The sequence below is a fragment of the Hirsutella rhossiliensis genome (assembly GCF_020360975.1).
Source record: "Hirsutella rhossiliensis strain HR02 chromosome Unknown scaffold00008, whole genome shotgun sequence".
NCBI classification, from domain to species: Eukaryota; Fungi; Ascomycota; class Sordariomycetes; order Hypocreales; family Ophiocordycipitaceae; genus Hirsutella; species Hirsutella rhossiliensis.
The window spans coordinates 1,448,736-1,719,757 of NW_025408674.1; the positions used below are offsets into that span (position 1 = coordinate 1,448,736).

General features: G+C 55.6%; 66 protein-coding genes and 1 non-coding gene across 67 annotated transcripts; 33 read left to right on the forward strand and 34 right to left on the reverse strand.

The window, feature by feature from the left end:
* Positions 1-4,380: 4,380 nt before the first annotated feature.
* Positions 4,381-6,406, forward strand: HRG_07472 (cyclin domain-containing protein; the record flags this gene model as incomplete). The annotated part of the gene is made up of 5 exons (XM_044865943.1): positions 4,381-4,767; positions 4,830-4,988; positions 5,055-5,118; positions 5,187-6,099; positions 6,154-6,406. 5 exons carry the CDS (start codon positions 4,381-4,383, stop codon positions 6,404-6,406), a joined length of 1,776 nt encoding a protein of 591 aa, XP_044718907.1.
* Positions 6,407-8,339: 1,933 nt separating this feature from the next.
* HRG_07473 (chitin synthase III catalytic subunit domain-containing protein) lies at positions 8,340-9,432 on the forward strand (the record flags this gene model as incomplete). Its single annotated transcript, XM_044865944.1, has 2 exons — positions 8,340-9,152; positions 9,241-9,432. The coding sequence occupies 2 exons, from the start codon at positions 8,340-8,342 to the stop codon at positions 9,430-9,432; spliced, it is 1,005 nt and encodes a 334-aa protein (XP_044718908.1).
* Positions 9,433-14,385: 4,953 nt separating this feature from the next.
* On the forward strand, positions 14,386-17,225 carry HRG_07474 (uncharacterized protein; the record flags this gene model as incomplete). The annotated part of the gene is made up of 2 exons (XM_044865945.1): positions 14,386-17,081; positions 17,138-17,225. 2 exons carry the CDS (start codon positions 14,386-14,388, stop codon positions 17,223-17,225), a joined length of 2,784 nt encoding a protein of 927 aa, XP_044718909.1.
* Positions 17,226-18,737: 1,512 nt separating this feature from the next.
* Positions 18,738-21,321, reverse strand: HRG_07475 (twin BRCT domain-containing protein; the record flags this gene model as incomplete). The annotated part of the gene is made up of 4 exons (XM_044865946.1): positions 18,738-19,416; positions 19,474-20,882; positions 20,958-21,161; positions 21,217-21,321. The coding sequence occupies 4 exons, from the start codon at positions 21,319-21,321 to the stop codon at positions 18,738-18,740; spliced, it is 2,397 nt and encodes a 798-aa protein (XP_044718910.1).
* Positions 21,322-22,231: 910 nt separating this feature from the next.
* HRG_07476 (cullin binding domain-containing protein) lies at positions 22,232-24,065 on the forward strand (the record flags this gene model as incomplete). The annotated part of the gene is made up of 5 exons (XM_044865947.1): positions 22,232-22,318; positions 22,424-22,467; positions 23,231-23,310; positions 23,364-23,541; positions 23,624-24,065. 5 exons carry the CDS (start codon positions 22,232-22,234, stop codon positions 24,063-24,065), a joined length of 831 nt encoding a protein of 276 aa, XP_044718911.1.
* A 483-nt stretch (positions 24,066-24,548) lies between these two features.
* HRG_07477 (squalene/phytoene synthase domain-containing protein) lies at positions 24,549-26,643 on the reverse strand (the record flags this gene model as incomplete). Its single annotated transcript, XM_044865948.1, has 7 exons — positions 24,549-24,855; positions 24,930-24,961; positions 25,035-25,072; positions 25,536-25,590; positions 25,651-25,958; positions 26,007-26,458; positions 26,516-26,643. 7 exons carry the CDS (start codon positions 26,641-26,643, stop codon positions 24,549-24,551), a joined length of 1,320 nt encoding a protein of 439 aa, XP_044718912.1.
* A 343-nt stretch (positions 26,644-26,986) lies between these two features.
* Positions 26,987-30,460, forward strand: HRG_07478 (HIRAN domain-containing protein; the record flags this gene model as incomplete). The annotated part of the gene is made up of 4 exons (XM_044865949.1): positions 26,987-28,012; positions 28,076-29,585; positions 29,637-30,324; positions 30,373-30,460. 4 exons carry the CDS (start codon positions 26,987-26,989, stop codon positions 30,458-30,460), a joined length of 3,312 nt encoding a protein of 1,103 aa, XP_044718913.1.
* A 298-nt stretch (positions 30,461-30,758) lies between these two features.
* On the reverse strand, positions 30,759-32,103 carry HRG_07479 (aldo/keto reductase family domain-containing protein; the record flags this gene model as incomplete). The annotated part of the gene is made up of 5 exons (XM_044865950.1): positions 30,759-30,838; positions 30,904-31,309; positions 31,434-31,498; positions 31,559-31,676; positions 31,777-32,103. The coding sequence occupies 5 exons, from the start codon at positions 32,101-32,103 to the stop codon at positions 30,759-30,761; spliced, it is 996 nt and encodes a 331-aa protein (XP_044718914.1).
* A 2,002-nt stretch (positions 32,104-34,105) lies between these two features.
* On the forward strand, positions 34,106-34,630 carry HRG_07480 (uncharacterized protein; the record flags this gene model as incomplete). Its single annotated transcript, XM_044865951.1, has 1 exon — positions 34,106-34,630. One exon carries the CDS (start codon positions 34,106-34,108, stop codon positions 34,628-34,630), a length of 525 nt encoding a protein of 174 aa, XP_044718915.1.
* A 526-nt stretch (positions 34,631-35,156) lies between these two features.
* On the reverse strand, positions 35,157-35,507 carry HRG_07481 (uncharacterized protein; the record flags this gene model as incomplete). Its single annotated transcript, XM_044865952.1, has 1 exon — positions 35,157-35,507. One exon carries the CDS (start codon positions 35,505-35,507, stop codon positions 35,157-35,159), a length of 351 nt encoding a protein of 116 aa, XP_044718916.1.
* Positions 35,508-38,006: 2,499 nt separating this feature from the next.
* HRG_07482 (eukaryotic aspartyl protease domain-containing protein) lies at positions 38,007-39,964 on the forward strand (the record flags this gene model as incomplete). The annotated part of the gene is made up of 3 exons (XM_044865953.1): positions 38,007-38,514; positions 38,649-39,587; positions 39,669-39,964. The coding sequence occupies 3 exons, from the start codon at positions 38,007-38,009 to the stop codon at positions 39,962-39,964; spliced, it is 1,743 nt and encodes a 580-aa protein (XP_044718917.1).
* Positions 39,965-41,409: 1,445 nt separating this feature from the next.
* Positions 41,410-41,788, reverse strand: HRG_07483 (uncharacterized protein; the record flags this gene model as incomplete). Its single annotated transcript, XM_044865954.1, has 2 exons — positions 41,410-41,449; positions 41,496-41,788. The coding sequence occupies 2 exons, from the start codon at positions 41,786-41,788 to the stop codon at positions 41,410-41,412; spliced, it is 333 nt and encodes a 110-aa protein (XP_044718918.1).
* Positions 41,789-43,122: 1,334 nt separating this feature from the next.
* HRG_07484 (NAD(P)H-binding domain-containing protein) lies at positions 43,123-43,866 on the reverse strand (the record flags this gene model as incomplete). Its single annotated transcript, XM_044865955.1, has 1 exon — positions 43,123-43,866. One exon carries the CDS (start codon positions 43,864-43,866, stop codon positions 43,123-43,125), a length of 744 nt encoding a protein of 247 aa, XP_044718919.1.
* A 1,211-nt stretch (positions 43,867-45,077) lies between these two features.
* HRG_07485 (glycosyl hydrolases family 16 domain-containing protein) lies at positions 45,078-46,559 on the reverse strand (the record flags this gene model as incomplete). Its single annotated transcript, XM_044865956.1, has 3 exons — positions 45,078-45,889; positions 45,955-46,392; positions 46,454-46,559. 3 exons carry the CDS (start codon positions 46,557-46,559, stop codon positions 45,078-45,080), a joined length of 1,356 nt encoding a protein of 451 aa, XP_044718920.1.
* A 1,533-nt stretch (positions 46,560-48,092) lies between these two features.
* HRG_07486 (DEAD/DEAH box helicase domain-containing protein) lies at positions 48,093-50,184 on the reverse strand (the record flags this gene model as incomplete). Its single annotated transcript, XM_044865957.1, has 5 exons — positions 48,093-48,369; positions 48,432-48,816; positions 48,887-49,281; positions 49,336-49,823; positions 49,894-50,184. 5 exons carry the CDS (start codon positions 50,182-50,184, stop codon positions 48,093-48,095), a joined length of 1,836 nt encoding a protein of 611 aa, XP_044718921.1.
* A 1,874-nt stretch (positions 50,185-52,058) lies between these two features.
* Positions 52,059-53,568, reverse strand: HRG_07487 (myb-like DNA-binding domain-containing protein; the record flags this gene model as incomplete). The annotated part of the gene is made up of 7 exons (XM_044865958.1): positions 52,059-52,087; positions 52,158-52,191; positions 52,250-52,333; positions 52,402-52,434; positions 52,513-52,560; positions 52,618-53,104; positions 53,495-53,568. 7 exons carry the CDS (start codon positions 53,566-53,568, stop codon positions 52,059-52,061), a joined length of 789 nt encoding a protein of 262 aa, XP_044718922.1.
* Positions 53,569-59,124: 5,556 nt separating this feature from the next.
* Positions 59,125-60,154, forward strand: HRG_07488 (uncharacterized protein; the record flags this gene model as incomplete). The annotated part of the gene is made up of 2 exons (XM_044865959.1): positions 59,125-59,262; positions 59,327-60,154. The coding sequence occupies 2 exons, from the start codon at positions 59,125-59,127 to the stop codon at positions 60,152-60,154; spliced, it is 966 nt and encodes a 321-aa protein (XP_044718923.1).
* A 1,521-nt stretch (positions 60,155-61,675) lies between these two features.
* Positions 61,676-64,071, forward strand: HRG_07489 (dehydratase family domain-containing protein; the record flags this gene model as incomplete). Its single annotated transcript, XM_044865960.1, has 4 exons — positions 61,676-61,822; positions 61,922-61,982; positions 62,362-62,469; positions 62,606-64,071. The coding sequence occupies 4 exons, from the start codon at positions 61,676-61,678 to the stop codon at positions 64,069-64,071; spliced, it is 1,782 nt and encodes a 593-aa protein (XP_044718924.1).
* A 504-nt stretch (positions 64,072-64,575) lies between these two features.
* Positions 64,576-67,140, reverse strand: HRG_07490 (PX domain-containing protein; the record flags this gene model as incomplete). The annotated part of the gene is made up of 5 exons (XM_044865961.1): positions 64,576-64,785; positions 64,847-65,440; positions 65,497-66,074; positions 66,147-66,401; positions 66,627-67,140. 5 exons carry the CDS (start codon positions 67,138-67,140, stop codon positions 64,576-64,578), a joined length of 2,151 nt encoding a protein of 716 aa, XP_044718925.1.
* Positions 67,141-68,180: 1,040 nt separating this feature from the next.
* Positions 68,181-69,127, reverse strand: HRG_07491 (ribosomal proteins 50S-L15, 50S-L18e, 60S-L27A domain-containing protein; the record flags this gene model as incomplete). Its single annotated transcript, XM_044865962.1, has 2 exons — positions 68,181-68,751; positions 68,808-69,127. The coding sequence occupies 2 exons, from the start codon at positions 69,125-69,127 to the stop codon at positions 68,181-68,183; spliced, it is 891 nt and encodes a 296-aa protein (XP_044718926.1).
* An 849-nt stretch (positions 69,128-69,976) lies between these two features.
* HRG_07492 (glycolipid 2-alpha-mannosyltransferase domain-containing protein) lies at positions 69,977-71,726 on the reverse strand (the record flags this gene model as incomplete). The annotated part of the gene is made up of 5 exons (XM_044865963.1): positions 69,977-70,318; positions 70,384-70,783; positions 70,839-70,925; positions 70,980-71,378; positions 71,440-71,726. 5 exons carry the CDS (start codon positions 71,724-71,726, stop codon positions 69,977-69,979), a joined length of 1,515 nt encoding a protein of 504 aa, XP_044718927.1.
* A 3,905-nt stretch (positions 71,727-75,631) lies between these two features.
* On the forward strand, positions 75,632-76,141 carry HRG_07493 (uncharacterized protein; the record flags this gene model as incomplete). Its single annotated transcript, XM_044865964.1, has 1 exon — positions 75,632-76,141. One exon carries the CDS (start codon positions 75,632-75,634, stop codon positions 76,139-76,141), a length of 510 nt encoding a protein of 169 aa, XP_044718928.1.
* Positions 76,142-76,601: 460 nt separating this feature from the next.
* HRG_07494 (cytochrome c oxidase subunit vb domain-containing protein) lies at positions 76,602-77,425 on the reverse strand (the record flags this gene model as incomplete). The annotated part of the gene is made up of 4 exons (XM_044865965.1): positions 76,602-76,766; positions 76,832-77,091; positions 77,183-77,281; positions 77,335-77,425. 4 exons carry the CDS (start codon positions 77,423-77,425, stop codon positions 76,602-76,604), a joined length of 615 nt encoding a protein of 204 aa, XP_044718929.1.
* A 5,266-nt stretch (positions 77,426-82,691) lies between these two features.
* On the reverse strand, positions 82,692-83,624 carry HRG_07495 (subunit IV of cytochrome c oxidase; the record flags this gene model as incomplete). Its single annotated transcript, XM_044865966.1, has 2 exons — positions 82,692-82,850; positions 82,896-83,624. 2 exons carry the CDS (start codon positions 83,622-83,624, stop codon positions 82,692-82,694), a joined length of 888 nt encoding a protein of 295 aa, XP_044718930.1.
* An 899-nt stretch (positions 83,625-84,523) lies between these two features.
* Positions 84,524-85,789, reverse strand: HRG_07496 (thioesterase-like superfamily domain-containing protein; the record flags this gene model as incomplete). Its single annotated transcript, XM_044865967.1, has 3 exons — positions 84,524-85,327; positions 85,382-85,691; positions 85,746-85,789. 3 exons carry the CDS (start codon positions 85,787-85,789, stop codon positions 84,524-84,526), a joined length of 1,158 nt encoding a protein of 385 aa, XP_044718931.1.
* An 863-nt stretch (positions 85,790-86,652) lies between these two features.
* On the forward strand, positions 86,653-88,917 carry HRG_07497 (Bactericidal permeability-increasing protein, alpha/beta domain; the record flags this gene model as incomplete). The annotated part of the gene is made up of 1 exon (XM_044865968.1): positions 86,653-88,917. One exon carries the CDS (start codon positions 86,653-86,655, stop codon positions 88,915-88,917), a length of 2,265 nt encoding a protein of 754 aa, XP_044718932.1.
* A 3,139-nt stretch (positions 88,918-92,056) lies between these two features.
* On the forward strand, positions 92,057-93,226 carry HRG_07498 (uncharacterized protein; the record flags this gene model as incomplete). The annotated part of the gene is made up of 1 exon (XM_044865969.1): positions 92,057-93,226. The coding sequence occupies one exon, from the start codon at positions 92,057-92,059 to the stop codon at positions 93,224-93,226; it is 1,170 nt and encodes a 389-aa protein (XP_044718933.1).
* A 614-nt stretch (positions 93,227-93,840) lies between these two features.
* Positions 93,841-94,454, reverse strand: HRG_07499 (OHCU decarboxylase domain-containing protein; the record flags this gene model as incomplete). Its single annotated transcript, XM_044865970.1, has 2 exons — positions 93,841-93,900; positions 93,960-94,454. The coding sequence occupies 2 exons, from the start codon at positions 94,452-94,454 to the stop codon at positions 93,841-93,843; spliced, it is 555 nt and encodes a 184-aa protein (XP_044718934.1).
* Positions 94,455-94,907: 453 nt separating this feature from the next.
* On the forward strand, positions 94,908-96,559 carry HRG_07500 (prp19/Pso4-like domain-containing protein; the record flags this gene model as incomplete). Its single annotated transcript, XM_044865971.1, has 5 exons — positions 94,908-94,920; positions 94,977-95,021; positions 95,077-95,515; positions 95,567-96,024; positions 96,075-96,559. 5 exons carry the CDS (start codon positions 94,908-94,910, stop codon positions 96,557-96,559), a joined length of 1,440 nt encoding a protein of 479 aa, XP_044718935.1.
* Positions 96,560-97,417: 858 nt separating this feature from the next.
* Positions 97,418-98,578, forward strand: HRG_07501 (cell cycle control protein; the record flags this gene model as incomplete). The annotated part of the gene is made up of 3 exons (XM_044865972.1): positions 97,418-97,841; positions 97,899-98,326; positions 98,399-98,578. 3 exons carry the CDS (start codon positions 97,418-97,420, stop codon positions 98,576-98,578), a joined length of 1,032 nt encoding a protein of 343 aa, XP_044718936.1.
* Positions 98,579-99,173: 595 nt separating this feature from the next.
* Positions 99,174-100,544, reverse strand: HRG_07502 (AMP-dependent synthetase/ligase; the record flags this gene model as incomplete). The annotated part of the gene is made up of 2 exons (XM_044865973.1): positions 99,174-99,407; positions 99,456-100,544. 2 exons carry the CDS (start codon positions 100,542-100,544, stop codon positions 99,174-99,176), a joined length of 1,323 nt encoding a protein of 440 aa, XP_044718937.1.
* Positions 100,545-100,864: 320 nt separating this feature from the next.
* Positions 100,865-101,990, reverse strand: HRG_07503 (aldo/keto reductase family domain-containing protein; the record flags this gene model as incomplete). Its single annotated transcript, XM_044865974.1, has 4 exons — positions 100,865-101,608; positions 101,697-101,754; positions 101,835-101,845; positions 101,913-101,990. The coding sequence occupies 4 exons, from the start codon at positions 101,988-101,990 to the stop codon at positions 100,865-100,867; spliced, it is 891 nt and encodes a 296-aa protein (XP_044718938.1).
* A 454-nt stretch (positions 101,991-102,444) lies between these two features.
* On the reverse strand, positions 102,445-103,729 carry HRG_07504 (eRF1 domain 1 domain-containing protein; the record flags this gene model as incomplete). The annotated part of the gene is made up of 2 exons (XM_044865975.1): positions 102,445-103,596; positions 103,649-103,729. 2 exons carry the CDS (start codon positions 103,727-103,729, stop codon positions 102,445-102,447), a joined length of 1,233 nt encoding a protein of 410 aa, XP_044718939.1.
* Positions 103,730-105,569: 1,840 nt separating this feature from the next.
* Positions 105,570-108,693, forward strand: HRG_07505 (WD domain, g-beta repeat domain-containing protein; the record flags this gene model as incomplete). The annotated part of the gene is made up of 4 exons (XM_044865976.1): positions 105,570-105,690; positions 105,826-105,995; positions 106,086-106,243; positions 106,305-108,693. 4 exons carry the CDS (start codon positions 105,570-105,572, stop codon positions 108,691-108,693), a joined length of 2,838 nt encoding a protein of 945 aa, XP_044718940.1.
* A 715-nt stretch (positions 108,694-109,408) lies between these two features.
* On the reverse strand, positions 109,409-109,741 carry HRG_07506 (thioredoxin domain-containing protein; the record flags this gene model as incomplete). The annotated part of the gene is made up of 1 exon (XM_044865977.1): positions 109,409-109,741. The coding sequence occupies one exon, from the start codon at positions 109,739-109,741 to the stop codon at positions 109,409-109,411; it is 333 nt and encodes a 110-aa protein (XP_044718941.1).
* A 1,633-nt stretch (positions 109,742-111,374) lies between these two features.
* Positions 111,375-112,924, forward strand: HRG_07507 (WD domain, g-beta repeat domain-containing protein; the record flags this gene model as incomplete). Its single annotated transcript, XM_044865978.1, has 2 exons — positions 111,375-111,579; positions 111,657-112,924. 2 exons carry the CDS (start codon positions 111,375-111,377, stop codon positions 112,922-112,924), a joined length of 1,473 nt encoding a protein of 490 aa, XP_044718942.1.
* A 378-nt stretch (positions 112,925-113,302) lies between these two features.
* HRG_07508 (amino acid permease domain-containing protein) lies at positions 113,303-114,950 on the reverse strand (the record flags this gene model as incomplete). The annotated part of the gene is made up of 2 exons (XM_044865979.1): positions 113,303-114,201; positions 114,251-114,950. The coding sequence occupies 2 exons, from the start codon at positions 114,948-114,950 to the stop codon at positions 113,303-113,305; spliced, it is 1,599 nt and encodes a 532-aa protein (XP_044718943.1).
* A 1,939-nt stretch (positions 114,951-116,889) lies between these two features.
* Positions 116,890-118,326, forward strand: HRG_07509 (alcohol dehydrogenase groES-like domain-containing protein; the record flags this gene model as incomplete). The annotated part of the gene is made up of 2 exons (XM_044865980.1): positions 116,890-117,202; positions 117,350-118,326. 2 exons carry the CDS (start codon positions 116,890-116,892, stop codon positions 118,324-118,326), a joined length of 1,290 nt encoding a protein of 429 aa, XP_044718944.1.
* Positions 118,327-119,419: 1,093 nt separating this feature from the next.
* Positions 119,420-120,754, reverse strand: HRG_07510 (voltage-dependent anion channel domain-containing protein; the record flags this gene model as incomplete). The annotated part of the gene is made up of 1 exon (XM_044865981.1): positions 119,420-120,754. The coding sequence occupies one exon, from the start codon at positions 120,752-120,754 to the stop codon at positions 119,420-119,422; it is 1,335 nt and encodes a 444-aa protein (XP_044718945.1).
* A 5,448-nt stretch (positions 120,755-126,202) lies between these two features.
* On the reverse strand, positions 126,203-127,048 carry HRG_07511 (uncharacterized protein; the record flags this gene model as incomplete). The annotated part of the gene is made up of 1 exon (XM_044865982.1): positions 126,203-127,048. The coding sequence occupies one exon, from the start codon at positions 127,046-127,048 to the stop codon at positions 126,203-126,205; it is 846 nt and encodes a 281-aa protein (XP_044718946.1).
* A 1,122-nt stretch (positions 127,049-128,170) lies between these two features.
* On the reverse strand, positions 128,171-130,004 carry HRG_07512 (major facilitator superfamily domain-containing protein; the record flags this gene model as incomplete). The annotated part of the gene is made up of 6 exons (XM_044865983.1): positions 128,171-128,464; positions 128,498-128,508; positions 128,565-129,422; positions 129,450-129,587; positions 129,612-129,708; positions 129,786-130,004. The coding sequence occupies 6 exons, from the start codon at positions 130,002-130,004 to the stop codon at positions 128,171-128,173; spliced, it is 1,617 nt and encodes a 538-aa protein (XP_044718947.1).
* A 12,318-nt stretch (positions 130,005-142,322) lies between these two features.
* On the forward strand, positions 142,323-149,570 carry HRG_07513 (condensation domain-containing protein; the record flags this gene model as incomplete). The annotated part of the gene is made up of 9 exons (XM_044865984.1): positions 142,323-142,374; positions 142,444-142,625; positions 143,015-144,812; positions 144,870-145,231; positions 145,311-145,482; positions 145,675-147,037; positions 147,086-148,103; positions 148,225-148,265; positions 148,334-149,570. 9 exons carry the CDS (start codon positions 142,323-142,325, stop codon positions 149,568-149,570), a joined length of 6,225 nt encoding a protein of 2,074 aa, XP_044718948.1.
* Positions 149,571-153,539: 3,969 nt separating this feature from the next.
* Positions 153,540-154,435, reverse strand: HRG_07514 (uncharacterized protein; the record flags this gene model as incomplete). Its single annotated transcript, XM_044865985.1, has 4 exons — positions 153,540-153,560; positions 153,632-153,982; positions 154,042-154,075; positions 154,164-154,435. 4 exons carry the CDS (start codon positions 154,433-154,435, stop codon positions 153,540-153,542), a joined length of 678 nt encoding a protein of 225 aa, XP_044718949.1.
* A 7,300-nt stretch (positions 154,436-161,735) lies between these two features.
* Positions 161,736-163,116, reverse strand: HRG_07515 (tRNA synthetases class I (W and y) domain-containing protein; the record flags this gene model as incomplete). The annotated part of the gene is made up of 5 exons (XM_044865986.1): positions 161,736-162,305; positions 162,382-162,732; positions 162,785-162,846; positions 162,910-162,930; positions 162,987-163,116. 5 exons carry the CDS (start codon positions 163,114-163,116, stop codon positions 161,736-161,738), a joined length of 1,134 nt encoding a protein of 377 aa, XP_044718950.1.
* A 1,199-nt stretch (positions 163,117-164,315) lies between these two features.
* On the forward strand, positions 164,316-165,424 carry HRG_07516 (iron-containing redox enzyme domain-containing protein; the record flags this gene model as incomplete). Its single annotated transcript, XM_044865987.1, has 2 exons — positions 164,316-165,308; positions 165,401-165,424. 2 exons carry the CDS (start codon positions 164,316-164,318, stop codon positions 165,422-165,424), a joined length of 1,017 nt encoding a protein of 338 aa, XP_044718951.1.
* A 1,544-nt stretch (positions 165,425-166,968) lies between these two features.
* Positions 166,969-167,803, forward strand: HRG_07517 (pyridoxamine 5'-phosphate oxidase domain-containing protein; the record flags this gene model as incomplete). Its single annotated transcript, XM_044865988.1, has 2 exons — positions 166,969-167,035; positions 167,094-167,803. 2 exons carry the CDS (start codon positions 166,969-166,971, stop codon positions 167,801-167,803), a joined length of 777 nt encoding a protein of 258 aa, XP_044718952.1.
* A 1,050-nt stretch (positions 167,804-168,853) lies between these two features.
* On the forward strand, positions 168,854-169,324 carry HRG_07518 (gamma-glutamyltranspeptidase domain-containing protein; the record flags this gene model as incomplete). The annotated part of the gene is made up of 3 exons (XM_044865989.1): positions 168,854-169,011; positions 169,078-169,088; positions 169,161-169,324. The coding sequence occupies 3 exons, from the start codon at positions 168,854-168,856 to the stop codon at positions 169,322-169,324; spliced, it is 333 nt and encodes a 110-aa protein (XP_044718953.1).
* A 3,201-nt stretch (positions 169,325-172,525) lies between these two features.
* On the forward strand, positions 172,526-174,253 carry HRG_07519 (sugar transporter domain-containing protein; the record flags this gene model as incomplete). Its single annotated transcript, XM_044865990.1, has 3 exons — positions 172,526-172,752; positions 172,812-173,771; positions 173,842-174,253. 3 exons carry the CDS (start codon positions 172,526-172,528, stop codon positions 174,251-174,253), a joined length of 1,599 nt encoding a protein of 532 aa, XP_044718954.1.
* A 3,435-nt stretch (positions 174,254-177,688) lies between these two features.
* Positions 177,689-179,944, forward strand: HRG_07520 (WSC domain-containing protein; the record flags this gene model as incomplete). The annotated part of the gene is made up of 5 exons (XM_044865991.1): positions 177,689-178,000; positions 178,096-178,170; positions 179,125-179,171; positions 179,298-179,472; positions 179,540-179,944. The coding sequence occupies 5 exons, from the start codon at positions 177,689-177,691 to the stop codon at positions 179,942-179,944; spliced, it is 1,014 nt and encodes a 337-aa protein (XP_044718955.1).
* An 84-nt stretch (positions 179,945-180,028) lies between these two features.
* Positions 180,029-181,524, reverse strand: HRG_07521 (uncharacterized protein; the record flags this gene model as incomplete). Its single annotated transcript, XM_044865992.1, has 4 exons — positions 180,029-180,603; positions 180,660-181,041; positions 181,107-181,364; positions 181,432-181,524. The coding sequence occupies 4 exons, from the start codon at positions 181,522-181,524 to the stop codon at positions 180,029-180,031; spliced, it is 1,308 nt and encodes a 435-aa protein (XP_044718956.1).
* Positions 181,525-182,014: 490 nt separating this feature from the next.
* Positions 182,015-184,018, reverse strand: HRG_07522 (uncharacterized protein; the record flags this gene model as incomplete). Its single annotated transcript, XM_044865993.1, has 1 exon — positions 182,015-184,018. The coding sequence occupies one exon, from the start codon at positions 184,016-184,018 to the stop codon at positions 182,015-182,017; it is 2,004 nt and encodes a 667-aa protein (XP_044718957.1).
* Positions 184,019-185,417: 1,399 nt separating this feature from the next.
* Positions 185,418-186,560, reverse strand: HRG_07523 (oxidoreductase family, NAD-binding rossmann fold domain-containing protein; the record flags this gene model as incomplete). Its single annotated transcript, XM_044865994.1, has 2 exons — positions 185,418-186,164; positions 186,234-186,560. 2 exons carry the CDS (start codon positions 186,558-186,560, stop codon positions 185,418-185,420), a joined length of 1,074 nt encoding a protein of 357 aa, XP_044718958.1.
* A 660-nt stretch (positions 186,561-187,220) lies between these two features.
* On the reverse strand, positions 187,221-189,453 carry HRG_07524 (fungal specific transcription factor domain-containing protein; the record flags this gene model as incomplete). Its single annotated transcript, XM_044865995.1, has 7 exons — positions 187,221-187,531; positions 187,584-188,021; positions 188,122-188,386; positions 188,505-188,863; positions 188,934-188,980; positions 189,053-189,213; positions 189,412-189,453. 7 exons carry the CDS (start codon positions 189,451-189,453, stop codon positions 187,221-187,223), a joined length of 1,623 nt encoding a protein of 540 aa, XP_044718959.1.
* A 1,520-nt stretch (positions 189,454-190,973) lies between these two features.
* HRG_07525 (sugar transporter domain-containing protein) lies at positions 190,974-193,151 on the forward strand (the record flags this gene model as incomplete). The annotated part of the gene is made up of 9 exons (XM_044865996.1): positions 190,974-191,064; positions 191,137-191,218; positions 191,299-191,432; positions 191,494-191,653; positions 191,726-192,236; positions 192,303-192,349; positions 192,410-192,762; positions 192,831-192,853; positions 192,912-193,151. The coding sequence occupies 9 exons, from the start codon at positions 190,974-190,976 to the stop codon at positions 193,149-193,151; spliced, it is 1,641 nt and encodes a 546-aa protein (XP_044718960.1).
* Positions 193,152-193,568: 417 nt separating this feature from the next.
* HRG_07526 (e1-E2 ATPase domain-containing protein) lies at positions 193,569-197,504 on the reverse strand (the record flags this gene model as incomplete). The annotated part of the gene is made up of 10 exons (XM_044865997.1): positions 193,569-194,187; positions 194,264-194,376; positions 194,454-194,945; positions 195,032-195,380; positions 195,429-195,850; positions 195,913-196,153; positions 196,219-196,760; positions 196,828-197,096; positions 197,169-197,242; positions 197,305-197,504. The coding sequence occupies 10 exons, from the start codon at positions 197,502-197,504 to the stop codon at positions 193,569-193,571; spliced, it is 3,321 nt and encodes a 1,106-aa protein (XP_044718961.1).
* Positions 197,505-203,389: 5,885 nt separating this feature from the next.
* On the forward strand, positions 203,390-205,197 carry HRG_07527 (sugar transporter domain-containing protein; the record flags this gene model as incomplete). Its single annotated transcript, XM_044865998.1, has 4 exons — positions 203,390-203,881; positions 203,947-204,398; positions 204,456-204,678; positions 204,724-205,197. 4 exons carry the CDS (start codon positions 203,390-203,392, stop codon positions 205,195-205,197), a joined length of 1,641 nt encoding a protein of 546 aa, XP_044718962.1.
* A 623-nt stretch (positions 205,198-205,820) lies between these two features.
* HRG_12114 lies at positions 205,821-205,939 on the forward strand. The gene has a single exon. It is a non-coding gene; the product is annotated as a tRNA-Asn (tRNA).
* A 688-nt stretch (positions 205,940-206,627) lies between these two features.
* Positions 206,628-207,803, forward strand: HRG_07528 (aldo/keto reductase family domain-containing protein; the record flags this gene model as incomplete). The annotated part of the gene is made up of 1 exon (XM_044865999.1): positions 206,628-207,803. One exon carries the CDS (start codon positions 206,628-206,630, stop codon positions 207,801-207,803), a length of 1,176 nt encoding a protein of 391 aa, XP_044718963.1.
* Positions 207,804-208,438: 635 nt separating this feature from the next.
* Positions 208,439-210,400, forward strand: HRG_07529 (beta-lactamase domain-containing protein; the record flags this gene model as incomplete). Its single annotated transcript, XM_044866000.1, has 4 exons — positions 208,439-208,958; positions 209,037-209,159; positions 209,225-209,480; positions 209,530-210,400. The coding sequence occupies 4 exons, from the start codon at positions 208,439-208,441 to the stop codon at positions 210,398-210,400; spliced, it is 1,770 nt and encodes a 589-aa protein (XP_044718964.1).
* Positions 210,401-210,778: 378 nt separating this feature from the next.
* On the forward strand, positions 210,779-212,248 carry HRG_07530 (actin domain-containing protein; the record flags this gene model as incomplete). The annotated part of the gene is made up of 2 exons (XM_044866001.1): positions 210,779-211,220; positions 211,320-212,248. 2 exons carry the CDS (start codon positions 210,779-210,781, stop codon positions 212,246-212,248), a joined length of 1,371 nt encoding a protein of 456 aa, XP_044718965.1.
* Positions 212,249-213,235: 987 nt separating this feature from the next.
* HRG_07531 (ubiquitin fusion degradation protein (Ufd1)) lies at positions 213,236-215,111 on the reverse strand (the record flags this gene model as incomplete). Its single annotated transcript, XM_044866002.1, has 6 exons — positions 213,236-213,273; positions 213,337-213,343; positions 213,401-213,493; positions 213,558-213,596; positions 213,821-214,748; positions 214,807-215,111. The coding sequence occupies 6 exons, from the start codon at positions 215,109-215,111 to the stop codon at positions 213,236-213,238; spliced, it is 1,410 nt and encodes a 469-aa protein (XP_044718966.1).
* Positions 215,112-219,227: 4,116 nt separating this feature from the next.
* Positions 219,228-221,459, forward strand: HRG_07532 (ubiquitin fusion degradation protein UFD1 domain-containing protein; the record flags this gene model as incomplete). The annotated part of the gene is made up of 3 exons (XM_044866003.1): positions 219,228-219,605; positions 219,666-220,713; positions 220,762-221,459. 3 exons carry the CDS (start codon positions 219,228-219,230, stop codon positions 221,457-221,459), a joined length of 2,124 nt encoding a protein of 707 aa, XP_044718967.1.
* Positions 221,460-224,202: 2,743 nt separating this feature from the next.
* On the forward strand, positions 224,203-226,826 carry HRG_07533 (protein SIP5; the record flags this gene model as incomplete). The annotated part of the gene is made up of 2 exons (XM_044866004.1): positions 224,203-224,559; positions 224,625-226,826. The coding sequence occupies 2 exons, from the start codon at positions 224,203-224,205 to the stop codon at positions 226,824-226,826; spliced, it is 2,559 nt and encodes an 852-aa protein (XP_044718968.1).
* Positions 226,827-227,587: 761 nt separating this feature from the next.
* HRG_07534 (grap2 and cyclin-D-interacting domain-containing protein) lies at positions 227,588-229,521 on the reverse strand (the record flags this gene model as incomplete). Its single annotated transcript, XM_044866005.1, has 2 exons — positions 227,588-228,814; positions 229,285-229,521. The coding sequence occupies 2 exons, from the start codon at positions 229,519-229,521 to the stop codon at positions 227,588-227,590; spliced, it is 1,464 nt and encodes a 487-aa protein (XP_044718969.1).
* A 1,307-nt stretch (positions 229,522-230,828) lies between these two features.
* HRG_07535 (glucosidase II beta subunit-like domain-containing protein) lies at positions 230,829-232,623 on the forward strand (the record flags this gene model as incomplete). Its single annotated transcript, XM_044866006.1, has 3 exons — positions 230,829-230,925; positions 230,979-231,911; positions 231,974-232,623. 3 exons carry the CDS (start codon positions 230,829-230,831, stop codon positions 232,621-232,623), a joined length of 1,680 nt encoding a protein of 559 aa, XP_044718970.1.
* A 380-nt stretch (positions 232,624-233,003) lies between these two features.
* On the forward strand, positions 233,004-235,152 carry HRG_07536 (sugar transporter domain-containing protein; the record flags this gene model as incomplete). The annotated part of the gene is made up of 7 exons (XM_044866007.1): positions 233,004-233,419; positions 233,528-233,611; positions 233,697-233,822; positions 233,895-234,324; positions 234,425-234,562; positions 234,698-234,856; positions 234,943-235,152. The coding sequence occupies 7 exons, from the start codon at positions 233,004-233,006 to the stop codon at positions 235,150-235,152; spliced, it is 1,563 nt and encodes a 520-aa protein (XP_044718971.1).
* A 452-nt stretch (positions 235,153-235,604) lies between these two features.
* Positions 235,605-243,189, reverse strand: HRG_07537 (FAT domain-containing protein; the record flags this gene model as incomplete). Its single annotated transcript, XM_044866008.1, has 6 exons — positions 235,605-236,048; positions 236,116-238,551; positions 238,636-240,612; positions 240,699-242,920; positions 243,002-243,069; positions 243,125-243,189. 6 exons carry the CDS (start codon positions 243,187-243,189, stop codon positions 235,605-235,607), a joined length of 7,212 nt encoding a protein of 2,403 aa, XP_044718972.1.
* Between the last annotated feature and the right edge of the window lie 27,833 nt (positions 243,190-271,022).

Below are 271,022 nucleotides of genomic sequence, written 5' to 3' on the forward strand. Positions count from 1 at the left end.
GAGTTCGGGCAATGACCAGCGTGCAGGCCTGCGAGCATCGCCGCAGTTGGTTAGTACATCCTGGGAGACGGGGCTGACGGGTACAGTAGGTAGTAGGATAGGGCCTTGTTGGAAAGGCTGCCACAAGAAATGCAAAATCACGGACGCCTGGCCCTACTCTGCAACTGCTCCGCAAATTGGCACCCAGGCCTTTGCCGGACAGTATGGACGGACCCCTGCCGGCCAGGTCGGTCCGTACCCGTCATTACCTTCTACGCATATACCTGGAATCTACCTCTGACTCAAGGTCGCCGAGGTATTGGACTCGGGAGAAACTCCACCTTGTTCACGGTACCAAGCATCATCTGTACGCATCCTCACCCTTCTGGCAACTTCCTACGAGTCTACTTGTGTGCAAGTCTAAAGCCAGGTCGTCATGAAAAGTCGCTGCCCGGGCGGCCACCACCTCAACGCAACTCCTCCCTCCCTTGCCCCGAGTTTGCTGCCGCTCACTGCTCGATTCGGCTTGGCCCCCGGCCAGCGATCTTTGCCTCGTCTTCCGATGCCCTTGGCGTATCAACAAGCCGCAACGGGGTCTTGGTTTCGAAGGGGGCCCGGACAACGAGGGGCGCTCTGGACCGTGCTGGCGGATGATGCTGGGAGTTTGGGTGGACACCGGGAGTCTGGTGTTGGGTCTCATCAGGCCAGTTAATAAGCGCGGGAAGTGAATGTGTGCCGATTCTCACGATCCATATCCGTGGAGCTGTGTGGCTTTCCCTTTGTCCCCATCACCAGCCCCGACGCTCGGTTAAAAGTTCAAAGCGTCGTCTGTCCTCGCAAGCCTGAGGCCTTTCTTGGCAACCGGACATACATTCGTGCGCGTGCGTCCGGCCGCACCACCTGATGAATGTGGCGGCGCTCGCTCACGCCCCCGAGCCTTGTTGTCGTCGGCCGGGGCAAATGCAGCGCCCCTTTTCAGCTCACCAGCAAGCCCTAGGGGAGCGCCAATCCAGGCGTTACAAGACAAGTCGCTACCTAGTGTCGGTGGTACAACTCCTGGTTGCCCAAGTCGAATAGCTACCTATTTAATTACTGTGCGTGCATACATGGAGAGGGTGTGCAAGCTCCGTCCCCCCTCCCACCATGCTTCCTTTGCCTTTCTTTTTGGTGTTTGATTCCCATATGCTTTGATACCATCTATTTTCGGCGTCCGTCGTCGAGATCGCTGGCTGATCAGGGTAAGCACAAGACACGGAGGAATGGGCAGCTGCCTGTTGGAGCTGATTAGAGCAAGGACGCAACGACGTAATGACGGAAGCATGTACATGGCGTACAGGACCAAGTACAGGAACGGACGGAGGATGCCAGAGATGCAGTCAAATGTGATGAGAAAAGTTGCACCATGCATGCTTTGTGCCGCAAGTGATATGGACAAGGGCAAGGAAGAGAATGGATATCGCTCATGGGTTGGATCCCGTAATCAAAACGACCGAAAAAAAAGTTTGCCTGCCTGCCTATTTGATTGCGTGCAGCCGACTCTCGCATGTCCACTGGCAGCCGCCGCCGGAGCCAACGCGGAGCAGGCTCAAGGCCCGAAGAGGAAAGCGAACGGAGGCGGCGGCGGTGGGGCCCAGGTCAGAAGCGCAGGGCGACGGAGGTTGCCAGCAGGCAGCTGAGCCCACAGTGCAGTTCCAATCTCGGCCCGTGGCTTCCACGACGAGGACTCTACCAAGCAGGTAGGTACCTTAGGGATCTAGGTACCTAGGTAAGGTACTGACTGACTCCATGTACTCCGTACATACACACCAGAAGTACAAAGTATTTTTCGGCGCAAGGCACCGCCTCCGGTACGCCGCCTAGGTAGTGTACAGCAAAGTCTACCGGTACCTCAAATCGAGGCATTGACGTGTCCGCTTCACTCCATCAACCTCTCCTCACACGCCCACAGTCTGGCCAAGGTATTGCCGGGCGCTGCTCCACGCAAATTGGCGCGGTACGTTAATCAGGCATTGGTCCCGCTCCAAGGCGCAGCAGCAGAGGATGAGGGAGAACAAAAACAAGGGGAGCGTGAGACTAGGGAGCGTCGAGTGGGCGGCGGACTGTGCGGGCTGTGTACCCATCAAGACTTTGTACATACCGAGGTACGAAGCAATGCGCCTGGCAATGCGCTTGCAAGGCCTTGCCTGGTACGGAAGGGCTGCAGGGGCGGATTTCGAGGAGGAGGAAGAAGGAGAAAGGGGAAGAGGGGGGGGGGGGGTGCGGAGGGACATGGTTGGCTGATTCTCGTCATCGCTCCGACCGCGTATCGGATACCTGGGAGCGAATAGATCCGAAGCACCGCGCCATGCTGAAGTTGCTCACTCACCGCGATTGTGGCCGCAAAAACCCAAATCCAAAGGCAAGTCTCATCATCAAAAGCTGTGCAGTAAACATGAAAGATGCCAATCTTGCCTTTTTATGGCTGTATATTACCTACAGTAGGCCGGGGTCACCTGGCCAAGCCAGCGAACGGCCGGGCTTGGTTTGCCAATTGCCATCCAAGGACTTTGAGGCTTCGTGGAGGCTTTTCGCTGGCGGTTGCCGTGCTAGGCAGGACGGCCCCACAAGCAGCCCTGGTCGCTCTGCAGGGAGCACGCTCATAGTATGTACTCCGTACCTTTGCTAGTCGTCGTACCGCGAGGCTCGCGGAGGGTGGACTTGCGGCACCTAAAAATACCGCTTGTCGACGCGTCCGTGGCTCTTGCTGGGAGGCATGTGGGCCCGCATGGGTATCGTACATACAGTACTCGCCTCTTTGCCGCAAAGGATTGCAGTAGCTTGGCACCGCACTGAACGCCCTTTGTATGTACTGTACATACCGTACAGTACACTCAAGACTTGCATCTCCGCCCGCTGCAAGAACAGCACGTTGCCTGCCTGGGATCGCTACTGTAACAAAAGGAGGCAAGACGGCCTGCCTGGCCTGTTGGTGGTGGGATTTCTGGCCCAGGTGAAAGTACCCACTAGGTACGGTAGCGCCTTAGCTTTGCCGCTACGTCGAGCCTGCTTGGCTGGGTCGTCCGGGCTGTCCTACTACTACTGTACAAAGGCTGCGCGCTGCGAGGAAGGTGCCTTTCAGAACGTCCTCGAGCACGGGGTTGCGTCCGGGTACTGGGTACCCGGTGCCTTGGCGCTGAGGCATGTACCGGAAGATACCTCTGGCACATGGTTTGCGGGAGCAGCTCTGGCGGGGTCGGGGCAGCCTGGGCAGCCAGGGCATGCAAGCGACAATGTATCGACGAGTCCCATTCAGATGGGCCAGGTACCTATCCGTGGCGGTCGCAGGGGGCCTCGGGTGCCTCCCTCTGTTGCATGCTCGTGCCTTCCTGCCTTTACCTCGATCGTGGTGCCTGCTTGGACGGCAAGGAAGGTACCCTGCCAAGTTTTGCTTGGTGTGTGGTGTGTGTGGTGGTGATGCTGGGGGTGGTGGGTGTGCGTGCGTGCCGTGTTGTGTGCCAGCGAATGTCTGAGAGAGAAACGACGCTCCGCCAACGGGAGCCACCTCGTCTCCAGAACGACCAGTCGTCCACGACGTGGAACTGACTCTCGTCGCCTTTTCGACTGACGAGTGCTAGCAACCCTCCCCAGCACCCTGCCGTGCCGCCGCAGCCAATTGACCCTCGAGCAACAGAAGCATAAACACTGTGGGCGCACCCAGTGCCGCGCTCCTCGTCCGGGGCTCCATCCAGCCAACCAGAGGCCACTTGAACCTTGAAATCCTCCCTCATTCCCGCCGAGACCGTCTCTCCCTCTCTGCCCTCGCTCATATCAGCCGAACCGCACTCGACATCCTCGGTCATGGATCTGGTCCGAAACGCCTGACGTCCTCCAAACGAATGCCGCCATCTCGCTCTTCCTTACCTTCCACGAGGGAGGATATATTCTCTGCTTCGCCTGCAAGCCCGACTGCACTTACACGTCCACCCGCTCCCGACTTCTCCCTCTTGATGGCCTGCTTTCCTACTTGTCCTAAAGTCATCTCGTCTTCGAATCTGTGCCGGCCTCTCACCTCTTTCGTCTAGTTTCCAGGCCAAGACAATACAACACAGAACCGCGCAGCACAGCATTCATCCCAGCCTTCTCTCACCTCCCACCGCCCTCGCTTCTCGCCCAGCTCTTCGTCACGGGAGACGCCTCGACCGCTCGACCCGGACTCTGGAAGCGGTTCCTCGGCCTTCTCTTCCCTCCATGTCAGTTGGCATCCCGACTCCGGCCTCGCTTCTTCCTCCTCCGCCATCCCACTACTCGAAGAGCCGGGGAGCTTTTCTGCCTCAAAGCTGCCTCTCTCTGCAAAAACCCCACTCTCTGGCCAACGACGCTGCGTTTGTGGGAAGCGGGCTGAGAACACCACCTGCCGACGATATGAGCACCGCCTACCACCCGGCCATGCCTGCCTACGATGGCCATGCCATCCGCAGCTATCCCTCGTCGGCCATGGCCCACGTCGGCCGGTCGAGGACTCTGATGGACGAAACGAGGGGCTCGCAGCACTATCGTGGTCCGCCTCAGCCAACGCAGCCGGCCCCGGCGTTCCAGGCGAGAAACAGCTCCTTGTCGACGACCCCGTTGCATGACACGGCTTCGCGTCGTCCTGCCCGGCCCTCAACACCCACCTTGGAAGCCGTCATGACAACCAAGAAGGACGGCGATGCCTCGCGTAACGGCTCGGAAACGCTCATCTATCACAGCCTCCAAATACCAAAGTGCATCAGTCCCGACGGGGGTAACCTATCCGACTTTGCGGCCCATGTGAGTGGGACAGCCCTGTTTCCCGTATCCGAGAATCTCTTGCTGACCTCTTCGTCCTCCAGATGACGTGTCTCTTCTGGTTCGACGCTGCGGACAATCTGAAAAAGGCTGAGACGATTCGATCGAGACCTCTGAATGCCCCGATCCCTCGACTCCCCAGCTTGGCCAAGCCCTGGGACCAGTTCCGCAAATGGGTTCACAATGTTCTCTCGACGACGCAGGTGACACAAAATGTCATCTTCTTGGCGCTCTTGTTCATTTATCGTCTCAAAATGTCGACGCCGCAGATCAAGGGGCGGGCGGGTAGTGAATATCGCCTGCTCACTGTCGCGCTGATGCTCGGCAACAAATGTAAGCATCAACACCCTTCCGGCGGCGGCGTGACTGGGGCGAGGCTAAATTAACTTTGCGACTTGCAGTCCTGGACGACAACACCTACACTAACAAGACGTGGGCCGAGGTGTCCTGCTTCGCCGTTCAGGAAATTCACGTCATGGAGGTGGAATTCTTGAGCAACATGCGATACAATCTGTTAGCCTCCAAGGAGGAGTGGGAGGGCTGGCTGGTCAAGCTGTCCTGCTTCTACGAGTACTATGAGCGAGCCCGCCATCTACCCGCGTCGCCAATTCGCAACCCTTCCCCGACGAATAATGTCTTTAGCTCGCCCATTCCTTCGCCCACAGCAACGGCGCTCCCTGGATTCCCCGACATGAGCCCATATACTCCCTCTGCCTTGTCCACGTACTCGCCTTCTTCGTGTACCTCGAAGACGCTGTCTGCCTATCACACGAACCCGACGTCGCCTCTGTCTGCGAAGCCGTCGATGAATCTTGCCGTGACGCGAAAACGGAGCCCCGACCAAGACTTGGCAGACCATCCGGCAAAGCGTCAAATTCTCTCAAGGGCTGGGCACGGGGCTCCCAACCTAGTCATGAATGCGAGAACGAATTGCCCCGTTGACGCGGCAAGACTGCCGGTACCTCAGCTGTCCATTGTCACCAACCAAGGCCGAAACCTCGCAGGCGCCTATACGGCCGTCAACGGATACCCTCCGCAAATGCCGGGTACGAGCCAGCACATCGTCTCCCTCCCTCCGTTGCAGCCCGGGATCCGCGCCATCTCAACCGTCTACCAATCGAACCCGGTAACGACCATGGCGCAGCAGTCTGCCATGCCGGCCTCGGCGGGAACACCCATGCCTACGACGCCGTTCCAAATCGCCCCTTTGGCGGGCCATGCAACGATGAACTACGGCACTCCGACAAAACACCACAGCCCTGGCAACCTGGCACCGTTTGGCTCCTCACCTCTGGTGGAGCACCTCGGTCCTGGGTCTGTGGGCGTTCACACGCCCATGCCTCACACGCCCATGTCCAACTCACCGAGCGTCTATCTGCAGCAGCGGGCTAGCCCATATAAACCGATTCGACACGTCAACACCCTCCTCTATCCCCCGCCCTCGGCGTCTCTGGACCAGTATCACCTATCGGTGCCTGTGCAACCGAACCAGATGCACTATCAACCCCTGGGACGACGGCACGATGTCCGGACGGGCGTGGTACCCGAGTTTGTTCTCTACAACCGAGGGCAGCAGCACCTTGCCTCGCAAGGCGGGCAGCAGGGTCACTATCCGTCATAGGGGCGGCGGCAGTGTTCACCTTTTGCCTGGCAAGCGAGCCTTTGCGGCAAACCTCGCCGGGCCCCGGCCGCACGCAGCCACAGCCCGTGGGGTCACTGAGCCGCTTCACTTATAATTCTGAACCAGGACGACCCGCCCGCGTTCACTGTGTTACTTCACCATGTTTCCTCACATCCTTCTGCGCGTTTTTAGACAGCATGGCACAGCACGGCATGGTATTTTGGCGTTGGTTAGGGCAGCCATTGGGCCCACCTGTTTTCACTTGTTGAGTCTTTTTTCTTCTCCACCGGCGCATGGTTTCTCCTCGATTACCACTGGCCACGAGGATGGCCGACGAGGCCGCGATATTTCGACCAAATGCATGATTAAGGCGTTTTCCTGGTATTACAATTTGTCTAGTGCCAAGAGCAGTGAAGAGGCACGGACTGAGATGGATTGAGACACAAGACCTTGAGCAAAGGCAACTGTGATGCAGCCTCTCACAAGGAGGCGTGGGCAGCATAGGAAGCTGGTTATGCTAGGTAGATAGGACTTGAGGGACACCAGGAACCAAGACAGGTAGATTCGACTGTCAGCAATGACCGGCGTGGTAGACCAATACATGAGGGCAGTGGTGGACTTGGTAGCCGTCATGGAGGTTGCGCATTGCCCCACTGGTGACCGTTTTGCCCTGGCTGGGCAGGCGAGAAGTAAGGAGGGGTTGTACTGGTTTCGCGTCTTGGGGCGTGGCGTTGTCCATGACTTGGACGATTTGAAGTGCCAGTACGCTGCCAGTACGCAGTGAGGTGTGATTCAGTCGAGTCGGGGTCATACAGCAGGCTATGCGTTGATGATTGAATGGGATTGATGGCTGGGACATGTTGTGCGAGGCAGGGCAGGCAAAGGAGCATGGATGAAATTGATGAAGTACAGGAATGGTCAAACAGGATCAAGGGACTGCTTTTGGTGAGCGCAAGTCGCAGTATTGATTGGTGCGGTACTATTTGGCCTAATTGTACGATAGCTGCGAGATATTGGTTTTGAATGGTGCCCCTTAGGAGTACAGTACCTGGTAACTTATGTAAGGGAGAGATGACGTATGCCGGCCCGGGGGGGGGGGGATGGAAGAGAGAGGGGGAGGTAATTCCAAGGTAAGCTCACTGGCTGTTGTGAGATGTTCACGGCGGCCCATGTGCAAGGTGGAGTGGGGGGCAGAGAGAGGCAGGCAGGTGGAAAAGGGGCATGGGAGCATGGGGGCCCCCTTGTGTCTGCCTCGCTGTCCGAGGCAACGGCTAGTACAGATCAGGCCAAGGCCACGACGCTCCGCACCGGCCGGCTGTGGTGCACACTGTAGCAACTCGTCGTCGTCTCAAGTCCAACGACGCCGACTCCGACGCTTCAATCCGTCAGTCAGTCGACGAGAGATCGCTGAAGACGACAACGGAGACGACGACTTTTTCTTCGCTCGCTCGCCATTTCCCCCATAGCGCCGCGCCCGGGCCCTGACGTGTCCTCGGTTCCATCATCCGTCTGCGTCCAATCGCCCGTCCTTGTGGTCTTTGGCCTGTTATTCTGCCAGAACATTGCGTCAAGGGTCGGAGAGCGTTCTCTTTCTCTTCCTTGTCCTCTTGACTCTTCTCTCCCGTCACCGAGCTACCCGCCTCTCGCTTCGCCCGCCGCCGAGACATCCCACAGAGGCATACGGAGTCCCAGTCCTGCGCACATTCCAGGGGGGGGGGGGATGCTCAGCGGATAGCTGGCCAACATTTTGCACACCATCAACCTTCGTCGTGGCGCCCTGTACGGCTATTGCGTAGCGACTCGCGAGCAGGCGTTCTGCTTTAACCCCCAGCGGTAACCCCCAGCGGTAACCCCGACGACTTTGATTCTGGCCCCGACGCCGACAACCGCACCCTCGACGACCAACCGACGACGGCAACGCGACATCATCGCCATGTCGGGCTTCGGTGACTTCAGGTCCATTTGCGAAAACGCGCCCCTACCGCTCTGCGCCAATGTCGGCCCCGTACTGTCGGCCTCGGGCCGCGTGGGCATCGAGCCAGACTGCTACGCACGCAACATCGAGCTGGCCAACACAATCATCTTCGAGGGCGCCGCGTCGGCCATGCACATTGCGGCCCTCGTCATGACCGTCGTCATGATCCTCCACGTTCGTAGCAAGTTCACGGCTGTGGGCCGCAAGGAGATCCTCACCTTCTTCTACATCTACATGTTGACCACTTTTGTCTCCCTCGTCGTCGATGCCGGCGCCGTGCCCCCCGGCAGCGGGCCCTATCCCTACTTTGTCAGCATCCAGAACGGCTTCAGCAGCGCCCTCATGACGTGCCTGCTCATCAACGGCTTCGTTGGCTTCCAGCTGTACGAGGACGGCACCCCGCTGTCCGTCTGGCTGCTGCGCCTATGCTCCCTCGCCGCCTTCGCCATCACCTTTCTCGTCTCGCTCGCCACCTTCAAGAGCTGGGCCGGCCTGGGCCCGACGAATACCGTCGGTCTCTTTGTTGTCCTGTACCTGCTCAACGCTATCCAGCTCTTCATCTACGTCGGCATGCAGATTCTGCTGGTGACGAGGACGCTCCACGACCGCTGGCCGCTTGGCGACATTGCCTTTGGCATCCTTTTCTTCGTTACCGGCCAAGTCATCCTCTACGCGTTTAGTGCCAGCATCTGCATCGCCGTGAGCCACTATCTCGACGGCCTCTTCTTTGCGACCGTGTGCAACCTATTGGCCGTCATGATGGTGTACAAAGTAAGCTTGCATGCCGCCCCAGCCCCGCCTCGTTCGTCTCGGGCACGAGGGCCGCGGGGAAGCGGGAATCAATTGTTAACCTTTGCAGTACTGGGATTCCATCACGAGAGAGGACCTCGAGTTTTCCGTGGGCACGAGGATGAACAACTGGGAAGTCAAGGAGCTGCTGCCCGAAGACGAGCGCCGGGCTACGGTGTACGCGGACGATCCGTACGGGCACTCGAGCGCCTACGACGTGCCGTATCCGACAACGGCGCAACGATACTCGGTCAAATACTAAAGCATGGCGCCTTTTCATGTTTTGAATGTTTTTTTTTTCCTTGGCTCGAATGAGGTAATGCGCATGGCTTTCCTTTTTCAACCTGGGCGTTGGGTGGAGACTATTACTGTCTGTCGGGGCAATCGGGGCTTGGCAGGCGAGGCCCCGTGCGTCCAGGCTTGTCAGCCGCCGACAACGACATGGATATCAATTCGGCGGTCGGGGTGATGAGCAGCCGGGGCGGGAGCTGGCGCGGGGATAAGCGATGGTGAATAGGCGGGAATGGGCCGAGGCAGCTGGATGATGTTACGGCTGTCACGTCGCTTCCAGGTACATGTGCCTACCGGCTGTGTCATGTAGGTGAGCTGAAGGAGTGGGGAGGGGCGGAACGGAGCCGTCCATATGATTACAGTAATGGCCAGCTACCTATATACGATATCCAGCGTCACGGTTGTTCGCAGCCTATCTGGGGGGGGAAGGGGGGGGGACAAGTTTGGCAGTGTCAGCGACATAGTGGCATAGGTACTGTACATACGGTTTCGAGTCGGGTCACCTGCTCAGCCCCCTCCTTATTTCGGGCCACGTCGGCCAATGGCGAGTTGGCGCCTATGTCCACGTGGATGGTGTGCGGAACTGTGCTGGACACGACTCAGCGCTAAGGGCAATAGCACCATGTTGCTCTGCTACCCTGGATTGGCGAGGCGGATAGTCAGTTAAACCACGTCGTGTCTCGACTAAGGCCGCTTGCATACGAGAGGCGACGGACGTGTTGCCTAGTGTGACGACCGAAAAAAAAAAAAGAGGAGCAGGTCGTGTAAAAAAAAAACCCCGAGACATGCCCCTACTGCGCAAAGCTGATGTCTCGTTTTTTTTTTAACACCACTTGGCCTATTTTCGTGGACCTTGCTTGTTTCTGCGCCGGCGCCTAAGCAAGGTGCATTGAGACTTGGACCGGAGAATGGCGCCGCGTTATGCTGGCCACCGCCCTTTTGGACAGGAGAGCAGCCCGCCCCCGCCCGAGCGATGTGACGAGTAATCAAAGTCCCGACGAGCTGGCTCGCCCGCCCGCGATGTGGTTATAAATCATACGTCTTACGAGGGTGGACTGCAGAGAGAGGCTCCGTCCCCACATATGAGATGGGGACCCCGGGGGGGGGGGGGGGGGTGAGTGGGCTGTGGCGAACGGAGGAACGACCATTGCTGCATGCCGGAAGGATCCATGGGTGAGAAGGGAAGGAAGGCCTGGCGCGATACTAATAATAAAGCCGGATGAATACGAATAGATATGCATGAAAGAACGACGTAGCATAAACTGGGAGGAGGCGACGAGAGAGAGGGAGTGAGAGAGAAAGAGGAGAAAGAAATGAATAGAGGGGAGGGCTTGAAACATGGGGAACACTGGCATTGGAAGAGAAAGAAGAGGCAGAGTGAGTGCATGGCATGGTTCAAGTTGGACAGGAGAAATTGGGACCCGAGTCGTGCTTTGATGTGTGTCAGTGAATTGTAATCCGCCTTGATGCTCGGGGCCGGGAGGAGGTGTGGGAGAACCACAGAGGAGAGGGAGTAAGCCATGGCGGCGGCGGCGCGATAATAGGAAAGCAATAAGTTCGAGGCTTGACTAGCAAGGCATGTACTGTAGCGTAGTGTAACTTATGCAGTTGGGCAAAGAGGAAAGTGGAACAATGGCAGGGATATCACTCCGTAATAAGTTGAGAAACGCCTCGGGGGGAGGGGTATTGAGAGGGAGAGGGAGGGAAGCGTGGTGCATGTTAGGAAGGAGAGTTTTGGCCAGATGAGGAATGCTCCGCCGGGACGCCGTCATTTCTTACTATGCACGCTCGAGCTTATAACATACAACCTTGTCATAGGGCAACGGAGAGGAGGGACGAATAGATAGGCTGTACGGAGTAGAAAAGTACCTCCTCCGTATGGGCTTTAGGTATCTGCCCAGACAAGGGGGCTAGGAAAAAAGGGGGCGGGGAGAGGAGTGGGGTGTGGTGTGGAAAGAAAGCAGGACGGACGGCGATGAAGCAAGATGCGGTAAAGACGGTTAAAGGACTACTCTACGGACGTACACTCTACATAAGTACCTTCCCTGCTCGTTGGCCGACATACAGTACATACATACATGCACATACTTACTAATAATTATACAGCTGTCCGTCGGCATATACCGTACCGGTTAATCAGGCGAAATCATCAAAAATAGCCTATCGCAGCTTACAGTATATACGAGGAGAAAAGCGTGCTATCTAGGAGTGGGAGAGAGTGTGTGAGTGGGGGGGCCCGCTCTGGCGGCTAAGACGGGCGTTTAGACTCATTGGCTTTAAGCCTTACGAGTCTTGCATTTCCTACAAAGGGAAAAGGCAAGCGAGCCCTATCCATTTTGCCTCGGACCGGCTTGGGGCCGACTCTTTGACTCCCCCCATCCCTGGTACTGCACTAATAATAATTCTGCCGACACATGACTGTCGAAGGATGGCGGTGCATGCAGCGTCACCGACGAACAGTACCTACCTGCTTTGTGCCTAGTCAGTTTTTGTTGCTGTGTCGTACACATACAGCAGGCGATACAGCAGGCGACCTGTGTGGGCGCGTAATTCGTAATACAGACAGACTCGGGCATAGCATGCGCAAGCGGAGTATATGCCTCAGACTCGACCCAAGGTATGCCCAGGCACCTACCTATGTAAGGAAGGTACGAGAGCACGGAAAGCTTGGCTTGTTATTTCTGATGGATGCTTTTTTTCCCTTTCCCGCCGTGTTAAAATTGCAAAACTGTAATCTCGCTCTTCGGGCAAACTGTCTCGCACGCGGCGAAGCCTTTTTGCTCCGTCCAGCGCCTTCGGGGATGTCTTTTTCCCCACTGGACCAATGAACAGAGAGGCGAGGCGGAAGCGAGATTGTTCAACGGGCGGTTGGCAGACGCATACCGGTATGTCGGCAGCACGTGTGTCCGTCCCTCTCAGAGTGGCCTCTAAGAGTGTCGAGACCACAGGCAGGAGTGCAGCATGAATGTGCATGCACTGCACTGCACTGTGCATCCATGACTAATTCTGCTCTGTGCGATGCGATAATGTCAACTGGCGCAAGGAGGAAAACTAATCATGACATGTTACCTCTCTGGTTGGGCCTTGCTCATCTGCGACGTGCAGGGGGAGGGGCAAACAAATCAAGTTGCGCGCTCGATAACGACCAACCGACACCAGAGTTCGGCTTGCAGATGTTGTCGACGTGATGATTACACACACATGTAGGTATGATCCATCGTGGCATCTTTCAATCAAACGACAACGGGAACCCGGGGATGCGAAACCAAGCTAGCCGGGTCAGCTCTATGCGCACCCCCTTGCCCCCTCTCGTCGTCGAGGCCCCCTTGCTCGGTCAGACTTTTATACCTTGGCCTAGTACATTAGTCCCCTCGTGCATACATGAGGCAAGTTGGGCGGTAACTCGGAATGGATGCGTCTCCACGCTGCGGACCGCATGTGTCCGGGCCTCGACGCCTAATCTCCAGCGACTATTCGTTTTATTGCCTACCTAGGCCGGGTTGCAAAAGCTTAGGTAGGAAGGCAGATGTTGGAAAGCATGTACGTTGGTCCGTCAGTGAGTGCCAAGGGAAGCCTCCGCCCGGCACGGCTCTCTCTGCTCTCTGCTTCATCACCGACAGGGCCTTTTTGTCACTCGGGCCGAGATCGACACGAAGAGATAGACATGCCCCTAGCTTGGGTCGGGCAGGTGCCTAAACCACTACTCCGTACTCTTACTCACTACTCATGGACAACCATGCACGCGCGCGAAAGAGAGAGATTCGATACATGATAGGAGTTGCCCAGGCGCCCACACACACCACACCCCCTTTTTCTCTAACCTAAATGCTTTAGCTTATTATACACGTCCGCCCCCCAAGGTTTCGCTTGGTTTATCCTTTGGCCTGATTCCAAGGGCAACGAGGGGGCCTGTTATACGCTTTGGTGTCTTTGGCTCGAGAGAGAGAACATATAATCATCAACCACCACTGCCAGCAGCGCTCACTACTTGCTACACTAACAACCCGCCACCGCATACACGCACTCACTTCCCCTCTCTCGTCTCCCGCACGCCCTACTTCGGACTGTACCTACCTACCTACCTACCTATTATCTACCTACCTATCTACCTACCTATACATACCTGTCTCCTATCTACCTTGCCTGACCCAACTAGGTCTCCCTCTCTCTCTCTCTCTCCCTCCCTCCCTCTCCCTCCTCATAATAATCATCCTCGCTCCCCCTCTTGTCTTTGACTCGCCTAGCTTGAACCAAGCCATCGGCCCTGCACCTCCGCGCGGACGCTTCGACCGCTTCTGTTTCTCCTCGACCCCATCCTTGCGAATTCATGCGGGTGGGCAGTGAACATAGGCGACAAGCCCTCGGTCCGCGAAGCGCTCGACAGGCTCAAGTATAAGGTTAGCCCGACAACCGCAGGGTCGACTCACGCCGCTGTTGGCTCCTGCCTCGTGTGGCGTGCAATCATTTGGCTCCTTCCACGCGAACAGGTGCACACGCCCCCCTTCATCCTAATCTGCCCTTTTTCTTCTGCCCTCCTGCACTGCACACCCCCCTCTCTCTCGGTGGTTGGAATAAGACGACGACGACGACTGCATTTTGCCGCCGCTGCTGCAAAGACTCCATGTCCGCTGCAGAGCCATCATCATCATACTCGTCGTAACTCGTCCAGTCGGAGCAGCACCCGACCTCACTCATGTGTCGAGCCTACCCGAGACTGCTGCCTCGAACACGTCTCTCTTTTGATCCCGTCGCTTTCTGTGCGCCACTCTAGCTCACCACACTGCCCTTCTGTTATTCGTCACTGGCTCGCAAACCCGCGACGCCGCTCGCTGATCGGGTCCCTTTCTCCGGTGGGCGACAACGCCAGCCTGTTGACATCAAATCATCATCGCGAGGGCATCCGTCCCATCCGTACCCAGCCCAGATGTTGAGTCGCTCCCTTGCAGTCATGGACGACACGGCAGAGTGGAACGCCCTTCCGGCCGACGAGCAGCGCTCCGTCTGGCACGAGACGGAGCACAACTTTTGGCAAGGCTTCGAGCAAGAGCAGGAGACGTTGCGTGTTGCCGCCGAAATCGAGTACTCCAAGGCAACTCTGGACATCAAGGTCGAACTGGGAACCCTATCAGGCAAGCGCACACAGCTCGATGAGCTGCGAGGCCGACTTTCCAAGGAGCTGGCCTCGGTCGAGGAGGAGCTCGCCCGCATTGCCGAGGCTTGCGACAACAGGGCTACCAGACTGGTCGCCATGGAGCAGGACTATCGCAAGAGTGAGCAGAAAAGGCTCGAGTCGCGCGATAAGGTCGTCAAGACCATGGAGACCTTCTTCCACTTCAAACGCGGTCATGGCCCCAACCCCGACCTGAAGCCGAGCCATGAACAAATGCCGGTCCGCAATGCCCTCGCCATCGCCACCGCGCCGCAGCCGCCTCCCGCAGACGAGCGCCCCCTTCGCCATGCCCTCCCCATCAAGGGCCCGCGGCCCCCCAGCACCCCATCGACCCCCACCCCGGTCGCGCCCAGACCTGCCATGGGACAGGACCAGTCTGCCGACGTGCTTGTCGACGTCGTCGACGCTGATGGTAACGTCATTGGGCCTGTCCGGAGGATTGAGCCGTGGAACCAATGGGTCAAAGAGATCCAGGACATGCCCATCAAGCGAGCCGTCAAGATTCGACGTGGGCGCAAGTTCAACCAGGACCACCTCGCCACCATTTACGACCGCTCCGAGGGCAAAGGCGTCAAGTTTGTGTCGAGCATGATCCAGGCCACTGGCGAGATCCAAGCCCAGCGGTGCCATTCGTGTGACAAGAACCAGGGCGCCTTCGACGACTGCATCATCCTTGGCGGTCCCCTCTTCCAGAAATGCGGAAACTGCGAGTGGAATCGCCAGGGCTGCCACATGCCCCTCGTCACCAAGTCCAACAACGCGGGAACGCCGCTCCAGGGCCGACCTTTCAAGAAGCCCCTCGAGCTGGATACACCGCCTGCTCTCCTCTCCGACCCCGAGGGCGCAGCCAGGGAGGCCCTCTTTCGGACCGCTGGGATTGCCAAGGCGGCCATGGATTCGGCACGAGCCCCCCAGGAGATGGACACGGTAGAGCTCGCTCCGCCGACGCACAAGAGCCCCAATGGACAGGAGCCGGTGCAGATGCTGACGCCCCAGGAGCCCAAGGAACAGTCCTTTGCCAATTCCGCCTATACCGCCGTTCCAGCCTTCGCGCCCGTCAACGCCATTGCTGCGTCCAGCGGATTCACCCCGGCCAATGTCCGCAGCAGGCCCCCGTCGCGAGACATCCCCACGCCCTCGGCTGCCTCGGCCGAGGGCTCCCCTCGACCTACGCCGCAGGCGAGCTCGGAGCCGCTCGAGGAGATTACCCGTGAGAACCTGGTGCTGAGGCACAACGGCGTCGTCTACACCCATCCGGAGATCGTGGAGGGTGTCCCGGTCGCCAAGATTGACCAGAGCCATCCGTACTGGGAGCTTGGATGGCCCTGCATCAAGTCGCTGGTGGAGCCGCAGCTCGAATCATGGCGCGAGAAGAATGCCGCCGCCCTGCAAGCCACGGCCCGAGGTGAGGGCGGCTCTGCCAAGTTCCAGACTGGCCGGCAGGTCAACCGCGGAATCCGGATCCTCGAGTTCTTGGAAACCGGCGAGATCAGCCCGTATCAGCTCCTGGCGAAACGATTCACCCACACGGGCAAGGGCGCCATCACCTCGTACGACACGCTCTTCCGCCTCTGCGAGTCTCTTTCCGAGCTGGCCAAGTATAACCTCAGCGTCACCGCCATCGAATGGCTCCGCCACCGCCTGCACGAGATCATGATGGAAAAGGGCCCCAACTTCAACGTCTCCAAGACGATCCACGATTTTTACCACGATCCCAAGCTCACGGCGCTTAGGGCCAAGAACGGCTATAAGAGCATCGGCCGGCCATCTGGGTATAAGACGGGCCAGACCAATGGCACCCCCCAGGGCTCGTCCAAGAAGCGCAAGGACACGCATTCGCAGGCCAGCACCCCGCGCGAGACGCCGCCTGCCGGGCCCTCTCCCTTGGCCGCAGACGACGGCCAGCCGTCGCCGACGTCGACACAGAGATCGCCCGGCGACTCCGAATCCCCTTTCGAAGGTCGTCTGCACAAGCGTCCTAAGCATGTCTCGCCTGCGCCGGAGGCGGTCCGTGAAGAGTCTGTTGCCGCCGCCGATTACTCCGAGACTGACTCCTGGAGCGGAGCCCCCCTGGCCAGGCAAGACTGGCGCCTCTACCAGGTCAAGACTAGGTTGTTTACGAGCTCGACCGAGGTGACGCAGTATTGGAACTGGAAGGAAAAGGAGCGGCTGTTTGAGCACCAGGTCCTCAAGGACACGGACCCGGTCACCTGGGGAGTCCACAGGGATCCCATCGACTTCACCATCCGGCTCGATGACATTGTCGAGGTGAGGTGGAACGTCGACGCCCTGCAGTTGCATCTGGTGATGAGCAACCATGGCGCGGCAAAAGCCAAGCAGGACGGGATGCCTAGAGGGGACGTGATGGCAGCATTCAAGCGAGAGCGAACGATTCGACGATTTCTCGACTTTTGCCGCGACAGGAAGCTCCGGACGGTTGAGGTGACTGCGTACGTTTTGCCCGCTGGCCTAATTCATCCGAGGTCAATGCTAACGGTCGAAACAGGGACGAAATGGACATTCGTTGGGGCGAGATGCAATCCGAACGCTTGCCCAAGAGGGATGACGAGGCCAGCGAGTTGCTGAAGGAATAGCTTTCCCAGCCAGAGTGAGCCTTTGCATCTTCTCGACGGTCGAGTTGTTGCTTTTTTTCTCAGCTGAGTCGACTCGGCGGACCGTTAACGTGTTGAGAAGGCTCCGTTTGGGAGCTGGCCGTTGTCGCATCCTGCCAGCCACGTCGTTTTGTTGCATGGACAGAAGGCAGCGTTGCTTTTCCCGAGGCGGAGTCTTTATATGGGAGGACAAGATGGGTCCGCATGGGAAAGAAAAGAAAGGAGCCGCGCTCTGGTTCGTTCGGCTGCTGTGTGGGATGGGGATCCATCTACCGAGGCAGACGGCAACACGCCGAGCGTTCGTGCGCCCTCGGCGATGGGGCTGGGCGAGCTTGGCGCCGTCGGACGGCGCAACACATATTGATCCAACCTTGTTGGGCAGCTTTGCGTTTTCTCTCAAGGCGCGCGGTGGTATACGATACTCGCGCGGCCGTTTCCTTTTTGCTCTTTTCTCTTTGGCGTCTCGTCTTGCCTTGCGTCTCCCGCCCAGCTACCGGCAACGCTTACCTCGCTGCCGGCAGTCTCTTTCCACTTTACAATTTTTTTTTTCCTTTCTTACTTTGACCCGTTGAGGGCCTCTTCTCTTCGACGGGCCGGGCGGAGACTGTCTTGATGTGGCCACGGCTGCTTTGTGCCCTTGGTGGAGCGCAAGAAAATAAATAGGGAGTTTTTGCTGGTACACCATCACGCACACGCACACGCATACGCATTCGCATACACACGATCGAGCAGAGCAGAGAGTGCAGGGGAAAGGGGGCACGGTGGAGGGGGGTAGCCTCGGGCTTCTTCCTCCTCCCCTTGGGTTGCGAATACGCAACGAGATACCCCTTTGCGGTGGCGAGACCGACATTGCCGGCTGGGCGTTGCCAAGCTCTACTTTGCTCTTGTAGCTTAATTTCACTGTATTGGACTCTGTGTTCCGTTTTGTCTTGATCTTTTGCCCCTCGTGATTGTGTCTACTGTTCGTCTGTGAATGCCCATTGTTTGGCCATGGGGACGATCGACCCGGTCGAGACCAAACGTAAGTCAAGAGGTCAGCGGAATCCCGCAACGCATGGCGGAGAGACGCTGTGCCAGTCACCCTGGCGTTGCGCTCGACCCCCTTTCGTACTTCGTGTTCCGCTCCGCGCCGGCGCGCATTCCGGACCCGTCTCGGCGTCAAGATGGGAAATCTGTAATTATTCCACCCCCGTCCGCCCCAAGTCGCTCGCTCACTATTTGAGGCCGAGGGCATGCAGTACCTTGGTATGCATCGTCCAGGTAGGGAGGCAGGAAGCCTTGGTTCCTCGGTTCGCCTATATCCATGTACGCTCGCGTGCCACCCCCCCAAGTCTTTCAAGTGTACCTATCCAAACAAGCCAAACCAGCCCTGATCGCGCGCGCGCCACGATGAGAAAAACAAGGCGAGGAAAGTAGAGAGGGCCACACAGCAAGAGGCCCCACGGCAGCCACAGCGCTTCCTCCAACCTTGGACCGCGCCTGTGTGTACACGCATCATCGTTTCCGAAGTGCCCTGCCGGAATAAACCCCAACGCCAGCGCCGGAGGCCTCGGACGAAGCAGCAGCAGCAGGACGTGCGGCCATACCGGCCCCGTCTGCGTCCCCGCTCGCCACCATCATCATCTTGCTCACGAGCGCCGCCTTGCTCTCGAGCACCTGCGGGTCGCGATACTCGAGCTGCGTCGCTGGTGGCGGGGGCGGGGTCCTCGACGCCGACTGCCTACTCTCTGCAGCGGCGACGTCGTTGTCGGCCCCGCCCGCTGCCACCGAGCGAAGGCTCTCGGGCGCGGGCCTGCCACCATCGGCGCTGGCCGCGCTGCTGGCGTTGGATGCGTTGCTGATGGCGCGCCCAAAGACCTGCCGCCGCCGGGGACGCGCCACCGCCGTCTGCGAACGCGGCTCGCGGCCGTCGGCGTCCGTCGTCGTCGAGTGGATCAGGCTGCTGAGCTTGGACGAGAGCACCTGGCGCTCTGCCTCCCTGGCTTGTTTCCGCGCCTTCTCCTCGGCCTTGCGCTTGGCTTCCTCCGCATCCGACTCCGCTCCCCTGGAAGGGTCCGCGGGAGGCGCCGAGGGACCCCGGACCAAGCCGGTGGTTTTCTCGACGAGGGATCGGGGCCAGGGCTCGGATCTAGTTCGTGTAGGCCCCGTGACGTGTTTAGGGGGCGAGGGCGACCTGTTGAGCCGCGCAGAGGATAGCTCGCCCAGGGGAGCGTCCAAGTCCCTGGCAAACGTGTTTGCGGGATGAGTCCTGGCGGTCATAAAGTCCGCTGAGGTGGTAGAGTCCTCTTGCGGGACTGCCCGAGGAGCCTTCCTGCGGCCGCCCTTGTCTGGTGAGTCGCGGTCAAAGGCAGTGGCATCCAGGCCCACTTCAGCCGGTAGCCGCGCCTTGCTTGGCCGAGGGATCGCCAGTGTCGGCTCCAACGGCCTCTGTTGCTGTGGTCTGCTCGACCCTCGCTCCTCCCCCACCTCAGGCCGCTTCGGGGAGATGTATTGCTTCCGGATCTCTGGGAAAATATAGCCTTCAAAGGGAACGTTGAAGCCTGTAGAGATGCATTCCCAAAGCCAGTCCGCTGAAACAACTGGTACTTCCCACTCCAGGGCATACCGCAGCTTCTCCTTGCGCATCGCCTGGAGCGACTTGCAGACGACCAAACTTGTCGAGCGTCTGAACCCCTCCTCAAACTTGGCTCCGAGCTGGGCCACACTCCGCGCCATCTGGCTCAATTCAAGTCCGGTAAACGCTGCACTGCACACTGTCAGGTCCGAGAACCCACGTATTGGGAACATCGGGAAGGGCCGGCCGAGGACGTGCTCGCTGGGGGGAAAGAAGCGCTTGTTGTGCATGCATCGCTCAATGTAAAACTCGGTGACGATGTGGACGTCGTCGTTCAATATGCGTGGGTGTGTATCGGGCTGAGAGGTTTGGGGAACTATAAGGAACCGGCGCAGTGCTTCTCCCCGCATCGAGCCGGAGGCGACTGCTTCCAGGGTCGGAGACACAATACCACTCAGAGTAGCAACAGTCTCCTCGAGGACCTTTTGACGCTGTTGATCAAAACCATGGATGGCAAAGACGCAATTGGAGTAGACACCGTCCTCATCTTGCGGTGGGAGGGGCTCCGGAGGTAGGGCATCTTGCGCTGGTGCCTCTGCCCGCCGCGACTCGTTGAAGGAATAGTCCCGTGAAGTTGATCTCCCTAGTATGTCGCCCCAGAGATTGTTCCTTTGCGAGTTCAGCTTCATGCTCGCCGTCTTTCGCAGCTTCCTGACACCTTCTTCCGGCCTGTTGGCCACGGCCGAACGCGATCTCTTGCCGAGGGAGGTTCGCCTTGGATCTTTCCTGACCCACGCGCCAGCTCCTTGCTGCTCAAGCGGCAGTAGGGGGTCGAACTTGGCCTCCTCCAAGATCATGCCGCGTTCCACGCTCTGGTAGAGCCAGTCCAGCGTGACCGTGTATATGTTCCAAGACTTGGCGGCCGTAAACTTTTTGCCCTCGGGCTTACTGACGATGAGATGGGTGCACTTGCGTGTCAGGTCGCCTGTATATCGTCCGCCATTCGATGTGATCTTGTCGGCAATCTCGTCTCGCTGGTCGCCGAATCCCGTCTGACATACCAGCAACGACTGTCGCGCAGCAGGCTGCCCGCCCAGAGGAGATGGTTCGGTGCCGCACTTTTCCAGGGGCTTCAGTTGATGTTTTCTCTCGAGACCAACAAAGTCGATTTCGTCGTCGAGCTTCCACAGGTGCGACACAGCCTCGATCCAGGCCGCGTCCATGGCCTTGACGTCTTGGCGCTCGCGGGCGACATGGCGGTACTTTGGGGTGTCATAGTCGCCAACGACGAGGTGGGTAGCGTCCGGGGTGAGGTCGTACTTGTGTATGCCTCCGAGCTCTTGGACCCTGTTCGCAATATCGGTCTGGGACAGAGTGCAGCAGTCAGTAGAGGCGCAAGCACAAGTGGGGTCGACGAACCCGTTGCTCTGGCGGGATGCTCGTGCAGCAGACGACGATGCCCTTGAAGGGCTCGGCAGGGTCTATGCAGTGTCGCTCGTCCTTTGGAGACGGCGACGAAGTCATTGTCGGGCGCGAAGCGGAAAGCGCAGGCGGCGGCCGTCACGTGTCTGCAAAAAAGACGGCTCTCGTGGAGGTTTGCTTGCGCTCTGGGCCGTACATGTAGATAATAAGGTTGGCCCGGCAGGCATTGGAAGGCCCACGATTGCAGAAGTGGGACGCGTCGAGCCATCGCGTCTGCCATTTTAGTTGGCATAACGTCATGCTTATGGGTGGGGGGGAGCCCTCTGAAGAGGTTCGCACTGTAGAGCCACGGGCGTTGGTGGTTGCTGTGAAGTGACTTGTAGGGCTCGCTCTGCCTGCAAGGAGCCGCCTGCGGCAATACGGGACAGAGCAAAATACAGTGCCCAGCCATCCCCGCCGCCAGAAATTGCCGTTCCACTGCTTCTCGTCAACCACCTCATCCTTCAGCAGCGTCTTCTCCGGGCCGTTAACGGTACACACCCTCGACCCTCACCTATACCTGCGTGCATCCGCAGGACTGGCAATCGTCCCATGACTTGCGTGGCATCGCGGCGCGCTTGGGGCCTGTAGCTACAGCACAGTCACCAGTGAGACGCGCACGACACAACAGTTGCTGCCCGAGCAGAGAGAAAGAGACAGAGAGAGCCGGCAGCTTTTGGGCAAAGCCGCAGGGCCCCCGCCATCGCAGCCTCGTGTTGCCTCTTCGAGCCTTCCCCGCCTACGCGTCCGTCCTCGCCTCGGGTCTCGTTTCTCTACTCTTCTCGACCTTCCAACGGCCTTTTGGCCTCTCCGCTCGCCTCGCCGTTGCATCGCCCGGCATCTGCGGCGCATCCTCGTCTTGCTGCCTCCGCACGACGAGCACCGCCGATTGCGTTTCTGTTGCCTCGCAACCCACCCACCGCCGTTCCTCCAGCCCATCTCCGGAGCGTGACATCTTCACTTGTCCACAGAGATGCCTCCCACGTCGACCGCGCAGCAAAAGGTCCTGGTCGCGCAGTTCGTCTCCGTGACGGGAGCTACAGAACGACAGGCCGCCAGGGTAAGTCATCCGCGTCCAATTCGAGATGCACTTGATTACGGCAGCCCTCTCTTCTTCAGACCATCTTGCTCGTTCCACAGTTGGAGCTAATGCCGGGCACTGCAGTATCTCAAGTCGACTGGGTTCAAGATCAGCGAAGCCATCGAAGCGTGAGTCTACCTGTTTCTCCTCGTGCCCTCTCCTCGTGCCCCTCACTCCTCCTCGTTGTCGTCGAACCGGCCGTCGCACGCATATACACTTTACTCGTCTCGGGCCATGCCGTCCCTCCGTCATTACGTCGCATGGGGTGCCGTGTGCCAACCGTGTGGGATGCCTGTGGGGTCCCGCTAACAGGCCCAGCCGCGCCCTGTCTACGCACGACAAGAGTACGGCCGAGTGCCGCCGACGGCTCTGAAACATACATACGTCCGGAATTCCCGTCTCTGTCCGTCCATCTTCCGATTGCTGTCTCCTGCTATCCGGCTCTGTCCTGAACACCTTCAAGTCTGTTTGTCGGATGCCGCCGCCCGGCCGGATTACCCCTGCATTGCCCCTCCGTCCGAGCATCTCGAGGCTCAAAGTTGAATTCGGTCAGACATTGCTCCTCTCAGACCTACTGGGACCTTACTTTCGCCTGCCCTCCCCTGTCCACTGCAATGATGGGTTGGAAGGAGGCAAGACGCCCCTTATCGTCCAAAGTCATTCCCTTCTGGCCGTCGTTGAGGAAGTCACGAAACAAACCTCCCGTTGAAGCTGCGACAAAAAGTCTTGCGGAGGGCCAGGGTGAACGGTACAGGCCTCGAGCAGCACAACCAGACAAGCTCCACCAAGTGGTCAATCCGGCCTTTCTGAGCTGCCGAGTGGCAGTTGGACGATTGACAACAACGGGCTTGATCGGGACGGAAGGCGGGCCGCTGACCATGCGCATCACAGCTTCTTCAGTTCCAACAGCGAGCCCAAAGGGCCGTCGCCTGCAGAGTCCAAGCTCGGTACCCTCTTCGACTCATTGCGAGGTCGGAACTGTCGCTTCCCTCGTCGATTTTACCGCTGACCCGAGAACACGCAGACGATGAAAACGACGAAAAGGACAGGCTGGAGCTTGAATCGACCATGGAATACCTTGGGAAAAGGATGAAAATAAGTCTGGAGAATGCCGAGCTCTTCGTTATGCTGGAGCTGCTCCAAGCTCCCAGCGTTGGCGAAATCACACGAAGAGGCTACATAGATGGCTGGAAGGCGAGCGGGTACGTAGATGGCCAGACTCGTCATACTCTGGAGCACGGATCCGACACGTTGGGCCAATGGAAAGCTAACACGGTTCTGAAGAGTCGGTGCGACACACCAGGAGCATGCCGCCCACATCCGAAAACTCGTCCCCTCCCTCTCCAAAGATGTAGTCCTCTTCAAAAAGGTCTATCGGTACGCCTTCGTCGTGGGCCGCGAGCGAGACCAGAAAGCCCTAAGCCTCGATAATGCCATCATTTACTGGGGCATGCTCTTTGCCTCTCCCGGTATGGCCTGGAAGACAAAGGGTCACGACTGGTTTGAGTTGTGGAGGACGTTCCTCACCGAGAAGTGGACCAGGTCCGTCAACAAAGACATGTGGAATATGACCCTCGAATTTGCCCTCAAGTCCATGGCGGACGACTCCCTGTCGTTCTGGAGCGAGAATGGTGCATGGCCGAGCGTCATCGACGACTTTGTACTGTGGTGCCGAGAGCAGGGCGTGGCCAGGTCTGACTCGATGGACGTGGATGCCGACGCCTGAAGCAACGCTTGAGACGGACAGACTGTGGGACAGGTCGAGGCACAGAGACCAAGGCCCTGTTTAAAACGGCTCGGCATGACCGAGTTTACGCTGGCTACGAGACCAGCATCATTCAATTCCAGAGAGGGACTTTACCGCCACGAGGACACAGGTACTACAGACATGACTTCATGATAGACGTGTGACAGAAGAGCAAAGGGGCCGAAACAAAGTATCCACTTCAGAGTATTCAGTTTGCCCATGCCTAGGCACAGGCCTAATTTGCTGCGCATGTGCCCCAGGGGATTTCTGGGGAGAGTGACTAACATCGACGAGCTCCACCATCTGCGCTTCCCTTGCGCTGTACCGTATTTGTATGAGATTGTTGGAAACGCCCGAGTCCATGAGTACGTGTACATGAGAAGAGCCCTTGTCGGGGGCATCGCCCAAATTGGTTTCCGTTTCCGAGGTCTGAGTATTCTGTCCGTCGACTTCAATGACGCATCATTCCACCATGTCGGCCCCCCGCGCCCTCCATACTGGCTCGCTGAATCTAGACAGCGTCTCGAGCTTGCCGTCACCGAGCTTGACATGTGCGGAGCGGATCATACGGGGCTCGAGACGGAGGGTGGTACGTAGATCCTGATGGACCTTTGTCGAGGCGTCGTAGCGCATGACGAAATAGTGACCGTGGGTGTGCTTCATCTGATGGATCGAGGTGGGCTTGGGGAGCGAGAAGATGCCCCAATTGGACATGCCTCGGACGACACCGCCATTTCTGAGGACCATGGACCCGACAGTGTGGGCGATCCTGGGGGCACAGAGTATTGTGAGTACGACGGGCGGCGAGAAGTGGTTGTCGGGGGGAATGGGGAGAGGACATACTCCTTCACCTCGGCGACGTTGCCCGGCCGGACCTGTTTTTCTCGGGTCAGCATGAAAGACGAAGCGTGCAAAGCTGGTCGCGGTGTTCCATGGGGGTCGGCTTACAATCGCAATGAGTTCGTAGAGCATCTTGACGACGACATCTACGCGGGAAGTTTGTCGACAGTCGCAAGTTCATCACCCAAGATAGGCGCTGGGGCAAATTTGGAGCAGGGGTGGTGGGAAGAGCCGAAGATTTGCCGTCACAGGTTGTGAGCGGCGTTTCTCGAGAACCGCCACTCGCGAGACAGACGGAATCAATGGAGGAAATCGAGGGGAAGGGGAGGGAGGGGGTGGATCTCAAGCCAATTTGAGTGCTCTGTAAGAGGCAGTTTGTTCTTTAAATATAGACGTATTCACCACGACGGGTGATCAAGCATATTACAACTACAGTCCCCTTTCTTCTCTGACCAGATACACCCCATATTTATTTCACAGTTATTGATAAATCGACATGAACATGCGCAGTTGAAGGTTGAGAAAAGTTCTTCCCTTATCGTGCCAGTTCATTTCTTCATAGTTGTTGCTTTGACAAAGCTTGCCATATCCTCCACGGCAGCCTCCAGCCGCTACTCTTCACGGCAAACGGGTCAAAGTTGACCTTTTCGAGGGACTCCAAGAACTGCCCTGCAGGAATGGCTTCCAGGAAAGCGCCAAAGCTTCGGTGAATCTCCATTGGCACGTCATGCTGCTGCTCGTTGTGCTCGTAGACGTGCTCAACCTCCCCCTGGTGCTCAAATTCGTGGCCCGCGTCGTCGCCGTCCTTCAGCCGCCTCAGCATCTCGCGCGCCGTAATTAGGTGGTCGTTGGCCCTCGTCGCCACCTTGAAAACAGCGTCTTGTAGGCCCTGCGCATTGGGCCCTTCTCGAAACACTTCTTCCTCCTTGACGCCTTGCTCTGCCATGACGTCCAAGGGCAGCAGGAGACTCGGTTCCCGTGTGCTCGGGGCCTCCGCCCCAGAGGGCGTCACGACCGGCTGAGCAGGCGATGCTAGTACGGGGATGCCTCGTAACACAGCGACAATGCCACACGCCTTGCCAATATGGCTGGCGAGGTGATCCAAGTGCGTCGACCGGACAGGCATCAACGCCAGCGTCGCGTACATCATGGTCGAGTACGTGCTCTCGGCATAGTCCTCCAGGCTCTCCAGGCTTGCAAACGGGCGGTTATCCATGTGCTTGCCTCTTGTCCTGACCAATCTCGAGACCCAAAACTTGACCGACTGCTTCTTAGCGGCCCCGGCTCTCTCTTCCAGCTCGAGCAGTACCTTGTGGAGGAGGATACAAATCGGTTCGCGAGGGGGGCGGCCCGCAAACGTATTGTCGATGGACTCTTGCCAGAACTTGAAGCGCAAAGCGCCAATCGTCGGGTTCGAGACGAGCTCGGGGAGCCGGACCAGCTCGAGGTTCAGCATGCGCAGGGCGGCGTAGGCGTCTTGGACGGGAGGAGGAACGAATCGGCGTACGAGGTGCGCATCGTAGTCGCTCTTGCTAGAACGGCGTGTAAGCCAAGCGGGACAGCCGTGAGCGATGCCGCCGTACGCCTACTGAAGCTGCGCCAAACAATATTTTCTTGCCGACTCGATATCAGCGTCCGTCACGTAGCGACGACGGCTGTTGGCCGGGCCGTAGAGGAGCCTTTTCAGGCCATTGCCCGCCAGCGATGGCCGACGCATACAGAGAGTGGTGCTGCGTGAGGTGCGCCTCACGAAAGGGCCAGAGTTTTCGCTAACGGCCGTGGGCCAATGGGCGGCATGGTGTTTAAGCTTGGTCATCCCAGCCAGGGTCAAAATTCGAGGGATGATAAATCAATCAATGCTTCTCCGTATATCTAATGACGTCGCGCCCCTTTCGCGTAAGATATCCACTTTCGCTATTCCCTTGAAATTTGGTCACGTGACCATTTACGCGATCTAGTCGCGCCGTTCCCCCGAGGCGCGTCTCCCCATCAAACGTCTACACGCCAGTGTCACACCGTAAGGCATCTGCCTCGAATGCATCCAATGAGCACTGCGAATCATGTATTTCGGTGCCTCACAAGAGCCTCCGTCGAAGAAGCGGAGGTTCTTCAAGGAGCCGGCTGAAGAAACACTACGTCTCGCAACACGCAGCCCCAAGCCCAGCAGTTCGCCACCACACGAAAAGCCGCTTAAGCGCGAGGACGAGAAGCACGCCGCCTTTGCCGAGATACCCGAGAACGAAGCGCTACCGGAACGGTCTGCATCTGTGCAGCCGCCTGGCGAACCGAAGCAAGAATCGTCTTCGGTGACATTTGACCCAGTCTTGTTCGAAAGCTTCATAGGAGACAAGCTCAGCCCTGATGCCCTGACCATCATCCGGGACAATTGCGGAGACAGCCTCGAGCGAGCCGTCAATATGTACTTTGATGGAACATACAAGAAACTGTCAAAATCCGCGTCACAGGGAATGCTCGGTCGGTCTCCCTCCACTGGTCACGATCGGGCAGAGCCGAGCTCTGCACCGCCGCTGCCCGCCGTTCGTCCGAGCATACCACGGTCGAGGTATGTCGGCGCTTTTGGTGTTGAAGGCTGGGCCACGCGGAGTGGAGCAAACATTCTCAAACATGGCGATGTTGTCAAGATAGAACGGCAGAAGATTCAACCCCCTCAGCGACCCACGGTCAAGGCCAAGCTGGGCGCTCCGAGCACACCTGTACGGGCCAATCCTGCGGCATCACGGCGGGTTGATGTCATTGTTCGATTCACGAATCAATCAGGCGCCGAAATCGGACGACTAGCCAAGGATACGGCCAACTGGGTGTCGACGCTGATGGATCAGAACGTGTGCATTTTTGAAGGAACCTGCGTTTATGCTCCCGATCACCTTCGGACGAATGACACCGTGTTTCTGCAACTGCGTTGTTCCCTTCTGAACTCGGCATTTGCGAAACGAAGCTTCAAGCTCGCGGACGACAGACCCACCAATTTCTACCAGCAAAGCGAGACGACCGACGAGAAGGAGCTCAGACTACGCCAGGTGGCTCTGATCAGGCTGTTCCAGGAGATCAACCTTCAACCCACAATGGCAAATGCTGCAGCCAGGGACGGACGCAAGGGTCTTCTTCAAGCCGCTGAGATGGACGAGCAGAAGCAGAAAGATCCCAAAAAGACCGCTGCAAACAAGGGGCCCGAGTCGCCACCAAACTCTTCTGATGCTGAGGAGGGTGAAGAGCTCGAACAAGACCAACTCGATGCTCTATACAAGAAGGCGCAATGTTTCGATTTCAGCACCCCGGAAGCTGAGCCTGCCGAAACCTTTGCGATGACGCTTCGACCATATCAGAAACAGTCGCTCTACTGGATGATGGCCAAGGAAAGGGACGAGAAAAGCAACAGAGAGCCATCCATGCATCCCCTGTGGGAAGAATACACCTGGCCTGTCAAGGATGTGGACGACAAAGACTTACCCATAACTGAAGGGCAGCCCAAATTCTACGTCAATCCATACTCGGGAGATCTATCGCTTGACTTCCCGGTCCAGGAGCAGCACTGCTTGGGAGGCATCCTAGCCGACGAGATGGGCCTAGGCAAGACGATTCAGATGCTCAGCTTGATTCACTCTCACAGATCAGAGGCTGCTCGCAAGTCCCGGCTCTCTGCTGGCGGCATCTCTAATGTAAACCAGTTGCCAAGACTGGGCGCGAATTCCGCAAGCGTTCTTTGGGCTCCTTGCACGACCCTGGTCGTTGCGCCAATGTCGCTGCTCGCGCAGTGGCAGAGCGAGGCCGAAAAGGCGTCTCAACAAGGGACTATGAAAATTGAACTGTACTATGGCAACGACAAGACAAGCAACCTTCAAGCATTGTGCTGCAGCGCGAATGCTTCCAGCGCTCCGGATCTCGTCATTACCAGCTACGGCATCGTTCTCTCGGAATTCGGCAGCATCGCGGCCAAGAACGGCGACAAGTCTTTTCACAACGGTCTATTCTCATTGAGGTTCTTCCGCGTCATTCTTGACGAGGCTCATCACATTAAGAACAGAGCTTCAAAGACCGCCAAAGCGTGCTACGAGATATCTGCCGATCACCGGTGGGTGCTAACAGGCACGCCCATCGTCAACAAGCTTGAGGACTTGTTTAGTCTTGTGCGCTTCCTCGCAGTCGAGCCCTGGAACAACTTTTCGTTCTGGAAGACTTTCATCACGTTGCCATTTGAAGCCGGGGACTTTATGCGCGCGCTCGACGTTGTACAGACGGTGTTGGAGCCGCTCGTCATGCGGCGAACCAAGGATATGAAGACCCCGAACGGCGAGCCGCTGGTGACGCTCCCACCCAAAGAGATTGAGATTGTGAATGTCGAGCTGTCCAAACCGGAGCGAGAAATCTACGACTACATCTTCATGAAGGCAAAACGGACATTGTCTAACAATGTCGAGGCAGGGACCGTCATGAAGGCGTTTACCACCATCTTTGCACAGATTCTGCGGCTGCGCCAATCCTGCTGTCATCCAGTCATGGTCCGTAACCAGGACATTGTCGCGGATGAGGAGGTGGCTGGAGCTGCGGCAGATGCAGCGGCTGGTTTGGCCGACGACATGGACCTTGAGTCCCTCATCACACAGTTCACAGCCGCGGCGGATGAAGCTGTCAAGAACAGCAGTGCGTACGGCACGAATGCGTTGGAGGAGATACGCAACGAAGCCGAAAAAGAGTGCACGCTGTGCTTTGAGGATCCGATGAAGGATCAGCTCGTTACCGGCTGCTGGCATTCGGCCTGCAAGAAGTGTCTACTCGACTTCATGAATCACGAAAGCGATCGTGGCGTCGTCCCGCGATGCTTCAATTGTCGCGAGCCTCTCAACAAGAGGGATCTGTTTGAAGTGGTTCGACACGATGACGATCTGGATGCGCTGTCCAAGCCTCGCATCAGCCTTCAACGGTTGGGCGTCAACGAATCCTCGGCCAAGGTGGCGGCGCTAATTTCCCACCTACGGGACATGCGGAGGGAGCATCCAAGCATGAAGTCTGTCATCTTTTCCCAGTTCACGTCGTTTCTGTCCTTGATTGAGCCAGCTCTTTTGCGAGCAAACATCAAGTTCCTGCGCTTGGACGGCACCATGGCCCAGCGAGCGCGAGCTGCCGTCTTGGACGAGTTTGCGGAGAAGAAAGGTTTTCTGGTTCTACTCATCAGCCTTCGGGCGGGTGGCGTCGGCTTGAACCTAACGAGCGCCGGTAGGGTGTTCATGATGGACCCCTGGTGGAGCTTTGCCGTTGAGGCGCAGGCAATTGACCGAGTACACAGGTTGGGGCAGGAGGGGCAGGTGTTGGTCAAGAGATTCATCGTCAAGGAGAGCGTGGAGGAGAGGATGTTGAGGATTCAGGAGAGGAAGAAGTTTATGTAAGTCTGGGCCTGGATGAATTACCTGGGATCGAATTATGCTAACAGTTGTGGTAGCGCAACTTCACTAGGAATGATGAGCGACGAGGAGAAGAAGCTGCAGCGTATCGAAGACATCAAGGAGTTGCTGAGCTAGTCCGCGGAGACTGGGCCGAAGCAAGAGTTGGCTAGATAGTGGTTGCTATTCACGAGCTATGGGCACGCGCGGAGACGCTTTGCTGCATCCGGACGGGCGCATGTCATCCTTGGGACGCGGAGTTTGCATATCGGCGGCGGATCGAGACAAACGAGACATAAACGACGATTGGCGTCTCTGTGTTTGCACTGACTATGGACAAATCACACCACTTTTATCACTTTATATGCGTGTTGATGAATATGACGAGTTTCTAGATTCCGTCCAGCGGCTATCGCACCCGGCCAATCCCAGCCCTCTACAGTTTGACGATGACTTTGTTGGCGGCGTCCTTTTCCTTTTCGTCACCAAAGACGTTGATGTTCCAACGAGGTTTGTCTGAGCCGATCCGGGGTCAGCCGTGATGCGTTTGCTTGGCCTCTCACATCTGCAAGGCCACTTACTTGTATATGGAACATTGAAGCGCTGCGGCGACTGGCCAAGTTTCTCGATGGCGTCAAAAGCCTCGTCATCAATTTCGACGTCGACAAAGTTCTCACGGATGCGCGAGGGCGTGACCGACTTTGGGATGACGGTGTGATTGCCCCTCGTGCACCAGGCCAGGATGACCTGGGCCGGGGTGACGATCTTGCCCTGGGTCTTGGAGAGGCGGTCGGCGACGGCTTGGACCTCGGGAGCGTTGACGAGGAGAGGCAGGCCGCAGGGGTTGTTGCCGAAAGTTGAGTAGGCGGTGGTGACGATATGCTTCTTGGCGCAGTAGTCGAGGAGGCGGGGGTCGGGGATGCGTGGGTGACGCTCGATTTGGTTGACGGCAGGGACCACGCCGGTGTCTTGGATGATGGCTTCGAGCTGGGGAGGGACGTGTGAGCGATGCTTTGAGGTCCTTTCGGGCTCAAAGGTATTTTGGTTGCGCGATTTCCCCACGAGGGCTCTTCAAGGGGAGAAGCGGCAGCCAGAACGAGGGTCGACTTACATGCTCGACGGTAAAGTTGGAAACACCGACGGATCGAGCTTTGGACTTGGAGAGCTGGGTCATGGCTGCAGGTTTCGGATGTTAGCCGGTCAGGGGCTCCCTGAGACGCCGGGATGTTGCCGAACCTTTCCACGTTTGGCAGAGGGAGACGCCCTGGTCGAGCTCGACGTCACCCTCTTTGGCGGCCTTGGGGAAGTGGTCATCGCCGGATTTGAAGGATATGGGCCAATGGATCAGATAGAGCTGTTGACGGGGGATTTGATCAGCTCAACCTTGTCCCTTGTCTGCAGTTTGCGCGAGAGAAGTGCGGTATTAGTCCTGAGAACGGGTGAAGGCCACAAACATCGAGGTAGTCAAGCTTCAGCTCCGTCAAGGTATCGTCGAGGGCGGCCTCGACGTCCTCGGGGCGGTGCTTTGTGTTCCAGAGCTTGGACGTGATGAAGATATCCTCGCGCTTGAGACCGGGGACGTCGGCGAGGGCGCGCTCGAGGCCCCCGGCGACCTCGGGCTGGTTGCCGTAGATCTTGGCGAGGTCGAGATGGCGGTAGCCCGTCTTGAGGGCCTCGTAAATGCCATCGCCGACCTGGCCGGGCTCGGCCTGCCAGGTTCCGTAGCCGATCTTGGGCATCTTGTGGCCCGTGTTGAGGGTTACGGTGCGCCCCGAAGACATGTTTGCTTCTATATTGGTTTGAGCTGTCGAGATTTGAGTGTAGTCGGACGAAGAGAGCTGTTGGTCGGGGGGGCAGGAGGAGGGCAAGGAGGAAGAGGCCGAGAACGATGACAAGCTACGGGGGACGGAAGACGGATGGGATGGATGGAGGGGGAGGGGGCGGCGGCGGCGTCGGAGGAGCTCGTGTGGATACGTGACGTGAGTGTCAAGGGGCCGGTGGAGGACGCGATCCAGTAGCGCCGCCGTTCAGGACGAGTGGAGGCTCCGAGAGTCTCTGCAGGCAGGGGTCATGCATGGCCGAGGTGCTAACAGTCTTGATCGTTGTTTGACTATCTACGGTTCTCGCTACACACACGATCTTGTCGTCCGAGCATGCCGAGCTTGTTTTCATAGGAGGCAGGAAGAGAGGGGAAGCCAGGCTCTACCGTTGATAAGACGTGGGGGAGGGTGGGTGGTGAAAGCATGAAAAAAAGGAAGAAAATAGTGGATGAGGAGGGCGGCAGAAGAAAACATGGCATATATACGAGGGGCAGAAGCTTGAACATTTCGTGATGGCCGTTTTTTCTCCGCGGTGAGAGTTGGCGGGGCGGTCCCTGCGGAGTTGCTCTTTTAGTTAGTGCAAGTCATGAGACTGGCTAGTGGTTGATGACTAAGAGCGCAGGGGGCCCGAATAGGAAAGCCGAGCATAAGCAAGGCTTCAGCCGCAACTTCACGATGCCTCGTCGTACAACCTCCACCTCCACCACCACCGCCACCGATCCAGCATCATACCATTACATTGCTTGCTGTCACGACACCCGGCATCGCTACCCCATGGAACATGCTGGAAGGACGAGCGTCCACAGCCGTGGCACTGGACACGAGGCGGACAAAGCGAGTTTGACGGATCCCAAGGAAACGTTGGTTTGCCATGGGCCCTCGCGCTCCCCATCTCTTACACCCAGACTTTCTCTTATCAGCGACAAACAAGCACGCACCATAAGTACAAGCCGCCGCCACGTCCCAAGCGTCTGTTAGGACCCTGTCGGTAACATTTCGTACGACGGCTTCAAGTGAAGCGCTCGACAAACAAGCTTGTTGCGACGACCAACGTCTGTCTTTCAGCTGTCGACTTGTACAGAGTCAATCAAGAAACGCAAAAACAACAGCTTTTGAGGCTACAGCAAAGCAAACCAGCTGATGGCGACGTCGTGCCCGCCGCGCTCTTGCTTGCAACCCGCTGCCAGCCTGGCTCCCGTCTGCAGCTTCCCGTCTCCCGCTTTGTCTCCTCTCGTGACAGCTCGAGCGCCCTTTCTCTACGCCGTTCGTCTGCTTCTCTCTCCTCTCCCCTCCTACCATTGGGCTAGCCAGCCCCTCGAAAGAAGGACATGGACAACGAGGCCGCCATTCGCTTTGACATTCTCCGCCCCTTGCCGTGTCTGCCGTGCCGCCATCCGGGTAGTCTCCTCCCCCTCCCCCAGCTGCGCAATGCTTTGGATCCCCTCGTCCGATGATGGCCTGTCCAGCGACATAAATGGAGAGCAAGAAGGATCACGCGACGGGCAAAATTGCCCCCTTGACGGGTGATGAGTACAGGCGGCCAAGTCACTCGCCGCCGTCCGCACTGACTGTTTGCCCTTCCTCTTCCCCCGGTTCCCTGTTTTCCGTCTCTTTGCTCCCGGAGACGGAAACACAAGGCTGGCTGCCTTTTCGTAGTCGGTCGCGAAGACCGGCGCCTTAGATAGCTGGTGTTTCATGGCGTGTGAGTGAAGTGAAAATGGGGTTAAGAGAAACGAGGCCCTGGCATACCTGGCGTCGGATCCATAACTCGATTGAGGCGGAGGCTGCAGGTCCCTTTCATGACAAAACTATGTCGTCTTTCGACGCTTGACATCTGCCCTGCCTTCACCTCGTCTCCCCACTCGCTCAGCTACTCGAAGCTTGAAGCATCCCCATCGTCCGCGAGACAAGGAACAGCCCGTCAGTAACATATAGACCACGCCTCATCCTCAACGCCTGCATCATGGTCTGCATTCCCGTCCTGCGCCATACGCCCATTCCTGACCGGAGGGGGCTCGGCGCGCGGCGTCTCCATGGTCGGAGTGAAAGCGGCTCGCACGCCAAGTTCGGCATCCTGGTCATCGCGTTCGTCTTCGGGTTCGTCATCCTGTTCATCTGGCTCTACATCAAGCACCGGGGCAAGGGCGACGAGATACTCCGCCGTCCTGTTTCTCATTGTCCACGAGGAACATCGAAGGGCAAACACAAGCGCAAGCGCAAGCGCAAAGGCAAGGGCGATGAAAACTGCAACAGTGACGGCAACGGCAATGGCGATGAAAACTGCAATCGCAACGGCAATCGCAACGGCAACGGCAACGACAACGGCAACTGCGACAGGAACACACCCAAGCCTGACGTTCCTCGGAGACCTAATGCTGTGCAAAGGATCATCAAAGGCGATACGGCGAACCCTGAGTTGGTTCCTGAACCGATCGACGGCATTCTTGAGATGCCCCGGGCGACGTACTGTCGCTGGGATCCAAACTAAGCGACAAGTGACTCCCTCGGGGAGGCAGCGATGTGATCGGGTCGGCCATTCGGAATCCTGACGTACGCTTGCCGACGCGGATGGAAGAGAAGAGGGGGGAGGGAGCATGGTGGCACGCGGCATGCGAATGGGGAAACCGATTATAGAATCTTGCACTGCGAGTTGAAGATGAATACATAAAACTAGCTTGGCGTCTCCAGATGGTGAGAATATCCCGTCCTCCCTGACTTGTCCTTTAGGCATAAAAATCCCTTACACCGGCCTTCGCATGTGCCCATCCATTTAGTTCGTGTAGCGCCTTTTCGGCTCTCAAAAGCGCAGCCCATGTTTTACAAAGAAGAGGGTAAAGATGAAGATGAAGAAGAATGGCACCTGTACGACTATGCCCAAGTGCTCATAGAAAGGGGAAAGAACAGGTCAAGGTGAGAATGGCTTCGAGGACAAATAGAAAACGGGAGGCGGGCAGCCAAAGGCTAACTCATGAGCTGAAGGGCGCCACTCGCGGCGCCACTCGCCCATGACAGCATCAAGCATCGGCCGCTGGCTCGTCCGGGTTGGGCGGCGGCGGGTCGTCAGGCGGAGCCGGGGCCGCATCGGAGGCCTTTGAGGCCTGGGAGCTCTTGCTGCTGGCCGACTTGCGCCGATGACGGTGCCCACGGCGGGAATGGCGACGGTTGGAGAAGCGGATGGAGCCGCGGTAGATGTAGAGAAAGGCACCAAAGGCGATGAGGAAGAGGCCGACGACGAGGCCGACGACAAGGCCGATCTGGACATTTGCGTTTTCGCCGGCGTTTTCGGAGAACTGGCGGCGCTGCGGCAGGGAAGATGAGACGAACCGGGGACCAGGGCCAGGCCCAGAGAGCGGCAGGACATGCATGATGATGGCGGCGGCTTGGGCTCGGGCTCGGGCCTTGCCTGCCGCTCTCTCAAGACGGGGACGCTGGTGGCTCACAAAGAGGGCTTGGGGGGGGGGGCGTGGGAGAGGGAAAGCGGAAGAAGATGAAGAAGAAGGGGAAGAGGGAGGAGGAGGATATGGCGTGAAGGAAAGATGGGGGGATCGACGATGTCGGGGAGGCTCTGGCGAACAATCAGAATGGGAGGGAGGGGGGGCTGCAGGTCGTTCATTCATGGATGGGCTCTGTTCCTTCCGTGCCTGTCTCGTCCATTTTGTTTTGGAACCGAATATCGAGGTAAATCAATATCTTGTTTTTCTTGTTCTCCTTTTCCTACATGTGCTCGTCGTAGCCTCTGGCCCCCGATGACGGAGGACGGACGAAGGAAAGAAGAGACGACATCTCGAGTCTCGGCCAGAGTCGCCGCTTGCCCCAGCCTCCATACGGGGCCTATCCGAGGAGATTGGGAGTGAGAAGGGGAGAAATATAAAAGATTGGGTGATGAATCTACGGGCAGGGGGAAGGCGAAGGTGGGTGACGAGCCATGCATTCCTACCGGGGGTGCATCTGCGACTTGCCTTGCAGGCGAGAAGAAGGAAAAAGAAGTTCTTCCAATGGCCTGGGCATGGCTGCATGCAGGCTCGAGTTGGTCGGCGCCGATTCGCGCAGAGGCCCAATGGCGAGGAGGCGTGGGGTAACAGCCTGTTACGTGGTCATGGTTGAGAGCATCACCGTCATCACCTGGTCTTTTTGGCGAGGGCGTGCATGGGCAGAGGAATGGGGGGATTGGCGGCGTGGGAGATGGGATTGTCACGAATTATCACTGATGGATGGCATCATCAAAGGCTTTGTCGATGCAGGACAACTCATCGTCAGTCCGAGTCGGCTAGTCCATGACACCATTTTGCGTCCACGGCTTTTACTTGCCAGCAAGAAGGGGGCTCTGGGTGGGCACGCGGCCCAAAGAAGAAATAAAAAAGATGGGGGCCCGAGCGAGGAGGGTCGGATCGGGCAGCGCTGGAGGAAGAAGGTTGTTGGGTGGAGGGAGGAGGGAAGATGGGGCTTATGATGATGGAAGTTGGGGGTAAGCCCGACGACGCTGGAGACGAGACGGTTAGAGGCTGGGAAAGGGGGAGGGGGTGGCGGAATGCAACATGGGAGAGGGGGAGAGAGAGAGAGAGAGAGAGAGAGAGACTGATAGCCAGAGAGAGAGAGACTGATAGCCAGAGAGACTGATAGCCAGAGAGAGAGAGAGAGAGAGAGAGAGAGAGAGAGACTGATAGCCAGAGAGGGAGAGAGAGAGGGAGAGAGAGAGAGAGTCGAGCGTGCGGGAGAGTATTCCTGACTTGCATGGGCCCGTGGAAGGGGAAAGCGGGATTATTAAATAAGGGTCGAGTTCGTGACGGAGGAGAGAGGGTGGGTGATGTAGAGAGAGGAAGAGAGAGGGGCGTAAATACAAGTAGAAAGGCGGAGACGAAGAAGTAGCCACTTTGTTTGCATTGGACGAGTCTAAAACCGGGAGCGGCCTGAGACAAACTGAGGCCCGAGTTGCAGGCGGACAGAGACTCAGGAGGCTGCGCGCACGCGAGTCACCGCGAAACACGGCTCTAATTATCAACTGCACTGAATTGGATGGAAGCCCTGATATTACTGCGGAGTCGGAACCGGGGGCCCGCCGGCTCGTCCGTGTTCCGGCGACCCACATTTGCGGGTCCAGCCGGGGCTCCCCCCCGTCCACCGAATCTTGATGACTCGCCGGCCGTTCGCGCCTCTCTGGTGAAACTCTTGTGGACGGTAGACGCGCCCTCGACGGCAGTCGATCATCGGCAGGGGGGCTGATGATGCGCTCGGGTCGTGGGCTTGTCATTGGCCGTGTTGAGCGATGCCGCCCTCTCGGTCAACCACGGCGGCATTCGGACAAGAGGCAACAAGAGCGTTCGAGGCGCCTGAAACACTCAGGTCTCGCCCGAAGGTAAGGCATCTTCTTTGCAAATCCCCCTAGCGCCGCCGCCTCCCGAACGAGGAACCCACTCGGTGCGCCTCTCCTGACAGGTTTCGCCTCGCCCGTATCCGCCTTTATGCCTTTGCGCTGTCCCGGCTCCTCCACCCGCAGTGAGACCTGCGCCTCTCGCGTCTGGGACGACGATCACGGCGGCCAACCCCGTTTCTGCTCCGGTCTGTCACGGCCAAAGAGAGGGGCCTTGATGGACGGATGGATTCACCTCTTCATCTCCACGGCCCTGCACCCCCCCCATCCCTCTCCCCTCTGGTCGACAGCCTGATATACCCTCCGTCGTCCCCTCTTGGCTTCGGTCCGTTCTTTCTCTGTGTAGCCGTGATGCATTGCTGAGTCTTTGGGCTTTTGTTTTTCTCCCCCTCTCTTGGGGTTTTGCGAGAGCGCGCGTGTGTGTCTTCATGTGTGTTCCCGGTCTGACGGCCTTCACTCCTTTTGCTGTTCCTCCGCCTTTACTTGCCTTTCCCCCATGGCGCCTCCCTTGCTCGTCGCCGTCTTCCTGACCCTCGTTCTGCCGGCGCGCTCGAGCCCGCAACTCGGATATGGCGCTCTGGACCGGCGGCTACCACTGGCGGCGGCGGCTCCCGCGGCCGACGGACTCGCCTCGGACGACCTCGCACCCAGAGGCATGCCAGGCTTCAAGATGAGCGCTGCCATGGGAACGCTGCCCGTCATATCGGCCCGGGCCAGAGATGTGGCGGATGGCCGTCGGCGTCGGCGTCGGCGGCAACGAAATACGGAGGAGGAGGAAGGCGGGAAAGGGGGAGAGACTGGGAGAGACAAGGCGTCCCCCCTTTCCTCCTCGGACGGAGACAACGGCAACAACAAGCTGCGGCGCGCTGGACACGCGTCGGCAGGGCCCGTGTCGTTGCCCGTCCTCCACGGCGCGGCGCCCAGGCTGCGGAAGCGAGACGAGCGGCAGGGCCTGCTCAGCTCGCCGCTGACGACGCGGTCCGACGTGGCCTACTACACCGAGCGTGAGTGAGCCCGCTCCTGTCTCGGCGCTTCTTGCGTCTGTCCCCTGAGCGGGGGACGCGATAGACGCAATACCCGTCCCCATATCAGACAGGAAGTCGTCGTACTCGTGGCTAACAACGGGGCGGGCATGCAGTGGAAATCGGCAACCCGCCGCAAAGGGTGCGGGTGCAGCTCGACACGGGCTCGTTCGAGCTCTGGGTCAACGCCGACTGCGGCAACCTGACGGCGCCGGGCGACGTCAGCTTCTGCCGCGACAGCCAGCGGTACGAGCCCGGGCAGTCGGAGACGGCGCGGCGCATCGAGCAGCAGAGGTCGCTGCGGTACGGCATCGGCACGGCCAACATCAGCTACGTGCGCGACGACATTGCGCTGCCGGGCTCGCGCGACGTCATGAACCAGGTGCGCTTCGGCGTGGCCGACGCGAGCGAGGACCAGTTCTCGGGCATCCTGGGCATCGGCTTCGGCCGCGACATCGCCGTCAACTACAACACCTTCCTCGACGAGCTGGCGCGCCAGGGCCTGACGCGCACCAAGGCCTTCAGCGTCGCCCTCGGCGCCAAGGACACGGCCCGGGGCGCCATCACCTTTGGCGGCCTCGACTCGTCGCAGTTCGCCGGCCGCCTGGCGCCCCTGCCCATCATCCCGGCCGCCCAGTCGCCGGACCGCGTGCCGCGATACTGGGTCTCGCTGCGGTCCATTGCCCACACGGGCCCCGGCCGGCCCGCGTCGGCCGACCCCCTGCCCGGCAGCGCCCTGCCCGTCTTCCTCGACACGGGCGCGACGCTGACGCTGCTGCCGGCCGCCGTGGTGCGCGCCATGGCGACGGCCCTCGGCGCCGCCGTCGACGACCCGGCCGCCCTGTTCCAGAAGACGTTTTACCGCCTGCCCTGCGGCCTGATGGACCAGGAGGGCAGCTTCGACTTTGGCTTTGACGGCGTCACCATCTTTGTGCCCTACAAGGAGATGATTCGCCAGCTTGCGCAGCCGGGCCAGGACCCCGTCTGCTACCTCGGCCTCATGCAGAGCGACAAGTTCTCCCTCCTCGGCGACACCTTTCTGCGCTCAGCCTACGGTGAGTTGGCCTCCCCCCCCCCCTCAAGGGCTCCGGTGTTGGCCTCGACGTGAGACGCACGGCTGACCCGGCGGGAGACAGTCGTCTTCGACCTCGACCGCAACATGACTTACATGGCTCGCCACGCAAACTGCGGCTCCACCCCCGAGGCCATCTCCCCCATGTCCAACGTCGGAGCCATGACCGGCCGCTGCAACGAGCCCAGCCTGGCCAAGACGCGTCTGGACGCCTCCGAAGCCGTAGCAGCCGGCGCCGCGGCCACCAACAGCACCGGCCGCAAGAAAAGCGCCGCCGCGTCCGGCCTGGTGCTGGACACGGCGTCGCTCGTCACCGTCGTCGGCGCCGCTGCGTGCGCCCTCGTGTTTGGCCTCGTCTGAGGGCCGAGAGAGAGAGAGAGAGGCGTGTGTACATGGGTGAGAGGGTGAGAGGGCCTGTGGCCTCGTGGGCTTGGTTACGGCTGGATCCAAACCGTTTCCTTTTTTCCCCTCGTCTTTGGATGGAGGCGGAGCGTTTAATGTCTTTTATTTTTCCTTTCTCCTGCATCATGGCTTATTGCGGCTTATTGCATTGTAGCATCATCAGCGGCATCGCGGCGCACCACGCTGGACTTTTACACACATCTGCATTACACGGCACGGGCATAGAGAGAAAGGGGGGACTCGGGACTAGAGCAACATGTTCATGGATGACGAGCAAGATGTTAACGAAGATACCTAAAAGCTGAAAGAGATGCATGCTTCCCCTCCTGAAGAAGAAGACAAGGACGACAAAAGACGTGAAAGAGACTCGCACCGCAAGCCAGAACAAAAGCAAACGCAAGCAGTGCATGTACCAGCCAAAACTGTATCCAAAGGCCGAGAGAGAGAGAAAGGAGACGGCGTCGGCCACGAACGAAGGACGCCGGGACAGACGGTGGCAGACACGACGGACCCTCAGCGAATCTGCTGCACAAACTGCGGCCCCTTGCCGCTGAAGACGGACATGGAAATGTTCCACAGCGGCGCGGCCGTCAGCTCGCCCGTGTCCTTGTTGCGCGCCATGCCCCAGATGCCCGACTCGCCCTTGCCGTTGGCGACGAGGACGAGGGCGCCGTCGCCCGTCAGGCTGAACATGCGCGGGTTCTGGCCGTGGCTGGGCTGCTGGCCGACAAACTCGAGCTTCAGGCCGCCGGCGGGCCCGGCCTTGGCGCCGTCCCGCTTGCCCTTGTCCTTGCCCTTGGCCGGGCAGGCCTGGCTGACGCGGAAGTGGGCGATGTGGTCGTCCGGGTCCTCGGTCAGGCGGTTGGAGACGTAGACGTCCTTGCCGTCGGGGCCGAGGGCCAGCTCGCCGGCGGCGGCCTTGGGATGGGGCACGCCCGGGCCGAAGCTCGAGATGCTCTGGACCAGGGTCATGGCCAGGCCCTTGTCGCCGGCGCCGGCGCGGTCGACGGCGTAGACGTTGATGAGGTTCTTGAGCTCGCACAGCACCAGGAAGTGCGTCGCCGGCTGCGGGCCCGGCGGGTAGAAGGCGCCGTGGCGCGGGCCGCAGCCGGCGGGCTCGACGGGGACGTGGTTGACGAGGGCGTAGCCGCCGTCGTCCTGGGCGGCCAGGATGTGGATCGAGTCGGTGCCCAGGTCCGGCACGGCCACGAACCGGCCGTCGGCGCCGTCGGGCACCACCTGGTGCGGGTGCGGCTTGTCCTGGCGCTCCTTGTTGGGGCCCAGCTTGTCGCCCGGCAGCCTGACCGAGGCGAGCTGCTTGACGGCGCCGGCGTCGGCCACGTCCCACACGTCGACGGAGCCGTTGCCGTAGGCGGCCCCGAGCATGCGCTTGCCGCCCTGCGTCAGCGCCAGGTGCACCAGGCCCGCGCTGCCGGCGAAGGCCTGCCGCTCCTTGATCGCGAGCCGGTCCAGGTCGACGCTCAGCGACCGCACCTCGGTGCCCGCCTCGTCGAGGGCGAAGAGCGTGTCGGGCGCCCGGAACGCCACCCACGACGGGATGCCCTTGGTCGAGTGGTTGAGCTTGATGTCGATGCCGGCCCCGGACGCCCGCACCGTGCCCAGCATGATGCTGCCCTCGCCCGACATGAGGATGCGCGTCTGGCTGCCGCCGCCACCGCCCTTGCCACCGCCCTTGCCACCGCCCTCTGACTTGGGATCCGTGGCCGGGGCCGCGGCTGCGGTGCCGACCAGGAGGCCGCCGACGAGGACGCGGAGTCTCATGATGCGGGTGTTGTTGCCGACGTTGGTGTTGTTTGTTGTTGGAGTTGGTGTTGCTTTTTTTTGGTCTTTGTCGTAATCCCGGTCCTGGTCCTCGTCCTCGTCCTCGTCCTCGTCCTCGTCCTGGAGAGTCTCTCTGCCCCCTTTTCGCAGCGTCTCTCTCGTCTACTTTTTCTTACGGACTGACCGGATAACTTGTCTCTTTCACTTGACGATATCAATGCGATGCTTGGAATGGGCAGCTTCACTGGGTTGTTGAAGCGATGGCCGGCGCTGTGAGTGAGCCTTGCTGTGGAATGTCCTTCCTCTCTCCCTCTGTTGGAGCGTTGGTGTGTGCGTTGCTGATTCTAAACAAGGACACTGATCTACACGGCAAGCCCGCCAGCTTATATATCCCGACCATCGTGGGCCTCGCCCTGCAGCAGATAAAGAGACCCCAACGCAACCGCGCCGCCACCCCTTTGATGCGACGAGGAACCACCCGCCGCCGGCGTCAAAGGCGCGCGCAACGACGGGCCGTTCGTTCACCCCGCAAGCGCCTCGGTCCTTTTCTTCCCTCGGCCGCGTAGCACAAACGCTGCTCGCCCGGCATGCGGCGACGCGGTCAAGGTGGTGGTTGTTGTCCTCGTGGGCCGCCCAACGGACAAAGGATAGGGGGGATCAAGGGGGAGATTGGGCCGCGCGGGACAAAGAAGCATGTTTGTCTCCGGCGGAGACCCTGCGTTGTCTTGGCGTCTCAGACGAGGGGGGACTGAGAGTGCGCGTTGCACACGCCGCTGTGGCCACGATTCCGGCGCTTAAAGCCTGGCCGGGGGGGGGCCATGAACTGACCCTGCGCTGTTCGCCGACACCGGCCGCTCATCCCGTGGCGGCTGCTTGCCCGGGAGAGCCTCGTTCCCGGTCACGACGGTTGGACGCCCACGCTTCACCGGGAGCCGCCTTGAGCTATCGTGGCTGGGTGCTTGCTGGTGACTCACTTGGCTGCCGACATACATGCATGTTTTATCGGTGCAGTCCCGACGAAAACCCAGGCAGGCAGAGCCAACATGGGAATGACATTATTCGGACTCTTTGCTAATTCGTACGACACAACAAGACGAAACCGCCTTGCAGACTTGAATGCTCAGATTCGTCGCGGCAAATCCAGCATGAAACCATATCCCGTGCAACACGGCTCAAACGGAAAATAGAGCAAAAGATGGGGGGGGAAACGCCCGCTGGTCTATGGGGTGGGATATCTCGTCCTGCAACTTGCCCTTCGCTCGCCCCAAGATGGATCCCGTCGTCAACCTCTCCCTCCCCACGTTGGCCAAGATACGCTCGGATTGCCTCTCCTTCTACCAGGTCAGGCCGACGGCCTTGCCCTCGTAGGCGACAGCAGAGTCGGCCTTGTCGAGGACATTGTCAAACATCCAGCGGCCGACGTCCTGGCGCGAGATGAAATAGCCCACCTCCTTGGTCTCGATGCCCGACGGGCCCTCGACGTGGACGCGGATCTTCTTGTCGGCCTTCTCGCCGTCGGTGAGCAGGCTGGGCCGCACAATGACGAAGCGCTCCTGGCTGGCAAACAGCCTCTTCTCCGCCACCTTCTTGTCCTCGTGGGGCGCGTGCAGGGCGTAGCGGTAAAAGGGCGTCAGCAGCAGCGGCACGTCGCGGCCGTGCTCCGAGATGCCCGTGGTGCTGACGACGGCGAGCAGCGGCCGGCCGCGGGCGCCCCACGATGCGCGCAGGTCGGCGAGGGCGTCGAGCAGCGCCGCGACGCCCTTCTTGCACACGTCCGGGTCGTCCATGGACAGGCTGCCCATGTTGACGACGCCGCCGATGGAGAAGCTGACGGCGTCGACGAGGCGCCCCTGGTCCGCCGGGCTCGTCAGGCACCCGGCCACGGCCTTGGCGTCGTGCGCGTTGCCCTCGCGCACCACCAGGTTGGACGGCTTGTCCGGGAACAGCGCCTCGAGCTTGGACGGCGTGCGGCACAGGGCGATGCACACGTGCCCGGCGGCGACGGAGCGGCGGAGGGCCGAGAGGCCGCAGCCGCCCGTGGCGCCGAAGAAGGCGATTGTCTTTGGGGAGGCCGCCATTTTGTGTGCTTCTCTGGATGTGTCGATGGTGATGGTGATGGTGATGGTGATGGTGATGATGATGCTGCTGCTGCCAAAGTGCAAGTCGATGGCGGTGGTTGGCGACTCGGTGGGTGGCCGAGGTGCAAAGATGGCGTCTTGAATCGAGCCCGCCCGCAGTCGACAGTCGCCGTCCAATCCCGTACGGATCCGAGCTCAGCCTCTGATCTCTCTCTCGCCTTGCTGTCGCTTGTCTTCGGCTGTGTGCTGCGCTCAGGGTACAGAGGCAGACGAGTGTCGATTGGGCGTCATGAGAAGCTGGAGATGCAGTGACCAAGTCAAAAGACGCCCGTCCTCATCCTCGTCCTCCCCCAAGGCCGCTTTATATCCAAAACACACAAGGCCCGGCCCTCGCTCTCTTCCTCTCCTCTCCGTCCCTCGTCGGCCTTACGTCCTCTTCGCCCAGCAAGAAGCGGCACTTGCTTTCCCCCGGGCTGCCGTGCGTCGTGCAAGGTGGATGCCGCCCGCCCCCACGCGCCTCTCGAAGCCTGGCACCGTGCCCTTGTTAGGCCTTTGGTCTGTCCCGCCGCCTGGCCTGCTATCGTCTCGCTGGTACCGCCCGCACCGTTCGGCGTCGGCCCGTCTTGGCGCTTCTCGCCCTTCGCGTGTTCGCGCCTTTGCGCACCGGATTAGTCATGCGACGCCGTGGCCGTCCGTTGTGGCAGTGGCTTAGACGGGGCCTGTGCTCATGTCTCCGCTTCGCAGCAGCAAGCCATGGATCCACATGTCCGTCACGTGCAGTCACACTCCTCAAACTCCGCAATCCTCCTCAAAGCACTCAAAGCATTCTTTGTACTGTAAGTCCGTCCGTAGGTTCAGGGGCATCCCTGGCTGGTATTCGATTCATTTGTACATATTTCCGTCCTGTTCCATCCGCCTGCTTGCCCAAGGCGACCAAGGAATTACTTCAGCGGCCCCTCGATTACCAGTCCCGGACAGACCCAACCAAGTGTGGCAACCAGACGCTCTCTCAACTCCAGAAAAAAAAACACCACACGATGCAAAATGCCTGTACCAACTAGACAAACGGCTAGACAGGCCATAATACAGACCAAGAGTAGGCGACGAGACCACGTGAAAGCCGGGCCAACAAGGAAAACCCCCCCAACCTTTCCACGCCGGGGAATCATCAAACATCAAAACACTCCCACCGGACAACCGCACGAGCCGCCTCACAACCACACCAGGGCGCTGCCGGCAATGATAATGGCCAGCGCGCTTGCGCTCGCCTTGGCGCTGCCGCTCTTGCCACCTTCGTTGTTGCTGGTGCTGCTGCCGTCGCCGTCGCAACTCTGACTGAAGCTCTTGGTATCGCAGCCCGACGAGCCCCCTCCCTGGCTGGATCCGGCGTTTCCTCCTCCTCCTCCTCCGCCGCCGCCGCCGCCGCCGCCCTTGTTCTCGCCACTGTGGTCGTGGCCCTGCGATCCGGAGCTGCCGCCGGGGATGGTGTTTTGCGTCTTCTTGGGCTTTTCCGCGCCATCGGTTGAAGACTTTTCTTCCTTCTTCTTGCCCTTGTCCATGTTGAGACCCGTGGCCTCTAGCGAGCCGAGTACCGTGTCCTTGTCGCCGTCGACGACGGTGTTGTTGGTGCCCTTGGCGTCGCTGTACGTGTAGCTCTTTCCGCGGTTGGTGCCGGGCGCCTTTTTCGCATCGTAGCACTCGATGGAGACTTCCGAGACCGTGGCATAATAATAGCCGGCCTTTTGGATATCCTGGGCGTTCCAGTCAATCTCGCCACCGGCCCACTGGATGGTGCCCTTTTCGTTGCTGGCCAGGCCGCCGGGCCAGAGCGAGAGCTGTACGCGGGCAGGGGTCTGGGGAAAGTCCCACTGCTGGTTCTTGTCGTTCCACGTGTCTTTGCGGAGCTTGGTTCGGCCCAATTTGCCGTCGACATACCACTCGATCTGCTCGGGCGTCCAGCGAATCTCATATTCGTGAAAGTTGGCAAACGTGTCGCTTGCCGAGATGTTGCCCGCGTTGCGATCTAGACGGCACAAGTTAGCTGACACCAAGCCCGCGTCGTCGTCTGCCGGCGTCGAGGTCACTTACAGTCGAGCTGGCCCTGGAAGTAGTAATTTGTCTGAGCCGTCTCCAGGTCGGCGCCCACAAACTCAAAGTCCACTTCGTCCTTGACATCCGAGAGCAGGATAAAGGCCGTCACGACGCCCCTTCCGCGGCTCGACTTTAGCTTGGCCTTGACGGTGCCGTACCACATGTACGAAGTGGAGGCGAGGACGGTGCCGACGCTCTTCCTGGGCATGGTCAGGAGGAGGTTGCCATCGTGTATGGCCGGCTCGCCCTGGGCGACCCAGTCGGCCTTTGTTGAGTCGCCGAGATATTTGCCAATGTCGACGATGCTGTCGAGGCTGTTGAACTTTGTCGTGGTGCTTTTGCAGACGGGCGCGGGGACGCAGGCGTCTAGTGAAAAGGACATGCGCGGTTCGCAGCCGCCGAGGCAGAAGGCGCCGGTTCCGCATTCGCCATATTCTGCGATGAGAGACAGGTCAGTCTGCGTCAAGGCCCAGACACGGAAGCCCAGGAGACTTACGCGAGCAGCAGGGCGCATCCTCGGGGCACTGTTGCTTAATCGAACACTTTGTGGCGACAACAGAGCAGGCGCCCAAGAGGGCAAGGAGCGTTGCGGAGCGCAACATGGAAGCAAGATGCAAAAGTCGAAGACGGGATGCGAGCGGTCGGTGGCGACAACAATGTGTCAGGCTGAGTGTGAGGCAGAGTCGAGGGCCAGGCTCAGGCCAGGCTCAGGCCAACGGTGATTACGGTGATTAAAATTAGGAGGAATGTTATCATGGAAGGACCAACGCAAAAGATTGTGTGTCGTGGCGCAGGCGCAGGCGCGAACGAGGAGGACAAGTCGGCCCAGCGAGTGAAGGCGTCGCGGGTGCGTGACCAGTCGGTCTCTCCCGAAGAGGTGGCCGGACAATGAAAACGAAGGCGAAACGAAGGCGTGAGGAAGGAGGAAGGAGGAAGGAGGAAGGAGTGAGAGAGAGGATGAGGGATGGAAGTGGGATGGCATGTTGTGGGAGCCGGACATGCCAAGTACCAACTATAGATAGATAGTTCTCTTAACCACATGCACCGCTGGCGAGGAGGCGCTTCCGGCTTGCGCGTTGTTTTGACTTTGGCTAAGAGAAATATTTCAGCACCTGCCCTACAGTAATTAGTGCTTGTCGCAGTGGGAAACGTGGACCTGCAAGGGAGGTATAACGCAGATGCGGTACTCGATCGAGGTGCTACAGCATGTCGCGTGCTGTGGCTGCGGCCTTGGCCGTGCCGTGCATATACTGGTAACTGCGGTTGACAGGCACATCGCACCGCAAGCAACGACTGACGACGGCGCTGCGGGGGCCCGACCAGCGAGCCGGTGCCACCTGGCAGCCATGGTCGTTGCACGCCGCAAAAAGGCGACAACCTCGGCTCGGTTCCCTGGCCGTGACACAGGACCAGAGTGTCCAGTCCAGAAAGATGAACCCTCCAAGGTACTGTACTGTACTGTACCTAGGTACTACAGTACATGGCCAAGTTCCATGGTGGGCAGCAGGGCAGGTAACGTCACCTTTGGCCTGTGTATCCGTACGGAGTACAGTAGAGAGACACAGCTGACAGACAGGTGACAGGTGACAGGACCGCACAATGGAGGGGGTCCGAACCCCGTGGACAAGGCAGCTAGCTCCGGCTCTAGCCGCGCCGCGCACTGCAGTAAGTACAGTAGCAGACAAGACAGCCACCAACAAAAGCAAGGAAACCCTTCGGTCAAGCCAAGCCTTTTTGTACTTGGTCCAGATCGTTAACGACCCCAAGCCATAACGACCCCAAGCCCAAACTTTGCTCAGATATTCAGTTCAGTGCAATGCGCGTGCCCCCATCCCTGGACCCCTGAGCGGCGCCTACCCAATACTGACTGGACTGCACAGTACTTTACCCGTCAAGAACTCGGCTCATTTCGCGCAGTCTTGGCAGCGGGAGCTGATCATAAGTGGGTTAAGCATCCTCTAATCTCTCCTTGACAGCCAGCGTTGCAACTTAGCCCCTGCCCTTGTCCATCGCCTCGACTGCTGACTTCTTACGTCGTGCGGGGAATGCTGCATGTCCAGTCCCATCAAGATGCCAAATACTGACTGAACTGCCCGCATTCCTCTCTGCCTGAAAACTTCACTCCATGACCACCCTCACTTCGCCTTGCGCCGCGCCTTAAACGTCTTGAGGGGGTCACTCTTCCGCCCGCCAACCCGCGGCCCGCCACGCTTCACCCGCCTTCCTTTTCTCTGCCCGCGCTCCTTGCCCCTCAGCCGCACAAACCCAATGTCTTCCTCCGTCAACCCCTTCCTGCCCTCCTTGGGCAAGAGATAGTCGGGTATGTGCTTCAGATGCGCCTGCTGCCGAGCCGTTCGCAACTCGCCGTCGTGACGAAGGTGGTTCATCTCGGATGGGTTCTCTTCGAAATATCTGCACACGTCCCCGTCGTTAGCATCGCCTCCCGGCCCTGCGAGCTCCATGCCGGGACTTGCCTCTTGAGCTTTTCGCTCTTGAGCAGCTCTTGACGCAACTCCCTAGTCCTGGCCTCACGCACTGCCACCTTGGTCACCGCTCGCAGCGCGTCATTCATACGGTATCGGAATGCCTCCACCTGCTTCGTGTTGAAGTTGTAGGGCGAAATCTCCTTGCCGGACTTGGTCTGTTGCCTCGTAATTCTCGCCAGCACCTTCTCGTCATTCTCGGCCGTCGGCGTCGTCGTGGGCATGTGCTTGCGATATAGCTCCTTTGGTACCACAAACGACAGTGCCATACCAGCCTTTCCTGCGCGTGCCGTTCGCCCGATCCTGTGCGTGTAGGAAGAAGCAGAGGTGGGCAGGTCGAAATTGAGGACTGCCGCCACATTCTTGAAGTCGATGCCTTGATTGGGGAAAGGGACAAGCGTCAGCCATCAAGTCCACGTTTGGATGCGGGGCTTGGCGTCCCTTACCTCGTGATACGCCGTATTCTCTGTCATGTTTGGACGTCTTGCGCTTCTTAGCCGCCCGAGTGATTTCTTTGCCGGTGCCATCGTCTCCCTGCGCGTCTTGCGCGCCATCCTCTTCCTTTTCCTCGTTCGCCCGTTCTTCGTTGCCGAGCACCTCCTTCTCGTCAGAAGCAATGATGATGTCGTACACGTTGCGGTTGAACTCTTCGACAACGTGGAGTCTCGAGTTGACGGGCAGCTCCGAGTTGAGGATGCAGCTGCGGATGCCGAATTGCTCGAAAAAGAGCTTGAGCCGGTAGCACCGGTCCACGTCGCCGACAAAGATGATGCACTTGCCCTTGACCAGCTGGAGTTTGAATATGACGTACGCGAGAAGGAATTTCTCGTCCTCGCCGCATCTAAGACCTGTCAGCAAGCAGGCATCGCATGCATCGGCGCAGATGCACACATACTTTGTCACCAACTGCGTCACTCCCTCGCCCTCGGCATCTGGTTCCTCGAGATCAAGCAACGTTGGCACGTTACTTCTGTAAAATATCTTCTTCAGCGAGTCGATCTCGGCCGTCAGGGTCGCGCTCATCATGATTGTCTGTATGCCTTTCGGGATCGACCACGACAGGTTCTCCAGGTCCTCGTCGTAGCCGTATGACAGTAGAAGGTCGGCCTCATCCAAGACGAGATGGGAGAGCTTGCTCAAGTCAAGGGCCGAGTCATTGGACTTGACATTGTGCCAAGCCCGCGCCGGGGTCGATATGACAATGTCGGGAGACGTCGATAGCAAAGATCGCTGCACTGCATCCGACAGCTTGTCCGTCAACTTGACCACTTGTACGTCCTTGGCGCAGAAGGAGGAGAAGCGTTCGATGGCCTTGGATACCTGGTCGGCCAGCTCGCGGGTGGGAACAAGGATGAGGACAGAGGTGGCAGCATCGGTGTCGGTCTGGCGAGCGTTAGCATGCCCAAATGCGGCCGAGCCTCGAGAGTCATGTCGCGAGAAATGAAAAACATACACTCTTGCGCTTCAGAATGCCCGCCAGGATGGGAAGAACATAGGCCGCCGTCTTCCCGGACCCAGTCTTTGCCTTGCACAGCACGTCTTGCCCGTTGAGTGCCAAGGGGATGGCCTTTCGTTGAACGAGCGTTGGTTTTATGAAACTCTGCTCTGCAAGGGCCTGCAACAGCCTCGGGTCGAGGTCTAGGCCGGCAAATGTCGTCTCTTCTTCCTTCCTCTCGGGGCGGCTAGGACTTTGCGCCGCCGGCTCTGTGGATGGCACGCCGTCCTGGTTGAGTTTGCGCTTCATGCTGTTCCCCTTTTTTTCGCTTCTTTGAAAAGCGTGTGCTTTCTCGTCCCGTGTGTATTTCGCGAGTTCGATGCGGCCTTGAGCTGTGTCGGGGACAACTGGTCGCTTGCCGAGCCGGTTGAGATTTGAAGAGCGTTTGGAAGTTTTTTTTCCAGACGTCAGTGCAGGTTGAGACGCAGGCGGCTCTCGGGTACCATGTACCACTCTACCTACGGTACAGAGTACGACTCCACCACTGATTGGCCCCACGCGGCTCTACTGCACAACCTGCCTTTGCCATGCTAGCTAGCTTACCCTGGACAGTCGACAAAGACTACCTACCCGTCCATTCCCATTGCCGCCTTGGAATAATGCTGGCAGTCAGGACCAGCACCTGTTTTCGAATTAGAACACCAATATGCCATGATTCTGGTGCTGGAAGCAACTACCTAACCTATTCGACCCGGGATATGTTCGCCAAAATGACACATCGGGTTCGACATCTTTCTCGGCTTCGAGGGATGGCGGCAACCAAATAACGCTGACCTCGTCGCCGCACATCCTCAGTATTGGTACTCCTGCCATCCCACGTTGGCTCGGTGGTGGTGGATGCGGCTGGTCCCGCGCCCTAGATGGGACGAGCCGCTCGGGGATGTCGTTACTCACGAGAAAGAAAGTGACTGGAATGGGTGAAGCATGTCTGGGATACCTCCTTGGTCGCCTTCTCGACAGACATGTACTGTACATGCATCGATTTAAGCAACTAGACTAAGCCCACCAAGTCTATGTTTAGCCATCAGTGGAGATGTCATTGTTTCCGTACATAGTAACGTAGCACATGCTCTTACAGTCAGGCATACTGCGGGTTCCGCTACCCTTCAGACGTGTCCCCAAGTATATACGTCCTGCCTTACAAGTACGGATACCTTACCTTAGCCTCATCAATGTCACCTCTAGCTAAATTCTGTAACGTCTTAATATTACTTAGGTTGCACGTGTCAGCCAGCCACCTTGCGGGGCTCAAGACGTTGAAAGCAAGTTGACATGGAGTCGGTACTTGGAACCAGAGTCGCGGCCGGTACCTGCATTACCTATTCCCATGCCTGCGGAGTGTTGCAGCGAGTCCAGAGAGAAAAGGGCAAAAGGGGTATAACTATCTCTGGTGTCCTTCAACCGACGAAAATCCCTGGCGAGCGTCTCAAAAGAGCGGCAAAACATGTCAAACCCTGCCCCCCCCCTTAGCCTCCCCCTTCCCAGCCTGGTCTTTCTTCCGCTGCAGTCCTATCCACGCTGTCCGGACCGTGTCATTTCTCGCCTGCCTCCAAAGCCGACCTTGGACAATCTTTCCCCACCCACCCCGTCCACTCCCCACAAGCCTCGCCTCTGTAGTTCGTGTGCAAGCCGCTTGCTGAGCCGCCTGCCTGGCCTCGGAAGCCACTCCCCACTCATACTCCACCGCCTCCCGTTGCCCGCCTTGGCCGTCCGCTTTGACCAGGTTCCAGAGACTCGTCCATCGACACAGACATGGCGTAGCGCAACGTACAAACGTCTAAAGGCCCAACCAATGGAATAGAGAATGAAAAACAACACACAGGAAAGCTGCGACAGAAATGGAAGAGAAAGCAATCTCGGGATCCGCAAATACAGGACCAGGCACACCGCACCATCTTCTTCTCCTCCCTTCAGGCTTGGCAGCAATAAGAGGGTGCGGATGCTGAGCCAGGTTTGCAAGACGCAGTGCTTCAAGCCGCTACGCCCAGTGTATTGCCCTCCCGCAGATTAAGAAATCGAACGTTGCGATGGCCATTAGGGGTAGACATCCTCATTTCACGAGCGCCCTGGATGCATCTGGCGAATCCGACACAAAGAGGTGATCATCAGATAGCTATTTCGATCTACCTCCCCTTAGTGCTGCCGAAGAGATCTAATGTGGCGTTAGTCTAGCTGTGCTAGCTGCGATGGCCCTTGTTCCCGGCCAGCCTTCGAGAACATGCCTGGGAAATGCTCTTTCGCATATTGCTCGCAAGCCTGTTTGATGTTAGCCCGTTCTCCACGGTGGAGGCACCATCCTGTCGACACGACGTACCTTGGCTGGCTTGCCGACCTTTTGGCCAATGACCTTCCACTTATTGTTCTCGTACTCCTTGATTGCGTTCAACAAAGCCTGGCTCTGCAGTCGCCCATGTCAGTTGACGGCCCAAGAAAACGAGGGAGGAGGTGCAGAACGGTAAATCTCACCTCATCCTCGGCAAACTCGGCGTAATGCATATCCTGTTCGGGGTCCTAGTCAGTACGGCGAAAGCTCCGGCGGACCAGTGGTGCGCGCCAAGTGGGGGGGGGACGACTCACCTTGTACCAGTGCTTCTTGACAGAGCCTTCTGTTCTTGTGGGAAAAGTCTGTCGGGACAGTCAGCAGGCTGGCCCGGCACCTCATGGGGAGGTGGGAGTCCGTACCTTGGCAATCTCGGCCCAGCTGTTGCCAGCGTCTCGCATCTGCTTGAGACGCAGCTCCTCCTGAGGAGTCCAAGGCGTGTTGGTCCTGCTCTTCTTGGCTGGCGGCTGTGAAGCCGGGGTGACGTTGGCGTCCTCAGACGGAACCTGGGCCTGGCCCGGAGGCGCAGATTGAGGAGCGGGAGGCGTCGGCGCCGGAGGCTGGACTTGGCTCGGGGTAACCGGAGCGGGAGGGGCCCCAGTTGCGGGGGACTGGGCCGCGTTGGGGGCCGGGCGTTTCCGCTGGCGAGTTGGCTGCGCCGGCGTCTGGGTCGGCGTCTGCTGTTGACTGCCGGCCTGCGCATTGGGAGGCTGCTGCGGAACATTCATGGGCGGCTGGACGGGCGTAGGGTGATGCTGCTGTTGAGCCCCCATGTTGGGCTGGGGGGCGCCGTAGGGGAACTCCATGCGCTCACCGCGACGGGCCATGTCGGCCTGGTAAGGATGGTTGCTGTTTGCGCACGCCGGTCAGCAGTCTTGCCGGTGAGCCGTCATGGCATTGCATTGCATGAAGTCGTGACCTCAGTCGGACCAGAGGCAGGGGGGAGGGCTGGCGGAGGGCATCGCGAAGGACGACGGCTGCCTTCGCGTGTCGAAGAGGAGGCCCAAGTGATGATGGGTGATACACGGGGCCAGCGAGACCAGGCAGATAGAGGCCCGTCGGGCAGGCCGGGGTCGAATGAATGCAACGGGAGGGAGAAGGACAAGGCCGCGCGAATGCAGATACATGGGATACATGGGGTAGTAGAAGTGACTTGTTTGGGAAGACGAGATGGGATCATGGAGAGGGCGGACGACGAGGCCAAGTACCAGGGACAAGCAAAGAAGTGTCTGTACTTACTGCATGTCGTTGGGCTGGTGAGTGGAGTTGGAGTAGACGTACTCCGGCACGGGGCCGACCTGCCACTGCTGCATGATCTGGAGGTGGCGGGAGCGGAAGAAGAGTCAGTATCGACCTGAGGGCGAGCAAAAGAGAAAAAAGTTTTTCTAGGTGGTCGCGCAACGACGCAACGCGAGGCAGACGGGCAGAGAGCGGGCCTGCGGAAAGGCGGCGGGCGGCGCGTTGCTCTGATGAGGACACGAGGGCCAGTGCCCGTCAGCTGGCAGGCGTGGGTCTCGTCTGCAGCGACGCGGCTGGTGTAGCCAAGCAAGCAACAAGTCCTTTTGTATTTTTTTTTGCCTGTTGCCTGGGCAAACGTCGACGCGTGCGACCGCAGCCGAGAGCGACAGCAACGGCGAGCGTCAAGGCGGAGCGACGTCGAGACGAGAGCAGCAGCAGCCTCTTGGTGCGCGAAATGTGCAAGAGATGGAGAAGTGACAAGGCGAGCGAAGACAAGAGGAAAGGCGGTACTTACGAACAAAGTATTCCTCGGGTCAGCTCGGTGGCATAAAGCGCGTTCTGCTATGGATCGTTTTTTTCCCTTGGTCGCGAAAAAAAAAAAAAACCAGCTGGGGGTGGCAGGGGAAGGCAAGGTCAGGTTGCACAAGTGGTCCGAGGCCCGGGACTAATGGTCGACGGCAGAGCGATGGGTTTGCGTAATACGGGCCTGCGCCTCGGAGGTAATGGCCAGGTCGGGCTAGTTGTGATGCGGTAGGTCGGGAAAGGTAAGCAGGTAGTTGGTGGTTGGTGGTGGTGGATGGATGAGTTGATGTGATATGGCGCGCCCCGATATTGAATAGCGGTGGCTGGCGGCCAGCTGGCGGGCGAAAAAGGAATCGAGTAGAGGGCGGGAATAGGGACCAGGGGCGAGCTTTGCGAGCTCTTGAATCCGGCGCCTTGCCAATTGAAAGAGAAGCTGCGAGTGGGCTAAACTGACGAGCCTAGTACCTCATACACGGGTAAGAGAAAAAAGGTAAACGGTCGTGGGGTAGAGAAAAAAACGTCGAGTTGCTGGGCGGCGATGAAGGGACCGGGGAGCAGCAGCTACCTTGGCTTGGCTTGGCTTGGCTTGGCTGGCTGGCTCGTCTGGCTGCGTGCAGTGAACGGCGGGAGGCGCTCGTGGCGATGCCGGGTGCAGTGGTGTCGTTGGAGGACACGACACAACACGACACGACACGACACGACAGGACTGGAGCCAGTCCGCGGTGGTCTTGATGAAGCGTCGTCGACGTGAGTTGGAGATGCAGTGGATCCCGAGCCGGCTGGCACAATGCTGCAGTCGGCACCAGGACGAGGGCGGACGAGGGCGAGGAACAGGAGCGAGGTTGGAACGAGTCTGGCGGTTTGTATGAGTACCTCGTGCCCAAGTAACTCGGGACGGGCAGGTTTTGGGTTGTCCTGGCTCTGTACTCGCGCTCGTACTGCGTACCTTGGAGGTAATGTAGTGTAGTAGCCCGTGGTCGTGTTGGAGGTTTTGGACTTGGTTGGATCCCCCCCTTTTTTTTTTCTCTTGCACTCGCTCTCTATTCCTCGCTTGGGGGTGGACGGAAGGGGGGGGAGACAAGGAGGGAACGCGCGTGAGGGGAGGAGAGAACTGGACCCAAGTTAGGCGCACGGCGTAGTACTTTCGGGTGGGGCCAATTTGTGGAGGGGTGGCTTGACAAAGCGAAAGTGACCACACCGTGTGTACCGGGGAGGCACTGTCTCTGCGCACCCGCGCCACACCCTGCCCAGGCCGTGTCCAAGATCAGCCGACACACGGCCAAGACACAACGCACGGATCAGCGGCTGGATGCGGCGTGCTGATTCGCAGTGCGTGCAGTACAGTACACGAGTACTGTACAAGAGCAGGTAGCCACCCGGGTCCCACAGGTCGCCGGCCATTGGTCCGGCCCTATCACAGAGCGTCGTGTTGGTGGAGTCGTGCACCACGCGCCAATTCCAGCCCTCTGCAAAACCCGTACATCATCAAGCCATCGCCATTCCTTCGCGCATCAGGCCATCCACACGCGGTGCCGGGCGGCTCCTGCGATATACCACGCGTACATAAGTGCGCACAGTATGAGCTGCTGCGTGAACACACTTTGCCAAGCAAACTCGCGCAGAGAAGAGCCGAGATAAAAAGGGAAAAAGGAAAAAAAAGATTATCGTGCCGGGGTGCGGCTTGGTTCGGTCATCTCTGCCCCCCTTCTCTGCAGCCCCCACCGCGAGGATGGGTGAAGAAAAAAGGAAAAGGAAATGAGAGCAGAGAAAAATTCGAAAGTCGAGCTCGTTTCTAGTCTCCTGTAATTTCTTCGCGCACCAAGTAGATTGATGATTCCCCGACCCCTCCTTGGTGAGGCCAGCATGGCATGTGATGCCTGAGGCGTCCAGTCGCGTCCCCCGTCGGTTAAGAGGATGGAAGAGGCGATTGCTGGCCCGCGGCGCCGGGCGCAAACGTGATGCGCGCCGCCGGTGCCAACTTGCTGCTCGTCGCACCCCTGGCGATGAATTGGCCCGTGGTCGCGCCGCGAACGAGGCCCGACAGACGAAGCTCGGATGACGGTGCGGCAGCAAGTTCAAGTACGCAGCGCGACGGCGTGCCATGTAGCGGATACATGTTCCTGAGCCGCATCCACGCTCGCAACGGCGCCGGCAGCTCCACCAACTCATGGAGGGTACAACGGCCTCGAGTACTAGGCCTCATATCGTCGAGGTACTTGAACGCATCGTACCCGTCAAGTCTCGCCGTCTCTACAACAAGGTACTGTAGCGTGGCAGCCTCGTTTGCTTCAAAGCCGAGTTCTTGGTTTGCGGATCACCCAAGGGGAGGAGGCGTCGCCCGTTCTCGCCGTCGGCCGACATTGCTCACCATCTGCTCCATCCGGCACGTCGAGCCTCGCCTTCTCTGCGACCCGTGCCCCTCCCCCGGTCGCACATGTTCTCTGGAGACTAGGGAGTTCTCTGGAGACTAGGGAGTGCCCAGGCAGCCTGATGATATGCTGTAGGCCTGGCTCGCCTGGATTGATGCCGCTCCCTGTCTGCCGTCGATCATGGGCGTCGTGGGAGAGGCCGAGGTGCTGCATCTCGGGAGCATGGCATCGTCTCCTTCAGTCGTGTCAGACTCGGGGACCTCTAAATACGACCGGACGACCGGCTCCTGGGGAACAAGAATCAACTCGACTTGGTCCGCAGAAAATGTAGCCCATGTTTGTTTCGACTCAAGATACGGTAGGAGGGCGGCGTGCTCTGCTATGCAGGAGCTGGGGCTATGGCCGCCTTCCAACAACGTTCGATAGGCCTTCGATTCCAGTGAGCTCAATCCCGAGCCCCGGCAGATCGATCCATTCAACTGAAGGGCATGGGAGAGGGGGGGGGGGGACATGGTAAGGTTGCCTTGAGATTGGTGACCACGCTCTGGCCCTCCCAAGGTAGCTGGGGTGAGATCCGACGAGACTGGAGCAAGGCCTCGACGACTGCGCCCTCCATCGTGGCCGCAAAGCCTTTATGCCCTTGTCCAAGAAGCCGGCTCCTTTTCGTGCATTGGGGTCATGAAACGGCCCTAGTTCCATTACCCGACTGAAACTTTGGGTCGGTGCCGCCGAGCTTCGGGTGCTTGCTCCGCTCTCGGCAATGGTGAGGAGGATTTGGCTGAGGACAAGTCGGTCCAGTGGCAACTCGCGCGCCTTTCTTCTTCACTTCCCTTTTTCCTGTTTCCCTCCCCTTGCTGCAGCTTGGCCGCCTGCACGCGCCCCGAGACTGCCGGGAACCATGACGAGCACCTCGGGAAGGGGGTTGCTGCAGCCCGGTTGGGAGTGGATGGACGGCTGAGCCTCAATTCCATGGTCGGCGCTACACCTACATACACGGACTGTCATGCCGATTGCCCAGAAGAGCGAGGAATGGCCAGTGAGTGGATTAAGGTTGTTTGCAGCCCGCTTGGAGTTTCACTGCTCGCCTTTGGGGTGGTATATGCTGCGTCTTGAGTCAAGGCTGATACTGTCATGAGATTGCGACTCAGCGTTGGCGAGTTTCAAGGGTCCCCCGTCCCAGGCAAACCCACCGCCGCGACGACTCTGGCTCTCGCTGCCGGTGCCTGGGTTGCATTCTTTTCTTTGTCAGGCTCAGCGATGACGGCAAGCTGCCTGATTCATGTTGACAGTTGGCTCAGGCCGCCTTGACGCCTGTTCCTGGCTACGGCAACTCTGCTCCGTGTCAGCATAGTGTGTCGTTTGGTCCCAAACCCGATCTGCATAGGAAACAGTCTCTTGCGTTTCAACGTGGCTGCTTCAAACCAAACACCTGGGTCTCGCTACCGAGTCGCCGTCGGCCCCTGCATTTCTTGAATCCGCGGCAGCAAATTGATGACAGCAGAGTCGCATCGCAGCTGCAAACCGATGGTCTCTTCGGCCCCATGCCCCCTTTCCCCTCCTGCCATGCGCAACGAAACGCCCCTCTTGGTAACCGGAAGTTTCCACGGCCGCATCCTCGTTGTGTCGATTAGTTCGGATGCCAAGCTGACTCTTACGTCCGCTGGCCAATAAACCGAACAAGAAAGAAGGAACGGAGGCCAGGTACGAGAAATCCAGATGCCATCGAGGTTTGTGCTCCGGTGCTGCACTCGAAACACGCTTGGGGGCGAAGCCTCATGCACAAGATAGGTACGCGGGCCAAGAGAGCATCATGGTGGTCGACTCAGAGGACTGAGGCTGAGGTCCAAGGGCAGCCAAGTCGAGAACACTTGCAAGTCTGCCTCTATGCCGAGTGCGGTGGGGCCCTGCCTGTCGAGTGAGCCTCATCGGAATCGCTCCCGCCTGTTGTGGGGTGGCGTCTGTTCGCCTTGGCTCCACGCCGCGCCAGTCGGCGATTTCCCCAGCAAATGCCATTGACCGTCTTGTGGCTGTGTCGAAGTCATTGATCAGGCCCAATGTCATGCCCATGTTCCTGTCTGTCACAGCACCGTCAGCCGAACCAGAGCTGTAACGGGGCTAGACGTCGCCAACGTCAAGGGCCCCCTGGCCTACCTTGTCCCAGACTCGGAACGTCGACGCCGGCCGAGCTGTTTTGCAGAAACGCTGCCACATGAGCCTGGGCCTTGGGGCGGCTCCGCCATCCGTCTAGTTCCTTTTTGCCGACATGGCCCAAGTCGTTGTAAATCTATATCTATGTAAGTACTTGCCCTCTGCCCTCGTTGTTCGTGGTTTCGAGATGTTCTTCGTTTTGGTCTAGACTTTTTGCGTTCCATACTCTATTCGCTTCTGCTTATCCCGCAGCCGATTTCCACTCTCTTTAACCGTCCAACTGGCTTGGCTGCTGACACTCCTTACGACACTGGACTCGACGATTCTTGATCAGATATCAACGCGCTGGAACCAAACCCTTTTGTGATTCACACAATCGTTTCCCGCTTTCCGACTTGGGGCTGGTTGGCAACACCGAATTTGCAGAGCGACCTCGTTTGCCAAACACTCCCTTGACCCTGTGCCGCCGCTTCCGTCTTGGGACCCAGGACCTGGAAGAGGCTCACAGTGTCCGTTGCCTCCAAGAACGCAACTGTCTCTTGACGCGGAGGAGACTTTCCGCGTGGCGGAACTACACAGGAGGAAGCGACCATGTCTCAGACGCAAATGCTTTCCGTCCAGCCGCGCTACTCGCCCATGAGGGATGTGGTTCACCGACACGAGGGCGGGGTGAGCAAGAGCAAGAAGATTGCCCTGACTGGGAGCGGTCGAGCTTGGAGAGAGGACGAGGTAAGCCAGGCAGCGTGTGGTGGTGGCAAGGAGAAAATCGGCTGACCAGGTTTGCGCGTGACAGGAAGCATATCTCCTCCAGACTCGCCTTCAGAAGATGCCGTACAAACACATTGCAGCCCATCTCAACAAGACGGAGCTGGCATGTCGGCTGCACTACCACCAGCTCTCTCACGGTAGCACGCGGCGGAAGCGCGCGACATCGTGCTCGTCTGGCTCGTCGGACCCGGCGTCTAGCCACGCGGGACTGGCGCCGAGCCCGAGGCCCATGAGCAAGTCTCGGTCTCTCTCACCGGCGATGGGCATGGGAGGCGGCTACATGCCGACGCCGCCGACGAGCGACATGCAGCTACCCAGTATCATGACTTCAGACAGGCCGGCGCGGCTTCCGGCCATCCTGCCGAAACCGGAGCCCATGGGGTATCCCCCCCTCCGCAGCGAGTCGCCGCAGCGGTACCCCATGACGATGGAGCCGACGCACGAGGGCCTGGCACCACCGGTGAGCCTTTCGCGCAGCAGCACGCCGTTCCAATCCCCAGGGCCACCTCTGCGGCTCGACTGCGGGACGGGCTCGAGGTACTCTTCGCCGTCGGCACCGGTGCATGGACCCAGGCATGTGGACCTGCCGCGGCTGCAGGCCATCTACGAGGCGCACCGCAGCATCTTCTGGACGGCGGTGGCGGACGAGTACGGGGCCAATGTGCCGCCCATGGCTCTGGAGCAGGCGTGGAAGACGGGCAGCTGCTGTCCCCAGCGCGGCGGCAGCAACCACCCCATGACGCCGGGGGGCAGCCCGGAAAACGAGCGCAAGAGGATGCACCCGGGCGCGGGACAGGACAAGACGCGGATCTCGTCGATTCTAGGGGTTGACATGGAGCCCATGATGCGATAAAGGGGAGCCAGGGGGGGATCGTGTTCTGGGTTATGGGATTGTGATGTATGTGAAAACATGGATGTTCATTTAGACGTATGGCGTTTGGGTTTGGAATTTGGGCACACGACCTTGGTCGGTTGAGCGAAACCTGAAGCAAGCTGTATGATTGGCACCCAGAGACAATAGACAAGACGACGATGACGAGCGAGCTGGACCGAGTGTGGTAGGGACACGGCGACTGGCCTCGATGGTTTCATCACGGGCGTGGTTTGAGCAGCCGAAGACGGGCAGCGGAGCCGATGAAACAAAACAAAGCCAAGCCAAGAGCGAGAGACGGGTGATTGGAGGCAAAGATGGATCGGTAGGCAGGCTTGACACTGGGGCCTCCGGCATGGCGAGATCCGAAACCCAAGGGGCCGGTTCGGGTTCCTCGAGAGCGGGTTCTTCCCAAACAGCGCGGCGGAGACGTCGGAGGTTCGAGGGGGGATTGTTTTGGACGGCGACGCAACGAACGATGGATCGATGGTGGGAGGAGGGGACCGCGTTTGAGGTCTTGGACGTTGGCGATGACCCGTGGTGATGATGGTGATGATGGTGATGATGGTGGTGATGGCGGTGATGGCGTGTAAGTGGAGTGCGGGGCAGGCCTGGTGAACGAATGGCGGCCCGGGCATTAACAACCAGGCTCTCACTGATACTTTGCACTAACCGAGGCAATGGCTTCACGTCCTCCCACCGTGCTCTGCCTTGAAGGAAACTCAGGCCTATGGTATCAACAGTGTCGGCAGGGTGATTGGCTATGCAAGTTCAGCAGGTAGCTGCTAGCTTCTCCGTCCACGACGGCAGGCAGACCAACTCGGTACAGCCCCACGGCCACGCCCAAAGCCCGAGGACGGTAGTGGTCCGGACACGCGGCGAATGAGGCCCCATGGCTCAAGTATCTCGCATATGTACCTGTCGTGAGGGGCTGCTCGCATTTGATGGTCGCCGTTGATGGTCGCCGTTGATGGCGACTCTCTCTCTCTCTCTCTCTCTCTCTCTCTCTCCCCCTCACCTCCTCCTTGCTGCATCCATCGTCACCCCGTCTCTGGACTTGACATTTTGCTTCTGAAGCCGTAGTTGCGGTCCCTCACTGGTCCCGAGTCGCAAGAAAGGTAGCCGAGAGAATCCAGCCCCGTCGGGTATCCCCCCCCCCCCGATCTCATTCACTTGTCCTACGCACTGCTTGTGGCTGTATCGGTCCAACATCTTTGAATTTACCTGAAACCTCCCATCTCGCCCTCTTCCAACCACTTGCCACGAGCAAACCACCCGCAGATGCTGCCCCCCCCCCGCCCGCCTGGGGGTGACCTCGGTTGGCCTGGGGCACGACGTCGAAATCCCGAGAGGTGCAAGAAGACGAACTGAGGAGAGCGCAGCAGTCTTGGCTGACGACGACGACGACGACGTTAGGCAGCTCCGTGTTTATACAAATACATGTAGACATCAGCACCCGCATACAAGGCTCAGCGTCCTCCCCTCGCAGCCGCAGACGGCACCATGGCAAGCCACGACGCAAGCCCGGCCCCAGGCCCTGATCCCAAGGCGCCCGGCGACTACGTGCAGTTCAAGTGCCTGCCGCCCGGCGGCCCCCTCAACCGGTGGTCGACCAACTTGACCCGAGAGCACGACTTTCCCGGGGCCCAGGTACGCCGCTGCTGAGCTTCAGCCTCTTGCTCCAGTCTCTCGTGCATGGGAGACGAAATGTGCTGACAGGCCGTGACGCACGGTGCGATGGATCCATAGGCCATGCTGTACGGCGCCGGCGTCCCCAGCCGCGACATGATGAAGAATGCGCCGCACGTCGGCATCGCCACCGTCTGGTGGGAGGGAAACCCATGCAAGTAAGTCTGCCGTGCCAGTCAGTCCTGGAAGTCGGGACAGTATATGGGACAGTATATGGAACAGTACATGGAACAGTATATGGAACAGTATACGGAACAGTATACGGAACAGTATACGGAACAATATATGGGCAGTCCATCATCTCATCTACCGCCCCCTCCCTACATTGCAAGGCGGGAACAAAATAACCATGGGCTAATCAGGACTTGAGCGTGTGAAGCACACATCGTGAGTTCTCAGGAGGGAACAGACCGCCGCTAGAGGACCGCCCGGGACCATGAGCGGTGGTGACGAGGCGAGCAGCTTCTAACCCGCGCGCGCACCCCGTGTGCCCCCCTTAGTCCTCGAGTTTGGCAAGATCGTCAAGGCCGCCGTGGAGAAGCAAAACATGCTCGCGTGGCAGTTCAACACGGTCGGCGTCTCGGACGCCATAACCATGGGCGGCGACGGTGAGCCAGCCGTCTTGTCCTGTTTCCTCTCCATCACCCCAATAAGACGTCCCCTCGTCTTGGCCGCGTCTCCGCCCCTCCCCCCTGAATCCATATTCGTGCCCCTTGAATCCTGACACCGGCGGCCCGACGACAGGCATGCGCTTTTCCCTGCAGACACGCGAGCTCATCGCCGACTCCATCGAGTCCGTCACGGCAGCGCAGCACCACGACGCAAACATCTCCATCCCCGGGTGCGACAAGAACATGCCGGGCGTTGTCATGGCCGCCGCGCGCCACAACCGGCCCTTCATCATGGTCTACGGCGGCACCATCCGCAAGGGCCACTCGGCCCTGCTCGGCCGCGACGTCAACATCAGCACCTGCTACGAGGCCGCCGGCGCCTTTGCCTACGGCCGCCTGCAGGCCGCCGCCGGCCCCGCCGAACACGGCCCCGCGACGACCGGCGCCGACGTGCTCGAGGATATCGAGCGCCACGCCTGTCCCGGCGCCGGCGCCTGCGGCGGCATGTACACGGCGAACACCATGGCGACGGCCATCGAGGCCATGGGCCTGACGCTGCCCGGCTCGTCGTCGTTTCCCGCCCAGTCGCCCGAGAAGGCGCGCGAGTGCGAGCGCGCCGCAGAGGCCATCCGCGGCGCCATGCTGCGCGACGACCTGCGCCCGCGCGACCTCATGACGCGCGCCGCCTTTGAGAACGCCCTCGTGCTGACCATGGTCCTCGGCGGCTCCACAAACGGCGTGCTGCACTTCCTCGCCATGGCCCACACGGCCGGCGTGCCCCTGACGCTCGACGACGTCGCCCGCGCCAGCGACCGCACCCCCGTGCTGGCCGACCTGGCCCCGAGCGGCCGCTACCTCATGGAGGACCTGTACCGCGTCGGCGGCACGCCCTCGGTGCTCAAGCTGCTCATCGCCCGCGGCCTCGTCGACGGCTCCGTCATGACCGTCACCGGCCGCTGCCTCGCCGACAACGTCGCCGACTGGCCCAGCCTCGACCCGGGCCAGCCCATCATCCGCCCGCTCGACGACCCCATCAAGCCCTCGGGCCACATCCGCGTCCTGCGCGGTAACCTGGCTCCCGGCGGCGCCGTCGCCAAGATCACCGGCAAGGAGGGCCTGTCCTTTTCCGGCGCCGCCCGTGTCTTCGACTGCGAGCGTCACCTCAACGAGGCCCTGACCGCCGGCCGCATCCGCCCCGACGACGGCAACCTCGTCCTCATCGTCCGCTACGAGGGCCCCCGCGGCGGGCCCGGCATGCCCGAGCAGCTGCGCGCCTCGGCCGCCATCATGGGCGCCGGCCTGACAAACGTCGCCCTCGTCACCGACGGCCGCTACAGCGGCGCCTCGCACGGCTTCATCGTCGGCCACGTCGTCCCCGAGGCCGCCGTCGGCGGGCCCATTGCCCTCGTCCGCGACGGCGACGCCATCACCATCGACGCCGTCCGCAACCGCATCGACGCCGACGTCCCCGACCACGAGTGGGACCGCCGCAGGGCCCAGTGGAAGGCTCCCGAGCCAAGGGTAAGGAGGGGCGTCCTGGCAAAGTACGCCAGGCTCGTGGGCGATGCGAGCCACGGCGCCGTCACCGATGCGTGGTGAGCGGCCTTCGTGGCCGGTCGCCCCAACCGCTCTTCACACACACGCGCACACGCCCCCATTATCCGACAAAGACAAGGGCGAGGAAGAGGAAGGAAAAGTAAAAGGAGAGCGTGATTACCCACGTACATATATACACTCACCCACACACGCTCAACCCCCTTCTCCCAACCAAAGACTTTGCTCTTCAAATCAGACAAACGGTGCAGCTTGCAATGAGAGAGAAAACGAAGGGTATCGTAGCCTCCACTCCTGCCAACAACCCCCCCTTTCTCCGGTGGCTCGTCCCATATATAGGTGCGCATACGTAGGCATGTATGTATACACATTGCTCAGGCAAGCTCTTCGAAAACGGATCTCCTCGCCTGAGCTTGTCATGCCGCCGGGTGAAGGAAAACAAATGAAAATGGCTGCAAAAAGATTCGCGAGACCCTGAGGAGAGGGGGCTTATACTCATCCAACACGAGCCGGCCAGCCGCTTTCCCTTGACGGTTTCGTATTGTGCCCTCAGTCTCCAAGCGGCATGCCCTCCAACTCATCCAGCAGGCGTCGCCAGTTGTCGGCCAGCATCTCGGCATACTTGACACGTTCGCCTGCCCAGTCCTGGTTCCACCTGCTGATGTGGTACTGCGTGGACTGGAACGTCACGAGCTCGTCGCGGAGGCACTCCTTGACAAAGACGGACTGGTTGTGCTGTCGGACAATCGATTCCTTGTCCTGGGGGCGCGTATTCGCTGGTTAGTACGCGCTTCGTCTACAACGCCTTGGGTATACCTGCCTTGATGATAGACTCGGCCACTCTCTCAATCTCTCCGGCCTTGACCGCCCCCTCTGGCTTCGAGCGCAGACCCGTCAGCTTCGTCTCGTTGGTCTGTATCCTCCTTTCCAGGTAAGGAATATTGTCCTTGTCCAGTCTCTCTCGCCTGTCAAACATGTCGCGCACGCTGACGAGCGCGTCTCGCTGACGCTTGAGGTCCTCCAGGACGCCCTCGTCCCAGCCACGGCTCTCGTCTTCCAACAGAGTCTGGCAGGTTCGCAGGTGTTTGCTCATGGCCAGGAGCCCGTCGTTGAGGAGCGGAACCTCGTTTGTATCGGTCGCGTACGTGTCCGACGACGTCTCGGTTAGAGAGCCGAGCATCATGGCAACGCGGGCGTGGTCGGCGGCCACGCCTTCAGTGCGCTTCACCAGGCGATCCAGGATGTTGCAGATGTTGATATAGAGCTCCGCCGATCTGCGCACGCCGGAGCGGGTGCGGGAGAAGAGCTCCTCGAGCGTCGCGGGCAGCGAGTCCTCCAAGCCAGGCGGCAGGGCTTTGTCGGCAAACTCGTCCTGGACGGAGATGGTCGCCTGCTTGCGCCAAACAGCGAGCTCCTGGTTTGCTGCCGTCAGCATCATTGCAGCGGATGCCAGTCGGTGACAGCTCTTACCGTCGGAACCGTCAAGAACATGACCACGAGCTGCTCTTGGCTCAAAACGGGATGCCTCACGAGCGCATTCAGGAACCTAGCCAGGCCTCGCCTACGCTTCTCGATGAAAGCACCGTCATTGGACAAGTGGTTTCCGTTGACGGCGACTCGCTTGGGCGGCAAGAGAGGCAGGACTCTGAAGGGATACCGCTTCTGCAGACAGTCCAGCAGCCAGACAAAGTCACTGTATCGGCGAATCACCTTGCTTCCCCGGCGCTGGCTGGCGACCTCGTAGTTGTGGTGTTGGAACAGGAACATGCCCTCTTTTTCTGGCATCAGCGTGACGAGGATGTTCTCCTCCAAGTTGCTCCCGGTGCGGCCGCCGATGTTCCTGGTCGTGGCAGCAGGAGGATCGATACCGGGGGCTCGACCTGCGTTGCTATCTCCGCCAAAAGGCACGGCAGCAGCGACGTTCTGGGGACTGGCGTTGAAGCCGCCTGCGGCAGGGGAATTGCTGGCTTGGTAGAACCCCCCCCATCCGCCTTGCGCCGAGGCCGAGTTGGTGCTCGAGCGGGCGGCCTCGGTCGAGCTCGTCGTTTCTGCAGGCGGGGCATACTGGCTCGTGACCGACACTTCGCCCATCGAAGGTAGCGAGGCGGCGCTGAAGCTACCGTGGCCGTTGGTCACGTCATGACGGCCGCTGCCGTTGGCCTTGAGGTGGTCGTGGCCTTTGTGAAGCTCGGGAGTGTTCCAGGGGTCGTCCATGGGGTCGTCCATGGTCGGCCGCAGGATTGCGGGCTGTGACTCGTCCATCGGCGGTGGCAACTGGGGTTTGGTTGGCATCTGAGCCGGCTTCGCGGCGAGCTCGGCGACTGGCGGCAGTATGGGTTCGGCGGTGAGGCCGGGGAGCTTGGGCTGCGGCAGGTCTGTGTCCCAAGGGGGGGTGTGAAATTGAACAATTAGCTGCGTCGCCCCCCACCAACGTGACAGGGTCGAGAATAATAGGACATGACGGTCGAGCCGAGTAGCCAATCAATGGCCTGACCGGAGAACAAAGGGGGACAGACAGGTGGAGAGGATGCCATCGTGCACGAGCTGACAAAAGGAGAGCAGGGGTAATCATGTCACGCATCCATCCGGTTGAAACTCACCTTTGCGTCTCTCGTCGACGCCGTCGAGGCTGATGACATCGCCCTCCTGCGCCAGTCCAATCAAGGCCAAGAGAACATTGAACTCGCTGCGCCCCAGCGACACGGACGAGCCGTCGTCATCCTGGGTCAAGAGGGACATGATGCGCGCCTGGGCTTCGGCCCCAAGGCGCGCCATGGCCAGCAGCTTGGCGACGCCGCCGGCCGTGACGTGTCCGGAGCTCCCATCCTCGCGCACGACGGTGTCAAAGGTCTCGATGTAGCTGTCGGGCACGTCGGAAGGCGGGAGCAAGTTGCGTATCATGTCGGCGCGCTTCTGCTGCTTGCGTGGAGTCGGCAGGTCCCAAGGGGAGGGTTCGTCGTCGCGCCCGCTACCGCCCTCGCCAAAGAGGTCGTTGGACGACGTCTCTTGCGGCGCCGGCTTGCCAAACAACTCGTCTCCTGGGCCTCCCGTCTGGCGTTGCGGCGTCGTCGGCTCGCGGTCGCTGTGGGTTGGGGAAGATCCGAAGAGTGACATGATGGGCCCCGACTTGATCTCTGTGGGCGCCTGTTGCGTGTCCGCAGGTGGCCGAATGGACGATTCGAAGCGCTATCGGAGCTCTTGCAGCTATCCCGAGGCTGCCTGCGAATTTGCGGACGTGATGCCGGGTCGGTCGTCTAGATGATTCGGGAGGGCGAGCGGTGTATGTGATGGATCGAGAGGCAGCCAACTCGAGGTGGAGGCCCGGAGGGGGAGGAAACGACACGCCAGGAGCTGACGAGAGAAATCAAGACGCAAGAAACAAATGCACACGATACGACTATGCCAGGCTTGGATGCAAGCAATGGAGCTGTTTATTAGCGCAGAGGATGATTGCGTGAAGTCATCCTGGCGTTGGAAGTGGAGAAGCTCCTGACACTGGACAGTGGGCAGGGCGCTGGAGTACCAACTGAGCTACAGTGGTGTACAGTACGCTGCTGGGGCTGGCCTCTCCGGACGCGTCGTCTCAGGGCGGCTCGACCCGCTCGTTCCCCAGCCGTGCCCGCTCACCCCTGTCTGTACTGGTTATACTCCGTAAGTTACTCGTACTTTTACACGCATTAAAGATCGAGGGAGCCTCACTGCCGTGCTTCTGTTCAAATTCAAGTCCAGAATTGGTCGGCTCCGAGCAGTTTTGAGACTATACCATTCGACAGTCATCGGCCCTCAATATCACCATAGCGTCACCATAGCCATCCGTCTTAGGGACAAAGCAGCGCATGAGTTGGTGATTAAGAAGCCAGAATCAACGCGACAACTACACATGGAACGACTATTGATCAAGCTTATGATACGTCGTCAAGGACGCCGTGTTATATGCGGCCGTTGGGCTGAGTCTCCAGAAATGGTATACAACCACATCTCGTCACCAAGCACGGGACGCCTCAGGACATCAACACGGCCCTTTGACCTCCCCTTCACTGCGACAGCCTTTCCAGCAGCATCTTTCCACGCACGGCTCCGCAAACTACAATGCATCCTGTTTGCAATAAATGTACACACCAAGGCCAAAGGACCTTGGTACCCCTCCTCCCGGCTCACCAAAGCTTCTCCACGTCCACCTTCTTGGCCGCCTTGGGCGCACTCTTGATCTTATACACCCCAGGGACCTTGTAGTACAAGCTTGGCGACTGTCCCGGCGCAAGCTGGTGGCTCAGGTACCCCCGATGCGCCGGGTCCCTGTAATACTCCATGTCCGCTCGGCTCGTCGGGTCCGGCAGGCGGTACCGGAACGGCGCCTTTCTCGCCTCGGCCAGCACCGACTCGACGTGCTCCTTGCCCACGGGCAGCGGCTTGTCCGTGTTTACCGACTCCCCAGACAGCAGCCGCGTGATGGCCAGCTTGGTGTAGTATCTTGTCACAATCTTGCCGCCGGCTGCCTCGATGGCGGCGATGGCTCCGGCCGATGCCCGCGACACCATGACGTCGATGGGCTGCTTGAGGCGTTCCGAGCCTCGCGACAGCATCTTAATGCCGTCCTTGACGCTCCCGATCAGCTTGCTTTCAATCAGCTCCTTGGGCGTAATCTGCTTGTGCGGGTCGATTCGTCCTTGGTCGATCCAGTCCTGGAGCTGGTCGAGGTTCACTTCAGACATGACTGGCGCCCGGCTAGAATCCAGTCAGCAAGGTCTTGACTGAACACAAAAAGAGCCTCGCAGCCTTACAAATTGGTGAATCCTTTTCGGCCGTGCTTCACAATCAAGGGCGTCTGCCCGCCCTGAAACCACGGATTCACCTTCCCATGCTGCTTCTGTCCCTTGTGGCCCCTCCCCGACGTCTTCCCGTGCCCGGACGAGGGACCGCGGCCGACGCGTTTCTTCTTGTGGATTGCGCCCGGGTTGTTGGCGAGGCTGGCGAGGATCGAGGCTTGCCGTGTCTGCTGGAGCGCGAGGCCCGCGAGGCAGGTCGTTAACGAGGCAATGCCGGGGGGTTTCGCCGCCATGCAGCACATGAGCGTGCTCTGCGGCATTGGTAGGCGAGGCATGGTGGCGCAATGGACGTTTTCGCAAGCAACGACTTGGTCGGCGGTTTTTTTTTGTATGGTTGCGTGAGCTTCTCGGGAAACCACCGCTGGGGCCCACAAAATTATGCCTCAGGCTGCCGCCTCCTTTCGATCTCTCAACATAACACCCCTGCGAATACATTTCTATTCAGGTCGAGAGCGATCACGTATCGAACATCGCCTTTCTCACACCATGTGCAGGTGCCAAATCTTCAAACGTGACCCCCCTTATGCTTCTACTCGTCCTTGGCAGCAACTTGAGAGCACGCGGCTTGGGTCCAGAGCCTTTTAGAATTACGTCCAAGGATTAAGACTGTTCGCTGCGAAATGTACAATGAGACCGCATCCAAGGTCGAACGAAAAAACACCCACGTCTCGCTGCTGCAAAACAGAAATGCTATTCCCACATCTATCAGTGACGACGGATCGCGCTCCGTTCGTCTGACCCATGAGAACCCTGATGCGTACAGCACGACTCGCCAAGATCATCCTTATCCTAGATGCGGTGCGCTTTCAATGTCGAGGCATACATACCCCATACTTTCCCGCTCTGGAAAAAAAAGAAGCAAAACGCCGTTCCCCTTCCCTTCCGTCAACGTCGCTGCGTATAGATCTGTGTGCTTTCCTTGGCGTCGTCTTTTCACCAACAAAACTCCGACATGCTCCGCTGGCTCTGCATAGACTGCGCCTGCCACGGGTCGGCAGCACAGCACGTCGTCCGCGGACTGAATGATACTATCGCGATTTCCGTCGAGACGACGTCCTGGCGGTGCCTCGTGGGGGTGCTCGCTTCTGTGCCCAAGTTGCCTCGTCTCAAGGGCCGGCCTCTTCTCAAGGACTCGCCCAGCCGCCGGCAACGTCCACCCATTCGGCCAGGCAGGACCCTTCTTTGCCTTCAACGTCGACAATGTCCGTGTCGCATCTGCAGCGGCAGCCGACGCCGTTCTCCTTGACTTCGTCCCAGTTCTCCCAGTACTGGTCCTCTTCGACTCGCTTCTTCTCGTCGACCGTTGTCGTCTCCAGGTATGGCTGACGCGGCAACTGGCGAGCCGGCGCATTCGCGGGGCAGTGCTGGATGGTGGTATGCCTATAGCCAAAGTCTCGGAAGTAGTGGATGTCGCGGGGAGCCAGAAGAGTGCCGGCGGCGAGCGAGTGGATAGGCGCATCGCCCCACTAGAGAGACAAGGTTAGCTCAACGCGTTCCCCTATGCTGTTGATCCCACAGGGTGATGACTGACCCGTTCCATCCAAAATCCTCCGCTGCGGTCCATCATCTGGAAAAAGTCGTTGTACTCCTTGCTGCGGAACCAGCTGAGGCGTGCGATTTCAAAGTTGGACCAGAAATGGCACATGTTGTACTTTTCACCCTCCATGGCCTCTGGATCGATGTCGGGAAGGGCGTTCCGGCTAGGGTCATTCTGGAGAAGCTCCTCGGGGATATTGGCATCCTTGCGCTTCTCCTCGACAGTTTCCTGAGGCTCAACAAACATCTCCCAGAGACCCTGGGACGTCAGGTTGTTGAGGCGCTTGTAGGCCGAGGCGTAGCGGAAGATGTTGGGCACCGTCTCGCGGAGCTCCTTGACAGCAATGGTGAAGCCGTACGTCTTGTTTGCTTCGATCATTTTGAGGAACGGATCGCTGCAGACGTCAGTGAGTGGCCCTGATACGACGAGGGTTGGCTCATGCCGCTTACTAGGTGATGTCGCAAAAGTAGGTGATTTCCGGCTCGACTCGCCAGTACCACTCGTACTTGAGCAAAAGTTCGTGGTTGTAGAAGAAACTGCGTCCAGGTCAGCAAACCCAAGAGTCTTGAGATGGAAGCGCCACTGCCTACCCCGAGTAAAAGCGACACATGGCGTGGTAGCTTTCCAACCCTCCGTACATGACGGCTGCGTCTCCCTGTTTGGCGACACCCTCCTTTGCGACCTTGGGGTCGATCCAATCCGGATACCCCCACATTTCCGGCCCAACCTTGCCAAACTCGACGTTGGCAGAGGTATAGTTGCGGATAGTATCCTTGAAGTGGTCGTCGAACTCGCCATCGTTGAGAAAGACGTAGGGGTAGTGGTACCAGCGGTTGAAGTGACGTTCGACCGACTTGATTGACTGGATGACGCCGTCGAGCTCTTTATTTCTGGCGAGGACGACAAAGGCGGCATTGGCGCGAGGCTTGCTGGTGTCGGGCTCGAGGCAGCCTGTGACGAAGACCTTGTCGTGCTTCTCGCTTATCTTGCTGTGGACAGAGATGGGTTAGTGGCCAGTCTCGAGACCAGAGGAGAGTACTGATGACGCACCGAATGGCGGGGGGAGCGCCAGCGGGCATCAATATCCTGCTCGGCGAGCTTGGGTGCCTGACAAAGAGCACCAAGATGAGGATGACGACGAGCAGGGGAAATACGATGACGACGCCGAGCGGCACGGAGACGGTGGAGTTGCCGCGCAGCCGCAAAGGCCTGCGGAAAAAGGCTAGCCTGGACGCGAAGCCTTTTCGCCTCGATGAGCCTCGCTTCTCGTCATGGGCCGGCAGCGGCAGCGGGGCTGTCGATGGGGCGGTTCTGGAAGCCCGCCTCAGGAGGTCCATGGTGAAGACTACCCGCCTCGGCGGCAGGGATGGAAGTGAAGCTCGGAGGATGGCAGTCAATCTCGATGGCTCCCGTGGGCCGTCGTCGGGGCCGGGCGAAAACCGAGGCAAAATGTATTAGAGTCGAGGGGGGGGCAAAGGATATTAGGAAAAATTCTAGAGCCAGCAGAAGTCGAGGGGCGCGAGCGTCGGCTGCTGGGAGTCGAAAATTAAGCCCGGCGCGCGTCGCGTCTCTGGCTCCTGGACACGACGAAGCAAGATGGGGATGGTTTGAACGAGCGACAGGGACAACAGATCCCAGAACCAGGGTCGTCTCTTCGGCCGACTTGACGCGTCGCAGCCGGAGACTTGGAGCAGAGGCGGGCGACGAGGCTTCTAAGGCACGCCCGACGAGTCGCGATGGCAGGTCGAGATGGACGGTGTTGAGGCTCGTCGACGGTTGGGAAGAAGATGAAACAGCAAGGCGCTTAACGACGACGAGAAAGCTTCCTTCATTATTGGACAGGGGAGGAGGGAGAAGCGAAAGGCCACCGACACGCAACTGGGCCAGCCCGCGCCAACGGGATCCACGCCCAGGCAGCCAATCAAGGCGCCGGAAAATCGGGGCCAGAGACATTTTGGCGCCAACGCCTTGCGGAGGATATTCTTTTTGTAGATTATTTATAAAAAGGCCCAAGTTATCTATCCACCCACTTTCATTAACTGTACACCCAAAAAGTGGATTAACTGTGGCTGACGGCCGAAGAGGGCCGATACCGCCAATTTGTATGCACACATTCTCTACGATAAGTAGAGCCAGGTAGTAACAGTTCTCCTTCAACGATAAGGCACCCAAAATTGAAGCTATTCGTACTGCGCTTTCTATGCTGATGAGACTATTCTTTGGTGTTTACAACAGGCCTCCTTCTTCGAGTGCACTACGTGCCTGATCCGCTTCATCTAACTGTGATTCCAATTGATCCCATACATCCTCAAGGGCGGCATCGTCCGTGAGGCCAGCGACGAAGATGCAGTCTTGGGTCTCCCGCCGTACCGGCTGATCGTCATCATCAGAGACTGGCGTTTGACGCCCGGCTTGTTGATACGCCCGTTGCATCCGTGTGCCTGCCTCGTACGTATCGCCGTTTTCCTCGATGTGCCGCAGCCCTCGTTCCGTTGAAGTCATCGCGGCCGTTACCGTACCCGTCATCGCCGCTGGTGCCGTTGAGGAGAGGCAGTCGTATAGCCTCAGCCCGCTCATGCCGTTCAGCGATCTCGTGATGTGACGGATCCCGCCGCGTTGATCTTGACCGCCGTGACTCTTCGAGGTTGAGTGAGCCCTTGGGGCGGCCCTTAGCCCTGATAACTTGTGGCTCGTATGGTGCCCGAGTAGGGCTTGTGCCCTGAGCGCTTGTATCGATCGGAATATACCAAAATGGGTCGAAGTCGTCGAGTGTAAGGGAGGTATTGGTGTTGATAGACTCGAAGATTCGATGGCAGCACGGTAGCCCTCGACTAGTAGCCCAATTACAAGGACATTGACCTGGCGGCGGTTTGGCCCGTTGACTTCGGGGTCTAGAGGATCTTGCGATGCTCATCTATTAGTAGCTTTAACGCATATGACGATACTCGCTCGCGGATCGGCATATACGGCGCCTGTAGGGAGAACGTTGATATCTTGTGGAGGTTTCGATTCTCTATCGCTGTGATCTGAGCAGCCTGATGGCCCCAGAAGCGTTCGAATCGTTGGAAAACGGTCGTCAAATCGCCCGTACAGGACCAAAGGAACTTCTTCATATGAGAGTGAAGTCCCTCGACGATCGAGGTCGTTGTACGCCCGAAGTGGCGATATTGATTAACGAAACAAGATACAAACTTCTCCTTCCAAGGCGTTAGCCACGTATTGCAACAGTATTGTATAGCTGCAAGCGGGTGGCGGCCTGGTGTCTCAAATTGGCGTAAACGTTCGTTGAAGCTATTCACATCTTGTGACTTGACGATCTCGTTCCACTCTTGTAGAAACGCTTGGAATGCCGGGGCCCGTACGACTCGATTGCCGATTTTTGATGCCTTAGGAAAAATTGCTTGCATTTCGCAACGACATTCTGGTTAATATGCCACGTGCAGAGAAGGTTAGTACTGTTTTGAAGCTCGCGAAAGCTATCTAACGCCTTAAGCAACGCAGTATCTCGGTCCGTGACAGTGACCCTTGGAAATGGGATCGACTCCTTCTCGCAAAGGACTAGCAGCAACGAGATAGCCCAATAGTAATGGGACTCGGTCTCGCCGTTCAAGAAGATAGAGGCAATAGAGAACGTTTTGTTATCTCGAGTGGCCGCGCAGATATTCAATAACGGCATATTGAATCGGTTCGTCTTGTAGGTACAGTCGAGGACGAGGACATCGTGATGCTGACGCCATCGATGGAAGGTAGCACGAGGCGCGAGAAATAGCCCAGTTAGCCGGCCCTGGGGATCACGACTATCTCGATGAAAGAAGTCGGACTTATCTAGCCGGTCGTAGAGAAACTGAAGAGGCGTACGGCCAGCTAGTTCTTCCTGACGGTGCCTAGCCAAGGCGTTACTCACGTCTTGAGCCGTGATACCGGCTAAACGAGGATCGTCGTGAACCAGGTCACGAAGCTCGCCAGCAATATCGGTCGGCCGGGTATTGTTATTAAACTTCCGGATAATGTCGTCGCGATACTTCTGGATAACAAGCGCCCGGTACTTCGGAAAGACCATCGGGTCATCAACAAGGCGATGATTGTGAACATCGTGAAGATAAGAGATAGTCCAGTAACCGCGTTTTTCCTTCAACGAGAGGCGAAATTCACAGTCTGTTTTCTGGGTTGCTGTATTGAGGCGACGACGAGAGATATGAGCAGCTTTATCCTTCCGATTTTCGTAGGCCGGCCTTGATACAACGAACAAGTGCAGACTTGCGTTGGCCAGCGTTATCCCGCTTCGATGTTCGAATGTGTAGGGCGTAGCCCTCAGCCTCAGCAACGGTATCGGCGGCTTCCATCGCGGCCTGGAAGGTCGGGAATAGTGTCTTCGTAAGCGACTCCATGATTCGGGCTCGTAAGGGCAGAAAACGCGGTGCGAATAGCTTCAGTTTTGATGGTATTGCTGATAGTTACGGTTACAGGATGTTGTTACGCAAGCATCACGAACTGGCCAGCTGGCCGGCCGGGAATGGGCGCACCAAAATTAGCGGCATCGGCACTGCGCCTGACCCAGCCACAGTTGATCCACTTTTTGGTGTACAGTTAATAAAAGGAGGTGTATAGATAATTGGGCCCTATAAAAAGCTCCATTTTATCGCATATCGGCATGATCCCAGTTGTCGCGACTGGCCTTTTTGCGGAGAGGCTCGGTTTTTCTTTTCTTTTGTGTCTCCCTGCCATGCACTTGGGCATTGTAATGCACGAGAAAAGGGACTGGCTCCAGGGAGGGGGGAGAGAGAGAGGGCCGCAGATTCTCTCTGTGTCGCATTTTCTCCTGGGCCAAACTGTCTCAGCTCCCTTGGGCAAGTACTGTACCTCGGTCTTTGGGCGGAGACCAGATACCTACGTACCCACTTGTACATGCACTCCACCCGACATAAGGTAGGTTAAGGTAGGTACGTAGGTAAGGTACCTTAAAAAAAGCCTGTGCTTGTGCTGGTGGCGACCAGTCAGTAAGCCGGCGGGGACAGGTACCTAGGTACATGGGCGTGACTCGGGACTCAGGTACTCTGTACTCCGTACCTGGCTTGGCAAAAGGGAGTTTCGCCGCCAAGCCTTCTTCACTCCCAACACCCGGCCATGGCCCTTTGGGTCATCCATCCATAAATGTGAACTCCATAATTACCCCCCAATACTCGTGCTTCTTGCTCCATAGTCCATACACATACGGCCCACCACGCTTGCCCTGCGCACCACCATGTCTCAAAAAATAACCTCCAAAAACTTGTCATATAGCTCTTCGCTCCCGCCATTCCTCGCCGCCCTTCACGCTCATGCAGCTGGCGCGTCCTCGGGCCCCGACCCTCTCGCGGCGGGCCAGCGCCGCTCCGCAAAGAAGCGGTCCAGCAGTGAAGAGGCGGAGGATGTGCCGCTGGTCGTGGACGAGCAGGGAAATGCAATGCGCGTCCAGCTCGACCGGGACGGCGCCGTGGTCCCAGAAGCGGCTGCTGAGGGGGAGGGCAGCAAACCGGAGGGCGCCGCCGAGGCGCGAGACGCCGAACCAAAGTCTGCCTTTGGCGGGCGGAAGCGCAAGGTCGGCAGGGTGGTAGGCGGTGACGGTGACGCTCCCGACAGTGCGTCGCAAAAGAACGACCTAGAGCCAGCCAAAAAGGACGGCCAGAAATTCGGTCCACCAACCGGGAAAAAGGCTGGCAAGAAGACCAAGAAGATCAAGCTCAGCTTTGACCAAGAGGAAGGAGAAGGCTGAGACTGGATCGCCCTGGACCTCGTGCCCGTCACGATGCCTCGTGTGTCATTATCACCACCTTTGGCCGTACAGTGTAGAGGCCCGACGGCGCCTTCGTGGCGGCGCGGAGACCGCTACGCTCGGCTGTTTGTAAATACCGCTCTCGTCGCGTCCGCCCAAAGGACCGGCCGTACTACGATTGGAAGAGGACCACTGTCGCGTCGCTGGCTACATAATCTCGGAGAAAGGGACCTGTCAAGATGGCGGTTCCGAGTAGCATTCGACTGCACCGGCTGCCTCTGTGGACGAGACGTCGAGGTGGAAGGAGAGACCCAATCCGCTGGAGCCTGGATTGAGAGCAACAGTTCACCGTAATCTACAACACCTCTCTTCTCGGCGCATGTTCGCCCCTCAGTCTATAGCTCCAGCATCTGGTTGCGTAATACAAAGCTCGTTTCGCGCTGTCCATCGCCCGAAGCGCTCATTGGTAGCGGTACTCGGGCTTGATAAAATCGGCAAAGGTCTTGGGCTCCTCGAGCTCGGGGCCGTGGTGGTGGCCGTGATGGTCATCCTGAGGCCCAACGTACTCCATCTGGTAGACGCTACCACACTCGGGGCACCGCTCAATGGGGCGCTCGCGCGTAAGCTGCAGAGGGCAGAGTGATCAGCTCCAGAGTTCTCAGCTCGGCGGATTCGCATTGCTACACCTACACCAAGCCAGTTTACACCGTGAGAGTCGGCGGGATATCCGGTGCAACCGGCAAATTGCTCGTCGCCGGCGGAACGGACCTTGATGGGGTTGTCCATGGTTCCCTTCCGGCTGGCGTCAAGCGGGCGCATGTCGAAGATGTCGACGCCCTCCATCTTGCCGAGAATTTCCAGACGCTCGAGACCGGTGGACTGCTCGAGGTCGGTGGGAACGGTACCGGGGGCGGCACCAGGGCCAAAGAGATCTTCTTCGGCCTGGATCTCTGCAGCGCAGACTCTCGTCAGCTCTTGCAATCTATGTTTTTGTTGGCCGCGACAGAGGTGCCGGGGTTCTCCGGGGAGGGGCTGTCCCACCCTTGAGGGTTTTGTAGGAACCAATCTTCTTTTCCGCGACGCCGGCGAGAGCAGCGGCCTGCTCGTTCGGGGTGGACGGGCCACCCTTGACGGCTTCACCTGGGGCGCTAGTCAGTCGATGGGGGAGGAAGGTGTCGGGAGGCACAACGCACGACGGATGAGGGAGGTCGCGAAGCTGCGGGAGACGGCGGGGGCGACGGCGGCGCGGCGGGCCGCAGCGATGACGGAACGTTGCAGAAACATGACGGTGTTGGTTTCAGTGAGGACGGGCGAGCTCGCGAGGCGTGAGACGTTGCCGTCGATGGATTTGCGGTGGATGGGCTGATTCGAGGTTGAATGAGCAGTCTACGGGGATTGACCAATCACGGTGGAGACAATCGATGTGGTCACGTGACTTTTGAGCTGGAGCTTTGCCAGCTTTGCCGAGGAGACGTGGCTGGAGCATCAAACGTCTTCTCTCCGAAACACCGCACAATGGCCAGTCACACAGCACGTCTCAACTGTATGTGTTTGTGTCGTTCAAGTCATGATGGCCAGACATCCAGCGTTGCGACTTCATATCAGCGCAAGATCAGTGAACCGTCTGTGCTTGGTGAAGACGAAATACGCAGTTACGCACAGAGTCGAGACTGATGGATGCCCCCGTTGTCAACTTGTCATCAAGTCCCGGCAGTTCTTGCCATCAGAGACCGCTGTCGAGGACCTCTAAACACAACGGCCACCGCTGGACTTGCAAGCTTGCGTCCGGACGGGCCGGGCCAGCCTTTTGGCGATTGCCTCACACTGCGCCGACGAGCACGGGCTGGCCAGTACTGCGGAAAATATCCGTCTGTTCAGCAAAGACTGCGGAGTAGACAAACAGAAGAAACAGCCAAGGAGCATGAATCAGTAAGCCCGAGGAAACGCGTATCCCTGATAGATAGGTGGAGTGAACAGATGCGATACGTATCATTTGCCAAGGAATTCGTGCCACCAAACCAGTTCCCACCTGAAACTGCCTAAGCTGATGACTGCCCAATCTACATACCTGATGCTCCATACGCTCGCCTTGCTAGTGAAAGTAATCAATAATTTTCTCCCCAAAAATTTCACATTATGGTAAGTATGAACTACCCACTTAGACAACAGGGTAATTTATCTACGTGACTTTAATGAGGGTTAAGGGAACAGATGGCAAAAGGGAAGACCAGCTGGACCGAAGGAGTACATAGGCTACGAAATAGAAGGGCCCGGAAATGCTCTTCAAGTCACGCACGATTCATGCCGAAAACCCCCCACACAGTAGGAGGAAGCACATACAAATAACGCATCGCAGAGCTCATAAACCCAATCAAACCGACCTAGTGGGGGATTTTGTTAGGGCGGCGGAGACGAGAAGCCCGGATGACATGGTTCGCAGTTCGGCAACGGAGAGATAGGGTCAGCCCTGTACAACGGGTAGGGATGCCTCCAGCGATACCTCTCCAGGGGTGAGGAGGGCTGTCGCATTTTTGACGTTTCATGTCTGGATTCTTAGAAGAAGCTGAGGGTGGTCCGGATGTCCGCGAAGCCGAAACCCTTTCACGCCAAATCCAAAACGCGAAAAGTAGCAAGAGTAGTCAGCTGCCTTCATCCGGGTAACTAATTCAGCCGTAGGCTGACTTTACATTAATCGAATAAGTTTTCCCTAATTCAGCCGTAGGCTGACTTTACATTAATCGAATAAGTTTTCCCTAATATGAGGGTTTGGTGCAGCAGGGATCAGTTAAGTTTTCTGACATCTGATTGGTTGTATGGTTTCTAAAACGTAACTCAACTGGATGATGGCCTTCTAAAAGTGGGTCCAATTTTGCACTTGCCCTGAATGTCACAGAGCTACTCTGAGCATCGCGGGTCGCCAACAAACCCATCGTACGCAGCTGCTTTCAACCGCAGTGAACCCTATGCCTCATCGAGGGTCTCAAGGTGGCGTGGTTTCCATCGTATGCATTCGCTGTGGCGAGGAGAAACCAGCGCAAGACTTCCTCGGCAGAAGAAAGTCGGCTGGGCACACCAAGAGCTGCTTGGGCTGCCGCAATAAGCGCGCCTATCATGTTGGCTTTATCTCGCGCTCCACAAGATGTTCAATGCTGATCAATTGAAGTACTCCAGGTCCAGACGCATAACCCAGACTTTGAGGAGGTCGCGGTCCGTCCTTCCTCCGCTGACGGGCCTGCTGCGAAAAGAACAGACCGAGATGCTCGCTTACAACCCGAGCAAAAGATACCTAAAGCCCAGCCTACATCATCTGAAAGTTTCCAGGAACGTCATACAGTGAGGTTTTCTTCCGAGGACTCGATGAGCCAACCGCGTGTAGTGCTGGGGACACCACTGCCGCCGACCCAACAAAGTTCAGGGAAAGGTTTAGGAGTTGGCAGGTTCTCACTCAGAATCCGTATAAGAACGGTTAGGGGCTACGTAACTCCACTTGATGCTACCAAGACGTAGATGACGCAATGAATGCATGACTGTAGATTCTTGAATTTTCAGGCCTGCCTTACCGTTGACAGCAGACTTGCAGCCTTCGGCTGATTGTACGCCTTGCACCACTGCTCTAAAGTGCAAGGCGTGACGAAGTATTTTAAGAAGCATATCCCGCCAAGACCAACAACACGGTAACACATGTCACCCTCGGCTCCAACACTTGGCTGAATCCCACTCTATGGGTTGCAGTGCTGAGATGCGCCGAAAACAAAGAGAATGAGCGACTCTGAAATTAATGAAGCTATTGCTTCTGGTTTTGTTCCCGCCGATATTTCCGTGGAGTTCCTTGAAGCGAATCGAGACGTACCGGCTACCGTTGGCATTATTATCATCACTGTCCTCACATGCGCGGTCGTCACTTGCCGGCTACTCTCGAGAAAGTTGGTTGTCAGACGCTTCGGACTCGGACTCGACGATGGAATAGCGCTCGTGTCGTTGGTAAGCTACTTTGAAGCCGACGAAACCGCAAATACCGAGTACTGACGAAACAGTTAACCTTTATCCCTTTCGCCGCCCTGTGCCTGGAGCTTGTTAGGCTAGGAGGCGCCAAACATGCCGCCTACAGGGACTTCGTACTTGACGACGCAACATACGCCAGATTTATGACTGTCGACTCTATCGCACACTTAACCTATAGCACAGCGCTTCTGCTATGCCGGGTCTCCGGTCTAGCATTCTACTACCGGATTTGTGGCCTACATAAGGAGTTCCTTATCGCCATCAGAATAGTCTTTAGCGTCCTTTTTGCGGGCTATCTGGCGCAAATCCTCCTTATTATCTTCCACTGCAGACCGGTTACCCTGCTTTGGACGTCTATGACGCCAGAGGACAATGACAAGTACCAATGCATAGAATGGGTTGATGTATATGTCACGAGCTCGGTTATTTCGCTTACTTGCGACTTTTTGCTTTTCGGCATACCAATAGCCATGATTAGGGTCCTGGACATGCCACGAAAACGGAAGATTCAGCTCGGATGCATTCTCTTGCCAGGAGTAGCGTGAGTACCGGCTATTTCCAATAAACAACGAGGCAGGCAAGGTTTCTAATCGCATAATACAGCGTTGTCGGCATTTCTATTGCTCGACTGGTCTGGGTCAGGGGTAGTAAGTAAAGCCTGGCAAGAGTGGCAGAGGAAACACATATTGACAATATAAACAGGCACGTCAGAAACTGCTGAAGAATTCGGGTTCATGGTTATTCTTATTATTGAGGTCTCCGAGATTGGTGCGACATTGGTTGCGCTATCCATTCCAGGTGTAAAACCGCTGGTCGACAAGTACATCTTGCGAAAGGATGACGCAAACAACCCTAGAGCACAAGTTCGCAACCAGAAGACAGAGGGCGGCTATGACTCCGACAGCATCAGCCTAGAATCGAACTCCAAAATTCTCGATATCGATGGCGATGATTATGATATAAAGAAGCAACCACTTTAATCCGCAGCAGGTTATAAAGCAAGAGGGAATTTATGTCACGGTAGATGTCAATATCCAAGATGGAAAAGAGGCAGGGGAAAGTCTAGCCAATAGCGGGTGGCCCTGAACATTTTTCAATATACTCTGACAACTGTTTCTCGTGTTCGCGGCCCTAATTCGCTCGTAGAGCACTATATACTGCGAAAGCTAATAGTGAAATGATGTGAGGCCAGCGAATACGAACTAGAAAGCCGTACCTGTGGTTGCCGAGGCTTAGGCATTCCGTGGCTCGTCAGCAGGGCTATCAGGCGGCGAGAAGATCAGCTTTTTGCTCCTCGAAGAAGCTAAATAAGCATTCTATTCTGATTATCGCTTCATATAGCTCGCCGTAATGTCCTTTCTCGGCCCAACCTTAATATCGTATGGTGATTTTATAGAGTGGCTGTAGTAGACTCTATATCTCGGCTAAGAGAAGCTAAGGAAGTGGCAAGTCTTTTGCAGCAACGTAATGAACTCCGACAAGATCTCCAAGGCCGACCTCAGGGTCCCCAGGCTTAATGGTGACGAGCCTAAGTCCGCCTGCGCACTCGGAGCCTCATCCATTCAAGGCAGGAGGAGCAGAACAAGCACAGCTTGCCTTGGAGGGAGTCACTAACTCGACTGCGTTGCACCGTATGCAGACTGGGACAGCTGATGGGATGCTTTAATTTCTGGCGTGTCCTTGCCGTGGGCTGGACGACGCCTATAAAACAGTCAGCTCCCTCAGGAGAGAGGACCGGTACCCGTCTCATGGCGTTGTCGTCACCAGACAATCACTCGACTTCTATCTATGCCCGGATCCAAGCCAGGAACAGGAAGTGGTTCAAGACATCAATAAGACGAAGATACTGTTCGGTAGAGTCTTCTCCTTTGCGAGTCAAGTTATACCCGGCCTGCGTCAAGTTAAAGGGGAACGAAACATATGTAATCCCCGTAGCTATTTCTCGACGGGCATACCGCCAACGAATGCCCATATAGATTATGCCATGGCCAACCTAGAGCTATTGCAATTCTATACCAATCAACAAGATCTAGCTTGTCTTATGCGCCTAGTTAGATCCTTGCCTGAATATCTTCAGGTATGCATAGGGCTATTCTCCTAAGCTCTCGGGGGAGCTATCTTTCTTCCTTCCTATGCCCTCAAATACCATATACTACTCCCTTATACCTTGGCTTGTACTACCTAAGGCGGTACAGTTCAGCCTCGCATTTCACGAGGAGGTAGTGGGTGAGATGCTTTTTGTTACATACCTACGCCAGACGACGAATTTGCCCACCGTGGCCGGTCCCAAGGAAGGCTGCTGTTGCGGAACACATGCTCGTCAACAACATGAGCAGTCTACGTGAGGACTGGCTGTGAAATCTGCGACAACTTCATTTATAAGGCGCCAACAGAATACCTTGCCTTGTTTGATGTGAATTTGCCTGAAAACTAAATGGGTATATGCTGAACGCTGATATAGGCCAATCCTCAAACTCAAACTCTCAGACCTCCCATCAACCTATGTGTGACCGAGAAGTGCCACTTTTCAGAACCAGCGCCGCCAACATCACTCGTCACCATTCTTTTTCGCCATCCGTTCCTGCATCTGCGCCCTAAAGGCATTCACCCCTTGGTACGTGCTTGGCTGGGCCGCGAGTCTGGCACGCCTCTCCCGGCGGGCCTCTTCTGCGGCTTGGGCGGCGCCAGACTGCAGCCGAGGTCTGGGCTGTGCTGGCGGAGCAGCCTGCCGGCCTGCGCTGTTGATTCTCGCCAGCGTCGTTGTGGGATTGTTGGGGGCGCTGCTCGCATGCTGCTTGTGCGTCTTGTAGCTGCCGAGGCGGTTCTGATACCTGGCCGCAAGGATGGCCGCCTCCCTCATGATTGGGTCTCCGTACGGATTGGAGCCAGCCTGGTTCTCGTCGCAAAGCTTGTAGACGATTGTGCGGATGAAGGAAATGGCCCTTTGGCCCGGAAGATGCAGGCGTTCCTGGATTTTGAGGCCAACGCGCCAGCGAATAAAGTCCCACGGATCCATGGCCAGGATGCCCCTGGCCTGCAGGACGCGAAGATCAGAGATCTTGCAGGCGAGACGGTACATGAGCTCCTTGTGGCAGAGGCCTTGAACGGGGAGATGGTGTTTGGAGACGAGCTGGTTCGGGTGGTAGTCGCTATCAGGGCCAAAGATTTCGCGTATCTTGTGATACTTGGACATGTTGTCCTGGTGGAACTTGCCCCGTTTCTGGACGCCCTTATTGTCAGGGTCTATGTTGTGGCGGGCTCTATACTGCTGTTTAAGGGCCTCCTCCTCGCCCTCCTTAGCCAGAAAGGCATCCAACGACTCCCAGGCGGGGATCCAGTACGGCGAATCCTCGGTTATCTTGGCGACGGGCGTGCCGCGCAGAGTCGCCGGCTTAACATAGTGGGTGCGGTCCTGGCTTAGCTCGTAGACGGCGTCGAAGGAGGTCTGCAGCGTGCGCATCAGCCCGCGTTCGGACTGCATCTGGTCCCGGGCCCCAAGGGATGGAGAGCTTGACGAAGCTGGCGCCTGGCCAAGTTGTAGCTCGCCATGTGCCTGTGACGCGTTGAAAAGTCAGCGAGAGTGGGCTCGTAAGCGCTTTAAATAGCGCGCATATAACTAGCTTAATGCATCTTAAGGAAGTACGTAGTAGGAGGGGGAATATCGACCGGGATAGCTCGCCCATCTTAACCTCTCTCGGAATAGCACAAGTGTGCTTGAAGCGGGAAGCTAGGAGAGGAAAGGAGAATAGGGCTTGCAGGGCCGCGACTCACCTGGTTCGTTGCCGCGCCGGTGCCTCGACGCGCTTCTGCAGGCCCGTCAAACGGCTGCCGTGAAGACGCCATGCTCGCTCGGCAGAGGCGTCGACCTATTTGTCGGAGACTATCACTGCTCCTGTCACCGGCACGAGTCTTGTTTCGAGGCAGGTTGTCGGAGGAGGTGAGTGACGCGTGGGCGACGAAATCGTGGTTTGATTTATTGCTGCGGGAACTGCAAATGGTTTATGGTGCATGCAGCGGCAATATTCGACCGGCGGAGGGGTTATGGAGGGAGTATGGAGGGGGTATGGAGGGGGTATCTGAGAAGTTGGAAGCAAGGGGCGGTGAAGAGGAAGAGGACAAGCTTGGTGTGCAGGGTCGAGGATTGTTTGCTCTTCTCCTCCGCCCACGAGGCCCACGAGCAGCCCACAGGCCCTGTTTGCTGCTTTGCAACCGCACGAGAATTGGGTATACTGCCTCGTGCCTAAGCAGAGGCATCCATGTCAAGTAGATGGACATTGCACTTTTCTGTCCCTCTCCAGGTATGATTTCATCGCTTCTACCTCGCCTTTTCCTCTTACACTTTGCAACACGCTGCACATGTCGCTGCCAAGCCCCTGCACCTCACAGCCTGGGCTGGTCTTGCTGCCCCGGCAGCACAATGCCATCCTGGTAGCCGCTCGCAACGTGCTTCCCCTCGGGACTCCATAGCTTGCTCTCCATCATGCATCGCCCTGCGCTGACCCGCGGCCAGCCAATCTCCTGCAGCCACCAACCGTCGCCGTCCATGACCGCCTCCTCCGGGTTGACGTGGACGTAGAACGAGTACGTCAGGCTGGCCGCCTTGCCTAGGCTGTGGCCGTAGCCGAGGTGGTTGGCAATCATGAGCAAGCCGTTGCGGTCCGCCTCGAAAGCGTGGCACACAATGTGCGCGTTGACATCCTCCTTGGGCAGTGGCTTGAGGAGTCGGTAGCATATCAGCTCCCGGCGCTCGGCGGCTGGCTTCCCGGCGTTGTACGCTTCCATGCCCACCTTGTGCATGGCGAGGATGGGAAAGGCGCCCGCGCCTCCGTTGGGGAAGAGCTGCTTGACCACGTCCAGGTCGATCTGCGGGCTCACGGCCCACTGAGCCGGGGCTCTCGACGAGAGTATGTCGGCGTAGCGTTGCTGGGCAGATCGCGGCGCCTGCACCTCGTCGGGCGTGGACCGTGACCTCTTAAAGGTGGTGATGCAGCTGAAGCAGATGCCATTGAGGCCGAGGTCGGCATCGGACGCAGGAAAGGGCCCGGATGGCTTCTCGGATGGCTGCTTTGGCTGCCGAGCATTCACTTGGCACGCAGCAAACGACCGGCCAGAGGAGATAGGGGACACTTCGTAGACAAAAGGCCTATCTTGCAGCCCAGGGGATGTAAAGACGCCTTGGATGGTCTAGCCAGCAGCGTCAGTGTCCCCTTTCTGCAGAAACAACCTGGCCTCGCTCACATGGATGCCGAGCTTCCCCTCAGCCTCGACGTTGCTGCTGCCCTCTTGCTCCAGGGCCCTCGCCGCAGCCAAGGGCGCCTGAGCGTAGACGTGGCCGCCAAAGGCACCGGCACCCATGAACCTGGGACGGGGCCCGTCGACGTTTCGAAACACAGCATCCCACGGCAGTTGTGCGCCGGGCTTCCATGCGGGCTGGCGACTGATGAACCTCTTGACATGGGCAGCCGGGGGGAGCGGCGTCATGGCCATGGCCTCGTCGAAGGCCATGCGCGGCCACTCGCGAGCCGGGGCGTCTGCGCCGTTGTGCAGCCTGGCGGTGGCGCGGGTTAGCATGGCCTCGGGAAAAGGCGATTCGGAGACGCACCCGTCATCTGTGAGGTGTTTGTCGACGGGTGCTTTGTGTGCCATTTGGACCAAGTGCCACGTCGATGGTGAGCAGGTGACGGGGGTTGAGTGGCTACTTACATACCTAGGTAGGTAGGTAAGGAAAGATAGGTAGATACAGTACCCGTACAGTACACTTTATTGACTCTTCCTTACGATTTACATACGGTAAGCTGCATGGCAGGTGGGTGAGTGGGAGCCTCGGCACGTTCCCCACGCGCTAACGTCCTCGGCAGTCCGTGAGCCTGAGTCTGGCCTGAGCCACAAGTACTACGTACTCTACACAAGGGTCCGCGCCGAGGCCAGGGGGCGTGGAAGCGATTCAGGCTGTTTCCATGGCTTTGCAAGGGATAAAACACCTTTCTTCCGGCTCTGTCAGTGTTTCAGCCGGACTCGCTCTCCCTCTGACTCTTCGTAATCCTGCATCAGCAGCTCGATCAGGAAAGGCCTTGTCTCGTTCCACCTTCCCCGGATCAACGACCCAAGAGGTGAGGTCGCATGGCGTGAACCATGGAAGCTTCAGTGTCTCGGGCCAAAGAGGGCACTCTGTCCATTGGCCCTGCGCATCGCACAGGCCGAGAAGCCACAGTCCTGCAAACGCCCATGTGCATGCGTGAATGCAGCCATGGGCAGCAAAATCTTGATTCCGACGGCTGAGGCTGCGGTGCCGACGCGCAAGGCGGGACAAAGACTCCGGCACACGACGCCGGGTGATACTAGCGACGTCATGGCCGCCTACAGCGCAGTGCAAGCTTCCCATTTCAGGCCAGCCATAAATACCACTGCACCCAGCCAACCTGCCCGCCCAGCTCGCGAGGACCAGCGTTTCCCGACAATGACGCCCAGCCCAGTCCAATCCATCCACTGACCTCAATCCAGACGGCACCATGCTCTCGTGCTTGGGCTTCGGCAAGTCGCGCCGCCACGACCACGGCGAGCGCGAGCCGCTTCTGCCCCAGTACCATGACGACACCCCGCGCCAAGCCCGCCTCCATGAGAAGATTCACTCGTACCAGATGCTGCGGGCCATGTCCCAGGGCTACATGCCTTCCAACGAGCAGGCCATTGTCCACCTGCGCAGTCTCCTGTCCGCCAACCTGCTCAACCCGGACGTCTCCGACCTCAGCACCTCTGGCCGCGCCCTCGTCAGCTCCACCAAGCTGTGGATCACGCAGCTCATCGACCTGCTGGAGCACAAGAACCCGCACGACCAGGTCCAGGATTTCATCTGGTACATGGCCAAGGCCCGTCTGGACATTGACGTCGGAGATATTGGCGCCAGGGCCGCCGCGTCCAAGGCCAAGGCAGACGCCTCTGCCACTGTCGCCAGCCTCAAGACCATTGGCTCCCTGCTGCTCACCAACTCGGAATTCCGCCTCTTCCTCGCCGACCTGAGCACCATCGGGAGGGAAGTCTTCAGAGACGCGGCCTTTACGCTCGCTGATGTCTCACGCAAGGCGGGCGACCAGCTGAAGCCGTCCGAGGAAGCCACCGAGAGCCTCAAACACCCAGACGGAGGCACCGAGACGGCCCCGTCGGACCAAGAGCTCGAGGGTCAAGTACGACAAGTCGCCCAAGTTGTTTCGTCTGGTGCTGCAGAGGTGGTCGGCGAGGCTGGCCACAGCCTGGCTGAGCATGTCAAGGGAGACGAGCAGCAGGCTCTCATCCACCGCCTGAAGCAAGCCGTCCTCAAGCTGCGAAAGCGCCCCGACTACTCCGAGTCGGCGTCGACGCTGTCGCTGCTTCTGCAGCGTTATCTCGTAGCTTACACGCGGCTGACGTCCGACGCCGTCCACGCTGTCGAGGACGAGGTCGGGGCCAGCCGGGACGCCGACAAGGCCGTCGACAACTTCTGGCAGTTCCTCACCACCTTTGGCGACCGCGAGCAATGGGGTCAGGTGGAAAAGTCATTCAAGGACGTGGTGGATGCCGGTCGGTCGGACCCGGACTTTGACAAACTGGCCAAGGAGCTGGCCAACCTGGTCCAGGAGATGCTCACCGAGCCCGACTTTTTCGACAACGCCGAGGAGCGGCTCAAGCAGCTGCGCGCCAGAGCCAGGGAGGTTGCGTCGAGGTCCTCCATGGGCGAGAGCCTGGACGGACTCCTCAAGAACCTCCACTCGGCAATACGCTCGGTGCGCGACGACGAGGACATTGAGAAACTGTTCCGCACCTCGACTCGGATCGCGCAGATACTCTCGCCCAGCGGGCAGTACACCAACAGTCAGCTCGTTGACGACTCCATCAATGTCTTTATCCCTCTGCTTGTTCAGGGTGTGCAGCACTTGCCGGTGCCTCGTCTCGAGGTGTCCACGCCTGACGTGGATCTGCTGCTGGAGAACCTCGTGCTGGAGCCCGGCAAGACTGTCAACCACAGCTCCTTTCTCCCCTACAGGCTGCAAGTCTCGACGCACAATGACATTGAAGTCCGCAAGGCTCGCTTCCAGACGACATCGTCCATGACTACTCAGCTCAAAGTCAGGATCGCCGGCTTATCCCTTGCGGCGGCCGATGTCGGGTACTGGGTGCGTCTGCACTCGGGCTTGCTCAGGACGGTGGATGAGGGTCTCGTCAGCTTTTACCTCGACGAGCGGGGCATCGACATTGCACTCGACATTGAGATTGGGCGGGACCGCATCGACCAGATTGTTTCGCTCCGGCGGGTGGGCGTCCGCATCCACCACCTCAACTACACGTTGAGCCAATCCAAGTTTTCCTGCCTGGCGTGGCTCTTCAAGCCGCTGATCCGGCCGCTGGTGAGAAAGGCGCTCGAGGGCCAGATTGCGGCGGCCGTCGACGAGGGCCTGCGCACGCTGAACCGCGAGTTGCTGTATGCGCGCGAGCGGCTGCGGGCGACGCGCATCGCGGACCCGGAGAGCCTCGTGACGTTTGTGCGAGCCGTGGCCGCTCGGCTCACGCCTGCACCGGACCCCGATTTGGAGGCCAGGGCGGGGGTGCGGCCCGGGCGGGGCGTGTTCCGGGGGCGGTACGCGCCAGGCAGCCTGGTGAAGCTGTGGGACGACGAGGGGCGCGAGGCCGAGCAGAGGGTGTTTGAGTCCGGGAGGGGTGGGTGGCGCAACGGGATATTCGACGTCGGGACGAGGCCGGCCGCGGATAGCTCGCTGGGGGCGAACACGACAGCAGCCGCCTGAAGGGGCCGATACGAGGGACGGGGTGCCGATGCATGTGCGCGGGACACGGCATGTACATATGCACAGTGGCTACGAGGCAACGGCGGGAGACGTGTGGCGTCTCAGCCGGGCGCAGATGGCTTTGCATGGCGGGTTGCAAGGGTAGGAAGGGACGGATGAGGGACGGAAGACATGGAAACGCCACGCATATATCATGGCTTACACGACTGTACATGTGCAGAGGCGGAGGCTGGCGATAATGCAGATAATGCAACGAGACTCGGCCCCGGACTTGTCAAGAGGAGATGCAGTGTCACGGCGGTGATGCATGGGCGAACACGAGCATGATGATGGTATATGCCTCAGTAATGTATGCGGAGGGCTTTATCCGGACGAGACAGCGAGCTCGGGTGTGATATACAGTAGGTGATGTGTTTGCCCAATGTGCCGTCAGGTGACGGACGGGCATTCGAGGTGAAGGGTTACCGATGGATCGTCAGCGCCCAAAGGTTGCGACGTATGCAGGCAGGTCTGTGTGTAGCTGTTCCGGACGTGCATGTGCGTGCTGCATGTTGATGATAATGGCGGCTGCTGCAACAAACGGGCTGTGGGATGCTGCATGCATGTACTGTACTGTCTGTACGTGTCTGGGGGTGGGTGAGGTGGGTGAGTGAGGTGGGTGAGTGTGAGGTGGGTGAGTGTGAGGTGGGTGAGTGAGGTGGGTGAGGTGGGTGAAGAGGGGAGGGGTGTGTGTGTGTGTGTGTGTGTGTGTGTGTTGTGTTGTTGCTTCTTTGTACGACATCGAAGCAGACGCCACCCCTGTGCGTGCCAACTACACTGCACGTGATGGCCTGCTTCTTGACGGTTGGCCAGCCGGGTATGCCGTGTGTAGGAAGAAAATAGGGGGGAGAGGGCGACCATTTTTTAAAGACTGGTGGTGAGGTAGTTAGTCAAGTGGATGCTTTCAATATTCCTGGGATATACTCCGTATTCCATGCGCCGTCGTTTTCTGCCCCCCTCCACTTGCTTGTCGCGGATAACAAGGGGGCAAGGGTGGCCTGCCTTACTTAGCCTGGCACACACGGGCTGAATGCTTCATCAGGGCGATCCGAACCTGACGGGGGAGCAGGGAAGGCCGTTGTGATGCGCCGTGCGCGGACAGGCGGGGGAAGTGGTGGGCAGAGGATAAGCAAAAAAGAAAGGAAAAAAGGGAGGAGGAAAAGACGCGGCCAACATGCAGAAATGTGCGCCAAAAGAAAAGCCATCGGGCAGGGAGTTGGTGGTGGATGCAATGCATGGGCATGGATGGGCCGGTGGGGGCGTTGGTGGTTTGGAACATGATTGACTTGGGTGGGTGCATGGACGACGACAATCTGCTCGAGTCGCCTCGTTTCCATTGGGTCTCAGCAGCCGGGCGCGTGGGCCGGGAATGAATGGGGTGCTAATTACTGGGTACCTAGGTAGGTAGTACACCAAGTACCCAGGTAGTTCCTCTCTGCGTGCTTGGTCTGCGTGCTTGGTCGGCGTGCTTGGTCTGCGGCATCGACGGGCTGGGCTGTCACGGCGCCTTGCCAAAGGACCCATACCATGATGGCAGGTACTAGGTAACTACTGTGCTGTATAGCGCCCTCAGGTACCTACCTACCCAAGGCACTACTAGCCTACTACCTACCTAGTACTTAGTGGGTAGTCCAAGGTAGTACAGGTAGTAGTGCAGGATGACGAGCTCTTGTCTTGGAACTGATGGGCCCCACCCCGGTTCATTCCAAGGGTGCTAGAAAAGCTGCGTGGGGCTCGGCCCGCAGTGCCAAGGCCGATGCATGGACGCGTGCTGGCCCCAGGGGACGTGATGAATCACCCAAGGGACGAACTGCACAGACTGGCCGGCACTCGACTCCGGGTCCGACCCGCCTTGCTTTGCCCAGATCTGGCCCCTGCTGCGCATGCTATATTTGCAGTCTGCAGCGCCGCAATGTGTGCCAGGCTTGTTGAGACTGCGACTGTACTGTGCTGTATTCTGTACTCGGATGCCGGTACCGCCGACGCCGGCGCCCACTGTACCTACTGTACATACTGTACATACCTGACTGTACATGAGCTGGCAGGCACACACGCAAGTGCCCCACGTGATGTCGAATGCGAGACCCCTCATCTCGAAAACAAAAATGTGCGACCTCGTCTTTTCGACCGTGCACACGAAACACACACCCTTCGCTGCTGTCCCGACAGCAGGGTGTGTCACTGGCCATGTGGCTTTGTACCACTCGCCCGGAACGGCTACGCTGTGCATTAGCACAAAGTCGCCTCATTGGCGCTCCGAAGCCTCATCCCATGCTTCGACGTGTCTCCCTCCGTCACCCCTTTCAGGTTTCTGCCATCCTTGCTCTGTGTGTCTTCCTGTCTGCCTGTCTGCCTGCCTGCCTGCCTGCCTGCCTGCTTGCTTGCCTGCCTGCTTGCTTGCCTGCCTGCTTGCTTGCCTGCCTGCTTGCTTGCCTGCCTGCTTGCTTGCCTGCCTGCCTGCCTGCCTGTCTGTCTGTCTGTCTGTCTGTCTGTCCGTCCGTCCGTCCGTCCGTCTGCCTGTCTGCCTGCCTTCTCTCCCCGTCCCTCCCCGTCGTTTCTTCCATCTCATCTCCCCATCTCCATCTCTCTCTCACCTCCCCCTTTTCTCCATTCACCCTCCACACCCACTTTTCCCTCTCCCCCACTCGCACGCCCCCTCCCTCATCCCCGTGTGACATCCCTGTCTTGTGTGTGTCCGATTTCGCCTGCAGCCCATCCCTGCTCGCTGCTCTCTGTTTCTGACCCGCTTGAGCGCGGCAGGGACCCAACGGACATCTGACTCGCTTAGTTCGACTCGCTGCTCCATACACCGCCGCTATATAACGTCGTCGGGTTGCTTTTTTACCACTCTTGTTCCACCATGACGGCTACATTGCCGTGCGACCCATTTCATCTTTGAGAGCCTGGTGCCAAAGAAAATCGAATAAAAATACCCCCACCCCTCACTCATCCTCGCCTGTCCCGAGCGCCTCCTCGCTTGCTCGAGATTCCACTGCTTCCCCCCCGCATACCTACCTGCTACCTGCGTGCACGACTGCCCTCGCTCGCCGTAAGAGGGTCGGACAAGAGCCGACGTCGCCCTCGCGGCGGCCCAACCGAAATGGCTCTCGAGGTCCAAGCAAGCCGCCAGCATCCCCAGGACTTCTCCTGCAAATGGCGCCTTCGCACCCTTCTCGGTCCAGCCCCGAGACCTGACGTCCTGCAAACGGGCCCAACCATGGCAAAGGCCCAGGGCCCCTTACTCGCCTCCTCGAAGCAGCTGCTCGGAAACGACACGCACCATTCGCACTCCTGGGACACCAGGGGCTGGGAACCAAAGGCGGCCACTCGCCGCTCTTGCTCCCCCCGTCCGCCCACGGCGCCTGTCTCGTCCCCCCGTCGAGCCAAGCCATCTCAATTCCTCCCTATAGCGTCTCTCCTCAACCCACATACCGGACTCAAGCGTCGTCGCCACGACCTTGACGTCGATGGCCCCAACACGGCCGCCTTGAGCTCAAAGAAACGCCGCCTTCGACTCCACCTCGTCACCAGCCCGCTCTCGAGACCCTACGCGCAGCCGGCCTCGCACATCCACGTCCGCACCGACACAAAAGCCACCGCCAGTCGGTCTGCCAAGGAGGCGACCGTTTCCGCCCAGCCAAGGCTGCCGCACTTGCCCGCAACCTCGTTTCTGCGCCTCTCTGTCGTGAACCGCATGCGAGAACGCATGGAACTCAGAGGACCGCCAATTTTGAGGCCGGGCAGGCCAGACGCCAGCTTGGACACCCTGGACCCCACGCCTCGGGCATCTTGGTTTCAGTCAAGGTCGAGGTACGAGCCAGGAGGCAGGATGCTCGGCCCGGGACCGTCGGACGCAGGTGCGGGGCGCCGTCTCATCGCCAAGCGGCCCGACCGTCTTTGCCCGTCGAGAGAAAGACCGCTTCCTCCTCCTGAGAAGACGCTGCCGGAGCTGCAAAGTCAGCCCACTCCGCTCCCTACGGGACTGAGATTGGCCGCAATCGACACAATCACCTCGCTTCTTTCCGATGCTCCACCGCTCGCATCCGAAGACCGACTCTTCACTAGTGTCCACGATGACTTCGGCCAAGATGGCTTTTCTTTCTCGAACCACAGTGACCAGGGCTTTCATGACGCCTCCGAGGAGCCCCGAGATCTGTACTGCAATTTCGGTGTGCTACTCGGCAAGGTTCGGCCACGTTGTGCTGGCGGCCCAGACCAACGTGGGGGAGATGCCGAGGGGCTCAAAGAAGTGCCCTGGGTAGCCCGGTGATGGATCATTCTGAGCTGGCATGGAGACCTCATAATATTTGTATGCGTGAGGGAACGAAGCAGCCACCATCCGCGCTAGAAACCCCGCGGCTTCATGGGTGAAGACGCTCAAAGACGACGTCACCCTAAGCCATCCCGTGCCTCTGGGGTATTGCGCCGGGAACAGGCGATTGAATATCAGTCTTACACTTCGCGGTAAGTAAAGCATCCGAGACAGGGCGCACGTAAAGCTAACGGCTCGTGACAGTGCTTGATTCCTCGGAAGAAAGACATCTCATGGGCGCAGAAACTACAAATACGGGGCATGAATACCTGACTTCCTTTGGTGGTGATTGTTGCAGCAGCTGATCGGCTCACGATGCGCGACTGATGCACAGGACACTCTGAGCCATATGAGTCTTGGATCTCCTTGATCTTGGGAATTGCGGGATAACAGAAGAGATGGAATTCGTCATGTTCCTGATGTGGATGGAACGGCTAGAGGAAGGGAGCAATCTCGAGGCGAATGATTCAAATACTGTCAGGCAGCTCGCTGGGCCAGACAGGTATGACTATGAAATAGAATGAGATGAACCAGTAGCCGACCCAACCATGTCCACTGCGCGACTTCTACTTTCATTCCTTGTCTTGCACAGGAAGCTTGGAAGCTCGATCCTTTGCGATATCGCACATGGCCTAGTCCATTAGTACCCGCGTCAACGACAGGGGCTCAGAAGGGTCATAGCACGCCCTACCTGAAGCGCCGCATCGACCTCCAATGCGTAGTCGCCCCTATCCATTCGAGCCCTCATGTCACGCATAATCTCAGGCCGAGCCCGGCCATTGACGAAGACGACGTAGCGCAGCCCGGGAAACCGATCCTCGTACTCCCTATTCAGCGCAGCCAACTCTTCGCCCTCGCCGCCGAGGTTGGCCTGCTCGGCGACCGACTGGGCCGAGTCGACTTTTTTCTCGCCCAGGCGAGGATGCGATCCGAGGACGGACAGGAGCGTCGGCGATGTAGCGTGGGAGGCGCCCGAGGAGTTGGCGAGGGACCGGAGCTGGACATGGCATGCGTCGATGAGTTCCCGGTAGGAGCCGTGGCCGGCAGCTTGTAGGACGGGGACAAGGGTGGAGTGGAGGGCGGGGCTGGGCTCGAAGAGGAGGTCGAGGACGGCGGTTTGCGCTGGGCCTGGGCAGGAGCGTAAGCTGTGGATGGGAGGCAAGCTTGAGGGTTGTTGTTGAGGCATGGCAGGCAGGCGAGCAGAACAAGGGGTCAATGGCGAGAAATTCCGGGTCACCGTGGGCTCATTTGACCTACGACGGTATTCATCGTCTGAAAGCAACAAACGAGTGTGGCCCGGCAATGGCCGTGACCACCGAGCCGGGGCTTTGTCGTGGAAGCGGAGCTCCCCGTCGAGAAGGACACTGATAAGATAAGATGCCGAGGGAAAGCGACGTCACTCCAAATTTCAAGGATGGGTTCAGCTGTCCACATCACGTGATCAGATCTCGGGCTCCACGGGCAGTACGTACCTAGCTTGGCATCTTGCTCGCGCATGGCTACGCGGAAAATCTCGCCCCGGAAGGGATGTCTTGCTGGAGCGATCGCAACGTGAAGCTGCACAACGAGCCAGGTTGCTGCAGAATAGACACAACGAGTCGCCACTGAGAGCAGAGCGGGCTCTCGAGAACCAGTCGCCATGCTTTGCGGAAGTGAGCCGACATTCGAGCCCGTATGCAAACACACCTCGACTGACGCCAGAGCACAGTTTCCGGCGAGGCGCCGCAAGAGCCCGTGGTGTCCAAAAAGTCCGGTAAGAGCACGCTGGAGCCCCCGCACGCCTCTTGCCGAGCTGACGTGGCGTGTAGGGGTCGTCTACGAAAAGCGCCTGATCGAGAATTACATAAATGAGCGTGGTACCGAACCGGGAACGGGCCAGGCTCTTGCCCCCGAAGACCTGTTGCCCGTCAAATCGTCGGCCGTCGTCCGCCCGCGTCCGCCCACCATGACCTCGATCCCCGCCCTGCTGGCTACATTTCAGAATGAGTGGGACACGATGGCGCTCGAGACGTATAACCTCAGGGAACAGCTGGCGCGAACGCGGGAAGAGCTGGTCATGGCCCTGTACCAGCACGACGCTGCTGTTCGCGTCATCGCGCGGCTGACGAGGGAGCGTGACGAGGCGAGAGAGTCGTTGAGCAAGGTCACGGTCACGGGAACCGCGCCGGGCGGAGAGGAAATGATGATTGACAGCGTCGAAACGCTCCCCGAGGAGCTGGCGGAGCGCGTCGACGAGATCCACCAGAGGTTCGTCCATCCTGCCGTGCAAATCATGGAATAATATTGACCTTGTCCCAGCCTCACAAAAGGACGCAAGAAGCGGCCGGTCCCCGAGGGCTGGGTCACTGCAGACGAGATCACGACGTTCGAGAGCGAGGCCTCCAACGACCTCCCCCTGTCGCAAGCCACCTCTCTCGTCCTTGAGGGAGACTATGCCGCAGTGGGAGGCCTTAAGGGCGTGGCGGCTTTGTACTCGCTCCAGGCGGACGCCATCGAGCGGCAAATTCCCGTCGACCAGCCAGTCACGGACGCACTATGGGTGGGAACGAAGCTCATGTTTGCGACGATCCAGGGTGCCATCAAAGTGTACGAAGGTGGCAACGAGGTGGCATCGGTCTCCAAGCACGACGGCCCTGCTACGGCGCTGAGCTCGCATCCCGGCGGAGAGATCTTGGCCTCGGTAGGAACCGACAAGCGTATCGTGTTTTACGAGATGAGCTCGATGAAGGTGGTTAGCAGCGTCTATACCGATGCCTGTAAGCTTCTGTCTGCCCTGTGCCGGCGTGCGTGTGCGGTGTGCTAACAGCTGCAGCTTTGACGACATGCGCCTTTCATCCTGATGGCCACCTCTTCGCTGCTGGCACGATGGCGGGCGAGATCAAGCTCTTCATGACCAAGACGCTGGAGCAGGCGGCCGTCTTCAGTCTGGGTGCGCCGATAGAGGCCATTGCGTTTTCCGAGAACGGATTCTGGTTTGCCGCCGCGGCCAAGGGACAGACGACAGTCACCATATTCGACCTGCGGAAAGAGGGACCTGCAGCAGCGGCCAAGGTGCTGGAGACGGGGGGCCCGGTACAATCGCTGACGTGGGACTACACGGGGCAGTTTCTGGCGACGGCTGGCGCGTCTGGCCTGACGGTGCAGCAGTATGCCAAGTCGAGCAAGAAGTGGAGCGAGCCCCTGAGGAACTCGGCGGCTGCCGTGGCGGTACGATGGGGAGCGTCAGGGAAGAAGCTGGTGGCGGTGAATGGCAAGGGCGTGGTGACGGTGTACGGTGCCAAGGAAGGATGAGGCCTCTGGATTTTATTTTGTCTTGCTCGGCCGGCGGCGAAGACGGATCAGACTCTGCGAGCAAACGAGAGGGCTTGTGGCGTACAAGCAGCTGTGTACTTGTGCCTCGGAGGGCAAACCTTGTGATTGGCAACAGGGCCCGAGGGAACGAATGCATCGAGTCGGCGGAGAGCGGGGCAATGAAAGCGAGCCGAGGGTGCAGTGTTCTTGCTCGTCATATTAGTGCTACCTACTACCCAGTATGGGAAAGCTGGTCAAGCGATAGGTATCTACCTATCCGTACTTCGTACTAACTTAACTAGACGTCGCTTGACCAGAACAACAACGGCCGCCTATCAAAGAGATATCAGTAGTTAGCGCGCTAGCATCTCCCCCCATGCCGCCCCACGCCGCCTCACGCCGCCCCACGCCAATGGGATAGGCAAATGGAGGGGCATTATTGGCCGCCCGCCCGCTCTCTGTCTCACATCACAGACGCTCCGCGTCGCTTATTTCCAACGTCGACTTTCCAAACACGGCGGCCTTTGCACGCACTCCGCAACGCCACCTCCTCCCACGAGCCATTTCCTGCGCGCCCAACGTCCCAAGCATCCCGCAATGCTTGGTGCGGATTTTGCGTCCGGACTTTGCTGAGCCATCAGAGACCGAAGGCGGCTAAAATCCGGGCCCTCGCAGCGTATCCTTCTCTTCGGAGTTGCCACCTCGTGGCGTGACGTTGCCTCGCAGCTGGCGCCTAGTGCAGCAGACACCTGCTGGTCGCCTTTGTTTTCTTCCCTTTTCTCTTCCCCAACAACAACATTCGCCGTTCCTCCGACTCGTCTCCCCCAATAGCGGTGCCGAGGCTGCAACGTTCAGAAAATGGCACGGGTCGGGGACGGATGGCTCGACATCAGTAGCGACGATGACCTCGTCGAAATCCAAGTTAACCCGCCTCATCGACGCCCAAACAACCTCGACAGCCTGCTGAACCCGCCGCAGGGCTTTTCCCCGGCGCAGCAACCCGTCGGCCTACGACCCAACAGGCCATCGGACCGCCGCGCGACACGATGGGATCGCCCCCCGACGCCCGCACGCCCAGCCGTCATCGACCTCACTGAAGAGCCCGACTCGCCCGTCGAGCAACGGCCCTCGCAGTCGCAGAACGCCGGTGGCAGGAACCCGCGGCGGACAAACTCGCAGCGCGTTTCGCCTCCGCGGCTTGCCAGAAGCGACAGCACCTTGTTCGCCCCGGTGGCCAACGTCATTGATCTGACAGACGACCCGCCCGAGGCCGAACCTCCGCGTCCCGCTCGTCTGCGAAATCAAAATCTCCCCAACCCCCCTCATCACCATCACCCAGCCCGCCATCCCCGGCCCTTTGGCCGTGACCAGCTCATTGAACTCGAGCTCATCAACAGCGGGGCCAGTTTTTACGGCCCGTTATCGAGGGGTGTCCAGCACATGGCTGGTCTCCTTCACTCTGAAATCTTGCGAGGCAACTTCAATGTGCCCCAGCTCGACATCACAGGCCCCTTCAGTCCCAGAGAAGCCAGCCCTAAGCCTCCGATGGAAGATGTCCCGCCCACCCGCGACGGCTTCACACGCGACACCTGCTCCGACTCCAAAATCGATGATGAGAGGGTCGTCGTCTGCCCGGCCTGCAATGAGGAGCTCGCCTACGACCCCACCGGCACGGCGGCCCAAGGCTCTACCACCGCGAGTGGAAACAGGAAGCGGAAGAGGGCGCCCGGCGAACACCACTTCTGGGCACTCAAGAAATGTGGTCATGTATGCGAGCCCCCAGACGCCGCGAGGATGCTGATGGCTGGCCGAACGGTGCTGATACGCTGAGTTAAAAAGGTTTACTGTGCCGACTGTTTCGAGAACCGCAGGCCGACAAAGGCTGCGCCCGGCGGCGTGGGGTTCCAGAGCCCGAGCGGCAAGCCCCCCGCGAGCGTGCCCAACGACCTGAGATGTGCCGTCGAGGGCTGCGAGACAAAGGTTGCGACCAAGACGGAGTGGATCGGGATATTCCTGTGATGCCGAGGCTCGTCAGCAGCATGGCGCGCTCCTGCAGGACCATGCTTGGCTCCTCGTGGATGGGCGGCCCAGGGCACATGGCAGGTAATGAGGGATTCATCATGAGCGGCGTTTGGAAAGGGGGCATGGTGAGGTACATTTCACGCGACGAAAGATACCCAGGGCTGCTGGCACACATAAGACCGGCGGGTCAGGCGGGCAGGCCATCGCTGCACGACATGGGTGGGCGTTGGGAAGCGTGTGTGTTGGACGTTTTCTGTTTTATGGACTTGTTTTTGGTTCTGGCAATTATCGGGGTTCCCTTTTCGAGGCTGTCCCGTGAATTGGGGTGGCAAAATCGGGGTGGCAAGGGGCAATGGAATGACACAAAGCGCGCGACCTGACTGTGCCTTCTGCCGTGATGATTTGCAAATATATGCTGCTAGTAGTCGTCTCTCTTGTGCGTTCTTCGTCGTCTGCTCATTTCGCTATCCATGTCCACCCGTCCAGAAAGAGAAATGTGAGAAAGATATAACGCCAGCCCAGTATGCTAATAATTCCTTGTCCATCACCCCCCATCCCCCCCCCAGTACCCCAGCCTATTGTCCGTCTATCGTCAAATTTTAAGCTCTACCGCAATCTCATCGATCCATTCCCCCCCGTACTCGGTCTCCGGGGACGAGTCCGGGGCGTCGAAGCCACCGCCGTCGGCCCGCGGAGCGACGTTCTCCTTGTCGGGCCCCCCGAGTAGATTCTCCTCTGCCCGTGGCAGGCCGCCTCGGCACCTCGCGGCGTCGACGACGGCCGCTTTGGCACTCTGGGGTTTGCGCGCTCGGCTCATCGCCGCCGCCTCGCGTGACGGCGGGGCGTCGTGTCGCGGTGGGAGGAGGCGAGTTACCTGCGCCGCCGCGCCTCGTTCCCGCTGCTGCATCTCCTCGAGGGCGGCGCTGCGTCGGCTGCGCTGCAGGGCTAGGGTGACGAGCTCCTGGTCGCCCGAGGCGGTGAAGAAGCGTCGCGGGGAGGCGCGGGGGGCCGACGGCGAGACGGCGGTGGTTGGGTCTGGCGGCGGCGGCTCTGGTGGGTGCGGGAGGGTATCTACGGTCGCTGCCATCTCCTCCCGGAGCTCGCGCTCTTGCTGGGAGGACGAGGGGAAGAAGTCGTCGGGGTTGAACAGGATGGCCTGCGTACCGGCTGGGGGCGGCTGGACGGCAGCCAGGGGCCGTCGTGACCCTAGGGACGCTGGCGGAGGCACGGTGGGTGGTTCGTCGTGCTGTGTCCCCGGCGGCGGCAGCGCCTTGTCCCGGGGCATGTAGTCTCGGAGCCCGAGGTCCAGCTCGTAGGGTGTTGCGGGCCGCGACCGGCCGTGGGGGCTGCGCCCAGATGCTGCGGGACTCGACGACGACGACCCTCTCCGTGCCGTGTCTGGCTCACGACTTTGCCCGTGGGCGGCGGCGTTGACGGCGGTGTCGAGCTGTTCGAGCGCCTCCAAGTCCAGCTCGTCCTCCTCGGGAATCAGGTCTATCTCAAACGACCCCTCCGCCGCCGCGGCACCCGAAGCACGCCGCCGTCCAGCCCGCTCGTCGCCGCCATCATCCGGCGGCCCCGGCCCAGCAGGAACACCCCTCTTCCTCCCGGACGCATTCCCGCGCACAAACTTGGCAATAGTATCCTGGCTCGGCCGCACATCCGCCAGCGGCAGACCCTGCCGCCTGCGCGCCTCCCGCTCGCCCACCGCCGTCTCGCGCCTCCTCTCGCGCGCCGCCCTGGCCCGCGCCGCGGCCCGATCGCGGTCCAGCTCGCGGCGGATGCGGTCCTGCTCGGCGCGCTCCTGCCGGAGGCGCTCGGCGCGGGGCACGGGGGCCGCGCGCGTGGCCGCCTTGTAGGCCTTGCGGACCTGCTTGGACGTCATGGGCTGGGCGGCGGTGCGCGGCGCGGCGGCGGCGCCCGGGATGGGCTGGATGAGCGTGAACGTCCTCTGCACCGGCATGGTGGCGACTTGGAGGGCGGGGCGCGTGGGTGGTGTCGGGTCAGGGACATGTCTGTTGCATGTCTTGGGTTTGTTCGTCCTCTTCCTTTCTTTGCGAGATGGTCTCGTTTGCTGGAGGGAAGGCAGCTCAGCACGAGACCGGTGCGCTGTCACGTGATGGTTCAGGCGTGCGGCTGGGGCAGCTGCGCGATCCACTTCTGCCTGATGCTCGATCCGAGCGACAGACGTCAATCTATCAGAACCGGCGAGCAAGGGTTATGAGCTGTCGCATCTCTTTCACGACCTCTCATCTACTGCAAAGTACACGCTCAGCCCATCATCTACTTGTCCAGCGGCTCGACGGTCGGATCCCACGCGCAAGGACTGTAGTCGCCCGTGGCAAGTCCCTCGACCTCGGCCTCGGACAGCTCAAAGTCAAAGACGGCAGCGTTCTCGGCGATGCGTGACGGCGTGACGCTCTTAACGAGCGGCACGTAGCCCTGCTGCAGGCTCCAGCGCAGCAAGACCTGGGCCTCAGTCTTGCCGTGCCGGTCGGCCAGCGCCTTGACCTTGGGGTCGCCGAAGCGCTCGCCGCGCACAATGGGGCAGTAGGCCTCGACGGCGACGCCGCGCTCGCGGCACCAGCGCACAATGTCCAGACGCGTCAGCCACGGGTGCACCTCCCACTGGCCGACGGACAGGACGCCGCCGCCGCCCGGCCCGCCGCCGCGCTGCGCCTGGAGCTCGCGCATGTACTGCTCCAGCTCGTCGAGGTGGTGGACGCCGTAGTTGGAGACGCCGATGGAGCGCACCTTGCCCGCGTCGACGCTCTCGACGAGCGCGCGCCACGCGCCCTTGCGGTTCTCGGCGCCGCCGTAGGGCGAGTGGATGAGCACCAGGTCAAGGTAGCCGAGCTTGGTCACGGCGAGGGCCATGTCGACGAGCTTGAGCGTGGTTTCGTACCCGAGCGGGTAGCCGCGCATCGGCACCTTTGTCGTGAAGAAGACGTCGGACCGCTTGAGGCCCGAGGCTGCGATCGAGGCGCTGCTTGGGCCCTGGTTGTAGTAGGCCGAGGCCGAGTCGATCTGTCAAGGCTACGTCAGCCTTGTACCGCGCGACCCCGTCCGCCTCACGAGCGTATTGGCGTGTCCAGAGAACGGGCGTTGCACTTACGTGGCGATAGCCGATCCTCAGCGCCTCCTTGCACACATCCGTAGCCTGGTCTTTTGGCCTACGACACGAGTGAGTCCACAGCTCTCTTCGCGCCTAGGGGCATCTCTCTAGGCTGAAGCATCTCTCCAGGGCCCTCACGTCTGATAGACCTGTTTGCGTCTCCTCGTCAGCAATGCCGCGTCGTGGACATGGCGACACGGGACGGGGCTGGCTTACACCAAAGCCAAGCAGCGGCAACTCGTAGCCCGAGTTGAGCTTGACGGTGGAGCTGAGACTAAGCTTGGCCGTCGCCATTCTCCGTAGCATCAAGCGTTATCGTTGGGGGTCGAGGGGGGTTTCGTACTCGAGGGAGCGAGAACAGCCGCTTCTTTCACGTTTGCCCAGGGTGCGGAAAGAGGCAAATTCGAGCCGAGACGCTATGGGGACGCATGTCCCCCGCTGACCTGGGGCAAACTGCCCCAGGCTAGTGCCAGCCCGGGTGCACTGGGCCGAACAGAGCCGAAGACCGTCCGAGGGGTCCGTCGACTTCTTGGTTTGCGGTACAGCCCTCGCACAATGGTGAAGTCTGCCAGGCACGCCCCCAGTGGCAGCAAATCCCACGTGGGTTTGGCTTTCAGCCCCAGATGATGATACTGTGCGCACCGAGCTGCAGCTCAGGTTGCCTCGAGGGACGGGTTTGTATAGGGTAGCCGAGCACGACCGGAGTCTTGATACGTCACAGTGAAAGGGACTTGGCAGTTGCGCAACTCTAGATTACGCTTTCTAGCATGCTCTCGTCTTCTTGATGCCTTGCGCCGTTGTCTCGAACCGCAGGCGCCGCCTGTGCCTCGTCCTCGTCCTCGTCCAGATCCAAAATGGGGTAATTCAGCATCGCGGCAATGTCGCCCATCATCTGCAGCCGCTGGCCGCTCTCGTGGTCGCTGCTCAATATTCGCACCTCGCCGCCGTCGCCCTTGACCTTGTCGACGACGGCGACGTACCTTTTCCGCGTCTCCAGGTCCTGGCTGCGAAAGAGCGAGTTGTTGATGAGCAGCACGCCCCCGCCCGGGCCGACGGCGCCTTCCGCGACGGCCCTTTCGACGGCCTTGGAGCCGTACCAGGCGCGCCCGTCGTCGAGCTTGAGGAGGTCGAAGAAGTTGTCCATGGACTGCGCTTCTTTGGCGTAGTTCATGTCGCGCATCTTGGCGAGAACCTCGGGGCTCTTGAGCACCTCGTTCAAGCTATGGATGTGGCCCGAGTTGGCGTGTACGACGATGGCCTGCTTGGACAGGGCGGTGAGCACCTTGTCAGACTTGTCGCGCCCTTGCTTGGCCATGTAGGCCTTGAAGTCGGCGGCAACGAAGCCCGGGCTAGCCAGGAGCAGGGGCCGCGAGTCGGAAAAGTCGAGGGCGCGCAGCATGGAGCTGAGCGTCTTGTCGAAGAAGCGCCTGAGGCCGGCGTCTTGGTCCGAGGCGGTGTCGCGCTTCTTGGGGACGACGCTCTCGACGCGGGTCTTGAGGACGGTGCGGAACTGGGTGACGAGGCAGATGTTGGCAAGGCCCTCCTGCATGACGAGGGCGGCCATGGCGCCGTTTTTGTCGTCGGAGAGGGCCTGGGCGAGGGTGGCCTTTGCGACCGAGTCCCAACCATCGGGCTTGATGACAGCAAAGGAACGGTTGACCTCGAGGTCGAGGGTGTGGTGGGCGCCGCGGGCGACGTGGTCGTTTTCCGAGACGACGACGCCCGAGACGCGCAGGGACGAGATGACGGGGTCGAAAAAGGTCGACTTGACCTTGATGGTCAGGTCCGTGTGGACTCGCTCGGCGGCGGCGGCGCCGGTGCCGGGGTTAACGGTGACGACTTTGCGGACGGCGTGGGCGTTGACGACATCGCCGGGCACGATGAGGTTGTAGGCGTGCCACTGCGGGGCATTAGCGAATGGTTCGAGGCGGGCATGTGTACGCTGGACCAACCATGTCCTCGGGGTCCTCGGGCAGCAGAGAGACCTGCTCTTCCTCGATGTCCGAGGGGACCTTGCGCGCGACCAGCTTCATGTTGGGGTGCGGCCGGGGCCTATTGCTCGCATGCGTGGGGATGGCGAGTCCCACGAAAGGAGGGCGAGCTCGATAGCGGTCGGATGGTGACGAAACTGACGATTGTGAGTGGCGGATGGAAGATTGCGGTGGTGGGGGTGGCGTCGAGTGTGGCGGCAAGGGAGGCCCAGTGGACTGGGGCGCAGACGCCAGCAGAGTATACAGTACGAACGCTTTCCGCAGCACGGTAAGCAGATGACGCCCGGCTTTGAAAGAGACAGGAGTCTCAATTGGACCTTGCAGTCGTCAACGTACGTCATCGTGCTGTTCCGTGCGGATGCTCTCGTTTCTTTTTATCCGTTGGTCTACTTTGTACAGTACAGGCCTTTTCAGACTGACCATTGCTCGTCCTGAAGAGGGCGGGGCAGCAGAAGGGGGCCGCCTTTGACTTGGCATCTGCGTAATTTGCCCGTGTGGAATGTGGGCGATTCATTCGTCATGGCAATGGCCGATGCCGCAACTGACGCTTACTTTATTTTTTGGCCTGGACTTGACAGGCGTCTCAGATCCGGGTTCGCAACGACCTCCTTGTAAATGCTCCGTGCCTGGTCTTGGCGGAAGTCGACGTCACCACGGCCCCCAGATGGACGGGGGGGGGGGGGCGCGTGTGCGAGCAAGCCTGTGCCCCTTTAAAGGATTAGAGACACGGGGAAAGCTTGACAGGCATGCAAAAACTACCTGATTTGGATAGCTTGGCCATACTCTGTACGGCGTCGAATGTCAAGCCTCGTGTGCTGTATGGACGCACGAAGTGCTTCATGTAGAGTCAGTAGGCTGCTCTGCTGTCCCTGTCCCTGCTCGAGAATGCCATGCCTCATTTTTTGCGCAATTTATTTTTAGATGTTCTAGATTACGGATGCTGCCGAGCAAATTACCAGCATCGCCATGCCCGAACGGACCTTGGCACCCTTTGGGACACATGTATGCGCCAAGGCCAGCTCTTCTCCACGGGATGACGAGTCCAGCATGCGAATGGCAGTCGGTTATTGATTGGACACTTGTTGGAGCATCCTCGCGAGCCAGCTCGCCCCGCGAGTACCGAGCCGTGGCCGGCCAACGAACGAGCCGCCGTCTCCTGAGCGAGGTGCTGACGCAATGCTGGCAGCCAAGCCAGCTTTGTCGCGCGCTGCCGTCTTGCCTGAGCTGGGTTCGTCTTGTTAGCCGGCGCCTATGATGTGAACACGCCAGTATTGGCCATGCGCGCTGTGTTCCTGGATGCGCCGCGGAAGCTGGTGTTAGGTGACTGGGCATGGCTGGGTGGGTGAAATGGCCGGCTGCTGGTGGTTGGCTGGCCAGGTCTCCGCTGTACAGTCCAGCCGGCCTTCGACTCGCACGGTAGAGTATGTGGTACGAGCGTCTCCTGCGCAGGTACGGAGTACCGACAAGCCATGATATCACCCGACCCGACACCCCCTGCACCACCTCGGCCAGGAACGTCGGCTTTTTCTTCAACCACCACTCCGTCCTCCCTCGGTAATATTTCCAGGGTACACATACGCTCGCCTCTCCTCCTCTGCCACCCCATGATTCCCCGACAACGCGCGCATTCTCCCATACCGTCTCCTTCGGGCCAACGCGACGTCTACGCTATCGCCCCCACGGCCGTCTTCGCCTCGACTGCGACTCCTGAGCCTCGCCTTCTGCTCCACCCTCGGCACCCCGCCGTCGTGCCTCTCGCAGACCCGGCGACCTGGGGCCCTTCCCGGCCGGCTACGTAGCCACCGTCCTGCGCCCCCGAGCCGCGACGACTCTGAAATGAGAGCCACCTGAGCCCGTCCATCTGCCATCCCCAGCATGGAAAATGGCTACCCAGCTCTCCCCGCCTGCTATTTTGGGCGACGGCCCCTTCACCTCCAACCGCGACAGTAAAGCCGCTCCGATCCCTGCTGCCGCCCAACTTGCCGGTCCATCTGATGCTCCAGGTACGCGGCCTCTGCCAGTCTCCGAAACTCCGTCTCGGGCTCGGATTCAGGGCTTGACCCCGATCTCGTCCCCCGCGGCATCCCGAGCCGTAACATGACCCGTCTGCTAACTGCTGGGGAAAACTCCCCTCAAAGAGCACCATTTCAACGGGCAGTCCCAGCCTCTGACTCGCCGCTCCACTACCTTGCTGTCGCGATCCAACACCTCGCAGAATGTCAAGGAAAAGGACCCTGGTAGAGGCATTACCAGGGCCCTGACCACGGCCACGACATCGGCAAATCCCTGCCTGGATCCGCTCAGTACGGTGGGCATTCCCCCACCCTTTCCCCTCCCCTTGCCTTTCCCCTTATTAGACGTCCGTCGACGCGTAACTGACAGCTGGTTCCCATGCCAGCAAATCTACTTGCGCACTAACAGCAACGGCAACATCGAATCCACTATTGCCCAGCGCCTGCGAAATCCGACGAGGCCCGAAAGCCCAACCTCTGACCAAGTCCACGACCCCTCGACCAAGTCTGCCAATGGCGCGGCCGACGCAAGTCGTGAGCGGAAGTGCGTTGTTCGACATGGCATGTGGGCATTGCATACTCAGCTAACTCGCTGCCGCCACTAGGAAGGGACCGTCGTTCCTGAGTCGCCTGGGAATGCGCGGCGCTCGGAAGAGGGATGATGACATGCCCGACTCCGACTCCGACTTGGGTGACCGCCGCACCGACGGGAGCAATGCCCGGGCCATGACTTCTGTCGCCGGGGCCGGAGGGGGCTACATACCTCTTTACAAGGAGCCTCCACGCTACATCCGCGTTAAGCGGCACAACAAAAAGGGTCGAGACTTCAATCGCCTCTTTCTCGCCCAAGAGTTGCTGGGCACCAAGCCCCCCTCGGATGACGAGCCGTTGCCGAGTCGCGCTCCCGCAACAGCCGTGGGGAATAAGATTCTCAAGGCCGGCGATGCCATCTGGGCGGCCGAGTTTAGCTTAGATGGGCGCTATCTGGCCGTGGCCGGCAAAGACCAGACCGTCCGCGTCTTCTCCGTCATATCGACCCCTGAGGAGCGGCGGGCGCACGAGGAGGAGGAAGAAAAGCAAAACCGCGGCAACGGGGAAAAGCTGAGCGCCCCGGTCTTCCGCAGCAAACCGACGAGCGAGTTCGAGGGGCACACGGGCGAGGTTCTGGCCTTGAGTTGGAGCAAGAATAACTTTCTGCTCTCGTCGTCCATGGACAAGACGGTTCGGTTGTGGCACGTGAGCCGGGCCGAGTGTCTCTGCGTGTTCCAGCACGATGATCTCGTCACGTCGATTGCCTTTCACCCCACCGACGACCGCTTCTTCCTGGCCGGCTCCTTGGACGCTCAGCTTAGACTGTGGAGCATACCGGACAACTCGGTTGCATTTTCTGCGCAGGCCAATGAGTTCATCACGGCAGTGGCATTCTCCCCCGACGGCAAGACGGCAATCTGTGGCGTGTTGAGCGGGCTGTGCACGTTTTTCGAGACTGAAGGCCTCAAGCAGCAGTTTCAGATCCATGTGCGCTCTTCAAGGGGCAAAAATGCCAAGGGAAGCAAAATCACGGGCATCAGGACCGTCAAGATGCCCGCCGAGGCGGAAAGCGGGGACGTCAAGGTGCTCATCAGCTCCAATGACTCGCGCGTGCGCATATACAGCCTCAAGACGCGCATGCTGGAAGTCAAGTTCAAAGGCCTGGTGAACCAGTCGAGCCAGATCCACGCGCGCTTCAGCGACGACGGCATGTACGTCGTGTCCGGGAGCGAAGACCGGCGGGCCTACATGTGGGGGACGGGCCACCCGGAGGCGGAGCTCAAGGACAAGCAGCCGTACGAATGCTTCGACGCGCACCCCGAAGTCGTCACCACGGCGCTCATGGCGCCCGTCAAGAGCAGGCAGCTGCTGAGCGCGTCGGGCGACCCCATCTACGACCTGTGCAATCCGCCGCCTGTCATGCTACTTAGCCTCGATGAGAAGACGGCGAGCCAGACCAAATTTTCGGACGACGGCCACGCGGATGCTCCGCCGGGCGTCAAGAGGCCCGAGGAGAGTCCGGCGTACATTGAGCGCTCCAAGCACCTCGATGGCAACATCCTCGTCACGACGGACAAGTCGGGCACGATCAAGGTGTTTCGGCAAGATTGCGCGTATGCCAAGCGCCAGCAGAACACGTGGGAGACGGGTTCCATATTCTCGGGCAAGCTGACGGGGATCGGGCGGAGTTCCAGCATCGTCACCAAGACGAGCGGGGGCAGCCGCGTGCACTCGCGGCGTGGGTCCTTGACGGGTCCCGTGCAAGTGCAGCTCGCCTCGGACAGAATCATGAGCTGGCGGCAAGATATGGAAGGGCGGGCAAGCACCTCGGGGACGGCGGCGAGGAGCGAGCGATCCATGTCTCCCATGAAGTCAAACCGAGCCCCACTCAACACGTCGGCCGCGAACCTGGCGTCCGAGGCTCGGAAGCAGCCTTATGCATCGAGCCCCGTCACGCGCGCGCACAACGCCTCGAGCCCGACGAGCAGTATACAGACGAGCAAAACGTCGCTGAAGCTGCCCAAGGACAAGGAACAAGGACCCACGGTTCCGCCGACGCCGAGCTTCAGCCTGCTCAGCGTGTCGGACTCGGACCACCAGGAACTCAAGGGTGAAGGGGGCTTTTGGAACCTGAGTCGATGGAAAGTGCTAAAGTACCCGACAAACGCGGCTGCGCCGGCTCCCATGGGCAAAGAGTCGTCGTCTTCGGACCACTCGAAGACCAAAAGTGAGGGTGTCGTGGCCGAGGGGAAGCCGCCGGGTCGCAGGAGCATGGTGCTCAGTGAGCACCGCAAGTCAAAACTCGGCGACGACGGCGGCCGACCGAAGTCGGTCGACCCTGCGCAGCCGTCCAAGTCGAGAGCGAGCGAGTCGGACGCCAAGGCCGTCAGGGGATCAGACCGGCCCAAAACTCGAGATGGCCCCTACTCGAGCAATCGACGGATGAACTCGGGTGTGGCTTGATGAGTGCAACCGTGGACACGTACGCAGGGTGGCAATGAAACAGGAAACATGCAGGAATGAGGATAACGGGACCCGAAACATATATTGAGAGCGTGCATTGCTGGTGATGGTCATGCCGTGGTGGAGGGCTTCGGCATCATGTCGGTGCGCAGGAAGCTGGCTGTTTGGATATTCCCCGTTGGCCCATGGATAGGATGACAACGAGTACAGATATACCCGTCATGGAACATAGAGCGCGACAGGAAGCTTGGAGCCGGTTTTTTCTTTGGTGAGCATAAGCTGGACGTATGGATGCATGTGCGAATAGGTAGTAACAAGGATATGAAGAGGCAGCATGTGCTTGGTGGCTCAGTCGTTTCACGAACATTAATCGTGCCTGTTGGACGCGCGATACAAAAACTTGGCACGCATCTCGAAGTGGATAACATTTTCTATCTGAGAAACCAGGGTACATTCTGCGGCGGCGGTCATGTCTAAGGGTATTCTTTTCCGTCCCCGCGCACCTCTTTACACTACCATGTAGTTACCGTACATGTGGTCATTGATTTGAAAGCGATGTGACCGACGTCGTGATCGTTGTTGCGAGCAAGACGACCCATTATTCATGCCGTAAGAGCAACTCCAATCAACGGTGGTTCGTGGTTGATGAGGCACGGTGAAAGGGCGAGAGGATGGTATTTCCTGCACAGTTGTTGCAGAGGCAGAAAAAGGCGGCCTACTTGGACAAGGACGAGACGGCTTCCTGAAGGGCTTTTGGATTGGCGCCGGCAATGTTGCTTTCCTTGTTGCCGTCCTTGAAGAAGAAGAAGGCGGGGATGCTGCGGATGCCGAACTCCTGGGAGAGGTCCGGGACGTCGTCGGTGTCGAAGCGGGCAAAGGTGACGCCGGTGGCTGAGGTCGAGAGCTTGTCGAAGACGGGCGAGATGGCCTTGCAGGGGCCGCACCACTCGGCGTGGGCCTGGACGGCGACGCGGGGATTCTGCTTGATGAGCTCGTCGAACTGAGCCTTGCTCGTGATTTTGGTGACGTTGGGGGCTTCGGCGCTCATCGTGGGCGGTGGCTGGGGGTGGTTGTTGTTTGGATTTGAGGCGTCGCGATCAGGCTGTTGTGGTGGTGGTGATGGTGGTGGTGGCGGTGGAAAAGGATGGAGGATGAGGCAAATGTGGCGGCGGGGTAAAGCTGAAAGCTGGGACGATGCGCAAGCGGGGGAGGCTCGCGAGTGTTTTTCTTTCCGGCGCCTTATTAAGCGGGCACTTTGTACCTAGTCTGTCTTGTCTTTTGAGCTGTCGATGCACGATATTTGGTTGAACAAGGTGGAAAAGAGGTGATGAACTTTGAGGAAGTAGATGCAAGAAAAGACGAAGCACAGAACGGATTTATGTATCGAAAGCGTCTTGAGCACGTAACAGGGATTTGTAAGAGGGGCTGAGATGAAGTCATAGGCTCTCGTCATGTCGCCAGCATCGTAAATACTCGCTTCGTAAAGCCACGGCGCTGACAAAGAAAGAGACTGGGCTGTGCAACCACAGATGCCGAGATTATTCCATGCCGTTCCGGTTTTTCGGCCCCTGCGGTGACGTGATTTGCCCTTGGCCCGAAACGGCTAGGAGGACTGGACCCTTGGAGGCTGCTGGCATCCGATGATGGCATGCGAAGTCACCAAGAAAAATAACTAAAAATAAAATGGCCATCATCAAGTAGGATAACGGGTTTCAGGCACGGGCATGACTTATATATGGCGTCACCACTACAAGACACCTGTTGACCCTGGTTCTGGACCCTGTGACGTTCGACGGCACCGTCAATGCAGCGCCTTCTCGCTACTTGAACAACAAGGCTGGAAGTGAGCTCCAATAATCGGCCTAAACGCACACGGAGATTGGTCTTGACTTCTGACATCAACGGAGAGAATTCGTCGTCGACGGAAAATGCATCCCGGATGTCGGCCTTGACATTGGCGAGAGCTACGCTGGCCACATGATTCCCTACATTGCTTCGCGGATCATGGAAGGGGAAGACTTGATGTACTCTAACTAACATCCTAGGCGTGCAGATTCTCGATCCCATGAGCAGTGTGCACGTAGCCATGCAAGACGGTGGTGACCTTGCCCGTGAATGCTTAGAGCTGGACTCATGCTTCTCATGAGCTGGGCTGTCCTGACGGCTGCTATGGAGTCGAACCCGTGCTTCAAAGCGTACAGCCTGACGGATTCCGGCCCGCAGCCCTGGAACCAGATGGGCGAGGGCGGGCCCAGCAACTACTTCAACCGCATCGGCACCGGGCCGTGGCGCTGCTCGGCGTCGACGAGACGGCGCCGGGCACGTCGGATAGCGGGACAGGGAGCGTGGGCACGGCGCATATCGTGATGTTTCTGTCTGTTATCAGATGGTGTTGCCCAACTTCTATTGTGTTCTTTGTACTTCGTAAACTACCGGTACTGCCTTGGTGGTTAGATAGCTGCACCGCCACTGCGTCAAGCCACACCTCATCGACACATGGCGGGGTTGCGCCAGAATTTTTGATGGAGGGGTCGCAATGGGTAAAAAAAAAAGATAAAATCACCAGCTTCAGCATCGCCATCACCAGAGCCCAGCCGCGACGGAAGCGGCAGGAGTTGAACATCCCTCAAACTTCCCCCTTGCCGGCCGTTGAAACTAAGAGCACCCGCCAGTCGTCGGCCATGTCGAAACGAACGGCCGACGCCGAGAACGGCCATGGCCCTCTCAAGAGCGGCGATCGCCCCGAGCAAATGGACATTGACGGCGACAAGGAAATGGGCGACTTCGAGGACGAATTCGAGGACGAGTTTGAGAGCGAAGACGAGATCCTTGAGGCCGGCGTCGACGGACGGCCTGATGCCGAGAGGGAGGCCGAGGAGAAAGCAGGTGAGACGGCCGTCTGCGCCGCGTCCCCGCGAATGCAGGCCAGCACGCAGGGCAGCTGCTGACGGGACGATCCGCAGCGGCCATGGACGTCGACCAGGGCACATTCATCGTCGGGCGCAGCAAGCTCGAGCCCGGCCAGACGCTCGCGCCAGACCTCTCGACGTACGAGATGCTCCACAACCTCAGCACCCCCTGGCCGTGCCTGTCCTTTGACATTGTCCGGGATGGGCTCGGCGATGCCAGAAAGGCCTACCCGGCGACCATGTACACCGTCGCCGGCACCCAGGCCGAACACGCGAGGGCGCAGGAGAACCAGCTCATGGTCAACAAGTTTAGCGGGCTGAGCAGGATGGAGCGGCACGGCGAGGACGAGTCGGACGACGACGACGACGACGACGAAGAAGCAGAGCCCATCTTGGAGAGCAAGTCGATTCCCCTCGGCTCGACGACGAACCGCATCCGCGCCCACCAGATTCCCGCCTCGGAGCCCGGCCGGCCGCCCACGACGCTGACGGCCACCATGACGGAGTCGAGCAACGTCTTCATCCACGACGTCACGCCGCACCTGGCCTCGTTCGACAACCCGGGCACCGTCATCACGCCGCAGCAGAACAAGCCCATCTCGACCATCCGGGCGCACAAGGCCGAGGGCTACGCCGTCGACTGGTCGCCCACGGTGCCCGGCGGCAAGCTGCTGACGGGCGACAACGACGGCCTCGTCTACGTGACGACGCGCACCGACGGCGGCGGCTGGGTGACGGACTCGAGGGCCTTCCAGGGCCACACGGGCAGCGTCGAGGAAATTCAGTGGTCGCCGTCGGAGCAGTCGGTGTTTGCGTCGGCCTCGAGCGACGGCACCGTCCGCGTCTGGGACGTGCGCTCCAAGTCGCGCAAGCCCGCCCTCACCGTCCAGGTGTCGGCCTCGGACGTCAACGTCCTGTCGTGGTCGCGCCAGACGTCGCACCTGCTCGCCTCGGGCGCCGACGACGGCACCTGGGCCGTGTGGGACCTGCGGCAGTGGAAGGCCGGCGCCGCCGACACGCCGCAGCCCCTGGCCAGCTTCGACTTCCACAAGGAGCAAATCACCAGCGTCGAGTGGCACCCGACCGACGACTCCATCATGGCCGTCGCCGCGGGCGACAACACCGTCACCCTGTGGGACCTGGCCGTCGAGCTCGACGACGAGGAGAGCAAGGACACGGCCGGCGTCAAGGACGTGCCCCCGCAGCTGCTGTTCGTCCACTACCTCAAGGCCGTCAAGGAGCTGCACTGGCACCCGCAGATTACCGGCAGCCTGGTGGCCACGGGCGAGGAGTTTAGCGTCTTCAGAACCATTAGCGTATGACGAGGCTGGCAGCAGTCATGTACTGGGTCACTTTGTTGCATACATCGGCCTCGCTGTGGCTGGCCTCGACGAGTCCAGAATATACCCTTTACGACCGGGACTTTATCTTCGTATATTTCGGGATAGAACGTGTTACTGTGTCGAGGTCGAGCAAGGGCGATGAGATTACATTGCATCTACGAGCTCAGAATATACCCTTGCTAATAACCGGGACAATATTTGTAAATTTTGGGGTATAGCCTGTCCTGCATCGAGGCCGAGTGTAGAGGATGAAATAATACACGGAGCAGGACGTGACGACATCGCCAGTTTTACCCAATGATTTCATGATGCTCTTATGTAGGCAAAAATATATGATACAGCATAGCATGACATGATCTACGTGGGTTTTCCCTCGACGGCGGGCGCCTGTGTTTCCTCCGAGTCGGCGGTCCCGTTCTCCGCGGGGTCCTTGAGAGACTTGCCTAACATGACGCCAGGACCGTACGCGTCGGCGTCGGCGACGGGAGGGCCGGTAAAGTTCTTGCGGGCGTAGGCAAAGTACCAGACGAAGGCGATGGCGGCGAAGCCTGCAAAGACGGCCGAGGCGTAGTTCATGGAGCTCGCGGTGACGGGCAGCGAGACGGGCATGCAAAAGATGACAATGGCAAAGGCGATCCAGACGACGCAGATGACGTTGACGGCGGGGCCGAGGCGGCCGAGGGGAAAGGGCGAGTGCTTGACGTGCTGGCGGCGGCGGACGAGGCTGACGAGGACGGGGACGCCATACGAGGTGGAGAGGCAGATGGTGGCGACGCCGGTGAAGGAGTTGAAGGCGGCGGTGGAGCCGAGGTAGATGCAGCCGAGCAGGCAGTCGATGACGGTGGAGAGGCCGAGGGCCCACAGGGGCATGTCGAGGCGGGTGTTGACGCGGCTCCACAGCGTGTAGCCTGGGATGGCGCCGTCGCGGGCAAAGGCGTAGGTGCAGCGCGAGGCGGCGGTGAGGGCGCCGATGCCGGCGAACATGAGGATGCCGAGGATGAGGAAGAGCAGGCCGAAGCCGCCGGCGGCGGAGCCGGTGACGGTCTTGAAGAGAAGACCGATGGGCTGCGAGTTGGCCACCTGGAGCAGCATCTGAACGTCGGGCAGGACGAAGAGGATGGGGACGATGTAGACGACGCCGGTGACGCCGGCGGCAACGACGGAGAGGACAATGGCCTTGGGGACCTCGCGCTCGGGGTTCTGGACCTCCTCGCACATGGCGGCCACCATGCCATAGCCGGTGAGGGTGTAGGCGGCTGAGAAGGGGTGAGCACGGGCGTGGCGAGGCCTGGCTGGGAGACTCACCTTGCAGCAGGCCGACAAAAAAGGACCAGGCCGTGGGCCAGCCGCTGGCCGAGGCGTCGTAGTGGGCAAAGACAAAGGCGGCGTCGCGGCGGGCCGGGGCCATGACGAGGAGGGTGACGAGGATGACGACGACGCTGACGGCGGTCCAGTAGATGCACAGCTTGTTGATGAGGTCGAGGTAGCGCGAGGCAAAGGCGTTGACGAGGGCGCAGACGAGCATGACGGCCCAGAAGCAGAGCAGCGTCTGCCACTGGGTGGCGACGTAGTCGGGGTTGAAGATGGAGATTGCGCTGAGGATGAGCTGGGCGCCGGAAAAGGTGATGGCCAGGGTGACGGTCCAGTTGCCGACGAGGGTGAGCCAGCCGTCGACGAAGCTGACGAGGGGCGCCCAGGGCCGGGTGCTGAGCATGGCGGACCAGTAGTAGACGCCGCCGGCGGTGGGGAAGACGGCGCAGATCTCGGCGAGGGAGGCGGCGATGCAGACGGAGATGAGGGAGACGAGGATCCAGCCGTAGAGGACGGAGACGGCCTGGCCGTTTGTGAGGGTGATGTAGAGCGTCGTCGACATGCCAAAGGGCACGGCCATGATGGCAAAGGAGAGGCCGAGGATGCTCATCATGCTGAGGTTGCGCGGCAGCTCGCCCTTGTAGCCGAGGCTGGCGAGGGCCTGGTCGGCGGCCGAGTGTCTGCGGCCGTCCATGATGGCGTCGTGGGAGGAGTGAGGAGGAGCGAGGAGGAGTGCGGAGGAGGGGGAGAGGGGGAGTGAGGAGGGGGAGAGGAGGAGGAGGACAAGCCGGCACAGAGGCTCGACTCGACCACGGTCCTTCTCCTCGACTCTTCTGCTCTAGGACGAGGTGGAATGCGACTGAAGGCGAGCAATTGTGTCGACGAGCACAGGAAGCATGGCGTCGAGGGCGCCTCTTTTTTTTTGCTTTTTGTTTCCCGAGGTCCACGATGGATGCGCTCGAGTCGCGGAAGCGGAGGAGGGGGAGGTCAGCGGACTCACGTGGTGGGGGGCCAGCGTCCGGCGGTTGTAACGGGCTGAAGGGTTTTTCCCTGTCACGATTAGCTGGGCGCCTTATCAGCTCCCTTGTGGGCGGCGGGCTTCTAGAATTCTGTCACGGCAAAGCTTATCCAGCCTCGAGGAGCGCTGAAGAGGGAGTGTTACTGCTGGAGAGTCCACGGTCAAGGGTATGCCAAGCCCACGACCCATCGCTCTCTCGTTTATGATGGCGAAGAAGAACATGTCTCGAGGGAATCAACCTTTGTTGAGAAGGTTAAACAGGTGGCCGTGTTTGTTGAGGGCTGAGGGAATACCGTCCCCCGCGGGGGAAGTCCGGGGAGATGGAGCCCGGCGAGCCAGGGGATCCCCGTCTGCCGCCGATGCACAAACGGGCCCTCTCTGTCTCTCTGTGTCGTTGCTAGGTAATAGTTACTAGTTACTACTGGGTGTACTGTACGAATACAGTGTTGGAATCTGTACATAATACCAAACGTGTGTACAGATATGTACAGTAGGAATGTCCCACACAATCCGTCATGCTCGATGGATGGCCTCGTTAAGCTCGCGCTGCTGGCCTTGTTCTTGTTTGGCGGGGAATCAGGCAATGCAGGATTCAGACATGCGTGCAATCGATTGCGTGTCGTAACCTTACAATGGCCGTCCTGGAAATCCAATTAATAATAATAAAATTCATGATAAACGGATACTTTCGGGCGCTGCTGCTCGGCCCCCACCTCCTTTTCTTCATCAATGCCCCCCACGCCCCCCATGCCCCCCATGCCCATGCCCCCCATGCCCATGCCCCCAATGCCCCCCTTACCCTCCGGCCTCACCCTGTCGGCAGAAACCACGAGTGGCCTCTGGCCATGGAGCCACCCACAGGTGACTGGCACCCCATTCATTGCCTGCCCGGGACACATGCTGTTGTGAGCCGATGCCGATGCCCTCCTCAAGCCCCGTCTCAGCCCCGACCCGACTCCCCATCGGCGACTCCAAGTCGTCGGTGGTCGCCGCCCCGGGATGCTCAAAGCAGAGAGAGAGAGAGGCGGTGGCAGACGTTTCGACGTGTCCTCCAGGCAGAAAAGCTAAAACATTGCGTCGGCGACCAATGGCGCGACACCAGACGGCTCACCTACTTTTGCAGCCACGGTGCCGCCAGAGTGGTACGGCAAAGCCATGGCATCGGACACGCCGAGCAGACTCTCCCCTCGGACGAGTCGCCGGCCGCATGCGGCGGTGGCAAGGTGCCTCGTGCAACCGCGACTTACGTACCGATGCAATCATCCATACATACATGACGCGCCTCGCGAGCCTCCCGCGGTGCTGTGCATGCGTAGGGCTCAGTCCGGGATGCCTAACAGGGCACATGCCCGTTGACACGTCATTCAGCGCTTCCGCTTGCTCGGCCCTGGCGAGGAATATCTAATGCTGGCCCTTGGCCCCTCGCCCCCCGCAGCCCAAGGAGAGGCGGGAGAGGGAGAGGAGCGGGAGGCGGGAGAGAGGATATGAGCGAGAGATGCCCGGGAGATGTACGAGCCGAGACGCGCCAGTGCCAAGGCAAGAAACGAGGGCGAAAAAGACCATCACGTCGAGAACACCAAGACCAAAAGCCTCTCTCCCTCTCCCTCTCCCGCCCATGGCCACGCCGGGCCCTCGTCCGCCTGCCGCCAGGGCCGTCACCTCCGCCTCCAGGGGCTTCGACATGAAGAACCCGTCGCTCGTCGTCACGGCCGACGGCCACATCAAGCTGCAGGACGCGCCCGTCCACGAGCCCGGGCCCGATGAGGTGCTTCTCCACGTGCGCGCAACGGGCGTCTGCGGCTCCGACATTCACTTCTGGCACCATGGCCGCATCGGTGACATAACCGTCGACGGCGACTGCATCCTGGGCCACGAGGCGGCAGCCGTGGTGCTCGAGGTCGGGTCCGCCGTGACGCGCGTCAAGAGGGGTGAGTTTGGGGTCGACTGTTTGAGCGTGCAAGTCTATATGAAGATATATATATATATATATATATATATATATCTCTTCATATACTCGGTGTATAGGCTCCGATGCATGGCCATTCCGCTGACCTCCCTCCCCTCCCTCCTCCCAGGCGACCGCGTGGCCATCGAGCCCGGCGTCTCGTGCGGCCGGTGCTTCCTCTGCATCGGCGGCCGCTACAACCTGTGCCAGCACGTCGCCTTCTCGGGCGTCTATCCTCACCACGGCACCATGCAGCGGTACAAGACGCACCCGGCCAGCCACGTCCACCGGCTGCCCGACTCCATCGGCTTCACCGCCGCCGCGCTGCTCGAGCCGCTGTCGGTGGCGCTGCACGCTCTGCGCACCAGCCCCGTCACCCTCGGCTCGCCCGTCGCCGTCTTCGGCGCCGGGCCCATCGGCCTGCTGGCCATGGCGGCCGCCCGGGCCTCGGGCGCGCACCCCATCGTCATCACCGACGTGGACCCGGCCCGGCTGGCCTTTGCGCGCGAGTTTGAGCCAGCCTGCCGCACGTACCTGGTCCACGAGGACCATGAGCCGGCCGAGAGCGGATGCAAGATTCGGGCCCTGTTTGTGGGCGGCTGGGACGCTGCTGCGGGCGGTGGAACCGGCGAACAGAAGACGGAGACGAAGCAGAGAGAGACAAACGAGGGAGACGAGGACACGCACGCAGCGGCCGCGGCCGAGTACGACATGCCGCAGCTGGTGCTCGAGTGCACGGGCGTCGAGTCGTCCATCGCCACGGCCGCCTACACGGTGCGGCGCGGCGGATGCATCAACGTCGTGGGCGTGTCGCCGCGCATCACCATCGACAAGGTGCCTTTTATGCACCTGTCGCTGGCTGAGGTCAAGCTGCTCTTCATCAACCGCTACCACGACACCTGGCCGGCGGCCGTGCGTGCCGTCGAGGGCGGCCTCATCGACCAGGCCCGCCTCGAGAGCCTCGTCACGCACCGCTTCGCCCTCGACGACGCCGTGGCTGCCATGAAGCTCGTCGGCGGCGGGCGGCACCAGGAGACGCCGGCGGGAGGGGGGAAAGCGAGGGCGGTGGTCAAGGTTCAGATTGTTGATGGCGCGGCTAATGCTTGAGGCATCTGGATGGGCAGGCAGCAGGTTTCTGATGGGAACTGGGACACAGGCAGACGGGAAAGCGGTTGGGTTTGGACAACATGAGTAGCATCAACACTAAGCCAGCACCCATCGGTGCTTGCTTGGCCCCCTTTTCGAACACACGGCTTGAATTGTGTCAACCCACGAGTGATACGACCAATGGTCCTGTTTTCTTCATCGCTCAAGCCCAGAGATACGGAGTCGAGCAGGACGTTGCGTCAATTGTCTCGACTATGGCGGCACTCTGGGGTGGGGAGTGAGGGAGACAAGACCTAGTCTTAAAGAAGGGACCCTTTGCTCCAGTCCGTCGCGCAAGCCCCAAGGCCCGCATCGGTCCATTGATATCGGTAGCCGTCGTCGCGGAGAGGGACGACGATAGGCGCCCGGGGTGTCCTGCGGCGTCTTCATTGACAAACTAACTAAGCTCGCCACAACGCCACGGCTTGCGAGTGTCATCGTCTTTGGCTGGGCTTCTTGTTCAATGCGTGACTCGACGAAAGCCGTAGTTGGTCACCAGCGATCAATGGTAGCAGATGATACGAGGGTCGGCCTCAATCAAGGGGCTGCGTCTCGAACCTCCAAGCGCCGTTTCGATGTAGGCTGGGCATTCCGTTCCCTGTACCCTCGAACTCGTATCAGGCTGCTCACAGCGCCAATAAGTGCAGACACGCTGGATGGATGAGGAGCGTGTTCGTACAGCGCCGAGTATGGGTGAGGAAAGTCGCTCATTATGGGGACCCGAGCTTACTGTTGCCAATTTTGCTATATATTTTCTCTAAAATAAAACCCGTGACGATCTTCAGTCTGCTCAGGCATATGTAGCGTCTCTGATATCAGCGCTTTCCCCCTTGTAGCTCAGTTCTGAGTCAAATTTTGTTTCCAGCCGGAACGCCTGCCTTCCATGATGCTGTGCTGTTTAGAGTGAATGTCTTTATAACCGAGTGCCCGTCATTGCTGGGCCCTCCCATGGTAGAATGCAGAAAGGTCTCCCTCCATCTGGGGTTCCAAGGTGCACTTGTGATGGATGAAAAGGAAAATTAGAAAAGGAGAAAAGGAGAGGCAATGCAATGCTTTAGTGATCCTCGACGTCCTCATCGCGTCCGGGATACATGATGTCTTGGACAATGACGGCCCGGATGTGGTGGTAGAGCACAAAGCTGAAGATCAGCAGCATCACGATGCTCATGCCTGTCGTCACCCACAACAGGGCCGGGGTGCCAATCTCTTTGGCAATGGAAATGGTGGCCAGGGTGAAGCCGGTGTTGGGGAAGACCATGGCCCACCAGCCGAGGTGAAAGTACCTGGGGGGTGACTGGATGACGGCGACGAGGGCGATGCCGAACCACCAGAAGCTCAGGGCCCAGAGGAAGACGGCGACAATGACGGCAATGGTTTTGATGACGCCGACGTCGAGGAACAGGGAGCCGGCAACGGCGGCGGCGGGCTTGGGCAGGCCGTTGGCCATGCCGATGACGGCGAGGGCGGTAAATGCAGGAGGCCCGACGCACATGAAGAGACCGGGGCGGTGCTCGCGGTTGGGGAGGCCCGACTGCATGAGACGGCCGACCATGTGGGCGTACATGAGGACGGCCACGGAGAAGCCGAGGCCCTGGCAGGTCAAGCCGGCGATGAGAATGGGTATGGCGGCAATGTCGGGCTGGGTGTCGGCGATGACCGAGGCAATGGTGCCCGACAGCATGATGGGGAAGATGGGCAGAATCCACGTGGGCATCATGGTCTGCAGGCCGAAGCTGTGGGCGGCAAAGACGAAGCTGTACTGGCCAATGGCCAGGATGAGGGTGAGGGTGAGGTAGGCCCAGAAGGCGCCCTGGATGGCCCAGACGAGGGCCGTGTCGTTTTTGGGAATGGCGTAGCGCTCTGTGCTGGTGATGATTGTGGCGACGGACAGGAAAAAGGTGGGAAAGAAGAAGCCCTCGCGAGGGTGCCTGAGCGAGCTGGTCATGTCGCCGGGGTGGAGGAAGAAGCGGGTCAGCATGAGGATGGTGATGGTGCTGAAGACGATGATGTTGATGATGTAGACGACGAGGCCGATGGACTTGAGGCCGGGGAACTGGTTGGGCTGGGCGAAGACGAGCAGCGAGAGACCGCCCGCGCTCATGGGCAGCGTGTACCACGCCCATGTGAAGTGGTGGAGGCGCTGGCGGAAGGGCAGCTTGGGCCGGTTGGGGTCGAAGATGTCGACCTCGGGGGCCGGGGGGGCGGGGCGCTGGGACTCGAGGACGGGCGTCGACGTGGTGTTGTAGCCGAGGCCCTTGGGGTGCTTCTCGTCGGGGGGCATGTCGAGGGGAGGGTATTCGCGCGAGCGCTGGGTTGCTGTCGAGTTTCTCCGCGTCGACTGGTTGGAGTCGGTCCAGGCCTGGAATCGGCGTGGTCCGTTTCTGTCCATCTTGACCCGTTTCTTCTGCTTCCTCGTGCTCTCGCGAGAGAGAGAGAGAGAGAGAGAGAGAGAGAGAGTGGTGATGCTGCTGCTTCTATCCAGATACCAGGTATGGGAAATGGGAAGCGGATGATATGTATCAATTAGATGAGGAGAGGATGCAGGGACGGGGCTAAAGAAGAAGAAGACGACGACGACGGAAGGAAAAGACAAATACGGCTGTCAAAACCGTGAACCCGGGATCGAGTAATGAAGGTCAAACAAAAGAAGTCGAGAAGACGGAAAGAGAAAAGAGGAGGACAAGATATAACAATAAACTGGAGACATGGACTCCCCTTATCATTGTCGCGACCCGGAACTGAATAAGGCCCCCCCTTCCCTCTGTTCCGGGGAGATCACGACGGCGGCCGTGCCCTTCCGCCTCGCACCCCTTCAAGGGGAGCAGATTCCCTTTTTTGGCAGCCCAGCAAGAGAGAGATCCGCTGCGGGCCACGCCACGGACGAGGCAAACCTTAAGCGTCTCGCCGTCTATGCAGCGGGAGAGAGAGGCGGATGGATGTTTGGGCGACCTTTTCGGGCGGGGCGGGTGCCAAGGCCCGACGAGAGGGCTCCGGCGTCTCAAGCTGGTGGAGCGGTGCCGGGAGGGAAGGTAGGCCCGCAAGTAAGTGTGCGTGTAGACGGGCAAAGACGGGAGGCCAGGGATGGATGGATGGATGATGAGCGGCCATAGCCAAGGGAGGGGATTGGCGAAAGGCCCTGCCTGCATGGGCGATGCCGGGCCATGGGTGAGAGATCGCCGAGGCCGCGCTGGGACGAGCCCTGCCTCACGCTGGTGGGTGTGGGGGGCCGGCTCCGAACGTTGGACGTCGCGGTTCGCAGCGATGCTACAGAGGCCGTCGACGGCGACTGTATGGGCGGCGGAGGGATGCGGTTCCCGAGGAGGCTGGCGGGCTGGGTTGTTGACAAGCGGAACCCGCTCGCGGCACTTGCAGATGCCCTGGCCAAAGGAGTCTAGCTCCAGCAAGTAGTCTGTGGAAAGACCGGGTCGTCTCCAAGAGGAGCCGGCCGGGAGAGAGACGAGGTCCATCGGAACACTAGCCGTCTCGAGGTGGTACGGAAATAAACCAGTTTCAACTCTCGACGTTGCACATGCACGCTCTCAGAGATAAGAGATGGGGGTGGCCCCCGTCTCGTGTCAAGGCTGCTGCTGGCCTGGCCTGCCATGCATGCATGCCATTGCGCTCGGTTTTTCTTGTTTTTCCCGCGTTCCGTCACGGCGAGAAGGCCCAAGCCTGTTGATACAGTCGTATATACACGACGGTGCCTCTCAACTTCAAACCACAGCTACATCAAGGGGTCAAGGGCATTGGAGAGGAAAAAGAGATGTAAAACGTGTAAGCCAGCAGCTGTGTCTCGGTAGACGCGTTCTGGGCTCATGACAGAAAGCGAGGGAGAAGAAGAGATAAAAAGAGCGCTCCGTATGCGGGAGAGAGGTAGGGAAAGGGAGAGAGCCGGGACGTCCCTGGCCGGAATAGCGGGGCGGGCGTGTCGTCCGTCGGCGCCGTGGCGGGGGCCGGGACGCCAAGCCTCCAGGCAGCCACGCCGGCCGGACATGGACGGCCCGTCTTGTTCTCCCTCCCGTCTCTCGCTCTCTCTGTTTTTGTTCGTTGTTTTCAACTACCTGTAGTGTCCGGTCCAATGGCAGTAGATTGCTTTCGTCAGAGATGGGCTTTTTTTCGGCTGCCGCCTGGTCGTCCCTCCTCGGGAGTTGCAGCCCACTCCAGTCGGTGGCTTGTCCGGAGCATAAACGATTGCATTCCAGGTTTGGAGGTACAGGCGCAGATCGCGGTGTCTCCAGGGGAGGCGGTGCGGGCCCTTGCCAAGAGGCCGCGGGTAGGGGGGCCAAGGCACACTGGACCGTCCGCTGGAAAGCTACAGCGCGGCCTCGAGTCGCGGCGGCGTTTCGTCCCTACAGCGAGTCGACTCTGCCGTGTGTACCAGCAGCGCCCGTGATTATTTTAGGAGGAGAAACAAGGAAGTAGCTCTGTTACAGCGGGTATTCGAAACGGCGTCTACGCACTTGATTTCCTTTTCAGCTGCCGCTTCTGTGGTGATGACGTGTGTCTTTGGTCTTGGTGGTTTCCCTCTTGCTTCCATCGTCACTTGTTCAAATCTCTTTCCCCTTCTACCAATGTGCGAGCCATTTAATTATTCAATGGCCCAAGCCCGTAGCCTTTTTACATGTTTCCTTCTCCGCGGCCGCCCCCCTCCGCGACCCGCATTTCTGTGACGGGCACCCGGGGGCCGAGTCAGTCCTCAAACTGAAGGAGAAACCTGTTTGATCTTGACCTGCTGCTTCGCTGCTTGGGCCTTTGTGCTACTCTCAAGCGAGCTGGTTCGGATGAAGGAAAAGGGCAATTCACCGTGTTTTTCTGCATGCCGTGTAATTAATCTGCATGTCCCATCGCCTCCGCCAGGGATGACGATGAACAGATGCCCCCCCCCCCTTTCTTGGCTCATCTCTCTCGTCGACAGAGGCTTCTTTCTTCTCTCCCTTCTTGGCCTGCCCGCCATCGAAAGCCGCAATTTTGTGTCTTGCCATGTATGTATATACTGTATTTCATCCGCCACAGCCAACAGCGGGACCGGCTCCATCAACACGGACGGCCACGACGGAGTGAACGAGGCCAAGAGACACGGCTCAGGCCTTTGCCCCTGCTGCAGGTACTGCCACGCTAGCACGACAGCGATCGCTCCGGCAGCCTCCATCAGTGGTGGCGCTCCCTGGCTTCCGGCGGGTTCGGCCGTCGTCCAGCATCAAGGGTCACCCTGCAAGCGCCAAGCCCTCGCACACTCGAGGGAATTCCTTTTTCTCTCCTCCTCCCTTGGCCGCTCTTCTTTACAGGACTCTCAATTGCCTCGTTGCTTTTATAAATTCAAGTTTTGCAAAACCAGGGTCCCTGTTCCCCCTCCACCATGGCCACCAGAGAGAAGCTGCTTGTCACCATCATACACCCTCGGATGGAGGATGGGAACCGGTGAAATCCGCCCACGGGGAGCCGTCTTGACTTGCCACCCCCTGCCTGTGCGGCCTCAATGCCGAGAGCACTCCCGGCCGGGCTTGGGAGTGGTGCAAGCGTGGCTTTTTCCCGCCACTTGCCGGTTCTGTGCTAGACCTGAGAAATAGCCCTGGAGAGACACCATTTGTCCCGTGTCTGCCCAGCCTCTGGATCATGTTATTGGCACCTTTCTGGCACCTCTTTCCTACTGTAACGGTGCCAAACAGGGCTCTTTGATGCCAGGAATGCGAATCCGCCTCTCAGTGACATGTACAACTTTACGGACACTTGAAACAAGAACAACTGGTCCCTCTTGTTGCCTCGTCATGTTTTACGCAGCCCAGTCTCCATTTCCATCTCCGCCTCGGCCATCTCATGCAATAGAATCGACTGCCATTGGGACCCAATCTGTAGCAGCCAACTGACGCTCCATACGGATACTCGATGCATAAACCCATAATGCATAAATAAGTATAAATACAGCGCTCCATAAAGTTGAGGTAAATTTACTTTATGAACACGTAAGCCGTTGCATATACTGTTGCATATACTACAAATACCCTCCCCTGCATAATTCGTCTGCGAGATTAAGGTTGAGACCCTCCGGCCCGCTCATACCTCCGAGGCGGCAGAGCGGCGCCCCGAAAAACAGCCGGCCAGGCCCCGGTCCGGCCCCGTCTCTCCTCCGACATGCCCACCCCTGTCCCGGCGGCTATCTTGGGCCCACCGAGACGACGCGGCCAGCAGTACAGTACAGTAGCTACGAGGTATTATTTCTTCACGTCTTCTTTTCTCTTCTTTTCTACAGATACCAACGCGATGGTCAAAACCACCGCTGCCGGTCAATATGGAGTTCTCAGTTGTGGACCAAACCAGCCCGGACCGACCACAATCCCCGTCCCGTTCCATCCGCCCACAGTCTACCCACAGCGCGTAGCTGAGCGCAGCCCGGTTCCTTGCATTAGCCGCCCTCATTGGGCGAACCAAGTGGCCCCCTGGGTCCTTGCCGTGGAAACTTGTGCGCCCTTTGTAGACATCCGCAGGCATATGTGGATGAGCCTTATCAGCATCCCTTCGAGCGATCGCCAACCTTGTCCTCGACTCGCATGGACTCCATCCCTGTGCCAAGACTTGGCCGCGCAACGTCTTGGTCATCTTCCTCGACTGCCCCATGACGCGTGCATGTGCAAAGATAACGGCCTGCCTGCCAGCGCCACAGCCGACTCATCCATGGGGGTGGGAGACTTGGACGCGTCCCCTTCTTCCCTTGACAGGCCTTCAGACCGTGAGACGGTTCGCAATCGTTCCTCCGAACCCACCTCCAAGCTGCACACGCCGATCCGACGCTGTCCCATCGCCCAAGGATGATAAGCAACTGCTGACTCGGGACGGTTGACTTGTTTACCGACACTCTGAATGTTTGATGTTGCCCGAGGTCAACTCAGAATCTCCGTTTCACCCTTGTTCTCCCACTACCAAAAATAAGCAAAGGCAATGTAAGCGCGGACGCACCCGGTTGTTTCCTCCCAACTTTCGGCTTCTTTGCCTCGCGCATCTACAGAGGGCGAGTCCGACAGACGATGTGAAAAGACAAGGGTCTAGCGTCGCCTCATCTCCAAGAAAGCCATTCCGAGATCGACACCGCGCAGCCCACAGGTCCTGGCGAGCCGGTGACTCGGGCGATTTGAAATATAACCCTGCAGTTTGCCTCAGTAGTAACTCTCCAGTCCGCTTGGCGTGCAGGCCATGAATCATTAGCCGATGTGGATGACAGCCTTGGACCATCAGCCTGGGAGTATGTTCGCGTCGTCCCCTCCAATCCTGCCTCCACAGAAGGCGTCGGTGGCCCAGTGTATATCGCAACGTGTACGTACTCAGGGGGGAAGAAGCCCCAGTGCATCATTTCTGAACCTTGCACTTTAATGGAGAGATGTCTCGCTGGATCATCCCGTCAGAGGGAGCCTAGGCGGTGGAGTTGCTGTTTGAAGCCACCGGACCTGGCCGGCTGCGAATGGGGCTCCTTGACACGCATACGGTCAACACCGGGACGCGTGGCGTCGCAACGAGGTAATACCGGAGGCTGCAGCGGCGGGCGCAAGGCGTCTAAAACAACCTCGAGGCTGACCTGGCCAGCCAAGATGCCCACCACGGATGTGTCGACAATGAGTCGAACGTCTTGTCCCTGTCTGCTGTGAGGGAGTTCTGGCACCGGCATCCAATGCCTTGTATCTGTGACCACGGGTTGGTTTTGGGACACTCGGCGGCATGTGATGACCAAAGTCTTAGGATAAGAGAAAAGACTCAAGACGGGAGAAAGATATGTATTTTCGAAATTGAATTCGGCACATGGCGACGGACATGCTGGGCGATGGCCAACGAGGCCTCGGTCTGCCACCCTTCAAGGCGCCACGACTACCGCGTCGAGCCCCTTGAAGACAAGCCATCGGGCCAACAGCCCATGGAACCATTTGCCCAGCGGGGTCTCCAGGAGCACGGGTTTCTCACCGGCTCGCCTCCACATCCACGTCTCGTTGACGAAGACGACGCTCGGCTCATGGCCTTTGCCTGCCGCCGTGTCTGCACTGGCAGAGAGGGCCGGCTCGATAGCGGCAAGGAGCAAGCCGCAGACGCTTGGCCCCCTGTAGGTTGCGGGGGCTTGTATAAGCAGCTCTGCCCGCTCCGGCAGAGCGAAGCCCGGCCCCTCCCTCTCATGACAGGCAACCTTGTAGACGCCATTAACGAGGTCACCAGGCGCAAAGGCTAGTGCGTCTATCCAGTCGGTGTCAAAGCTCCGCCGAGCGTGGGCGTCGCCGACAAGGGCACGGATCAGCCAGGCCTGGGGCGTCCAAGCAAAGGCGATGTGTGTTGCGCGCATATATCGTCGCAACAGGGCCGACGGACTGGACTGGGCATGGCTAGAGGTGGAGGACGAGGAGGGGTCGGCGAGGGACGAGATCGGGACGGGGCTGGAGACAACGCGCTCGTAGGCGACGACCCACTGCGGCGACTTAACGTGTGCGGGGAGGCTCGCGGGATCCTTTGGGGATTGCAGCAGGAGCGCCGTCGTCGTCGGCGGCTCCTCAGACGCCTCATGGGACGTCTCATGGGACGGGCGGACCCCCGCATGCGACGTCGTCTTGGAGCGGACGGCTCGGTTCAGACGGACGGCGGACACGGCGACGGGGACGAGGAGCAGAAGAGCGGCCGTGGCCGTTGCCGAGCGCATGAGAGAGGCCGACATCATGGCGCGCGAGCGGTCACGAGTTGTTGTTGTTGTTGTTGTTGTTGCTATCTGTTGGTTATTACAGTCACCTGCGACACTATTGCCTTGCCTAAACGACATGATACACGTGACTCAAAAAGTCAATACGGTATAAATAGCGGCGCCGATATTACTGTAACTACTAACGGGGACGAGGGCATACACCTAAAGCACGCACGGCATACAGGCAAAGGCAACTAGATAGTTTATATATATATATATATATGTGTGTGTGTGTGTGTGTGTGTGTGTGTGTGTGTGTGGTTATTGTATCTCAAGACGTTCATGTCATCTGAACAGCAGGGAAGCAAGAGACTCTGCTGGTAATTCATCCAAAGTGACATCACGGACTCGGCGGACTCCCAAACGTCATAGGATCCAAGGACTGTAAATACAATGGGAATTATATCCCAGGAGATAACTCATCTCAGCACATGGTTGCGTCTTAAGGTCTCTCTTCTGGGTACCCTGAAGCGCAGTAGTAGTGCAAGGATAGGCTTTGCAGCCATATGCATTCAGGTGAGTGATGTCGGGTAAAGGATTCGCTGAGAAGCCAGTGTCTCGGTTGCTGTCCCTAAGCCGCTCGTGTAGCCTTTGGAAACGAGTCTTCTGGTTCTCGCGAAGTTGAGGCGACTGGTAGTACAGCTGGGTGGCGGCGGTCCAGGTCTCAGGCCGCATATCATCATCGAGATTCGCCTCGACGTGCATGTTCCTAGCCTTTGTGCCTATTACCCCCCCAGAACGCTCAGTAGGGCCGTTCTGTGCTGGTGTGTGAGGAGCAGTAGGGTGCGACACTCTTTCGTCTTAGACTTTATTTGACTTACCGCCGGCTTCGTAACTCTGAATTGGAGGTCCATCAATCTACGCCGACTGCGTTTCCTTGAGGGACCCGGGCCCTGCGTTGCCAGATTTCCGTGATGACCTCACCCGTGTCTATGAGCATGTATATCCAGGAAGCATTGAAAGCTCCCTGGTTAAAAGGGCATATCTTCACTGCCTGATTGGGCGTGAAATAGCGCCAGACCACCGACCACCTGCCCGACGTTGTGGATCAGGGCCGAAAGCGCCAATGGTTGGCGAGGCGGTGGCCAACTTGCCCATCCATCACTCTGAAGCAGCGGCATCATCTTTGCGGTCGCCGTCAGATTTGTCTCCCACATAAGCAGGGAGTCTGCTCCAGGGAATGATCAAGGTGTCTAAAAACCCAATGACGCATAGGCCAATTGCAACTGCAAAGGCGGCTTTAATGCCTTGCATATACGCAAGCAGGATACCAGGAAGCTCATCCGATGTGAATACAGTTCGGAGACCAGTGGCGCCCGTCGCCATAACCGGGGCTGGATCCACGCCAGGGGCCGTGATGGGCAAGTTGGCGAGCAGTCTGTTGACGAAGGCCGCCTATCCCGCCGAGGTGCTGAATGCAGATCCAACCATCTGGAAGACTGCAAATCTCCGTTAGCTCTAACTCGTGACGAAAACGTCAAGAGAAGACACGTACAGTAAAGGTTGGCCGTGACGGCCGTGACATCTTCAGGGCTCACGTTGGCTTGTGCGATATTTAGGCCATTCTGCGCCGAAAAAGCGATGGCAGATCCGGCGAGAATCTGATAGCCAATCCACTTTCCAGTCGCCGAGTCGACGTCGAGAGTATACACTAGGCTAGTCGCAACTGAGGCAATGGCTGCGCCAACAAACATGGTTATTGTCGCTTGACCAGTCTTAGAGACGACAGAGCCGCCAATAATAGAAAATAGAGCCACCGACACCACTATGGGTAGGTTATTGACGCCGGACTCGAGGGGGTTCGCGCCCCGAATGCTTTGGAAATAGATGGGGAGGTAGTAAAGAAGAAGAAAAAGCGTGCCGAGGAAGCAGAACTGATAAGGGGCCACACTCCAAAGTGTCCGTCTTCTAAGCAATCGCGGCAATAGCATGGCATACTCGCCTAGAAATATCTCCCAAGTGACTAGGGCAGCTGAGATAGCGCCAAACCCGACGAGCAGACCGATCACCAGACTGCTGCTCCACGGATGGGCGGTTCCTGCATACTGAAGGCCGAGGATGAAGCAGACAATAGCCACCATAGCCAGAGCGATGCCAACCGGATCCAAATGTAACAGCTTGTTCTTCAGACTGACTTCGGGGGGCTTGGCAGCACTCGGAGGGTGGAAAAGAATAAGCACAACGACAGCGACGAGACCCCCGATTGGCAAATTGACGTAGAAACACCATCGCCAACTGACTTTATCCGTAAAGACGCCGCCGAGCATGGGTCCAAGAACGGCAGCAAGGCCGTACATTAGCCCGATGAATCCCATCAATACCGGCCGCGTCTTTGGCTCGGTGCTGAAAACGACTATGCTAGTGCACCCTACTAACATACCAGCGCTGCCAACACCAGCGATGGTGCGGCCAAGGATCAAGGCCTTGGAGTTTGGAGCCGCACCGCAAATCAAGCTGCCGAGCTCGAAGATAAAGATCGCAACGAGGAAGCCTAGCTTGAGGTTAAAGTGCTTGTAGGCTTTACCCTAAGCAGCCTCGAGACCGCCAAAGGTCATGAAGTACGCCGCGCCGTACCAAGAGACGTCATTAATGCCATGGAATTCGCTCGTGATCTTGGGTATCGCTGTCCCGACGATGGTCTGCAGTTGTGTTAGAGATGGAACTGGGAGAATGTGCTACATGACTACATGTAGTGCCATTGAAAATGGCTTCTCACCTGGTCCAGAGCTATCAGGAAGATGCCCATGGTAGACGCCCCCGCAAGGAGGACTAGCCGTATCCCGTGCGGATACTCATCTGCAGCAACTTTCTGGTCTGTCTGGTCGCTTTCGCTGCATGTGCTATCCTTTGCAAGACTACCATTCTCTTTCCCCTTCCTAAGCACGTCTGGGAAGTCTCCGGCGGCGTTTAATGTCGGGGATCTGGAGGCAGTCATCTTGTACACTGTCGCTTCCTCTTGTTCCGCTTCCATTTCCCAGGTCCGGCGACGAAATTGTGATGATACGGTGTGGTCAAGGAGCTCTGGACAATGCAAGGCGAGCTTGGGACGATAACCGGGGCTTCAAGCTGCAGGAATGCCTTCCAAAAGCGGCTCGCTGCGAGTTGGTAAAACCAGAGCGTTGGTTCAATATGAAGGGCAACATACTTGGAGGGGAGTGGCCATAACTTATTCTATGATATACAAACAACCCTGGCTTTCCAATTCTTCCCTCTCTTCCAGAACACCAAGACGTGAATGAAAGAAAGCCCAGATCTTGAAAACATTCCTGTTGTCCGGCATAAATATTCTGCCAGCAGTATGCTCACAAGCGCAATGAGGCATGCTCTATAGCGATTCCTATCGTTGCCGCGCGTCACTCTACAAGCATTTACAGCTCCCGAGCTGGCACTATCAGAAGGTGGTGGTGTTCACTACGATCACTAAGCCCGCGCAATAAGTTAAACTTCATGTTATAGTCTTCCGTCTGGCATTCGTAAGCCTCGACTAATAGCGGTGTTTTGCCCGAGCGAGCTGACTTGAATACCAGAAACAGCTCAACTCCAATAGAAGGGCCAGGTTTTAAACTCGCTCAAGATAACGGCCCAAATCACATTGGCCACATAGGCTCAACTTGGATGGTATGCTGTTAGTGGACTGACTGCCTTACTCGCCGGACTCCTTAGGCTAGCCTAAGGCGGCTCAACGCAAGCGTTTAAAGACACTTCCTTGCACAATAAGATCCATAAACCTGCTGCAGCCCGACGTCTCTCGCAGAGTCATAACAGAGATCGTCGACCCAAGAAAACACAGAAGGAAGGGGATCAAGAGGAGGACGCGGTAGGGGTGGCGCGCCTGCAGTTTCGTCAGGCGTTGGTGCGCATCTTCAAAATGGGCCGTAAGTGCAAGTAGAGAATTTATGGGATCTGCCAAGAAACCACGAAGGCTGATACCAAAAGAAATCATACGCGCATGGGTTCCTAGTTTTCTCTGCTACCATATAGGAGCTGCCACGCACGGTATACTTAAACGATCGCTTTGTATTTACTTCTGTTATTCACAACTTACAAGAAGAGAGTATTTTCTAGAAGAAAAAAAGTTGTAGGCATAGGCCTCTGCAGGGCCTATATGCTCTTTTACGTCTAGACAGGTTGAACTTATAGCAGTAGAAACTTACAAGACATCGATTATGGTCTCCGAAAACCTAATACGGTAAGAAGTGCACCAAGTTACCTCTACGTGTATGATTTCTTTTGACATCAGCCTTCGTATAACAATTCGACTTGGAACTTGGGAGAAAAAAGTTTCAGAAGAACCAGGTAGCCGGGCCAAACAGGGGTAATAGCCATGCTCGGGGTAGTTGAGAGGGGAGGCTAGTTTAAATAAAAGCCTCCTTTAAAGAGGGTGTGCACGTATAAAAAGGGTGTTGAGGAGAGAGAGTGGGCATAAGTAGCCACAGTCATGCTCAGTGGACCCAATAGTCATGCACAAGGAAGCCTGCCTGAACAACATAACTCCCCTAGCCCAAGGACACTATGTAGGCTTGACTTAGGTATAGGAACATCCTATTGCCCTCTTTTAGCTAGCTATATGTGGTCACTATACCTATATAAGCCCCTCCCTTGTCCCAATAGATAGACTAAGACATGCATCACTAAATTCACCTTTCTATGCCCCTATTTCTTCCACTATACTCTTAAGCCACTGCTTAAGAGTTATGAGCCCGGCCTACACGGCTAGACCATCTTTTGCCCGCCGATATTACCTTTAAAGCTATTTACGAGCTATTAACGCCGTTATAACGCTCAAATTATAGTATTAAGGCAAGGAACCTAGCCACACTAAGGGGCACTACTAGAAACACACGAATTGCACGAATTACGCATCCCTTAAAGAAGGATATCACTTATTAAGCTAGAACCCCTTATTTTCCTAAGATAACGTTAAAGGAAGCAAGAGGGGATAATTATATCGTGAGACTAAAGGAAAGCCTCGATTAGACCCTATAGATTAGGGGGATTAAATCGTGGGCCTAGACTTACGAGATTTAGGAATATGCTGACCTAGACGGCATAAAGGAGCTTAAATAGCCCTAATAGCCGGACTGGGAGCAATTTATTGTTAACCTTAGAGGGAGACCATCCCAACGAGAAGATGAAACCGAGGCTGCGTTCCTAGCGAGGCGAACAGGCTATAACGAACGATACTAGGATGCAAAGGACTCCTTTCGCAACCTCGAGAAAAGGTTCTAGCTATAATTCGATCGCTATAAGGTCTAGCAGAAAGCCCTAATCGCACTCAAAGAATTAATTAAGAAAACGATTAGTAAAGGGCTTTAGGGGATAACCCTAATGCATAATAGCCTAAGAGAGAAAATCAGGGAATTAAAGAAGCAAGCCCTGCCTTTAGGGGCAGAGGAGAAAAAGCTAATTTACGAGAGATACACGACCTCTATTAATAAAAGAGGCACGCGAGACTAGAAAGCATAGGCAGAATAGCTCGACTAAATTATTATAGATTTACGAGACCTTAAGGTCGATACACTTAACGATGTGAGAATTAGATAGGACTTTCTTATAGCGGCAGACGAGTGGGACCTATATTAGTCTATAATAATAAGGGCTCTCGACCTCTATAACGAAAGATACGGCAAAGATTAACTTCCCCTAAGGAACCTAATCGCTAACTTTAAATAAGAATATACCTATAGGAAGAAGTCGCAACTACCCGTAAAAAGGGGAAGCGCTAATTAAATCTCTAGGAAATCAGACACCTAAGCTAAATGCGCTGGCTATAAGTAGCACGTTAATAGCTTAACAAGCTAGTAGGAAAATTACTACTTACTACGGGTGATATATAATAAGAAGCCCCCGATAGGCTAGAAATGCAGTGATCTAGCTAAATAGAATATCGAAAAACGGCTAAAGGACCATCTAGACGAGAAAGTAAAATGCATAGCCTAGACCCCTAATTCCCACCCTAAAGGAAGAGAACTAGCAGATACTATTATTAGCAATAACGGGCTAGGAAAGACTATTAACACGGTTACTCTGTCTAGGGTAAACACGGCTATTAAGGGAACGTCGTTACTTGCCGATAAATTAATATACGACTTAGGGGCCGATATTAACCTCTTTAATAACCTAGGTTGGTTCTAGGAAGGAACCTTTAAATAGGGTTCTAACGACGAAGTCTAGGTTAGAGACCAAGCCTTTAGGGTACAAGGAATAGGAATAGCAGTTATCCCTATAATTAACGGTAGAAAGATAACCCTGCTAGATGCCTACTTTATCCTAGAAATGCCGATAAGTGTCTTCTTAGCTAGGCTAGGGATAATAGCAGGGATATTCTAGAACCAGCTCCTAGGATACCTCTATTCGGAACCTACGAAGGAGGTTCGTATTAAACTAACCGACTTCGAAGGTTAATTCGTAATAGGAATACTCCTATAGTATAAGCGGGTATTCGCAGTTATATAAGCGCCTAAGCCGCTAACTAGGGGGGTGGGTGACCTATAGCATCGCCGCCTTAGGCATCCTAGTCTAAAATCACTAGAGAAGCTATTAGAAGCCTGCCTAGGCACTAAGCTTTAAGGCCCTATAATATATAGCTATTAGATATGCGCAATAGGGAAAGCTAAGAGGGAAGTCTCGAGAAAAACACTATCCCTAAGGCCTAAAGGTCCGGGGGTATAAGTTAGCTTCGACCTTTACCCTAGCCCTATAATAGCATATAACGGGGAAAAGAACTTCGCCCTATTTACCTATATAGATATATCTATAAGGTTCTATTACCTAATAGAAAGAAAAACGGGTATTAAGGATATCTTTAATAACTTCGTAGCGTTACTTAAGACCTAGTATAGAGTTAAAATAACTATATTAGTTACTAACGGGGAAAGGGCTCTTTTAACAATAGAATAAATAGATTATATAACTAATAGAGGGATACGAGTTATATAGTTAGCCCCTTTAACGCCTACGTAAAACGGTCACGTAGAGAGATTAGGGGCAATAGTAAAGGAAAAAGCAAGGGTTATAAGGCTTAACTTAAAGCTTCTAGAAGAGCTATGGCTAGAGATATACCGTATAGCGGTATACCTGCTTAATATAACACCCTTCGAATTATATAATTATAGCTAGCAGAGCCTATACGAGCGTTAGTAGACCTAGATAAAAGAAAATAATCTACTATATTACTATATTAAAGATATTAAACTAGACATTATACATTTAAGGGTCTTTAGCTATATAGCGTTCCTAATAATAATTACGGCATTAGAATATATTAAGTTATATAAGACGCAATCACCCCTTAAGCAGAGAGCTTATATCGGCTACCTAGTAGGCTATAGGTCTACTTAATAATACATCGTATAGATACCGTTAATTAGATAGAATAAACTAATAGTATTAGCTAATATATAGTTTAACGAGTCTATAAGCTACGATATAAAAAGAGAAGAGTAAGCCTAGCTAGTCTAAATATATAGCTACGATATCCTTAGAGATATAGCCGTAACCGACGTTATAGATAGCGGGGAACCCGAAACCTTTAGGGTACTAAGTTTATCCGACGATAATACGGATAACGGTTAGACGCCGGAAGAAGCAATTACCCTCCTACGGGACCTATTGCCCCTATATACTCCGGAAGATTAGGGATTAAAGACGCCCTTATAGGGATTATATAGATATATATATCTTTCCCCTCCGGAAATAGTAGGCCTAGGGATAGAGATTTTAACGTTACCCCTTCTACTTAATACTATATTTAACACGGAGTTACTAAGCTCTATGCCTCCTACGCCCGTAATAGACACTATAGCTAGTAACCCCTCCTATATCTCGTTAGGGAGATAGCTTAAAGATGCGATACCTATATTAATCGACTCGTCTCCTTAAGACGAACGCAATAATATACCTCTTAACCTAGGGGGTAAAGGAACGATTATAGTACGGGTTTAAGAAGATAACCCCTAGTCCGAACCCCGCACCCTTAACCTAGCGGTTAGTAGGGCCGGCTTAAAGATATTATAAATATAAGAACAACGTAGACGAAAGGATACGTTATAAGGGATTGACCTAAGCAACGTTATTAAAGGAAAACGGGCTTATAGGCCTAAGAAATCCCTTATTAATAATATTATCGCAAAGGCAAGTAAGTATAAGCTTTACGTTAAAGATATACCGCCCCCCCCTACCTCCTTTAACGCGGCAATAGCTTTAGAATTCGCACACGAGTAGAAGGAAGCTATAGACCGCGAAATAGAGGAAAACCTAGTAAGGGGCATATAGAAGACTATCCTAAAAGCTATTATTAAACAAAAAGGTCACTTCCTAATCCCCTTACGTTAGGTCTTTATATATAAGACCGATAAATAGGGGTATATTACACGCTTTAAAGCACGTATTATGGTTCGTAGAGACCTATAACCCGAAGGTAACGAGGATATATATGTAGCCACCCTACGAGCACGAACATTTCGACTACTAATAGCCTTCTACTGCCTCGAGGACTTCGAGACGGAACAATACGACGTAAAAACAGTATTTCTATACGCAATCCTACGCTAAGAAGTCTATTGCTAGCCTCTACCGGGATTCTTAATGCCTAGGCTATGCCTAAAGCTATTAAAAGCACTATACGGGCTCCGTATCTCTCTAAAGCTATAGTTTAAAGAGATATCTAGTTTCTTTATTAAACTAGGAGCCTAGCAGCTAGTAGAAGACGCCTACGTACTAGTCTATAAGGGCGTTATTATCTTTATCTTCGTGGATAATATCGTTATAATATATCCGAAAAGGCAAAAATAAGATTAGGAAGAGCTATATAAGGCTATCACGAAGAAATACACCGTCACGTATATAGGAGAGCTACGCTAGTTCCTTAGCATCGAGATTATTAAGGATAGGGATCTTAAGAAGATATAGCTCTCGCAAGCTTCCTATATCTCTAAGACCGCGAAGAAATATTATATCCTTAATAATAATATCCTTCGGGAGCCTAAGATCCCGCTAATAATAGAAGAGCTCGTCCCCTATAAAAAGTAGGCCTTAAAGGAAGAGATACACGAATATCTCTCTCTAATTAGGTTGCTTATTTATCTAGCAATTTATACTAGGCTAGATATCGCATTTATAGCCGGAAAGCTAGCCCAATACAATTATAACCCCGGGCCGCGCTATAGGCACGAAGCACGTAAGTGCCTAGCTTACCTCTATTACACGAGAAACCGCTATATCTACTTTACGGCGATAAACCTAATAAGGCGGCTAATATATATATCCGACTCCTTATACGCCGATGACCTAGAGACTAGGAAGTCCTTATAAGGATACGTATTCCTACTCCTTAGTGGGCCAATTAACTAGAAAGCCACTAAGTAAGCTACTATAACAACGTCCTCTATAGAAGCTAAATTATTAGCACTCTTATAGACAGCTAAGGAATAGGTAGCATTTAGTCGACTAATTAAGGAGCTTAGTATTAGTATTAAAGGGACTATAGAGCTCTAGTATAATAACCTTTAGACTATTAGGCTTCTGACTAAATTAAGCGCGAAGCTTAAGACGAACCTTAAGCACGTTAACGTTTATAGACACTAGCTTCGTTAGGAGGTATAGTAAGATCGGATATAAGTTAGCTAGATCGCATTAGCAGATAACCTAGCTAATAGCATAACGAAGGCGCTTATATACTAGAAGCATTAGAGCTTTATTAAGCAACTAGGACTAGTAACACGGCCGGAAGATATATTAAGAGATAATATACCTAACTACCGTATTAAGGCGTGATATCTCCCTACTATAGCGAACTCAATAATCGCCGGATCCCGATAATAAGAGCACTACTATATGCACTAAGATTAGGGGATTCTAACGGCGCAGTTAGATCTTAATTTAGTTAAGAAACTATAAAGATCTAGGGGGTAGAAGTTAGCCCTATTTACTACTAAGAAGTAAAGCTATTACTAGACTACCCCTTAATTAGTATAACACTATAGCGCTTAAACTTACGATAATCGCGATAGCTTTACTAAATTAAGACTAATTAATATAAGGAATATATTATTAGAAAGCCTACCTTTAGGATTACTTTTATCCTAAAAAACAACGTCGCCGGCAAAGGTACTACGGTACCTAGGCCACCTAAAGGGATGCCCCGCCATGCCCCCCTCCTTATAAGGAAGGTTATAAATATAACTTACAACTACTAGTTAAACGGTAAGAGCAGGTTATATGACCCTATTGATCGTAAGTTCGACTCCCCCTAGGGCGGAAGAGCAGGTTGTGTGACCACGCCCTAGGGGGGGCGCGGTTAACGAACTTAGGGGCCCGAGGAGATAGGATGTACGGAGGAGGGTTCTCCTTATATCCTATCCTCTCGGGTCCCGGCTTTTGCCTTTTGCTGTATTTACCTTCCCTTTTTTGCAGGATATAATTAGGAGCCTCCCCTATTTTTAGACAACCTCCTTAAACAGACAACAAAGCAGCCGAATTTAACATCGGAATAACCTCATATTTATTAGACCGAACCCTCCTCTACCTATTGCCCCACCATCTGGAAGCTGGCGTGACAAGGGGGTGTGTTGAGGAGAGAGAGTGGGCATAAGTGGCCATAGTTATGCTTAGTAGACCCAATAGTCATGCATAAGGAAGCCTGCCTAAATAATATGACTCCCCTAGCCTAAGGACACTATGCAGGCTTGACTCAGGTATAGGAACATCCTATTGCCCTCTTTTAGCTAGCTATATGTGGTTACTGTACCTATATAAGCCCCTCCCTTGTCCCAATAGATAGACCAAGACATGCATTACTAAATTCACCTTTCTGTGCCCCTATTTCTTCCACTGTGCTCTCAAGCCACTGCTTGAGAAAGGGAATATCGACAGATGGAGGGGTCAGAGTCAGACACAAGCAGGTCTGGATGCCCGACGCGCTACGAGGAGAATTGTGATGTGAAAAGGAGACTGCCAGTATTTCAATCGATCGACACAAATCACACATGGGCCGGCGATGTTCAATCCGTACATGATGCTCCGGTGAGGCCCCGGCCCATCCGGAGGAATGTGACTTGGTCTCAGCAGTCAGGGACTAAGTGTACCATTTCCAAGATCGTGTAAGTGCTCCGAGATGCCGGTAACAATTAGGACACCGCTAGGAAGACAGCTCCATGGTCGACGCCCTGGCAGGTAGTTATCGTGGGTAGTCTAGTTTCTCCGTACGCATCTCGTACTAAGAACCGAACCAAAAAAAACTTGTCCCGTCTAGATTTATCCTCCGGTTCTTATCCCTCGACTCCCTCTTATGTAGGCAACATGGCCCAGACATCGCTTTTCAATCCGACATCCGCTGCCCCTCAAACGCTGCCACACAAGCTCTCTCGACTTGGCTACCCTTATGAAATCTATATAAGATGAGGATTCAACTCGACAAGCCATCCGCTACCTCGGTTGCCGTAATAGCGCCGGAGGAGGAGCAGCCCATCGGTAAGGGGAATGTTGTAAAGGTCAATGGCCGTTAGGCCGCACTTTGCAAGGTTCACCAACCATATCTATCCCCATCGTCTAGTGGCCTAGAAACACTTCTTCAGGAGCAGCTCTTTAGCATGGGAATTAAGCCGAACGCGGTCGCGGATATATCCCCATGCTCTCCGCTGCAGGAGGGTGTCTTGCTTAGTTCATCATCGTATGCCGTCTACTAGATCTAGCGATGCGTGCCATACGACGGCAAAGAAATCTCGGCAGCCCGTCTTGAAGCTGCATAGAAGATATGCGCGAGCTAGCATGAAATCTTCTCCACCATTTTCTATATGCATCTAGAGAAAGCGGGCTTTGTCTAGATTGTCCTCTAACGGCGGGAAATTCTAGTGCGATAGTTGAAGGCGACGTCTGATTGTCTAGCCAAGACATTGGCCGCTCTCGACAGGCCAATGTTCAAGTCTTACAGGCCAAAGCATGTCTTGACCATTTGCCGGTCAGGAACTGGCGAGGTTGCCTGTAGGCTCGATATCTGCTATGCACTCTGCGATGCCTATTCTTTGTCTATTCTGTTACGGGACGTGGTGAACGTATATAAGAGCCGGATTCCGCCAGCCCCTCGGCCGTTTAGTGACGTCGTTCGATACATCAAAGGAAGACCTAAATCGGAGACGGTTGGCTATTGGACCTCATTCCTCCAAGGAGCAAAACCCTGCCAGTTTCCTATACCGCTACCGCATTCGCCATTAGACCCTAAGTTTCAAGAGGTCCACGACAGTATTTCCTTTCCCGTCGAGTCCTTGGCGAGCGTTACCGGATTCTGCAGGAGAAATGGGCTGACGCGCTCTGTCTTTGTGCATATCGCCTGGGCCTTGGTTCTCTCGCACTTTACTCGACTGGACGAGGTTTACTTCGGATATATGGCTTCCGGAAGAGACGCCCCGGTTAAGGGAATAGACAGAATTTTTGGTCCGTTGGCGAACATGCTTACTAGCCGGATTAACCTTGACAACCCCCTAAAAGCACTCGTGAATTCTATAGCGACATTTCTTAAGGAGCATCGGCTTCATCAATAGACATCACTAGGTGACCTTTAGCGGCGCTTGGGCATCTCCGGCGGACAGTAGCTTTTCAACACTATGGTAATACTCCTCCGAACTGATCCGTTTGGTATTGGCGGCAAGCAGTCCTTCTCGTTTGAGAAGTATTATCTAGTAAGCCCGCAAGAGGTACGTTGCGCAAATTCCTATTCCCTCCTAAAATTTTGCTTACCTAGATTAGTTTGACCTTATTCTTAAGGGCTATCTGGACCCTGAGAGTCTTGGACTTACGATGTATTATCGGACGGCTTCTATTAGCCGTGAGGTTGCGCAAGAAGCTTGCACGGTACTAATGTGGGCGGTCAACTATATCGTGTTAACAGAACCCTCGCTTGGGGCAACATCTTCGACCTATAATGGTGACAGTTATCGGCTAACTAATGACGATGCTGAAACCACGGAAAGTCTTTTAGAGAAGTTTTTCAAGTATATTTTCGACGCCGACATCAAGTCGGCAACGGCCTTTTAGAAGAACTAGTTTGCGAATTTGGAAAGCACCCCTTGTCCTATTCTAAAGAATCTCAAGTCCTTCCGCATAAGAGATCATTATGTGACACTGAAGGTGCGGAATCTCGAGTGGAACGGCCAGTTTGCAGAAGAGATTATGATCAGGGGGGCCTGGTCGATCCTCCAGGCACAATTGGCAGATTCCAACGAGGCTCTATTTAGAGCAGCGATGACGGGGCCTTAAGTAGCATTGCCCGGTATTAAGGCACTCACAGAAATATATGCTGCAGTAGTACCGGTTCGGGTTTTCTTAGACTAGGATGTCAGCATTAATGACTTACTGCAGAAGCTGTAGGGTCAGTTGGCAGACACTGCGGCATATGGTGGACCCGGTCTGCACTGGATGCGTTAGATTAACAAGGAGGTGGCGTCGGTATGCAATCTATAGTCCCTCCTCGTTGTCTAGTCCGCTATTCCTGGCGCCGATAACGCAGGGGGCAATGAGAACATAGCGCCATGCCAGGCTTTCAGCAACTACCCTATTATCACGGAGTGTATACTTGAGCAGAAGGACCTCTGTATGTGTGTGAGCTTCGAATCCAAGCTGGTTGCGAGGCCGCGCGTGGCGCGTATAGCAAACCAGTTCGAGCAACTACTCCGTCGGCTGCTTTAAGCCACGACGGGCGAGAGGAGGCTCAAAGACGTGTTAGGCATCAGCCAGCGGGACCTCGGGGATATCTGGACATGGAACGCTTCCGTACCTGAGCCGGTCGAGTCTTGCGTGCAAGAATTGATCAAGTCTAAAGTCCTTTTACATCCGCACAAGCTCGCCGTCGACGCCTGGGATGGCAGCCTAACATATGAACAACTTGACGAGCGATCCACCGCTTTGGCCCGTGTGCTCCTCGACTATGACATAGGCCCCGGGGCTATAGTGCCCTTATGCTTTGAAAAGTCAATGTAGATGTGTGTGGCGAGGCTTGGGGTTATGAAGGCCGGCGCAGCTTTAGTGGGTATAGATCCGAAGTAGCCGGTGCAACGGCTCCGGGCAATCACGGAATAGGTCAAAGCACCGTTGATTTTGTCGTCTACGGCCACTGAGGACCTGGTAAGACGGGTCGGCGGCTGCGACATGCTGATTGTCAACTCTGATAGTCTCTCCGCGGTTCCCACGGAGCAGCTGCGTGAGCTCCCGCCGGTCAGCCCTTCGGAGGTGCTCTATGTCGTCTTTACCTCGGGCAGCACCGGAACCCTAAAGGGGGTGCTGATTTCGCACCGAAGCTGCAGCAGTGCCGTGACATATCAGCACGAGCACTTTGGCTTCACCAGTACCTCGCGGGTCCTAGATTTCTCGTTATATACGTTCGACGCGGCTTGCTATAACCTTTTCCATACACTGACCGGCGGGGGATGCCTTTGTATTCCGTCGGGAGAGCGGCTGCAAGACGATCTCTCTAAGTGCATACAAGAATACAACATCACCCTAGTTTCCCTCACACCATCTGTGGCTCGCTCGCCACCTCGATTAGGGTGCTTTTGATCGGCTGGAGACGCTTATAGTTGGAGGCGAGATGGTTTTGCCGAGCGACATTCCTTTCGCCAACGAGAAGACGCTGATCAAAGTCATCTACGGCCCCTCGGAATGCACGCCGATGACGACACGCCATAACTTAGACAAAATCAAAAACATAGCCATAGGCCGCGGGGTCGGGGTATGCATATGGATTGTGAACCCGCAGGACCCCCAATCGCTCACACTAATCGGCATGGTTGGCGAGCTCTGGCTGGAAGGGCCTCTTGTTGGGCAGGGCTACCTCCACGATGCGGCCAAGACGGAAGCCTCGTTTGTAGAGGACCCCTCGTGGCTGTTGCAAGGGGGTCTAGAACAGAAGGGCCGACGTGGGCGGCTGTATCGAACTGGTGATCTGGTGCGATACGACAAGGGTGCCATCGTTTATGTCGGGCGAATAGACACGTAGGTGAAGATACGAGGCCAGCGGGTGGAACTGGGCGAGGTCGAATAGCACGTCCACGCGCTTCTACAAACAACCAGACTAGGCAGGGAGGGCCTAAAGGCCTAGGTCGTGGCAGAAACCATCCGTCCGCGGGAGGTTGATAGCGTGATGCTCCTTGTCTTCCTGTCCTTGGCCGGTGCCGAGAGCTAGATAGAAGACGAGCACGGTGCCTCGGCTCGACTGGCCACCAAGGGGCTGATAGATCGCCTGACCGAGAGGTTGCCGGTGTATATGGTTCCGGCGGCTCTGATCCCGGTCCGGACAATTCTAAAGAGAATCACCGGTAAGATTGACCGGTCTCGCCTCCGTGATCTAGGAACCGCCTAGTGGCAGCAATATCGTGCCGCTGTAGCCGAAGACGGCGAGACGCAGGAAGCATCGACTAGCATGGAGAGCGCCCTCCAGGAAGTATGGGCGTCGGTACTCAACCTTTCTTGCAAGTCCGTCTCCGTGGACAAGGCCTTCACGTCGCTCGGTGGCGACTCTATTACCGCCATACAGGTCGTCACCAAGTGTCGTCAACGGAACATTGCCGTCGCCATAACCGACATCCTATAGGCCAGGACGATCCGGAATCTGGCGCCTCGCTGCAAGAAGTCGACCATGACCCGGGATCCCTGGCGGCGTGGGACAGAGGATGATGTGCAGACAGGAAAGCCCTTTGCTCTATCGCCGATACAAGAGAAATTCTTCAACGTGTTTCCGGACGGTCTTAACCATTTTAACCAGAGCTTCGTCCTTAGACTGAACCGGACTTTGCCCGCAGCTAAGCTTCGTGCTGCGATGCAAGCTGTTGTTGGCCGCCATGCGATGCTTCAGGCGCGCTTCCAAAAGAACTCTGGCGGCGTGTGGGAACAGTCCGTTACCTAGGCCGACTCGCGATCCTTGCGCTCGCCGAGCACAGCGTGACGAACCGGTCCCAGGTGTTGGACATCGCGCAGGCCCGGCAGGCGAAGTTGGACATCTCCAGTGGCCTCGTCTTTGCTGGTGACCTTTTCAACATCGCCGATATTGGCAGTCAGATGCTGACACTGACTGCTCACCACTTGGTCGTCGATCTAGTATCGTGGCGAATTATCTGGAACGACCTGGAGGAGCACATCAAGTCTGGACGCCTGTCTTCCAACGTTGCTCCGTCCTTCAAGGCCTGGTGCCAGCTCCAGCGCGACATGGCCCGCGATCTCACCCCGGACTCGGTGCTTCTGTTCCAGGTTCCAGAGGCAGACCTGGGGTTCTGGGACTTGTCGTCGCTGACCAACAACACCCGCGAGAGTTCCCGGGATTGCATCACGGTTCTCGACCGCGATGTTTCCGAGCTACTCTTAGGCAAGAGCAACAACAGCTTCCGAACTGACCCCATTGACATCATTCTTGGGTCCTGCGCATACTCCTTCCGCAAAGCATTCCCCGAGCGCAGTATGCCAGCCATCTTTCTGGAAGGCCATGGACGCGAGCAGTCGGAGCCCCTACCGCTTGATGTATCGGGAACGGTCGGATGGTTCACCACGATGCATCCTCTTCCCATCGACGTCACTTCCAAGTGTACAGTCACCGATGCCGTGCGCCTTGCCAAGGATACTAGACGCAAGGTTCCGGGCAAAGGGCAGCCTTACTTTGCGTCTCGATACCATAGCAAACCTTGCCAGGAGGCGTTCCAGGGCCATGACGCCGTCGAGCTGTTGGTAAATTTCGCCGGCAGATACCAACAACTGGAGAGTGGCAATGGGCTTTTCAAGCTCGCGAGACCCTTTGAGCAAGATGAAACTTTGGCAGTAGTCTCGGAGTCCTCGAAGCGACTGGCCCTGATAGAGGCGAATATGACGGTGCAGGACGGGAAGCTCGTCATCGCCTTTACCTTCTACAAAGACATGAAGCACCAGGCCAGGCTGATGCAGTGGTTCCAGAGCTTTACTGAGACATTGGAACTTACCGTGCGTACCCTCATGCAGGTGCCTGCCAGTTTAACATCGAGCGATCTGCCGCTTCTTCCGCTCTCTTACCGTTGCTTGGATAGGCTCTTGAAGCAGCAGCTTCCCCATCTTGGGATCGAGGCGGAGAATGTCGTCGACATGTATCCCACTTCGCCGATGCAAGAGGGTATTTTGTTGAGTTCCAGTATCGGAGTCAGCTCATACGCAACCTACTGGATCTGGACCTGCATCTCGAATAGTCCAACCGACAATATTTCCCCTCGCAAGCTGGAAGCCGCGTGGCGCGAGGTCGTACGTCGGCATGGCATCTTGTCGACTGTCTTTGGTCCTCATCCCGAAGGCAGCGGTTTCGTTCAGATTGTCCTTGATGCGCCGCCCATTCGCGTCTCACACATAACCACATCGTCTGGCAGCCCAAGCGAGGCATTAGTCGGCCTTGACCGGCCGACGTTTGCGGTATCTGAGCCCGAGCATTCCTTCACGATATGCCAGTCAGGCGGCGAGTTTGCCTGCAGACTCGACATCAACCACTGTCTGCTTGACGGCGCCTCCCTGACTGGTCTGGTGCAGGAAATCACCGCAGCCTATGATGACATTGCTTTGCCGCCTCCACCATCGTTCAAGCAAATGGTCCAGTTTATAGGCAGCATTCAGAAAGACGAGACAATGTCTTTCTGGTCTAACCTCCTCCGTGGTGCTCAGCCTTGTGAGGTAGCAGCGTCCTTCTATCCTTCGGACAAGACCAAGGACACCTTCCGCTACATTCCCCTGCCAAGCAGGCTGACAAGTGGTATATTCGACTTATGCAGGCGTGTTGGCGTGACCAGATCTGTCCTCTTTCAGGTAGCCTGGGGCATGGTGCTCTCATATCTCATTGGAACGAACGAGGTTTGTTTTGGCTATCTGGCCTCGGGGAGAAACGCCCCAGTAGATGACGTTGAGAAGATAATTGGTCCTTTGGCGAATATGCTAGTTAGTCGTGTTGATCTGCGGGATTCGGCAGCCAAGGTACTCGAGACATCGTCGGACAACTCTATCGAGCATCTCAAGTACCAGCACGTCTCTCTTGCAGAGATCCAGCACGCCATCGGTCTTTCTGAGCGACGGCTGTTCAACACAGCAATGTCTGTGCGGGAGGCAGACAGATTTGAAACTGGCGATAAAAGAAGCCTCTCGCTCAAGTACCATGATCATCAAGATCCACACGAGGTTTGCATTAGCTTTCATAAATCTCGAGATTCCTCGTTCGGGCTGGGCCCGTGGTGAGTTTGTGGCTAACCTGGCCTAGTATGATCTGCTCTTGACGAGCTTTCTGGACAAAGAAAAGACGCATCTTTCAGTCCAGTTCAGACAAGCCTCCATCAACCGCCAGCTCGCCGAAGAGGCCGCCGCTGTTCTCGGCAAGGCAATTGAATATCTCACGAACCAGTTCGCACACAGCCCAGACCAAGACAAAACCGGTAAGGAAAATCCGGCGACGACAGAGGCGCTTCATCATGATTTTTTCAAATACGTTGTCGGAAGCGCACAAGACGCTATAATGGGGTTCTGGAAATCCTATTTTGCCAACTTGGACGGCGAATACCTCCCCCCGTTGAAGGCAGCAAGACACGACGCCCAACGGCAGAGCCATACATGCACCCGCTCGATAGACTTGAAATCTGCCGCAGACGACGACTGCACTACTGCGGCAAAGGTATGGGCGGCATGGTCGGTTGTGGCCGCGAGGAACGCCGGCTCCTCGGAGGCCCTGTTCGGAGCCGTGAAGGTCCCCAGCGGTCTGGCCACAAACTCGGCTCTCTCGACACTACCAATCCGGGTCATGGTAAACTGGGAAGATAGCGGTGGCAAGTTGTTGCAGTCGGTTCGGCATCAAATGACGGCCATGGCACCATATGAGCGAACTGGCTTACAGGTGATCCGTCGAGCTAGCGAGGAGGCTGCCAGGGCATGCAACTTCCAGGCCATCGTCATCATTGAAGATGGCACAGGCGAGGACTTCTCGGCCTCGGAAATCGTGCACTTCGACGCAAATGCCGTTGTAGTCAGGTGCCAAGTCAAGAACCATGAAATGCTGCTCACGGTTCGGGGCCATCTGGATTCCGTCAGCGAACCCTGCGTCAACCGCATCACCAACCAGTTCGAGTACGCATTTGGCTGGTTGTCTGATGGCGCGGCGCGGAAGTCGACGTTGCAGGACGCAATTCCCATCACCCCGCAAGAGCTCGATGACATCTGGACCTGGAACTGCCCCTTGCCAGACCCTGTCGAGAAATGCGTGCATGACTTGATAAAGAGCAAGGTGCTAGCTGATCCTCAGGCGCCCGCTATTTGCTCCTGGGATGGCGACCTGACCTACGGACAGCTCGACAGTCTGGCCACGAAGCTAGCTTATCAACTTGCCGACCAGAGTGTGAAACCCGGAAGCTTCGTGCCGCTGATCTTTGAGAAGTCCATGTGGATGCCTGTGGCCATGCTGGCAGTCATGAAGGTCGGCGCAGCATCAGTGGCCTTGGACACAACGCAGCCAGAGGGAAGACTCCGAACCGCTATGACGCAGGTGGACAGCCAAGTGTTCCTGTCATCTGCAGAGAACAAGCATCTAGCACATCGCCTCGGTGCAAAACAAGTCGTCGTCGTCGGTGCTGAGGAGCTTTCAAGGCTCAAACCCGTCTCGGAGCAGCAACAGGACTTGCCCGTGGCTTGTCCGTCCGACGCCCTTTACGCCGTCTTCACCTCTGGAAGCACCGGAACGCCCAAGGGAACCATACTTACGCATCGGAACATCAGCACCATGATCACCTATCAGCAGGAGGCGCTCGGGCTCACCAAGGCGTCTAGGGTATTCGACTTTGCCTCGTATGCGTTCGACGTGGCCTGGTGCAACTTTGCGCACGCGCTGACATGCGGTGGATGCCTGTGTATTCCATCAGAAGCGGACCGACGCAACGATATTGAAGGATCCATCTTGGCGTTGAGTGCCAACTATGCTCACATTACTCCGACAATCCTACGGTATATCAACTGGTCCAAACTGGAGGCGGTTACCGTCCTCAATATCAGCGGCGAGCCCGTGCTCGAGGGAGACGTGGCTCACGCACGTCAGGATATGCAGGTAGTCAACGCATACGGCCCAGCAGAAACCAACGTTGTTACAGTCCACAATCTCAGCTCATCTCAAGGGGGCCAAGTCTCGATCGGCCGTGGAGCCGGCGCGTGCACGTGGGTGGTAAACGCCCAAGACACGAGCAGGCTGGCGCCCATTGGGACAATCGGTGAGCTGTGGATTGAGGGCCCATTGGTGGGACGCGGCTATCTCAACGATGCCGAGAGAACGGCAGCCGCGTTTGTGGAGAACCCAGCCTGGCTGTTCCGGGGAGCCCCTGGGCAGGCCGGCCGGCAGGGAACCTTGTACCGTACTGGTGATCTGGTTCGTTACAACGACTACGGGACGCTGGTTTACATGGGAAGAAAGGACAGGCAGATCAAGATCAGAGGGCAGCGCGTTGAGTTGGGCGAGGTGGAGAATCACGTCGGACGGGCACTCCGCACGACGACTTCCACGAACACGGGCGACACGGGCGGCGGCGGCGGCGGCCTTCAAGTCATTGCAGAAGCCATCCAGCCTAAACAGGCCGATGCGGTGTTGCTGGTACTATTCGTATCCCTCCGCGGGGCCCAAGAAATGGCAGAAGAAGACCACAGCAAGGCAGTTCATCAAGCCACGGCTGGTTTGTCGGAGCGCCTGCGCGACGCGCTGCCCCAGTACATGATTCCGACAGCATACGTTCCAATTCGAGACGTGCCTCTCACGGCCACCGGCAAGGTGGACCGAAGGCAGCTCCAGGATGCTTACGCCTCGAAGACAGTGCAAGAGCTTACGACTCTGAGTCGGCCGCCCAATGGCCGCAGGCAGCCAACAACAGACATGGAGCGGCTCATGCAGAAGTTATGGGCTGAGGTGCTCAATGTTAGCCCTGACGACATTAATGTCAATGATAGCTTCTTCCAAATTGGCGGAGATTCCATCGGAGCCATGAGGCTTGTCAGCATGGCGCGGGACCAAGAGCTGTCCGTCACGGTTCGGGATATCTTCCAGCACCCAGAACTTCAACACTTGTCGTCTCTGGCCTTCTCGCGGAGTTCAAATCAGCGCGCTACCATTGATTCTTTCTCCTTGCTGAGTTGTAACGTTGACCTAGCAGACGCTCGTGATTCTGCTTCTCGGCTATGCAATGTGCGGGTAAATCAGGTTCTAGATGTGCTTCCGTGTACGCCACTACAGAGGAGCTTACTATCCCGCACGACTAGCAAAGGGGAAAACTTTATGAGCAGACACGTCCTAGAGATGCATAGGGACATCAACGCAGAGAAGTTCCGTTCCGCGTGGGATCAAGTCGTTGCCAGGAACCCAATTCTACGAACACGCATCGTCGAGATACCTCAACGTGGCTATGTGCAGGTGGTCTTGGACAGAACGGACGGATGGATGCCTGAAACGAGCCTCGACAAGTGCCTCCAGTATTCCGAAGCGAATCTCATGGGTCCAGGAACGCCATTGGCAAGGTTTGCCGTTGTTGAAGCAAGCAATGGCTCTCGCCGTGACTTTCTTTGGGAGATGCACTGGGCTCTATATGATGGCTGGTGCCTGCGACTCCTGTTAGCCGAGGTCGAGAAGATCTATCATAGCCAGTCCGCTCCGCCTCTGGAGAACATGTCGGCCTTTGTCAAGTACATCATGAGCAGCGACGAAAAGGAGGCCATGACATTTTGGAGGCGTCAGTTCGCTGAACTAGGCCGCGCACACTTTCCGCCACGTCAGCCGCCCAGGGTCCAACCCCGTATTGATAGCATGGTAAAACGCATGGCTCGAGGGATAGGGTGGAGTCGCGGGGACTTTACGCCGGCAACAATCATCAGGGCAGCCCTTTCCCTCGTCATTGCACGAAACCTAGATTCTAACGAAGCCCTATTTGGGGCAACCGTTATGGGCCGCCATGCTGCCGTGCCGGGCATCGAGCGAATGGCAGGGGTAGCATTTGCGACTCTGCCCATTCGAGTTTCGGTGGATTGGGAAGGGAGCATCAAGGATCTGCTGGAAAGGGTCCAGGACCAGGTGACGGACATGGTTCCATTTGAACAGACGGGCCTGGAACAGATTCGGCGCGCAAGCGACGAGGCGGCATCGGCATGCGACTTCCAGTCCCTACTCGTCGTCCAATCGGCCATCAAGAAGGGCGACCTCCGGTACAGAGACGCAGGCAGCAAGGTGTTTGTCGAGGGGCTCGTGGCGAAAAAGTTCACTGTTGTGGAGTTGGGTCAGCGCACCGGCGCCTACCCTCTATACGTCGAGTGCCAGCTTGACGCGGCTGAGGATGTGGAGCTGCGCCTCTGCTTCGACTCGGCAGTCTTGGGAGAGGTGCAGATGGAGAGCATTATTCGCCAGCTGGAAACCGCTCTTCGACAGTTGTCCGACCCTAGACGCTGTGAGGATAGGCTCGGGGACTTGGACGAGGTCGGCCAGCAAGATGCCAACGGCACCATTTAGGCACGGCCAGGGGCATATGACGGATGCAAGTCGGGCACCATTATGTACTTGGTCTATTTTGGTTTTAACTGTATCGATTGAGTCTTCGGTCTATTACACACAACGAAGGCGAAGATGGGGGGAGGGAAGCTCAGAGGTCTGCAAGTTCTTGTTTCTCGATTCTAGGGGAGAACGACCTGCTACTCCTACAATTGCTTGTATCCAAGAGAGGCCACCAAGGGGGTTTTCTGAGAGTCATGCAGGGGCTTGAGATCTACTACGTGAGGCGAAATATGTTCCAGCAAGATGGAAGTCCGTAGCAGGTAGCTGGCCTCTATTATGCTGACCCTGTCGTGACCATTGGGCGTATAGGGCACGTCGTGCACTATGTGACATACACCCCCATATTGGAAGGTATTCCAAGCTGAAGCAGTGATAGAGATCATGACTATGGGGTTTCTATCAAAGACTCTTTTGTGGTTGACTTGTGAATGCGAATAGCTACGGCACTGAAGTATATAAGCAATGTCGAGCTTGCTTTGCCGTCCTCAAGGTTTTAAGTGGCCATGTAAGCGCATAAGCGTAGAAGCGCATCAGCTGGATGGTCCTGCTAGAAGGCCTGGTCGCTGGAGGCTATGGAGCAAACGTCGTCATCCGGCTCGTCGTCGTCGGATGTAAGCCCTCCATAAATAAGCACCATCTTCCTCGCCATCACCTTTTCCCTCGTCTCCGTCGTCCTCGTCACCCTCTTCACCTTGATAGTAGCCCTCGCTCTCGCTGACTATCAACCCTGTCTCGTCAAATAACTCGTCCGGCATGGGAGTGCATTCATCCCGAATAGGGTCGCACCAGAGCACTTTGAGGGCACGGCTCTGCACCGGATAGAGCGTAAAACCTGTTAATTCCATTATGGTTTTCCGCGGTTGTGGCCAGAATCTAAAATCAGATTCACGTTTTCAGGGGCCTCTGCTGTAAAAGTCTTGCCTTGATATAGAAATGCCTTGCTGAAGTAGAGCATAAGGTCACCTCAGTAAGGGCATTATGCGTCGAGTCATTATTACCCACACTATATGCTCTGCAATCCCTTTCATACTTCCCGTCTCATTATCGATTGCAGTCCCATAGCGTAGGCGAACCATTTTACTTGGATAGCATGTCCATTTAAAGCGATGGCTTGACAATCATATCTTATTGCGCTCTTCTGCTCCCACAACCGCAGAAGATACGTTAGGTTGGACGTTCTGACTCAAATTTCGCGTCGACTAAGTGGATTCAGAGAGAAGAAATAGAAAGTTACATACATCATCTTCATCAGATAATCAACCTTATATGTAAGAAACGGGTGGGGACAGCTCTGGCTTCATTAGACTCTCATTACCGGTGGCTGTTCCGATTCCCCCGCTCTATCATCTTCAAATGCTCCTTGTTGGCCTTCAACCTGGTAGTTGCGAAATACCCCTAAAAGACAAAAGTTATATACTACCTGTAACGCTCCCGCCGCCATAAAAGCGGCCCAAGTAAGATGAAGCTGCACCAGGAGACCGGTGATCAAAGGTCCAAAGCTAGCCGCCACAGTTTTAACCATATTCATAATACCTATTATTGCGGTTCTCTCGTCGGGTAAAAGGATGTCAGCTATAAATGAACTTCGCGGGGCAGTTTCTATATACTGGGTGCTCGAACGAAATATGAGTAGAGCGACAGCAATAGAGGGTGATTCCGGAAAGCCGAGAAAGGCAAGAGCGACGACGGATGGAAGATGACTATACACCATAGTATTTAGATTTCCAAATCGACGGGCTATACTGGCAGCCATCAGGATTGAAAGTGCCGATATAACAGATGTTATAAAGAAGAGAGAACCGAGATACCCCGACTCTAAAGAGAACTTGCGGTGGAAGTAGTCCGATATCCATGAAAGCGTAGCTAGATTGCAAGCGAAGGCGTCAAACCCGAAGAGAAGCGCAAGCTTGATGCAGATATGGCGTCGCTCCGGACGAATTTGTGGGAGTAATGGCCTCTTGGTCCGACTGAGCCTTTGGCTGCTCAAGAGAGGAGTTCCCTCTTCTGAACACTGTGTTGGCCAGGACTCCAGTTCGCATTTATGGCTGAGCAAGATTGTCAGGAATACGTTCAAAAGACCAATTCCTCCGTAGACCAAGAATATAGCGCGATGAGCGTCGATGTGATTCCATTGCTCTCTAGCCCTAAGAGCGCTTTCAAGCCAGCCACAGCTAATTGTACCAAAGGCAATGCCCATAGTGCCAGTCATAGCATACCAGGCAAATATACTGGCTCGTATTTCTGATGGCGTCAGATGCGACAAAGTTGACTCCTCGATTGAACGAAATGGCCCTATCTCGTTTCCAGAAGGGCTGATAATGCCTATAGTTGCCGCCGCGAGTAAGACCCAGTAGTTGTCCGAGATTGCAAATATGAAGCCGCTGATAGACATCAGTGTAGATCCTAGACCTAGCATCCATCTCCGGCCAACTCCGTCGGTGATAAGGCTCAGAATGAGACTGATAAGAGCATCACCGACTAGAGTTAATGCCATAAACAGACCGATGCGACTATCACTAATACCGAGCGCAGATAGGTAAGAGACGAGGATAAGAGAAGTCCCACCATAGGCTATCATGCGAGAGAAGCGTTGTAGTATGAGAAGTTTTGAGTCTGGAGGGGATTCATAGGCGGCGGTAAGGCCAAGTTCCCGCAAAAGCCGCTTTAGGATATTCACGGGCAAGCTTGGCGGGCTCGCCGTCTCTTCGTGAGTCATGTTGACAATCTCGGCAGCTTTTTGTCTGCGCGGACCAGTCAAATTATGGTGCGGTAAGGAGGGATCAGGAGGTTAGGAAATGAACTCTGACCATGAGCCTTGGCGCCTTTTGTTTCTTTTGAGGGCATGAGCAAACCCTAATCAGCAACACATTGCTCCAGAACTGCTACATAGGCACCCGGGTGCAACTTAGGAGCTGCTAGGATCTTTCTTGCGGCGTCATCCGCACCTCGCTTATTGCCGGATGTCTTAAAATTAACCGCGGAACGACTAAGACGTCCTACATTTGCTCCAAAAGGATAGGTTACGGGATAACGGGAAGCTGTACTGCAGCGGTACGGCAGAGACCTCAGGGGTCAGGGGCCAGGGGCCAGGGGTCCAGACAACCAGCCGTGCTACTGTACTGGAAGCACGGCCGAGACCGTCAGCACGGCTGGAAGAGACTGAGGCGGCCCAAGAGGTTGGCATTGGGTATTTAGCTGGCCTCTGCCGCCTCAGGAGTGGCGTTTCTTATCTATGGAGCATACCATCTTAACTAGCCTTACGGTTATGTATGAGATGTTTGTACGTAGCACTATAACTCTGGAAGCTTATAGCGAAAAAGGCGGTGCGAATAGCCTTTAATTGGCTGTTGTCATGTTACTCGCGATGGTATAAATTTGCGGCATCGGCCTGGCCGCCCTGCACCTTGACTTGCCACTTCCCCACTCCAGTGTGCGCTGGCAAGCTAGTGATGCAGAACTGTGCGCCAAGACGGGGTAGTTAAGACTTGCATATAAATGCAGATACCCAGGTGTTCTTTATGCAGCAAATTCTGTTTTAGACCACATATCGCCGCAACATTACCTCACAGGCGCGGGCGTGAGGAATTCCCCGCGGGGTCGGTGCAGGGACATGCCCACCTCGAGTTGTTTCGGTATAGGTGAATAGCTCACTGGTTTCCAGACCAAGACAAGGCTACGGATGCTGTAATCGAGAGTGGAAAATGCGAGGAAGCTCAAACGTTCATAAGTTAAAATTACGGCCTTGTCTTAGTTGTATAAGCCCGTCCTCGTCCTATCGCCACTTGTCTTATTCCCTCACGACAGCATAGGCTCCTTCAAGCAACAGCAACATTGGCAGCAGCCCCCTCCCCTTGCAACCCATGATCCGGCCGCAAGAAAAAAGAGAGAAAGTATCTCTTCCCTGCCCCATCTGATGGCTGTGTCACTCTATGCAGCGGCGACTTGAACCTGCGACTTGACAAGCGCTCCAGCGTGTTTCCCCCGTGCACAAGCGCGCAGCCCTCTGGGGGAGGCGGTACGAAGACCCATTTCTGCTGTCGCTCTTCCTCGTCTTCACCAGACAAGCACACCTGGACGCCCCACCTGTCGTAGAAGAGCATGGTCAGGGTGCCGCTGTCACGATGCTTGTTCTCGAGAACGTTGGTGGCCAGAGGCACCGTGGGCTCGGCGATGAGCTTGAGGCCACTCTCACTTGACTGGTCCGAGCGGTGCTTCTCCTGCAGCGGGAGGGAGAGTGCATCTGCCAGCCGAGCGAGCAGTACATGGGCGGCGTCGTGGCAGCCAGAGTGGAAGTTGTTGACGAGTTGGGCCTGCTCTTCCATCAAGGCAGGGAACGTGAGGGTGCCTCGGCGCATCTCGTCCGTCGACATCTATAACGGAGAGCCATCAGTCCCAGCTGACGCTTGGCTGCTGCGCCCGCCGGCCTTACCTCGAAAGACTCATCGGTCTCGCACGATTTGTAGCTGTCGAGCAAAAGGCAGAGGAAAGAGGAGGGAGAGGGCAGGTTAGTTACAGGACAAGGGTTCATATGACAAGGCACATTATACATACCCTCTATCACTCGAGGCCGGTTGTCCCTCCCGTACATCCTTCATCTTGACCTCGGTGGGCTGGTCAAAGTATTCCTCAGTGACAGTGTAGACGCCACGCGCCTGCTGAGCGACATGGTTCATCGTCGGCTCGTTGCGGAAGTCGAGGTAGAAAAACCCGGGATTTTGGGTGGCTTCAAGCAGCCTCGCGACCTCGGAGGCGTCCTTCGCCGCAAGCCTAGCGATATCCAGGTTCGCGACCGTGGATGTATCTGGGAGGTGAATTTGGGCCATGGTGGTTTGTAGAGAGCTCCTGAGCTGATGTCAAGCCTTGCGCTGGGTACCTCGACCTCACTGTTGTTCGCGGTCGTATACCGAGGCAAGCACTCCTACGTCGGTGGGAGTAAGCAGATCAAGCGGGCACAATGTAGTCATAAATAGACACATATCTCGACCACCAGGCCACGAAGGCTTCGAATGGCGTGACACCTACCATCCCCTGGGAGCATTTCTAGTACAATATATCATATCTATTTGACTTTATATTCCGTACCCAGTATCATTTGATGCTACATTAGTATCCGAATTCGTATCGTACTGATCCCGCTCCGTGCTAATTCTATCGTACTTTTCTGTTGTGACAGGTCGTATCTCACCGCGGCGTCAATCACTCATTGTCGGTATCGAGCGGGCGTAACGAATGCCACCCAATCTTTCGGCCGCATTTTCACACCGAAAGCGGGGTTTCATATAGAGCTATGTCGACCTTAAAGAGTAGGTTATAGTCATGGAAGAATATATCGGAAAAAGCGCACAAAACACTTGAAGATATAAACGCACCGAAAAGAGTCTAAATGTTGGATCCACCTGTGCACTAGGCACCGATCGCGCACGTATAACTAATCGACCGCGCTAGTCACGTGCGAGTAAGAGGTGAGACACAGGGAGGAAGGTCTTTGCACACAGTTTGTATGGGACACGTTTCCCTAGTTACACAAGATATAACCAATTGAACCAGTTCGAATAACCTCACTGCAGTGAAGAGCCTGTCCACACTGATCAGTGTCGCCCGGCAAAGGTGACACAGAACAGCAAGACGGAAGAGAGCTAACCTATCGTCACGCTCTGCAAAGCGAGCTCCTGACGGTAGGATAGTTGCTACAACGCGCGGATTGCTACGAAGACTCTGCATCAGAGCCCACTCTAGTTATCCAACCGTGCCTAAGCTTTGCTGTCATCAGCGACCCTTAGGCGTGCCCTATCGCACATTGATAACCTCATTGACACCCTGTGCCCTGTTTCTCAGCACACAGCCTGTCAATATGTCTGACAATTCATCTGCCGCACTAGCCCCGGCAACAGCCCAGGATACCCCGGCCAACGTGTCTCTCGAAGACAGGCAACTCGTTGAACGGAACCTGACGATCGTGGAGCTCCCTTCACTCCCGATCAGGCATTTCGACGCGGATTTCCTCAACGAACCTATCACCCAGAGCTCCTCCTTGTCCACCGCAACAGCTTCTTCTTAGGCTGTGTGGCAACATACACGGTGGATAAACGTAACCACGGAATTGCCTGCTTGGGGATCTGTATAACGACTTCACGGGATGGAGCTATGATGACTTCGAACTAATCAACCCACGCCTTAGATCAAGACTCCGGACGCTTCTCAGAATTAGGGGGATCTATATGGGCAAGGCCAACTCTAGCATCTCTCGAGCTTTATGTGGCCTTCTAACAAGTAACGAACTTCCTGAATGGGATGAGAACGAGTTGCTTGGTCAAGAGGTTGCTGAAAACACCGTGGCATATAAGGTGAAACAGAAGCTGCTCCAAGGAACTGTTAAAGCGGCTATATCGTCACCGGCACCGGTAGTAATCCAGCAGCCAACTATTACCCGACCGGCGGAACCGGAATCCCCTCAGATCATTGAGACCCATCAACCCGCTCAGCAAGAGCCTCAGCATCAATGGCGCGAATCCTCGGTATCAGCAGACGCTCCCCGTACGGACTACCAACTTCCGAGATGCATACACGAGCATTCCACCTGTTCGATTCGAGAACGAGGAAGTTGAGGCCGATCTCACGATTAGATTCATTAAGATATGGGACAAGAAACTAGCCTATACCGGCGAACCATACGATATCTTCGATGACAAGATCCGGAAATTCATGAGCGTGTGCCGTCAAGCAAACATTCCTCCGTCTAAATTCCATGGTGTTTTCCTTCGATTCTGGCCAAGAAGCTCAGTCCTTCTTTCTACACGAAATCAGCACTGATTTAACCTTCGCTGAGATGTATCAGAAGATGAAAGAGCACTTTGACACCGAAATCAACCAGAAGATGTATCATACCCACTGGAGCACCCTCACCTTCAGCCGACTTCGGGCTGAGATGCCCGGTAAGTCATCTGACGAGGTCCTCCAGGCCCTTCTTACGAAATTGCGGCTCTGTAGGAGAGCACTCGGGGATAAGTCTGGCGGCGAAGGTGGCCTGATCGATGCAACGCTCAGGGCGTGCCGTGGTGTGCCTGAATTCCGACTCGCGATATACTCTCCGCACCTACATTTGAGGGATTGGCATCACAGCTTCGATCATCGCTATCTGCCATGCAAGATGAACGATCTGAACAACCCAGTGGCCAATATCCCCAAGACCTGGATAGAGGACATGATCAGCACTTCGTGGATCGCAAATTTCAGCGAAATTCCGGCGGAACAAGAGGTCAATCACAAAGGCGTCAGCCAAATTGGAAGAAGAAATGCTACGTTTGCGGCAAGGAAGGTTGTTTCTCAACGAGACATCCTGAAAAGGAGAAAAGCAGCCAAAGAGAAGTATCTACGAGAGAGAGGCTTCCACGGTCAATCTCGTTCGTATGCTATGTTCTTGGCTGACTATGAAGGGGAATCACAGGATCAGGATGACTCGAGCACCGAGGAATCCGATGATTCTGACTCCTCTGACCCTTATGAATCGTTCTACGCTGCTGCGACCTCTGTCCAACGAAGCTTTCCATCATCGGATCTCTCAGTAGGCATCAAGTTATTCAACAGTGACGAACCCACACAATTCATACTAGATCGTTACTCTCAAGACTCGTTCCAAGGAATCATGCCGGACACAGGTGCGGCATGCATATCGACGGGAGGAATCGAACAACTGCGTGCTCTCCAACGAGAGATGCCCCCAGTCCAATTCCGTGATGATCGCAAGCCCGAACCAGTTAGATTTGGTGCAGGAAGATTGGAAACACCACTTGGCGTGATCACCTTGAACACACCAGTGGGAGAGGTTGATTTTCATATAGTCAACGTGCCAACGCCATTCCTCCTATGCCTAGCTGATATGGATCGGCTCGGCGTATATTTAAATAACGTCACGAACGAGCTCGTTGGCAATGGTGTGAGCGTTCCAGTGATTCGAAGATGGGGTCACGCGTGGTTCTTCTTGCGGAAACAAGAGGCATCAGTGGCATATCTCACGGAGGCTGAATTGCGGCGCCTCCACACGCGTTTTGGTCATCCATCCGTGTATCGGCTGCACAAGCTGCTGAATTCGGCTGGCCATGATGTGGAAATCGAAGCTCTGGAAATGATCAAGAAGTTCTGCCACTACTGTCAGATGAAATCCGACCCGCCACGAAGGTTCAAGTTCAGCTTGAAGGATGATTGTGACTTCAATTACGAAGTCATCGTTGATGTCATGACATTGGGTGGCAGACCAGTCCTCCATGTTGTTGATCAAGCCACTGCCTATCAGGCAGGGAGATTCCTATCCAACATGACGGCCAAGGAAACGTGGCTCGCGTTGAAACAATGTTGGATGGATACATACCTTGGACCACCCGATGTGATCACTCATGACGCAGGCACGAATTTCGCTGCTGCCGAGTTCCAAGCAGAAGCGAAATTGATGGGAATAACGTGTCATCAGGTGCCTGTGGAAGCACATTGGGCTGTTGGGAAGGTTGAGAAGTATCATGTGCCCGTCCGAAGAGCATATGATATATTAAAGGCAGAGCTGAAGGATACCGTGAGCCCTGATCAAGTCCTTCAAATGGCTTTCAAGGCTGTCAACGACACAGCCGGTCCGGATGGCCTCGTTCCAACCCTCCTCGTCTTCGGTGCTCTGCCTCGAATGACGATGGATTCGCCGCCTACACCTTCCGCAATGGCAAGAGCTAAGGCGGTGTGGCGAACGATGTCAGAGCTGAGGAAGATCAACGCCCAGAGGAAGGTTCAGACCGCGTTAAATACGCGTAATGGGCCTGATACAGCGTTGCGCCTGCCCCTATCCCTGGCGCTAGGAAGCGAAGTTCGCGTATTTCGCGAGAAGCACGGATGGCAAGGCCCATATAAAGTGCTCGAGGTGACGGATACGGAAATCGCAGTTGACCTGGACAACGGACCAGCGAAATTTCGCAGTACATGCGTCCAACCGTACTATCGTCACCCGGAATCGCTCCTTCCTCAGTTGCAACCCGACCCTAGCCCTAGCCGCACAGACCCATCAACACAACAATCACTCCTTCCTCAACACAATCCGATCAACAACATCCTCTTCAAAACCCTCTTCCCCCACCCACAACTCAACAACCTCTTCCTCTTCCTACCACAGAAGACCAACCCAAACCTTTCGAATACCCTGAGCCAAAGAGGCCGCGCAGGCGTGGCCGACCTAGGAAGGATGCTGCACAAAATGGCACATCAGAATCCACTATTGTTTGCTCACCCGTTCAATTTATCGTTCATCATGAAGCTAATGCGTTTCTTGTTCGAAAAGAAATGGAACATCTCGGCCTAGCCAAGCGGCTACGAGCTGAAGGAAAGATCACAAGCACCGGTTTCCCATTTGAAGCTTCCGACACACTCGAGCTCACGAACCTCCTCGCCGCTGGGGTCATTGTACCCGAAGAATTCGATGCGAATAAACATGGTGGATATCGTGTCTTCAAATCACGAATGGTCAGAGAGGTTAAGGAAGAAATACTGCAACGCCATACGAGAAATCACGCCTCGTTGTGCAAGGATACAATGATGATGGGAAACGTGGGATCCTCACACAAGCCCCTACCATCAGCCGGCCCGCACAACGCGTGGCCTTGGCCTTAGCACCGTTTCTCTGCACACGGGATATGTTCATCATGATCAGAGACATCACGATGGCATACACACAATCCCAGACCAAGCTGGCCCGTGTCATCCTTGCAGCCCTTCCTCAAGAACTCAAAAGAAGATATCCAGAGGAACAATCCTGCGAATCGTGAAGCCGCTATATGGCATCGCAGAGGCAGGAGCCCACTGGTTCAACACATATCACGACCATCACTGCCGCAAGCTTAATATGGAAACCTCTTCGTTTGACCCGTGCCTTCTGATCACGGCAAACAACATCGCCGACAAGGACCTGTTTGGCATCGCGGCCTTGCAAACGGATGACACATTCATTGTTGGCACAGATGCATTTCTCAAGATCGAGGAGAAAGAACTCTGCTTTAAGGCCAAGCCAAAGAGATTCTCCAAGAAGGTTCCATCTGCGACTTTAACGGCAGCCGCCTGACCATACAAAATGGCTGTGTCATCGTCAGGCAGAAGGGCCAAGCCCAAAACCTCGAGGAGATCAATCTTCAGGCATCAAGTAGGCATCAGGATTATGCTGCTCAACGCGCCCGGGGCATATATCGCTTCGATTTGCCAACCCGAAGCAACATACGATTGTTCCGTTGCGGCACAAGCCCAAGAGCCCGTTAATACCGACTTCAAGGCTTTGAACAAGCGGATTGAATGGCAGATCAACAATCCCGACCGTGGCCTATGTTACATACCCATCGATCTCGAGAGCGCGAAGATCTTTGTGTTCACCGATGGATCATTCGCCAACAATAAGGATTTAAGCTCTCAAATCGGCTTTGTGATTATCATCGCCAATGAGACCGCGCAATCAACCGATTCATTTTCCATCCGCGGAAACATTCTTCATTGAGCTCAACTAAATGCAAGCGCGTTACTCGAAGCGTTCTTGCATCAGAGATCTATGGATTGACATCGGGCTTCGATCTCGCATTTGTGATCAAGCAAACGGTCAATACGATCGCACAACGCCTTGATCTGAAGCAAATCCCGCTCGTCATTTGCACAGATTCATATAGCCTCTATGAGTGCCTCGTCAAACTTGGCACCACAACAGAGAAGCGACTCATGATAGATATCATGGCGCTGAGGCAGGCATATGAATCAAGGGATATTGCGGAAATCCGTTGGGTCAACGGCGCAGATAACCCTGCCGATGCTATGACGAAGGCATCACAAACAGCGCCCTCACGCAGTTTATTAGCGACAATCAGCTAAACGTGAGGGTGGAAGGATTCGTTCATCGCAATAACACAACAATTCTCGACGAGATTTAATCGGTTTTTCGTTCCCTTCTTCTGCTTTACCGTCGTTCTTTTATTCCATTCACATTAACGAGGAGATCCTCGTGTCCATATTCCAACGTGGGACCGATGGAATCAGCTAGCGCATCCGGCGCTCGAAATGCGGCCCATGATGGCGTGTGGCAGAACACACCCAGTGTGGGGGAGGGAGAGCTACAGTCAGAGCACACTATCCAACATAGTGATGCATCGTGGTAGGAGTTTGTTGGTGTTCTTGTTCGTGTTTTTCCTATCTCATCTTAATTCGCTGTGTTTGGTGTGTTTTTGGTGGATTGATTAGTGCGCGATCATCGATTTAGAAAGAGGTTCCAGTGTTGGATCCACCTGTGCACTAGGCACCGATCGCGCACGTATAACTAATCGACCGCGCTAGTCACGTGCGAGTAAGAGGTGAGACACAGGGAGGAAGGTCTTTGCACACAGTTTGTATGGGACACGTTTCCCTAGTTACACAAGATATAACCAATTGAACCAGTTCGAATAACCTCACTGCAGTGAAGAGCCTGTCCACACTAAAACTATTAAGATATATGAGTGGAGAAACTACTATCAGGAGTAATAGAAAACGTATACAAAGAATATACATAATAGTATATGATAGAAAGAAGAAAAGAAAAGTATGATAAAGCCATTAATTAAGCTACTAGAATCTACAAGTATTTTATGTAAATAAGATAGTATAGAGCAGTTACAGAAAAGGCGTAACTGGCGCCTCTGGGACAGCTGTTCGATCGAGCTGCTGTCTGGTCTTCCCGAATACACCTCCAACGGTGGCTAACGCCAGACGTGCTGTCACGTCGCGTGGGGGAGTCTTCCCGTCTTCAAGGGTCAATACCCTGATCTAGATGCAGGAGATGACGCAAACTGTTGCCAAAACTAGTCATTTCCGATCCAACCACATGCAGGCGACTCCGTTTTGAGCTTCAGCAGATATTCAGTTGCGTGCCGAAGTTGTAGTATAACGTAGCGGCACATATCGCCTACGTAGGTAACGGCATAGTAGTGACGTAAACCCGCAGCCAAGCAATGGTCTCCGCGTCAGTAACGAAAACACCTGCAGGGCGACCTTCTTCGAGAGTGCGGCCAAGACTTGGAACTACGCGACGCAACTAATATATCAAGCAACATAACAACGAAGTAGACTCGCAACCATGCAATGCTACTCTGCGGGCCAGTCCTCTGGATACGCCATCTGGTCTGCCCGTCTCCACTCTTCGTTCTCCTCGTACATCTTGCGGATTGGCTCTAGCAGCCGGTTGAGTGCGTCTACAACCGCTTCCTTCAGTGCTGTGGGCTCAATCACTCCCGCCACGTAGTCCCGTTCAAGCTCCTCATACGTGCAGTAGCTGCGGTGCAAACGATCCTCGCATCCTGTTTCTAGCACGGCAACGCTGAACCAAGTTCCCTCCTGCAACTCACCCCTGGTTGCCGTGGCACCGTCAACCGCATTTGCCTTATCGCCCAGTCGGATATCGCCAACGGGCATGAGGATGTGCTCAACGATGGGCAGCACACCGTTACCTTGAACAGCATTTGCTGGGCACGAAGCCCTTGTGATCTTCTCCTCCACCGCCGCCGCATCGTCGAGGAATAAGATTTTGGTATGGGCCGGACTCGAGGAAGACATCTTGCCACCCGCCAAACTCGGGAGAAGCTCGTTCATCAGGTGGGCACGTCTCTCATAGCCTAGCTCAGGCAAAAAACGTTCGCCGAGGTTGAAGATGCCGCGCTGCGGGTCCAGTTATGTCAAATGTCAGCTTATTATCCCATGGCCAAGAATTTGGCTGTGCAAAGTGCACGCGCACCTGGTCCCTCCCACCAAGCTCAACATCCACACCCAAATACTCCTCTCCCAGCTCCTGGAGCAGCGGGGTGAGCAGAGGACTAAGCATCGTGGACCCGCCCACTTCTGCTCCAGTCTCCCGCGCGTCCTGTTGCGAGCACAGCGCGCAGAGCTTCCAGAAGTCTGCCATGAACTCGGGCGTGCTCTGGTACGAGGACATCTCGATCACCGAAATTTTGCACATGGAGACTCCAGCGGCCCGGAGGGCGGCAGTGATCAGAAACCGGTAATACGTCGTACGGTTGCGGACTTGATCCCAAGGGAACTTGTAGTTGACCAGGAAGGCGTACAAATCGACCAAGTCAACCGTGACCTGAGAGGCCTGTTAGCTGGGCAGATACGCCGGGAACGGCCAACAACTGCACCTCTCCACCGGCGCGAATAAAATCGGCAAATTTAATCAGGGGGATGAAGTAGCCTATGTGTGCTGGATGTACAACTAGTGGTTACCAGAGCGCCCTGCTCCCTTCAGATGATTTGCAGCGCTTACGCTTTCCAGTTGGGGCAGTGGCTATTCCAATGTCAACCAAAGGACCTCAGAACTGGTGGTGAATACGTTCTACTCACCCCATTGGTACTTGAGAGTCTTGCCCTCGGTGAGGAGTGACTGGAGCTTCTTGCCACACCAGCCATTCTGGAGCTCGAGGCGACGGGTAATGAGGGAGTATTTCTGTTCAACTCCGAGGGATATATCCATAATGGGCTGAGGATTTAGTAAGAATGATTTTTAGATGAACAGAGTGAGGGTAGCCATTGGAGAGCACGGCGAAAGCCTCTACTTATATCTTTAAAATATGCTTCATTCTGAACTTCTGATGTATTTTCAACAACCCCACACAGTACCAACGCGGTATGGCTAAGATACTATTCACTAAATTTAATTTGGTTTGCCTTACTGGTGGATTAAGCATAAACGCAAGTTAGGTGATGCATATGTCTACCGACGCATTAAGAAGGGCTATCGTAGGAAGGGCCTTTTTGAACCATTGGACTTGGAGATTATAGATAACTACCATGGCCTAGAAGAGTGTGTTCTCTCTATATCCGTCTTAGGTTGCATACATCAGCGAACTGGTTCCTCTGGCGTTGGCACGTCAAAAAGCTCTAGCCCGGCAGAAACCCAGTCCGGATGAGCGGGCCGGGCTGCAGTACGATGTTTGTAACGCTCCCCTACCTAGTCGCGTCCCGCTGTTTCACTGCATGGTCGCCAAGGTATGAATCGCGGATGCGGCTGAGTGTGAAAGTGGCTATGGTGCAGGAGTGATGCCCTGGCCTTCGTTCAGCTCCAGCTTTTCCCGTCCGTCTTTACTTATCTTGGATTCAGTGACATCTGGAAACCAAGGACTCGTCTACAGCGTCATGTTGCATGCAGGGAATCACCTCCGGGATACATTTCCATGCCGGAATCGAACCGAATGTCTGCATCTCATGGGTCTTTACGGAATCGCATATTGCATGCTGCAGCAATCACTTGCGGGACGTGCTCGGAGTAGACCCGAGTCCTTGTCTCGGCTTTTTCATGTTGCTTTACGAGTTAGTACGTATCTGGCCACTGTGTGTTCGCTTGAATGACCGGAGAGGTTATAGAAGGTAGCAGCAAGCTCGAAAAGCAATCAGGATATTTTGATCCAGTCTTCGCCATTGAAACGAAGTTCTAATGCCCGTCTGAGTATACGAACAATCGCCCGTGCAACCGCCTGCAGCATATGCAGTAGTGGCAGCTTTCGTACACCTTCGCAGCCCACGATGGAACTCTTGCTAGTACCATACATACTAGCCTTTCTTTTGGCTTCGGCAATTAGCATTATAATCAGAAGATCTCTAACGTACTGGTTTGCTGAAAGGGCCCTTCGCGTTCCGGTCAAGGCAAAAGGGGGGCTCTTAGAACCGGATTCAATGCCGTTCACCATTGACCGAGAACGGGAATGCCAGCCGTACAAAGAACTGTACCACAAGTTGCATAACCTCGAGCATCACGTCGAAGTGCTCCCTCGGGCCAAGTCTCTCCTTCTCTCGTTCTTCTCCGAGGCCTTGCACTCCGAGCGCAGTCGGAGCTCCATCCTCTCGCTCGACTGCTTCTCCGCCACCGCCCTAAATGGCTTCGTCCAAGAAGAGCTGGACGCTGTGACGAGAAAATGGCGGAAATACCTTAGCGGACGCAAGGCGGGCCAACCTCGCACGCTGTTCCAGTCCGCCGCCGATGCGCGCCGCTGGCTTGTCCGGATGGCGCCGGTCAAGCTTGTCGACGGTGCCTGGCTGGGCCACATCCACAAGATCACAACCCCTTTTGCGGATAGGCGAATCACAAGGGCCGCATGGCAGGTTCTTTCCGAGGAGCTGGGCGACGGTGATCTGGTCAAGAACCATGTGCATCTCTACGCGCAACTCCTCCAGCAGATCGGCGCGCCCGTCGGCGAGCCCGGCTCGGTCGACTTCATTCGACATCTAGGCATGGACGACCCTCAGGTCTGGCGAGCGGCACTTGCCCAACTGCTTATCTCCCTGTTCCCGCACGAGTTTCTCCCCGAGATCCTGGGATTCAACCTGCATTTCGAAATGCTAACTTTCGAAACCCTCGTAGCGATGAAGGAGCTACGCGAGGTCGGCTACGACGCTTACTATTTTACCCTACATGTTACCATCGACAACGCCAGTACGGGTCATACCGCCATGGCGAGCTACATCGTGACAGACTATCTGCGCTCCGTTGAGGTCCGCAAGGGACACGCCGCAGCGTACCAGGCGTGGAAACGCGTCCAGGCCGGGTTTATGCTGTCCGAGAGCTCGTCCAATATAAGAGCAGCCACCGATTGCCCCCTCGTCGCCGAGGTCCTTGCTATCTTCCAGAAAAAGGTTGACACCTCGAACCGAATTCATGATAACTGCCCTGTGGGCTTCGGCGGGCGATCACTTAGCTTATGGCTTGAGCCAGAAGCATTTTCCCGGACTGAATGGCAGATGGATTTCTTGCGATGCCTTAGCAGCGCGAAGCCGTGGGTGTATAAAGGTAACAGCAGGCGCAGTCGCCTCATCCACCAGCTCTCATGGCGCGGTTCTATGTTTGGCGCCTTTAGCGACCGCGAAGTGGCTGTACTCCAAGACTGGATTGACCGCCTGGTGCCTTTTGGCGCTGAGCCCTACAAAACGTTTACCAGAAGGACGGATATAGCTGAGTCGCCATCCCGAGACCTTGACTTGCGCGTCGACTATCCGGTTTTTACCACCACTGCCTTGGGCCATGTCGATGCAACGCAGGCACTCGTTGCAAAACCACTCACTCTCAACACGTCTAAGCTCGACATATATAGGCTGCTTTCCCTCTGGTTCACCCACCCTTGCCTACTTGAATCCTTTATCTGCATCCCCTGGAAAACGGCGAACCCTATCGGCTGCGCCATCGTTCGGTTCCTACGTTCCCAGTATGGCTTCCTCCCCGAACCCGTAGGGGTGGCTGGCATAGATGAGACGCGCCGGATAGATTACATGGATCTTGTAGACATTGGTATGGAAATGCTTCCCAGAATAGAGCCACCGTCTCTTCCTCCAGAGACATTGGCGGACGTGCTTGAAAGGTGGCCATCGCCATTCGCAGAGACGATGCTCGCGACGGCAATGCGGCCGCTGGAACACGGATGGGTTTTATTGGGTATGGCGCAGGCGTTTGTACAGCTACACAGCTCCTTGGCTTCTTCATTCGCAGTGATTTCGCCGCGTAGCCGAGCGGCTCTGGACGTTATGGCGCGGAGGGAGCAGGAGAATCTGAATATATGCGTTGAAGGGCTCCGCGAGGGTGAGCAAGAGCACATAGATTTCTGGAAGGGCTATGCAGTAGGGAGGCAAGAGATTCAGAAGTGCTTTGGCGGGACATAGTAAAACCATAATGTCTATCAACACCTAGCAGCACACGTATACACTTACTTGGACATGTAAAGCTTCAAATACGCGCAATGAATGCGAGGTAGCTTACATGCTCTGGCCGAAGCACATATCGCACAGAAATGTTCGAGGCCTTCGGTCTACTTTTCTTTCTTCGAGCAGGCTCTCCCTCATCTACCCATGTAGCCTAACTATCCGTTATATCTTCCCTTCCCCCATGTGCCTTTTCACGCATCACCCAAGGTTGGAAAGGTTCTGGGCACCGAAAACAGAGCGACTCCATCTGCTTTCCTGCTGCTAGATAGTTTGATTCCGAAGCTACCCACCACGTCAAAGCGCTGATCGGCTACTAGAGTCATCTCATTGCGTGGGCCGAAGACGGCAGATACATCATCACACCACCTCAGGGCATCCTGGTCCACACAGCGTTACCTTGCCACGTCCCGCTTCTATGCGGTCGCTCACAAAACGGGCTGCTGACACCAACGCTATGTTACATCTCGCAGCCTCTCCGAAACCGGGATAGCTTGCGGGTTGTCGAGTCATAGTACAGTAGTAATGAGTGAACTGCACATGCGTTTTCAGCCACTACAAATTCCACGTCTCGCCGCGTAAGCGAGCTTGCAAGCTTTGTTAACTTTACCGCTGCATTCTGCCCGACAACGATAACAGAATGGGTCGCTACGAGCTCGAGTATCCCCGAGATGCCACCAATCTCATCAAGCGTCACGGCGAGCGAGGTCAGTCCGCTGCGCTCCTACTCTTGCCTGGTTTTACCTCGCTCACAGAAACCTCCAGGCAGTTACGCCCTGGAAAAGATTCACAGCCTCATAAACTCCGCCCAGATCCTCCATGTCTCCTTCAATCCCCCCGACTCGCCCTTCCCCGTCATCCTTCCCATGATCGGCCAGATGGGCTCCTTCGACCGCCCCAGCGCCTCCCTCGGCGACCCCCTTGACGTATACCTCCACGGGTACGTCTCGGCGCGCATCTTCAATACCGGGCGCGCGGCAGGGTCTCAGGGCATGCCCGTGTGCGTAGCAGCTTCACACGTGGATGGCCTCGTCCTCGCTCTCTCGGCCTTTAATCATTCCTACAACTACCGCTCGGCCGTGCTCTTCGGCCACGCCACCATTGTTGATGACGAAGAGGAGAAGCTCTTCGCTATGCAGCTAATCACCGATAGCGTCGTGCCAGGCCGCTGGCAGAATACCCGGCTGCCGCCGACCCGGGCTGAGATGCAGAGCACCAGCATCCTGCGCGTGAAGATTGCGTCTGGCAGCGCCAAGATTCACGAGGGGAGCGCTGTCGACGATAAGCATGACCTTGCCAACGAAGATGCCCTCAATAGCATCTGGACGGGCGTCGTGCCTGTCTATACTGCCATGGGAAGCCCTCTGCCGGGGCCGCATAATCGGGTCGAGCTGCCTGAATATGCGTCTGAGTTTTTAGACCAGTTCAACCAGGAAAGTAAGGAGCACAGTATTGCTGCGGCTAAGAAGGAATAGCCCCGCGTTTCTAAATGAGAATGTGCTTTACCTGCGAGATTTCCGAATTGTTCGAAGTATACCTGCTTGGTTTTAGGCGTGCAGACGCATTTAATGCCGAGCTATTAGCTGTCTAAGTCAGCGCATAAAGTCTGTAATGCCTGCTGTGGAAGGCATTGAATGTGTGGTTCTACGAAGTTCGTGTATGAACGCCGCTGTGCAGCTCCTATTAGCTGGCCGCAATTGATATACCTACGGGCGCCGTTGAAATCAGGTGTCATATCTGCAATCGACATTTGATTGAGTGAGAAGAATAAATTAGCAATTCTCAATCTAATCGTGACTCTTCCATCCATGCTAGGGCTTTCGATACCGTCAAAAGCTCCCAACCCAAGCGCAATCGTCGTATCCAGTTCTTACGGAAGGTTCTGATATCCGGATGGACGGACCGTATATTAGTCTGACGTCTGCTCCCGGCTGCCCCCTTGTCCTGCAGCGGAGGTAGCTCCGGCTATTTTGGCACTTTTGCCTGCATCGCATCGATTGCCAGCTGTGGTTTCCGCCTCTCTTTACTTGACTTGGAGCTAGAGGCGCCCGGAAATGAAGAGATTGTCCAAAGTAATACCCTTATGACGGGCATCATGCACCATGTTTCTGATAACACTTAGCGATATCTTCACGACTTCTGCAGTTTTGACTTTCAGCCTCCTAGACAGATATATATCCGAATCAGTCGCAGGATAAGGGCTGATAATGCCCTTCAACCTCGCAGTAGGTATCAACATAAAAAAAAACCTATTAATTCTGCGAACCTCCAAAAGGCCAGAAAAGTTCGTTACAATGCTCTCAACTCCACTCGTGTCCGTCTTAGCGATCATACTTCTCATCGCCCCCGCCGTGCTTCCGACGGCTCGAGCTGAGCTGATCCATGACGAAGATGACCCGCCAAGGCTTGGAGCCGTCGCCTCACAAAGCAGCGTCTGCAGTGAAATCGGGATAGCTTTGCTGAAGAAGGGAGGCAACGCGGTCGACGCTGTTGTTGGAACTGTCCTCTGTGTCGGTACCGTTAGCATGTATCACAGCGGCATTGGCGGCGGTGGCTTCATGCTCCTGCGGAACAATAATGGGACCTATGAATTCGTTGACTTCAGAGAAACTGCACCCAAAACAGCCTACACAGACATGTACGAAGGCAATCTCAACGGTAGCGTATACGGCGGTCTTGCCAGGTATGCCCCTATCTTGATCTATTCCACCCCAACATCAAGGGAGAGCACTGACTCTGAAATCTGCAGTGGAGTTCCTGGTGAGCTTAAAGGGCTGGAATATGCCCACAATAAATATGGCAGGCTGCCGTGGGCTGATGTCGTTATGCCAGCTGCCAGCATCGCCCGTTGTGGCTTTGTTGTGACGGAAGACTTAATCCAGGCCATGAATCGCGTGTCGCCGAACAACTTCCTAACTGACGACCCAACCTGGGCCATTGACTTTGCTCCCCACGGATACCGAGTTAGGTTAGGGGAGACTATAACGCGGAAATGATACGCTAAGACGTTGGAAAGAATTGCCAAGGAAGGTATCAATGTCTTCTATACGGGAGATATGGCAAAAGCTACAATCGCTGCTCTAAATGCTTCTAATGGCACTATGACGCTCAAAGACCTCCAATGCTATACTATCGCGCATCGACAGCCCGCAGGGATTAAATATCGTGGTTATAAGCTAATCAGCACAAACGTGCCGTCCTGCGGCGTGGTCGCCTTAAGCACACTGAATATTATGAGCGGATATCCTGGATTTGGCAACTCAACAGAGGTCCTCCAACATACCCATCGCCTTATTGAAGCTTTGAAGTTTGCCTACGGGTAACGGAATAAACTGGGCGACCCAGCATTCGTGCCTGGCATGGCGGAGTACACACAGACGATGATTGCCCCCGAGACGGGTAGCGGGATTCGAGCCAGGATTTCCGACTTCCAAACTCACGGTGCTACTTGGTACGACCCCGAGAATTTCGTTGCAGAAGATATTCCTGGGACTTCGCATATTGTAACTGCAGACGCAAGCGGCATGTCTGTGTCGCTAACTACCACCATCAACACCCTCTTTGGGTCGCTCGTCATGGTACCGGAGACCGGCGTTATTATGAATAACCAGATGGACGATTTTAGCATCCCTGGCAAAAATAATTCCTACGGTTATGTTCCCAGCCCGGCGAATTACATATTTCCAGGCAAGCGGCCATTATCGTCCATATCGCCTATTATCGTCGAATGTCCAAACGGAAGGCTATACTACTCTCTTGGTGCCGCCGCCGGCAGCCGTATTATTTCGTCTGCGATTCAGAATGTCATCCACGTGTTGGACTCAGGGATGACTGTGCCCCAGGCTTTTGCGCAACCCCGACTCCATGACCAATTGAGGCCGGCCCATGTATCGTTTGAATATGCGTATCCCAACTCAACCGTCGCGTTCCTTCACTCCTTGGGCCATAACGTGACCCGGGTTCCGCCGACACAGAGCTTTGCACAAGGCGTCCGGCTGCTGCCCAATGGGACGTTTGAAGCTGCAGGGGAGCCAAGACAAAGCGACTCCGGGGGTTACGCGATATAGGAGGTGATCCAGGGTTACAGATGGGGATCATGCCATGCATATTTAGCACTATAGGAGAAATAGGAGATCAAAATACCTCGAACACCTGTTAGGTTGCCAAGGCAAAGGACTTGACGGCTGAACATACAGCCGGGAGGGTGGATCGCTATACACCTGCAATTCAACTTTCCTTAGGGGGGACCCCTAGAACCCCCATTCGCCTGCGGCTGCAACTAGCGGTTAAACCGCTTCAAACTCGTGGTAAGAGAGTTGGCCGCTGGTCAAGGGCCCCTCTCCCGCTTCCGGATAGACTCATTCTAATTATACACCGTACATCAAACCTTGCTTCCCCTGCAGCTTATAGAAACTTGTTTCCCGATTGACAGGTGCCAAAAACTCCGCTCTAATGTTAAGGGAACCCATCATCCACTAGTTAAACAAAGCGCGAAATGCTTTCGCTCGTAGCGGTACTCTGTAATCAGAATCGAGTGATCCTATCGCGGCAGATGGCACCATGCCTACCACTGTCCTGGAATGACTTACCTTCAGTTCCAAAACCATGATAACTGGCCGAGGGTGCCAGGGAAAACCACACTGCTGCATGCATCCTCACGGCTGCCTCCTGCAAGTCCATGCTGCAGCCTCGGCGACCAAAGGTATAAGACACGGACTAATTATATTCTAGCCTTGGAAGGTCAAGCACCGGATGGGCTCGGAATATTCTTCTCTTACGTGAGACGACTCGGGTTCACCGCCGCCGCACGAATCTTCTAGATGCAGCTGCCAAAACAAGGACCGGAGCAGAAGCAAGGATGCAAACCACTCCACGCTACTCAAGCGCGTTGACTAAATTGAATCACCGACGTCAATTTAATTCAATCAACATCAGGCATGATCATCTAATACGTTAACCCATTTTGGTCTTCAGTTGATTGTCATATATGTTTATTAGGTCTTGTGGACAAGCCGACCTTACCCCTTGAGCCGACCACAGTGCACAGTGCACACTAGAAAGTCAAGCCGCCTAGCAACAACGCATCACGTGCTTTTTAAAATTAGAGTTAGGGTTAGTTGGATTTTAGGCGATTTGTTTAGGATTATAGCAGGTCCATGGCTGAGAGTTAGCCATAATAGTATTTAATTAGGGTGGGGAGGAGGAGGGGGAATAGAGTATTACTGTTAAGTTATTATAGGCAATTGGGCTACTGCGCTGTCGTCTCAATCTTATAGGGAGTTTTTACGGTAGGTGGTGGTATGGTGGTATTAATTAGGACGTGTCGCCGTTTATTAGCTCAGCATGTCCCTTGTCTTGTCCCTCTTTCTTCGTCATGTCGACCAACTCTGGTCTCTCCGCCCGTCGATCATCACCAACAAGTCAGCATCAGAGAGGGCTGAACATATCAAAGGCTAATTAATCCGTGCACGTTCGCAAATCTCCGACTCGCTCTCTTGGCGGCGCGCCACAGGACACGGGAGGGACAGAAGCCGGTCTGCGACGGTGACGCATCCGCCTGCACAGTCACATCGCAGCTACAGCATGTGTGACGCCTCTCCCGACTCGGAACCGCACTGATTGCCATGCATCGTCGCTCTGCGCCTCGTGCGCTCATCTTCAGGCGGAAAGCGGCCCCCAACGGAGAGAGACACGCAGTGGCGGATCTGCACTCCCACGTTCCGAACGCCGTCGGGCTGTGCGAGAAGCAAAGGAAACCCATTCGAACATGCAGCCATCATCAACTTGCCTGTGCGACGAACGGTACCGGTGACGAGAGGCAGAAGGCGGAGCACAAGGCACCGCGAGGGCCGAGGAAAGCCTCGATACCTGGATTCTCGGCATCTTCCCGCCTGTTGGCTGAGTCGAGGCTTGTTGGAGCCCACGCACCAATAACGGGCACACCTCAGAGTGTGTGTGCACCGCTCGGCAGCCATGCGTCGCACGGCCAACGTCCACGGCCTGCTGTTCCTTTGCCCGGCGGCGCCTCGGTCGACCGTACCACACCGTCGTACCTACATAAGCACGCGGCGTGCCTTGGCTTAAAAAATAGCCCCTCACTACCGGCAACTCCGTCGGCAAAAGGCGCTGGATAGGTTCAATAAATGAGCCAGCTGCCGCCGTTCGAGACCCTGTGCCGATACGACTCACCCGCGACCATGGCCGCCGACCCCGAGGACCCGGCGCCGAGCAAGGTCTCGGTCCATGTCCGCCGTGACGAGCTTGCCCCCGTCCAGTCGGACCCCGATGCCAACCTGACCCTGTGGCAGGCCATCAAGAAATGGCGTCGCGTCGTCCTCTACTGCGTCGGCCTGACCTCGGGCATTCTCATGTTTGGCTATGACTATGTCATTGTCGGCACTACCTCCGCCATGCCCAGCTTCCAGTACGCCCCCTCGTCTTCTTCGTCCTCCTCCGAGGCCTCTACTCACCTCGTCGTCGCAGAAAGGACTTTGGCGAGCGCCTCGACGGCAGATGGATCCTCCCTTCTCTCTGGCTCGGCCTCTGGACCCTGGCCAGCCCCGCCGTCTCCATCCCGAGCTCCCTCGCGGCCGGCTGGTTCCAGGACTGCTACGGCCGCCGCGCCTCCCTCGCCCTCGGTTCCTTTCTCTCCGCCGGCGCCGTCGCCGTCTGCTACGTCTCCAATCTGCCCCCCAGCATTGGCCAACGCCGTGGCGTCTTCCTCGCCGGCAAGGGCTTTCAGGGCGGCGCCATCGGCATCGTCATGACCACCACCCAGACGTACATGTCCGAGATTGTCCCCCCCATCCTTAGGGGTCCCCTGCTCGCCTTCTTCCCCATCTTCGCCCTGCTGGGCCAGCTCATCGGCGCTGCCGTCATATTCGGCTGCCTCGATGTGGAAAACGGCTACGTCCTCTGCTTTGCCTCCCAGTGGCCCTTTTCCGCCGTCCCCTTATTCATGGCCCTTCTCATCCCTGAGAGCCCCACGTTTCTGGTTCGCGAGGACAAGCTGAAGCAGGCCTATAAGGCCCAGGAACGCCTGAGCTCCGACGATGCCGACGCCCGCAAGACCATTGAAGCCATCTGCCGCAACATTGAGCACGAGAAGAAGACGACTAGGGCCAGGTACATTGACTGCTTCCGCGGCACCAACTGTCGTCGCACCCTCATCGTCATGTTTGCCAGCATCTTGCCCCAGATGTTTGGCTTGACCCTGCTGGCCAAGGCAAGCTACTTCGTCCAGGTCGTCGGCATGAGTTCTACCACCAGCGTCCTCGTCCTCATCCTCGGTCTCGTGTGCGGCTTGCTGGCCAATCTGTCCAGCATTTGGATCTCGTCCCGTATTGGGCGGAGACGCCTCATCCTTATAAGCCTTGCCATCATCACCGCCCTGTGGGCTGCCATGGGCATCGCAGGCATTTGGAATGGGCCAGCCGTAGTCTGGTATGTTTCCGCACCCGTTGCCTTTTATGATATTCACTACGCTGAACCGTTGCTCATCACAAGCTCCCAGGTACACCGCCATAACTCTGATTCTGGTTGTCGTGGTCGCGGGGCTGGGCGTATGGCCATCTTCCTACGCCGTCGGCTCCGAAACCTCGTCGCTGCACTTGCGAGCCATGTCACAGGGCGTTGGCTGGCTGACATCGGGCTTCGGCGCTGGCCTCTTCGGGTTTGTGCTCCCATACATCTTCAACCCGGACAAGGGCAATCTCAAGGCAAAGACGGGCTTTGTGTTTGCGGGCTTGTGCGCCATTGCCTTTGTCATTTCCTTCTTTTGCGTGCCTGACATGAAGGGGCGCACGGCGTCTGAGATTGACCGCATGTTTGAGTTTCGGCTGCCGACCAGGCAATTTCGCAAATGGACCAACCATGACGATGCCTCGACCCGAGGGATGATCCGTGATGTGGAAGGCCCAGTATAAGACTTTGGATGAGAGGCTCTCTCCGCAAGAGCCACTAGAGACTAATGAGTGTCCCCGTGTTCAAACAGGTGATTTGTATATAACTTGTTCGTTTGTTAGCCTGGGGGTATATGAACACTTTATCTAGGCTAATGAACGTAGCTTCTAGCCCCCTTGTCTTAGAGCAAGTGGTGTGTTTACGCGGCACTAGAACTTGGATGCTCTACACATACTGGGCCACCGAACGGAATCCCGCTCTGCTCCCACCTACACCACCTGGTCAGCCATTGAAGCCAGGGTCTGATGAGTTGCGCCGGGTCGATTGACCCTAACAAGTAGGGCTATTCGTCTACTTCTGCGTTCCGCCATATCTAGGATGGGAAGTCGCTTGGAACATGCGACATGCGCTTGGGCGTAGCCATTACCCGGCGCTCGGCAGAGAGAAGAGATTAGCACGAATTGACAAAGCAGGGAATGAGCCTTAAAAGCTCAGCAGTGTCGAGAAGAATGGGAAAACTGAGCACGGCCACCTGGATAAAAGTGGCAACGGCTGAAATTGAGGCAGCCACACGCATGGATGGGTTGACCTTGATACAACGGGAATGGCGCAAGGCGATCTGCAAGGACTGCGGCGAGCCTTGGGAGGCCATGGAAAGGCCTTGGCAGGAAATTGGAAGCTTATGTGCCGTCGGGCGGACACGTGGAATCGGGGAGGGAGATAGATTCCGTAGATGTGGTGGCTTTATTCATGTCAGGCTGTAGCCATATCTCAGCCGGCGGCTGAATCGCTCCAGGGACGTGACCAGGTCACTTTCACCACACATACATTGAGTATCCAACAAGTCGCGGCAGAAACAAATTCCATTCAGTCATAAGTGGCCGTCTAGCTGGGGAAAAACCTGTGAATATCCACGTGATATCTCTACCTAATGTCTCCTCGCGTCTGGCCGAGGACCTGAGCTCTCGTCTTCAACTCGTGGAGCGCCGTTTGACCCCAGGTTTGCGCCGTGTCATACCAATCGCATCCCTTCTTTTTCATGTGTGCTTGCACTTGTGTTCCCCACGCAAGGGACCCGAACTTTCAGCAACCGCCAGTCACGGGACCGAAAGTGACGGAGCTCGGGGTCCCTCAGCGTTAGACACGGATTTCAAAGGCGAACGTGACAGCGTAGAAGACGAGCCATGCTCTTCTCTTCACTCGGAATACATTTGATCGAGGCAGGTAGATCACAACCTCACGCAAATATAGCATCATCCTCGATTTGAATTAAGTACGTGGGCATCAAAGCCCAACTACCTCGTCGGTCTGTATAACTGCTCCAAGTCATGCCCGGAATCTGGGTAGATACCGCCACGTGCTTTCATGTGAGATATATAATCGAACTCTGCTCCGGTCAAAGCCGCCACTTCGAGCCGGCTATCCAAGCCAGAGAGCAACCAATGAGTCGACAGCCTACGACGTAGTACGCCGAGCAATGTGGACGGTCTCGGGGTCTCGGGAGCATTACTCCGCCGCTGGCGGCTACGATTCAAGGCCCGGAATCCGCGCGGAGAAGCAAACCTCGCACCTGGTCCCCTCCTACATCGAGTATGCCACCCTGCCCATCGCCGCCTCATTTTCATATATCCTTCTTTGTCCTTCAACTAGCCTCTGCGCCAACCCTGCTGGCCAATCGAAGCATCTTGAGGCTAGACATGATGCTGCAGTGGTGGCGACCGTACCAAGTTCATCTGTCGAAAAGGGCCGATATCGATGCTACTCTACAGCGCGCCCTCGAGCATCTTCTGCGCTGGCAGCAATTAGCTAGTCTGCGAATCCAGGGTGGTGGGAACGTGCTGGCCCACTGCCTAGAACTTCCAGATGCCACATCGGGCTTGTACATGCAGCCAGTTGGTGACGAATCGGGAACGACGACCCAGCGGATTCTACATGTAGCCTGTTTTGACGTCGAGACCAACCTAGCTCGCTTCTGATGTGTCAAGAGGACTTGTAAGCCGATTTACCATGTTATTGAACTGAAACACTAGCCTCCGAGGCCCTCTGCATACACTAGTGGTCATGCCAGCCACTGGCTGGGGACCGATGCTATGAAGTTCCCCGATGAGTGTGCTGTGCAGGAGCTGGCGCCCCTTCGACTGCCTCCTTGAATTAGCTTGGAATTTGGAAACATCCCTGTCACTTTAAATCTCACCGGAATCTGGGATACGGCACGAACATCATAGCAGCAAGGCCCATCGAATGCCATCACATCGTCAATGGGCCAGTGAGTTGGTCATGCAGCCAAAGTGTAGAGTGACGGACAAGATCTCAACGACCTGCCCTACACAGACTGGAGCCGTAGTGTAGGTTGTCAGAGAGTCCAGGAATCCAAACATCCTTAACGAAGCTGCAAACATTTCAAGGCGTCCATGTGTAAATACTTGTAGAACTACAGTTGGCCTTGAGGCACTTGCGGGAATGTTGGTGTTGTAAAGCGCCGGGCATATCTGATTCTGGCCAAGCAACGGCCTCATGGACTGTCTATTCTGGTATCGCTCTCGTCAAAGCCCGCACGTACGAACATCATGTGGGTTCGAACTCGACATGAAGCTTTCAATGCTTTCACACCCAGCTTCGAGGTGCTGAAATGCCACATTGAAATCCACCCGGCTGGCGGCCCCTGGAGACTGAAAAGAGTCACACGATACACGCGTTTTGATCAGCCCGGCCTTCTTTGGTGTTGCAAGCGGGACTGGATGCTGGGGTCAACGGTTGCCCGGCTCCTTTTCCGCGCCTGACCACAACTCCATTCGACATATAATATGCTTGACATTGAACGTAGATATCACTCGGCTCAAACTCCAACTCTGGGGCCCTCCCCCGTCCCCTGGCTCCCCCGGTGGGGAAGCAGGGTTCGGTATGATCGCGGGCAGTTTCTTGCATCCCCCCAACCTTCCAAGTCTAGCCTCGCATCTTGAAATCCCACGTCGCCAGGCTCGGTGTGAGAGCTGTGCCCAAAGCCCTGGGCCAGTGCTGCCATTAAAGCTTTGAGGCCCTCTTGGAGATTGCATGAACGTGACTATGTGTGGGTCTGCCCTCCCCCCTTGGAGTCGATTCTGCCAGGAATAGCTGGCGCTTGTGAGTGAGGCCGGAGACGATGCTCTCCCTTTCGGCCCTTTGAGTGATTTTCCAGGAAGTGATCCTTGTCTCGGCACTTTAAAGGGCGGCTGTGGCGGGAGCATCAAGAGATGTCATTCAGTCGTCTTCGGGTGAGAGCTCACTGGTAGGCCTGAATGCCAAATCGTACACCAACGATACTTGGACGCACATGTAGGGGGTTCATGGTAGGGAGGCCGAATCTCCGAGCTATAAATCACAGGATGAGTCCTTGATTCAAGGGGTCGGAAGAGTTTCAGGCGCACTGAAGAAGACGGCATAAAAGGACAATTTGTTCCAGCCTTTTCTCTTCGACCACGATGGCCAACCGCATCGCCCTGGCTCTTCTGCCGCTCCTCACCTCTGGTGCCCTGGCGCAGATTTTCACCGTCAACTGCGCGCCGTTGACGATCCAGAGAGGCGACCCAATCGTCTTTCCGGGCGTCATCTCTCCGCATGTTCATGCCGTCGTCGGCGGGACCGCGTTTGCCCTCACCGAGTCCAACGAGGATGCCAAGGCTGCCAATGCCACGACGTGTGACAAGGTTCTCGACAACAGCAACTACTGGCAGCCGCAGCTCTATCATCAGCGCACCGATGGACGGTTTGAGATGGTAGACATGCAGGGGATTGTGAGTTTTGATCCACCCCTCAACTTTCTTGGGGCGTGTCATGCAGTTGAATGCACTTATACTGGGACACATGCTCTAACATGAAAGACGTGCAGGCAGCCTATTATATCGATCGAGCTTGCGACTACGTCCCCGGCCGTCAGAACTGCCAGAACACGCCTCACGCCAAGGCAGACTTGCAAATAGATAAATCATAATCAAATCAAATCAAATCAAATCAAATTTATCCAAATCAAATCAAATCAAATTGCCCCTGCGCTGAATCAAATCAAATCAAATCGCAACACCCAAATTTATTTGGATATCTGATTATTTGGATACGCCCCACAATGGCGACCTGGGCCAATAGTTTTGGGGAGCCAGCCCTGCCTGGCCTAGAGCGGTCGCTAATTACGGGCAGTTGCTTTTCCAGGCCGTGTCACCAAGCTTTCTTTTTGTGTTTTACCTGACACGTTTGATCGTGAAATATATCTTTGGGTGCGTCTGCCATATTACGGGGGGAGATATTTGTAGCCGATGGCCAAAATGGGACAGCTCTGCACTTGACTGCTGCAATGGCGCATATGGGAGGAGTACCGAACCCTCGCGGTCGAGCAAGATACGATACCCGAGGAGCCCACAGCTGCAAGGAAGACAACGGACCTAGATGACTTCATGACCTCAATTAGGAAACTTGGCGCCCAACCTGCGCCCTCACCGTCCTCCATGCGTGACGAGTACGCAGAATGGGTGGGCAGTACCGATCCGGGCGATTGTCTTGTGGACAATCCCATCCAGTACTGGCTTCTCCGCAGACGCCAATATCCACGCCTGTCGCGAATGGCAATCGACCTCTTTTCCATTCCGGCGATGTCTTCAGAGCCGGAGAGAATATTTAGCCTTGCCGGACAGATGGCCGCAGCTCAGAGAGCCGCCTCAAAGCGGACCTTATCAAAGCGGACCTTATAGGAGCGGCTCAATGTATTTTGTCGTGGGAAAAAGTGGGGCTATCCAGATATCCAAATGAGATCCAAATCGATTCAAATCAAATCAAATCAAATCAGATCCATGATTTTGCTATCCAAATCAAATCAAATTGGACCCCGGATTTGATTTGATTTATCTATTTGCAAGTCTGCGCCAAGGCCCCGCCCGCGGGTCTGCGCATGGTTGTGGGAGATCCGTTCCTACGGTCAGCTTCCAGTCCTGGCATGTAGACGTAGTCGTTGTGCTCTCAGTTCAATCGCTGGGCTCTCCATCGAGCCTCGTTGTTGCATGGTGTGCCTAAAACATCAACTCACTGCTTACCCCCGCTTAGGACTTACGATGCTTCCAAATCCGAGCAAAAAGCCATCTCTCACGTCTGCCTGGGCCCAGGTGGTGGCGACACTCCCCATCTGCCGACGGTGCAGTGCGAGCGCCTCCGCGCCGAGACCTTCTTCCCCTCCTGCTGGGATGGGAAGAGCCTCGATAGCCCGGACCACAAGAGTCATGTAAGAGGCAAACTGGAACTCGACTAGCACATGACGAGAAGGCGGCACGACTAACAGGGATGTTCAGATGGCCTTCCCGGCCATAGGCGACTACAACACTGGCGTGTGCCCCGAGTCCCATCCCGTAGCCATCCTCTCAGTCTTCTTCGAGTTCTTCTACGACACGGGGGCCGTAAAAAATTTCAATCGCTGGGTCTGGGCCATGGGCGACCCAACCGGCTACGGCCTCCACGGAGACTTTCTCAACGGGTGGACTGATCAAAGGGCCCTCGAGCGGGCCATGGACACCTGCACCGGCTCGCAGGGCGTCAACGATCCGCGCTGCAGTCTCAACGCAGGGCCCAACGGACCTGGCCAGTCGGGTCGTCAAGCCCCGGAGATTGCACCGCCAAGCGAGGACGTTGGCCTCCGCGGCCCCCTCGGGAGGCTGCCCGGAGACAACCCGATCACGGGGAGCCCGGTCCGAGGGTGAAGGCACCAGGTACTCTAGCCTCGAGATTTGCGCCGACGGTTGGTTTCATTACAATGTATTCAGTTGAGGTTCGAGCCTGGGTCTCTATAGCCGTTTGGCTACCCAAAATTGAGCGTTGTACGAGTTCTTGGTCAGAGCCTCCTTGTCAAAGCCGTAGATGGCCTCGATACTCCTGACGGTCGAGTTTGCAAACGTCAAAATCCCGCATTCATCGCTCGTTTCCAAAAACTCAAACTTCATGGCCTCTGCGACCTTGACAATGTCTTGCAGAGACAGCTGCACAAAGGGCGCCGTCCCGTAGAGGAGGGGCCCGAGGTTGATCCAGTAGCCGCCGGGCTTGAGGATCTTCTTGATGGTGTCGAAGTACATGATGAGATTCCGCGCGGTATCGATGAAGAAGTAGGTGACGACGACGTCGTAGAAGCCTTCCTGGTGGCGGAACGCCGTTGTAAAGTCGCCCTCCATCATCAGGACCGAGTGAGGGTTGACATCGACGTCTGGGAATTGCAGCTGCCGCTGCATTTTGGAGTCTGATGTGTGGTGGGACCAGCCGTCGACGAAAGGGTGAAATGTCTGTCCGTCTCTCAGCCCGTAGCGTTCGATGAATCGGTATACTACGTTCATGAACATGGACCACTCGTTGATGGTGACTTGGAAACCTGGGCATGGTCAGACGGACAAGCAGTCCAGCTGAGGCGAATCGGCCAAACAATACCTCGTAAGCGGTGGATGTCATGTCCCAGCCTACCGAGACCGGCCCCCGGCACCAGGATCTTGACTTTCTCGGCGGCCGCATGCCTCGCAGGGAAGAGCCCATCAAGCGTCGGCAGCATGCAGGCAAACGGTGCGCTCCTCTCGTGGTCCCCCTCGTCTGTCCAGTCTCGCACAATGTGCTTGAGCGCCTGGGACACAGAAATCTTGTCGGCTTGTTGGCCCGTTGCCTCGGTGTCGGCAATGTGCTTGTGGAGCTCCTCGTTTTCGATGCCATAGAACTCGAGTGCGTGTCTAACAACTCTGTCGCACAGGGCTTGGTTGTGAAGAAGCTTCTGCTCGACGTGAGTGAACTTTGACGAGTAGGACAGATGATGCTCGAGGAACTGCGCGGCCGTCAGCAAAACACGGGACGGACGTACGGATTCAATTAGCGGAAGGGCCATCATACTGCTTTCTGGGCTTTGGATACGTTCTTATACAGGCCGCGGAGCCGCTTCAGTTCCGCCGCCTGTCTCTCGCGGTATCTTGTGAAGCCGTGGAGGGCATCCAGGAGGCGATGCCGAGCGTGATTTGCCGTCCATTTCCCGTTGCGCTTGTCCAAGGTGCCGAGGAGGCGTGATCTTTCTTCACCGTGTCTCTGAATTGTGGATTGGTTGTATTGCTGAAGAGTCAGGGTAATCTCATGCACCTCGGTCACAGGCCCGACCTAAGCGGCACCGTCGATCAGAAGCAGTGTCAGAAATTGTGCTTCTACTAATGTCAACAAGTCTTACCTGTGCAGCATCCGCCGTCAACAAGTCGTCGGGCAGACAGAGCGCAGGCAAAGAGCCAGAGACGAGCCACCAGACGCAAGCAGCAACACGCATGACTGCTGCGAATTGACCCCGAGGCGGACGCTGTTGACTGCCGAGACGAGAGAAAATCCAACAAGTCGAGTGCTGGAAGGTTGCGTGAAAATGGACGTCGGGTTTGTGCAATGTGTGCCGCCGGGGAACCTTGATGGCTCAACGGCCAACACTGAAACCTGCGGCGGCAAATCCGAGTAAGACGGAGCCTGGCATTGCCACAGACCGTTGCTCCATATTGCCCAGAGGAGAAGAACGTCATAATTGTACTGGTCATCCGGTGATTTAAGCCCCTATCTCATTTACTTTGACTGGCATCTAGTCCATTCGAGTGCCAAAGATGAATTCACTTACATGCCCTTCCGGCACCTCCGGCTCTCAATTGCCACCGACAGGCTGTGTAAATGCTTGGAATAACTACATGAATAGCTAAGCCTGCATGCTGTAGATGCAAAACTATCCTGGTCAATTGGTTCGATGATCGCTTGCAACATCAAAGCGGCCGCCGTCTCTACCCCTTGGAGACCTGGCAACGAGCCTCGGCCTTGACCTTGGAGTCGGACTCGGAAACGGCCGTCAACGTCACAATGCCCGTCTTGGCGGCGTCTGCAGACGCACCGACGGCCACCTTGACGCCGACCGTCTCGCCAGCCTTCGCAGCGGCGAGGGCGTTGCGGACCTCGACGCGCCATCCCTTGCCCTCGACCTTGGCGTGCAGGCGGTATATGTCTGCTCCCAGAGAGGGGGCAGCCTGCCGCGGCGCCTTCCGGTGCTTCTCTCGCGCAGTGCCGTTGTTGGTGAGCCCAAAGGCACAGAACACGCCCTTTCCAGTCGGCCTGTTCCCCTCGCCCACGGCTGGCTTGCCCGGCGACAGTCGCACGCCGCCCTGGCCCTTGGCGGTGCCGTTGAGCGCGCGGACTCCCACCGTGTACGACAAGACACCCGCCCGGTCGCGGTGCTTGTCGACGACGTAAAAGTGAAGGCCGTTGGGCGCGTCCACGAACTCGTACTGGCTGCCGGAGCGGGTGCCGGCGTGGAACAGCGCGTCGGCCAGCTGCCGGTAGTCGCCCATGGTGGCCATGGCCACCGTGCCGTTGGGACGGATGAAGTCGGCGAGGTTGATGTCGTGCGGATTCGCGTCAATGGTCCACTGGAAGGGCTGTCGTCGATCCGTGTTCTTGGTCTTGCTGATCATGACGCCCGAGTCGGGCTGGAAGGAATCGGCCCCCATGCGGTCGACGACTTCGACGTCGTAGTTGTCGTAGCCTCCGCCGTCGCAGAAAAGGTCCGTGGCCACGTCGCAGCGAGGAGAAAGATCTGTTCCCATCTCCACGCGCAGTCCCATCAGGTCCGACTCGACGGCCCGGGCCGTGATGCGTGCAACCACAGGCCCGGAAGCAGCCAAGGCGTTCCTCGAGATCTTGCGCAGGCTGCTCTCGGCAACCAGCTTGAGCTGGTATTTGTCGCGCACCGTATGCAGCGAGCCCATGGATCCGCCCTGCAACGGCGGAATCTGCCACCGAGTATGCGGCCCCCCCGGCCCGTTGAAGGTGCCGCGAGACAGCATGGACCACGGGCCGGTGTAGTCTCGACGCAAGGGCTTCCCGTAGGGGTTGCCGTAGTTGTCGCCAATGTTGAGGAGGTGGCTCAGTTCATGGGCGTAGGTGCCCATGCCCGAGCTCTCGCACTGGAGGCTCGACCCGTCCCCGGCATTGGGCCAGATGGACGCGGCCGCGGCCCACGAAGTCCACTCGACGTATCGCGTGTGGGCGTAGTTGGGCAGAGACGGCTGCTCCCCCGACGCCAGCGGCGGTCCCCATGCGGCGGGAACGTCCTCCTTGGTCGCAAACTTCATCTCGCCAAACTCCTGCCACGTCGAGGACTCGTCCTGGCCGGCGGAGAGGATGAAGACCAGCTCGTACGAGTCGGCCACGTCGTCCCCCACGTTTCTGCGCCACACGCCCAGAGAATCCTCGCGAAGACTCATGTCGCAGCTCATCCCCGGCGGACACGCCCCCGGGTTCATGACACGATCCACCCCGTACTGATAGGAAAAGAAGGGCATGCGATAGGTCCCAAACGCCGTCAGGTTGACTCCGAAGCGGCCGCCAGAGTCTTCCATCCAGTACTCGTGGAGCGTGTGGCCGCGGTTGAGCTCGCTGGGCTTGTTGAGCAGGTCGCGGTAGAAGGCCGGCACCCGGGCCCGAGCAGTGTTTGCCGCCACGGGCAGCGGATTCCCAAAGAGGGTCGAGTTTGGAGGCCCGGTGATGGCAAAGGCCTTGTCTTGGTAGTCGACGGCGATGAGGGCGATGTTGAAGTTGCGGATGGAGCCCCTGCGAGAAGAGTCGTTCCATGCCGTGCCGGGAGGCGCCTTGAAGTCGGCCCAGGTCATGTTGTCCGGGTTGACCCATCTCTGCTCATCGACGACTTCGAATGGGTTAGTGACACGCAAGGGTCTGGAAGCGGCCGCCTCGCCCACGGCTGCAAGTAAAACAGCCGTCACCACAAAGGCCATGGTGGCGGCCGGGGCCGAGAGACAGCGCTTGATAGACACGGCCATGTCGCTGAGGAGGTATGATGTCGTTTGGCCTGCATCTCGTCAGCGATGCATGGGTAAGTCGACATTTTAAGAGCCATCTGAAGCACCGTCTCCCTTTACAGTGTCTCATCGCAAACATGCATTGTCGAGATGCAAACTAATGCGCCTTGTGCAGCGAGGGGCGTATCACCACCCCGAGACATGTATCCAAAAGTTCAAGAACAGGTGCTCCGGATCAATGATGATGACAGGAATGATTCGACCTTGAATCTTGACTCTGATCTTTCTACCCTGATGCTGTCGTGTCAAAGGCCCTATGGGCTTGTGCCTGATTGTATCCAGCTTAATCGGTAGTTAACATAACGTCACTGTAAAATTTTGGGAACAGGCCATTCCAGACTTCCAACCTTACAAGCACCAGCTATAATGGCCGTCTTTGCTACTGTGCAATATCAGATGTCAAGATCGTACAATGACGAGGTTTGCTGCCATCTAAACACGGCATACATGTACCCCTGGACGAAGTAGAATGGAAGAAGGACCAAGTACAAAGCCGATCTCCTATAACCTCCGTTTTTAAAACCGCCGTCACTTGAACATCTACTGGGCACACAACATTACAACAAGCATGTGCTTCAACTACCTCTCTGGATTCTAACTGAGTGAACAACATATACAGTAGTGGTGTCCACCAATATGCCCCAAGCATGGATGGCACCGTGGCAAGGTGAGTGGCTCTTTTGGCTTGCGATGAAGGCCTCTAGATGTTTCCCCAACTCCTGAGTCCTGATAATCCAAAAAAGGCTGCCGTCACGTTGCACGGGCGCGACGCTGCTTGCCGATCATTGCGAGATGAACACTAGGCATAACATGCCAACCCCGCGGTGCAACACAGTGCATGTTTGCTCAACCAAGATTCCAATGGCCTAGATCTTATTGTTTTTGCCGACGGAGTGAAATTAGGCCCAGGCGTGGTCTTTTGTAGTGGCAGGCAGACGAGGAGCAAAGCACTTGGCTTGGATAGGCAGTCCGACATTGCTTTGGCCAATATCTGCATGCCTCAAACACGACGCTGTTCTCACCCAGACCGGGGCCGGCGTCAGTGTTGAAGAGCTCAAGACCAAGCCGTGCCCAGCCCAGACAAAGCAATCCCGGATCAGCAAGCAAAATACTGAAATAGCAAACAGCTCACGGACAGACGCGAATCACCCGTACAAACAACAGTCACTGGCGCCGTTGTCGACAAGAACCACGGGGACGTTTTCCCGGACTTCACGTCGTCGCAAATGCAGGAAATGAACCAGCATCCAGTCAATTGGAGTTGGCAAACATCGCTGAAATAGCCCGCCGTCATCAACGTCCGTGCGCCGCACTTCTAAGACCGCGGCTCGTCCGCCCGCCCGCCGTTGCCGTCAAAGTAAATCTTGCGGCCCGAGATCATGGACTCCTGGAGAGCAGCCCCGATCCTGACCGCGGCCACGGCCGTCTGCAGCTTGACGGGGACCGGCGTGTCGTTGAGGCAGCAGTCGGTAAACTCGACGGCCTCGGTGGCAAAGGCCTTCTTGAAGCGATCCCAGTAAGTCTGGGGCACCTCTTGGCGGATGCCACCGGCCTCGTGGATGCGCACCAGGTTGGCCGTGGGCTGAGTGTTGACGCCGAGCTTGCCCTTGGTGCCGATAATCTCCGTCGTGTCCTCTTGGCCGGCGGCCATCATGCGCGAGCAGTAGAGGTTGACGATGCGACCGTCGGCAAACTCGACAAGGCCGAGGGCGTTGTCGCGATCGTTGTACTTGGCCAGGTCGGGCTCGACGGCCGTAATGCCCACGGCGCTCACAGACCGGACCTTGCTGTCTCCGTCCTCGCCAAAGTACCAGAGGGCCAGGTCAATGTCGTGGATGGAGCAGTCGACGAAGATGCCGCCGCTGAATTGGGCGTAGGCGACGAAGAAGCCCGACGGGTCCAGCATGTCGCACGTCTGGCTGCGGAAGACAGACGGCCTCCCGATGAGCCCGGCCTGGACCTTGGCATAAGCGTCGCGATAGCTCTCGTCGAAGCGCCTTGAGAATCCGCACATGACCTTGAGCTCGGGGCGACGAGCAGCGGCGTCGACAACGGTTTGCGACTATTGTTTCGCACTTGGTCAGCCTGGTGAACCATGCTTTGCAAGCCGGTCAAGGGAAGTTCAGCTTACCACCTCGGGCGTGGTGGCCAGGGGCTTCTCGCACAAGACGTGCTTGCCCGCGTTGATGGCGGCAATGGCCTGGTCGGCGTGGACAGCCGTGGCCGACGCTACGCAGACGGCCTCGAGGCCCTGATGCCTCAGCAGGTCGTCATAATTTTCGTAGATGGCGACGCCCGAGGGGGCCAGCTGCTCCTTGGCCCATTCTCTCTCCTGAGCGTCGGGGGTAGAGACGGCAACGAGGTCGGCGCGCGGCACCGACTGGAAGAAGTTGAGGGCATGTCGCTTGCCCATCCTCCCGAGGCCCGCGACGCCAATCTTGAGCTTTGCTGCGGCCATGATGGATAATGATGGGCTGTGCAATGGGGGCTTGAGTGAGTCGAGTCGAAGCGAGTGAGAGATGGTGACGGGAGCCGCGGGCTTTATAGGGAGATGAAGATGGGCTTGTCGCGCATCGCTGGACTGTGCTCGAGGTCGATGAGGCGTCCATGGTGGAGACGGTCAAGCTGAGAGCCGCAAGAGGAGTGAAAGAGAAGCTTGGCTGGGGTAAAAACGGGTCCGAAGTCGGGGAGCTTAAGGATAGGGGGCAGTCAGGAGGTCAGGCGGAGGGGCCCAACAGCGGGGGAAATGGCTTAATTTGAACGCCGCAGGGCAACTTTCCCCGAGCCCCGGATGACCCACAGACCGCTGCATCATGGCGCCCAGGGCCCTTACAGTGGCGTAGGCTCCCCAGCCTCGTAGCGGGTTACAGGGCATGTCGAGCGGAGACCCGAACGATTCGTGGACTGTACAGGAGACTGCAGCAGACTGGGCATGCTGTAATTGACCTGACTGCCAGGCTACAGGGCAACTGACGGCCTGATGATCGCTTCAAATTGCTCGGATTAACTGGACTAATGTACAAGTGGAATTCTTCCTGGCTTTACAACCAAAATTCGCCTCCTACACACCTCGATGAGCTTGCGAATCCTGCTAGTCAAGCAATGCCATCTCATCCATTCACGCCCAACCCCATGCATTCTTCAGACGGCCCTGTATCTTGCCCGTCGGCCACGCGTGATCCCCCTCGGTCTTGGTCAGCACATCGAGCAAGGCCATGCGCTCGACATGGTCGTCAAACCTGTCTCCGCACGTGGCGATGCCCAGCGACGCCGTAATCATGGCAGGAATCGTCGACTCGTTGGACAGCGCCGTCCCGCACAGCTGCAGAATCCGCTGCCGGATGAGCCGACCGCGAGCCATGCTGGGAAGCGCAGGATCGCAGCACATGAGGAGTGCCTGTGCCAGCATGCTGTGGACCACGCCAACCACTACAAGTCTCGTCAGCAGCCGCTCTCAAGCCTCCCCGATGACGCCTCTTACCCACGGCGTGGCTAAAGTACAGGATGTGCGGAAACACCTCCCCTCGGCTCGCATCCGCGTCCATGTAGGCAATGGGAACAAAGGTCGATGGTCGGCACCGCAGCCAGCCGTCGTCGTACTCGATCAGCGCGCGGTGGTCGTGCGGACTGTGCTGGCCTTGGCCAAAACAAAACTCGACAACCTTGGCGCAGTGGACAATGATGCGGTTTGCCCACATGGCGTCGTCGGCCGGCGAAAACGACTGGTCCACGAAGCTCAGCGACAGGGGAAACTTGATGGGTCGCTGGCTGGCCACGGCCATGGTCACCTCCTGACGCAGCCCGATCCAGTACGCCGCTTGCCGTAGGCTACTGACGGCTGCCGATGAGCCGCTTCGCGCATTCATAAAGACCTGGACCCCCATCAAATGCCCCTCGTTGTCGGTTCCGAGAAGAGGAACTGCCTTGGGTGCACACCGGCGGCGTCAGTCAACCATGCCGAGACGGAAAATCAACCAGATCACGCCCGATTCCGACGTTGAGGGTTTTTGGAAACTTACCTTCGAGCTCTTCTAGGGTGCGAAGCAAAATCGTTGCGGCCAGCAGGTCATCGTCGAGTAGTGCGTTGGAGTCGTTGGATACACTCGACAGTTGGCGGAGACAACGCTCGTGATACTGGTTCGAAATCCATTCGTCACACTGTCCTTCCTTCAAGCTCAGATGTCTGCTGGAGAGGGCATATATGGCATTGAGCAACGTCGGGCAAGACATTGCTTTGCGAGGAACATGGACGGCAAACTGCCGCGTTGTGTCGCAAACATCGAACTGGCGATGCCATGGGAGCCAGTCAACATTGAGGCCATCTCGTACTGACACAAGAGTACAGACGAGTTCGGAGTGGGAAACGCAAATGAACAAAGAGATGATGAAGTACACAACATACCCAATGGCACATGTACTCGAGATAGTACTTCATCAGCTTGGCCTCGCGCCAGCTGTGGAGCGGAAAGGGCCGGCCCAAGAACGCATCGTTGGGAGTCGCCAGCGAGAGCCCGGAGGCCGAGGGAATGGCAGACAAGGACCGCTGATCCAGGTTTCGGTAGCTGTGCAAGCGGCTTCCCTTGGATTCCAGCACCATCTCGACCCGGCTGTGCCCTCGAGGGCGCTGCCATGGGCCCAGCTCTTGGCGGGGAGTGGGCGGGCTTAGCGATGCACGCCACGCAGCACCACTTGCTTCGGGGACATCGTCGTCGTCGTCACCATACAGAGCCTCAATGTCCCTTGTTTCGTCGACAAAACGGACTGGAAGGGGGGGGGGGACCGTCAGTGGCCGGGGGCATCTGCCGTCACTTGGGGGGACGGGGCAAGATACCTCGACGCGGGTAAGCTACCCAGCGATGGTTACCGAAGTCGATGAGCCTTGCCGATGCACATGGGCTGGTCAGTGACTGGCCGTGGGGACAGAAAGAGTACAGCGGACTGGTTTAGTACCGGGTCGGGTAATGCCTGAATCGCACGTTTAAGCCGCGCTCGCATCTGAGTCCGCCCACGGTACACCGAACGCATCCAGTCAAGGCGCGGCCGTCGGAGGAACAGGCGGCGGCGGCGGCATCGATATTCCATTCGCACTTGAGGTGTTTTTTCCGGCATCCCTGCGGCGAGGCACAGACAGCATGTTAGCGACGGCCAGGTGTGACGACGGCTCCCTCCCCGCACTGCTTGAACTCCCTCAGAATCTTGAGTCTGAGTCGAAGGGAAACAGGGGAGGGGGTTCCTCCACGCGTCGGACGAAGCATGTCCAGGCGACGACGCGGAAGGCCGGAGTCCCGTTTGTGTAAGTGGCGTCTTACCGAACAAGCAGCGTTGGCAGCCGGGTCGGCGGCCCCGGTCATTGTGTTGATTGGACGCCTCCAGAGGCTCATGCTGGCCGGCGGCCGGCAATGATATATCATCCTAGCGTGCCAGGGGCCCAGAGTCATGGCCCGGCAGACGCCGGCGAAGCTAGCTGCATCGAGTAGCACGGGCCCTCGGGGCGCCGCCGATTCGATGCTCTCGCCGAGTCGGGAAGGCCTCGGCGGGCTTGTCCCTCTTTTGCCGTCGGCTGTTCTCCTCTGGCGGGCATGAGGGTGTCGTCAACACCCCGGTTACTCGTCGTCATTCTCAGAGGCCCTTCCTTGCATGCTTTCCATCATGCCAAGCTATCGATTCTTTGTCCCCAGCCTTTCACGTAATTGCTCAATCATCATTGGTGGTGGCGGATGAAGATTACCAAAGAGTGAAGAAGAAGTGATGGAATTGAAATTGCTAACAGGAAAGACAATCAGGTAGAAGCTCTCCTCTCCTCTCTCCGCCTTCACACCCACCCAGACACACACCCGCAGCAGCAGCAGCCGCACAACCCATCGATTCGGGTACGCAAATCGCCCCTTCGGTACGCCGGCGCGTGCACAGACGCGACGGGCGGCAGGTTCTCACTTCTCTTCTAGAAGCGCCCCGTAGGTTTCCTCTCTGAAACGACTGCAACTGACATGGGCCAACAAGTCCCCGGACCAGACCGTTGCGCTTCTGCACCACCTCGGCGCACGCTCCCCTGACCCGATCTGGACCTGGCCTCGTGACTGGACATGGTGGTGGGTTCGCCAAAACTCCTGGTCAATCACGTCGGCGTCCTTTTATCCTGCCGCCGTTTCAGGGGCTCTCCGCGTGTTTTGGTTGTGGTGAGATTGATTGAGACATGGGCCGTGGCCGGCGACGGCGTAGTGCAATCATTGCAGCACATTATTGTCGTCGTCCAGGTCCATTGTCAAGAGTACCGGTATGTATGTGGGTGTGTCTGCGTGTGTGCGTGCATCCATGGGGCCTAATGGGCCTTGGCATCTTCATTCTCCCCCATCCCCATCCTCCTCATCCTCCCCTGCTCGCCCCCCCCCCTTCTCTTACCCTAATCCTGGTTGCCCCTCCTTTCCCCGGTAGCGCGGCTCCATCAATGTAGACACGAGTGTGCAGAGAGTAATAAGAGAGACGAGAGAAGCTGATTCCAGGAGGCCGATCAAACCCGACGCCACCAAGCATCTGGGAACCCGCAGCAGCCCCATGGGGTCGAGATTTTTAGGCTCTTGGTGGGTGGACCGTTGAGCCGTGTCTCCAGACCACCTTGCAGGCATTGGGGATCCGGGGTCAGAGCCGTTCGGGGGACTGGAGAAGAACGAGGCGTCACAGCAGCCGTCTGAGCATAAAAGCATCATCACCTCGCTTCAACTTGCCTCGTTGCTACCCCTCCCCCTTCTCCATCCAGTCTCTTGAGATTTTACCACTCCCGAGACCGCTGCTCGCTGCCTCAACACTTTTTCTTTTCCATCGCCTTCTTTCTCGCGCCGTTGCTTAAGCCTTCTCCCGTCGTCTTTCCCCCAGCATGAACAAGAGCCTATCTGACGTCGCCGACGCCGAGCACAAGGAGAGCGATGTCTCTATCAACTTGAACACGGAGCCCTACGGCCCCCCGGGTGCGTCGTCCTCTTCCCGAGCCTGTCTGGACGCTTCCGCATGCCGAATGAAGCTGACCGGCCTGTTTGTAGGCTTCAAGGGCATTGCCGCATCCCGCTACGTAGCCTTGTGCGCCTCCTTCAGCGCCATTGGCGGCCTTCTCTTCGGCTACGAGTACGTTCTCGTGACCCTGGTCTCGGTGGCCTTCCTCGAGCGCCCTATTTGGTGTTGAGGCTGACTTGCGGAAACCACAGCCAGGGTGTCATCTCCGTCATCCTCGTCATGGACGAGTTCCTCGGGCGCTTCCCCGAGGTGTCCGAGAGCGCCTCTGGGGCCGGCTTCTACAAGGGCCTCATGACGGCCATGATCACCCTTGGCGCCTTTGTCGGTATGACGTGACGCTTCATTCCCCCGAAAAGCCTCGCTCAACCGCTCACACCCCGGACCAGGTGCCTTTAACCAGGGCTGGATCGCCGACGCCTACTCGCGCAAGCGCTCCATCATGATGGCCGTCGTCATCTTCACCTTTGGCTCCGCGTTGCAGACAGGGTCCATCAACTACACCATGCTGGTCATTGCTCGCCTCTTTGGCGGCATCGGCATCGGCATGTACGTGCTCTCCTAAAGCACTCCCTTGTTCAGCTTGAAATGACTTTACATGTTGACCTGGTCGTGATCAAGGTTGAGCATGGTCGTCCCCCTCTACATCTCCGAGATATCCCCTCCTGAGATCCGCGGCACCCTCCTCGTTCTGGAAGAGCTCAGCATCGTTCTCGGCATCGTTGTCTCCTTCTGGATCACCTACGGAACCCAGTACATCAAGTCGGACTGGTCGTGGCAGCTGCCCTTCCTCATCCAGATCATCCCCGGCCTGGCCCTCGGCTTCGGCGCCATCTTCCTGCCCTACTCGCCCCGCTGGCTCGCCTCCAAGGGCCGCGAGCAGGATGCCCTCATGAACCTGGCCAAGCTCCGGTGCCTGCCCACGACCGACTCGCGCGTCCAGCGTGAGTGGCTCGAGATCATTGCCGAGGCCACGTTCCAGAAGGGCGCTCTGGCCGAGCGCCATCCTGCCCTCGTCAACGGGGCCGGCATCCAGAAGCTCAAGCTCGAGCTCGTCTCGTGGGCGGACTGCTTCAAGAAGGGCTGCTGGAGGCGAACCCACGTCGGCGCTGGCCTCATGTTCTTCCAGCAGGTAAGGCCCCCTGCGTGGACCCAATGCCATCCCCGTTTCCGGGCAGCGTCGCTGACATGGAACCAGTTTGTCGGCATCAACGCCTTGATCTACTACTCTCCCACACTCTTCGGGTACGTTCAGAATACTCCTGGCCGGATGCTCTGGCCACTGCTAATCCAGCCCTCGCACAGGACCATGGGCTTGGACCACAACATGCAGCTCATCATGTCGGGCGTCCTCAACATCACGCAGCTCTTTGGCGTCGTGTCCAGCCTGTGGACGCTCGACCGTTTCGGACGGCGCAAGATCCTCATGTGGGGCAGCGTCGGCATGTTCATCGCGCACTTCATCATCGCCATCCTGGTCGGCCTCTACTCGAGCAACTGGCCCGCCAACACCAGCAAGGGCTGGACCAGCGTCGCCTTCCTCCTCTTCTACATGCTTGCCTTTGGCGCGAGCTGGGGGCCGGTGCCGTGGGCCATGCCCGCCGAGATCTTCCCCTCGTCGCTGCGAGCCAAGGGCGTTGCCATTTCTACTTGCTCAAGTACGTCCTCCTTTCCCTGCCTTATTCTCAACTCGGTACAGCTTCTAACGATGCTTGCTTCATTGTAGATTGGATCAACAACTTTATAGTGGTAAGCCTATCCCGGGACTCGTCGACCGTCACTTGTTCCTCCGCTGACTCGACTCCAGGGCTTGATCACGCCGCCTCTGGTGCAGAACACGGGCTTCGGCGCCTACGTCTTCTTCGCCAGCTTCTGCTTCCTGTCGTTTGCATGGACGTTCTACTTTGTGCCCGAGACGGGCGGCAAGACGCTCGAGGAGATGGACGAGGTCTTCAAGGACTACAGCAGCAGCGAGGAGATGGCGCGCAAGAGCAGGCTCTTGGCCGAGACCATCCGGGAGAGGTCAGGGCGCAACGAAGCGGCGTAGGCGGGTGTCTTTTGTACGTGTTTTCTTCTTCAACGGTCCACGGTCACGTTTCGGTACTTTTTTTTTTGAGAATATGAGTGGTTACGCGGAGCGGGAAGCGACTTGTCTATACGATTTCAATTCACGACTTTGACTTTTTCAACAAGAATTTCTCTTTATAGTCACAATCAAAACATGTTGGAGCCGGTATCTTCATTTTCCGGTCTTGCACATGCTCGCCCACTGTAAACGCATGGCAAGTCATTATTCATGTTGGTATCTTTAAGTCCAATTCGCCTATTCCTCGCTCAAATATCCAGGTAAAGCATCGCTTCGCTCACATGCCCAATATCGTCGCTCAATTTACATACTTGTGAAAAACATAGCAAGAACAAGAGTCCCAGATCTCAAGAGCCCATCTCCGCCATTTCCTAGCTTCTACCACGCAGCCCGGGCCAACAGACCCTCGGGATATTTCCTGACCCAGTAGCGCCTCGCCTCGTCGCCGATGATGATGAACAGGCCAAAGGCAAAGGGCAGGAACCAGTGCTCAACGGGGACGGCGGCGGTGCCGATGACGGCCTGGATCGAGGGCGGGTACAGCCATAGGACAGCCATGCCCAGGGCGAAGAGGATGGAGGGGAAGAGGTACAGGTTCTGCGTCTCGCGGTTGAACAGGGGCGGGTGCTGGAAGATGCTGAGGCGGCGGGTGCGCGTGGCCATGAGGTTGAACCACTGCATGACGACGAGGTTGACAAAGTAAATGGACGACGCCTCGGCGAGCTTGCGGTTGTAGTAGTCAGGGTCGATGGAGGCCGGCAGCTTCCCGAAGCTGAACCACAGGTCGCTAAAGGGGATGCCGTTGCGCTGCAGGTACCAGTAGGCCATGGCGAACGAGGCCAGCGTCTCCAGCATGCCGATGATGCCGTAGGCGTGGAAGATGAGCTGCCAGTTGACCAGCCGGTCCTTCTTGACGTTTCTGGGCCGGCGCAGCAGCACGTCGGCCTCGGGCTTTTCAAACGACAGGATCGTCGCCGCGGCACAGTCGGTGAAGCAGCTGAACGAAAGTATCGGTCAGCTTCGAGCACGAAAGGTCCCCAACATGACAGGAAGGTGTGTCGAGATGAACGTACCAGATGATAATCATGAGGAACGAGGAGAGAATCTGCGGCAGGCCAAAAAGAACAGACGTCATGACGGGCCAGAACTCGGAGAAACTGCCAGCGGGGAGCAGGTATGCAATGACCTGATGATCGAGTCAGTATGAGACCTTTAAAACCAGACATGCTGGTATTCATGAGCTGTGTGCAACAATTCTCTCACCTTTTTCAGGTTATCAAACACAACTCGTCCGTACTGCACAGCGACAACAACAGAAGAAAAGGAATCCAAAAGAACCATGTCGGCAGCTTCCATGGCAATGTCGGAGCCGCTGCCCATGGAAATGCCCACATCGGCAGCCTTCAGCGAGGGCGCGTCGTTGACGCCGTCGCCCGTCATGGCCACGACGTTTTCGCTCTGGAACTCGCGCACGATGCGCAGCTTCTGTTCGGGCGTCGTGCGGGCAAAGACAATCTCCTCGTAGGCCGTCAGCAGCTTCCACTGGTTGTCGTTGAGCGCCGTCAGCTCCGGCCCGCTGATGACAATGGCCCCCCGGGACCCGGCCCAGCCGGGCTTGGCCTCGTCGGCGTCGTCAGAGCCCGAGCCGACTTCCGGGTTGCGCTCCAGGCTGTCGGCCGAGTCGACGTGGACGCAGGTGACGATGCCGGCCTCGCGGGCAATGGCCAGCGCAGTGAGGGCAAAGTCGCCCGTGACCTGCAAAGTCTCAGCACATGGGACGGACTTTAAGCTCTACATACAGAGGCCAAGACGGGCGAGCGTCTTGTTCTCCGGAAACTCACCATGGCGAATCGGATGCCGGCTCCGCGGAGGGTAGCGACGACGTCGCGGATTTCCGGCCGCAGGGGGTCGACAATGGCCACCAAGCCGACGAGCGTCAGGCCAGACTTGGCCTCGTCCATCATGCCTTCTTCGTATCCTGTCGTGCCCGGCTGGTCCACGACCCTGTCGACTGGCACTATCTTGCGGGCCAGCAGCAGGCACCGCTTGCCCTGGGACGAGTAGATGTTCTTGACGCGCTCAAAGGTGGCGGCGACATGCTCGTCGAAGGGCACGATTTCTCCCGAAGGCGCGAGATACTCGGAACACCGCCCGATCAGGACGTCCGGGGCGCCCTTGACCGTCAGCAGCCTGCAAAGGGAGTCAGCAAAAGGCCCATGACAGCAAGCAAAGACGTACAAGTCTTGGTCTCCGAAATTCTCGGCAGCTTCGCCGTGCAGCGTGTGCTTGAGCGCCTCGCGGCGGGATATGCTAAAGCAGCGAATCATAAACTTGTTCTTGCTGTTAAAGGCCAGCTCAAAGACGCGGTGCCAGCAGGCGCGCAAGTACGACACGTTGCCGTCAGCGAGCGACTCGGAGAAGCGAAGGACGGCCGTGTCGGTTGCGTCGCCAAAGACGTTGCGCTGCTCAATGGGCACGTCTGGCTGGGCGGCGTCGATCTCGGCCGCGTTGCAGAGGGCGGCCAGGGCGCCGAGCTGGAAGAACGAGGCCAGAGAGGATGCGTCGTTGCCGCTGGACTGGTGCGAGGCAATGTCCTCCTTGAGCGAGTTGACGGACATGTTGACGGCTCCGATGGAGCAGTCTGTGAGAGACATTTTGCCCTGCCGAGATACTCAGTCTCCGAGTTACGATGCCAAGTCTGCCGTTGCCACGGTGAACCTACCTGGGTCAATGTCCCCGTCTTGTCGGAGCAGATGACGGATACCGAGCCCAGCGTCTCGACCGTCTTGAGGGACTTGCAGAGGACCATGTTTTTCCTCATCATGTTGGCCGTGATTGTCAAGCCGGCCGTGATGGCAATGGGAAGGCCCTCGGGGATAAAGGCGACGGCTACACTGACGCAGTCGACTATGAGCGTCGCCACGTTGATCCAGTTGGGGTAGTCTCGCCTCAGCCAGGCTCCCCTGCATCCGTCGACTTGGTCAGTTGGCTCTGGGCGAATTGCGTCTTGAACAGCCGGCACACTCACCAGACAATGAGGACGACGGTGATCATGGTAAACATGATGGCGCAAATGAAGAGGACAAAGTAGAGCACCTCCCTCTCGAGCGTCGTCATCTTGGGGTTCGGCTCGTTGGTCAGGGTGGCGATGCGGCCAAAGACGGTGCGGTCGCCCGTGGCCACGACGATGCCCGTGCCGGAGCCGATGATGCAGTGCGTGCCCTGCAGGCCGATGTTGTGCGTCTCGAGGTAGTTGGAGTCGGTGTGGTTGACCGTGGCGGCAATGGGGCGCGACTCTCCCGTCAGCACCGAGCGGTCGAACTTTGCGTCGGAGGAGATGTCGATGAAGCGCAGGTCGGCGGGCAGCTTGTTGCCCGACTTGATGGAGACGACGTCGCCCGGCACAAGGCTCTCGGCGGGAACGAGGACGAGCTGTCCGTCTCTAGTAACCTGGCAGTGCTCGGGGAGCATGTCCTTGATGGACGACATGACGCGGGACGTGGACCAGTCCTGGAACATGGCAAAGGCGGCCTGGATGAAGAAGACGGCGAGCAGGACAATGGCCAGGGCCTATGCGTCCAGGTCAGCTCACCGGTGCATCCATCGAGTTTACATGCAGCGTCAATGGGCGGCATACCAGGTTGGCCAGCGCTGGGGGTTGGCCCAGGGGCCGCCAGGAGATGAAGACGAGGATGCTGCCGATGAGGAGGATGCCGCCAAAGCCCTTGAAAAAGTAGCCCAGGATCGTGAGCGTCTTGTTCGTCTTGGGGGGCGACGGCGCGTTCCTGCCGTACTCATGCAGTCTTCGCTTGGCCTGGTCGTCGGAGAGGCCGCTCGAGGCCGACGTGACGAGTCTCTGGGCCACGTCGGCGGGCGTGATGATGTGCCATTCGAGGTCACTGAGGTCTGGGGGCCACGCTTAGTCGGCACGGCCAGCCAAGAGCAGAATCAAAGCTGAGTTGGGGTCTGTCTGTCTACCTTTGGCAGCCGTATCGGCCGCGCGAGCCAGCTGGGCCCGATCTCTCCCCTTGGACTCCTCGATCTGGAACGAACTGTGCGCGCCAGCTCATGTCAGCGCACGCGCACACACTCTGGGAGGCGGCATTGAGCATACACCGTCCGGTACTGGATCGGGAGGGTCAGGGCAGGGTCGACGGGCCCTCTCGAGTGGATGCTGCGGATGGCGAGCGAGTCCGCCGAGTTGGTGCGGCTCAGCGGCGGCCGCGAGCGGCGACGGGACCTGCCCTGCTCCTCGTCATCACGCCAGTGGACGCGCTCGTGTGTCTGAAGCTCTGCGGGCTTCTCGGAAGACATGGCGGCGACGGCCTGTGGGAGGGGGAGGAGGAGGACGGGGGAGAGGAGGGGAGGGGAGACGAGAAAGGGGCGGTCGAGAGTCGACGAAAGAAATGGGCAGCGAGCAAGCAGGTACAGTATCTCAAACGCAACTACAAGCAAGAAGACGGGCTCCGTGGCATGGGAGGCGCCGATAGTTATATCCTGGGGCCACGGCGCGAGCCACCAGGTCCGGAATCAGCGCTCCTCCTTGGTCGGCGGCGGCTCCGAGCTGATGGTGCTGCTGATGGCGATGCCAGAGCTAGAGCCGCCTCTCCTCGTCCTGCTCTGCTTCTCCACCACCACCTTGTCGAGTGTCGGCCGACGGCGCCTGGACCGAGTCGCCGCTCACGAGCATGGTCATCATCGTCATCCGAGAGAGAGAAAAAAGGGGGACCTGCCAACAGCGCCCATCACATGTGAGCGGTGACGATGCAGCCAATCGCAGGAGGTCGGATTCTTGACTCGCAGCGGTTTGGGAACCAGGAGGCTAAGCTGAGCCGGAGGGGGGTCACATTACGGCGGAGCTGACGGCGTGAGGACGAGCTTTGTTTCTTTCCTCCATGGCAAGGGTCGAGGTATCGAGCTTGAGGCTCGGGGAGCATGTCAGTATGAGCGATATACGTCGTCGCAACTTTGCCATTTTTTTTCTCCATCCAGCCCTGCTGATTTCGAGGGAGAGACGGCCGCGTTCCGGGCAGGCAAGGCAGAGAGGCTGTGCACACGCAGAGGAGAGTCGGGCTCCGATTTTTATTTATGACAGTACTCTGGTCTTTATGCCTCACCCGTGCTGGTGGTGATGTGTGTGGCCAGCAAGCCCATGCAAATCGACTCGACTTTTCCCCCCTCGCTCTCTACCGCGAACGGAGTCCCTGCCGAGTTTGAACAAGAGTCCCGTCTTGTTGGCTCTGCAAAGGCCATTGCTCGGGCTTTTCTTTTCTCCTTGTGGTGGTGATAAATCACTCAAGCCGTCAGCCCGCTCCATCCATCTCGCCAGGCGCGGCTCCGTCACCATCCGCGTCTGCAAACTTGATATAGCTACAGGAATAACGCGGTGTCATTCTCTCGGCCTGAGACATTCGGCCTCTCCCCTCTGGCTACTAATAGGCGCGCTTCCCCGTGGTCACGTTCCCGTGCTAAGTTAGAGCCATGAACAAACAGAAAAGGCGATCGATGCAAGCCAAATCTTGCTGCGCCCGGAAACTATCGACTCCATGTCGTCAGCGGCCACCAGGGCCGACAAAAGGCGACTTTTGGGCCCTGGGGCTCGCCGCCTCTCCACAGCCAAAACTTTTGCGTTCGATTTTTGGTCCCATGGCCCATGGCGCGGCCGCTCGTCCGTGGATCATTTCGTCCCGGGGTCTGGACTCGTCGCTTCCACTACGGCATCGCATTGCCGCGGCGCTCGTGCCGTCGAGGGCCCCCAAGGTGAGAGAGGCAATTCGCCCAAAGTGCCTCGTGCACACGCATGCAGACACGTCATTCATTCACGTACGCTGCGAGGGAGCGGCCGGCATCAAGCCCCTTGAGGGCTTCTACGTCTTTGCCGCCGTCGAAATCCTAGATGCGGCTTTGTGTTTTGCTTTTGTCATGACCGAGGAGGGACTTGATGCCCGGCAGCACATGACTGCAGCGAGCCGTTTATGTCGAATGCGCAAAATGCCTCGTCCCGAGAGCTTTCGATTGATTGTTCCACGCAGAAGAAATGGCTCAGAGAACGAAGGCACTCCAAGTGACCAGATGCAAGGCTCTCGGCCAAATCTCCTTGCATCTGCAAGTCAGCAGATGCCGCCTCCAAACAAGTCTGCTTGGTGTCCAAACTGCATCAAGCCGCCAACGGCATCTTTTGACAAGTCGCCCGTGTCTCAGTCAGCCAGCGGACGATCGGGTGGATATCCGTACGGTAGCCGCCGCCGACATGTGTAATCTGCAAAATCCGAAAGTCCTGTCTTGTAGGCCCCAAATCGCGTGCGGGAATCGGTCCAGGCCACCCCTCAGCTTGAAGCTCCAAACCTTCCCCTGCGCGGATCCAAGCAAAACTCAATCTCAGCTTGTTGCTTGACGCGCGAAAGCCAAAAGCTTCAGTCCAACGCAGGTCCCCGAGCGGGATCGGGATGCAACACAAGACGGCGCAAAAGTCTAAACAGCTGGCGTTGCCGTTGCTTCTGTACTTGCTGCACAAGGCGAGCTGCATGGTGGCTCCCGTACCTGTACGCTTGATGCAGTCGCCGGTTGGCCGCAAGGAGGAGGCCGGTTTGTTGGTCGCCAATCTTTGCCGGTGGGACAATGAGGGCTTTGCATCTAGCCGGGGGCGGCTGCGTCCGGAGACGTCAATGGGTGGCGGCTGCCGGCGTCCGGTCCTGGCACGGCCACAGGGAGCGGGTGTCCCTCCTTGTTCGCCTCGTCCTGTCTTCCTTGGCTGATTTTTCCGTATTGCATATCCCCCTCCTACGTAGTCGTATTCCTCCGTGTCTCTGGAATGATAATGGCTGTTAGCGGCGTGTCCGCATTGGGCCCTGGCCGGGCTGTAAGCGGAACCCGCCGTGGGAGAAGCAAAGCCAAGCCACCGGAGCCCACACGTTGTCTGTGGTGACTGGTGAATCAAGCCCCCGTCGTAAACAATCAATCAGAGACATGGCCGGGTGCGGCCCGCTCGACGGCCTTGACAATAGCCCCGTCTCAGCCCGTTCGCCGGCCACCTTGGGCGTCTCTGGCCTCACGGCCTCGGCGTCGTAAAAAGGGCAATCATGCCGTGTGCGAGAATGTCTGTCAGTACACACGTGTAAGTGGACGGGGGACCTCAACCTGGCCCGAGCCACCAGTCTCGGGCTCTTTGCCGCCAAGGTGCCAGAGGGTCGATGGGAGTCCAACAAACGTTTGGCCTGGTCAAGGCAACGGGGGAGGGGCGGCGGCCATTATGCTCAGCCGGTCGATGCGGTCGACGATGACGGAGAGGCGTCCAAGCCGTCTTGCGTCCTGAGCCCTTCTGCCCGCCTCCACTTGTCTCTTCGGCGGCCCGACGCAGCGCTGGGAAAGTTGGCAGGTCAAAAAGTCCGTGTGCGCAGGTAGTTGAGTGTTGGGCCGGGGACTGCTGTCGATCTCTGGCACATGGTTTTTATTGGGAGAGATGGTGCCTACTTAGGCCATACGTAATTACCAGTCATCCATTTGGAGGTGGCCTCCACTTTTGGTGACTGGTACATACGGCCTAAGTAGGCACCATCTCTCTCAATAGTTTTTCGACGCAGTCTGTGCAGCTGTCCCGAAGCACTGATGTATAAGGAGAACATGACCGAGGTAACCAGACACTTTGAGGACACTTGACAGGCAAGAGGATGCCAAACGGTAGCGAGGCAAAAGCGCCACGGTGCAACGTCGACGGGCAAGTACAGGTCGGGGCCTGGCCATGGATGCATCCATCCAGCTTGTCCCTTGTGGGAGGGCCGAGGAAGCGAGCTTTTTGCTGGAGAAGCGCCGAGCCAACGACGCGGAATCGCTAGTGGTCCGGGGTCTGGGGGCAGGGGGGGATCTGCCTCTCGATCGCCGGCGGCTAACTGGGTAACTTGGTTCTTTGCTTTTCCCGTCTCCTTGGTCTTTCTTTTCTCGGCCAAATCCGCCCGGCCGGCCACGGGGCGACAGGGCATCATCTGCAAGCAAGCATGTGGTGGCGGTGGTGGTGGCGACGGGGGGCGTTGCATCCGCGGGTTGCCACCCAACAGGCTCGGGGCGGGACGCAAGATGCAACGTGCTGCACATGTCTCTCTGCGCCTCGGCGGCGAAGGGGAGCGAGGCGGACCTGCGCGGCTCTGGCCCGGTCCCTTGCGTGTGTGGCGCTGGTCGGGGTCACGATGATTCCGGGATTCGGGGAACAAAGGCTAATTGGACCGAGAATGGGCCCTAGGGGCGGGGGAGACCTGTAGGGATGGTGTTATTTTTGAATTCAATTATACATACGGGACTGTTGTTGTTGTTGTTATTATTATTATTATTGATATTATTACCTTTGTTATTATGCTCCCCAGCATTGGCCTCGCATTGCATGACTTGGGAAAGAAATGAGGGGACTGGGGAGAGGGGGGGAGGGGGAGAGGGAGGGGAAAGGCGGGGGAGCATGTTGGCTTATCACCTACTGTATGTTCAGTCCAGTACAGTGCAGTACGGTAGGTTTACTGCTCTCGCTTGCATCTGCCAAAGGGGCCATTTGTTCCCGTACATGTATGTCATGACATGCAGACTCTTGTTGGCCGACATAGCGCTGAACCGCTGAAGCCATGGCCGACTCCTTCGCTCCTCGTATTGTTTGTTGCCCGCGCATAATAACCAGCCATCATTAGGTTTCCCCCAGGGCATTATGCGCCTGCGGCGGAGCGGAGCGCCGCAGGAAAAGGGAACTGCTCCATTCCGGGGGCATTGCCCACAGAATTCTCTGCTGTCCTCGTGACGGGCAACGACTCAGGTTCCCTCTGGTCTGGGCCCCCCGTCCCTGTATTGACTGTATCTGTACTTCCTTTTTCCGGGCCCCGCTGCGGAGAGCCGCGGACGACGTGAGGCTGTCGTGATTCCCCCCACGATGCCGGCGGCTTGTGCTTGACAAGCCCGCTGCACACACATGTTTGCGACGGCACGTGGCCGGCAGAGCCGATGGCTGTATTTGTCCTGCAGCCTGTTGCAGAGCAAGAGGTTTGTGTGCGTGTTTCAGGCCTAGCCAGGTAAAAGTCTGCGACAGCCGAGGCTGTAACAGCCAAGCCGCTTGTTTTACCTCGTTGCCCGTCTTGTACGGATCCGGCAGGCCATGGTCACATCTGCGGGCCCGGACTCTTGGGCAACCTCTGGTGCGCCGGCCAGACTCCGGACAGCACGCATGGCATCGTCCCCGGTTTCTTGGGGGAATCACGCGGGGAACAAGGGGGGGTGGGTGGTGGTACGGCAGGGCATAAGGTGCCAAGTGTGTCTGGCAGTGTGCGCCTGTATGTAACCAGACGGGAGCCAACAGAGTTTGGCGTTGAATTACACTCGTCTATTTTGCTTCTTGCTTTGTTGCTCTAAAAAAGACTATTCCCGAAAGTTTGATTCATTCTTGTCGTGACAGTATTCTTCCATTTCATCGATTCACCTGGACCGACAGACAGCCCACCGTGAAATCCCCCCCCTCCCCCACGACTTGTAGAAACCAATGGACAAGGGAAAGCCAGGCCAGCAGAGCCATTTCAAATAACCGAACCAAAACGGCCGGCCCTTCTCGGCGCTTCTCTGGCGGGCAGTGTGGGTCATCCACCCACTATATTCGGCCTTACCTCGTAGCCCAGGCCCTGCAACTGCGCTGCACTGGCGCCCCCATCCCCACGCGGCTTCCCCGGACGCAAGCGCGAGGTCTCGATGCAGAATCGCTGTAACAGCGGTTTCTCCCCTGAAGCCTCCCCCCTCTCCCCTCCTTCTTCGGGCAGTCTGCAGGCGGCGGGCCTTGCCCTGTCCCTGTTAGCCTCGACTGAATTCGATTCGAGGCCGCGCGATTCCCCACGACATGCAAGCGCGCAAACAGCCAGATGCATCCACCTCGCTCGACAATAAATAAAAAGTCGACCTCGCCCCGGACCCGACGATCGTCTGTTGTTTCTTCCCCGCTTGTCCATCATCAATCCTCTGCAAAGGCCTCGCCTCGCATCCTTCCTCCTCTCCAACGAGGTTGACGAGACGATTCGTCCCCTGTGTCTCGCCTTTTGGCTCTTCTGACTCGACACCCCCCCTCCGACTCTCGTCGCCCATTCCTCTCTCTCCCTCCCGCCCAGGAACCAGAGACAAAAAAGCCTTCTTTTTCTTCTCTGGGACACAACGCACAGAGACACATCTCGGAACGAGCCGACAGCATCATGTCTGACACGGTCAAGACGGGCGACGATCGCCGGGCCTCGGTCGCCCTCCACACGGCCCGCGATGTCGAGCACATCGAGGCGCCCGTCACCTGGAAAGCCTACCTGCTCTGCGCCTTTGCCTCGTTCGGCGGCATCTTCTTCGGCTACGACTCGGGTTACATCAACGGCGTCCTCGGCTCCCAGATCTTCATCAACGCCGTCATGGGCGAGCCCGGCCACAAGCAGGTGTCGGAGAACTACAGCTCCCTCATCGTCTCCATCCTCTCCTGTGGCACCTTCTTTGGCGCCCTCATCGCCGGCGACCTTGCCGACATGATGGGCCGCAAGTGGACCGTCATCATGGGCTGCTTCATATACATGCTGGGTGTCGTCATCCAGATGATCACCAGCCCTTCCGCTGCTCTGGGCCCCATGGTGGCCGGCCGCCTCGTCGCCGGTCTCGGTGTCGGCTTCGAGTCTGCCGTGGTCATTCTGTATATGTCTGAGATTGTGAGTTTTCCCCAAGTCTCTCGCGCGTCGACAGAGAGTTCGCTGACCGTCGCTCCTCGTCATAGTGCCCTCGCAAGGTCCGCGGTGCTCTCGTCGCCGGCTACCAGTTTTGCATCACCATCGGCATCATGCTGGCGTCCATTATCGTCTATGCCACAAAGAACTACACCGACACGGCCGCCTACCGCATCCCCATTGCCATCCAGTTTCCGTGGGCCCTGATCCTCGGCGGTGGCCTCATGTTCCTCCCCGACTCTCCCCGCTACTTTGTCAAGAAGGGCCTAATTCAAAAGGCCGTGAGCGCCCTCGCCCGGATCCGCGGCCAGCCCGAGTCCTCCGAGTACGTCCAGGGCGAGATTGCCGAGATCATTGCCAACGAGGAATACGAGCGCGCCCTCGTGCCCTCGACGACCTGGTTCGGCAGCTGGGCCAACTGTTTCCGCGGCAGCTTGTTCCAGGCAAAGTCCAACCTGCGCCGCACGATCCTCGGCACCTCTCTGCAGATGATGCAGCAATGGTAAGTTTTCTCTTTGGCCGCCTCTGCCATGGCGCACGTGCTGACCTCTGCATCCAGGACCGGCGTCAACTTCATCTTCTACTACTCGACTCCCTTCCTGCAGTCCACGGGCGCCATTGACAACTCGTTCCTCATCTCCATGATCTTCACCCTCGTCAATGTGCTGTCCACGCCCCTCTCCTTCTGGACCGTCGAGCGCTTTGGTCGCCGCACCATCCTCATCTCGGGCGCCATGGGCATGCTCATCTGCCAGTTCCTCGTCGCCATCATCGGCGTCACCGTCGGCTTCGACCACACGCACCCCGACCCGGCCGATGCCACCAAGGATATCGCCAACAACATCCCCGCCGTCAACGCGCAGATTGCCTTCATCGCCATCTTCATCTTCTGGTTCGCGTCGACGTGGGGCCCCGGTGCCTGGATCGTCATTGGCGAGATCTTCCCGCTGCCCATCCGCTCCCGCGGTGTCGGTCTGTCAACGGCGTCTAACTGGCTGTGGAACACCATCATCGCCGTCGTCACCCCCTACATGGTGGGCAAGGACCGCGGCAACCTCAAGTCGTCCGTCTTCTTCGTGTGGGGCGCGCTGTGCAGCTGTGCCTTTGTCTACGCCTACTTCCTCATCCCCGAAACCAAGGGCCTGTCGCTCGAGCAGGTGGACAAGATGATGGAGGAAACGACGCCGCGCAAGTCGGCCAAGTGGAAGCCGACGTCGACGTTTGCCAACACGATGGGCGCGGGCGATTACATGGAGAAGCCCATTGTCGAGGACCTCGAGCATCGCCGCTCTGCCGTCTAGACGGCCAGACTTGTCTTGTGCATTTTGCCTCGTTTTGCTTTTGGTTTTGCGCCATGTACGGAGTAATGAGCGGTCACACGACGGATGAGAGCATACCCCGGGGTACCCAGGCGTTCAAAGACATGAGAGGAATGCGTGGAGAGATTGACTGTTGGGTCGACCGCCAGTTTGATGTACATTCTACGCTAGACGTAGCACGTCAATTGTTTTAATGTTTGCCAGTGTCGAGTAGCCGTCGTTTGGTAGCATGTGATTCCAGAGACCTCGTAAGGTGTCAATATGAATGCCAGCCGCGGCAGATTGCACTGTCGAAAGCAAGACACGGTGTACTTGTCCGACTTTGTCCTTGATGCCTTGGCTGCGCTGCTTCCTGTAGAGTGATGCGCGCATGGAAATTTGCCTTTTTCCCCAAAACGGATGCCGAATGATTCCAATACAGGATAAAATAGCAGGGTTCTTAAAAATCTATTGCTTCATATGTGTGTGCGTGTATGTGGCCAACAACTTGTATGCTGAAGTCTCGAGACTCCATCCAAGAGGCCTCCTCTTTCCAAAGTCATCAATTTTTCCTGGGCCAAGTGTGTATATACCACAATAAGGCGGGGTTACTTCCATCAGAAGCATCTCCCATAGCTCAGTTGGCTAGAGCGTCTGACTGTTATAGGGTCGTTTCCCTGGTTTCCCAGGAGCGTGTCCACCAACGGTCATCAGGAGGTCGTAAGTTCGAGCCTTACTGGGAGAGCGCAGCACCTGTGTGCTTAATTTTTTTGCCAGGTTCGTGGACAGTTGACCCACTCTTTGGTTATCTGCGTCCGCGTTATTCATTCACTCGGGGTGGTTAACTCGGAATGGGCAGTTGGAGATGACACGGCAGCCGGACAAATGATTGTGCATGCCATGGCTGACTGCAGAGACGTCCTGGATCACAGGCGCCTCTCTTATCGCCGACGTCTGTAATTAATTACTCCGTACTGATGTTGCAGCTGCACTTTTTTCGGCGGGGCGCGCGCGCACAGAGATTAAATTCTGCCTTATGGTCGTTACCTTGGATTTGTTTTCTTAATTCGTTTCGCTTCATGCGCGCCTCAGCCTGTCCTAATCCTTCGGCTGACTAGACCAACTGCTCGCCCCTACTGTTCTGCTTCTTCAACGTACCGAGTGCTCCGCACATTATTGTGCTCAAGCCGTCCATCTACATACTGCGGACTCGGCCGGTCATCTGTCCCCGGCCCTGCTTCGCCCATCACCACCCCTCTCTCGTCCTCTCGCCCCCACCGCCGCCTCTCTATCATCAACACGCCTCCAAGCAACCGCGTCCGGGCACCGCGTCGACCATGCATAGGCCCGCGAGGTGACGAGACGCCGTTGCCGAAACAATCAGCAAAACAAACCAAAAAAAAATTAAAAAAAAAAAAAGAGGAAAAGGGAAAATGGCGTCGCGCGAGCCGCTCTCGCACGTGCTGCCGCCGCTCGTCCTGGGCACGGCCACGTTCAACACGCAGTATCACCACGACCCGACGCACATGCCCTACGCCGACATTGTGCGGCGCGCCCTCGAGCACGACATTGCCGCCTTTGACACGTCGCCCTACTACGGCCCGTCCGAGACGCTGCTGGGCGACGCCCTGGCCGCCCTGGACCCGCGCCCGCCGCGCGCCAGCTACTTCCTCATCACAAAGGCCGGCCGCATCGCCGCCGACGAGTTCGACTACTCGCCCGCCTGGATGCGCTACAGCGTCTGCCGCAGCCTCGAGCGCCTCGGCACGCCCTACCTCGACCTCGTCTACGCCCACGACGTCGAGTTCGTCGCGCCCGCCGACGTCCTCGCCGCCGTCGCCGAGCTGCGCCGCCTGCGCGACGCGGGCCGCGTCCGCTACGTCGGCATCAGCGGCTACCCGGTGGCCGTGCTGGCCGGCCTCGCCGAGCTGGTGCTCGAGACGACGGGCGAGCCGCTCGACGCCGTCATGTCCTACGGCCACTTCTGCGTCCAGAACGGCCAGCTGGGCCGGCCCGACCTACTGGCCCGCTTCCGCGCCGCCGGCGTCGAGTGCGTCCTCAACGCCAGCATGCTCGGCATGGGCCTCCTGACCAGCCGCGGCGTCGACAACGGGCCCATGGCCTCGTGGCACCCGGCCCCGCCCGCCCTGCGCAAGGCCTGCGCCGACCTGGCCGCCATCGCCGCGCGCCACGGCGAGCGCCTCGAGGAGGTGGCCATCCGATGGGCCCTGGAAAACTGGGCCCGCGTCGGCGCGCCCCTCGGCACCCTCGCCTACCCGTCGCGCGCCGTCGCCCTGCCGGCGCGCATCGGCGTCAGCGTCATGGGCGTCGCCGCCGTCGAGGAGCTCGAGGAGACGTGGGCCTTGTGGAAGAGCGTCGTCGGCGGCGGCACCGCCGAGCCCGCCGCCGAGGAGCGCAGAGCCAAGATTGCCGCAATCGTGGCCGGCTCCATGTGGCCCAGCCTGGGGCCGTGGAAGGACTTTGCGTGGGAGAGCCCCGGCGAGGCCTTTGCCAATCGGCGAGAAGCCCCGGGCGCCGTGCCGGACGACAACGTGGCGGAGCGATGGGGGCTGATAGCCAAGACGATGCTAGACAGCGCCAAAATATAACAATGCTCCGGAGTAGAGCGACAAACCAACAACAAAGAACCTTCAGCGTCATGGTTCTCCCTGCGCCCGGCTTGTATCCTCGGCGGGCTTTTCGAGCAGTGGCGTTTCAAAGAACATGCCATACGGAACGCGTCACTTGTTGGACCCTGCTCGTGTTGGGCCGTGGATTAGTTATGTAGAAGCCATGTAAGCACACGCAGCAGCCGAGACCCTCCCCCGCGTCGTATTTCGGGTTCGGCGGCCCCCCCTGCAGCGCCCGGCCCCGCAGCCCAGACCCGCTTTTGCCGGGCGTCGACGGGCTCCAGCACCGAGCTTGTGGTGATGCAGCAGCAGCACGGCCAACGACATGGATGGCTTTCAACGCTGGGCTGCCGCCGAAATCGACTCCTCTCGTATCTCGGTTCCGATGTGAACCGCCTCGCTTCGCCCCTGTTCCCCCCTCCCCTTCTTCGCTCCCCTTGGCTTGATATGGTCTCGGAAGCCACTCTTGACGGCTGTCATGGCCTTGCCATACGAGTATAAAGGGGAGAGAAGCAAGCCGTCAAGGCTCCGTAAAGCGCGGCCCACTGTCATCTCCAAGCGAAGCTTACACAAGCCTCCACTACATATCCGAGAAAACATCGAGTCTCGTCGTCATGATGAAGCACCTCTTGCTCAACCCGCTGCTCCTCGGCTCCCTCGCCTCAGCCCCGGCCTCGGCAATCCTCACCTGCCGCCCCGAGGGTCCCGTCTTGCCCAAGCCGCGCCTCCGGGACTGGCCGCCCTTGCAAGCCGCCGCCGCCAACTTGACCCGCGCCCTCGACGCCGTCGCCGTCTCCCAGACCGCACCCGCCGGCTGGCCCGTCGCCAACGTCTCCTTCTCCGTCGCCATCGTCTCGCGCGACCAGGGCGACGCGGGGATCCCGCTGTGGGAGTACCACCACCTGGCCGCCGCCAACGTCAGGGGTACCAGCACCCTCGACCGCGACGCCCAGTATCTCATCGGCTCCGTGTCCAAGGTCGTCTCCGACTACATCCTGCTCAAGAGTCCCCTCGACCTGGACGCTCCCGTGACGAGGTACCTTCCCAGGCTTGGCAGCTCCTCCTCTCTTGTGCGGTGGGAGGACGTGAGTCTGAGGATGCTCGCGTCGCAACTCTCGGGGGCTCCCACAAACTGTGAGTAGGCCGCAAGACGGTGTAGCGTCCATGTAGACCTACAGGGGGCGCGGATGCGCTGACCATGGCTGGAATCAGATGGCTTCTCCGAGTTCTACTACCTGAAGGACGTCTTCCGCGCGTACGGTTTTCCACACATCGAGGACGCGGCCTATCCCCCGTGCGGCGTCATAGCTCTCAACGGGCCCTGCTCTCAAGATGGCAAGCAAATCTGCCTCTTCCCAAGCCCCCATCGCGGAACGGCACGGGCTTACTGTTGTCGACAGACTTTTTCAAGGGCATGGCCGAGTCGAACCCCGTCGTGGCGCCCATGGAGCGACCAGCTTACTCCAACATTGCATTTACCATCTTGGCCCTGGCCATCCAAGAGGTGACGGGCAAGAACTATTCGCAGCTAGTCGACGAGCTGGTCGCCAAGCCGCTGCGCCTCCGCAACACGATGCCCTCCCCCGGCGACGACGCGAGGGCTGTCATCCCGCCGGGAGAGAGCAGTTGGGGCGTCGACTATGGCAACAACGCACCGTAAGCCTCTCCACCCCACGTCGAGACGACGCTGACCGGGTGTTGTTAGCGGCGGCGGACTCGTGTCTTCGCTCGCAGACCTGTCGAGGCTCGCCCACGGCATCCTCGCCCGCTCTATCGATCTCACGCCCAGTCAAACCCGCCAATGGCTCAAACCGCAGGCCTACAGCGGCGGCTACAGCGCCGTCGGCATGCCCTGGGAGATCTTCCGGCCGCACAACCTCACGCCCAGGCATCCGCATCCCGTCACCGTCCTCGGCAAGGGCGGCGGCGCCCAGTCGTATCACAGCCAGTTCTCAATCGTAGACGAGTACGGCATCGGGTTCATCGTCCTCTCTGCGGGGTCCATGGACGCCGCCTTGCTCCTCTACGACGCTTTGCTCGGCACCTTTGTCCCCGCGGCCGACGGGGCGTCCAGGGAGCAGGCAGAGGAGCAGTACGCGCGCACGTTCAAGGCCGGAGTGTGTGCCAACAGCAGCGAGCTCGAGGTGACTTTTGACCTGGACCAAGACTCTCTGCGAGTATTGTCAATGCGAAGCAACGGCTCCGACATGCTCGAGGCCCTGACAAAGGTCTGGTCCCTCACCATGGGCCAGTTCATGGGCAACCTGAGCCCTGCCGCCCGCCTCTTCCCCACAGAGCAGGATCAGGAGGCAACGCTGCGCGGCAGGCCTGTCACCCGCGAGGTGTGGCGCCTCTGGCCCGAGCTGGGTCCAGCAGCCAAGTCCCATCTTCCCAGCTCCGGCACCATGGCCGATGATTGCCTTTCGTGGACGCTCGCGGACTGGGTGCATTACGGGGGCGAGCCCCTGGACAGGTTCCTCTTCTACAAGGACGCCCAGGGCCGCGTGGTCGGTTTCGAGGCTCCGTTTCTGCGGTCGGGCATCTTGCCGCCCGCCGGGGAGAAAGGCCTCTGCTGAGGTCAGGCTTGACGATGCTGCAGCTGCTCGTCGTTGGGGATCGCCAGTTTTTCGCACAAAGTTAGTTTCCGTAGTCGTTATTGAATTGTTCATCCATTTAGACCGTCATCCGTTCTCGACACAGCCCGAAAGGTTTTTGATTTGTCCCGTGTAACAACTGATGATGCGAGAGGTGCGAGAGGGAGAGAGGGAGAGAGTGATGGATGTCGTTGGCGGCGCTTATATAAGCAATCCCGCAAGCTGAGAGCTCAGCTTCCTTCCACAGCCAACTCGCTTTCGCCTGTGACCACGACCAACTCTCCCTCAACCGGCCCGCGGGGCCAACACGTCGACGGCCGACCGACAACATCGCAGCCGAGAGCCCTTCCTCGACCCTCAATGGCAGGCGGCCCCAAATCCGAGGGCGCCGCCCCAGCTCGCCCCCAGACGACGCTGGTGCTCGACAATGGCGCCTACACGCTCAAGGCAGGCCTCGTTGCGCGCGGCAGCAAAGACGACGACACGGCCGCGCCCCTCGTCATCCCCAACTGCATCGCGCGCGACCGGGCGCGGAACATCTACGTCGGCGCCGACATCGACAAGTGCCGCGACTGCGGCGAGATGCAGTTCCGCCGCCCCGTCGAAAAGGGCTTCATCGTCAACTGGGAGGCGCAAAAGGAGATTTGGGACCATCATCTCTTCCGCGGCCCGCTCAAGTGCGATCCTGCCGAGACGCGCCTCGTCTTGGCCGAGCCGCCCAGCGGTCTGCCCGCGCTGCAGGCAAACTGCGACCAGGTCGTGTTTGAGGAGTATGGCTTTGCGAGCTACTACCGTGGTGTTGGTACGCAGCCTCCACCACCGGTTTTGACGGAGAGAACCGCTGGGCAGAGAGAAGGATGATGCTTCGGGTGTCGCATGGCTGACGCAAAGGTGAACATAGGCCCTGCTTTCAACGCCTACCACGACATCCAGGGCCTCTTCCAGACCCTCCGAGACGCACCAACCGTCGCCAACGCGCCCGCCGAAGTCGTCCTCGTCATCGACTCGGGATACTCACACACGACCGTCACCCCCGTGCTGCGCGGCCAGCCGCTTCACCCGGCCGTGCGCCGGCTCGACGTGGGCGGCAAGGTGCTCACAAACTATCTGACGCGCCTCATCTCCATGCGCCACTTTGACATGCGCAACGACACCTACATTGTCAACGAGATGAAGGAGCAGGTGTGCTTCGTCTCGGCAGACTTCAAGGCCGACCTCGAGGCCTGCTGGAAGGGCACGCGCGGCGACCGGCGCCGCCATCAGGGCCTCCTCGCCTCGTCCGGCGACCTCGTCAAGGACTATGTCCTGCCCGATTTCCACACCCGCGCCAGGGGCATCGTCCGCGACTACGACCCGGCGCGGCACTCTAAGGCGCGCAAGGTGGCGGCGGCTGCCGGCGCCGCGGCCGGCGCAGACGAGGACGTGGTGACGTTGCGCAACGAGCGCTTCGCCGTGCCCGAACTCATCTTCAACCCGTCCGACATGGGCCTCCGCCAGCCCGGCCTGCCCGACCTGGTCCAGCAGTCGCTGCGCCAGTTGCCCCTCGGCCTCTGGCCCGGCCTCGTTGCAAACGTCATCGTCGTCGGCGGCAACGCCCTCTTCGACGGCTTCATCCAACGCCTACAACGCGACGTGGTGCAGCGCCTGCCCGCCGACTGCGTCGTCCGCGTCGCCCGCCCTGCCGACCCCGTCACTAGCACCTGGCGCGGCGCCGCAAACATGGCCACCAGCGCGCACATGGACCGCGTCGCCGTCACAAAGCTCGAGTACGAAGAGCTCGGCGCCGCCCTCGTCGCCCGCAAGTTCGCCGCTGGCCTCCACGGCCCTTGAAACCCGCTGCCCCCTCAACTCGCCAGCTTCGCTCTGCTCGTGCTATTTTTAACGAGAAGGTCCCCGATCCCGTCTCCAACTAACCGCCCCCCGGATCCCAAAATGAAAAGGGGGGCTGCGAGTCACCAACTGCCCAGCCTGCCGAAGCACGGCACGTCGCGCCCCTTTCCGCGCAGCGCCGTCCCACCTCCACTGCTTCTGTGGATGTTCCAGAGAAATGCCTACCTAATTTTGGAAAAAGCACTCCCCCTTCAGGGTAGTGTTTGGAGAAACGTGGCCTGTGCCCGGACGTATGGGGCGCTTCCCCCCTCCAGGTTTTGCACCAAGGCCGCGACCAGTGGAGCAGCCTACACTGCGTGAAGGGGGCAGGGGAGAGGAACAGCTGCTACAGCTCGCGACCTGAGAATTGCCCTTGCACCGTTCGGGGAGGGCAGACCATGGGATGAAACCATGTCCTCAAAATGAGAAAATGCGCCCTGCAAAATCCATACTTGCGTGGGCGTGGCCACGGAGCCTGTCTCTCAAGAACCCCGTGTAGCGCTTGGCAAAGTCGAGACCACCGTACGACGAGCAAGTCGAACGCAGGATCCCAGGTTGGGATTCATGGATGCAGATGACGCGCAACTACAGGCTTCTTCCGGTAAGAGAGTGGTGTCTTTTGCATTTTAGAGGAGTACGTCCCTGAGCAAAAAGTAACAGAATGGAGATTGGGCTCCGGAGACTCAGTGTCCTCCGTCGCATCATGGCTCCCGCCCTTGTCCTGGTGACGATTGCCCCTTGACTGTCGCTGCTCTCGCCAGATCCGCATGACATGAAGTTCCATGATATCGTCGTGAATAAGCATGCTAGCATTTTCGTTCCGCCTCAACCCGTGTGGTGATGAACACTTCTTGGTGGCCCATGCCAACGCAACCAGATATTACCCCGGCGCACGTCGTCCTTGCGTACCGAGGACCCTCGCGAGGGGTCCTTTCAGTCGCATCAAAGTCACAGCCGCCCGAGGCCGCGGCCTCGAGAAACACACCCTAGAATCCACGGGTCAGCATCCTTGTCCCGCGCGCAGAGGAAAGTCGGTCAGGGAGGCATACAATCGCACTAGCGGGCTCGTTAGTGAATATCCGGTCACGACTTGTCTAGGGAGAGTTCACGTACGTGGCTCGCCGAGGATCCCTCGTTGTGGATGATGCAGTACCCACCGCAGCATTTCCTGCATACCCTCTGCGTTTGATCTATGCAAGAGTCGCACTATGAGTTCAGATCAGTGCCATTCCTTTCTGAGCCAGTGTTTGTGACGAGAGGCTCGACCCACGTTGTTGCCGCATTCCCAGCAGCTCTTGGAGATTCGGCTCTGCATTTGTCGCGTTGTCAGCGGGTCCCAAAGAAAGCAGAGGGGCCGTGTTGCTTTCCAATCGCTTGAAAAGGGACGGCCGGTTCGCATACAAAGTTGAGATACCTTTCCCGCCAGCTTGACAGCCAATGATGCCAGCCCCTGTCGTGAAAGTGATCCCAGTTCTCTGCTCATGTTGCCGAATCGGACTCGGTGATGCATTGATGACAGAGATTGTTTCGTACCTTGATCTTGGTAGCTGTCTGTACCAGTTCCAAGCTCTCGAGCGCAGGTAAAGAGTCGTCCTCGTCGTCAACTACGATGACGCTGCTGATGTCGGCCTGAACTTGTCCAGGGAGCTTGTAACACGCCTCGCACCACCACTTGTGGCACGCGATACAGTATCGCTCGCGGAGGCAGTCCATGCATCGAGCAACAAATGGCTGATGGGGCAACTGGGGAGAGGTGGCGGCGCGGATAGACGATGACAAGATTGGAGGAGGGGCGAGAAGCGGAAGGCTGGCTGGAGACGTCGACGCCGGATGGGCCAGACCCTCGGGCGCTGTGCCGCAGTTCTCGCAGCCGGACACTGCAAAGGTCGCAGCCGCAGGACCGCTGTCGGCGGGGAACGATGTCTTTCCAAAGGCATGGGAGTTGCGATGGCGAGGGCCCTGGCACAGGACCGCGTCAAAGGCGATGATGCCCTCACAGGCCACCATGCAACTGGCCCACTCGTCCGAGATGAGTCGCGATATGATACGGCCCCTCTTGGACCACCAAGCGTCGCCGTCCGGTCGGAGTGACGACGTCAAGGCCATTTGGCTCCTGTGGTTCCAGTCGACGCTCACGGAGGCGCAGTGATACTGGCCGGCGTTGGGGGCCGTGTCCGACGGATCCCTGGAACCAAAGATATATAGTGCCCTCAGCTTCGGAGAGTTTTCTGGCCTGGTTCTACGGCAGGCATACTGCAGGGCGCCCCGCAGCTTGCTCTGGTTGAGGTTCTTGACATCCCGGATGGACAGAATGCGGACGCTGAAGGAGGCATCGTTGATGATTTCGTGGCACAGCTCGGATGTCACGGAAAGACCGTCGAGAACAAGAGTCTGGACATGTTGGAGAATGTGGCGACGCCGGAGAGTCGAGAAGACGGCCCTCAAGGGTCCGGAGTAGAAGCTGCTCGGGCGGCCATCAGACACGGCAATTCATCGACACGGTCTCACGCGGCACTCACTCGTCCTCTGACAGGTTCTCGTCGAGCTGAGCATTGCGCCAGATGTTGCCGCCGCGATCGATTTGGTCAATGTCAAACTGAGCATTTTTGACCCGAGTGAGATCAAGGTGTCGGAACACGCCTGGGGTGTTGTATACGAGAGCTCTGGAAGCTTGGTCGGCCGCAGCTAGGTTCAGGATGCCCGATGCGTCGAGATGGGGGACAATGTTTGCGAGAACAAGGGAATTGTGCAAGACATCAAAAAGGCACAATGAGGTGGACTCGGGCTCTTGACGCGTTCGGCCGATGACGGTCGCTTGGCTCATGTCAGGCTGCCAGACTGTGGGACGAGCGTTGAAGGAAGGCTGGAGGGAAAGGCGACAAGTGGACGAAGACGGGTGTCGACGGCGGCGGCCTTGTGGTCTTTAAGGCAAGTGAGCGGGAATGGATGCTGTTGAGTGAGACAACGGTCGCCGTCTGGGAGGCTATGGAGAGTAAAGCCCAGCCGAAGGCATCTGGGGTGCGACATGAGATAAAGCTGCCGGGTAAGGTTATCTGATATGGGGGGTGCGCACGCACGTAGCCGACTGGGGCATTCGAGACAGTCATTCCGCCGCTCAAACGCGGCTATTGGCTGAAACGGAGGCGTGGCAAGTTGCTAAAAGCAGAGACGTGCTGGGTGCCGTGGGTCGCAGCCGGCGTGCAGATTTGACGCTCGTGCTGATTCGTGTGGAGACGTTTCCCGTCTCGGCCGCAAACCACGGGTGAGTGCCGAGATGGGGAGATCGAGACGGCCATGGGCGAGGGACCACACAGAGGCCAACACGCGTCGAGAGGGGGGCGGCTTATCGGACCATTGCTGGTCGACGTGATGGGATCATACGAAAAAAAAGGCCCAAGTTATCTATCCACCCACTTTCATTAACTGTACACCCAAAAAGTGGATTAACTGTGGCTGACGGCCGAAGAGGGCCGATACCGCCAATTTGTATGCACACATTCTCTACGATAAGTAGAGCCAGGTAGTAACAGTTCTCCTTCAACGATAAGGCACCCAAAATTGAAGCTATTCGTACTGCGCTTTCTATGCTGATGAGACTATTCTTTGGTGTTTACAACAGGCCTCCTTCTTCGAGTGCACTACGTGCCTGATCCGCTTCATCTAACTGTGATTCCAATTGATCCCATACATCCTCAAGGGCGGCATCGTCCGTGAGGCCGGCGACGAAGATGCAGTCTTGGGTCTCCCGCCGTACCGGCTGATCGTCATCATCAGAGACTGGCGTTTGACGCCCGGCTTGTTGATACGCCCGTTGCATCCGTGTGCCTGCCTCGTACGTATCGCCGTTTTCCTCGATGTGCCGCAGCCCTCGTTCCGTTGAAGTCATCGCGGCCGTTACCGTACCCGTCATCGCCGCTGGTGCCGTTGAGGAGGAGGCAGTCGTATAGCCTCAGCCCGCTCATGCCGTTCAGCGATCTCGTGATGTGACGGATCCCGCCGCGTTGATCTTGACCGCCGTGACTCTTCGAGGTTGAGTGAGCCCTTGGGGCGGCCCTTAGCCCTGATAACTTGTGGCTCGTATGGTGCCCGAGTAGGGCTTGTGCCCTGAGCGCTTGTATCGATCGGAATATACCAAAATGGGTCGAAGTCGTCGAGTGTAAGGGAGGTATTGGTGTTGATAGACTCGAAGATTCGATGGCAGCACGGTAGCCCTCGACTAGTAGCCCAATTACAAGGACATTGACCTGGCGGCGGTTTGGCCCGTTGACTTCGGGGGTCTAGAGGGATCTTGCGATGCTCATCTATTAGTAGCTTTAACGCATATGACGATACTCGCTCGCGGATCGGCATATACGGCGCCTGTAGGAGAACGTTGATATCTTGTGGAGGTTTCGATTCTCTATCGCTGTGATCTGAGCAGCCTGATGGCCCCAGAAGCGTTCGAATCGTTGGAAAACGGTCGTCAAATCGCCCGTACAGGACCAAAGGAACTTCTTCATATGAGAGTGAAGTCCTCGACGATCGAGGTCGTTGTACGCCCGAAGTGGCGATATTGATTAACGAAACAAGATACAAACTTCTCCTTCCAAGGCGTTAGCCACGTATTGCAACAGTATTGTATAGCTGCAAGCGGGTGGCGGCCTGGTGTCTCAAATTGGCGTAAACGTTCGTTGAAGCTATTCACATCTTGTGACTTGACGATCTCGTTCCACTCTTGTAGAAACGCTTGGAATGCCGGGGCCCGTACGACTCGATTGCCGATTTTTGATGCCTTAGGGAAAATTGCTTGCATTTCGCAACGACATTCTGGTTAATATGCCACGTGCAGAAGGTTAGTACTGTTTTGAAGCTCGCGAAAGCTATCTAACGCCTTAAGCAACGCAGTATCTCGGTCCGTGACAGTGACCCTTGGAAATGGGATCGACTCCTTCTCGCAAAGGACTAGCAGCAACGAGATAGCCCAATAGTAATGGGACTCGGTCTCGCCGTTCAAGAAGATAGAGGCAATAGAGAACGTTTTGTTATCTCGAGTGGCCGCGCAGATATTCAATAACGGCATATTGAATCGGTTCGTCTTGTAGGTACAGTCGAGGACGAGGACATCGTGATGCTGACGCCATCGATGGAAGGTAGCACGAGGCGCGAGAAATAGCCCAGTTAGCCGGCCCTGGGGATCACGACTATCTCGATGAAAGAAGTCGGACTTATCTAGCCGGTCGTAGAGAAACTGAAGAGGCGTACGGCCAGCTAGTTCTTCCTGACGGTGCCTAGCCAAGGCGTTACTCACGTCTTGAGCCGTGATACCGGCTAAACGAGGATCGTCGTGAACCAGGTCACGAAGCTCGCCAGCAATATCGGTCGGCCGGGTATTGTTATTAAACTTCCGGATAATGTCGTCGCGATACTTCTGGATAACAAGCGCCCGGTACTTCGGAAAGACCATCGGGTCATCAACAAGGCGATGATTGTGAACATCGTGAAGATAAGAGATAGTCCAGTAACCGCGTTTTCCTTCAACGAGAGGCGAAATTCACAGTCTGTTTTCTGGGTTGCTGTATTGAGGCGACGACGAGAGATATGAGCAGCTTTATCCTTCCGATTTTCGTAGGGGCCGGCCTTGATACAACGAACAAGTGCAGACTTGCGTTGGCCAGCGTTATCCCGCTTCGATGTTCGAATGTGTAGGGCGTAGCCCTCAGCCTCAACAACGGTATCGGCGGCTTCCATCGCGGCCTGGAAGGTCGGGAATAGTGTCTTCGTAAGCGACTCCATGATTCGGGCTCGTAAGGGCAGAAAACGCGGTGCGAATAGCTTCAGTTTTGATGGTATTGCTGATAGTTACGGTTACAGGATGTTGTTACGCAAGCATCACGAACTGGCCAGCTGGCCGGCCGGGAATGGGCGCACCAAAATTAGCGGCATCGGCACTGCGCCTGACCCAGCCACAGTTGATCCACTTTTTGGTGTACAGTTAATAAAAGGAGGTGTATAGATAATTGGGCCCAAAAAAAATCCTGGGTGCGGGTGGGGACGAATGGGCAGCCACGACGTAATGCGCTGACAAACGAGGTGCCGTGTAGGCGCATATCTGCCCGTTGCCCTCTTGGCAGGCGGGGCAGGGGGGGTTCATGTACCCTTGCACGCACTCGTGGCGGGCGGCGATACCTCAACACAAGTTTACTTGGCTGCCTAGAGGACGCGTCGTCGGTTAGACGGGTACGGATACCTGAGCTGGCCTACCGCCACCCAGCAACGTAGCGTCTTTGGTTGGCTAGACCAGGCCCTCGTCACCCAAAGCCGCTGCTGCAGCTTACCGCCTCATTACTGTACGGTATAGCCGTCCTCCTCATGTCCAAACTTCCATGTCATGGCCAGCCGAGTGTCGCATCCGAGAGTTCCACGCGCCTGCATATAGGCTTGATTGCCTGGGCCGTTTACCAGCACTCACCGAGTCCAAGCAGCCAAGCAATCCGTCGCCGGTGCCAGGCTCGCACTTGGACTCACAAGTTCCCTAGATCGGGAGACCAGACGGGCGGGAATGAAGAAGCTGTAGATGAGGCTGCATCGCCCTGGGGCACAGAGAACGAATGAGTCGCCAACCGTCGTGGCGCTGGTCAACGTTGGTTCCGTCAAGCTGCCCCAAAGACAGCACGTGACGCGTGCCGGGGGCGGATGGAACGTGCCGGAATCCGCTGACTGATCAGAGTCTCCCTCGAGTTATCATCAATCGCGGTCGCTGCCCTCCATGAAATTTAGTTGAACTGCCCTCGACTCTCTTTCAACCTTGCTTCACTTATTATTTAGTCATGGCCTGTTTTTTCCCACTCTGGTGTCCTCTGCTCCTCTTGCCGTAGCTGCCATGCCGTAGCTGCTGCTACTTGAACCACCACGCAACATCATCCTCGCCTGCTTCGCAGAACATAGCCGTTTCCCGCCCGCCATGGACGAGCCGGCTCGTCTTAGCTGGTCCCGCACCTATTTCGCTCTCTCACACACCTCCGTAGCCTCCAAGAACCCCCCAGGCGACAAGATCATCCTCCCGCAATCCGCCCTGGAGCAACTTCTTGCAGCCGCACCATCCCGTCAGCCATCCGGCGCCACCTTCACCTCCTTCGATCCTCTAAATCCACACAGCAATTCCCGTCACGAGAATGGCCAGCAACTTCCGCACCCTCTCACGTTCCGTCTGGTAAACCCGGTCAACAATAAAGCCGTATACGCAGGCATTCGCGAGTTTTCTGCTCCAGAAGGCACCTTGGGTCTCAGTGCCTTTTTGTCCGAGGCCCTGGGCATCGACTTGAAGGATACACATGGCACCGCGAGCTCCGACGGCAATGAGATGGCTTCCTCTGCGCAAATAACCGTCCTCGCCCACCAGTTGCCCAAGGGTACCTATGTCCGCCTGCGGCCACTTGAAGCGGGCTACAACCCCGATGACTGGAAGTCGCTGTTGGAGCGTCATCTCAGAGACAACTTTACTTGCCTTACCAAGAATGCGGTCCTCTCCGTCCCCGGCGTCCAGGGGGAGAAGTTCAACTTTCTCGTTGACAAGCTCTCTCCCGAGGGTGACGGGATATGTGTCGTCGACACCGACCTCGAAGTGGACATTGAGGCTCTAAACGAGGAGCAGGCTAGGGAGACGATGCGCCAGATCATGTCCAAAGCGCAGTCCGCCTCAGCCAACGGCACCTCCGAGGGCGGTGAGCTGGACATATGGAAGCACGTCCAGGGGCAAGTGTCGCCTGGCGGCTACGTCGACTACCTTCTACCGTCCTGGAATCGATCACAGCCAGTGGCCATCACGCTCAGCGACATGTCACGCCAAGATAGCCTCGACATCTTTGTCACCCCAAGGTCGTCTCGGCATCGGGCTTTGCCACGGGACTCAACCCACGTTTTTGGAAGCTTTGGCACTGCGGATCGCGGCTTTAAGCATGTGTTCATCCCTCCCGCGAATGTCGAGCTGGACGGTGCAGATGGCCTCCTCGTGTCAGTCCACGCACATCGGCCGGATGACGCCACTGAACAGCCCTCGGAGCCGATTACATACAAGCTTCGAGCCAAGGCAGCTTCCACTCATAACCCTGGCGATGGAACCACAAAAGCCGATAGCGAGGGTCACGACACCGACGACGTGCAATGCAGCAACTGTCTACAATGGGTGCCCCGGCGAACCATGGTTCTGCACGAAAGTTTCTGCCGCAGAAACAACGTCGTCTGCGCGCAATGCAAGTCCGTCTTCAAAAAGGGCTCCGCCGACTGGGAAGCGCACTGGCACTGCGACTACGATGACGCGCACGGAGACTCGGCCTCGAGCAGAGCCAGGCACGATGACGTGTTCCACAGGGAGCGCTCATGTCCGTCTTGCGAGTTTTCCACAAACTCGCTGCCGGACCTCGCAAGGCATCGGACGACCGTCTGTCCCGGCAAGCTGATACTCTGTCGATTCTGTCATCTCGAAGTGCCGCAAGAAGGAGACCCGTTTAACCCATCCCCAGAGGTTGTTCTCTCCGGGATGACGGCACACGAACTTGCAGATGGAGCACGCACCACCGAGTGCCACCTGTGCGACAAGATTGTTCGTCTTAGAGACATGGACACACATCTCAAGCACCACGAGCTGGACAAGGTCAATCGATCCAAACCCACCATTTGCCGCAATGCCAACTGTGGCCGGACTCTGCACGGCGTCGGGCCCAGGGGTCAGATGGGTGCCGGGACGGCTCAAGGCCAAGGGCCCGGCAACGAAATCGGGCTTTGCTCTCTTTGCTTCGGCCCCTTGTACGTGAGCATGCACGACCCAGAGGGCAGGGCGCTTCGAAGGAGGATCGAGAGGCGTTATCTCGGGCAGATGATGACGGGGTGCGGAAAGTCTCACTGCGTCAACGAATGGTGCAAGACTGGGAGAGCCAACGCCGGCCTCGAGTCCAAGGGGTCGTCTGCCCAAGCCATCCTGCCGTTGGTGAAGCCCCTGCTCGAAAAGGTCCCGGAGCCTGACAAGCCCATGTTCTTTTGCGTCGACGAGGCCAACCAGCAGAGGCGGAACTTGGCGATTATGATGGCCGCCGAGAAGGGCTGGGACCTGGAGTGGTGCGTCGCGGCAGCAGAGGCCGAGAAGGGTCGGGTAGAGAAGATGAGGGAGTGGCTGCAGGCTTGGGCGCCAAGGAGATAGAGCATGGTTGAGGCCGGCATTGGGCAATGGGAGAGATTGTGTTCGGGATATACCCGCGGGACGTTTCTTGGTTGTTTCCCGAGGCCCCTTGGTGATGGACCCGGGTCATGCATGCATATGGACGGAGTACAGGCAGGGATAAGTCATTTAGGCATGATGAAGCAGGTCCAGTCTTACACGTCAACTCGTAATGAGGCAATGCCCGGAAGATGCTCGCGCTTTGGGCGACACATGGCTAACACTGTAAGGCTTGAAAGCCGGCGGCTACGGCGCTCCTGTCTCGTATGACACCATGAAGAATGTGTCGAGGTATAGGGTAGGTCTGCGAGAGTGGAGAAATATATGAACCATCCATGGGAGTTTTCTTGGCAGACAAGGGATAGGACGCGGGGCTTTCGTGCTTATTGATTGGAAGTATCCATCTCTTATCGTCCTCCATTCGTGACCATCACCAATGCGTGTTGATGGCATGTTAGTTTGGGGATATCTGTGGCTGAGTGGTTGGCGCGGGTGATCAACTGCCGACCAGAATGTTCCGGGAGAAGGGCCCAGGGACAGGGTTCCTATTGGTTGTCACGCATCGGTTGCATTCGACACGGCAATGAGGGGGATTTCTCATCTGCCCGGAGCATTAACCAGGCCAAACATGGGGAACGTGCAGCGGCAGAATCCTTCAGTGGCTGGACAATGCACATGCGCCAAGACGAGGAGCGTCCATGTCCTCGATGCGCGGTGGTATTTTACGTGTCTTTTTGATCACACCAGGGACCATGGGCGGGCACGGGCCGATGGCGGAGCTCCAAAGCCAAGCTCTGGATGCCTCGGAAGCAGTCAGATAGCCTCGGGAGGCGGACTCGGGCACGTGTGCGGCTTACGACGACGGAGCAAACAAGCTTTCCGAGCCGTCACTGATCTTGCGCGCAAGTCGGTTCGGTGGACACGTCACATGTTTGGATGCGCAGATCAGCAAGGCAGAGGCACAGAGTCACAGAGTCGTGGCATTTGACATTTGACATAAGACGACTTTGCGGTGACAGGTGGGTTGCAGAATGTCGACCCCTGTTTCGCGGGTTCGAATTGGCAGCTGTTCCCAGTGCTAGCCATGACGGAAGTTGCCAGTGCCCGCCTTAACTGAGGTACCCTTAACTGAGGTACCCTTAACTGAGGTACCCTTAACTGAGGTACCCTTAACTGAGGTACCCTTAACTGAGGTACCCTTAACTGAGGTACCCTTCACTGAGGTACCTTGTACATATGTACAAGCCGGGATCGAATCCATGGAGTTTCAAGGCCGCATAATGAATCTCGTCCTCTCCTCTCCCTGGACGAGGACACGAATGGCTTGCGTAGCCACCAAGAATGAGCCATGTGGTCTCCCCAGCATCCCGAGTCACCAAACAAACCGGCGATGTCGACAGCGTTCTCCAATCAATGATTACACGCGGGCATGATGACGCGGGCATGATGACGCTGGCGACGAGGACCATGATCTCAGTGGAGCGCGCCCTCCACCCCTTCCGCTTCTCTGGCAATCTCTCGAGCTCGCGTTCATGCTTGCTGCATGATCTCCACGGCCAGACAGATTGGCGTTGCCGCTCGGGCAGCAGCAGACCATTCACCGCGCCCAGGGACAGCAATCAGGGAAATGCCACGGAAATGCTGTCCCGGGTTGGATTCAAGGCACGACGCCATGTCTGCGGGTGGTGTCCTTGGCTACAGGGACTGGTTCGGCATTGATCGCCTGTGCGCTCCATATCTAGTTACCCGTAGTCCGTAGGTAAGGAGATGGGCGATGATGAGGCAGGCAAGATACCTGTCTTATGTAAGTACTCCATGGCGAGGGAGGTATCCATCCCTGTCCATCGCAGTAGCCATGGTACCTTCGACCGAGAAGCGGGCAGGCGTCTTGCTTGTACTGCCTCCTCGTCGTGCACCGATGCCGTTCCGCGCCTGTCCCACAGCCCGTCACGTTCCCACTTCGAGAAGCTGGAAGCCACCAACTCGGACGCTTCTCTCTCTCCCTCCTCACTCTCTCGCTCCGGAACCCCCCTCCATCGTCTTCTCGCGCCATCCAATTCTGCATTATATTTCATCAGTGCATCCTTTGGCGACTCTGACAGACATTTCCGCTCCGGTCCGCCATTATCCTTCCCCCATCGCTGCTGGCCTCATCTCGCCCGGCTCTAGATCCTCACTCTCCCAACCGCTGTCTTTCACCGTCCCGACGCTTCGTTGGCAGCTCGCTCGCTCAGGAATATACACCATCATTTTTCCGTCTGTCTCGCCGTCGTTCTACAGTCGCGCCTTCTGCAATCCGCCGGCATACGATCGCACCAACGAGGCTTAATCGTCATCGCGAACTGCAACTGCTGGCTGCCTCTCCCATCTGACAGTTCGTTGCCAGACGACCCGCTTCTCTACTAGGTTCGTCCGTCGACGGGCCATACACCAAGCCACGACTCGCACCTTTCTCTCTCAGGTTGATGGGGATTGATACCGGCGCCTTCTTGTTCGCCGCCGCTGACACAACTGTTTGCTTTGCTAGACGCATGAGCGGAAATATCGACCAGGGCTCCTACTCGCTTTTGCTCGAGGTGGCAGACCGAGGCCTCTCCATCGGGTAGCCACCAGCTTTCCGTGCGGTGTGTTCGGCTCTTGTCGGCGCCCGCTCTCGCATCCCCCCCGAGTATAAATCGCACATCATTCGACCCCATCAACGGCTTGTCCGCCGCCTACCACCACAATGGGCAACTCTAATACAAAAGAATCACGCTCGGGCGACAACCGCGAAGCCGGTACCGACGGGCGGGGGGAACCCGGCAGATCCCGCAACCGCTTGAGCAGAGGCGACTTGAGCGGCTTCCTGAATCTTCAATCGAGTACTCGAGACCGCGATCGTGACCGCCAAAATGCTCCATTCGAGCGCCGCGAGACGAAGCAGGAGCGTGAAGCCCGTCGACTGGAGCGCGACCGCGCCGCTCGGGCCAAGGAACGAGAACGCAGCCTGCGCGAGGAACACGTTGATGGCGGATTCCTTGTTACCCTGGGCACGTATACCGGCATCGAGGACTTCAGCAAACCAGTTGTGAGACAGCTACAGGTGCGTCACTTCTATAGCCCCCCTACTGCGCGTCCAGATAGCATGCTTACCCGTTGTCCCCCTAGATCGAGAGGAAGCTCGCTCCATTCTGGCGTGGACTCAACGACTGGTCTGCAAACTGGGCCGAGCACCAACTCGTCGCCGCCGCTCGCGGCTTGCCCATACCAGCTGCCGACACGCCTCCAGACCCTGGGCTGATGCCCCGGCCTCGCCCATCTGAGCCAGGGAATCTGACCGTGTCGATGGGAGAACGCACCCTCTCTGCGGCGTCGGATCGTAGCGAGGCTGCCGTCGCTTCCGACCTGCCATCGCCGGCTGCCACGGGGCCCGTCAAGAGCTCGTCGTTCAAACCCAGGGCAAAAGCCATTGCGGCGGCTCTTAGCGTGAGCTCCCGTAACGCGTCGGCTACTGACCTGGCACCAAAGGAGATTGCCCTACCCAACGACCCGTTCGTCAATGGCCAGCCAATCGAGGTCTTTCTTTACAAGGAGGCGGATGACTGCCCCATTTGCTTCCTCTCTTACCCGCCATATCTGAACCGAACCCGATGTTGCGACCAGCCCATCTGTAGCGAATGCTTCGTGCAGATCAAGCGAGCCGATCCCCACCTTCCCGAGCACCATCCGGACGGCCAAGCCAGGGACCCTAACCAAGGGCTTACCGCCGATGACCCGCCAGAGATGCTCATATCGGAACCTTCGGCGTGTCCCTATTGTCAGCAGCCCGAGTTTGGCGTGACGTACGAGCCACCCCCTTTCCGACGAGGGTTGGCCTTTTCCGCGGCATCCTCCGCCCTCGCCTCCTCGACAGCCATGTCCTCGCAGAGCTCCCTCAACTCGACCCCTCCACCCATGTCACCCCAGCAGGTCGGGCGACGACGCACGCATAGTCTGTCGGCGACGGCCCCGAATGTCATCACCACGGATCGCGTGCGGCCGGACTGGGCAACGAAGCTGGCGGCGGCGCGTGCCCACCAAGCCCGGCGCGCGGCGGCCGCAACGGCCCTGCACACGGCCGCTTTCCTCGTGGGTGGCAACGAGCAGCGGTCCCTCTTGCGCTCCAGCAGATTCGGGCGCAGAAACACTGGTAGCAACGGGTCAAACACGCCAGCAGCTGAGCAAAGCGGAAGCGCTATTGGAGGATCCGACGCCCTGCAGTCTGGCGAGGGCGGATCGTCAAATAGGCACATGGCTCTACGACGCCGCACCCGCATGGAGGAACTGGAAGAGATGATGTTTATGGAGGCTGTGCGCTTGTCTCTGGCTTCAGAAGAGGATCGAAAACATAAGGAGGACAAGGCCCAACGCAAAGAGGAGAAGAAGCGTCAGCAGGCAGAGCGCAAGGCGCAGAAGAAGCAAGGCAAGGATCCGTACGGCGGAGGTGTCAGCGGCGCAAGTGCCAGCAGCCTGTCGCTCGGGCTGGGTCGCATGAGAGGGAACAGCGCGGCTAGCAACCTGAGGATGGAGGCCACATTACAGGGAGCGTCATCGGCGTCAAGGATGGAAGAGACGCAAGCCACAGAGCACGAGGATCAGGACGAACACGCTGCGGGCAAGGGCAAGGGTGTTGACCGAGCCCCTCGGGAAGCGATGGGCTCTGCCAGCACTCCCGCGGGCTCCCTTAACGTGCCTCCGTGCGCCACCCGCAGTGGTTCCCATTTGAGGCAGATGAGCAACACCTCCTCGCTAGTTTCATCCTCCGCGGACAGCCCATCTGGTAGCTACAGTGGTCAAGGATTCATTGGGCCAGAGGGCGGCAGTCCGTCTCGCGTACCTCGCGTCGACGATGCGGATCCCGATACTGGCAACGAGCCTTTGTTCAACTTTCGGAGCTTGGCAGAGCTTGTCGGGGTCAATATTGAAGACGGGTCTTCTCAGGCGGCAGGAGGCGACGGTGTGCCCTCGGCTCATAATGACGTGCAAGTATCGGGCCGGCCGCTCTCACGGGTCAACGAAGAGGAGAAGGAAGAAGACGAGGCGCAGCCCGTCGAGGACAACAAGCCAAGACAGCCTGGCGACGAGAAGACTCCATTGCAGACTTCCATCAAGGCAGCAACAGAAGGCGCCCCGTCTTCCCAGGAGACGACTGCCCCTGCGACGCCCGAGAAAAACTCGGATCGCGACGCTGCGGGCCGTGGGAGCAGCAATCCCTCGCCGGGAGTAGCACTCGCCCTCGAAACATCGATGGCGGCCGACGACGCCGCAGCAGACGACAAGTCTGTCGGACGCTCAAGTGTCACGGAGCGGCCGTCGTCGACGGCGCATTGACGTGGAAACTTGCAGCACTTGAGAGTTTGACAAAGCGATGAAGTGACGTGTAATCCGATGGAGATTGCAGATCTTGTATACAGCAGCGTGTTTATATTACGACTGACAGAGCGAGTACGTTGCCAAGAGAAGAGACCATTCCCTTTGAGAGGACGCTTCTCTCCCAACCAGTGGATGACAAAATGTCTCAGGCTGGCTCGATCAAGGCCGGCGAGGCAAGATGATATAAAGAAGCCCCACCGTTTCGAGGGCACAAAACCAAGTCCCGACCCGTCGTTGCATACACGGTGAACAAATAACATGAGCGAAACCAAGCCTTGATGCAAAGTGAAAGTCGCCATAGTCCACTGTCAGGCCATGCCAAATTGTTTTGACGACGTGTGGTGAACAGGGAATCTATTCTTGTTGCATGCGGGGGAGATGCTTGTTTTCCGCAATACTGAGGCTGGTAGGATATAGACACGCAACCAGCCCCCCCGACCTGTCCCTCCCTCCTTCTCATTCCTAGGCATTTGCATATATGGTGGGTTTCACGATGATGGACGGAATGGAGGAGCCGACGCGCAAGTAGCGATGTCAGCGACAGCGCTCGGGCTCGTACGTAGAGACGCGACCGGATCTTGTGCGGGACGTGGACCGCCTTTCTTAGAACCCGGGGCGATGCGCGGCTAACAGGAAGCGGTGGCCTGACGACGTAGCAGGTCTCGGGTGGTTGTCGGCTCTTTGACAGTTGGGGGAGAGTCAAGACAGGACGGCCTCGGTCACCTATCTGACTTGATTTCCGTCTGGAACCTTTGGATCCACTGCGTGAATGCATCATCCGCGCCATCCCAGTCGCTGGCCAACAGCTCGCTCGCGGCGAGCGCATCGCGAAAGCACTGGTCCATGGCCGTGTCAATGTCGGCGGGCTGCAGCTCGTAAAAGGCACCGGCCAGGTCCTCGAACCGTTCCGGGAGCTTCTCGAGGACCCGTGCCAGCTGGTCGAGCCGGGACGGCACGCTGGACTGAGCCGTGGTGGATGGCGGGGAGGGGAGCTTGCTGAAACGGCGGACGCGGGCGGCGCCGTAAAGGAGGGTGACGAGGCGGAGGCGCTTGAGGGTGGATTCCAGGCGAGGACGGATGCCATGGGGATCGTCTCGCGGGATGGAGTGATGCGAGTTCATCAGGCCATCGATTATGTCCTGGGCAGAGATTTGGGCCTCTCCCAGCTGGTCTGCTAGGTCATCCACGTCGTCGTCGTCTTCGCCGACGTCATCGGGCTCTTCCTCGCCCCATTCCTTGAGCTCCTCCAAGATATCCTTGAGCATATCGCCCCACTGGCGCGTCTTGTCGGCAAAGAGGCCGCCGGCGCCCATTTTCGTCAACTTGATGACGTCGTCGCAGGCCGACCAGAGAATCGCCGTGACCTGGATGCTGCCCTCCTTGCCCGAGACCTTGCCCGAGGCCGTGTTGGCGACCAATGCCTTGCCGTCCTTAGGAATCCTTTGCAAGAGCGCGTGAAGCTCGGCGAGAACGCGCCGACACTGCAGGGCCAGCTCCCGCCGCACGGTGGCGCTATACAGTCCGGGATTGCACGCCTGAACGGCCGAAGTGATTGCGGGCACGGGACCGGAATGCAGGTCGCGGACGACGGAGGAAATGGCGCTGGGAGTAAAGGGTTCGTTGATGATGAGCAGGGAGAGCTTGGTGCTGTGGGCGCGGATCAGGGACGCGGAATCGTGGGCGAGGGCGAGGGCGTCGAGGGGGGCGGGGGGATTCGCTGGCGCGTCGGACGGTAGGGGCTTGGAGGCATCTTTCTGGACGTCGACGAGGGCGGCTTGGAGTTGGAGTAGCAGCGCAGAGGCTGTGTGGATGAGAGAGTCGAGGCTCTTGAGGGCGTCGGGTGGTGCCAGAGGAGCCATGGGTTCCAACTCTTCTTGGCCTTGAGCGACAGCAGTTTTGGAAAGGGTGGTGTTGGAAAGGCAGCAGCCGCTGCAATCGAGGAGGACCTGTGGATGCGCGAGGGCGGCCTTGGGTTGCGATGCGATGGCGATGAACTTTTTGCCCGCTTTGGAGGAGGGAGAGGCGATTTCGGCCCCGCAAGGGAGTACAAGATACTTTGTAATCGGAGGTTATGGCCGAACCTCCACACCCCAAAAGCAACGTCTTAAGTCTTAACAAGAATGAAATGGCGTGCGGATGTTGACATGAAGAGCATTGCAGGTTTATCCTCGGCGGGTTATCAGTTCACGGCCTTGTGCATAGCCGCGAGCACCTCTGCAGCAACAGCGCGAGCATGCTCCAAAGACCCCTCGCCACCGGCCAAGATGGCCAACCAACCTCTGCTGCCAAAGCGTCCACGGCGCCTCGGAAAAGCCGTCGGGACCATCCATGCCAGAGCCACCATGCCAGAGCCCGCCGTCCCTCGTGCCCACGCCCCCTCTCTGGCCCTCCTTGCAGCGAAGATGCAGCAATTTACCGGCGTGCAGGAGCAGATGCGCCGCAACCGCGAGGCTCCCGGCTCCTCGGCGCCGTGGCCGAGCCCCAGCGCCTCCTGGATGGCGTCGGTGGCGCGGTCCAGCCCGGCTTCGTACGAGGATAGCGCGTCGTCGCCTGTTGCTGCGAGGCTGGCGGCGCATTGGCAGGCGTTGCCAACGCCCAGGCTGTCTTGCGCCTGGCGTGCTCGTTTTGGCTGACGGAAGCCCCCGAACGACATGCAGGATCGATACGATGGTCGGCTGAGCAGACGGCAGCGAGATGACTGTGTCGTTGAGCAGCGTCTACAGCCCGCCGAGCCGCGCCTTGATCTCCACCGGCGTCGACGAGGCTTCGGGGTATCGTGTGATACGCCTGGCAGCATCTGCAGCGGTGATGTTGCCAGCCACGCATTCTCTAAGCGTCTTGATGTGATCGTATGTAAAGTCGTAGCTCTCACGCGCTTTGTCAAAGTACTCGACCGATATTTTGACCGAAAGAGAGGAGGGGGTGAAATCTTGATACTGAGTGAGTTGGGAGCCAAAACAGCTTGGACTTTGGCGGACCTGAATTGATGCTGGACGTCAAGTCACATTGGACCTTTTGGCTGCTTACGATGCCGGATTTAACGTCAACGGTAGATTGTGTCGGAGCTGACACAAGCGCCAAGATGTCACCCGTTTGCTTGTTCTCGCCTCACACCAGTTCCGCTGAAGGCGACTGAAGGGGATCGGGAATTAACTCTCCGTGCTGCCATGGGGACTCTATCTGTGCGTTAGCGTCGGTTCTTTTTCTCTCCACTACCAACAGTTGCCCAACTGAGTACACATGAAGTCAATAGCAGAGGTTTCTAGGTGTACAGATTATAAGACTCATGGGAAATGCACCCGACTTACCTTGCTGTGTGTGGCTAGCTATGATGATCCTGTGGATGCTATGCTTTCTGCACCCCCCTCCCCCACCCCCCTCTTCCCGGAACCTGTTCAGAATATCAACTTCTGGCGTTGGAGAAGAAGCACGTTACGGACAGACCACACGACTCTTTGCAGAACCAAGCCGGATACGCTAACATTACGTACCCGTGTGATTACTTACTATGCCCGCGTGATGAACCAAGGAGCGGTTGATGCCGGTTATATGGAAGAATGTCCGAATTCTGGTCGGACGGCTAAAAGCCACCTATCCCATTGTTGAAGAGAGTCACGATATCTAGGTAGGTGTAGACTTCTATGCTTCAGGTGGGTAAGTTATTAATACTGGCAGGCATTTCTGCCTTTGGGCAGGCTTGGTACCTCGTACATGCCCTGAACCCGCTATTCCATTGCGGTAGTGGGGAGTTTTAGGCGTCTGTCGAGTCCGAAAACAGCCATTCGCCCTACTTACTTAGGTGCTAGAGAAGGCCCACCCATCAGGGAGGAGAGCTCCTGTGGAGCCCGGAGGTCAGTGCCTCGACTCATGCGATTACCGTGTTCTTCTTCCAGGGGCCTCGTCACTGTCCTGACTTGACTTCCTTTCCTCCCCATTGCCTTTCCACACGCACTCTTCACGATGCAGCAACGACATTCTCTGCTACCGCTGCTGGGCGCACTCTCCTCCCTCACTGCGGCTGCTGCGGGCAGCTTGCCGCGCGGTGTCGGTCCAGAATGTCAGTCCAGTTGACCTCGCTCCCTCGACCGCTTCTGACTCGAACACCAACAGTTGCATCTTACTACGCGGGCAAGTCCGACTTTGCCTGCATCACCAACCCTTCGGTCAAGCTCAGTCCCTCGAGAATCAACGACAACTCGTGCGATTGCCCCGACGGCTCCGACGAGCCCGGCACCGCCGCCTGCGCCCACATCGACCCGCTCTCCCCCCAGCAGCCTCTCCCCGGCTCTCCCTCGGGCACCACCAATGCCACAAAGGCCCTCCCTGGCTTCTGGTGCGCAAACAAGGGCCACGTTGGCGCCTACGTGCCCTTTTCCTACGTTAATGATGGCGTCTGTGACTACGACGTCTGCTGCGACGGCTCCGAGGAGTTTGGCCGCGTCAAGTGCGAGAACCGTTGCGCAGAGATTGGCAAGGAGTACAGGGCCCTCGAGGAGCAGAAGCGAAAGAACATGGAAAAGGCCCAGAAGACGAGGGATGCAATGATCAGCGAGGCAAGCGACCTTCGCCGCCAAGCAGAGTCCAAGTTGGCCGACCTGACGGGCGAGATGGCGGTGCTCGAAGCAAAAAAGACGGACCTCGAGGCCAAGCACGCCGAGGCCAAGGCTCAGGATACGGGCAAGGTCGTCAGGGGCCAAGGTAGCGGAGGCAAGCTCGGCGTGCTTGTCAATCTGGCAAAGACCAGGGTCAACGAGCTGCGCGAGACGCTCGGCAACGTGGCCCAAGAGCGCACCCATCTGCAGAGCAAAGTCGACGAGCTTCAGGCCCTTCTTACCAAGCTCAAGACCGACTACAACCCAAACTTCAACGACGAGGGCGTCAAGGCCGCCATCAAGTCCTTCGAGGACTTTGCCGCCCGTGAAGCTGCCGACGCACCGAGCCAACTCATCGATTCCGATATCGAAACGGTTCTCAAGGAGGACGGCCCAGAGGGCGGCGTCAACTGGATCGAATTTGAGAATCAAGGCGAAGATACCGATATTTGTAAGTCCAAGATCCCTCGCGCTGTGTGTCCAACTAGACTCGGCTGACCAGCACTGCGCTAGTGTACAACGTCGAGGCCTACCTTCCGTCCTTCCTTCGCAGTATGCTCCACGACAAGGTGCAGGGGTTGAGGCTGTGGCTGATTCGCAACGGTATCCTGGCCGAGAGCGTCAAGGAGGGCACAGAATCTCAGCTCGTCAAGGCAGCCCGAGAGGCCGTCGAGGCGGCAGAGAGAAAGGTCCAGGACACCAAGAGGGCCATGGACAGCGAACAGGAGGATCTAGCCAAGGACTACGGCCCGTCGGACATTTTCCGCGCCCTCAAAGGCAAGCGCGTCGAAATCGAGGCTGGCGAGTATACGTACGAGCTCACTTGGCTGGAGCAGACGTCGCAAAACTCCAAAAAGGGTCACGGCAACACCAACATGGGCAACTTTGCCCGCATCGACCGCGAAATGGCCGACGACGAAGAGAGACTGGATGGCAAGAGCCTGGGCAAGGGCGAGCGCATGGTGATGCGGTACGAGGACGGGCTGCAGTGCTGGAACGGACCCCGCCGACGGACCGACGTCTGGCTGGGGTGTGCCGAAAAGGAGGAGGTCTGGAGGGTGAGCGAGGCGGAGAAGTGTGTCTACAAGATGGAGGTGGGCACGCCAGCGGCCTGCGAGCCGCAAGGGCCCAGCGAGGAGCGCCGCGGCAAGGATGAGCTGTAGCCACGTGAGATGGCTGAAGCATATGGATGGGACACCCTGAATGATGTACGGGAGAAGTGATGGGGGTGAATGATCACGGCTACTGTGCCGGTTTGTCAGGCTAAGCCGCCCCGGCCCGCGCTTGTGCTTTGATCTCGACCGAGTGTATGATTGGCGGCACTAAGAAGTGCTTTTGACGCTGACGGGCGAGCGTCAGGATGGCCCAGCTCGGGATACTGACCCCGCAGGCTTGTCGCTCGCCGTTGTCTTGATAGAACACTTTCAGCCGTCTATACTTCTCATACACGCCTCCGGGAGGCATCAATCTGGCCGCCTCGCCGACTCATTCAGTCTGCAGTTCCCCAACCGTCCGTCCGGCGAGCGGCGGCGCAACGACGACGATGCGGCGAATCCCAGCCCTGGCCCCGGGCTCGCGGCGCCTGTACGCCCTGTGCATACACTTTGCCGTCGGCGCCTCCATCTGGGGCTACAACATCGGCGTCTTGTCGTCGGTCCTGGTGCATCCGGGCTGGCGGGCGGCGCTGCGCAGGCCATCCGCCTCGCAGCGCGGCGCCGTCACCGCCGTCTACTACCTCGGCACCTTGCTGTCCTACGTCCTGCTGGCCCATCCGCTGGCCGACTGGCTGGGCCGCCGCCGCGCCGCCATCGTCGGCTCCGCGGTGCTGTGCGTCGGCGCCGCCTTCATGGCCGGCGCGGGCGCCCGCGGTGCGTCGGCGCTGGGGTTGACGGTGGCTGGGAGGCTGGTGTGCGGTGTGGGAGTGGGTGTTGTTAGCACGACGGTGCCGCTGTATCAGAGGTGAGTGAATGGGGACTGTTGAGAGTGCGTTCAGGGGGTCCCTCGCTGCCTTGTTGGAGTGAGAGACCGGGCATGGAGCTGACCTGGCGTCGCCGGCCCCGTCTCCAGCGAAATCTCGCCGGCCAAGGAGCGCGGCAAGTTCGTCACCATGAACCACATCGGCTTCATCACCGGCCTAGCCACCGGTTTATGGTGGGTTCAGCAACCGACCCCTTTTCCCTCCTCGCGGGGGCGTTATCATGTCCCTTTCTTAACCAACGGCCAACCCCCTTGACAGGGTCGGATACGGCATGACCTTCTGGACCGGTCCTCACGGGAAGTACTGGGGCTGGCGCGTCTCCATCCTGCTCCAGTTCGTGCCGGCCATCGTCTTCGTCGCCGGCCTCTTCTTCGTTCCCGAGACGTGAGAACCGCCTCCCCCGACCCCCCCTTGCCATCACCCGCCTTTAAACCGCTGACCCCTATCCTCCCGCAGCCCACGCTGGCTCGTGCAAAAGGGCAAGCCAGAGCTCGCAGGCCACGTCCTCGACCGCCTGCGCGAGGGAACCTGCCCCCCGGAGGCCGTCGCGCGCGAGCTCGCCGCCATCCGCGCCGACGTCGAGGACCGCCCCGGCCGCGACTCGGCCGCGCTGGCCCTCTTCCGCCGGCCGCTGCTCCGCGCCCGCCTGTGGCGCGCCTTTGCCCTGCAGTTCATGGCCCAGCTGTGCGGCGCCACCGCCATGAAGTACTACCTGCCCACCCTGCTGCGGGCCCTTGGCCTGTCCACGCGCCTCGCCCTCATGGCTGGCGCCATCGAGATGACGGCCAAGATTGGCATGACGGTGGTGGAGATGTGGGCCATTGATGCCCTCGGCCGCAGGGCGTGCCTGGTTGGGGGCTGCCTTGTGATGGGCGTCTCTATGCTTGTCAGTTGCTCGCCCCCATCCCTTTTGTTCCACCCTCCGCCTCTCCCCACAGGCATATGAGGCCCCCCCTTCTAATCTCGTGCTTGCTCGCTTGCTGCAGATCAACGGCGCCCTCCCGCTCGCGTACCCGAACAATGCAAACAAGGCCGCCGACGCCGCCTGCATCGCCTTCATCTTCATCTACGCCATGGGCTACAGCCTCGGCCTCGGCCCGGCTGCCTGGGTGTACAGCTCCGAAGTGAGAAGGCCCCTTTCCCTCCCTCCGCCCTTCCGTCCTCTTGGCTGTTCAACTATGCACTCTCAGAAGAAGACTAGGGAGGGAACAGAAGAGGAGTAGCGAAAGGGAATGCCCGGCTGACACTGCGACGCGAAGATCTTCCCCACGCCGGTTCGTGCCCGCGGACTTAACCTCGCCGCATCTGGCGGCGCCATCGGGAGCATCATCGTCGCTCAGATCTGGCCCGTCGGCGTGGCCAACCTCGGCAGCCGCATCTACTTCTTCTTCATGGCCGTCAACCTGGTTTGCGCTCCGGTACGTTGAAACCGGCGGCGCCCTCCTAGACCAACTCCCCCCCTTCCCTTGAATGTTGACTGACGAGACCCCACGCGGCGCCAAAGATCATCTGGTTACTGTACCCCGAGACAAAGGGCAGGGCGCTAGAGGACATGGACGACTTGTTCGGCAAGTCTGCCCCTCGACACCCTGCTGCCCTCTCAGACCCGACGATGGCAGTCGAGGATCGTGACAGGCGACACAGGGGCAATGGCGAGCTGACGCAAACGTCGAGCCAGGACAGCGCCGAGGAAGGTGCTCAGCTTCTGCCGTAAAAGACGGCGTAAGACTATCTAGTTGGCGTGTCGTTGAACCATGATTCCTGCCGCAGCCCGGGCACGGGTCCCATTGGGCTAATAGGTGGAAAGTACACACCTTTGATTCATCTTGTCATCAGACGGACTGGCCTGAGCACAATTTAATAAAGCACGCTTCCTGACAACCGAGCTGCTGTGACCTAAAGTTGAGCAAAGCAAACATGGCCGCTTCTTTGACAGATTCCCCTGTGAAAGCTCTCCTCTTCCTGTCGCTCATGATGGTATCAAGACTCGGTGATTCCATGCAATCAAAACATTGGACCAAAGTAGATAAAATAACTCCATTGCCTCCTCAACTCCTCTATTTGTCATCCTCGCTTCCGAGGCCCCGACCGGCGACCAACTCCCTTGCCGCCTTGCAAAGAGTAGAGCATGCGACTCGGGTCACGTCCCGCGCCCACAGTTGCCTTCTACCAGAAGCTGCACCATCCGATGTAGTGCTGACAGAGATTCTCAAGCTTGGTTGCCTCGACAATCAGTTTGTTGACCTGGTTAATCACGTCCAGCTCCTCAGTGTTCTTGAAATCGCGGCCGGTGAGCTTTTGAGCGACGCGGTCGAGAACTTCGATGGCTCTCGCATTTTGGCTTTCAGTCTCTTGCGCTCCGTTGACCATGTTACCGTCCGGAGCCGCGGAGCTGTTCGTACGCGCGCGAGTACGTGTTACGGGTGGTGCCGAGGGCTCGCCATTGGCCAGCAGCTCCGATGGCGCCACGTCCGCGTCCAAAATGGAGTGTCGTCGGGCGCGCACCGCGTTCGGCCCGACGAGAGCTGCCTCCCGCTCGGACTGGAAGTTGGGTCCGGCAGGAGATGCCGCGTTGGTGAGACGCCAGGTGAGGAGGGGGTCGTGGATGAACTATCAGCACTGTCAGCGCCTGGCACACATCAAGTATACACACCGTCAAGACCCGGCGTGGACTTACAGCCTCCAATACCGCCATCACGCTCTCCTTGTTCTCTCGGAGCACCCGCATGACGTGCTCGCAGGTAATCCTGAAGCTGCCCTCGATGTTGCTGACCTCCATGGCGTACGTCAACATGCGAGTCAGTCGGAAAGGTACCCGTTCCGGGTACTTTTCACGCTTCATCGCAACTTCGAAGCAATCGCCAAAATCAATGTGAATAATGTTGCCCGTGATTCGGTCGAGCATCAAGTTTGAGGGATGACGGTCGCCGAGACCAAGTATATAGCCCACCATGGACATGACGCCCAATGAGCGTGTGTAGTTGGTGCGCCGCTCAAGCCATGCTTCCGATGACTTGGACTTGAGCCAGAGCACCCGATACAGGTCCTGACCTGTGGTGTTATCGAGTGCATAACCAAACACCTCTACCTTCTGCATGAGCGTCAAGTTGTCGTAATCGGGGGCCATCTGCAACATGATGCGATGCTCGATGTTGAGCAGGATCTTGCGACTCTCTCGGTATTCGCGGATCAGCACGTGGAGGGTGTCGCTGTTCGGAACCCAGCCCAGAAGACCCGAGTTTTGCGACAGCGGAATGGCAGGATAGCGTTGGATGTTGAGGTGGCGCTTGTAACACTCGGAATCGTTAGCAAGTAGAGTGTTGCAGAGGCCGAAAAGCTGCATGACCCGCTCATCCTGCCGGATATCTTCATGGCCTTTGAGTAGGAAGGCGTACGACACGCCGTCGCTCCCGTTGACGTTCAGTTTCCTAGGCCGTTGCTTCGAATTGATGACGCTGACGGTAGAGTCGAATGACACAATCTTGACGATCGGTTGCCCGCTCTTGTACGTCCCGGGCACAGCCAAGTCAAGGTTCTTGGCAGCCAACAGCTTAGGCGAGCAGTACGTGAGCTCCAGCGTTGTCACCTGCGGGAGCTGCCTGGAGATTCTTCTGAAGACTTGGTAGTAGAGATCCCAGGCCTGGTTGAGATCGTTGACGTCCTTTGTCGTCTCGTACTGATGGCACCACTCTTGCGCCTCCTTGAGGTCTCGTCCAAAGGCTTGGGCGAACGAAATCTCACGTAAAGTCTCCGGACCGCGCTCCAGCAAGTCGTGGAGGGGCTCCAGCGTCGCAAACATGCCTTCAATGTTGTGGTCGCCAAAGTATAGTCGCGATGCTTCTTCCAAGCCCTCGTGCCAGAGTTCATGCCAAAGCACTGCGACGCGGATGAGCTCATGGCTTACGGTGTCGGCTTGGGCCACGAGGTTCGCGCTGTGCTGGCGCATGCTGTCCATAATCTGGGCGGCCGATCTGGACCTCCGCGTGTTTTGCCAAGACTTCATGGCAACAGTCAGGGGGTAGACGAGAGCCTGCGGGTGAGTCCTGCCCACGTCGGCGAGCAGGTTGTGCACGGATTGCTGGACGCGCTTGTTGGGTTGACTGATCCGAGCAATGAGCTGCGGGATGACCTCGAGCCAGGTGTCTATGCTGACATTGGCTATGCCATCCATGACCGCAGAGTTGACTTCTGAGCTACCGCCGTGGGTGAACCAGAGCGTCAGCAGACGAAGGGTGTCCTGAAGAGAGCTCCCAGCGGACAGAGCAATAGACTTGAAGAAGCCCTGAATGGCGGGCACCACGTGCTCGATGATCATTGCTTGATCTGCCCTCGATAGCTGGCCGTCGTTCCGAGCCGACAGTGTCTGCACAATCTCAAAGTTTGCCAGCGCCCACGCGTGCCATGCCTTGTACCAGCGTGGGTTGTATCTGGTGGCTTGAGAGTATGATGTCAAAATCTCCTGGACTTTGCTGTACTGCCAGTCGTCCTTGTTCAGCGAGATCAACCATTCACCTTGCCGCAGATAGCACTTGGCCAGCAGCACCGTCTGGTCGTATAGGGCGCGTTGCGTCTGCGGGCTCATGACAGATGGATCCACCTGGTTCTGGAACCCATAGTCGGCCGTGATGTTCATGTCGCTACCCACCTGGGCTGTGAGATGTGCCTTGGCCAAGTCCAACCGGTGAGCGGTGTCGTTCGTGAAGCGTTGGAGACAGTACAAGGTCCGCTCCGCAACCCCGTCTCGCCGCGCCGTTGGCTGTTGGCCCATTTCCCACTCGTACTTCAGCATGGCATAAATGACCTGGGCAGGTATGCTTCGAGGCGTCGCTGAGTTTGAGCGCTCGTTCATGCTCTCCAGCCAGTAGGGAATCATGGTCTCCAGAGCAGCGTCGGTGCCGATGAGCTGCTTCAGCGACTTCTCCGCCAGGCCCATGCGACCAGACTTGCGACACAGGTTCGCAAACTTGATCCACATGCGCATGTTCTCGGCAGGGGAAATGACCAGAGCTCTCAGCCGCAGCATGCGATGCCAGACTTCGACGTTGCGCTGACACCCCTGAAGCCTAGTCTCCCAAGTCTTGCGCATCGTGGCCTGCTTCTTCTCGTCGCATTGCTTGTAAACAATGAGTTCTTCCAATTCAGCAAGCATTTGAACCCGGACCACCACTTGATAAGCGCGATTATAAGACTCGCTCACAAGTGCGCTGAGTTCGGTGTCCAAGCCCTCGCGAGCCTGCTCGACGCAAGCAATCGCTTCACGGAACTGATTCCGGTGAAGAGCGAGGATCGCTCCGAAGAATGAGCGATCAGGCGAATGGCGCTTGAGCGAAGACAAGTAGTTATCCATCGAGTCCCATTTGCCCAGGCCCCACGCGGCCGCCGTGGCAAGCGGAGCAATCATGCGCTGAACTTCTGGCGCCGAATTGGCCCAGGTGCTGCTTGTCAGGTTGGCAAGCGCATCCCACTCGCCGAGGGCGTGCAGGCATCGCATCTTGCCCATGACGATTTCGACGGGGACCGGTTGATCTGGGGCAACTTCCCGTTCACGCTTGTTGTAAAAGGCCAATGCCTCTTCCCATCTCTCGAGCTTCTCGAACCACGTTTCACGAAGCTGAATGCCTTCCTTGTACAACTGGGCTTTACGGAGAATACCGATAGCGGCGTCGGATTGCTGGAGCTGGTTGTTGATGACGATGAGCGCCTCGACGGCTCCGCTGCTTTGGTCCTGCAAAAACTCCAATTCTTTGTAGTGAAGAGCTTTTGCGTAGGCGTGGCAGCGAGCTGCTTCCCGGCCAAGGACGCGGATGTCGATGGGCAGAGCCTTGTCATCATGCTCCATGAACTCGGCGAGATTGAGCAAGAGACCGAGCAGCTCGGGTGGCACATTCTCGGATTTGATGGCACTCTCAATGTTCTGGATGAGTTCGTCTTGGAATTGCTCATACAACTCACTCCAGCACGAAACAAAGGCCGAGTTGAACAACTCTCGGGCCAAGGGTAGGTAGACGCTCGCAAGGCTGGCGCAGGCTCGAAGTGCGTGGTTTGGCGACTCTGTGAGGAGCGTCGTGCTGAAGCGCCGTAACCACTCCTGCCAGTCTTCCATCGTAGACTTGCCCCTTGTGTCCCACGCGGCCTTGAGGTGAACAGGGTTCATTTCGAGCTTCTTGGTCCCCAGGTCGGCCAATGGCGTTTCGTCCGCCATGTCGGCAAACCGTGACTTAGAACTCAGGTCCTGCGGCAGCACTTCGCCCTTTTTCAATTTGCTCGCAAACAGTTCATAGTTCTGGTGCTGGATCTGATGCTGGTTGATGACTTTATTGACTGTGCCCATGAAGTGAAGATAGTCCTTGCCGAGCTGTTGGATCAAGGCGCAGAGAGCATCCAGTGCAGCCACTCTCAGCGACGGCTCGCCCATGTCCAACACACGAGTGAGAGGGTGAATGATCTTCGCTGCATAGTCGTTTAAGTTGACCTGCCGCGATATCTTCCCGATGGTGTCAATCGCCTGTTTTCTGATAAACGTTGGCTGGCCCTGCTTCTCAAACGTGTGGACAATGACGGGAATGATGAGGTGCATGTACTCTTCCGCGCTGGCGCCGAAGACGAGAAAGGCGTGGAGGACTCGCTCAGAGGGCACCCTTTTTGCGCTCGAGTCCTTGTCGAGGACTCCGAGCATGAGAGGGAGTATCCCCGCCAGGTAGATTTTGAACTCACCCTCGAGGGAACGAGAAATGGCCTCCACCAGGGACAGAATGGTTGTCTGCAATGACATAGATTTGTGCCAATACTCCTGAAGAATCTCAATGATATCTGGAAGATAGTTCCTTATATGTTGACGAACGATGCTCACTAGAGTCGCAAGTTGGTTGAAGTACGATTCCAGGCGGGTCGTGGCCGAGGATCGGATGACGTGGAGGAATGCCGGAACAATGCGATCCAAAAAGGACACACACTCGAGGCCGAGCGTCCTGAAGATGTTCATGATTGCCTCAATCACCGCAGCATGATGCTGGGCAAGTGAATGGTCCTTGAGGATCTGGAGCAGGGCGTTGATGACCACGGTGGGGAAATACTCTTTGTTAGAGGGCGTCAGCCCCGTCATCATCAGCGAGATATCGGTCATCTGATTCGACTCGACTCGTCGTTGCACCTCTGGTGTACGCTCTTCAACTTGCTGTTTCACAATGTCAGTCATCTGCGGAATACCTCCGGTTCATAAGTGGAATGTATGGGGGAGCGCAAACCGAACCCAAGACTTACCTGGTGCTTATAAGGGTCCAGAGCACCCAAAATACCCATCAGCTTGATGGTCTCCTGCCTGAGAGGGCCACGCTGGCCCTCTGTCCTGATGATGCCCTGTAGAATTTGCAGCAACTGGGGATACTCGAGATATGGTCTAATAACGTATCCCGAATTGCTCGCCAGCTGGCCCAAGGCATTGAGCGCAGCCTCGCGTTTGATGTTCGAGCTCTGATCCTGCAGCGCGTCGATGATCAACGGCATCAGCCGATCCTTGTAAGGGAGCATGTCTTCGCCCCCGACGGTTGCCAGCTCCCCAATGGCCTTCAAGATGGTTGCAGCGACCGATGGCAGAGGGTCGCTGGCCTTGGGCAGAAGAACCGAGATCATGGGCTCCACGTATGGCTTGATGAGGGTTTGTGCATTCTGCACAAGGAGGCTGAGCAACTTGGCGCTTTCTTCCTTGTTGCGGGCGACGTCGGAGAATTCCAGCTCGGTGAGCATCTGGATGAGGGTTTTTCGCAGGGACGGGATAACGTATGCCGGGTTGTATCTGGCCAGCCGGCCGATGATGGAGATGGATACCTCCCTGATGGAGAAAATCTCGTCGTTGAGGGCAAAGAACAGGATGCGGATATTTTCGGCCTTGGCCAAATGGCGGTCGAAACGCTCGTCAAGCGCGGCCAGCACTGTTCTCCGAATGCTGGGCTCTGGGTCTGAGACCCCCACGGTGAGTAGCTTCTCAATCACGTCTCCGACGACTTGAAGGGCGTGGTAGCTTGTCTGGTTGACGATGGGGTCTCGGACGTAGAGCTGACAGCACGTGAGAGCGGCCGCCTCTCTGATTTCGGGGTCCTCGTCTTCGACGTATTTGATGGCCACGTCTCGCACGAACTCGTTGAGGATGTGGCCGGAGAAGTCGAAGCTGCCGAGGGTATTGAGGGCAAGTTTGACCTCTGCCCGCCGATGCTCATAGGCTTGGGGATCCTTGGCGTCTTTTGCAATGGCGGGCACAGAACTGAGCGTGTTGGGCTGTGGAGCGCCAAGTGGCTTGAAAGGTTCGCCGCAGAGGACGATGCTCAGCATATCGAGCAGCCTCTCCTGGATCGTGGGCTTGACGGGGGGGATGTAGAACGCCATGTCGACCAAGGCTTGGGTCAACTTTGGAGTCAAATCGCAGGCAAAGATGGGGTCGAGCAGCGCCTCCATGTATTTGCTCAGCGTCTGGCCCACGGCGACGGCAAGGCGACTGATGCAGTCAAAGACGGGGTCCACCGAGCCTCTCTTGCGGGACTGCACGCTGAGGCCTTCGCGGACGTAGATGAGAACCCCATCGAGATACGGCGCAATCGCGCTCTTGACGGAATTTGCAATGTTGCCGATGGCGAGGAAGGCGTCGTTTCGCTCCTTGTCCTTTTTCAACATGCCAGAAAGATAGACCATGAACTTGTGCAGCCAGGCGTGTGCAAAGTCTGCTGGCGAGTAGCTTGCCAGGTCTGGGATAAGGAGCACAACAGTGCTCCTGATTGTTGGATCCCGATGGTCCTTGTGCTTGCAGACAATGTCACAAGCCTCCTGGTAATGCTCCTGCATATACATGCCCCCTTGCTCGAGAAGTTCCTTGAGAACCAGCAGAGAGGCGTGGATCGACTCGACGGTGTTGATCTTGAGGCCCTGCCTGGCCTCGTGGTATATCTTGCTCATCCAAAGCTGTTTCATCTCCTGGTCGCGCTCCCGAATGATGCGGAAGCAGGCGCTGACAGTCTCGGCCGAGGTGGCACGGATGAGTTTTCGAGGGTCTCGCAGGCCGACCCAAATCCAGTCGAAGATGGTGGGGATGAACTGGTACATGAGCGTCGGGGCGTTTCTCGCGAGCTCCCTGAGAACGAGCACAGCGCTGTATCTGCGTTCTTCGACTCGATCGTTCTGGAGCCACTCGAGGGCGGTGTTGACCTCGGAGTCGACGAGTTCGGAAATCAAGGATCCGCCTGGACGACAGAGTTTACCCAGGGCAATAGCGGCAGGCTGCATGGGATTGATGTCTTTGCCACGCAGAATCGTCTTGAGGTTCTGGGTGAACCGAGTGTACTTGGCGGCGACGTCTACTCCATCGAAGTCGACGAGCGAGTCCAGCGCATAAATGCCGCCCAGCCGCTCCGCGGAGTCGCTGCCGTGGGTGATGAGTTGTGTGATTTTGTTGTTGACGGCATTGTAGAAGGCGAGGAACTGTTCCTGACTGAGGTCTGGCGAGAGCATCAGCGTCAGATGGGGGGCTCGATGGAGGGAAGGAGGGAGGAAGCACGTTGGCGGGGCTCTATTCGTACCTCGATGGCATACGGCCACGAGTTCCCGCAGCTGCAGCGCAGCTCGCTTGCGAGTCTCATCTCCAGTCCTGCGCAGCGGTCAGATGGCTTGAGAAAGGGGAAAGGGGAGGGAGAAAAGCCTACCGCGACCGCAGCCCTCGCGTGATGTGCTCCAGCCGCTCCAGCGCAACCTGTTGCTGCTGCGCCATTCTGCTCGTCTTGAGCCCCTGGGCCCGGGCCTCGAAGCCGCACGAACCAAGCCTGAGGATGGGCGGTACAGAAGGTGTATCGCTATCGATGGATGCAGCGCTGTCGATGGGGGCGGATCGAGAGGTGGGCAGCCCGTGCCTAAGAATCGCGGGTCGTCGTTTGTAAGATGTGGTCTGGTGGAAGGATAATGATGCCTGGAGGCTGTCGTGTGCTCCTCTCGATGGAAGAAGTAGAAGAAGAGAACAAGGAGAAACACTGCGCTTGCACAGCACGTCACTGTGGCATGGCGGGCAGCGCCAAGCCCTGCCAGATGGAGGAGAGAGCGATGGTCGGGAGCTGGCTTCGCGCGAGAGTGATGAGGATGCGAGGCTGCACCGGCACCGTTGGTCTGGTCTTGGCAGCTATGAGAAAGGCGACGGACGACTGAGGCGTCGTACAGTGTAAATACTACAATAGTACTGTATGGGTGGGGCTGCCATGCCGTGGCGGATCAGATGGGCACTGTATAGTATATAGTAAGGCGTATTACGATTACTTTTGCTAACGTGAACTCTATAGTATAGTATAAAGTACGTAGGCAATCTAGAAAAAGTAATAAATAAAGATATAAAGGCTATAAAAGCTATTTCTACCTATACCTTAAGAAATATAGTAATAAAAGGTTCTATTATTTTTTCTTAAAAATAAAAACGCTATTATTAATTTTCTCCTTATAAATACTTTCTTTTAATTAGTTACTAAATCTTACTTTTATTAGTAAATTATTAAATTAACTTTTTTTCCTTTTACTTATAAAAAGCTCTTTTTAATTATATTATTAATAAAGCTATTTAATAAGCTATACTTATAAAACCCTTAGTTTATACTCTTAGATAACTTATTTCCTTTTAGCCTTTAAGTATATAAAAGTACTTTTCTTATAAGAAGAGAAGTAAGAAGTATATAAAAGTACTTTTCTTTTAAGGAGAGAAGTAAAAAGTATATAAAATATATAAAGGCAAAATTAAAAGTAAAGAGTTAAATAAGTAAGGTAAAGTTATTTAATTCTTATAAGGGTAGTAGTTATAGTAAGGGAGTAATTATTATATTACCTTAATTATCTTTCTTTCCTTTATTTAATACCCCTCTTTATATCCCTTTAGTATCCTAATTAATAAAGAAGATCCTACTTAAAGAAGCTATTAATATCCTCTTTACTACTAAGCTTTTTACCGGTTTTCCCCCTCTTATTTAGCCGTTGCTAGTATATCCGTTTTATCTCTCGCTACCTCTATAAGAAGCTATCGCTACTTTTACTTCCCCTCTTACCCCTACCCTCCTTTCTATACTTCCTTTTAGCTCCTTCTTCCTTCTTTTATACTAGTCTTTTAGCTTCCTAGGTCCCTCTTACTAAGGGATATCTCTAAGAACTATAATATTAGGCTACGCTTCGCAATATACCTCCTTAGCTATAGCTAGCCCTTATAGTAAGGGTATAGCTAATACAGCTTTAGGCTAGTAAGCGTATAGAGGAGGTTCTTAGCTTTATACTTATCCCTTTACTTAAGGAAAGTAAGGGCCCTTTTAGGTCCTTAGGCTCTTTTAGACCTACTTAAGGAATAGGGGCCTAAAAAAGGAAAAGTCTTATAAGAAAGGGGGCATTCTTAAAAGGGAAGAACCTAATTAAAATAAGGGGCCCTTTAAAAGAAAAACCTTTTTCTTTTCTTCCGCTATAAATATTACCTTCTTATATAGGCTATTAGCTCCTCTTATAGACTCTTAAGGTAGGCCTCTAAGGATAGCTTCTCTTAGACGTCTTCTAGCCTTATTTACTATAAAAAGATAGCTAGCTTTTACTTTAGTAAGGGCTTTATAAGACTATTTACTTTTATCGATACTATTAAAACTTAATAGATAGAAATAAGTCCCCTTTAAACCTCTTAGTATAGCTAATACTAGTAGATATTAATATACTATAGCTAGGTTAATAGCTTTACGTTTTCTATAAGAATTTATATAGTCTATATATTATTATATTTTATAGATAGTAGGGACGGAATCTATAGTTATAAAGATATAAGTAGCTAGCTAAAGAGAATCGCTTCTTTTAACGCTTTTAAAAGAGCTAGTAGCTCTACCTTTATACTTAAAGTTATAATAGTAGCTTATTTTAAAGCTCTTTAAGTAATATATCCCTTAGAAAGAGATATAATATACCCTTATAAGCTCTTTCTATCTTAGGAATTATCTATAAAGGATAAATCGCTTAAATAAAAGAAGATTTTAGTAGCTAGTTTCTTTCTTTCTTACCTTTTTAAGTATAGACTATATAATCTTATTAAATAGAGATAAAGGATAGCTTTATTTACTACTTCTTAGTACCTAGGGCTAGGATTTTAGTTATATCTAGCTAGCTAGGAGACTATAAAAGAGATATCTAGTTTAGTAGAAATAGCTAAAAAGAGTAAGGAGCCTACCTTCTATTAATATAGGTATTTCTCTTACTCCTTAGCTTAAAAGGATAGATTAAGTAAAAGCTCTTTATTTAATATAAGTATAAAGGGAAGCTTCTTATTAAGGGAATTAAGGAGGAATTTATAAGCGACCTTATCGATATAGGCGTCCTAGGTAAGCTAGATAGTCTATTAAGACCTATTTTAAAGGATTCGAATCCCTAGGAACTACTTTAGCTCTCCTAGCTAGATTATTTTATACCTTTATTATAGGCCTTTTATAGCCTCCTTATTATTTACTTCTCCCTCTTTTAAGTAGGCTTAGATAATATTATTAATATAGAAAAAGATAGTAATTTTACTATTTTATATTATATATAGTTCTTAAAGGACTTTCTTAAAGCCTAGGGCTTTAAGGGAACCTATTAAATACTATTACTAAAGAAAAGGTAATCTTTATAGTTTATATAAAGCTTTCCTAAGCTATAGAACCCTTTATAGCTATTAAAAGCTTAGTAGAAGTATAACGACCGGTATTATTCTTAAGGGATAAACCTATTAAGGGGTTTATATTAGTAGATATAATAGGGCGTGGTCTAAGTAATAATAAATATATTACGTTAGTAATAAGTCGGAGGTTATAGACTATAGGCTATAACTAGGTAATTAAGTAATTAGAATTAAAGATAAGATTATAATAGAAATCGTAATAATTATATTAAAAGCTATCGAGCTATCTATCTAAAGGAGTAAAAGTAGGTAGCTATATATACCTATAGAGACTATCCTTAGATTATAGGCCTAGCTATAATCCCTAACGTTAGATCGTATAAAGTATAGTAATCTCGTTAATCTTAGATTACTTAGATCTCTACGATCCCTTTAATCCTATATCTATTAGATAGTCGTGCTAACTATTTATCTATTAGACCGTATTACGTGCTTAACGCGGTCGACCGTTAGCGGCCTAGTAGCTATAGTCGTAATAAGAAGGCGTATATAAATAACTTCTTCTTCCTTAAAAGGGTAGTTAATAAAAGCGTTAATAGTATCTATTTAATTAAGCTTAAGGTCGAATTCTACTACTATAGCTATAAGGGTCTAAAAAGATATCCCTACTAAGGTTATTACCTTAGTAAGAAGATCCCCTTTTTCTTACTAGTTCTTATAAATAACTAGCTAGGCTTTATACTTTTAAAGGAAGCTATATTTATTAGTTTTATAAATAAAGACCTACTTATAGCTAAGGACTTATTTTCCTCTTACTTTTTCCTTAAGGACCTTTTTAAAAGACCCTATCTCTTTATATAAGGCTAGGTAGTCTTTCTAGTCCTAGAAAAACTAGTCTTTAAAGGGGTAACTTTATAGCTACTTTTATATTACTAGTAAGTTTAAGAGGTCTCTTTTATATACCTTCTTTACTAATAACTATTACTTAAAAAGCTAGCCTACTATAAATACTTTATAGGAACTATCTTTTATAAGTATAAGATAGAAGTTAGAAATAGGATCGAAATAAAGAAATAGTTAGTCTTCTTTAGTAACTATATTAGGCCTTATACCTTCCTTTACTTCTTAAATTAAGAATAAAAAGGCAGCTAGGTAGTCCTTTAAGAGAAGAGGTGCCTTTCTTACCCCCTTAAGGGTTAAAATAAAAAGACTAATAAAAAAAGCAGCTTTTAAATCTACTTATTTCATAAGAAGAGGTATAAGAAGGTAAGCGTATTTTAGCTCTACTACTTTCCTATAGTTTCCTTCCTTATCTAGATTATTTAATTTAGTAGCTTCCTTTTATTCTTTAAAGTTAGCGTTATTCTTAACTACTTTAATATTAGTTTTTTTTTAATTTCCTTATCTAAGACCTCTTTCTAAGACTATTAAAAAGGGGGGATTTAGATCTTTTAAATTAGCTAACGTTAAGAGAGTAAAAAGGGCTATTAATCTATCTTTCTATTAAAGAAGCTAGATTTATTAAAAATTATATTCTTAGTTAAAATTATCGCGAAGTATAGCCTAATTTTATAGTTCTCGAAGATATCCCTTAGTAAGAGGGACTAAGGAAGCTAAAAACACCTAGTATAGAAAAAGGATAAAGGAGCTAAAAAGAAGTATAAAAAGGAGGGTAGGGGTATAAGGGGAAGTAAAAGTAGCGATAGCTTCCTATAAAGGTAGCGAAAGATAAAATAGATATACTAGTAACGGCTAGAAAAAAGGGGAAAAACTAGTAAAAAGCTTAGTAGTTAAAATGATATTAGTAGCTTCTTTAAGTAGGATCTTCTTTATTAATTAAGATACTAAATAGGTATAAAGAGGGGCGTTAGATAAAGGAAAAAAGGATAATTAAAGGCAATATAATAATTACTCCCTTACCTTAATTACTACCCCTATAAGAATTAAATAGCTTAGCCCTACCTATCTATCCCCTTACTTTTAATTTTACCTTTATATATTTTATATATACTTTTTATTTCTCTTTACGTAAGAGTTATAAGCCCGGGAGGAATAGTATTCTTATACCTTCCGGCTACTATAAAAGGCACCTTTCTTATATCCCTTATAGCTTCCTTTTACCCCTCTTACTCTTAAGGTATATAAGCAAAAGCGGAATTTTAGGAAATTAAGGAATTACGTAAGACTACGTAATAGAGAGGAAGAAGGAGTATAAGGTAGGATTTTTAATAGAATTTATTAGTAATATATTAGTATATAAAAGAGGTATTAAAGTTAATAATCCTCTATCTATCTACTAGCGGACATACTATCTTATATAGATAATTATAGCTAAATAGAAGAACCTTTCGGGACTAGATTTAGGCTGCCGTATAGCCCTAAGACTAAGGAATTTAGTAATACCTTAAGTATATTAGAAAGTGTCTTAGTTCTACTAATATTTATATTTAAAGGAGGTTAGTCGTGCCGGTATTCTTAAGAGGTCTTAGCTAGTATTCTAAGCTAGCTCTATTTCTTCGATTCCCGATTATATAATAACCGGCAACCCGTTTAATATATAATAATATATAAAATAACGAGCGATTCTTACTTTATAATATAGGATTTTATCTATAATTAATATACTACTTATTAGCTTATATAATCGGGAGAGTATATTATAGCTACTTTATTTATAGTAGGAACACCGTTCCTTATACTTACTCTAAAAGCCGATTTTTAACCGACTTTTCTACCCTTCCCCTATAACGATATTAAAAAACAATTCCTCTACCGCCCCTATAGTCTATAGGACGATTCTAGTAAAGCCCTAAGATTAAGATAAGTAAGTAAAGGAGCTATAGGCTCGTATAGATAGAACTATCTATAATTTAGTCTTCTTTAATAAGTAGGACCCTCTTAAGACCCTTCTTTATCTTAAGGCAACGGACTTTATAGAGGAGCTACCCTCTTCTCTAAGCTAACCTCTATATAGTAAAGAGCTTTTTCTACTACCTTAGGCGACTATAAGAGTTACCGAAAGGAGTACCTCTATAAGACGAAGCTACTAACTACTATACGCACGGCGATAATAAAATCCGTTAGTACTATAAAGCTAATCTCTCTTTAAGAGAAAGAGACTCCTAAGTAGTAGCTTTTAAAGCTCGAGACCTTAATAGCTCCCTTAAGGGGCTATATAACTAACTATATTAAGAAGACCTATATAGCCTACCTAGGAGCCTTTTCTACTAGGAACCTACTAGCTTCGTCGTAGCTAGCTAAGTAAGAAGAAATCCTCGAGGAAGCTAACTAATACTTTCTTATAAAAGCTCTTTCTAGCTAATAGCTATAGGATATATCTTTATTAATAAAGCCTATTAGTAACGGTTACTTAACTATCTTTCGAGAAGCTAGCTAGGAACTAAATAAAGAGGCTACTAAAGTATAATAGTAAGTAGTCTTATTCCTTTATAGCTAGTACTCGACCTAGACGGTTAGACCTATAGCCCTTATTACTACGGCTACCGCTACTACTACTACGGCTATTACTCCTTTAGCTCTACCTCCTTCGAGAGTATTAATACTATCTTTAACGGCTGCCCTAGGCCCGGCTCCGGCTATATATCTTATTCCGGGTCCGGCCCCGGTCCCGTTAGTTAGACCGGCCTAACTAGTCCCTTAATAGACCTTTTAGTCCGTTAATTAAAAAATTAAGGAACTAGTCGAAATCGAACCTCTTTATTAAAATTAGTAATAAGGGGTAAAAGGGGGGGTTTTTAAGTAAACCTTTTAAAAAGGGATAAGGATTCCTTAAAGAGATAACGTATAAAAAGAAATCGACCTACCTACTAAGTATATAAAAAGCCCTATCGGCTAGAAGACTACTAGTAGGTCTTTAAGGAAAACTAACCTAAAGGAGTTAACCCTTTAAAGAAGCTACGAGAAATAGTATAATAGTTTCTTAAAGAGGACCCCTTATTATAAAGGAAGATAAATAAGATTTAGGTTACTAAGAAATAGTAACTAACGCCGCTACTATAAATTTAAGGAAAAATCGTTAGTATAGTAAATCTAGTATTTATCTTCCTTATAGATTAATAAGGCTAAAACTAACTATTAGGACCCTCTAACTATCCTATACGAAAATTAGCTATCCTTAACTTTAGTACTTCCCTTAATATCTATAATATACTCTTACGATTCCGGTCTTTTAAAAAGGTATAAAGGGAATATCTTATTACTAGGGAATTAACTATATAGAGAAAGGGATATAAAAGGGTAAATTTTATAATAAAATTACCTAATAGGTTTATATAAATTCTTCGATAAAAAAGGGTAGCCTTTTACCCTTAATTTTTAACGAGCTTAATTTCCTTCTACCTTTTTTAAAAGGAAGGAATCTTTTAAGATACTATATCTAAGCCTATAAGGCTAGTCTAGAAGAATTAGACTATTAGGCTTATCGAGGAAAAATTCGGTTAATTTATTCTTAAATTCTAACCTATTTATAGGAAGGAACTACTTAAGAAGTTAGCTTTCCCTACTAAGAGGAATAGGTCTACTATAAAGGACCCTCTTTTAGTAGCCTAAGGAAACGGTCTTCTTTAGTATATATAACTTAGTTACCTAGGCCCCTTAGCTTTATATAAGCTAGGCCTATAATAAGGCGTATAAATAAGGGGCCTAAAGACTATCGAATATAAATACTATTGTCGCGAAGCGTGGCCTGATTTCGTAGTTCTCGGAGATATCCCTTAGCACGAGGGACCTAGGAAGCTAAAAAACAGGTTTTAAGGAAGGAGCTAAAAGGAGGTATAGAGAGGAGGGTAGGGGTATAAGGGGAAGCAGAAGTAGCGATAGCTTCCTATAGAGGTAGCGAGAGATAAGACGGATATGCCGGCAACGGCTAGAAAGGAGGAGAAAAACCGGCAAAAAGCTCGGTAGTTAAAGGGACATTAGTAGCTTCTTTAAGCAGGATCTTCTTTATTAATTAAGATACTAGACGGGTATAAAGAGGGGCGTTAGATAGAGGAAAGAAGGATAATAAAGGCAATATAATAATTACTCCCCTACTATAATTACTGCTGCCGTAAGAATTAAATCTCTCTACCCTACCTATCCGACCCCTTACTTTTAATTTTACCTTCGTGCATTTTTTATATACTTCTTATATCTCTCTTTGCGAGAGTTATAAGCCCGGGAGGAATAGAATTCCTATACCTTCCGGCTACTATAAAAGGCACCTTTCTTATATCCCTTATAGCTTCCTTTTACCCCTCTTACTAGAAAAGCCGATTTTTAACCGACTTTTCTGCCCCCCCTCTTTTATAACGATAACGAAAACCGACTCCTCTACCGTCCCTACGGTCTATAGGACGATTCTTATAAAGCCCTAAGATTAAGATAAGTAGGTAAAGGAGCTACGGGCTCGTATAGATAGAACTATCTATAATTTAGTCTTCTCTAATAAGTAGGACCCTCTTAAGCCCTCTCTTCGTCTTAGAGCAACGGAATTTATAGAGGGAGCTTCCCTCTTCTCCGAGCTAACCTCCGTATAGTAGAGAGCTTTTTCTGCTGCCTTAGGCGACTACGAGAGTCACCGAAAGGAATACCTTTACGAGACGAAGCTACTAACTGCTGCTCGTACGGTAATAACGGAATCCGTTAGTGCCGTAAAGCTAATCTCTCTTCGAGAGGAAGAGACTCCTAAGTAGTAGCTTTTAAAGCTCGAGACCTCGATAGCTCCCTTAAGGGGCTATATAACTAACCGTATTAGGAAGACCTATACGGCCTACCTAGGAGCCTTTTCTGCTAAGAACCTACTAGCTTCTTCGTAGCTAGCTAAGTAGGAAGAAATCCTCGAGGAAGCTAACTAATACTTCCTTATAGAAGCTCTTTCCGGCTAGTAGCTACGGGATATATCTCTACTAATAAAGCCTATTAGTAACGGTTACTTAACTATCTTTCGAGAAGCTAGCCGGGAACTAAACGAAGAGGCTACTAGAGTGCAATAATAAGCAGTCTTATTCCTTCGTGGCTAGCACTCGACCTAGACGGCTCGACCTGCTGCCCCTGCAGCTGCTATAGCCCCTATTACTGCGGTTCCCGCTGCTGCTGCTACGGCTGTTGCCCCTCTAGCTCTACCTCCCTTAAGAGCCTTAACACCGTCTTTAACGGCTGCTCCGGGCCCGGCCCCGGCCCCGTCTATTAGAACGGCCCGACTAGTCCCCTAATAGACCTTTTAGTCCGTTAGTCGAAAAATTAGGGAACTAGTCGAAATCGAACCTCTTCGTTAAAATTAATAATAAGGGGTAAAAAGGGGGGGTTTTTAAGTAGACCTTCTAGATCGGGACGAGGATTCCTTAAAGAAATAGAAGACTAGACGACGAAACGGCTGCCTAGCCTATAAATCCCTAGGCTATCGATTATTATAATACTAGTAGGTCTTCGAGGAAAACCGACCTAAAGGATTTAACCCTTTAAAGAGGCTATAAGAAACGATATAATAGTCTCTTAAGGAGGACCCCTTGTTATAGAAGAAAATAGACGAGATTCGGGTTACTAAGAAATAGCAACTAACGCCGCTGCCCTTATTCGAGCCGTAAATTTAAGGAAAAATCGTTAGTATAGTAAATCCGGTATTTATCTTCCCTACGGATTAGTAAGACTAACTATTAGGACCCTCCGACTATCCCCTACGAAAATCAGCTATCCTTAACTCTAGTACTTCCCTCGATATCTATAATATACTCTTATAATTCCGGTCCTTTAAGAAGGCATAAAGGGAATATCTTATTACTAGGGAATTAACCGTACGGATAGAAGGATATAGAAGGGTAAATTTTACAATAAAATTACGTAACGGATCTATACGAATTCTTTAAAGAAAAAGGGTAGCTTTTTGCCCTTAATTTTTAACGAGCCTAATTTCCTTCTACCTTCTTCGAGAGGAAGGAATCTTCTAGGATACGACGTCTAAGCCTATAAGGCTAGTCTAGAAGAATCAGACTATTAGGCTTATCGAGGAGAAATTTAGTTAATTCGTTCTCGAATTCTAACCTATTTATAGGAAGGAAACACTTAAGAAGTTAGCTTTCCCTACTAGGAGGAATAGGTCTACTATAAAAGACCCTCTTCTAGCAGCCTAAGGAGACGGCATTCTTTAGCACGCACGACTCGGTCACCCGGGCCCCCTAGCTTTATATAAGCTAGGCTAATAATAGGGCGTACGAATAAAGGGCCTAAAGACCGTCGAATGCGAACACTACGGCTAAGGAAAGACTAGGAGACGAATTTCTAGACGAACGCCTTTATAGCCGGACTAGCCGTATAAGGAAATTTAGGTCGACTAGACCGACGTCTCTAGGGATTAGGAAAGCTTCGTTAGGGTAATGTTTTTTATAGACGCCTTTTTAGGGATAGTTTTCCCCTATTTCTTACGGACCTACCTAAGTAAGTATAACTAGTTTGCCTTCTAGGACTTCGTTAACTAGATAAAATCCTACTTTAGCTACGAGGTAAAAAAGATATAGTCTAATAGAGAGCTATTTACGAAGGATATCTTAAATTAGCTTCGAAAAAGGGGCATTTTACCCCTCCCGTTAGCACCGAATACCTAGGCCTAGAACGGAGGGGCAGAAAGATTAGGGGGTGCTATAATAGAAAGGGCCCGTACGATAAGACTTACTATAAAGCTTCTATACGACCTTTAGAGGGAAGTCGTTAAGACCGCCTATTACCTTCGGAACCGGACCCCTAGGGACCCTAAGGACCCTAGGGAACTAAACTAAGGAATAGACTAGAAATCCCCCCTTAAGCTCTTTACGAAGAAGAGGGCCTCGCTAGCCTACCTTCGTGCCTATAGCTATAAGGCATACGCAATAACTGCCGATATATAGCTAAAAAGGAAGAAGAAAAGAAAGCTTAATCTTAGAGCCTTTATTAGTTACCTCGTTAGTTATAATTCTACGAATATCTTTTAGATCTAGATTCCTTTTCTATAGAAGGTTATTTCGACTAGGGATATAATTTTCGACGAATCTAGCTTCTTCGATAGAAAGAGGGATTAATAGCCCCTCTTACTCTCTTAACGTTAGCTAATTTAGAAGATTTAAATCCCCCCTTCCTAATAGGCTTAAGAAGAGGTCTTAGACGAGGAAATAGAAGAAGAAACCGACGTCGAAGCAGTTAAGGATAACGCTAACTTCGAAGAAAAGGAAGCTGCTAGATTAGATAATCTAAACGAAGAAGGAGACTATAGAAAAGCGGTAGAGCTAGAATACGCCTACCTACCTACGCCTCCTCCTACGTAAGAAGAAGATCTAGAAGTAGCTTTTTTAGTTAGTCTTTCTATCTCGACCCCTAAGGGGGTAGGAAAGGTACCTCTCTCGAAGGATTACCCGGCTGCCTTTATATCCCTGCTTCGAGAAGCAAAGGAAGGTATAGGGCCCGATATAGATACTAAAGAAGACTAACCTCTCCCCTATTTTAATCGTTTTTTCGACTTCTACCTAACGCTAATAGACAACGGTTCCTACGGAGCGTTTATAGTAGGCCGGCTCTTTAAGCTATAGCTATTAGTAAGGAAGGTATATAAAAGAGACCTCCCGGACCTACTAGTAAACTAGAAGCAGCTAGAAAAACACCCCTTTAGAGACTAGTTTTTCTAGGCCTAGAAAGACCACCTAGCCTTACACGAAGAGATAGGGTCTTTCGAAGAGGTCCTTAAGGAAAAGGTAAGAGGAAAATAGGTCCTTAGCTATAAGTAGGTCTTTATCTATAAGACTAATAAATATAGCTTCCTTTAAAAGTATAAAGCCCAGCTAGTTATCTATAGGAATTAATAGGAAAAAGGGGATCTACCTACTAGGGCAACCACCTTAGTAGGGATATCTTTTCGGACCCTTATAGCTATAGTAGTAGAATTCGACCTCGAGCTCGAATAGATAGATATAGTTAACGCCTTTATTAACTATCTACTTAAGGAAGAAAAAGAAGTTATCTATATACGCCTTCTACTAGGCTTTTAATAGCTAGGAAAGGTTCTATAGCTTAGGAAAGCTCTATACGGACTACGAAGATTACCCCTTCTTTAGTAATAGTATTTAATAGGTTCCCTTAAAGCCCTAGGCTTTAAGAAAGTCCCTTAGGAACCGTGTATAATATAGAAGGGTAAAATCATAGTCTTCTTCTACGTCGACGATATTATCTAGGCCTACTTAAAAGAGGAAGAGGCTACTACTAGGGAGGCTATACGAGGCCTATAATAAAGGTATAAGATAACTAGGCTAGGGGAGCTAAAGTAGTTCCTAGGGATATAAATCCTTCGGAATAGGTCCTAACGGACTATCTAGCTTACCTAAGACGCCTATATCGATAAGGTCGCTTATAAATTCCTCCTTAATTCCCTTAATAAGAAGCTTCCCTCTACGCCTATATTAGACGAAGAGCTTTTACTTAATCCGTCCTTTTAAGCTAGGGAGTAAGAGAAATACTAATATTAATAGAAGGTAGGCTCCCTGCTTTTTTTAGCTATTTCTACTAAACCGGATATCTCTTTTACGGTCTCCCGGCTAGCTAGGCATAACTAGAATCCTAGCCCTAGGCATTAAAAAGTAGTAGATAGAGCTATCCTTTATCTCTATTTAACGAGATTATATAGTCTACGCCTAAGAGGGTAGGGAAGGAACTAAGCTACCGAAATCTTCCTTTATTCGAGCGATTCGTCCTTTACGGATAATTCCTTAGATAGAAAGAGCTTATAAGGGTATATTATATCCCTTTTTAAAGGAACTATTACTTAGAAAGCTTTAAAGTAGGCCACCGTTACGACTTCTAGTATAGAGGTAGAGCTACTAGCTCTTTTAGAAGCGTTAAAAGAAGCGATTTTCCTAAGCCGGCTACTAATATCTTTACGACTATAAATTCCGTCCCCGTTAGCTATAGAATGCGATAATACGTAGACTATACGAATTCTTATAGAGGAAAATAGTAAGCTATCGACCTAGCTACGGTATATCGATATCTACTAGTATTAGTTACGCTAAGAGGTCTAAAGGGGACTAATTTCTATCCGTTAGGTTCTAACGGCATCGATAAAAGCTAACGGTCTTATAAAGCCCTTGCCGAAGTAGAAGCTAGCTGTCTTTTTATAGTAAATTAGGCTAGAAGACGTTCGAGAAAAGCTATCCTTAGAAGCCCGCCTTAAGAGTCTACGAGAGGAGCTAATAGCACGTAGGAGGAAAGAGACGTCTATAGCTAAAGAGAGGAATTAGGACTTATCCTAGAGGAGGGCCCCTAGCTTAATTAGGACTTATTCTTCTTAAAAGCCCCCTTTTTAAGGACTTATCCTTAGAGAAGCCCCCCTTTCTTATAGGACTTAATTTCCTCCTTAAGGCCCCTTTTCCTAAAGTAGGTCTAAAAGAGCCTAGGGCTAAAACCCGGATTTCTCGAGTAAGGGATAAGTATAGACTAAGACCTCCTCTATACGCTTACCGGCCTAGGTATTTAGCTTTACCCTTTTTATAAGGGTAGGCTATAGCTAAGGGGGTATGTCGCGAAGCGTAGCCTAATTTCGTAGTTCTCGGAGATATCCCTTAGTATAAGGGACCTAGGAAGCTAAAAAACAGGTTTTAAGGAAGGAGCTAAAAGGAGGTATAAAGAGGAGGGTAAGGGTATAAGGGGAAGTAGAAGTAGCGATAGCTTCTTATAAAGGTAGCGAGAGATAAGATAGATATACTAGTAATAGCTAAAAAGGAAGAGAAAAACCGGTAAAAAGCTCGGTAGTTAAAGGGATATTAGTAGCTTCTTTAAGTAGGATCTTCTTTATTAATTAAGATACTAAACGGGTATAAAGAGGGGCGTTAGATAGAGGAAAGAAGGATAATAAAGGCAATATAATAATTACTCCCCTACCGCAATTACTACTACTATAAGAATTAAATCTCTCTGCCCTACCTATCCGACCCCTTACTTTTAATTTTACCTTTATATATTTTTTATATACTTCTTATATCTCTCTTCGCGAGAACTATAGCTAAGGAAAGACTAAGATATAAATTTCTAGACGAGCCCCTTTATAGCTAGAATAGCTATATAAGGAAATTTAGGTCGACTAAACTAATATCTCTAGGGATTAAGAAAGCTTTATTAAGGTAATGTTTTTTATAAACGCTTTTTTAAGGATAGTTTTCCCTTATTTCTTATAGACTTACCTAAGTAAGTATAACTAGTCTACCCTTTAAGACTTCGTTAACTAAATAAAATCCTACTTTAGCTATAAGGTAAAGAAGATATAGTCTAATAGAGAGCTATTTATAAAGGATATCTTAAATTAGCTTCGAAAAAGTAGTATTTTACCCCTCTTATTAGCACCGAATACCTAAGCCTAGAACGGAGGGGTAGAAAGATTAAGGGGTGCTATAATAGAAAGGGCCTATATAATAAGACTTATTATAAGGCTTTTATACGACCTTTAGAGGGAAGTCGTTAAGACCGCCTATTACCTATAGAACTAGACCCTTAAAGGGACTACTTAAGGAATAGACTAGAAATCCCCTTTTAAGCTCTTTATAAAAAAGAGGGCCTTGCTAGCCTACCTTTATACCTATAGCTATAAAGTATATACTATAACTACCGATATATAGCTAAAAGGGAAGAAGAAAAGAAAGCTTAATCCTAGAGCCTTTATTAGTTACCTTATTAGTTATAATTCTACGAATATCTTTTAGATCTAGATTCTTCTTTTATAAAAGGTTATTTTAACTAAGGATATAATTTTCGACGAATCTAGCTTCTTTAATAGAAAGAGGGATTAATAGCCCCTCTTACTCTTATAACGTTAGCTAATTTAAAAGATCTAAATTCCCCTTTCTTAATAGTCTTAAAAAGAGGCCTTAAATAAAGAAATAAAGGAAGAAACCGATATTAAAGTAGTTAAAGATAATACTAACTTTAAAGAAGAAGAGGAAGCTACTAAATTAAATAATCTAGATAGAGAAGGAAACTATAGGAAAGTAGTAGAGCTAGAATACGCTTACCCCCCTATACCTCCTTTTATATAAAAAGAAGATCTAAAAGTAGCTTTCTTTATTAATCTTCCTATCTTAACCCTTAAGGGGGTAAGTATAAGAGTCTTTAACTATTATAGGTAATAGGCTTAGGCCGCGGCCTAAGCCGTATAGTTACGTATAGAGGGCCGGATCCTATAAGTATAAGGGCGGGCTAGCCGCGTATAAAAGAGCTCTATATAGCTTATTAATATTATCCTACGGACGGCACCTATATATACGCCTCTACCTACTCTATAATAGTATAAGCTATTAACTAATAGATCTAATAGATATCTCCCTAGAAAGGGTGCCGCTTCCCTAAAGGAGCACCCCGCTACCCCCTAGGCGGATAAGAAGTATTATAGCTATCCTAGAAGCGATTAAAAGCGCGACGGCTAGCGAGAAAAACGAGGTTCTCGCTATACTAAGGGAGCTATCTATAAGACTAGCGTTAACCCCTACGACCTTAGTAATACCGGTTACGGCAGCGGCACTACTAATATAAAAGCCGCTTCCTTAGCTAACTTAAGATAGTAAGCTTAAGTCCTTTTACTTCTTCCTTAGCCGGCTATAGACGAAGTTTATAATAGACGAGAAATAGGGCCTAAACGGCTATCGTAATATAGCGTAGTATTCGCTCCTCTATATACTACTAAAGCCCTAGATACGGCGGATCTCTAGATTCTAAGATAAGGGCGGCCCTAGAGGTAGACGCGACCTATAGGACTTCTTCTAATACCTTATATATACGTTCGGCAATATATAGGAGCGGGAGAAGGCGTAGGATAGGCTATAGACCCTTAAGTAAAGGGATAGGTAGACCTTTAGCGAATTCCTCCCTAACTTTAAAGAGACGCTCTTATAAGTAGCGGGAACTATAGTATAAGAAGATAGCGCGAAGCTTATATAGTTATAGAACTTAATTACGCCGGCCCTATAGGAGCTACTTATCCTTATAATTATACCTACTAACTATAGCGAGTATATAAGCCGGTTAATAAAGGTAGTATAAGGCTATAAGTAGACGCCGCGTTTTTAGAAGCTTCGTAAGCGTACGTAGTATAGCGGTAACGGGATTACTGCCCCTCTATAAGAGGAATAGCCGACTATCGATACTAACGGAGATACCTTAATATCGGCTACCTATATAGACCGAGCTAAACGCGGTAAGAAGTTATCTTTAAATATCCCCTATATTATCCCGCTCTCTAAGTAGCGGGCGAAGTAGGTAATAAGTAAGAAATCGGAAAAGGAAGGCTAACGGCCGCCTACGTTACAGCGCGTCTATATACTTTATATTAAAATGCCCCTTCCTTTTAGCTAAGCGGCCTATAGTAGTTTAAGTAGCGAAGATAGAACCGCTCCTTACCTTAGACGATAAAGAGGACTCCGCTCCCTTAGGCCTAGAGGAAAAAGAGTAGCTCCGGAGTAAAGATAGGCTCTAAAGCCTTAATTACTAGTACTAGTAAAAGAGAAGAAGGAATTATCCGCCTATATAGAAAAGGAGCTTACTTTAATATAGGTTATAGTTAATAACTCTTTACCCGTCGCTACCTTTATAGATAAGGGCTACTAGTACTACGTCGTAGTTAACGAGGCGCTTATACGAGAGATATAAGTACCGGTAGAAAAGATCGCCTAAAATGCGAGTAAAGGCATATAGGCGTAATAGAGGTATAGTAATTAAGGGTATTACGTAGCTAGCTATAGGAGTCGATAGTTACCGTAAACATATCCTTATATAATCCCTTAACTAGAGTTTCCCTTAATCCTTAGGAAACCCTAGTTATTATATATAGAGTTATACTTAGTTCTATACTAAAAGAAGCTATAGTTTAAGCCTACGTAACGGTAGGTCCGCTATAACGACGGTTCTATAGGCATAGGACTAAGTATACGAGCTTTATACTTAGTATAAGAAGTCCTTACCTCTATCTTTATAGGAACTATATAACGGTTAAAGCGGGAGGAAGGCTAGGCAGCGGCTAATATAGCGGTCTATATAGTTAGCTTAGCGGATATCGATAAGGCCCTCTAGGCGAAGAAGCTAAAGTCGCCCTCTAAGCTATAGTAGTAGATACTAAAGCGCTTTTACGACCTCTTACTACTATTTAAGTCCTAGGAAGCGGATAAGCTTAACCTATATAAGTTAAGGGTAGACTATAAGATTATACTCCGTACTAATAAGAAGGGGTAGGAACTGCCTATACTATTCGGACCGCTATATAGTATATTATACGCGGAACTACTAGTACTAAAGAAGACGCTAAGGGACCTCCTAAATAAAGGTTTTATTTAAGTAAGTAGCTCTAAAGTAAGAGCGCCGGTCCTATTTATATATAAACTAAGGGGCGGGATATAGTTTTATTACGACTATAGGGCTCTAAACGTAATTATAAGGCTAGACCACTACCCTTTACCCTTAATCTCGGATACGCTCTATAACCTTTTAAAGGCAAAGTAGTTTATAAAGCTAAATATAAAATAGGCGTTTTATAAAGTATAGATCTTAAAGGGTAACGAGTAAAAGACAGCGTTCTATATACGCTATAGCTTATTTAAGTAGCTTATAACGCTTTAGCTCTAAGGCGCCCTTTACCTTCTAGCGTTATATTAATAATATACTTTAGGACTTCCTAATAAGTTCGCCTTTATATATATAGATAATATCCTTATCTATATAAGCGGCTCCTATAAGGACTATATATAGAAAGTATAAAGGGTCCTAAAGCGCCTCTAACTTTATAGGCTCTACCTTAACCTAGATAAGTACGAATTTAGGGTTAAGAGGGTTAAGTACCTAGGCTTTATTATCTACGCCGGCGTAGGTATATAAGCGGATCCTATAAAGATCTAAGCGATTTAGGACTAAGCTACCTTAACTACGTAGATAGGTATATAGAGCTTCCTTAGGTTCGCGAACTATTATAGGATATTTATTAAGGGCTTCTCCTATATTATAATGCCCTTAAACGAGATTACTAAGAAGTAGACCGCCTTTTACTAAGGGCCTATATAAAAAGGAGCGTTCTATACGCTTAAGGACTTATTCTCTTAAGCCCTAATACTACTTTAGTAAGACTTTAACCGGTTTATATTAGTTAAAGTAGACTATAGCGGCTAGGCACTTAAAGGAACGCTCTCTTAGGAGGTAAATAGGCGGAAGTAACCGGTAGCGTTCTACTCCTATAAGCTAACCCTAGTAGAGCGGAATTACGCTATTTACGATAAGGAGATACTAGCGATTATTAGCTACCTTAAGTAATAGTAAGCGGAGCTCTAGAGCTATAAGAGCTTTAAGGTTCTTATAGACTATAGGAACCTTAAGTACTATAACTCAGCTAGTACCTCTTAGAGCGGTAAGCCCGCTAAGTGAGTATCTCTTACGCTTTAACTTCTTAGTGGTACCGGCTAAGGCGGGACTCTATAGTCCTAGATATACTTTCTAGAGGATTAAACTAGCTAATAAGCGGATATCGAGGCCCGGGATCTATAGCTTATCACATAGAAGCCTATAGACTTATATAGAGCTTCCTTAGTAAAAGAAGGGCGCTGGATAAGCCTTCCCTATGCCTTTACCTCGGCCTGGCGAGGATAATAGCTTAAGGGCGCGTATAGCGCGGGTATTCTAGATAAGGTCCTTTAGCGCTTATAGGATGGGATATCGTCTGAGACTATACCTAAGAGCGTGCGCCGCTATTAAGTCTGGCGCTCGACGCCTCGATCTAAAGCTAAAGGGCAACCGCTATATATAGGTAATTAAGGACCGACTTAGTAAGTCTATAGTATTAGAGCTAATACTATCTATAGATATAGAGTCCTATATAAAGCGCTTCCTATAGTACTAGGCCCGCTCGTATAGCTAGCTAGCCTTTATTATAAGCGATAAGGGATCGAATTAGACTAGCTACTTTTAGTAGTACCTATACTAGCTACTTTAGATTACGTAGCTACTTAGTATAGTATATTACCTATAGACTAATAAAGGGCCTAAGAGGGTTAACTAAGAGGTATGGAAACACCTATAGGCGTTATAGCTATAAGTAAACTAAGACCGTTAGCTCCCCGCGGCCTAACTTACGTTAAATAATAAACTATATACCTTTATTAAGATAGCCCCTTTCTTTATAAAGTATAGCTTCGAACTACCCTTATTAGTTCCCTTTATTATAAATATAGTAATAGAGTAGTATAGTAATTTATTACTAGAGGGCCGCGCTTTTATATTTATACGAAAGCTATAAGAGACTATAGATTATTACTAATCCGCGATAGCTACCGCGGCGTAAGATTAAGAGCGGCACGCTAATAAGACTAGGGCCCTAATAGATAGGTTTATAGTAAGAGATAAGGTATAGCTAGACCTCTATAACTATAGGTTAGTATAAATTGAAGAAGCTTAACTAGCTATCATGAAGTTTATAGTATAAAGGGTTATTAGCCTATAGGTTATAGAGCTTAATAGTCTCTGAATAAGGTCTATAATAAGATTAACGTGAGCCTCCTTTATAGAGCCTCCTTTAACCTACTACCTAAAAGAAGTAGCTGGACGCTTATTACTATAATTAAGTAAGGAGGATAAGTTTAAGGTTAAAGAGATATAGGCCGCACGCTAGAAAAAGGTTAGTAAGGGGAAACGCTAGGAGGTCTTTATTAAGTAGCGCGGGTATCTCGACCCTATATAAGAACCTATATATAAGTTTACGGGAACTATAGCCCTCGATAAGTTTAAAGCCTTATTTAGAATAATAAACGAGAATAATAGACTAGCGGACTACTAATAATAGCCTAAGCTAAGACTATAAAGTAAGTATAGCGGAGGGGGTAGTTATAGTAATATAGGTAATATAAGCGTAATAGTATAGGTAGAGATAAAAATAGCATTTATTATAAGGCGGAGCCCTTAGACTACTTAGGCTTATTCCTTATTATTATTATTATTATTATCTTTATTATCGTCGTCCTTATTAGCCTCCTCCTTCTTATTAGCGGCGGCGGCGGTCTCTAAGGCGCTAAGGCGGCCCTTTAGCTTTATAAGCTATCATGGCGGCGGCGGCTCTAAGGGTAGAGGGGCAGCGGCTAGCGGCGGCGGTAAGAGTAGCGGCGGTAGTAGAGGGAAGCACGGCTAAGGGGGCCGCTAATAGGGCGATAGGTAGTATCCTAGCGCCGATGCGTTAAAGTAGAAATAAAGAGTAAGGAATAAGACTTACTTAGGTATAAGGCCCATCGCTCGGGGCGTAAAAGGTTATAGTAGGCGGCGGCGGCAGCGATGAGCGCTTTTAGTAGCCATACGCTGCATATAAGCCGACCTTCTAAGCCGACGCCGTAGCGAGTAGGATAGGAGGCGCCGCCCTGCGCTGGCGACGCGCTGTACTAAGCGCAGTAGCTACCGCCGCGGCGGCGCCCGGCCTAGTTAAAGTAGTCGAGCTCCTATAACGTATAACGTATATAGGGGGCCGAGCGGGCGGCGCCGGCCTATACTTAGCGCTTATACTATAGGAGGTTAGCGGATAATATCTATTACGCTTACCTAACTACGGACTTATAGGGGTAGCGGAGATAGAGGCAGGGGCCGAGGGGCTAGGCGTTACGGGTAGCGGCGGGGATAGCGTCGTTACCTTAAGGGGCGACGTAAGAGCGAATAGCGTAGTAGAGGCGGCGGCGGCGGCGGTAGGAGTAGTAGTAGCGGCGTAGGTAGGAGCGGTAGTAGCGGCGGAGTCGTCGTCGGCCGCGGCTAGCACGGCGTCGACGAACGACTCTATACGCTCTAAGAAGGAAGAGGTAAGAGAGGGAAAAGCGGATATATCTATCGCGGAAGTTAATAGAATAGAATACGGCCTCTTACTCTATAAAGCGCGGAACTTATTAGTTAAAGTTATTATTATTATTAGGGCTATTATTACTACTACCGCTATTACTATAAGTATATATTAATAGAGCGGCCTATATAGCTAAGAACGGACTAATACCTTAAGTAGAGTAAAACTTACCTATTAATACTATTACTATAGTTAAAAAAGGGAGAGAAAAAAGGGAAAGGGGAAGGGGGGGATGCCCTATATACCCCTTATGAAAGATACTACCTAAGGTAAAGGGATAAGTAACCTAAGGCTACGTAGGTCTGACTAGCCGCCGGCTACTTAAGGGCGTATATAATAAGTTATACCCTTATTTAAACGGCTAGCCGGCTAATAAGTATAGAGCTAGGTCCCGGCTACTTAAGCTAACGGGCGCGGGGATAATAGAGCTAGTAAGGCCGGCCTTATTAACGGGAAAGGGTAGGAAAGAGCCCGTAGCATAGGCTTAATTATATAGGAGCCGTTAATAGGGTAGCGCTACGCCGCGCTTAAGGGAGGGCATTATATAAGAGTCTTTAACTATTATAGGTAATAGGCTTAGGCCGCGGCCTAAGCTATATAGTTATATATAAAGGGCTAGATCCTATAAGTATAAGGGCGGGCTAGCCGTATATAGAAGAGCTTTATATAGCTTATTAATATTATCCTATAGATAGCACCTATATATATACCTCTACCTACTTTATAATAGTAGGAAAGGCACCTCTTTTAAAGGATTACCTAGCTACCTTTTTATCCTTACTTTAAGAAGTAAAGGAAGGTATAGGGCCTAATATAGTTACTAAAGAAGACTAACTTCTCTTTTATTTTAATCGTTTTTCTAACCTTTACTTAACGCTAATAAAAGATAGTTCCTATAAAGCGTTTATAGTAAGCCTATTATAGAGTAAGTAAAGGTATATATATAGGTGCTATCTATAAGATAATATTAATAAGCTATATAGAGCTCTTCTATATATAGCTAGCCCGCCCCTATACTTATAGGATCCGGCCCTTTATATATAACTATATAGCTTAAGCCGCGGCCTAAGCCTATTACCTATAATAGTTAAAGACTCTTATATAATGCCCTCTCTTAAGCGCGGCGTAGCGCTACCCTATTAACGGCTCCTATATAATTAGGCCCGTGCCGCGGGCTCTTCCCTACCCTTTCCTATTAATAGGGCCGGCCCTACTAGCCCTATTATCCCCGCGCTTATTAGCCCGGGTAGCTAGGACCCGGCTTTATACTTATCGGCCGGCTAGCCGTTTAAATAGGGGCGTAACCTATTATATACGCCCCTAGGTAGCCGGCGGCTAGTCCGGACCTATATAAGCCTTAGGTTGCCCGTCCCCTCTACCTTAGGTAGTATCTTCTACTAAGGGGTATATAAAGTAGCATCCCCCCTTTCCCCCTTCCCTTCCTTCTCTCCTTTCTTTAACCGTAGTAGTAGTATTAATAGGTAAGTTCCGCTCTACCTAAGGCATTAGTCCGTTCCTAGCTATATAGGCCGCTCTATTAATATATACTTATAGTAGTAGTAGTAGTAGTAATAATAGCCCTAATAATAATAATAACTTTAACTAGTAAGTTCCGCGCCTTATAGAGCGGGAGGCTATATTCTATTATACTAACTTCCGCGATAGATATATCCGCCTCTCCCTCTCTTACCTCCTCCTTCTTAGAGCGTACGAAGTCGTTCGTCGACGCCGTGCTAGCCGCGGCCGATAATAACTCCGCCGCTACCGCCGCTCCTACCTACGCCGCTACTACTGCTCCTACCGCCGCCGCCGCCGCCTCTACTACGCTATTCGCTCTTACGTCGCCCCTTAAGGTAACGACGCTGTCCCCGCCGCTACCTATAACGCCCGGCCCCTCGGCCCCTACCTCTATCTCCGCTACCCCTATAAGTCTATAGTTAGGTAAGCGTAATAGATATTATCCGCTAACCTCCTATAGTATAAGCGCTAAGTATAGGCCGGCGCCGCCTGCTCGGCCCCCTATATATATTATACGTCGTAGGAGCTCGACTACTCCGACTAAGCAGGGCCGCCTTAGCGCCCTAGAGACCGCCGCCGCCGCTAATAAGAAAGAGGAGGCCGATAAGGATAACGATAACGAAGATAATAATAATAATAATAATAATAAGGAATAAGCTTAGGTAGTTTAAGGGCTCCGCCCTATAATAAACGCTATTTTTATCTCCGCTTATACTATTACGCTTATATTACCTATATTACTATAACTACCCCCTCTACTATACCTACTTCGTAGTCTTAGCCTAGGCTATTATTAATAGTCCGCTAGTCCGTTATTCTTATCTACTATTCTAAATAAGGCTTTAAACTTATTAAGGGCTATAGTTCCTATAAACTTATATATAGGTTCCTATATAGGGTCGAGATACCCGCGCTACTTAACGAGGACCTCTTAGCGTTTCCCCTTACCGACCTTTTTCTAGTACGCGGCCCGTATCTCTTTAACCTCGAACTTATCCTCTCCCTCTACCTCGATTATAGGCGGTTAAGCGTCCGCTATTTCTTATCTAGGTAGCGGGTTAAAGGAGGCTCTATAAAGGAGGTCTACGTTAATCTTATTATAGACCCCTATTAAGAGACTATCGAGCTTTATAACCTACGGGCTAATAACCCTCCGTACTATAAACTTCGCGTATAGCTAGTTAAGCTTCTTCTTTAGCTATACCGACCTATAGTTATAGAGGTCTAGCTATACCTTATCTCCTACCGTAAACCTATCTACTAGGGCCCTAGTCTTATTAGCGTGCCGCTCTTAATCTTACGCCGCGACGGCTATCGTAGATTAGCAATAATCTATAGTCTCCTATAGCTTTCGTATAAACGCGGAGGCGCGGCCCTTTAGTAACGAATTACTATACTACTCCGCTACTACGTTTATAGTAAAGGGAACTAGTAAGGGTAGTTCGAAGCTATATATTATAAAGAAAGGGGCTATCCTAATAGAGGTATATAGTTTACTATTTAATATAAGTTAGGCCGCGGGAAGCTAACGGTCTTAGTCTACTTAGTTATAGGCTATAACGGCCTATAGGTAAGCCTATACCTCCTAGTTAACCCTCTTAGGCCCTCTATCGGTCTATAGGTAATATACCGTACTAAGTAGCTACGTAATCTAAAGTAGCTAGTATAGGTACTACTAAAAGTAGCTAGTTTAATTCGATCCCCTATCGCTTATAATAGAGGCTAGCTAGCTATATAAGCGGGCTTAGTACTATAGGAAGCGCTCTACGTAAGACTCTGTATCTATAGATAGTATTAGCTTTAATATTATAAACTTACTAAGTTAGTCCTTAATTACTTATATATAGCGGTTGCCGCCCTCTATAAGTAGGAGGTCCGTTATAAAGTCTATCTATATATACGTATAGAACCGGTTAGGTACCGGAAGCTACTTAAGCAGCCCCTTAAGCTATGCCCTCTAAATCTTAGTACGGCCGTAGATATTATAGTTACGGAGGAAGCGGCGAATATAGTACTATAGGAGGGGCTCGTAGAAATCCCTCGCGAGGCCTACTACTATGCCCTGCTTACCTAGGTAGCCTACGATACTAAAGTTATAGACGAGCTAGACTAGCTTCCCTCGGAGCTTATTCCGTTTATCTAGCTCCGGCGGTCTATCCTTCTCCCTAGCTTCTATAGTATACGGCGCGCCCGGCACCTATAGTCTCCCCCGCTAACGTAGGTGCCCCCGTAGGTCGATATAATAGTCGGCTACTTATACCTTTAGCTTTAGCTTTAGATCGAAGCGTCGAGCGCCGGACTTAACGGCGCGGCGCACGCTCTTATAGGTATAGTCTAGAGACGACATCCTATCCTATAAGCGCTAGAGGACCTTATCTTAGAATACCCGCGCCGTACGCGCCCCTAGGCCGGTCTATCCCTCCTCGCCGGGCTAAGGCGAAGGTATAGGGGAAGGCTTATCTATTAGCGCCGCGCCTTCCTTTACTAAGGAAGCTCCTATATAAGTCTATAGCGCTTTTTATAGGATAAGCTATAGATCCTAGGCCTCGATATCCGCTCCCGTCGGCCGGTCTTAATCCCTCTAGGAAAGCGTATCTAGGACTATAAAGTCCCGCCCTAGCTAGTACTTAATTAAGAAGTTAAAGCGTAAGAGATACTCTACCTAGCGGGCTTACTGCTCTAAGAGGTACTAGCGAGTTATAAAGTACTCGAGGTTCCTATAGTCTATAAGAACCTCGAAGCTCTTATAGCTTTAGAGCTCCGCTTACTATTACTTAAGGTAGCTAATAATCGCTAGTATCTCCTTATTATAAATAGCGTAGTTCCGCTCTACTAGGGTTAGCTTATAAGAGTAGAATGCTACTAGTTACTTCCGCCCGTTTACCTCCTAAGAGAGCGTTCCTCTAAGTGCCTAGCCGCTATAGTCCGCTTTAATTAACGTAGACCGGTTAAAGTCCTACTAGAGTAGTACTAGGGCTTAAGAGAATAGGTCCTTAAGCGTATAGAACGCTCCTTCCTATATAGGCCCTTAGCGAAAGGCGGTCCGCTTCCTAGTAATCTCGTTTAAGGGCATTATAATATAGGAGAAGCCCTTAATAAATATCCTATAATAGTTCGCGAACCTAAGGAAGCTCCGTATACTTATTTACGTAGTTAGGGCAGCCTAGTCCTAAATCGCTTAGATCTTTATAGGATCCGCCTATATACCTACGCCGGCGTAGATAATAAAGCCTAAGTACTTAACCCTCTTAACCCTAAATTCGCACTTATCTAAGTCGAGGTAAAGCCTATAAAGTTAGAGGCGCTCTAAGACCCTCTATACTTTCCGTTTATAGTCCTTATAGGAGCCGCTCGTATAGATAAGGATATTATCTACGTATATAGAGGCGAACTTATCGAGGAAGTCCTAAAGTATATTATTAATATAATGCTAGAAGGTAGCGGGCGCTCTTAAGAGGCCGAAGGGCGTTATAAGCTACTTAAATAAGCCGTAGCGTATATAGAACGCCGTCTTTTACTTATTACCCTCTAAGATCTATACCTTATAAAACGCCTATTTTATATCTAGCTTCGTAAACTACTTTACCTTCGAAAGGTTATAGAGCGTATCCGAGATTAAGGGCAAGGGGTAGCGGTCTAGCCTCGTAATTACGTTTAGAGCCCTATAGTCGTAATAGAACTATATCCCGCCCCCTAGTTTACGTATAAATAAGACCGGCGCTCTTACTTTAGAGCTACTTACTTAAATAAAACCCTTATCTAGGAAGTCCCTTAGCGTCTTCTTTAGTACTAGTAGTTCCGCGTATAATATACTATATAGCGGTCTAAATAGTATAGGCAGTTCCTACCCCTTTTTATCGGTGCGGAGTATAATCTTATAGTCTACCCCCGGCTTATATAGGTTAAGCTTATCTACTTCCTAGGACTTAAATAGCGGTAGGAGGTTATAAAAGCGCTCCGGTATCTACTACTATAGCTTAGAGGGCGACTTTAGCTTCTTCGCCTAGAGGGCCTTATCGATATCCGCTAGGCTAACTATATAGACCGCTACGTTAGCCGCTGCCTAGCCTTCCTCCCGCTTTAACTATCGCACGGTTCCTATAAAGATAAAGGCAAGGACTTCTTATACTAAGTATAAAGCTCGTATACTTAGTCCTACGCTTATAGAACCGTTATTATAGCGGACCTACTATTATATAGGCCTAAACTATAGCTTCTTTTAGTATAGAACCGAGTATAACTCTATATATAATAACTAGGGTTTCCTAAGGATTAGGGGAAACTCTAGTTAAGGGATTATATAGGCTACGATAAGCTTACGGTAACCGTCGACCTCTATAGCTAGCTATATAATGCCCCTAATTACTATACCCTCTATCGCGCCTAAGGCGCCCTTTACTCGCCTTAGGGCGATCTTTTTTACTAGTACTTATATCTCTTATATAAGCGCCTCGTTAACTACGGCGTAGTACTAGTAGCCCTTATCTATAAGGGCGGTAACGGGTAAGGAGTTATTAACTATAACCTATATTAAAGTAGGCTCCTCTTCTATATAGGCGGATAATTCCTCCTTCTCTTTTACTAGTACTAATAATTAAGGCTCCGGAGCCTATCTTTGCTCTATAGCTACTCTTTTTCCTCTAGGCCTAAGGGAGCGGAGTCCTCTTTATCGTTTAAGGTAAGGAGCGGTTCTATCTTCGCTACTTAAACTACTATAGGCTACTTAGCTAAAAGGAAGGGGCATTTTAATATAAAGTATATAGACGCGCTATAACGTAAGTAGCGGCCGTTAGCCTTCCTTTTCCCGATTTCCTTGCTTATTACTTACTTCGCCCGCTACTTAGAGAGCGGGATAGTATAGGGGATATTTAAAGACGACTTCCTACCGCGTTTAGCTCGGTCCGTATAGGTAGCCGATATTAAGGTGTCTCTATTAGTATTAATAGTCGGCTATTCCTCTTATAAAGGGGCGGTGATCCCGTTACCGCTATATAACGTGCGCTTACGAAGCTTTTAGAAACGCGGCGTCTACTTATAGCCCTATACTACCTTTATTAACCGGCTTATATACTCGCCGTAGTTAGTAGGTATAATTATAGGGATAAGTAGCTCCTATAGGGCCGGCGTAATTAAGTTCCGTAACTATATAAGCTTCGCGCTATCTTCTTATACCGTGGTTCCCGCTACTCGTAAGAGCGTCTCTTTAAAGTCGGGGAGGAATTTACTAAAGGTCTACCTATCCCTTTACTTAAGGGTCTATAGCCTATCCTACGCCTTCTCCTGCTCCTATACGTTACCGAACGTATATATAAGGTATTAGAAGAAGTCCTATAGGTCGCGTTTACTTTTAGGGCCGCCCTTATCTTAGAATCCGGAGATCCGCCGTATCTAGGGCTCCGGTAGCGTATAGAGGAGCGAATACCACGCTATATTACGATAGCCGTTTAGGCCCTATTTCTTATCTATTATAAACTTCGTCTATAGCCGGCTAAGGAAAAAGTAGAAGGACTTAAGCTTACCGTCCTAAGTCGGCTAGGGAAGCGGCTTCTATATTAGTAGTGCCGCCGCCGTAACCGGTATTGCT